Source organism: Chironomus tepperi, unplaced genomic scaffold (assembly GCF_022539635.2).
Source record: "Chironomus tepperi strain 1889 unplaced genomic scaffold, CSIRO-AGI_Ctep_v1 contig_335, whole genome shotgun sequence".
NCBI lineage: Eukaryota > Metazoa > Arthropoda > Insecta > Diptera > Chironomidae > Chironomus > Chironomus tepperi.
The window spans coordinates 3,887,591-4,175,948 of NW_027226457.1; the positions used below are offsets into that span (position 1 = coordinate 3,887,591).

Consider the following 288,358-nt stretch of genomic DNA (forward strand, 5'->3'; position numbering starts at 1 on the left):
ACTGTGTCTCTGTCTGACTGTGCCTGTCTGGCTGTCTGCAACTGTCGCTCCAACTGTTGTTCTGACTGTTTTTCTGTCTGAATGTGTCTCTGTCTGACTGTATCTGTCTGATTGTGTCAGTCTAACTGTGTCTGCCATGTCTGACTGTGCCTGTATGACTGTGTCTGTCTGACTGTGACTGTGTCTGACTGTGTCTGTCTGATTGTCACTCTGACTGTCTGGCTGTCTGATTGTCACCCTGCAACTGTCGCTTCAACTGTTGTTCTGTTTTTCACTGTAACTGTCGTGCCAACTGTCACTGCAACTGTCGCTCCAACTGTTGTTCCAACTGTCTGTCAAAATTGCAACTCTGGATGGACTTAAAAATTCCTCCATTCTTAACATTAAAATAAATCCTCAACTGCTCATCATTCGAGATGTGCCTGATTTATGCTGCAAAAGTTGAGTTTTAAAAAATAAATTCATGCTGTTATGCATGAAGGAAATTTATTGTGGATGATTATGTTGATGATGATGATGCAGATGAAAATTTAAAGGCAATTTTTCCATTAAAATTACATAGATTAAATATTTTTTTTGTGCGATTTTTTTATGAAGCACAGCAGGATGTAAAATTGGATTTTTCAATAAAAAATTTTATAAAATTTCATGTCACATGCATCAAAGAGTAGAAAATGACTCACTGCGAGCTCACTGATTGAAATTTTTTTTTTGTAGTCTTTGTTAAGGACTTTAAACAACAGCAAAAGCAGTCGCTGGCGATATTTCAATTTATGTCAACATTCAGACACTTTTTGTTCTTTAGAAAGCCAAAACTGAAATGCAGCCAAAAAAATAAAAAGCCGCGACTTTCGTTCCAGACAACAATCTTTCATAAGTTATTGTACTTTACAAAGTAAACACATTCAATTTAGCAAGGACATGCTGAACATTTACATTATGCTTTTTATAAAGTTTTTGCCAAGCATCCACAACATCATTCAATATTAAGTAAATTCTCGCTCAAAATGTTGCCAAACAATATCATTAGATGCTGAAATTTTCTTATAAGCCCTAAAGAATACTTTAGCCTTATTGCTATTCCATTCACACAATCTCTCATATTCACCTTTAACATCTCAAATCGGCCCTCAAAAACTTCATCAAAATCTTCGATGACAACAAAAAAGTTTTTTTTTTTTGGTTCTCGGCTCCTCCTCTAATTTTTTATGGACAGACACTATCAAGTTGACTGTGTCGAGAGAGGAAACGAGAAGAAAGTCAAACAAGAAGTTTATTTTTTCGAAAAGATAGAAGATGATTTTTGGTTGGATTTTGGGGATGGGGGCTGTATATGGCGCATTCTGGGAATGAATCGGGGTTGGAGGTTAGAATGGGGTCAATATGGATCGGGGTTGGTTAATGTAGGTCGATGTGGGCCAGTAAAGGTCAATGAAGGTCAAGAAAAGACAGTAAGTTGTAAGAAAAAAGGCAATGATTCTAGAAACTGTTGAGCAGAGGATTGGTTGGTTAATGTAGGTCGATCGGGGTCAAAAAGTCAGTAACTTGTAAGAACAAAGGGGATGGGCCTGGAAACTGTTGAGCAGAGCTTGAAAATGACTCAGATTTTGGATTGAAGTTGGCTTTAAGCTCTAAATCGTTCTGGTCCAATCTGTCATCCTAATATCAATAATCCTTCCAAAATTCCACTATTAAACTCAAACGACTAAGGGTCTATTCACTTATTACGTAACGTAACGTAGCACGTGTTTCAAGCGTGATCTTCAAGTCCGCCCCGCCTCTCCGTCTCAAGAGCCTCTGTCCGTCTCAAGGTCTCTCTACCCGTCTCAAGTCCGCCCCGTCTCAAGGTCTCTCTACCCGTCTCAAGGTCTCTCTACCCGTCTCAAGGTCTCTCTACCCGTCTCAAGGTCTCTCTACCCGTCTCAAGGTCTCTCCACCCGTCTCAAGGTCTCTCCACCCGTCTCAAGGCCTCTCTATTCATCTCAAGGTCTCTCCACCCGTCTCAAGGCCTCTCTACTCATCTCAAGGCCTCCCCGTCCCCCGTTACATAACAAGTGAACAACCCCCATACACAAAAAAGCATCAAAAGACACTTAACATCGACGTCCTTAAGAAAAAGAACCTTTTTTCAATTTTATTTTTTTTTTTTGTGGATCTTTCATGCCAAATTGGCAATGAGATATTTTGTCATAAATTTAAGTGCTTAGTGGTGCTTGAGATTATTGATTTGATGCTTTATAGACCCATAAAGTTCTTCAACATGCTAAGCATCGCTCGTTAATTTTTTGTTCCTTTTTTTGTTGAAAATTGAATAAAGAATCCTTGAAGTCTCCACCGTTCCATGACTGATGAAATTTTTTTGGATGTTGTTGTTGTTGTTGATTTAGTCTGAAGATTTTCGTCTACCCTATTGTCTCACCTATTCAGCATCGGGGGGAGACGTTGAAAATGTTGTTTTCGGATAAAATAAACAACATTTCCATTCTTGTGCGTGAATGTTAATTAAATTTCTGTCTCAAAACACTTTGGCTTCCTACCAAGACAGAGTAAATTTTATGCTTGTCTTCAGCATCGTTGTGTCATTGTTCTGCAAATGCTTTACAATCTACTGACTTTAAGTGAATGGAAAAGGAAGTTGAGAATAAAAATAAGAATTAAAGTTGAAAAATGCTCAATTTAAAGGCTGTTTTGGAGCTGAATGACGATGTTTTGCTTTGGCTTGAAGCTACTCAACTTTTGGCAATTTTGCGTGGGTTATTGTTTATATTTTTGAAAAATGGCTATTAAAGCGGCATGAATTTTTGTGTGATGCGTCATTGTGGGATCATATTGAAGGTGTAGGTAGTCATAAGGAAGTCTAGAGTTGACAGGACTTTGGGAAGACCCTCCCAATTAGGGTACCAATTGGGGTCATGCTCTGAAGCATCACCACTCTGATTTAAACTTGATTGTCACTAAAGACTATCTTTATCTAGACTAAATTGGTCTTTAATCAGCTAGTTAGTGACAATGTTATCCCTAAGAGGCAAATACCGTCCGTTTATGGTACAGAAAGACCACTATGGTACCTAAAAGTAGTCTCTTTGCCTGTTGGGTTTAGTTAGGTAGTATAAAGTGACAAATAAGATTGAACCAGAATGAACAGGACTCAGAGCAGGACTCCATTGGTACCCAAATTGATAGGAACCTCCAAAAGTCCTGCCAACTCTTGATTACACCGTCAGTGGCTTCTCTCTTTGCCATGACCGCCTTACATTTGTCATTTGCTAGTAAAAGCAGTTACTGGTCGTGGGTTTATGATGACTAGAAGCATAGCTAGAAATTCTATTAACAATTGAATTATTTTTGATAATCCCTGGCAACATAATGTGAGTCTCCATAGGATTTATCCTTCAAATTAACCAAATCATTTTACATGACCTTTAAAATGTAATACATACCACACGATACGATAACCCCAAAGCACAGCTATCCATGTGACCAAAACTAACAGATATTATCCTTCCCACACTCATCAAACTTCCTTATACTAACAACACCTCCTTATGATATAAATCGATGATTCTCATCAAACTATTTGCTTAATAATCCTCACACAGCCACATAATTGCATATCCACTTCATCGACAGATATTGACAGTTTGAAGTATCAAGTTCATAAAGTAAATTGCAAGATCATCTTACAGGCAGGAAGTTATCAATTAAATGACTCATAACTTTATTTATTTTACGACATCAGATAATTGAAAATTAATTTTATTTGAAAATTTTTTTTTAAACAATTTTCTCTTCATTTTCATCATCTTGAATTTCAATTAAGGAAATTGGAAAATGGATTGAATGAGGAAGATAATTTATTTAGTTTGATTTTTTAAGGAACTGATTTGTTGACTTTTAGTTCGAGTGATTGGAAGGGGTGGGGACTTTGGGGTGTCATTTAAGGTTGAGTTTTGGGAATTTCATGGATGAAGGACAGAAGGGACAGAATAGACACAGAAGAGACACAGAAGTGACATAGAAGAGACACAGAAGAGATACAGAAGAGACACAAAACAGATACAGAAGAGACACAGTAGAGACACAGAAGAGACACAGAAGAGATACAGAAGAGACACAGAAGAGACACTGGAGAGACACAGAAGAGACACAGTAGAGACACAGAAGAGACACAGAAGAGACACAGAAGAGACACAAAAGAGACACAGAAGAGACACAGTAGAGACACAGAAGAGACACAGAAGAGACACAGAAGAGACACAGTAGAGACACAGAAGAGACACAGAAGAGATACAGAAGAGACACAGAAGAGACACTGGAGAGACACAGTAGAGACACAGAAGAGACACAAAAGAGACACAGAAGAGACACAGTAGAGACACAGTAGAGACACAGAAGAGACACAGAAGAGACACAGAAGAGACACAGAAGAGACACAGAAGAGACACAGTAGAGACACAGAAGAGACACAGAAGAGACACAGAAGAGACACAGAAGAGACACAGTAGAGAGACAGAAGAGACACAGAAGAGAGACACAAGGTACATAAGAGACAGAGGCAGTCATAACTTACAATCCATTGAGGTTCTAACCCTAATCGAGGATATTAACATCAATCATAAAGTTAAGCAACAAAATCCAAGAATCAATTAAAAGTATTAATTCTTATTATTGCTACATCTCCAAGAAGTCATCATTTATGTACTGCAAAGTCAACCATCTACCTGTGCCTTACTCAACAACTCTTCGTTAAGATGAAAAAGTTCAAGATTTTCTTCTCCTTCTTGAAGTAAGAAGAAGTATGAATAAAGCTCGCAAGCGGAAAGAGGAGCCTTGAGCATGAAAATTTTTATATTTTCATAATTTTTTCCCAACCAAAACTTACTTTTTGCAGCACAAAAAAAAATATTTTTCTCTCGAGTCAGATGAAAAAAAAAAGCTTTTTACATAATTAAAAATTGTTTGCAGCATAAAGCTCACTCAACAACATTTTAACAATTTTTTTAAGCAACAAAACTGTGAATAGGAATGAGTTTTTTTTTTCAATTATTTAAATTTGTATATGAAATTCAATTTATGAGAATGAAAGTAAGGATTTGAATTACATTGCATGGATCAAAATGTGACATTTAAGTGCAAGGTAGAATTTTTGTGGATTGAATTAAGGTGTAAGGGGTGAAATGGGAATTATTGGGAATTTCAATATTGTCATTAAGTGCTTTAGATGCACTCAGTTCTCTAGTTCCACTCAGTCGTCGTGATCTACAACATGTTTAGTGATCTATTAATTCATTTAGAATACTAAGTTAACTTTTATGCTTTTCTTCGTTGGTCTTAGAGATCAATTGTAATTCAAGACCTTCCATAGATGTAGCTGATTACTACTTGCCAATTTTCAATTCCAAGTGCAATATTATCTCGATCGACAGTTTCCTTCCATGATTTTTTGGACTAAATTAACCAAAAACCCATAAAATCATGAATGTTTTGTCAAATTCTTTAATTCAATGATCTAATAGATACCACAGAGCAGTGGTGGACAACCTAAAATCCGTGGTACACTGATGGACTACGAAAAATCTCAAGCGTGTAGCAAAAATGAATCTGAATGTGCCGAGTCACTAAAAAAGATTGCCCAGCAATCCACTAGATTACTATAGTTCATAATATATCCTAAATTCTCAAAACTAAGGTTGTTTGCTCAATTTTAGAATAGGGAACGGAAATGACCTTCGGGAACGGTAATATTCCCTTTTGATAATTTTTTGAGCAACGGTCCGTTCCCGTTCCCCGGAATTTCCGGTAAAATTCCCGTTTTTGGAAACCCTATCCTAGAACACTGATCCATCGATCGTCACTTAATAAGATAGTGGAAAAGGGGTGAGGAGGAGAGAGGGTGCGGTTGTTTAAAATTTTATTCCTGAATGCATCCTGGCTCATGATTTTATTACAAATCGTTACGTCAGGGGGATGGGGGTCTAAAATTGTCATTTTAAGCGTTACATAGCATCCAAATATTCCCTCATCCAGAAATTTCAAAGCAACGACTTCTCCATAAACCCAAACATTCAAGCATAATAAGATTAAACATTAAGTGAAATGTATAAATATGAATATATTTATTAATAACAGTTTTAACATGTTAAAATAACAAAAAAAATATAATGAAAGTTAATTACATGTAATAACGAGGATATGAGTGAAAAGCATAAATGGAAAGATCAAAAGCATTATATTTCCACTACTGTTTGCCATTAGCATTCAGTTGGTTTCCTACTGTGTGTGAATATGAATGTATTTGTACATGTCTAAAGCAAATATGTAACTGACAAAATAATATTCATCAGCAAAAGGATTTAAGTTGATGAGATAAAAAAAATTATATTTAATGTAGAAAAATGGGTTAAGTTTTATAAATTTACTGAGGTGAAGGATTCTGTGTTGGAAATAGTATGCATGATTTAAAGTGAAATTTAAGTTAATTGAAATTCTAGAAAATTTAAAAAATTCTTCTATTAAGCATCAGGAATCACGCGTGGCGTGAATAAACAAAATGTTTGAATGTAGAAAAATAATTGATTTTCAATTTATGTCTCAAAGGGTTTGAATGCAAGTGACGCCTACAAATGCATTTTGGGTGCATAGGGTAAGGATTCAAGGGTGGGGAATCTTCAATTTTCCAGGGTTTTTCAAGATAAAAATCACAAAATTCACTAAATGTAGATGTTCAATAAAAAAAGCATAAATCCTCCAAATCACCAAACCCTCCATCCCCCTCATCGCTTCCCATACGCCTTCCATACGCTTCTTCTCCCCCTCATCCTTTTTTGATTACTCCATGAAATCGCAAGAAAGGCAGAACTCCGTTTGGACCACAAACAGAAACCTATTCAATCGCTTTACTAACACCTTAGGTTTGAATCTCAATTTTACATTAACCTATAAAATTATACGTGTTAATTGCTAGGGATTGGCAGGACATGTATACAGAAGTCCAAGTGTTGCCACAATTCTGGAACCCCAGTAACAACTGCAGACTTTGTTGATGGCGAGCAATCCCGAAAAATTCCGAAAAATTCCTCGATTTGATGCGTTAAAAAGGACGCTAGAGTCCTTAATATCTCGAATCAGGATCTAGAAGGTTTCGAAGGATAGAGCTGACTTTATACATTCCCTACGCGCGGCAATTAACCTTCGTGCGCTCCAGCCAAGAAAGCAAGTTAGTATAAACCAGTCGTCCTCCCATTGACAAACCTCATCTCCAAACCATCCCCAAGAGCAAACAAAAGAAAGTGTGAAAGTGGGCGTGAATCGGAACTCTCACAAAATAGGAACGCGTGTAATTCAGAATTTTAATTAAAAAAAAAATTCTCATAGAAAATAAAAATTTGTTCTCTCACTCTCTCAATTCCTTTACATATTCACGACAGCATGAAAATCACACGACAAATAAATGTCGACGTTTACACTCAACTGCTTTTTATTGAATTTTCGCGGTACACACATCCAAGCACACACACATTAAGAATTTATTACTTTTAAATGTAAATTTTTCTCTTTTTTTTGTTGTTCCTCCTCGTTCCTACATAAACGTGACATAAATTTATTTTTTGTTTTGTACAATAAAAGCCATATTTATATTTATAAACCATAGCCATACCGTAAAGGTGGATGTGAAGGATGTTTTTATTGTTACCGCACAATTTTCCGTGTAAATGGTTAAATAAAAAAGAATTTTTTTTTTTTGGCTGTCGCCGACGTCAAAAGTCGACATGACAAAGATATTTATTGAAGTTTTGTGCGAAGAAGCTTGAAAATGGCTATAAAAAGATGTTAAGCACAACAGATATTTTTGTAACGTGACGAAGAAGAGTAGATTCTTGGTAAATTCTTGATGTTCGAGGACATTCGATGGTCGCTTTTTCTTGGAAGAGATTCTCTTTTTTCTCGCTTTCGCTGTTTGATGTCGAGAAGAATCTTGAAGCTTACAATCGAGTAAACAAGCACAAATGATGATTTAATACCTGAAATTAAATTGGATGGAATAATTTGAATTAAAATGGAATCTTAATGAGATTGGACTATAATTTGATTATTTAAGAGAAGATCCCTTTCCGTCCGGTCAATGGGGAAAAGCCACTGACCTACTGTCAGTCTGACTTTCTCGTGGTATTCCTTGTTACCACTAACCATCGCTGTCTATTGTGCATGCCAAAGAATTAATTAAAAGCTCATCCAAGCATTGATTGAAACTGACAGCTCCAAAATCTGAATGGGAATGATAAGCTTTACTCAACCTACCATCTCCGAGCCCAGCATGTAAAATAAAAGCATCAGAATTTCACCTTTCTCCGCTATCTGTAAGCAACCAACGACCTCAAATCGATAGCTAATCCCGAGTCCTAAAAGCTGTGATACTTACTTACTCACTTCGTACAGATCAATTGCGATTCATGACCTCCCTAAGACATCTCCTTAAGCTGACTCTAACAGTGGCTTCCATGCTTCAAATACCGGTAACAAATGTAATATTATCACTATCGACAGCTTCTCTCCATGAGTGCTTGGGGATTTCTCGTCCTCTTATGTGATAATCGACCATATTAGTCAGAGGCGTATCCAGTAGGAGAGTTATCATCAAAGCCCTCATTTGGCTTTATCGCTGGAATTTATCTGCCAATATCGATACAAACTCTATCATCTGCTTTTCTTCATGAACCCTTCGGTCTCCTTCGAGCTCTTTTGTAATCGTCGACCATATTGGAAGGAGAAGGGGGGCTGGGGATTCCAGAAAGGAGGTAATCGTCAAACTCCTCCTTTTTGAACAATATCCCTCATTTTACTAGAATTTTTCGCTGAAAATATTACCTCAATCCAATGCAAAGTGCTGATTTTCTTATTAACCCACAGCAATCACCTTTACCAGCATTATAGCCAAGATCAAGTTTCAATTCATGATGCCTGCTCTTTCTGCAAACTTTTTCAATAACTTTCTCATCATCGTAGTTTAAAATTCACGTCGATAATTCATTTATTATTTAAATAATTGATTTTAAAGGTCCTGAAAGCTCTCACAAAACTTTCATCTTCATTAATTTTTAAGGAACACAAAAAAAAACAGCCATTGAAAATTAATTTATTTGCCTTCTCATTACGATGAGATTTTCAAGCGCTAGGAAAAAAATATTTATTAAGGAGGAACTGCTTTGAATTTATAATGAATTATCAAGATGGTTTTAAAAAAAGAAACTCTTTCCTGCTTACAATTCCCCATTATCCAAGAAGAAATGAGAACGAGGAAGAAGAAGATGAAATTTATGGCATCACTTTGCGTGATGTGGAACTCTTTGTTACAATTTTATTTTCGGCACAAAATTTTATTTCATTTTTTTTTTATTTTATGTATGAGAAGAGGTTTTATAATTTCGGTGGGATGTTAATTTGGGGTTGGAAGTGAATGAATTTATTAAAATTTGAGAAAATAAAAAGGATTTTAAAAATTGAGAAACCAAAACCACCACCGATCCATATAACTAGAATTTTTAATTTTTTTTTTAAATATTTAATTATTTTTTGTAAAAAATTCAAATTTTAAAAAGAAAAAATTAAAAAAAAAGAAATTTTAAATAAAAAAATATTTTTGAATTTCTGAAATTTCAAAATTAGAAACATTTAAAATTTTTTTTCTGCGGCGAAAAAAAAACTTGAAAAAAACAGATTTTTAAATTTTCATAAATTATGAATGTTTTTAAATTTTTAAATTTTTTTTAGAAATTATGGACCTTTCAAATTTTCATTTTCAGTTTCAAATTAATTAATTTAGATGAATAATAAATCTGTTAAAATTAAAATATTAAAAAGTCATTAAAATTGTCTTAAATTTTGGATTTTTGTATTTTTAAAATGGAATATTAAAAAAAAAAGTTTTAAATTCTCCAAATTTTTCAAAAAAAATATATTTTACAAATTTTTAAAAAATTTAATTTTTATGAATATTTAAAATTTTTAGTTTTTTTTTCTAAAATATAAAATATCTAAAATGTTATTTAACTTTTTAAAAATTAATTATTTTTTAAAATTATTTTTCTGTTTTAATGTTTTAAAATATTGAATTTTTTCAATTTTTTAAAAATCGTTATTTTTAATTTTTAAAAAGATTGAATTTTTTTTTTTTAAATTTAATTTTTTGAAATTAATTATTTTATTTTATAAAACATTTATTTTTTGTAGAAATTTTTAATTTTTTTAAAAAAATTTAAATTCAATAATTTTTTAAAAGCTAATTTTTTCTAAATAGTTAGACGATTTAAAATTTTACAAATTTTTTTTAAAAAAAAAATTAAAATTTTACAAATATTTTAAAATTTGAATTTTTAAAATTTTTTTTTTAAAATCCTCCAAACATTTCCAACCGCAACCTTCATTCTAGTAAAAACAACAATCGACAAAAATGATTTTTTTATTACTCATATTGCGCCATACAGAATGCGAAAATATATTAATTAAAATAATTATAATTAATGATCATTTCATTTGGTATATTGCTTCATTATACACTTTATGTATATGATCTATAAAATTAACGACACAGAAACTTTCTAAGTATAATTTATGAGCTTTTTTCTTCAAGAAAAGTAAATTTTCACGACGTGGAAAATTCTTGGAAAACTTTATAAATTAATTTTGGCAGGCATGACAAAGTCAAAAGGAGTGAAAATTATTCACTTTTGTGCTATGGCTTATTAGCTTCTTGCTTGATTTTTAAATTTAATTTTTCTAACCTCAAAAAAAAAATTTTTTTTTTTTTATTTGAATTTTCTAACCTCAAAAATTTTTTTTAATTTGAACTTTTCTAAGAAAATTTAAATATCAAATTCCTTAATCAGACATAAAAGTTCCAACTGTAAAAAAATGCAAAGCATTAACAATGAACCTTAATTTCAACCAAAGTTCACAATTTACCATTCAAAAATGAATAAATTTAATTTCACCATCCGCAAAAAAAAAGTGAATAATTTAATATTCTTAATGAGCAGCGATGAATTCTCTTCTGGAACAGAAATTATCAAGTTGAAATTCTGCTTAATTTTAATTAATTTTTTCCCATGGCTGAATCTTTTTTTCTCCTTTTTTTTTTGTTCTTCAACCGTTTTTGAACTTTGTTGCAATATATTTTAAGCATTTTAACTTCTTGAGCTGCTTCTTTCGAGATGGAACATTTACACTAAAATAATATAAATTGTACATTTGATGATAGTTCAGCTTGTTCTTGTGGAAATGATTATAGTTTTGGTCGGTGGTCTGGTTGGGGAGTTTTAGTGGAAGTCAAGTAATGGAATTGTGAACTTTTTGGATTGGATAGTACTTGTGGTTTTTATTAAGCAATTGGTTTCTGAACTATGGAGTGTAAAAGCTTAATAAAAGCAGTATAAGCAGAACGGACAGTGCAATGATCTGTATTGGATTGGTCAGTTGTTTAATAATAGTCACTGGACTGAATGACAAGGGTCCAATCTCAGGTAATATCTATGCTTCCTAGCTTGTTCTAGTTGTTCAACTAGGTCTATGTGGATGACCATCTTTGAATAAAATTAGAAGGAAGACTAATTGTAGGGACGTATCCAGATGAGGATTTGTGATTCAATCCCACCCTACCTCCATCCAAGCTTACTTCTCCTCTATCCTAGCCTTCTTTCTAGGGTTTGGCAAATATTCACATATATTCGCATAAAATATACGATTTCGAATACGATTTTGCCCAACCCTTCTTCCTTCACTCCATCCTAGCCCACTCTCCCCATCACCCTTCTCTCCATCCTAGACAACCTTAATTTAGGTCAAAATTCGTCTTCATCAATTCATTAATTTTCTGGGTTTTTTGCGATTCATATATCGTCATACTATTTCCTCCGTTAATTCAGTATAGCCACACTGTATTATAAAAGGATACAGCTATTCCATGCCGTATTGGTGCCATAGAAATTGGCTCCAATTACAGATTGAGAAGCACTTGTTTAAAGTCTACTATTTAGCGCCCATTCTTGACTATATCAGCAAAAAAGAGATTTGGAGACGAACCCCCATTAAATGATGCCCAGTAATAGCACCGACATAGAACAATGTTGAATCACGAGTCAGGAATAATGTCGGTTGAGACCAGAATTGGCAGAATTTCGGGTATCAGACTCCATTGGTCTTCAAACGGACTTAAACTCCATTGGACTCCAAAATAAAGTAAATTCGGACCTCACTACAGTCGAACTCCGGAATTTAGTCCTTTCAACTCGATTTTTGATACAAAAGGACAATCCTATGAGTGCCTGATCCTTGCCAAAGCACTCACAACTCCATTTCAAAAATTAAAATTAAATAAATTACAAACTCACATGCCTTAATAACACGTAAATACAGTTCATAAATTCCATTATCACATCAGCTACATTATTACAACCACAAAATTAATCTAGTACTTCCTCGTCATGCTCAACGGCCAATAACTCTATTTTATATAAATATTTCTTTTACGATTATGCCCTTTCTTGCGGAATCTTAATGCATAAATTGTGTTTCCTTTTTTTTCATTTTCATTATCTATTTCCATCTCTACTCCCCCAGCATATCCCCCCCTTAAGTACAATGCAATGTGGTTGAATGATAGTAACGAGTAATAATGTTACACTATATACTATTGTTGTGATTCTTAAGAGAGTTTCATGCTTTAAAAATATATATTATTATACAATATACAACATACAGCATGAATGTGGTACAAAAAAAAACGAGAAGTTTCTTAGATGATAAGAAGAAGTAAAAAGATGGCAAGTGTATTAAGAGATGCATCACTAGGATTTATATTACAAACAAATGCATTTTCATTTTACAACCCAACTAAGATGGAGTTGGAACTAAATCCCTTAATAAGGGGATGATAACATTTAATTAATTAATTATTTATGTGAGTCATGAGAAATTGAAAATTGTTACTTTGATGCTGCTTAAAAATTAATGCCCTTTTTTTGGAAAATGGGAAAGGCTTTGGTGATGGGAATTTTTAAGTTGAAGGATTTTATAATTTATGAATTTTAATTTTTGATGAGGATTAAGAAGGATTGAAATTTTGAGGGGAGAATAGTTTGAAAATTGGGGGTGTTATTGGATGAAGTACTTAATTTTTTGGTAAGGGCGCAGGCTCTCATGTTGCTCATTCCAACAACATCACTCATGAACCGTTCTTATACATCTCTCACTTTGCCTAATTCTTTGTTTCTGCCATTAAACTGACTACACCTAAAAGTAAAATTTCTAAACTTCCGAAAAATCTGATGGAAGGGATTCGAACTCGGAAGTTCAAAATCAACACCAATTTTCATGACGCTTGTGAGTTCAACCTTTTGCTTTGTGTTCAAGTTTTGAAAATCAACTTTCGTGAAATTTTCTGAGCCAAATGTTAAGTGACGCTAATACACCCGGTAGTACTGTACAGCTCCGCATCTGATGTTTTTGAAAGGAAGATCATGATAGTTTCCCATGGACCAAAGAAGGAAGGCAGTGTATTCAAAAACAGGAGTAAAGCAGAATCGTATCAGCTTGACACAATTTTGTTCACAATTGATCTCTACGGCTAGAGTAGTAAGTACGTCACCCCTGTTTCTCGATGGCTTCTCTATTATATGAGACATACTGCTAGTTCGAGATCATAGATGCTCTTTGCACTGTTTTTTCTACAGATCTGAATTTGATACTTTAACTGGGGATATTTGGCATACTACAGTGAGACCCTCATCTACATATTATGAGAAGGAATCGAACTTACGTCTCTACATTAATCAATTGAATAACCATCCTACTAATTTATAAGAATTTGCTCCACACCCAACTAAAATCATCAATACTAAAGTTACCCACACCTTGCCAGCTTTTTCCGCAATATTCACATAAGTATCTACACAAGTGCATCCTCTGACAGCATCCTGAAAAGAGAATGAAAACAGAAAAAGAAAACTCAAAAAAATGCAATGAATAGTTTAAGTGAAATGCATTGCATTATTATATATCCTCATTTATTGTTAAATTTATTTGATGCTTTAATTGCGCCTTGCATTTTAAAAATTAATAAATTAAGAAGCTTTTAAGGATGGAAAGGATGAAGATGAAATGGAAACAAAAATAAGGAAAAGATTTTGAATGCAAAAAAGCAATTATTTGCTTGTTGTTTTGGTGTTATTGCAAGCTGCAAAGATAGTAAAAATTTCAATTTAATGAAACCACCACGAAAACCAATTTTCAAGTTGGATGGAAATGGGGGAATAAGCGAGAAATTATTTTGTTTAAATGCGGTAGTTTGAAGGTTTTTATGGTTCTTGTTGAATCTATTTAGGTCAATATTGGAATAGAAAGCTTAGAACAAGTAATTCGATTTTTAATTTTTAACGTTTGGATACAGTTTAGTCTTTTTTTTTGGACGTTAAGCTATAATGAAGCTTTTTCTTGACGTTCAGCTTCAGTTAAGTCTCAATTGTTGATGCTCAGTCTAAAAGTCTCAAATATCGCGCAAAGCCTTGAAATTTCATGTTCAATCTTAGCCAAGTTTCAATTTTTGACGCTCAGCCTTAGTCAAGTCTCAAATATCCCACACAGCCATAGTCAAGTCTCAATAGGTAACGCTCAGTCTTAGTCAAGTTTCAACAGTTGACACTCAGTGTTAGTCAAGTCTCAATTGTTGACGCTCAGCCTTAGTCAAGTCTCAAATATAAAGCTCAGCCTTAGTCAAGTCTCTAATATCACGCTCAGCTTTAGTTGACGCTTAGCTTTAGTCGTATATCAAAAGTTGACACTCAGCCTTAGTCAAGTGTCAACTGTGTAAGCTCAGTCTTAGTCAAGTCCCAATTGTAGACTTTCAATCTTAGTCAAATCTCAATTGCTGACGCTCAGCTTTAGTCAAGTCTCAACAGTTGATACTCAGCCTTAGTCAAGTCTCAAATATCACGCTCAGCTTTAGTCAAATCTCAAATGTTGACGCTCAGCTCTATTCAGGTCTTAACAATTGACGCTTAGCCTTAGACAACTCTCAATTGTTGATGCTCAACGTTAGTTGAGTCTCAATTTTTAACGCTCAGCCTTGGTTAAATCTCAACTGTTGACGTTCAGCTTAAGGATCAACTTGAGTAGAATCACAATTATTTGTCATCACAATGGTGCATTATCTCAAATTTAAATAAGCGCAAATTCCTTTTCATTCTACTTGACAGCCGCATTATAATGCTCTAGAAAGAATAAGTTAAGGAACAATAATAAAAAAAAGAAACTACAATATTTTTCCTGCATTATTTCCTTTCTATACATATCTTTCCCTCCATTTGTAAAGTAATTCCGCTATGCAGTAATTTAAAGTGTGTATAAAATATACCTGGACAGCATGATAAGACAACGAACAGGCTGTAAACAATAGACAATATACAAACAATACAGTTATGTAGTGGATGTGGATGGAGATGAAGATAGAGAAATGGAAATATTGTATATAAAAAAATTGTGAAGTAGAGACGAAGAGGAAGGCAGGAAAAGCAAGTGTAGCACTTTCTACAATTCCACGTTATCAGAATTTCTATAACGGATAGTAAATGACATTAATTTTAAAGCAACGGGAAATCTATTGTGTGAAATGAGCATGTATATGTTTATATTGTAAAGGGAAACAGACTAGAAATGAGAGAAACGATGGAGTTAGCGATTACATGCAGGAAAGATCGGAAGACATAATTCATAAGTGTACAATACATGAGCATTAATAGAGACACAAAACTCACACAGCATAAGTACTTTCGTTTTTGAGAGGTTCTATATGGGGAAGTAGGGGGATGTTTTGTAAATGTTTAGGGAAGTGGTGGGCAACCTTTCATTTTTTGGGAGCATACATTGGTCGTAAGCCTTGATCGATAATGAATAAAGCATACCGCTTGGCTTGCACGGCACACAGGATAGTATTTCCAACATTTTTTGGCTGCACTAATGTGCCGTGGTCCACAGGTTGCTCATCACTGGTTTAGGGGGTCATGTGCTTGTGATACCAAAAGGAGCAGTAGAGTGATGATGATTAGAGTAATTAGATACCATTTGGATCCTCTTCATGGCATTTTAAGATCGAAAGAAGCAACGATTACTTGGCCCAAAGCATTCATGGAAGGAATCTGTAGATAGGGATAAGACTTGGATAAGACTGCATTGGATTTAAGATCCTGGCAAACAGTAGGCATCAAGACAGCTTCAGACGACATTTAAGGATCATGGTGACATGGATGACAATTCTGTACAGTCCAGTCTAAGAAGTTAGTATGTAAGACAAATCGTTGATTTAGCAATGCCAATCAGGCACATGATGCTGCTAAGTTACTCCACGTATGCTCCAATGAGAAGGCTCTTTCTCAAGCTTCAAAGCACGATCTTTTGAGCTTTTTGTTCCTCTCTGGAGTAACCGTCGGTAGCATACCTGATATTCCTCTCAACAAGGTACATCCTTGCTTGCCAGCTTATTACACACTGGCTGTCCAAGTCGAACAATGTCCATGTCATCGACAGATCTAATCAGCTGAATCAATTCCTTGAAAATCTTACAGATCAATTGTGATCCATGACTTCCCTACAGGAGTCGCCTGAAACTGCTCTATCGCTGGCTTCTACTTGCCAATTTCCGATACCAAGTGCAATACTTTCTCTATCGACAGCTTCTTTCCAAGAGTTCTTTGGACGTCCACGGCTCTTTTGCCGTCCAAAAAGTCAGCTTTGAAGAAAAATCCCCATCCTTAATCACTTGAGAACCCCCAAATAAATGTTACAATAAAAATTAAGCACAATTTCTCTATAAAATCAACCTACCTAGCTGAAAATATTAGATTAAAATATATAAAGTCTTCATTTACCGTAAAACAAAATTTAATGCACACACTTGATTCTCACACTTTTGTGTTCCATTATCGGTACCAAAAAAGCATGAGGAGGATGATACATATTGTCAGAGGAGATGGAGGTACATCACATCCATAAAGTCTTAGATACTATGTTATTTGTTCAAGGTGCAGAAAGTAAACCACAAAAGATTGGCAAACAGCATGTGGGTTTTAAGTAAATACACACTATTAAATTGATTATTTGTGAAGGAAGGAAGAAGAAGGAACCAAATTTTACCTCAAAGGATTTTCGGTAAAGATAATAGAATTGAAAAGGCAATATTAGGTATAGATAAATTACCACTCATTCCAGTTCCCATATTTTCATTAATGAGGAAACCACCACCAACACCCGCCCTTATTCTCACACATACAGCACAGCACAAGAATATTCAAGACTTCCTTTTCGTCTTTTGAGTCTAAAATAAATAAAAATTTTATAAAGAGGTACTTTTGAATACATAATCATCTACTGCTGCTTATTTTGCAATCTTCAATTTCACTTCTTGGGAGATTTTCAAGCATGAATCTGTCTCTTTGTTTTGTGGATAAGTGGAAATAAAACAAATGTTGTATTGAGGATATATCCTTAAATGTAAATAAATTAATATCACATCAATCTCTTGATTTTGGTGAATGAAATCTAATATGATTGTAGGATTTGAACTTGGGCATGAGATCATTTTTGGAACTTTAAATGATTTTAAAGCATTTTGGGTATTTAAAGTGCTGCAGCAAATGGATTTAAAGCGGATTTGACACCAAGTCAGATTCACACTGACCTGGAACTGGGCAGGATTTGACAGAATTTGAATCAGTCCTAGGCCAGAATCATCCGATCCAGGAGCTACAACGTGTGCTTTCCGTGTAAGTTGTGCCACTAATGATTCAGGCACCCCAAAAGTCCAGAACTGTACTTACTGTCTAAATTTGGTTCAATGCTCTACACTATGTGCTTTCCAAGTATCTTGTGTTGCTCATGGGTCAGATAATTCAAAGGACCAGTTACATACTAGTCCATTAAGTCCAGTAAATACTTTAATTCCAGCAAATACAGTAATTCTAGTAAGTCCAGTAAGTCCAGTTAATCCAGTAAGTCCAATATGTACAGTAAGTCCAATAAGTCCAGTAAGTACAGTAAATCCAGTAAGTCCAGTAAGTACAGTAAATCCAGTAAGTCCAGTAAGTACAGTAGGTCGAATATATCCAGTAAGTCCAGTATGTCCAATAAGTACAGTTAGTCCAGTAAGGACAGCAAATCCAGTAAGTCCAATAAGTCCAGTAAGTACAGTAAATCCAGTAAGTCCACTAAGAACAGTAAGTCCAGTAAGTCCAGTAAGCACAGTAAATTCAGTAAGTAAGTACAGTAAGCAATCCAGGAGTTCCAATCGACTTGTGACTTGGCACATGGGCAGCTTACCTTGGGTGCCTAGTAAGTCTACATGTGACGTCTTCAAGTGCTTCAAATCCAAATTCCTCGCAATAAAATGTGCATCAATTATGTTTTCAACCATGTTTCCATAGGAATTCCAATCGACTTGTGACTTGGCACATACAGTTACCTTGGGTGCCTATGATAACAACTCAGATCTGTTTGAGTCTTTCCATACATAATGTCAACCCCTACTTCCTAAAGGGAACTCTGTTTCAAAAATGTTTAATATCAGTGATTGGCCTTTTAACAATTTGTTCAACTGGAAGTAGAAGTGTCGGAAGTGACCTGGCATGAAAATCAAATGCATGCATCCTGAAATCGGCAATAAAATCCTGAACATCCTTTAATTATGTTTTTAATTTCCGTTCCTTTATTTTAAATCCATAACTTTTTAAACTTAATACCTTTTAATTTTTCCATCGTTCCATCTCTATGTCTGCACATCAACACTTCATCATGTTCCACTTCCAAGATAATTCCTTAAAAATTATGGAATTAAATTCCATTCAAATCCATCCAAGCACTAAGTGCTATTGTACCTGATGCATCATTACTATTATTGATTCCATTAATCCGCAGTTATGTACTCTATCGCTCTCTTTATCTGTTTGAGTCTTTCCATGACATAATGAGACAAATTGCCAACTTCCTTCATCAAGAATTTCAGGAACTCTGTTTCATTTGCAAAATGTTTAATATCAGTGATTGGCCTTTTAACAATTTGAATTTTACGGAGTTCAACTGGAAGTAGAAGTGTCGGAAGTGACCTGGCATGATAAATAAGAATTGACTGTAAATGTTTGAGGTTTGTCAGTTCCTTAATTTTTCCATTATCTTCACATGCTATGACTAATCTCTTGACATTCGGGAACTTATCATTCCATGTCATATTTCTGTAGTTTCTGACAACAATAAAGTGCAGTTCCTCAACTAAAGGCATTGGTTTGAATGTTGGATTGACGCTGGTAAGGACAACTTTCTTCATATTTGGGAATGTCCTGAGATGATTAAGGACATCTTCACAAAAATGATTCGTTTCTGTTTTATTTATAAGGTTTACTTCCTTTAAGGTTTCACGGTGAATGTTGAGGAAGGTCTTGAAGCTCTCAACTTTATATTCACAATAATTTGTCACCGTAAGTTTCTCTAAACGGAACTCAGCCTCATTAAGTTCTCCATCATCGAACATCGGATAGTCATAATGCATGCAGTTAGTCGTAAATTCTGTAAGCATCGTCTGTCGCTGTAGGAATGCAAATAAAAACGGCAACTCGTCATCCTCGGGCATTACTGTATTTACGATCAATTTTTTCGTCTGTGATTGTAAGAAGATCATCAGAATCTTCCTGTCGCAGTTCAGGTACAGCGTGTCAAGATTTAAAGTTGGAAAGTGACCGTAAAAAATGCGTTTATCTTCAGGTCTAACGTATAGTCTATCCAACCTTAAATGCTTTAAATTTGGAAGTTTATTAAATGTTATTCTCATACATTCCAATGTTATGTTGATGTCCTTTAGTTCCAAAAAATTCAAATAATCACAATTCAGACGAAATATTCTTCCTTTTTGTTTCATCTGTGTGTTATGGACGCGGATATGAGAATATTTTCTAGTTCCATTCCATTGTTCGGTTATTGACTTTTTATCCTTTGACAGTATAATTGAGAGTTTCTCCACAAGCTTCCTGTTGTTGCTGATGGCATCGTTGAAGTATCTGCAGACTAGTGTTAAGTTAAGAAGGTCTCGCTTGCTGCACTTTGAGAATACTTCCATGATGATATCAAATGGAAGTTCTAGGAAGTTAAGTTGATTATCCATTTCCGTTGCTGTTTTGATATTCTATTGATGATTTATTGTTAATTAATTGATGTCCTATATGCTTGAGACTAGATAATGATAAGAATGGCTTATATACTCTAAACTGTGGTTTTATTTTGTGGATCAGGTAGATCCAACATGTTGAGATTGTTGCCAAACTTTTATGTTTTGGTACCTGTTATTGCCTAACTATCATAAAGTTTAGGTAGACAGATATGTATTATTTTTTTTTAAATGCTGGGAAGGACTCAGACAATAGAGACGTTATTGATGCTAATTATGTGTGTATTTAATCCCAAAATTTGTGGATAAAAATACGTTAAAACTAGTCATTAACTGGACATTCGCGTGCCAAATAACTAGTTATAACGTATTTTTGGACAGTCGAGAAAATTTCATAACGTCTGTCTGAATATTGAAAATGTTTTAATGCTGAATAAATCAGGTAAAAGCTTCTCTAAAATTTCTGAGAAGTCAAGATGAATCTTTGAATAAATTAAATGCTATTTCCAGAGTTTTCTGTGTAATAAAATCAATAAATTAATTGATAAAACATTGGCAATAGGAAGTAATATTCCTGGGATCAATTCTAGGTCATACAAATTTAGTTGGAAGCTTTTATCAATTTAGCCACGCAGCTTCACGGATTAAAATTCAGAGTTTGTGTGATATTTGCATCTGTTCATGCATAGTATGCATTAAAATCAAACATTAATTCAATGTTTTCATCAAATGTTCAATGTTTTTTGATGTAACTCAATTTTACGTACGTTATTTTTTGACGTAACTTAATTTTACGTACGTTTTTTTTGACGTTACTCAATTTAAACTAAATTTTACGTACGTTATTTTAGCGTAATTCAATTTTACGTACGTTATTTTTTGACGTAACTCAATTTTACGTACGTTATTTTTTGACGTAACTTAATTTTACGTACGTTTTTTTTTTTTACTCAATTTAAACTAAATTTTACGTACGTTATTTTAGCGTAATTCAATTTTACGTACGTTATTTTTTGACGTAACTCAATTTTACGTACGATTTTTGACGTAACTCAATTTTACGTACGTTTTTTAAGGTAACTCAAATTTACGTACTTTATTTTTTGACGTAACTCAATTTTACGTACGTTACTTTTTGACGTAACTCAATTTTACGTACGTTATTTTTTGACGTAATTTTATTTTACGTACGATTTTAACATGCATTTTTGACGTAACTTAATTTTACGTACGTTATTTTTTAACGAAACTCAAAATAACGTACGTTATTTTTTGAACGTAAGATTTACGTAAAAGATTTTCAAATGTATAACATGTTATTTGGAACTTATTGAAGCAAACCCAGTGTCTTTGAAAGCTGTATTTCTAGAAATACATACTAATCAAGCTGTAAACTTGAAAACTTAATTCAAAATCTTAACAAATCACAAAAAAATTGTAATTTAAAAGCAACTGCAAGCACAACTACATTTACCTACTAGCATCAAGTCAAGCAAACAAACAAGCAATTGAATTTCCAAACAAAAGCACATAAAATGAAAAGAAAAACGACTAAAACTTTTGATTGTTCTTGTTTTTCAGAGATTTTTGTGGCTCAAAAACATTCCAAAAGAAGGGAAAAAAGTCATACAAAAGTAAAAAAGTTTTGTCCACAGGAAATAAAAAGCTTTTTTTTTTCTTTTATGCTTTCTCAATTTCATTTCATTTGACATGAGTCTTTTGAGAAATTTATTGAATCATATGATTAAATGTGACGCTTCATATGATTTACGTCCCGCAGGCATCGATATGGAATGAATGAATATCAAATGGAAAATAATTTATATTTTTCTTTTTTCTTATTTTATTTTGTGAATCTCAGAAAGGAATTACTTTCCGACTGTGCACAGCATATTAATTGTAAATACTGAAAATGCTGAAAGCAATTTTTCCTTTTTCCATTCAAATATTTAATCGAGATTTTTTATTTTACTGTGGATAATATTTAGAAAATCTGATGATAGAATAGCGAAAGGGCATCCACCAACAGAACCAGCATTTAAACATGAAAGTGTAGTGAAATGGATTGATTAATGGGATTTAATATGCGAATAAATTTTGTGGTTTTATTCAATGATAATATTGATACTTTGTGTTGGATTTGATGGTCGATGTTGCTGATGTATTTGAATTTTTTGGGGGTGGAAGGGGATGGGGGTGTGAGGGGGTCAAAGTCAAGGTTAGAACATGAATTTTCATCAAAATATCTATAGTTTGCCTTAGTTTAAGTAGTGCTGTTTTCGATTTAAGTTTAGACAGTGAAAATGCGTCAATAGCCTAAATGGTAGAGCATTGGCCTTACGTCCCAAAGGTCTTCTGTTCAATCCCAGGTCATGTCTAATTATCAAAGCTCATATTTGCATTTTTTTTTTTTGCTCTAGTTTAGAAGCTTAGTTCGATAGTTGGGTCCAGTTCTGATGTTTCTGGCACAAAATGTGACTATACTGCTAGATTTACAAGTATATCCTAGTATTTGGATGGTTTTCTTTGTGAAATCACGCGCATACGAATTGTAACTGGATGTATATTGCAGCGTTTATTAAGACTTATGTGGTATTTGTGTCCTTAGAGTGTGCGCATGAGTGTCCAGAGCTTGCAAGTTTGTGACCTTGTAGTGTGCAGAGCTTGCAAGTTCGTGACCTTGCAGTGTGCAGAGCTTGCAAGTGATTCAGATCCCCGCAAAAAATCGAACATAATAAGTAAAACGACCCCTTCCAAAACCAGCAAGCTACTGATTGGAGAGGCTCTAACGGACTATTTTGCCACATCCACAAGCTTCTCCTCCTACCTACGAATCTGACTGCCAACCACTTCTCCGAATTCACACTCCAAGTACTAACCAGCAACAGCCAAGTCCCCAACCACAAATCACTAACTTTTGTCCAGATTAACTAAAAACTTTACACAAAAATCTTTCAAAAACTTTTCATCGAAATGCGCTAAAAATAAATTCCATAAATTTCTTATATTATGTACAGCATAAGAATAAAAAGGAACTCAAGAATTTCTCGCCGTTCGATATTCAAACAATTTTTAAAACATTTTACTCTAAACTTTATTCATTGCATTTGAGTTTCATCCAATTTCTCTTTTACAGCATGATGGGAAATGGAGCTTTGTTGGCAAAGCAGAACGTGATGATGTGTTTTGAGAATTGAAATCGAGAAGAAGTACAAAAAAGAGAAGAACTTTAAAATTGTAGATACGAATTAAGGGATTTAAGCTAAACATTGTGTAAAGAAAGTTTTCTTTCATGTTCTGGTGCTGTGTGGGTGATGAAAAGTTTCGGACAGAAGCAATTGTTTCTTGATACAGTTTTGGATTTTATGCTCTAAAAATGAATATTTAAGTTAATAATTTCAATGTACATGTTTGGTTTGTGTTGATTTTGCTGTTGGGTTGGATTAATCGGAATAGCTGGAGTGGGGCAAAGTAGGGGAAGGTGAGGAGCTTCCAAATGGAGCCTTGTATAACCCGGGTACAGCTCTCCGGTGTTGAATTGCATATATAACTAGACATATTGACAGTATTGGTGTTGAACTGTATCTCAGCAATAATTTTGAGCAGTGGGATATTCAGGGGGATGGGAGGATAATTTTTGGGTATAGAGCTTCCAAATGAAGTCCTGTATAGCCCGGATGGGGCTCTCCGTTGGTGAAATTGCATAAAGTAGGAGATGTATTGACAATCTTGGTATTTCATAATATCTCAGCAATAATATTGATCAGTAGGGTATTCAGATGGTGAAAGGAGGGTGTTAGGGGGTCAAACCCAACCCAGCCCAGCCCCTTCATCTTTTATTTTGAACAAATTTACTCAATTTACAAAACATTTCACTAAAAAGTTCTCTAACCCATGAATCCCTCAAACAATCCCCCTTCCCTTCCAATCCCTTCCCCTACCCCAACCCCAGAGCAGCTTTTGTTAATTTTCCATAAATGCCTTGAACATTCATCATGGATCTTACTCAGAAAAATCAACTTAAAGCCCTTAAACGACTATAAATCCGATTAAATATCAATTTTCTGCTCCAATATCCAGATTAACAACATAAATACAATTCCGTGGAAATTTGTATTGTATTTATTACTATTAATATCCATAAGTTTAATTAACATGAATTCTTAGAAAAAATTCAAATCCCAAAAACAAGATTACTTGACATGCTTTACACTATGATTCTGTTTAATTATAATTAAAATGTCGATTAATAATGTTTAGGTATTTTATAGGTCTATAAATAAACAAAAATATGTTGGCATGTAGAATTTATATGTGGGTTTCATGTAACTTGGACGTAATGTGGGACAGGGTTGGGGATGTAAGCATTTTGGGAGTCTAATTGTTAAGTTATTTAAGTGGCTTAAACGTTTGGTTGTTGATAAAGACAGTATTGTACTTAATATTGGTAATAAGCAGACGGAAGTCATTGATAGAGCTAGCTTAGAGCTTCAAAATCTAACACGGACTAAACTGGATCAGCTGATCAAGGTTCGAATCTTGTTATAGTAGATTGCTTCATTCTGACTTATGAAACAGAAATATATTCACTGATCCTTAAGTATGTGTCTATTTTCGATCAATTTATTCTAGTATGTTACAATTTTGGATACTCTGACTACCCAGACACTTAATCTGATCCATATTAACCCTCAAAACTCCTGATTAACATTAATACGTTCCAAAATACATGCTAAACTTAGCTCACTAACTACCCACTGCAATCCATAAATTACAAGCTCCATCCATCACCAGCACCTGTAACTCCAACACTGCCAAGCATCGCATCACAGCACAACAAATCAATTCATTACATTTGTACGTAAATATCCCCCGAACCAAACAACAGGAAAACAAAACAAAAAAAAAGTTTTTTACATCCCACAACTAATTTATTGCACCACCGGGACAAATTGACCTGTGGATAAACAGCCATTAACTGTGTAAATTAAACTAAATCTAGTCGTCTCTTTGTACACAAGAAAGGTAGATAATATAATCATTATGATTCATATAATTACCGTCATTTTTCAAATTTACATGTTCATTTCTATATTAAATGTGATTGCGGGTGTAAAGGACAAATAAAGGATTGTCGTGTCTGTGTAAATTGTAATTTTTTTTTTTAAATCATTAGAGACGCTTGAAGGCAATAAAGTGCCTTGATATTTGCATAAAAATTGTCAATGACTAACTGTACACGCTTTGAATAATAACCGATTTTAAACTTCTACAGCCAGCAAAAAAAGACGAGCTTATATCAATTTAAAATGTTCATTTCTAAAATCTCACTATACACAAGCGTTACATCCATTCTATGGAATTTTCATTTCCACTATCGTTCGTTTGGGATTACAACTTATATGTACTTTAGGGATTGCCTATATAAAATAAAGAAACATCCATTATTTTACAAGCAACAAGGAAATAGCTGGTGGAGATGAGGTTAGTGGATGTTGAATAAGGCGCACTTTTTGACTGTTTTATTGTCAGAGTTAAGGCTCAAAAGAATTGAAGTTTGAAAAATAACGGTCAAAAAAAATTTGAAAATTAACGATCAAAAAATATTTAAAACTTTAGAAGGTTTAGAAATATTTGAAAAATAACAGTTAAAAAATATTTAAAATTCAACGGTTTTGAAAATTTTGAAAAATAACGACCAAAAAATATTTGAAAATTAAGAATTTAGAAGAAGCAATAACAAGTACATGATAGACATACAGGCAGACAAATCAGACACAAACTTCCACCTTCCAATTCCCAACAGCATTCAAAACTACAGAAAATCTTTTCAAAATTCTACACTATAGCTCTATTCATCCATAAACATTATGTAAGATTCCCATAGTTCCCAACTTTTGCACCATCACACCATCTCCCTATATTCCCCCTTACATCGGAAAAACTTTTGTAAGAAATTTTTAATGCCACATGTTACATGCAAGAATCTTAAAAACAACAGAAAAGAAGCATCAATGGATTATTTTAATCAGATTACAAAGCATCATTTGCATCGTTGTTTCTCATTTCTTGTGAACTTAAATGAACTTTTTAGTTTGTGGAATGTTTCTTGCTACTGCCAACAAATGCGACTCGTGAGGATAGACACAACAGTTTGATGCTTTCCACATCATACCCAACAAACAAAAAAAGTTATGAGCATAAGCAGACAGCTACAATTTGTTTCTGCAACAAAAAAAAAACTAAGTGCGACTGATTGATGTGCGTTTTTGTATTGAAAATATATTGCGACAGTTCGCGACCTCGGGATAGGATGATAAACAAGAGAAGACTGATTGATTGAAGAATACGCGACTAATCTGCTGGATATAGTAATGTCTGACATTTGATTTTGTGTATTTTTGGTTAAATATTATGATTGAGGACATATTTGGAAGCTTTAGGAAGCTATAGGTTCAGCATGTGATGGAAGAGCATTAGGACATGTCGAATTCAATGAGCTTTGACTCAAAAGAACTCTTGGAAGAGAGCTGTCGATAGAAATAGTATTGCAATTGGTATCGGAAATTGACAAGTGGAAGCCAGTGATAGAGCCAGCTTCAGGCGACTCCTATGGGAATTCATGGATCACAATTGATCTGTCCGACCAGCGAAGTAAGTAAGTAAGTAAGTTGACTCCAAAGCTATCTCAAGTAACGTCCTTGGTCATGAAAATTGCAATTACGCTTTCCATTTTGTCAGCATCTATATTATAAACACCCAATTCTTTGACTGATACAAGAACGGAAGCCATGTGAAGATATTTTGTGAAGCCATTTTGTGAAGCCATGTGAAGCCGAAAATTGAGGGGTATCAGGGGGAATGTGGGTGTAATGTGATGTCACATGAAGCTATATGAAGCTGAAAATTCTGAAGATGGGGCGCCACGGGCACTCCCGATACTCTGGTTTTTAATAATGAATAACTAAGACTGATGGTGAGTTTCGAACTTATGACTATACGAAGGATTTCATTACAGATTTACAGACTGTTTCTTATCAACTCGGCCATATGGCAGAGTTCCGATCATATTTGCCAAACGGCAGTATGTTAACCAAAAGGTCTGCAATTTGGGATAATCCCGGGATATATATATCGATCCTGACAATCCATATCCTGAATAGCCCAAATCGGTTGATTGATCAAAAATTCCCATTCGGTTAAAATCCGACTCAATTTCAGAGTCACGACGGTATAGAAAGGATCATCTGACTTTTGCTGTTTTGGAATTAAGTTCCACTATCGATAAATTAAAGGAACATCAATTAAATCATCCCTTAATCCTTAAAAATTGAAAGTCAACCATCAGCTTTAATTCCTCAACCATCTTACACAGTGCACTTAATCTGCACAATTTAAAGACTCAAATTCATCAAAATAACAAAAAAAAAGCCACAAAATATCCAAGAAATCATTCAACCATCCAGCAAAACAGAGCACTAACGATGATTTCAGCACTAAATTTTCATGAAACAAAACTACTTATAGAAATAAAAAATGTGATGAATTTTCCTGAACTTTTGTCATTGCCTTTTTTTGTCTTATTTTCATGACAGCCCCCAACTCATTCAGCTTTCTTGAGCATAGTAAGAATAAGACACGAATGAGAGGAGAAGGAAAAAAAAATCCCAACCAACTATTTTGTAATATTTGTAAGCAAAATGAAAGAAATAATCTGCTTACATCAGCATGAAGGGTATAAAAAACTAAAAAAAAAAGTAGAATAAAAATGAAAAGCTTCATTCACATTTTTAATGAAGCGACAAAAACTTTAAGATTTGCATACGAATTACAATTTCAACAGCAAAACGACACATTGTGAAATAAAAGAACGATGCAGAAGCAATGGAGAATAGAGGAGTAAAGAAGTGGAGATGAAATATACTTGAAAAAAGAACTCGTTCAATCTTTATAATGAGAATAGTGGAGTTAACAAAAAATAAGTAAGAAAGGCATGGTGAGTTGGTGTATAAGGCGCATTTTTGGGGGTCCTTTTGTTATTTTTCAAGGAAAATTAGTAACAAGGGTGGGGAAAACTGAGGATTACCCCGGGGCGCTACAATTGCACGAAGTAAAATTGCAAAAAGCAGTCTTTAAATGTTTAATGGATACTAAAAAATGTTCAAACTTACATTAACTGCTGTTTTAAATCATTTACCCCGGGGCGCAAAAAGGCCCCCTCCCATACTACTTGATACTTAGTGCTAAACATAAAAAACTCATCACCATACCCAAAGTGAACCAAAACCCTACCACATTCCACCATTAAAAATATTTCCCACACAGAATAGTGGTTTGTTGCGCGACATCAAGGAGGATTGTGGTGCTAAATGGATAGATGAATGTATAAATGCATAGAGAACGAGTTCTCATATTTCAGCATATAAATCTGAGAAAAAAATACACATTCATTTATATCACAGCAGTATCTCCACCATTTCTATGTGTGTATGCATAATAATAATATAATATAAATAATACGATTCATTATCATTTTACTTGCACTCATACACACACACACATGAGAAGAATGTGTCGTCGCTAGGACAATATGTAAGTAAGTGAAAGATGAAGAAGCTAGGCGAGTAATAGCAAGGAATATCAAGCGAGACGTGTATTTTCTTTCACAACTTAATAAATTAATGTTCTCACATACATTGTTGATGTGAATAAAAGACTAAAAGGAAAAGTGATCGAGGACATTGGTGATGAATGGATGTAGAGGAATGCGGCGCATAGAAAATTACAGTAAAGTTGAAATCCATGAAAAAACTACATCATTGACCTTGGATCAAATTTCATTTTTCCATGGAAATTCCCACCTCCTCGCCGGGAGAGGAATGCGGCACATACAAAGTGGCACTGAACTAACTCCAAAGCTGAAATCGATGAATAAATTGCATCATTGACCTTGGATCAAATCTCATTTTTCCATGGAAATTCCCACCTCCTCGCGGGTAGAGGAATACGGCACATATAAAGTGGCACTGAACTAACTCTAAAGCTGAAATCGATGAATAAATTGCATCATTGACCTTGGATCAAATCTCATTTTTCCATGGAAATTCCCACCTCGCGAGTAGAGGAATGCGGCATATACAAAATGGCTCTGGACTAACTCTAAAGCTGAAATCAATGAAAAAATTGCATCATTGACATTGGATCAAATCTCATTTTCTCATGGACATCCTCACCTCGTGTTTTCAAATGCAAATTTTACTACGAAAATCTAATTTTAGAATTGATATTAAGCATGCATCTTGTAGAACTAGTCGGAGCAAACACATTTCTACCATTTTGACACTCCAGATTCAATACTGACACTAGCCAAAAGCGCTAAAATATCTCTTCATAAAAATTTGTACTTTAATTTCATTTACGCTCTCTTCCATCAAATGTTGACAGTGAAACTCAATTAACAACAATGGCTTAATGAAAAACAAGCAACTAAGGAAGATGAAGGGCGTTTTTGTGGATGGGAGAAAATTCGAAGAACAGCAAAATAAAGAATTTTAATAAGAAGAAGTACTCTATGTCAGTCTTTCACCTATCTTTAATGGATTAGCACAATATTTTTGTCTTCTTGGTCGTAATGGCATCAAAGCTGCTTTAGCCTGGAAAAAAAAATAATTTTAATTCAACAACATTCATGACATAATGCGTTACATAATTAATGAACAGTACGTCTCAAAATAACTGACATGACTTGGCGTTTCTCTCTGCTTTTCACTTCCTCTCATTTTTGTGTTTTTTGTGCTCCTGTGCGTTGGCTGTGCGGGCCACTTGCTGTTTGTACAATTCACATATACAGTCGAGAGTTGTATCATTAAAAATAAATTAAATTTTTATCAATCAGACTTGAAATTTAATTATCTGATTAATTTATATCTGAAGGACAATGTTGGAAGTGGACTCAATGAGGCTATTGAGATGTGAATTTTGTTTAATTAATTTTTTTCAGAATGGATACTTGAACAATTTTATCAATATGAAAAAAAGTCTGAATTTGACCACTGTAATTATGTAGAGCTAGCATTCCCACCTACTAGAGTATATACCCAACAATTACAAAAACCATTCATCATCAAGCAACAAAATTAATTCATAAACGTGCCTCAAGCATAGAAATTAAAGTCTTAAAATAGCTGTTATAAATTTTAATACCCTTAACGAAAGCACTCAATTTTTATATTCTTGAAGTCTATTTCAGGTATGTATTTTTTTTATTATTAAGACATAGCTCAGCACACAAGCTTGTAAATCAATTTGAATTTCACCTTCATTCATCCTCCCCATTTCTTGTGCTGTTGATTAATTTCCTTCATAATTAAATTATAATGAAATCCAGACAATGCCCTGATTTATTCCTCGAGTCATATTATTTATAGTGTATAACAATTTTTCATTCCTTCATGACAATTAAATGAGAGATTAGGAGTTGGGACTCATGCCAATTTTCATTAGTATTTTGATTCTGTTTCATTAATAAATGATGAAGAATTTTAGGAAGATTACGGAAAATAATTGGGGTTACAGGGATCTGTGATTTAAGATACTATACCTTGAACACAGAGTTGACATTTGATTGGCATGCAAGCAGATATAATCGGCAAAACTACGCCGAATCACGGCTACAGCAGGGTAGCATCGATGGCACCTTCCGCTGGCTCCTACCGATTGAACCTTCACGAACATAACTACCAAAATTAGTAAATGTTTTAATCAATGGAATTGTGACTAAAGTTCTTAATACTTAATGAATTGCTGTTCAAATCCTCAAATTATCAATCCCAAATTTGTCAAAGAAGTGCCTTTAGAAAGGTGTCCATGTAGTTATCATGGAAGGCCTACCTGTAAGACTATGGATACATCTTATGCTTAGACACTAGTTTTGTCTCGACAAGCATATCGATCCTGCACTACCGAACAACATTGTTTAGAAAGGAGTAGTAAAAGCTAAGCATTTACTGCAATGAATTGGATACGATTGCCGAGACTTCAAAGTACAATTTTTCACAGCATAGCGAGAAAGTGACTCGAACCCACGTCCTGTTAATCATATGTCAAGTGCTTTTACTTACTGAGCTACCGGAAGTTGCTGGAGAGTGTGACAAAATACTCACTTAAAATATGACTCTATTTTCTCTATACCCGAACAGACAAATTTTGTAGCATGCTCATGAATATGCTTACAAAATTGAGCATCAATTATATTGATTCAGAATACTCATAAGTACGCTCATTTAGATGAATATGCTCATTGTCTGTTAGAGATATAATGTCCATTGTACAGTGTTTATTGTTCTATTAGAGCAAGACACAAATTCCAACAAATGTTTCAATTTGAACTTTATTTCAGCTAAAGTATTGTAATTACCATCATTTGTAGGATCATCAGATAATATGCTCCCAATAGTCTTGATCAATGCAAAAAACTCAAATGTACTATCTTCATATCAACACCTAATTCAACCAAATATCCTCCAATTTCAACTAATCTCTCTAATTCTCATGATCATTACACTGAAGCATACACCCCTAGACCCAAGAATTGCAACAAAAAAGTGAATATATAAATATACCAAGAGTAATAATCATATACAGCAAAATACAATTCTTAATACATTTTTATTGAAGCGTCTACTGATAGATATATAACGACTTCATTAACAAGTACTTTTTCATTATTAAGCATCGTTGAAAGTTTCTAAGCTAGCTGCAAAAAAAGAACATAGACAGTGAGAACAACAGCGAAAAAAAATAAATAAAAATACGAAATGGAATGCTGAAAAGAAGATATAATCATAAATATAAATCATTTTTTGAATAAATCATGTTTGTGGCTAGCATAAGCTTCTTCTGCTATATATTAATCCCTCGGATTTAACGTATTTTTTTCGGTAAGCAAGTGCCTAGCAAAACATATTATTGTCTCATAAAAATTTTCATTTCAACACAAAAAAAAGGCAGCAAATGAAAATAATAAAACCAATCCTCAATCCGCTATTGTGCCCCACATTCTCACAATTTTTACCCCCTCTTAACCAACATTCGACATACAAATTCACAATTCATTCCGTTATAACGATGTGTCTTTTATCATATGTGAAACATGCAATGGCAATATACTTCAATAAGCACGAAATTCAAAGCTCATTATGACGCTTTAACGCTCCTTCATGATTTCTTGCGATTGAATCGGTTGCTGCTGTTTCAAGTTTCCTCATCGTTGATGTTTGGGAGAATCTAGTTGAGCGTTTTATATTACAGTTTAATTGGTACTTTTGAAGGATTGAAATCAGACTGCTTGTTGATATTGACATGAGTAGGTAGTTTTGATTCAGCAGAACTGTATTGAGGAATTTGAAGATGGATGAGAAAAACAAAATGGCGGACAATTTTCAAATAAATCAATTTATAGCACATTTAAGCAAGAATCTTTGATAAAATGCATCAATAATCAACTTTTGCCAACTTTTTTAATGACTTAAAGTCATTTCCATGTTTAATTAAATCATCCCTTAAAAGAAATCATCAAAAAACTTTTCGAAGTGGAGAAAAAACCGTGGTCGTCGCCAAAATTGATTTTTTCATAAAAACTAAGCTTTTATTATCAAACATTTCATATTTTAATGACTTCCAACGCTTTGAACTCATAAAGTCATTGAAATACCTCATTTCCACCATTTTTTACTCTTTTGAGTTAGAAACTTTCAAGCATCATTGTCTCAGTCATTGCCTTCTTTTAGTTTTCTTGATGAATGTCTGCCAATTTATTCTTTTTTTTTTCGCTTCCCATCCTTCTTATTTTCTCATTCTTTCCACTTTATCTCATTCGTTTAAATTCATTCATTTCATTTTACAATTGTAAATGGCTGTTTCTCCTACTCAGTGACATTCCATGATGAAATGGGTTGAATATCAACACTTGGGTATAATTTTTTTTTAAATGACTCTCATCCAAGTGTGAGAATATTTTGTAAATATTTCTCAACTCTTTCTCATCGCTGATAAATTCAACTTAAAGTTGAGTGATTTTGAGATGAAAAATATGAGAAAGAAATGCCAAGTGACGAGAAATATTGTTATGTAGAATAATAAAGATAGAATAATTGCATTATCAGCAACAATGAAACAAAAAAGAATGGAAGAGAAATTTCATTCATTGCAAAAGAAAAATGATTTGATTTTATGATTCATAAGATACTAGCTGAAAAAGAGAGTTTTGAGTTGAGGATGAATTGTTAATGAATCTGATTAAAGCATTATGTGCATTTTGCTGAGATTCAAATTGTTGTTAGAGTGTCTCGGTGGCCGAATAAATAAGATAGACTTCTTAAATTATTGTTCACAAATCCAGAAGTCATGGGTTCGAATCCCATAGAGTTTTTAAAAATTATCCTCCAGTCGTTTTTTACTTTTTTTTTCAGCATCAATCCATCAATAAATTAAACCAAAACTATACTTCATACCAAATCACAACCTTTCCTCAAACAATTCCTACCAATCTCCTACTCCACCCCAAGTTCTCAGAAAATTCACCACAATCTCCATCAAATTGCATGACTAATTCTTTTTTTTTGTTTTCTTCCTTCGATGAATATAAAATGTTTGGTATCAAAGCTTGAGGGAGCTTATCAAAGTCCATCGAAGCTCAAGAATAATACCAAAAGTGTTTCTCAATGTCTGCTTATGGATTCTGAACAAAATTCCTAAATCATCAAAGCTTGAAAGCAGCTTATCATTCCCTTATGGGGAAGATTGAGGATGTTTTTGGTTTTTACTAGGATTCGAACCTTTGTCAACTATTGGAATCTTGCAGACTCGAATACAAATTGCCTCTAAACCAACCTAACCTCAAATTCAGGTCAATCATATCTAACAAAATCCTCATAAGGATCTTTATCCTCAACATCACATGAGAAATGGATAATAAAGAAATCTGTTATGTCATTGCAAATATCAGTAAAGCATTCTTTCATAAACATTTACTATTGATGCATGTGTACAAGACATGACACGATAAAAAATGAAATGAGAACGAAAATACCGAAAAAAAAGGATATTAAAGGATATGATTCAAAAAGGAAAATAAGAAAGACAAAGGATTTTTTAACGTGACTAGACAGAGAAGATGTATGGATCTGTAAAAGAAGAATGGAAAGAGTTTGATGACATCGAGAAGTGCTCATTTTTGGTGAGGATTTGAGGGTGCTGTTTAATTTAGTAGAGATGATAATCTAGAAGATTCGAACCTTAGCCTCAATCTTAAATATTTTTGTATGAAATCATATACTTCACAAGAGAAAGTTTCTATTTTTTGAGAATATTTGTATGAAATCTTATACTTCACAAGAAAATTATTCTTCTTTTTGAGAATATTTGCATGAAATCTTATACTTCACAAGAGAAATTTTCTAATTTTTCATAGAATTTTGAATAAAATTATATACTTCACAAGAGATTGCAGCGAGTGATTATCTCGACTCTTATCGACTTCTAGTTTCAAATTCAAAGACATTATCCACATTGCCTACAATCATTAAATAAATTGACTTAATCCGATGACTTTCATATCCACATAACCTCCAAAAATCTCTGACAAACTATCCCCAAAGGATTCAAAGCTAGAAACAAAGCAAAAATTCATCCTACAAATTATCTGATTATTTTAATCATGCCGAGTATTTTTTATGCTCTACATAACCGTTGATATTCTAATTTTAATTCCGCTTCTATTATTCTATCTGCCTCTCAACAGTGAAACTTTTAAGCATATTCACATAGTTTTGTGATATATTTTTTTGAATTTTTATGTGACAAAGAAGGGAAGTATTTTTAACTTTGATACTGTGCTCTCTCTGTGCCTGTACATGAAACATTCATATCATATTTGTCTATCATTATTATCGTCGTTGGTGGCCTTTGACGGTGGCCGTAGATATAAGGCATTGCAAGTTTCTGTGATAATGTACAATTTTAATTATAGTTGAACATTTTTTTATTAGACATGAATAGTTGTGATGCTAGATGTATAGTGAGGATTGAATATTAAATTTGGTGGAAAATCTCAACTTTATGAGTTAAAGTTTGGATATCCTTTTTGAAAATTGCTTGAATATTTTGAATGGAAGGTCAACTTAAACTCGATGTTGACTTGAGTCAAGTCGATGTCAACTTGAGTCAAGTCGATCCTTACTTGAGTCAAGTCGATCCTTACTTGAGTCAAGTCGATCCTTACTTGAGTCAAGTCAATCCTTACTTGAGTCAAGTCGATCCTTACTTGAGTAAAGTCAATCCTTACTTGAGTCACTTGAGTCAAGTCAAACCTTACTTGAGTAAAGTCAATCCTTACTTGAGTAAAGTCGATCCTTACTTGAGTCAAGTCGATGTAAACTTGGATTATTCAATAATTACCGAATCAACTCCTTAGCTCAACAAATAGCCTCAACCTCCACATCCCCAAAGCAATTGCATCTCATACATACAAATCGAGTCACTAAAGCATCAATCTCAGATTCACATGTAACATCTTTTTTGTGTTCTCATGTCCAATTCAGATTTTATTGGCTGAATCAATTTTCATCTAAAAATAAATTTCAGCACCAAGAAGAATAAGAAGACCGATCAAAAAAAAAGTTTTTTTTTTGTGGAAATTCAATAAAGAATAAAGACAATGATACAGAACAAGCTATGTCCCTTCCAAATTCATTTAATGTCAATGAACAGAAAATAACAAAAGACGAAATTTTTGTCATGTCTTCTTAGCTCTATTTTTGGGAACTAATCTTATTATCTGCTTCTTGTCACTTTGTTGTTGAAAAATGTTGGTCATGTGATGCTACTCATGTGGAAAATGTAGGTTGAGGGGTTGCTATTTTTAAAATTTAATGGATGTAACATCATTAATATTTGAGGAGTTTTAGTTCCAAGAATACATATATTGTAAAGATATGGGGATGTTTATATATAAAATGATGATAGGGGTATATCCATTTATGGTGTTTGACTCTTGAGCAGTGATGGACAACCTGTGTACCTTCAACGGCACACTAGTGTACCGTCAAAAAATGAGGCAAATACCATAAGCCGTATGCAGTGAGTGGTTTCAGTCGAAGCTAACGACCAAGGTGTGCCGTAAAAAATAAAAAGTTGTCCACCACTGCCCTAGAGAGTAGCAAAAGCTTCATTTGTAATCCAAATATAACTTTTATGATTGATTTTGCCTACTTTATGTCGATTGTGACACTTTGGCAAGTGAGGGTGTATCTAGTAGCATAAGAAGAGTGGGTAAAATAAGCATTTACCCCGGGGCGCTCCGACTTGAATGGAGTAAAACTAGCAAATTACACCTAAGCAGCATATTGAAGTCGCTAGAGCACCATGAAGGCTGTTATCGATCAAGCTGAACATGGAAAATCAAAGGGTAAGGGTAGGTCATTTGAAATTTTACCCCGGGGCGCCCAAATCTTCTCTATGTCAATAAGGGTGTCTGAGTTTTTGCTGCATTTTTTCAATTTTTAAATCAATTTTAAACTAAATTCAATGAAATTTATTGAATTTCATACAAAAATGATAAACCAAATCTGCGTCATAGCCTAGAACAGTCCAACTTTATGGACATCCTTCGAATAAAAAGATGACGAAAATATTTTTTAAGAAATGTCTTTTTCATAAATTCCATCGAGAATACCAAAAAATTTCTTCAAGCTTAACATTTTTTCAGTTAAGAAAAAAATTAATATCCAAATGGTAACAACATGAATTCTAGTGCCAATGCTGTATAAAATTGTTGCAGAGCAACCAATAAGCTGCTTACTCAATTTTCATGCCTACCTATATACTTTTTTTACCAATATTTTTAGATACCTTTTTTTTGAAGAAAGCAAATGTTGAACTGTAAACAAAAATTGAAACTAGGAAACTGAAATTTAATCTGCAAATTTCTATAGTAACTCCTCCATAAGTCTGTAGGCATGTACAACATTTTTTAAATTAAGGATCGATTTTTGCTGTTATTTTTCATTGTGTACCTAATGTTGAATGTTAATTCAGTAAAAGGAATCAATTAAATTTTGGAAAATTTGGAATGGAATGCATTGTCAAAAATGTGGCGTAGAAACAGTCATGAGCAGCATGACGTGGTCGCTTGGGTACTGTAACGACGATAAAAGTCGATGATGTCTTAATGTCTACATAGCGGCTCAAAAATCAGAACCTTACTGCCAAATCTCCCCATAAGTTATACACAACTGGACAAAAACCCAAACCTCCTTGCTAAGTACCCCCCTCACCCTAGGCTTGCCCCAGGCACACAATTTGGTCACGAGGATGATGTTGCATGGGCAATATGTGAAAGTTCGTTGATGACTCTACGGAATTGCCTACCAAAATGCTCATTTGGGTAATGCAAGGATAATGTTACGTCGGCAAGACGTGGTGATGCCCTGGTGGGTACGCAACGAGATGACTTTCCCAACCTCTTTGCTAACTCTCCTCTCCTGAGCTGCACAATGTGGTTGCTAAGGGGCTGTTACGTCGACTAAATGTGATGGGTTTCCGTTACTTGGCCGAATCCAAACAGCATTCCCAAATACCTCCGAGGTACACAATCTGGTTACTTGGATGATGTTGCGTTAATAATATTTGATAGCGATCCGTAGCTCTTCCAAAAGAGCTATGCAAAATTCCCCCTCTCGAGCCACTCAATGTGGTCTTTAGAGTGTTGTTATCTAGACATGATGTGGTGGTGCTCTGACAGCTAGCTGATCTACGTAACTGGACAAAAAATCGGAATCTTCTTGCCAAACTCAACCACCATACCCATTCCATCCACCCCTTCCATTTATCCATTTGCACACAATTTGGTTGTAAAGGTGCTGCTACGACGACCTAATGGCTACGTAATTGAACAAAACAGGCATCCTCCATGACCCATGTTCTTCCAAAAATCAGGAACCCGCTTCTGAATTGAATCATTCCACCTTATTACTTTCCCTCTTAGTTACTAGCCTACCATCCCAATATCAATAACAGCACCCAAACAAATCCCATCAAAATAATAAAACAATTCCCACATCCCATATTAAATCATCCAGAAAACCCCAAAATAAAGCAACAACAAAAAATTTTCACTTCCATTTCAAACTGCGCTCTTACTGACCCACCTCACATGAAGGATTCCTTCTTTTAATTTATTACCCATTAAATTGAAATCCATTGCTCACTCAGTAATCTTTACTCAATGAACTGTTTTGTGTGTGTGTGTGTATGTCTGTCCTCACTGTGTGTTCCCTTTGCCTCTATCAGATACAATTTATGGATGTGCCATAATAGAAAGATTCGAATTGTATTCATTTATATTATAAAACAAAAAAAAGAAGAGGAGATAGAAAGCATCAAAAGCAATGACAATGACGATGAGTAAAAGGGACGAAAAAGGGAAGGTAGGAATGGGTATGGGAGGCAATGTATGTCAACGAAAACAAAACAAATGATTGCATTATCAATGGAAGTAAGAAGTAAGAAAATAAAGGATTGAAAAGTGTCATGACTGTATTGGTAAGTCTGTGACTGTATAGAGTCACATTCCATAGGAAATTGGAAGCTTTAGTTCCATTCGAACTTCCAGTTTTATCATCATCCCTTTTAAATGATTAAAGTCTATTCAACTCTGGACCACATTCCATGCTGCTTTTTTTTCTTCACTTCCAACTTGCTTAACATGCAGGAAGCACCTTCCATGCCTGGAAATCATTTTCGAATGAAAATTTCATTTGTAATGATTTTTCTGTACGGAGCAAAATGAAAAAAACTTTTTCAGTCGTGATTCTTTCGTGCTTCCCGCATGTACGGATTTGTGGATGTATTTTATCGAGTCGCGTGAGGAACCTTTTTTTTTTTATTTCTAATGGATTGTGAATCTTAAAAAATTAATCAAAAAATACAGCCCCAAAAAATAAATAGCGGGGCAATAGTGGAATGTAAAGGAATGGAATAGCTTACGATTAAATAAATTAAATATTCATAATCGCGTGTGCAGGAATAGAAATAAATAACATAAAAAATGAGTCACATAAATGAATCAATCATTTCGTCGCGTGGAATGGACGGACTTTAATGCTTTTATTTCTGTGTGTGAATTTAATGGAAAAATAATAAAAAAAAAGAATCAAGTTCCTTAAATATTAAGCATAAAGTGAACGATACGGATATACAAAGGAAAATATTTTGATTTTTTAAAGTTCAAGTAAGGATGGAAAAAAATAACATAAAGGTCTTGTGAGACGGTGAAATGAGAGGAGATTATAATGTGGAAAGAATAACACAGCATAAAAAATGTTTGGAATGCTGTTAAAGCTTAAAGACATGAAAATATATTCTCGGAGAAATTTTTGTCAGATTTAATCTTGAATTTTTAAGCACAATCCATATTGTATGTGCTTAGTCCATATATATATTTGTGGATGTGGAATGAATAATATAGTGGGTACCGGATGGACTTTTTTGGGAATTGGAATAAATCATGATTTTTTTTTTGTTGAGGATTTTTTTTAAAGGGTTGCTTCCGAAAATCATGAAATGTGTTGGAGGATGTTTTGGAGTGTAGTTACTTATTTACTGCCTTTGCTGGCTGTACAGATCTACTGTGATTCATGGTCTCTCTTAGTTGGTGTCTGAAGCTGGCTCTATCGCTGGCTATACATTGACAATTGCCAATACCAATTTATTGAAATTAAGAACATCCAATTATGAACAGTCCTTAGTGTTTAAGTGTTAACGTGTTGAATTCTAAGATAATGAAGCTTTAATGGCATTTTAAGAAGGAAATTTGAGCAGTTTGAATTAATTAGAGCTCAAAATCCACCAGAATTTCATATGAAAGTCGAGTTGATTCAATTCCACATTTTCATTCAAAGTCTGAGTCGATTGTGAGTTGTGGACTTAAGAAAACTAGGATTTGGGCAAGAACTGCAAGTTTTGGATGAGACTTAAAGATATCTAAAGACTGAAGACTTAAGCTTCAGAAGCTTTTTGTCCAAATCAGTGTTGTCTAAAATGAGTGCTGTCTAAATGTCCTGGTGTATAGGTTCCATAGTAGGGTTGGGCAAATATTCGAATATAATCGAAAACGATTTTGCCCAACCCTAGTCCATAGGCCTGCAGTATTCGGTTGTACCATATAGTTATTCATCTAATGCTTCCAGTCTTAGTTTTTTGTGAGCAGGCTTGCAATTTTGGACGAACTCTAGTTTTTAAAAATGCCATGAATTGCATGCTATATGTGGTTTCGGTCGTGACTTGCAATCAAGGTTGACCTGACATGAAACAATTCAGACAACACTGGTCTCAGTGGACGAATAAATGTTAGAACTAGGCTACAACTTGACATTGACTTGCTATTCGAATTTTTCTTTGAAAATGAAATTTCGAGAATTTTGAGTTTTGAACTCCAAAACAAGTCTTTCTATAGTTCAAATCCAAAAACAACACACTTAACCCTTTCCTATAACTACATACTTAATTTAACATGTGCTGAAAAACAAATGAATTATAAGAAATATTACTTTACAAACTTATTGAGAAATTATGAGAAAATTACCGCATCGAAAAGTTATATGATAACATTTAATTGCCTTAGTTTATCAACTTATGTATCATATTACTTCCATAATATTCAAAATATTTGTAAACACAGAAATTGGAGCTTTTCTTAAAACTTAAACTTGTCATAATATCAAATTTCCAAAAATAAATCGTTTCGAACTTTTTGAAGATTTTAAAGGATTAAAGTTTTTTGGAAAATTATTGTTTAAAAAAATAAGATTTATATTCAAATTTTTGGATTTTTGAAAATTAAACTATTTTAAAAAAAAAATAATTTTTTGAAGATAATTTTAAAAAAAAAACAAATTAAAATTAAAACTATTTTTAAAAATTTAAATTGGATATTTTTGAAAATTAAAATTAATTTGCATAAAAAAATTTAAAAGGCTCTGAAATATTTAAAAATTTAAAGTTTAAACGATTTCTACAATAGAATTTCCGAATTTAAATTTCTAAATTTCTGAATTTAAAAAATTAAAAATCAAAAATTTAAAATATTAAATTTTAATCAATTTTAACAAAAAAAAATATAAAAATTCAAATTATAATTCAGTTTTGCATCAAAAAATTAAGTACAATTATAAACTAAATCTAATAGATTTATGAGAATCGAACTCTTAAACCTTAAAATATCATTAATTTAAACAATGATGTACTGTAGACATGTTTACTAAGCTATAACATAATCTGTATGGACTCAATTTGGATATAGGTGTATTTAAAGGTTTGGTTACTAAAGATTGTTCATGTTTAGTCAATTTTAAGCCTTGCTGAGTGTAAAGGTTCAATTTTTCAACATTTTCGGACTATTTTTTGGGATTTTGGAGTCAAAAATTAAAGAATTTTACAGTTTCTGCTCCCATTTGGTACCTGAAGTTAATTATAGACAACACAAATTAACTAAATTTATAACAAAATCAGCTTAACCACTCCAAAATATCCAACAATAACCTCATCTACACTTCCATCCAATATCCTCAATTTAAATATTAATAATAAATCCTCAAGAGTCCAAATTTTATAGTAAAATGAAGTTTTCTCGTCCAAAATCAAACCTTTTTCGACAAGCCTCAGTTATCAAATGATACACATAATAAGGAAGCAAAACATGTCAAGGAAATGAAATTATCAAGAGGATAGAGAGAAAAAATCCTTCACAATCACACATCCATCCTGAAACATGTCAAAATTCCTTTCAAAAATGTGTGAAATAAATTTTTCCATCCTCACATTAAAGCTCACTTCCATCATCGTCATTTGCTTCCCCATTGCAAATGATAGATAAAAAAAAATTTGTGAATGTTGCGTATGAGAATGCCAGTTGGGTGGAGGTGGAGCTGGATGGGAGGAAAATGAGTCAATAAAAAGGGATTTTTCCATCCTCCTTTACATACTTCTCCACGATTCATCCATAAAATATTCAAATTATATGCCTCACAGTGTTAGTTCCGATGTCGCCGAAAATAAAGACTTGTCTCACTCTCTCTTTCATTCATTCATTCAATTATGAGACGAAGACGGAAAGAAAAAGCAATTGTTGGAAGTTGATAAAGTTTAGAAGATGTGTGTGTCGTGTGTCTTATATTCGCTGTATAATTCACTCCATATTCTTCCTTCTATTCTTCTCCAATTTCATCATCGTCATCTGAATATTGTGTTATTCAATGTCTATGCCTACATACATTACTGTTAGAAGATTTTGGCTCTAGAAGTCCTTGAGGAAGTTTTGGGAGGATTTTTGTTGATTTTTAAGGAAGAATTGAGATTGTAGTGCTGAATTAGAATCTAAATATGGATAAATGCATCTTGTGCATCTTGTTGTGCTTTATTTCTACTATTTGGTATCAGAAATGGTCAATTGAAAGCCTTTCCATCCTGAACATGATTGTGGGGCTGCCACACTTCAGACAAGATGGGTTAGATAAGGTTTAAGTCGTAATTATCCCGGCATTTAGCTCAGACGTCAGTAATGTGTAATTAGGGATATCAAGGGATACCATGAGAAGGTCTACTTGACATTTGGTCAGCTACCAGGTGAAATACATCTGTGATTTGGACAAAATGTCTCTGAAGTCAATCAAGGGATCATAAAACAGTTCCCAGAGTTGGTAGGAATTTGGGAATCCGGACTTCAATGGAAGCACCTCCAATTTGGTGCCCAGCCAACTCTGGCTTGAACTACATTCTAGAAATTTGTGGAATAGAGGCTAAATCTCCTACAAAATAAATTAAATTGAATAACTCACAAAAACCTTCAAAAGCATCCAACACTTTACCACCCAAAATAATCTCAAGGAACTTAACATCATTAAACCTCTCCTTTTATTCGTGGGTGTAAAGATGCTTATTTGATTGATTTTGAATGACGATGAAGAAAATGGAAAGAATTTTCGTAATAAAAAAAAATAAATCATTTAATTTGAATCAATTAATTTTTATGATTCGATGAATTTTAAGCGATTAAAATAATTGATTTTTATTCAGAAGAGAAATTTGAATATGTTAATGCATGTTTGAATCGGAAGAAATACATTATTGAGAGAGATATACTTGATTTAATTACGTAGTTCTGTGATGTTGAATTCATGTTTTTTCGATCAATTGGATGGATGCTTTTTGATGCATTTTATTGGGGAATATGCAGTATATTGAGGTAAAGGACTTAATTAGCACTAGCATGTAACATATGCTATGCTGACTTGCTTCATAAAAAAATATGGACTTAAACTTTTTAGAACTGAAATATCCAAAGCTTCACGTTAAATGAGTCTCAAGACTAAATAAAAGTCAAATGAGTGAGTGTAGGGCTAGACAGCAGTACTGAGCTGACTCTACAGTGTATAGGGGGGATCCAGAACTACTTCTTTGAGGACAATATTGCCTTTAGACTACCAAGAAAGACTATAAGTCGCGTTTCTAGTGCGTATAATTCGAAAAAGGACATATGAAAATTGTCCCATGCCAAGTCTCGAACCCATGATCACTGGAGTCGGTAGAACAATCATTAAGTCGCGAAAAACGAAACCAATCGGCCACCAAGCCACTTCAACATGCTTAATAAAACTTGATATTTCTCTGTGTCATTCTTATTGCAATTAAGGACAAGATACCTAATAGTGCCCAAGGTACCCACTAAGCTAGTCTATATCACCTCAATAACTCTTTAATGGACAAATATGAATTAGAACGAACATATAGAATCCTCAAAACCCCTTTTCTACCCACCAGCACATCCATCAGCATCTAAATTGTCCCATTTCCTAAACGTCTACAAAGTTTCCATAATTTCTTCAATTTAATTTTAACTCAATAATCCCAAATCTGCTCACCAACATCAAAAGAGAGAACCGTAATCTCCATCATAAATCCACATTAAGATTCCGTCGCCCTAGCCATGTCAAAAGAAATTATTTGACGCGAATTTCATGAGCAAAAACTGTCATCACAAAAAAAGTCCCCTTCCATCACTAAAAAGCACAAAAATGTCAAAGTTCAGTCAGTACCGCAAGTCTCTCTTTTCATTCCGTGATATTTTCCAACTTTCAACCTTCAATCCCTACATGTGCCTTTTTAATAATAATGTATATAATTTTGTGATATCGAGAGCTTGAAGAAAAAAAAGCAGCATAAAATATATTATACTCGATAATGGATATTTGTGACAAGGGTGTTGTTCTCTCTCTCTCCTTACAATCATCATTAATTCCACTGACTTACGATTTTTTTTTTTCTATGCTGCCTTTTTTTCCTCATCTCTTCTTTAAAAAGGAATAGATGGCAGTTATGAATCTACTTGGTAGAAAATAATTTTGTTATTTTTATTTACTTTCCGATTCATTTGAAAAAAGGGAACAAGAATTGGAATTGATGAGGACTTGAAAGGAATTGGATATATTTTTTTGGTATTGTATAATGGAAAAAAATGAATATATTGTTGGGAATTTATAAGCAATTGAGTGGGTTGGATGTGTTGGGAAAATTAGGAATGTTTGGTTATTGAATGCTGCAAGGAGCTTCCTTCAGCTATGAGGAATAGTGCTTTAATACAGCGATGTAGACCTTAAACATTCCATAAGTTTCAGTCAGTGATTAACTGAGCAAAAAAAAATTTAAAAATTACTGTTGTAATCGACTTTTCACAATTTATAATTCCAAAGGATTTGAACCCACAACTTCCAAAAATTCTCAATAATTTCAAAATTCAATTTTCAATTTAAATTCAAATTTGACTAAATAAAGCTCAATTCCTACAAAATAAAATAAAACAGCAAATAAGGAAGCCATCTTCCCACTCTAACAACCACTTCCCTCCTATCCATTCCAATTATCAACAAACTCATGATATCTAAAATGAAATGATATAACAAAAGAAATGAAACTTTTTTATCAAATAATAAAATATGAAAAGGAACATTAAGTTTTTGGGGAAAATGTCTTTGGTATATATGAGAGAACTGTGCACCATCTTGATAATATTCAATCAAATATCATAAATTTCTTATGAATAGACGCACATACACACATTTCTCGGTCTATTATTAATTTTTTTTTTGTGAATTTTTCCCGAGGGGAAATTGAGAAGTTAAGTTGTTTTTTGGGGGAGATTATTGAAGTGGAATGCTGATTTTTTGGGGAATTGGTTATGTTGTTGGAGTAAATGATAGTTGAGATTAGAAAATTGAAATTGTGCTGTAGATTAGAGTCAATTTAGGACTTTTTATTAAATTTTTTGGCACTTTTTTCCTAATTTTATGAATTTTTTTTGCTGAGGGTGGGTTTGAATCCTAAAACTCATAAGTCGCTATGCTTTTGTTGTAGGGCCTTCTGCTGACAATTGGCTTCATTTTGTTTAATAATGCTATATTAAGGACTATAGTTGGAAAGAAGCAAGTTTGGAGGGGGTGTGCCTAGGATTGAAATTCGTAGCCTGAAAGTGATTCTAATGAGCTTGTGAACCTCTAATAAACCTGACAAAATTACTCCAAGGATCCACATTTATCCACTCTCATTTCCCATCCCATTAAATTCTCATACATAGTCGTCTAAAATAATTTCTTCCATTTTCATTATAGCATGTGAACAGACAGTCTATACCAATATCTACTAAACACACATATATATATCATAATCAGTATAGAATATCCCAAATAGTGTGTTGAGACTCATAATTATCTTCTAAACAAAAGAAGGAGCAAAAAAGGAAAAGTAAAAAAGAAGGCAAGCAACAGCGAGTGTTTTGTGGATCGAAGCAAAAACCAATTAAATTAGTGAAAATTAATGAAAGCGTTCGGCACCCGACACAATAAACTACCAGTCACTATAGCATATGTGCATGTGTTGTGGTAATTAAAGCCTCCTGTGGTGATTGTGGATTTTATAAAGAAGAAATAAATAAATAAAGTGTAAAAAAGTATCAAAGAAGGAGGTTCCTTCGTAGCTGTTAAGTGAAAAATACAATTAATGAATCTCAAAATGTTTTCTTAATTAAATATGTGTGAAACGCTATTTTCTGGCATATAATAACAAAAAAAAGAAGTAAATTACGGAATATAAAAAGAATTAATCGTGGAAATCAACAAGTTTTAAAGTTATTTGAAGGTGAATTTTTAGCGCATTTTTTGAACCATTTAAGATTAATTTGGTGATGATGAGAAGATTAGAAATTGAATATATTGGAAGTAAGGGACTTACAGCGAATTAGAAGCTAGAATATTGAATTAATGAAATTAAAAATTAGGGCAAAAAAAAAAAATAATTCCATCCAATCGTACTTTACTGTGTTGACAACATTAGGAATTGAACCCTTAAGACTTTTGTAATTTTTAACTTTTGTCACATTTTAATGATGAATGATGACTTATTCTTTAACTTAAGCAACGAACTAAGTCAGAGGTGGGTGACCTGTGTGTTTCCAACATGGCCATGAATCGTATGTCATGTTCAGCTTCTGTAGAGGCTTGCGACTAAGGTGTGGCTTGAAAAATAAAATATTGCTCAACAATCAGCTAGCTTCCAGATAATTCAATTTATTGCTCTATATTTTATGATCGGTTCCATTTAGCCAAATTCTTAAAAGTCCATGAGATATTTAGAGGGCATAGAAGCACAAAGTCGGCTGAATTTAATGTCAGTCCAATAAATCAGAACTAAAGAGCTATGACACTCTGTATGAACTATCAGGGGCGCTCCTCTCTCCCTAAGAGCTTTATATAATAAGGGAACGACCCCTAAGATCAACCATCATATCCAAGTCAAATTCCCAACCAAAACTTCTCTCTTCATTCACCAAAAAATCCTCAAACCCCGAAAAATGCGCTAGAAATGATAATAAAAAGTATGTTTATTTTTTGTATCTCTTTAGGAAGTGCTGTATAATGGCACACATGGTGAACATAAGATCCAAAGCTTCAACATTCACACACTATATGTAATTTTAGTCAGTTCCGTTACACTCTCATACCTACCATACGAGAGAATATTGAATAAGATAATATTGTTGTTCGTTCTCACATTTATTCCATTTTAACGAATATCATCAGGCAGTTCCTTAATGCCATTTACAAGTTTTTCTCTTCAATATCAAAATATAAAATAGAATTGTTATTGTGTCTCGCGTAAGCAACAACAGCAAAAAAAAAGGTAGTGGAAATTATGTGCGTTTTATGCTTTTTTAATGAATGGATAAAGAAGCTTATGTACATGGATCAACGTGATGTGATTGTTCCCGTAAACTTGATTACATTCTTGTCAGAATAAAGGAATTAGTGCTCTCATCACATATAAATGTACCTCAGAAAATTAAGGTCAAAAGAAGTTTGAACAATTATTCAGTTAAACGTGATTCTCGAAACATGTGTCAGAAAAGTGAGAAATAAATAATAAAATCTGTTCTTGTCTCTTGTCACATAAAAAAAATAAATAAGAGTGAGTTGGCCCCCGCACATATAAAATTAAATAAAAGGATGAGAAATAAAAAAAGTTGTTCGTGTTTAATCTAAAAAGTTTTATTTGAGCAGATGAAAAAATAAATAAAATAAAAAAATTGTTCAGTGTAGAATTTCATCATTAGGAGATAAAATAAAAGTATTAAAATAAATGTAAGTATAATGAGATTACAAGATAAGTCTGCCTACGCAATGTGTGTGAATTTTACGATTTTAAAATTGTGAAAATGTATGCATGTTGATTTCTCATCTTGTTCATATGAATTAAATCAATTCTAAATCACTGGAGTAGATTATTATGGAAATAATTTAATTGGGAAAAAAGTTAATATTCAAATTGAAATTCTGTTGAGTTTTAATAAATGTTCAAATTGGTTTAATAAGAATTTCTCTAATAATTCAGAGTTCGAATCTCAAAGATTGATGAAGATTTCTAAATTCATGTTAAAAAAGTGTACACCGTCACTCAAATTATTTTTTTCCAATTTTTTAAATTTTTCCATAAAATATTAAACTTCCAGTTGGACACTGGAACTGAACACCTTCCTCACTCTGACTGCTAAGCAAAAAACAAAATTGAAACAAAAATTTAAAAAAAAATTTACTCTAATAAATTATCAATAAGAATTCTCCGAAATCCTTAAAAAATCTAGGAATTGAACCTTTACTAGTTGATTAATAATTTTATCTTTCATTGCCATCAGTAATCATTTCTTATGCTTAATTTAACAAAAGAACATTATTAACTACAACTTAAATTTATTGACCTTTATTATCATACCTTAACTGACAAAGAGTGTGCTTTAATGATGCAAAAGGCCAATTTGGTACCTTAAAAGTGCTCTCTTTACTTTATTGCGTACCAACAGTTCCCAATAGTTAAAATCATCCATTCAATCCTAATGAATCCATTTAAATTTCTCAAAACTTCCATCCCAAGCACCAAGCATCACTTAAAAAATCACAATAATTATTTTTATTCATAATGAGTTCCATTAAAATTTATTATATTGTTGTCATAACAGCCATAAATTAAAATATCTCAAGTTGTTTTGCCACGTTGGAAATCTTACGAGCAGCAATGTCCAACAATGAAACCAAGACCATAAATAATGTGCGGATTTAAGTTTTTGCGTGTCGTCTGTTGAATGCCATTTAAAGGAATTCACACATTCTCATCATAACAAATATCAATAGACGGAGAGTTGGTTGGTACCCATAAAGTCATTCCAACGATATGTCGCATAAAATATTCTAAACTATAGATCAAATTGAAGCTCTTTAGAAGCCTCGGATGGCATATATCATTTAAATTACCATCTATTTAGATAACATCGGTGCTGTTAATGAGTATTTCTGCTCATCGTACGATAAAGCATTTACGAAACAGATGGAATGAGAAGAAATCTCATCCAATATACACTGTTATTATGCTTTCCTAGAGACCGAATGAGAAGCAAACAAGTTTCGATTAAATTTTCAATTTGTCAAATGCGGCAATGCTGAAAGATTAATGATTATCAATTTTTGTATACTTTTTTTATGTGGAGGATGTTCAGGAGGGACTTGAGCTTACTTTGAATATTATTTTGGAGTAAAAAAGACTTTAGGAACCAAAAAAATAAAGATTTGGAAGTGATGGTTGTCAATTTATAGATTAATCGTATCAGAATATATAGTAAGTCATAGCAGAGATGAAGCTGAAGATGATAGGGAACTTGATGATATTTTGTAGGAATTTATTTTTGTAACTTAAATACTGGATTTTGCTGAAGAAATTAAAGAAGTATAAATGAGTAATTTGAGTTTTATTGAATTTTAACGGGTTCGAATCTCAAAAGTCAAAGTAATTGTTAAATTTGTTTTTAAACATTTTTATTTTTTGTTCCTATTTTTTGACCCCAATTTTTCTATATTGCTCAAATCCATATGCAGCACCTCCCCCTTATACATATCCTCACTACACCCCTAACCATCTCCCAAAACTATTCACTTCAAAAACAGTTTTCGATCAAAATATCACCAATAAAAAACACTCCCATCCATTATCTACATACATTGGGTGTAGTCACTCGATGATCAATTTTCAAGCATGTAATTACCTTTTCGATTTTTCACCATCAATCGATGTCGTATCAAAGGAATTTTCATTAGTGGCAGTTTTGTCTGTGATTTTTCTTCTTCTTACACATTTTTTCCACCTCTTTTGTATCCATTTTTCATCGCCTACTGCTGTTCATTCTATTCTCATCACATTCACGTATTTATTCTGTACGAGAGAGCACAAAAAAAACTAGATAGATGGATATAAAAAAAATAATTCAATGACTCTAGAAAGAAAGTATGAGGCACACACAAATAGACGTGTGTACAATCTGGAATGTCCAAGCTAGTAATTTCCTTTTATCAAGTGATGCCCATAAAATTAGAAAAAATAAATCAATAGTCTTCTTTGTCATTCTCCATGCTACTTTCGGTTTGATACGCAAGAGTAAGCAAAGACATCAATCTGAATTTTGCAGGAAGAATGGAAAATTATTTTCAATAGAGGCAGAAGAAAGTTTGGATTTGAGGATAAGTGAATTTTATGGAGCGCATTTTTGTGGGTGTTTTTAGTTTGAGGATGAGTTTAGATTAGTGCTGAGTTCCGTTTAAGAACAAGCTCAGTTTAAGAACAAGTCCAGTTTAAGGACAAGTTCAGTTTAAGAACAAATTCAGTTTAAGGACCAGTTCAGCTTGAGGAAATGTTCAGTTTATGGACAAGTCCAGTTTAAGAACAAGTTTAATTTAAAGTTAAGTTCAGTTTAAGGATGAGTTCAGTTTAAGAACAGGTTCAGTTAGAGGACAAGTTCTATTTTAGGACAAGTTTAATTTTCGAACATGTGCAAGTTTGATTTAGTGACAATTGCAGTTTAAAGATAAGTTCAGTTAAAGAACAAGTTTATTTAAAGGACAAGCTCAGTTTAAGAACAAGCTCAACTTAAGAACAAGCTCAGTTTAGAAACAAGTTTAGTGAAAGGATAAGTTCAGTTCAAGAACAAGTTCCGTTTGAGGACAAGTTCAGTTTAAGGACAATTTCAGTTCAAGGACAAGTTCAGTTTAAGGACAAGTTTAGTTTAAGCATAAGTTTAGTTTGAGGATAAAATTAGCTTGAAGACAAATTTAAGTTTAAAGATCAGATCAGTTTAAGGATATGTCCAGTTTATGGACAAGCTATACCAAATTGCTACTCCAAAAACTCCCAACTTACTATCCAAAACATCCAACAATCCCCTCAAAATACACTTAAACCAAAGCAAATAACAAAATCAAAATCTATAGTGAAAGTGATTTTCAACTATCAAATTTATATCGGTTGAGATGAGGAAAGGCATTGAGTAGAAGAAAGAAAATAAAAAAGCAAACTTTTGCCATTCTTTGTCAAGTCTCTTTTTTGATAGAAAATGAAGATAAATTCTTCACAATTTAAAGTTAAATGACTTTCAAGTTGTTCCTTTAATGGCTAACCGATTTTTCCTCATAATTGAATGTCAGTGCTTTTTTGTTGATGAATAGTTGAGCATGAACATCTCTTCCCCTCTTTTATGTCTACATGTATGTCTATAAAACTTGATAGCAGCACAAACATGTCAAGCTGCCAAGCAATTTTCTTTCGATATTTATTTTTATTTTTTTTTTTTTTTTCAATTTTTCGCCTCTCCTGAAAAGATTTATTTAAGATAGGATAGACTTCCTTTTTCAATTTCATGTACTCTATCACATATATCACAACATAGAGGCTTCCAGTCATGAGTAAAAATCGGCAACTGTCAGATGACTGAAAAAAAAGTGGCAAAACAGAATAAGTAGAAGAATCTAAAATTGGATTTTCAGAGGCTTTAGAGAGCTTTTCGTGATATTATAGCTTTTAAAAGTACAGAACTAGAGTCGTTTCCTTTATCCTGCTTTGTTCTGAAACTATAAGAAGATTTCTTTTTGATTAATGACTGATAAAATTGCTTGGATGTGTGTGAGGGGAAGAAACTTATTGGATTCAATGGTATTGGGAGATAAATGCGATTGATTAAGAATTCTGAGATTATAATGGGATTTGAAGTTTGTAAATTGAATTAAAGTTAGTGTGGCAAAAAGCTGACAAGGAAAAAGGGTCGGAAATGATCAGATGACCATATCCACAGCTGTTAAAATGCTCAGCTAATTAAAGACAGCTGTTAAAACGGACAGCTTGAAAAACGTTCAGCTAGAGAAATGCATAGTCATGAACGCACAGACGAAAAAATGCAAAGCCTGAAAAACAAATTTAGAAACGCATAGCCATAAACGCACAGCTGATAAACGTACAGTTGGTAAAACGCACAGCCTGAAAAACATTCAGCTAAAAAAATGCATAGCCATGAACGTACAGCCTGAAAAGCGTTCAGCTAGAGAAACGCACAGCTGATAAAACAGCTGATAAAACGCTCAGCTGGTAAAATGCACAGCTTGAACTTGAATACGTTCAGCTAGAGAAACGCATAGCCATAAACGCACAGCCTAAAAAACGCCCAGCTTGAAAAACGTTCAGCTTTAAAATACCAAATTTTCAGTTTCATTTCCTTTAAGCTCCTTCAATACCACAAATTCCACAAAACTGTCAAAAAAGACTCGATATATCTGACAACGTACAGCCTTAAAAACGCACAGCCTGGAAAGTGCACAGCTTTAAATACCAAATTTACATTTCATTTCCCCTAAGCTCCTACAACCCCACAAATCTCCCTCAAAACTGCCAAAAAAAGACTCAACAAACCTAAACTGCAGTTAACATGCATTGCTTTTATGAGACAATAACCTACAATAGAGCACACAAAAGCACATCAAAGCTGTGCATAGACAAGAAGAAAAAAATACTTTCGGCCATAAAAAAAAAGTTCATAAAAAGTTTTTTACAAGTTTTGGAGATAAATAATATTGAATAGGATAGAAGTATGTCTTCTTCATGATCATCATCATCATTTCATCGTCGTTCTACCTCGACAACCATCATCATATTGTCATGTGAGGAAAGAAGATAAATAGACATGAACATGAAGTTGAGAGGCTTTTATTTTTGCATTAAAAGAATCTTAATCTCAATAGGAACAGAAGTGGAATAAAGGAACAAACTTTTAATGTTATCATTATTATTCCTACACGTAGTTGCACGCATCGTTGATAACGGAAATGCCTTCATACCATGTGCCGAAGGTCGATATGGAAACGTATTCGTCAAGTTTGTCGGATAAGGCATGGAACTGCCATGTTATTTATTAATATCATTCACTTTCTAACATAAAAATTGAGACATAAAAATTGATGGGCTTCATATCGATTTTTATTTTTTTTACTCTCCTTAAATTCACTCACTTTTAGCATGCCATATTTCGTACAATGGTAATAACTTTGTTTCCACTGTGCTACATTTTACGCAGACTTGTACCTTTCATTGATTGAGCTTTAAGTGTACTATAACAATTTTCTGAGAATTTTGTACGACTCACGTGATGTGTGTAGTCGTGGATATTAGAAATTATTGAGTTAAGTGGGTGTGTGCTGATTGTTGACTTCTTGGAAGTCCTTTAGTGATTAAAAAAAGAAAAAAAAATCAAAAAATGCAATAAAAAAAGTGGGATTTAGATGGGATTCGAACCCGCACCTTCAAAATGCAAAAATTTTCAATGAAAAATCCGCTATCGTTGTCAATCGGCTACCAAGACACTTGAAAAAATATGAACATTAGACGCATATGAATCATCAATTTTGTAACATACAAACTAGGTCTCCTTATCCCTATTGCTCCCTCAAATCCCTTCCAAATAAAAATCAGAATAAAATCGAATCTCCAACCCCATAAATCCAACAAAATGCATCAAAACATTTTATCAAAAGAACATAAATAAATTTCAAACTGCTTTTTATAGCATTCAACCATGTTTTTGAGTCTTTATTTAAAGAAAAAAAAAAGTCACAAAGTGTCCTTCTGTAAAAAATTGCCATAGTAAACCATTATTTTCCTTTCTCCATTTCCCGCACTCGTTTCTCATCATCGAGTCGAGCCAGATGAGAAACGACAAAGTTATTTACAACTTTTTTTTGTTCACAGAGTCATTTACTACACATTTACTTATTTATTTATGTGCTTTACGTTTTTCATTCCACGAAAATTGAATTAGTCTACAGCAACAACAACAAAAATATAAAAAGTATTTAGCTTTTATGTAAACAATAAAAAAATAAATTTAGCGAGTGATTAAAATGATAGTTAATTAACTTATAGAGGCGGAAAAAAGCGGAATAGAAAAGTTTTTTGCGTCCTCATTTAATAGCTGCAAAAGTTTTTGCTTTTTTTTATTTTATTAAATGAAAATGGAATTAATGAGGAAATATTTCCGAGTAATGAAGTCACTTGGAATGATTGATAATTACTATGCGAATTTTTATGTTAATTAGCTATTAAGTTAAGGTGCTGGAAATATTGAGTGATGTTGTTTATGAGAATTTTTTAATGTTTTTTGAGTTTAATGAGCTGTGAGCTGTGATTGTGGATTTTATGAATGATATTGAGTAATTATTTGGAATAATTATGATTTAATTGGCAAGGATACAAGAAACTGTTGTCGACTAGGCTATGCATCAACAATCTGGAATGGAAAATAGGGGATTCTGGCATCTAAATTTTAAAATCCTTAATAATCTAGTTTATGTCTGCCATAAAGGCCATCACTGATAGATTGACGCTAGCCAATCCCTTCAATTTCTAAGTCCCAGCCTAGGATTGAGCTAAGTTCGAATCCTATCAAATCTAAAGATTGTATATGGAATTAATCACATGACCTAAACGTACTAATTAACACAAACTAGTCAAGTGGTAGGGCTAGACCTGCAGTTATTCATAAGTCATCTATTGTCCAGTTTGCAAGTTCGATTCCTATCGAATCAACGTGGCTTTATATAAAGTCAAATTAAGCCAATTAAACAACCATCGCAATGGTTAAGCAATAGCTGTATTCAGAGAAGACAGCAACTTAAGAATTCTAAGTCATCTCTGCTCCTATAGCACAAGTTCGAATCCCATAAAATTCAATGACTCTATATAGAGTCAAATTATGCCAAATTAAATAATTACCAATATTGTTAAGCAGTAGCTTTAGACAGAGAAGACAGTAACTTTAGAGTTCTAAATCCATCCTTCCTTCTCTGGCCTAAGTTCGATTCCCACCAAATCCAATGATTCTATCAATAGTGCATCTATAAACGATTCAATAATCAACTAAATTAAGCATCTATATCATCAACTCATAAGAAGCTCTTGAATACCAAATTAAATCTTAAATTCCACTTCCAATTTAATCATATCCAACATCTTACAAACTTTTCTATCCTCGATTGCGTCATTAAAACTCAATCCAACTCCATAACCTTGTACAATATGCATGCATCCCAGAAATTTCTATTAGAATATGCCATAAATTAACTCCACAATGTATATACCAATTTCCTTCATTTCCCTCCCAGTCATTCAAAAACTTGTTCTTGTAAATCACAACAGCCATCCATTCCCCGCAATCTAAAGTGACCTAAATTAAAAAAACAAATTAAATTTGCGCTAAAAAATTAACGAAAACTTATCTAAGATGCTTGAATATTCATCTTTTTTATATCTATACAGCACAACACAAAGTTTATCTAACGAAGCTCATATTAGTTGATGAAACTTTATCCTTCCTATTTATTTTAACTTACAGCAGCTTCTTTTTACAACCACTCGACATTAAAAGTTTTCTTGATTTTTTTGTTATTGTTGTTGCTTAATTATTATCATCGCTGATTGTTCAGAATGACTTTTCATTGAATTACATCCACATATAGACAAGAGCCAGAAATGTCATTAAAACTTTTTATTTTAATGACTTGTAACTCTGATATCAATAGCGTGATTCCTTTCATGTGCTATGCTGTATGGGATAAATATTTTATTATATATTGTGATTAGTATTAAGCGGGATTTTTATTATTGTGCCTTAATATTAGGAATGGGAAGCAGGATCAATAAAAGTAAGGAAGAGTGATTTAAGAGGTAAATGAAATTGCTGAAGCAGCAATAGAAATAAGGGGAAAGAAAGTAATTTTATCCAAAAAAAATATATATAAGGTTATGTACGGGAGTATATACATGAATCAGGATAAACTTTAGCTTTAGGGTTAAAGAGTTGATACAGGATGAAATGAGTGAATAATTACATAAAGTTTTTTCTTGAACTTAACTTTTATGGAAGTCGATAAATATCGATTGAGTCGTGGAGTTGTGATGAGTTTGGGAAGGGGAAGGGGGAAGGTGGGATTTAGTTGGATTTGGTGCTGAAAATAGAACATAGAGGAATGCTATATATTGGAATGTATCTTACTAAATTATCGATTTTTGGTTACATTCGCTTCTTTTTATTTTACTAAATTACCTTTTGACCCCTTAAATCTCAATCTACGGACATCCACCACCTAAGAGAATAAATTAAGAAAAACTAGGTAAAAAGCGGCCCTATGCTTGACTCGGTCCCATTCTTGATTCGGTCCCATTTTTAATTCGGACCCATTCTTGACTCGGTCCCATTCTTGACTCAGGAACATGCTTGACTCAGTCCCATTCTTGATTCAGTTCCATTCTTGACTCGGTCCCATAGTTGCTTGACTCGATCTCTTTCTTGACTTGATCCCCAGCTTGATTCGGTCCCATGCTTGATTCGGCCCCAGGCTTGAATCTGACTCATACTTGATTCGGTCTCATGATTGACTCTGTCCCATGCTTGACTTGGTCTCATCCTTGATTCCGTCTCAGGATTGATTTGGTCCCATGCTTGACTGGATTCTATGCTTAACTCGATCTCATGCTTGACTCGATCCCACGCTTGACTCGATCTCATGCATGACTCAGTTCCATGCTCGACTCGATCCCATGTATGATTCAGCCCCATACTTGACTCGGTTCCATGCTTACTTCACTAACTATAGATATCAATTGTGTTCCATGAAGTGCCTTAGATGACGCCTCAAGCTGACTATATCGATAGCTACCGATTGTCGATTACCGATTCACCAATACCAAATCTATTGCTGTCCAAATCCTATTATCAGACAAGTATTATCCAACAAATCATCCACACATCCTCTTCCCTCAAATTCAGTATCAATTCCAAAAATTAATTAAACTCAAATAGACTGTTCAATGATTTCCTGGAAGGGAGTCAAAGGTTGTATCATTAGATTCTATAAATAACATAAAGGAAATCCATTCCACACACATCAAGAAACATTTAACTGCCTTGTGCAGCCACAAAAAAAATAAAATAAAATATCAATGAGGACAGAAAATATTTAAGGGAAAAATGAAGCGATAGAGAAGTTTGGCTGAAAATCATTAAAATACAATTTTGACGACAATTTTATTCCATTGATCCTCCCACATTGCCTTCAAATTGATTCTCTGCTTTTTATTCGACTTTTATAACTCCAAATTTATGCTCTATTGCTTTAAGGGCTTTTCCTATTGTTTGCCTTGTGTACTGAGTCAAAGCAGCATACACACACACACACACACAATGTGGATCACGATAAGACAGCTTAAGCGGCAGTTCTCTTGTTCCTCGAAAAAAGATTGATTTCCTTGGATATAAGGCGGAGAAGAAAGGCGCAATGTAATGAAATCCAAAAAAACCTTCTTCAATCATGCCGACACTAAAGCTATGATATCGGAATCCGTATCCCTTCTTTAATCCTATTCACAGGCTAGTCGCTGAAATGTTGAAAGAGGATACAAAGCATTAATAGATGGGAATAAAAGAAGGAATGAATATTCAGTTTGGATGGGGGTTGTTTTGGATGTGATGTTGGGTAGTGGGGTGTCTGGGCAGACTGGAATCTGGGTATCGAGCCGAGTCATGTATAGACGAAGCTGCTAGAGCGAGAGTAAGGCCCCTGTGGCCGAATGGTTAAGCTACAGTCTGGAAAATCTATCTCACTCTTTTATGAGAACGTGGGTTCAATTCCCACCAGAGACCGATCTCTGTGGTCGAATGGATAGGTGACAGACCGGAAATCTGTATCAATGTTTTGTTAGCAATTGGGTTCGATTCCCACCAGAGACCGATCTCTAGTCACTATATTTGCACATTGCTTTCGCGTTTTAGGAGGTAAAGGGATAAAGACAGGGTATGGCATGGTCTAGGGTAAGGCTTTGGCTGCTCATTCCTTGCTGTTTATGCTAGGCACTAAATTGATTGATTTTTGATTTTTTTCTACCGGAACCAGCAAAAGTAATTGAATTTTGGACTGATTACCCTAGTGCACCGCCCTATTGTTGCGCCTAACACCCTTCCACCCCTTGATGTCCCTCTTCAATGCCTCAATAGACGTCATTAATGACTAACCCCACTCCTATACCCAACTCTTCATCTTCAATTCACACTGTTCTCCTATACAACTAAACATCATCCCATCTTCAATGAAAGCAAAAAAAAGAAATTCCATCGCCATCCAGCTGTGCATGAAAGAAAAGCGTCTTTAGTTTAATTTTCAACAGTGAAATAATTTTTTACGATTATGTTCTGTTGTTTCATGAAAGCAAAATGAGATTTTCTTGTTCTTTTCGATGCTGTGCTCACCCTACTTTTGAATTTAATTTTAGCGTCTTTTTAACAGTGATATGAGTTGTGGGTTGCTTTGTTTTTGATTTTTGCCATCATTGTAGATGAGCTTTACGTTCGAAAAAAAAAGTTTTTTAATTTGTTGCTTGATGAGGAAGAAATTGTGGCTGGAAAGTTTTTGATATGAAGAAGTTAAAGGTGGAGGGTGGGAAACTATGCTTTGGCATATGTGTAAAAAGTAGTTTAAAACTGTATTTACAGTGAATATAACTGCAAGGAATAGCTGCTTGCTAACTTTATCTAACAGCTTCAATCAAAAAAGTTTGGAAATTCAACTTGAAAATGCGAATTTTAAGGGAAAAACTTTTTGAAGTGGCAAGGGGAAAAAACTACGCCAATTTTTTTTTCTTTGTATTTTCAAGTAAGAAACCTCAATTCTACTTCCATTCCACTATAAACTGCTTCCCCAACCCCAAAAACGATCAAAGTTATGAATCCAGCAATTCACGCTCAATACCCCGGGATTAAATTGTCAACGCATTTAAATCAAACGATTCCTTTTATTTGGAATGCGTGAAAAGAAAGATTTTAATGAAGTCTGAAGATGGCACTTCTTTATGTGTAATGAAATGTCTCTAAAAAAGCCGAAATAAAAATGAGAGAATAAAATGCCTAAAATGTCAAGGCTTTTGCACTGTATATGGAGGAAGGAGGAAGTTTAGTGATATCTTTAAAGAGGAGCAAAAAAGTTAATGTTGCGGAAATGAGATTTGAACTTATCAACTTTAAGGTTAGGAATAGAATTTTTTGTGAGCAATGAAGTGACGAGATTCGATAGATGGATGTTAAATCGTGTACAGAGTATATGATACATCACGTACGAAAATCATTCAGCACCTACGATTTACAGTTAATATATAAACAAAAGATCGTGGGTGACGTGTAAGCTATAAGCATAAATTGCCTAAATTCCCAACAGCACTTCATGACTTTTAGTTCCAACTGACTTAATCCCACTCAAAAATTTTTGTCATAAAGTTGCCAATCACAGACATCATAAATTGGGTCTCTCAAGAATTACCATGATCAACCATTGCAGCTGTACGCCCTTTTTCTGTCAAGCTATTCCTATTCCTAATAAAAGCGTTCAAATACATAAACATGCACAAAAAATAAAATAAATCGTGACCATGGTTACAGCAAGTAATTATTTTCGTATCAAATATTCGTTTTTTCATTATCATTCTTACTTTTTTATGATGTGGCATTGGAGCTGTCAATGAATTGAGGACACAGAAAAAAAAATATGCAAAATTTCTTGTTGTTGAAGGTTTTTTGATTTAGATTTGATTACTGTTGGTAATAAAATTTGGATTTATTAGCGCTGGATGTTGAGGAGAAGTTTTTGGAGGTTTTGTGGATTAGAGGAAATATACTTGAAAGTTGTTGAATTGTCGGACGGAACTTTTTTGAATTAATTGGTAGAATTTGTTGAGTTGGAAAAATCAGAAAGACATATTGAGGTTGTTGAGGCACAAAAGGCTGGATTGTTTACAATGTAATTTTAAGACCGAATTGTGATAATTTAGCAATTTTAGATTGAAATCAGTTAATTTTACAATTTAACGGCTTTTTCAAATTTAAAATTTCATAGTTGCATACCCTTTCTCCACTTCAAAAAGTTTTTGGCTTTAAAAATGGAAATAAAGACTCAATATGCTCTAAAATGTCATCCATATGCTCAAAAAAGTTGGCAAAAGTTATTCCAAATCAGTCCTTATGTCTATAAATCCATAAATTCTCAACAAATGCTCAATATTAAATTAAAAAGGGGTCACAACTACGCATTTCCCAATAAAATCAAAGCATTCAAAAGAAATCTCAAGAAAAGTCCTAAAATTTCTATTCGTCAATAGAAAAAAAAATCAATTTTCAAGCCCATTCAACAGAATTGCTCTTATCGTGCAATATCTCTATACAGACACAAAACAAATCACAATGGCAATAGTCCTCTATCGAAAGCAATTTTCAAAAAAACAGCCTCCATTGAATTAAACGTATCTAAATGTTTTTAAAGTCATCTTAAGCGTCCCAAAAGGGGCGCAAAAAATTTTTGCACAACAATGAGTCAGTCGAAACATGAAACAGAGACGATAATCTACTTTAATGCCATCATTCTGAAAATGTCGATATAATGTAACATCGAGCCATAAATAATGCTTGAAAATACAAAATAGAAATAAATTACGGTAATGTTCGGAGCAACAAAAGCAGGAATTGGCAGAATAAAAGGGGGGAAAAGTGAAGAGTGAGCAGCGGCACTGATGAATGGATGAAAACAACAAAAATAAGAATTTGAGTTTCACATAAAAGCTGTCGAGGACTTTTTCTTGTTATTTTCCATTTCCATCTCCTTACTTACAGCATTCTCAACATGTCAACGTCAGCACAATAAACAGACAGGTACCAACACACAAAAATCTATGTACAAAAGAGATTGTATTGCGTAAGAGCTTTAATTCATTTTAATGTATAAGGATGTCGCCCCACTGACTTTGTGCCTAAACATAAAGGAAGAGATTCTCATTTTTTGAAGGGGATTTCATTGCATTTGCTCGACTGCTTATTGAGATATCTCTCAGTTTCCTGCCTTTGTTGCTCCTTGTTGTGATTAAATTCTATTACATGATTTTAAATACCTTCATTCATGTCAATATTAAGCCCTATAACACGTTAGCTCTGTGCTCGCTATTTCTTTTGAAAAAATTATACTCGAAATTCATTCTTTTGCGTTTTTTCATTGTCATGCAGCCGTGTGTATTTCGAGTTGATTTGTTAAATGGGAGGATGTGTTAGCTTGAATTTGTGGATGGTGATGAAAATTGAATTAGAAAGCAGTTAGGGATGATGGGATTTGATGACATATGTGCACCCCCATCCACCTATTCATATCAATATTCCATTATTGATGATCTAGGGATTGTTATTATCAGAACAAAGGTGTGTAGTCCTCAATATCCAGCCTCTCTCTGCAGCCTCTCTCTGCAGCCTCAGCTAATATCTTAGGAATGGTGGGCACTTATTGAACTTTTACTCCGGGGCGCCCATAGACCAATAAAAGCAACTATTTATCACCTTCTACTTGCTCTTCCTAACTTATCCATTTGTTTTACTCCAATATACACCTCTCAACCCCACAGACCCCCTCATCCTTTCAACATATTATACGAAAGATGGGGGCTTATTGCTGTTTTACCCCGGGGCGCCTAGAGGCCTCGCTAAGCAACTATTTATCACCTTTACCTTGCTAACGTACTCACTATTTCTACTCCATAGTATACCCCTCAACTCCACTAATCCCTCGTCCCTTCGCTTTTTCACTTCCTTTGCTCCAAAATATGCGCCATATTCCATCAACCATACATGCCATTCAAACTTGATCCTTACCTTTTCATTTCCTCAACAATTTATTTTCCCTCATATATTTTCAGCCATTTCAAAAGCAGAATTGAACGCAAAAAAAAATATCATACATATTGCGTATATGACGGCGAAATAAAATATTATTTTTCATAAAAGGCAGATCAGACAGTCTAAGTTGTGTAAAGCCTCTCATTCACTATCTCTCACTGAGCAACAAAAAAAGAAATTCTTCCTTTTTTCGAAGAAGGAAAAAAAAAGTTTTGCGATAACATCGTTTAGAGTGCTAAGGCTCTTTTATGATCTTGGCATACGGAAGCGAATGAATTGAAGGAAAAGCAAGGAAAAAAAAGTGTGAGATGAAGAAGAAGCAAAAAAAGATTTCATCAACAAAAGTGGTAGGATATTAAAGTACAGTTTATGAGATGCTTGATAAGAATTATTGCATTTAAGAATGTGGAATTATAATAAGAGGAGGAATCTCCACTGATGAAAAATGCCTTGAGGTAATGAATTTTTAATGCCTTACCGCGATGATGATAATGTTGATGATGATCATTAAATTTATGTCATGCAGGAGTCGGAGTCAATGTCGGTCATAAAATTAATTTTAAATCGTTTAAATTGACATTGGATAACATAATGTGATGGAGATGTATATGGATGTGCTGGATTTTAGAATGCTTTCAAGCTTGACTCACTTTTTGGAATAATGACTCAATTATAACCCTAAATTCAATTTTAAGTACGAAACTTCCAAAAAATATCAAATCAAAATTTTCAAACCACGTGGTCTCCACCTCGAAAAGTTTTTCGTCCATAACTTTTGACCGATCAAATAATTTTCAACAATTTCTTCACATTTTAACAATAAAAAGTGGCAAAAGTGAATCGCCATTCACAAAAATCCCAAAACTCAATTATTAACAAAATAATTGACATAACCTCAAAAACCATCAAACCTATAAAAGCACAAAAAATCAACTGCACTTAACTAAATTATCTTCATCATAAATAACACGACAACGAGATAATATTTTTCCATCACATTTTCCGTCTAATCGCCATCACGTTTCAGCATTATACACGTGGGATTGATAATTATATTTGCATCCACCTGACTGACACATTTGTGACAGTAAATGCTTTTATACTACATTAATCATCGAAAGTGCTCTCGCATATTGAATTTATGTTTTCTTTTTCCTCCCATCGACGACCCCTCACATACGTCTATGTCTCTATTCCTCAATATATTACGTACATATATTTTTTTCTGCAATTTTCATTTTATTGTGTATGAAGGATACACTTGAATGTTCTCATAATATATTACATCGATAAATTGAAACATGGCAAAACAAGTTAGTATGATGGGTGGGGTATAAAGGAACTCTGATAATCAATACTTGGACTATATGCTATGTTACCTTATATGTATGATTCTAATTCAAATCCATGCATGTATATTTTCACATATTACATACATTGAAATGGTTCATCATCCTCATCGTCAGCAATACGTGCAATATATTTTCTTGCTATATATGGAACAAATTAAAAATAAATTTGTTAGGAAAAAGCATATCCTTTCAGGTTTTTTATTCCATCATGTATGTGTATTCTTGACATTGGCATGGAATTAGATATCAAAAAGGATCAAGAAGAAAAATAGTTTTTAGAACTAGATGTTTCATGTTTTTTTGTGGAACCTTTGATGATGGATTTAGAATGGATGTGGTCAGATTAGTGCTGAATTAATGATATTTTGAGTATTATGTCATGATAATGCATGGCATGTGCTAGGCGTTTAGGTTGTTGAGACAATAATAGCTATTAGTAAGGCTAACCATTAAGATTCTGATGTGGAACCACAGCTCAACATCCTCTAAAGCTCCTTTTTGTCAAAACATCCCATCCATTTGCTTATACCTTTAAGCTGCTGTCAAATATTACAAATTTACATCAAAAACAGACAAAAGCACCTGAAAATGGCAATATTAAATTACAGCCTACATAATTTCCAAAATTTCTAATAATAATTCAGACAAAGCTCACAATCAAGTCAAGATACATAACATCAAGGCTAATTTTGAGTGTCGCTTGGTTACTCAAATGTATTTACGTCAATCAAAATAGTGACAAACATGTTTGTCGCAGCTACAATGGATTGGTCATGTATAGTAGGTCATTAGGCGAATGGCAGTTTAAGGAATGAAGGTTCTTCAAGCAACTGGACTTAAACCTCGACTCATAGTTTGTAATGGGATTCGAACCACTCCTTAGACAATATTACTGTCTTTAGCCTACAAATTAAGGCTTTAAGCCGCGTTTATAGTGCATAAGATCCCAAAAAGGACATGCGAAAATTGTCCCATGCCAAGTCTCGAACCCATGACCGCTTGGTCAGTGTTCAATTATTAAAAGTCCAAGAATAAAGTCACTACGCCACTGAGTCACTTCGACTCACAAGTCAGTAAGTGGATACTTTTGGATTATTACCTTAAGTATCTGAACAACAATCCAGACAGTCTTCAAAGACCTTAAATCTTCCTCAAATTATTCTCAACTCTCCAAAAATTCCTACAGCTTCCCCAAATATATCCACAATTTTCCAAAACTAAACAGTTTTATTCAGCATCAACATTCACGTTTTTAACCTTCGACTTACCAAAAATATAATATCAGATCTCATCCATTAGCAGCAGCAACAAAAAAAAAATAAAATTCATGAAGTTCCTCTTCTTTTATGTTGTTTTTTCGTCCTGTTCTGAGAAGGCTGAAACTTTTATGTAATGAAATTCGTTGCCATTTATCTCATTAATTTGCAATTATAGCAAATAAATCTGTGTTTGGAGAATTTGGAAATTAGGAGGATATATAAATAAGGTATTTGGTGTATTTTAGGTGATTTTATGTTGATAAAGAATGATGGGAATTGTAGTTTGAATTGCTATGGATTTAGACCTGGGAAGGGGATGGGGTGCTGAATCTATGCTGGTTTTCACGCCAGCTTATCGACATGGAGCAGATTCTAATTCATGTCGGAACTGTTCCTGGATTCCAAGACTCAGAACGATATCTACATTGAGAAGATTTTCATTCACGTCAGAGGTGCTTCTAGATTGAGCCAAGATTCAGAATCATGTGCTTAATGGGCATACTATATTTACTGCCCTGAAATTCAACCATAATATCGTCATAGCATGTGTTAAGTGGATGGAGTTGAATCAATAATTACTTAAACATAGACATTACATATATGGGGATAATGTTCAAATTAGCTTATGTAACTCAATGACCAAATGGTTCAAGTACTTGGTCAGGAATCAAAATCATCTAGTTCAAGGTGTCTTGTGTTCGAATCCTATTATAATTTCAATTCCATATATAGCTTCTCTCTTAAAAGCTTTCATCATACTAAGTCCAGAGCCTTATTTAGCAATGTGCAAGATCTTTGGTAATGTTGAGGAAGAAATCACACTGGACCGTCCAGAGATTGCTGATTATATCAAGGACATAGTAGTCTTATAGTAGAACAGCTAAGATGAACAATTACTTACTTATTTCCTTGTCTGTGTCATACGTGGGCCCATTGTCTACTCTTGATAACGTCTAAATCCGGCTCTATCCATCGAGAAGTTCCTGCCAATTCAGAATGTTAAGGACATTTTCGTCCTTTTCTATTTAGACATGTTTTAGTCTTCCTCGAGACCTTTTGACGATCCCCAAACTATTTCCCAATCTTTAAGCACCCAAAGTCCAACAATTTGCCAAACTCCCCATCCCCTGACTCAGCAACAAATAAAACAGAAAAACAAACCAATTCAATATTATCGATTCCATCAACAAATTTTTTGTATCCACTAAATAATAATCGGGCAAATGATAACAAGAAGAAGAAGAAAGGCACTATCGTCATTGAAAAAGGAACGTGTTAACATGTCAAAGATATGTGTAAGCACATGCAACTTGAATATGTCGAATCTATTTATAAGGTATAAATAATATATATCCATACATACTTTTTTATGAACATCATCATCGATGTCGTTATAGTCAATAGAATAAATAGAAAAAAAGTACGAACTAAATTGCAATCCCTTTGGCATATTTAATATATGGATGGATATGTTCATGAGAGACACACATGTAGGTAGCATCAGAAAAAAAATTCTTTCGTGCGATCCAATAAATTATTATTATGTATGCTTTCGAACTTTAGAACGTGACTACTAGTAAATTGTATATTGGGCAATTTTTGTTATTGAAGACATGAAGCAATTTTGTGAAAATGATCATTGAATGAAATTTATGTTGTACGCTTTAGTGGAACTAGCATTTAACTAAAAATGAAATGCTGTTAATGCTTGTTGCTGGACGGTAGCTGTGTTTGGGATGGTTTTAATTAAATGATAGATGAGATGATAGATTGGCTCAAAAATACATTGTTGATACACAATACGCATTGAAATGGACTCGTTTATGGTTGGATGTTGACTTTAGTCATTATGTGGATTGCTTGTGCTGTTTTAGACTTGTTTGAAGTTGGCAGAGCATTAGGTTTGATGTTAAATGACTTATTTTGGCAAATTTATGACTTTTGAGTAGTTTATTGGGCTTTACTGGGCTATAATTGAGGTATTTTGGCCTTTAAGTCCTACATCGACCATCCATCCACTTCAGAGAGCCTCACAGCTTCCAATACACCCAATAACCTCTCGAATGTAAATTATACCAGCCAAAGACCTCTCCAGAGCTCATCCAAGACTATCCATCCACTTCAGAGAGCCTCACAGCTTCCAATCCACCCAATAACCTCTCAAATGTAAATTATACAAGCCAACGACCCCTCAAGAGCTCATCCAAGCCCCCAAAAAGGTCATAAATATCCCCCAGCCTCCATAAACCACACCTTAACTTCCCACAAGTCCATAACTTCCAGAGGAAAATTTACAATCAACACAAAATGAGATCGTATACTTGCCCATGAAAAATAGCACTCGAAGGAAGGCAATTTCCACACAGAATTTTCCACATTCGTTACTTGCTTCTTTTTTGTTTTAATGCTGTTGTTTACATTTCGTGCATGTACACGTATTCTTTCTTTTTTCATTTAGAGAGAGTTGGGCAACAAAAAAAAAGTAAAACAAATAAAATACGAAATGGAAATACAATAAAGAATGAAATCAATTCGGAAATCATGAAGATTAAAGTTTGTCCATGAGTGAGTATGAATGGTGCTTTATATGGTTGTGATATTGTGGATATATCAATGGGGTCAATAGGATGTTGTGTGATGGTGTTAAGTTTGAATGGTGAGAAGCTTTTTGAAATTAACGGTTTTTTGATTTTTGAAATTTTTAACTTTCAAAGGAATGAATTTCAAATTTCAAAAAACCTTTAAAAATTCAAATTTATAAAAACCGTTAAAAATTTCAAATTTCAAAAAACCGTTAAAAATTCAAATTTCTAAAAACCGTTAAAAACTCAAATGTCTAAAAACCGTTAAAATTTCAAATGTCTAAAAACCATTAAAAATTCAAATTTCTAAAAACCGTTAAAAATTCATTTTTTTCTAAGAACTTCTTGAAGGCTACAAACTCAGCTTCGGTTAAAAATACCTTCGCATGTTCATCTTCATCTTCATCCACAGTTGTAAATTCCACATAGAATCGTTGCGTATTTATTTACCTTCATGTGCTGAATATATTTTGATATTTATGATGTACGTGTGGTCAAATGTATCTTTTTATACGTATTGTTGTGGATTGAGTTCTCGGAAAAAAGGAACTTAAGGTAGACTTAGACAGCTTTTCTCTCGAAACTTTCCAAATTGTTGAGTTATCTCAATAGATTGATGGATTTTCGGGGTTCAATTTGATGTCAAAAAGTTTTCGAGTAATGGGTGCTCCAGTCAATTCTTCATAGCATCCCAATATGATGAAATAAAATGGACAGCAATTTTGTAAATTAAATTATAAAATTCACTTCCGAGTAGAGGAAGCGCACGATGGTCTTTTAACTTAAGCAAATAATCCCTAAATTAAGATTAACTGTAGCTACATTTTTTGCATTATTAATTGATCTTTGCATAAGGCTTTGTTGTTGGAACTGTGGCTAAACTCTCCATTTTTTTGGGGTTACTAAAAAAAAGGCATGCTGAGAAATGCAAACGCAAGCAAATGAGCGGAATAATTGTGAATATTAGGCATGTAAACCTCCTTTTTTTTGGGGCAAGTTCCATTAAAATGAATGAAAATTTAATTTAACAAAATATTTATATGTTATTTTTGGGTGCAAAAAATTAATTAAAGTTAATTTTCAATTTTTGTATTTTTGAGATTCTAGGAAGGACGAGATGGATGGGGGTGGATAGCTTTTATGAGATAGAATCATGTTCAATGAGCTGTGACATTTTGAATTCTCATTTTTGTTTTATTCTTTATGATTCTTAGAAGCCAATTATATGCTTTTGTATCTATTTTGGTAGATGAGAATGCATGGAGGCGTAGTTAAGGCAGGCAAGGAGGAAAGGGGTGTGTACAGGTGTTCAAAGGTCCCTCATTTTGGAAAGAACTCTTCAATTTTCTGGATTTTAGGTGCAATCCATACAAAAGCTACCAATCCCCTTCCCATCTCCCTCTCTCTCTCGTCTCCCTCTTCAATTCCCAAGAAATCCTTCAATTAGCAATTTAGTTCAATTCAGTTCAATTTATCATGATTTTTTAAGATGCTTCCACTGAAACATAGCATCAAAACCTGAATCCAATTTGTACATCAAACCCCTTGCCATACGTCATAACATTCCATTGCATTTGAATCTTTGATGTTTGATGTTAAAGCAACTGCTCGCTCAAATAAATTAGACACCACATTCAAACGACCTCCGAACGACCTTACTAGAAATTTCCACAAATATCTACCGATAACCAGCTTTACATCTTCAATTTCATGACATAAAAAGAAAATTTCAAAACCTGAACTCAAATAAAACTTTTTTTTCTTTTTAACTTAATGAATCTGTAGTCGCCACACGGATTAAGCATCTTATGAACAGGTGGCAAGTAAAGCTCAATTGATGAGCGAAAAAAACTGTGTTTATTTTGTCGACTTCAATTAAGAATCTTCATTAATCTTCAAAAAAAGAAGCTTCTTCTTCCTTTCTATTTGCGTTCTTCTTTGGCATCGCTGAAATGCTGATGAAAATTCTTCTCCTTTTATGCTTGATTCTTCTTACATTTTCAGAGAGATTAAAGTAATTTATGTGATGATGCTTGGAGATGTTTTAAAGATGCACAGCTTCTGTGAATGAACATTGTTGCTTGATAAGATGTAGGAGGTAAAATAGAAATTTTTTTGAGAAATAATGCTTGAGTTTATTGAAGGTTTTTAGCTTGTTTGGGAGGATGTTTATTGATCAAAGATTGAGCAATGGATATGACGTATGGCAGGGGTGGAGGACATGATGGAGGGATGGTGGGATTTAAGGTTTTGAGGCTATTTTATCAAAAAATCATGATAAATTGAACTAAATTGAACTAAATTGCTAATTGAGGGGAAATCTCTCTCCCATTTTTCTTAGTCCTGTGACAGGTAAGAACCTTACAAATTCTTGGTAATTTGTATGGTTTTGTAAGAAAACCATAGACAAAAACCGTACAAATTCTTGATAATTAGTATGGTTTTTCTTACAAATTCTTGAAAATTTGTGTGGTTTTGTAAGAAAAACCATACAAATTACCAAGAATTTGTAAGGTTTTTGTCTGTCACAGGCACCTGTTTTGCAACTCTGAAAGACTATATAGCAATTTACGAAATGTCTGAAATTTTCTTAGAAAATATAGACACTATATATACCTTTGAGTGATGCTCTCGAACTCAAGATCAAACACATAGTCTTCTCTAAAAATAGTTTGAACTTCAATGGATGCAATTGGGATGCAATCTACAATTTACAATTTAATATGTCTTGATTGAGATCAATTTTCTTCAAATTATGCTGCAATTCTGTCTGTACAAATAATATTTTCAATAAATTTCATCCCAATCATCTTGATATGTAGTTCCAATCTTTGTACCTTTTGAGACAATTTGAAGAGTAGAATGAAGAATATTTCAGCTGTATATTTAATTTATTAAGTTCAAAATTTTAAAATTGAGCATCTTTTTTTGAAGAAGCCTTGAAATAAGAGCTTTTATTGAAGACGATTGGACGTTTCTATGGAAATTATTGAGGAAAATTAATTGAAAAGTCTGATTGATTTTGGAAAGAGAATGTTCTTCCCTTAAGGGTTCAGGATCGAGGATGGGAAAATGATGGGGGTGGGGAGAAGGTATAGGTTGTCAACCTCTACCACCCTTTTTGGAGTTAGGTCTTCAATTTTCTTAAGTTTTTCGTGAAAAAAGTCCCAAAATCCTGGCAACGCTCTTGGTAAGAATTGCAAGGGAGTGGGGAAGGGGGACATAACCTACAAAAATCCCAATTTTCCAACTTTATTCCAACAAATTTATTTATTTTCTTCCTCAAAAATTTCTATTGAATTTTACAGTCCAAAATCTAAAATTAAACAAATTTAAATTAATTTTTTTTTTGTCTAAATCAGGTCTAATCCATAAGATTTCCATAATAGATTACTGCTTTCTAAATTTTCCAATTTATTCGAAAAAATAAATAATATTTTTGGAACTTGAATGGGAAAGAAGAAGTAAACTGAAGATAAAGTTTTTTACGCGTGAGTTTTTTTTTTCTCATTAAATTGTTTTTCTTTTGGCGGGAATGGAAAAATAATACAAATATATTTGAAATTATGCAGGAAAGTAAAGTAATCTAGGTTAAGGTTGGTAATAAGCGCATTTTGAGGTTATTTTGTCAAATTTTGAGGTTATTTTGTCAAATTTTGAGGTTATTTTGTCAAATTTTGAGGTTATTTTGTCAAATTTTGAGGTTATTTTGTCAAATTTTGAGGTTATTTTGTCAAATTTTGAGGTTATTGTGTCAAATTTTAGGTTATTTTTATCAAATTTTGGAGTTATTTTGAGGTTAATTTATTGAATTATGAGGTTATTCTGTCCATTTTTAGGTTATTTTGTCAAATTTTTATGAAGTCAAATTTTGAGGTTATTTTGTCAAAATGTGAGATTATATGCTCAAATTTAGAGGTTATTTTGCCAAATTTTGAGGTTATTTTGAGGTTGTCAAATTCTAAGGTTATGTTGACAAAAGTTGAGATTATATTCCCCAAATTCAGACAAATGTAAAACAAACAAGACAATCTTCCCACAAATCTCAACTCAAGAGCACGTGAAGCATACCACAAACTTATTATATGTATGTTCTATCCCCATGGTTAATGCTAATATTTATAGCTCACAAGACTCTTTATTTCTCCTCTCTTTTCACAGCCTTTTGCACACACACAAAAAAAAAGTATGCCAAACGCATCTCTTATTCTTAAAATCGTATTTACGATTTAATTTATTTTCATTCTTGGAAATATTTGGCGCTTCTGCTATTTGAGCATACATAATATACACAGATACAGCTGTGCGTTTTGTAATTTATTTGAAAAGATATCAAAATTTTTTCTAACAATTTTTTTGTCTTCTTTGTATTTGATTTGCCATTTTTTTCCTACTTTTTGTGGCTCCATTATTGCCATATATAGGAAGAAAAAAAATATATTTTAAGCTTCAAATTTCCATTTTTTGACTGCGCATTGAATTTATTCTTTTATTTGGTAGGGACTCATAAGTGATGGAAATTGGATGTTGAGGGCAAAATTGGTACAAAGTAAGGAAAGATGTGGCATGGGAGTAGCCAGAAAATTAGGGAGGAGGGAGGGAAGGGTGGTTTGGGGTAGTGAAACCTAAAAATTTAGGGGTATTTGGACTTTTTTCATGAAAAATCCCTAAAAATTAAAGAACTTTGTCCCAAGTGAGTGAAAAGCCTGTGTAGGACTCGAACCAACGTCCTACGGTTTCCGGTCGCATGCTCCTACCACTGAGCTACCGGTGACTTTTATGGAACATGACAAAAAGCACAATTAAATCTTCTTTCTCTTTCCTGGGACTCGAAACCCACGTCCCGATTTTGGGTTACATGCTCTTGCCACTGAGCTACCAGGAACTGTTAGGGAGCGCGACAAAAAGCACAATTGAACCTTCTTTTTCTACCCAGTGCTCAGCTCTAGTCGTTATATTGGACCAAAGCACAAATCCAGGAATAAAAGTAGTGATATTTTGAGTGCTAATGGCTCATTCGGCAATGCCTGTAACATGACTCAGAGGACAAAAGAGTCACAAAACTCTCTTCAACTCAACCGCAAAACTAGTTCCAAAGCCGGAAAAATATAACGAGGCAGTTCTCATGTAAATTAAAATTGAACTATATACATAAGTAAAGTTTGAAACATTTTTTTAACAATGGCATAGAAAATTGCAGATTATATAAACTTTTTTTTCATCTCAAGGCTGCTACTGCTGCTTATACAACAAAAATAGCTGTTCCATTTTTCGCTGAACGAGCGCTTTTGCAGTAATTGTGAAACTTAATTAAAATGTTTTTTTTTTTATTCTGCTCCCTTATTTTCTTGTCTCATTTCAGCGTGGAATAACAATGCATGGAAATGGAAAATTATGTTGCAAGTGAAATAATTAACGTTTCAGGATATTTTTTTAGTTTATTCTTGTATGAAATTTTGCTTAAAACAAAAGGAAATTTGTATATTTTTTTGAAATTTTTTTTGTCTCAATTGTGAGGATGAAGGTTGTTTAAGTTCAACAAAAAGTTCAGTAATAAGTTTTCTGATTACTCTTTTCATTTTAATTTTCCTTGCAATTAGCTCAGATTTGCTTTAGATGGATGAAAACTTCAATAAAAGTTGAGATTTCCGCCATTTTGTTTTGATTTTGGGTGGGAATAGAAAAATGGGGAAGCGAAGGTTGACGTAATGTATGTCAACCGATTTGTGCCACTTTTTTACATGAAATAAGCAACTTTAATCAACTCTGTCATTTTTATAGTTCAAAATATGTCCAAAAAACTTTTTGAGGTGAGAAAAGTCCGCCATTTTGTTTTCTGACCACTTTTTTTTAATTTAAATGGATGAAAATTTGAATTTTGTGTTGTTTTTGGATGGAAATGAATAAAATTAAGCCGTACAAGCTGATAATATTTATGTTAATCAATTTGTGCCACTTTTTTGCATAATATAAGTAACTTTAAACAGCTCTATCAACTTTTGTGTGCAAAATAAATTCAAAAAACTTTTCAAGGTGAGAAAAAGTTCGCCATTTTAATTTTCGACCACATGATTGACTTTGTATGAATTAAAAATTCTGTTAATGATAAGATTTCCGCCATTTTGTTTTGGATTTTGATGAAAATAGAAGAAGTGAGGAAGCAAATGTTGATGATATGTATGTCAATCTATTTGTGCCACTTTTTTACATAGAATAGTCAAATTTCATCAATTTTCTATTTGTTTAGTTGAAATTATGTCCAAAAAACTTTTCGAAGTGAGAAAATAGTCCGCCATTTTGATTTTCAACCACATTTTCTAAATACAACAGCTCAATAACTTGTTAGCTTGCAAAATTAATTACTCAAAAACTTGAAAAATCCATCTTTAAGTCAACAGGACTTGAACGGAAATTAAATTTCTTATCTCGTTCCTTAAAATTTTCCAACTATTTTACCCACAGTAGCAACAAGCAATATTAAAAACTTTTCTCATATCCATTTTCAATTTTCCACAAGAATTTTTGATGTTTTTACAAACAAAATTCATTCGATTATATCCAACACATGTGAAGTTTATCCTCACGCCTTTTCTCATTCTCATTGCTGTTGGCCCTTTAAAATTCAATTCATGTTGTACATCGATTTTTGAAATCCTTATTATTATAATAACATGTAACACTTGCAATACATTCGAATTACATTCCAATGTACAAAACAAGTCGGAATGAGAATAATAAAAAAAAGAAGGAACTACACAAGTATTCATTTTATGGCAATATAATGACCCTCAATGTTTCCTTATTCTCTCACACAATTTTGTATTATTATTGTGCATGGTTTGTTGCTACATGTTAATATTGCACAAACAAATAAGGCATAGACATCATCATCGTCATCATCGATAATAGTGAAAATTATAATAAACAATTCAATAACAATAATCTTTGGATGTGCACATATGTACGTACATGCATGATACATTTTCATATATGTTGCATTATGGTCGGCAAAATTTAAATAAAGGATATTTCACATTCATTAATTAATTATAAATATACATACATATAAAACCATTGATGCGTACTTATTTTTGCAGCTGATACACAGCCCCAAAAAAATTATTTTTAATGAGGTCAAATGCACGCAAAATATTTCGCAGTATCAAATATTCAAGGAGGGGGTAAATGACAGACAAAAAAATGGAAGGATTTTTTCATGAATTTTAGATAGCTTTCAGTGTGCTTCCATTTCTGTCCGATTTATGAATTTTTTATGAGGCACGGAAATGTTTTCTAAAGAAATAAACTGTGAGAATTTCAATAATTGAGGTCTAGTTGGGTAGGTTGTTGAGAACTTTGGTGCTATTTTTGGATCAGATGTGTAATTTTAGTTGTTAAAGCTCATTAGTACTAGATAGGTCAGTGGTGGACTACCTTTTATTTATTTTGTGGTTCATAATTGTGGTGATAAGCTTCGATCAAAACCACATACGTGTCGCTGTGCTCAGGTTACCCACCACTAAACTATTTCTAAACTAGTATTGATTAGGGTTCGACAGTTGCATGTAAATTCTTGCACTTGCATGCAGTACTTGCAAACAGTATTCTCATACTTGCATGCAATTGTCCAACCCTAGTATTTAATCCTGACTGACATATTAATGGACACACAAATAAACACACAAGCTGATAAATTTATAGTCTGGTGAATAAAAAGACAAACAGAACTAAAGTCAGATTGAGAACAAGACAAAGGCATGTATCCAGAAGGAATGGAGGGTGAAGGGGGAGGGGTAGGAGTTGGAATGATCAAACCCCAGTCATTTTTTGAACAAAATTCATCATTTTATTAGAATTTTTAGTTACAAAATTTAGCAATCCTCCCACTTCTAAGACGTTGAATTTAGAATTGACAGTATTTGAACCGGCGATCTTCGAGTTAGGGATCGTTCGAAAACAATTACGTAACACTTAGGGAGGGATAGAATTCACAATATTGGTTCATTAAGTTGCTACAAAGCGTTACAATGAAGGAAAGGAGTTGTATGACAGATAGACAGCTAGGAAGAAAGTCAGTTAGACAGACAGACAGTTAGACAGACAGTTAGACAGTTCAGACAGTTCAGACCGTTCAGACAGTTCAGACAGTTCAGACAGTTCAGACAGTTAGACAGAGTTAGGCATACAGACAGGCAAACAGACAGGCTAACAGTTTGACAGACAGATAGTTAGACAGCCAGACAGACATAATATTAGATACATAGACAGTTAGTCAGACAGACAAGCAAACATACATACAAACGATTAATGGATTCACTAATTTCCTCATCAGGCTCAATTCATTAGAAATTCTATCAATTATTTTAAATGACCAAAAACTTCCAAAATCATCATGTAAAATTCATCAATCAAGAGGCCTTAAAAAATAAAATTATTCAATTTCAATTTGTGCAGACACCTCCCATGTCATCCATTAATGAATAATTTCAGCAACTCAACAAAAAAAAAAAGAAAAAATTTATTTCATTTAGTCGTGACTGAAAATTGAGTTAATTTTATTCAAAAACAGCAGAAAGAACTTCCAACATGAAACTATTTCAGCCATGCAAATTTAATTTATTAACAAAAAAATGTATATAAAATTAATGATGAGAGGGAAGTATGTGTTTGTGTGTGCCATTCAGCACAGGCTTAACAGCATTGATGCTTTTTTTCTCATTAGCATTAAATTAATTTTCATCCATAAAATATTCAAATTATGTTATGAAAAAATATATCTCATTTAATGTCAAAGCTTATGCAATTCAATTCAATTCAATGCTGATGATTTGTTAGAAAAACCTTCATTATGTGAAATGGGAGGTGATCTCTCGGTGCATACACACAATTTGGTTCACCGAGAACCAAAAAAAAAATAATATTATTCGTAATTCAATGAGCTGACAACTTTTTGACATCAATTAATTTTATTGCACATTTGAGTGTGTCTGTTTGTGTGTTATGCGGGTGTAGATGTTGAGTATGGGACACATTTGAGGTTATGGATTCAAACGCATTTGAATAATGGGGATTTTTGATGAGAATTTTAATAAGTTACAGAAATCCTAAAACTGTAGAGTAAATTGTGCAGCTTTAAGCATGATTTTAGAAATAGAGGAATAAAGCTTCAAACAAGCATAGTTTAATCTAGTCAAGAACAATTTTGACTTTAAAATCCTCTCAAAAGCAAAGTTTGGCAGCGTTTTCTGAGAAAAAATGCATTTTTACTCTTATATACTGAACGTAACTTATGAATGAACCCCAATTCTCATTTTTGCCACTTTTTTACATAATTAAGCACAAACTCTGCATCAAAATATGCTTTAGCCTTCAAAATATTCAAGAAAAACTTTTCGAGGTGAGAAAAAATCCGCCATTTTGTTTATCATTTTATGTCCGCCATATTGAACGCAACTTATTAATGAACCCCAGAGCATATTTTTGCCACTTTTTTACATAACTAAGCACAAACTCTGCATTAAAATGTTCTTTAACCTTCAAAATAATCAAGAAAAACTTTTTGAGGTGAGAAAAAATCCGCCATTTTGTTTTTCACTTTTTGCTCGCCAAATAATTTATCAAAAATTGTTAAAAAAATTGAATTTAAACATTCTAAAACGCAATATTAAACATTAAAGAATCAATTGAATTTCCTAAAATTAAATTATTTGGTAAAATAATTGAAAAATCCACCTCATTAATGATATTGATTGTCTATTCAACATAAAAACATGACAGTTCAATTAATCAGCCTCATTACTTCCCCATCCCCAAAGCCACATCACAATAATGGAACTATCAAAAACTACTTTTATCATGAAAATATATTTAAATTTTTCCCATCAAAAACACAATAGAAAACCAATTTTATTCAAATTAAATGTGACAATTCCTGTTACTATTTTCAATAAATTTCGCATCAAAAAGTTTATTAATTAATTTTTCCCAATCGAAATAAATTAACATGTTGCAAGCTGTTGAAAATTTTTCGCTCCTGACTAAATAAAATGTATGGATAAATGAAATAAGAGTTTGTGGAAGCCCCGGAGTGTGCTACATTGAATCCATAAAATTACGCCATGTGTGTAAAATGTGTACGCATCGACAGGTTAATGATTATGTTCCTTCATTGTTACTTTACTTTATCATTAACATGACTCATTCATGGTTGCGTAAAAGGATGTTATTGGTTCCTTGGGAGTATTTTGGGATTGAAGTAGGGGGAAGTGAATGAGATTTGGAGGATTTTTTGAGTGAGTCTTAAAATTTGTGCTTCAAAGCATTCAAAATTGTTCAAAAATTCAAAAAACATTCATTAAAACATTCAAAACTGTTCAAAAACATTTAAAAACATTCAAAAATTCGAAAAAATTCAAAAATTTACAAAACATTGAAATTTTTAAAAACATTCAAATTTTCAAAAATTATTGAAAAATTCAAAAACATTCAAAAATTCAAAAAAAAAAAAAAAAAAAAAACATTCAAAAAATTCAAAAACATTCAAAATTGATCCATTCGATAAAACATTCGATAATTCGAAACATCCAAAAACACAAAAAAAATCACAAATTTCTAAAACATTCGAAAGTTCAAAAACATTTGAAAGTTGAAAAACATTAGAAAACATTCGAAAACATTCAAAAAGCATTCGAAAACATTAAAATCTTTTATTTCACAAATTTAACTTGAAAAAAGGATTTTGAACTTCAACATCCTTTAACTAAAATCTACCAAAATTCTCCAAAGGATCATAAACGTCGGAAAATTTCCTTGACATTATGCTAATGTTCTATATTCACTTACATCAACCACATAAATGCTTTCACATACACTCACATAAGTTTTCCTTCCTCTATCTAATCACAATAATGGCAAAAAGTTTAAAGTCTTTTAGACGAAAAAAGCCTTCGAGACATGAAAGTTTTCAGCAAACTGTAAGCTTTACTTTATCATAATGAATAAATGTAAATTTAATGACACACCAAGCCTGAAAAATTATTATTTTCCCATTCAAACCTTCTCTCCCGACTCATTATAAATAGCGTCAAATTATTATTTGCGTATTTGTTTGTATTATTAAGCACACGACAAAAGGAATTAAGTCGTTTTTAATTTTTCAAATCGTGATAAAGAATTGTTTGCCTTTTTCAACCTTCTGGTAAAAGTTTTCATGTAAGCTGATACTTTTTTTTTGAGAATTTATTTTGTAAAGCTTTGTAAATTGAGATAAAAAGGTAAAAAGTTTAGCGAGCTTTTCTAGAGTTGGGAGATGAATTTTGAAGCAAAAAAGAAGAATATCAATAAGTCATCTCCGGATAATTTGATTTAGTAATCTTTGGGATTCGAACCACTAATTTAATACAAATTTATATTACAATTCACAGACTTTGTGTAACTGACATAGCAAAATCTTGAATAGTTGTCTGTGTTGTCCATAAAATATTGGAAGTATGTTACTTAATTTGAATCAGGAGCATATAAAATGCTATCATTGGATCGACATCAGGTGAGGAAGGATGAACAACACTATTTGAAAAAATCAATCACATCTTTTACACATTCCTTGAATCTCATTATAAACCCAACTTACTTACTAACTTTGGTGGCCATACAGATTCATTGTGATTCATAACCTCCCTCACTTGGTTCTCTTAGCTTGTGCCTAAAGATGGGAATTTGCTATGCCAACGAACCTTGATTTAATCAGCCCATCGTTTGACTCCGTCTCACTATAGGGCTTAGATTGACGGTCTCCACCGCGTGTAGGTATATGGTGGAGTTAAGCTAAGAGTGAGGAACCCAATAAGTCATTTCAAATATTGGATATAAATTTCAACATAACAATTGTCAAACCAATATCCTTTTTTTCGCTGCAAATTAACTCTTGTATCCAAAATGTGATTTATTAATTCAACTCAGAAATAACAAAAAAATTGTCGAAGGTTCAAATCCTATTAAATTCAAAATGTGGGAAATTCACATGTATCTTTTAGAGCTCTTATTCCATTTTTTTGCAAATTTATTCCTCATTACACCCAAAACCCGCTACTCCACATCATCCTCCAACGACATTCCATCCTTGACTTCATTTAAGTTTGCAACACAAATAAATTTTAATGAATTTTTGTGAGCCACAAAGATTAAAATTAAATTTTTTTTTTATATCTTCTTTTATTTATATGGATTCATATTTCGGGTATTCAGCATTGCTTCTTATTGTTTTAAAGTTTATGTCTGTATATCTGTGAGATGCGAGGATGTGATCCCTTTGGCTTAACAATGAATAGCAGATAAAAAGAGGAGAGAAAAAAAAAAAACTTTTCTTTCTGTCATTTTTTGGAAGTAAATTTTTAGCAGAAAGATAGACAATAAATTAAGATCATTGTATGCTTAAATGGAAAACTCTTTCCATTTTTGTGTGGCTTTAAAAAAAAGGCTATAAAAGTTGTGAAACATAAAATTTATCTGAATTTTTTTCATCTTTTGTAGATGAAATTTTGTGTGTGTATTTTTGGAATCAGCAAGATATGTTCATGTAAAATTAATGGACATAATGAAATGTTTTATGTTTATGGATATGAAATAATTTAATGTAAGAGGGGGTAGTCAGGGATGGGTATTGGGGGGTCAATGTCCTTACTATACTCCAATATGGATCTATAAACTTAATATAAGGGAAGTAGTAGCCAGTCCCCAGATCTCTTCTTCCGTCAACATCTCCCCAATACAGTCTTGATTACTCCCTGCTTGATTACTCTTGGTTTTGGGGTTCCAACTCAGCCCCTCGACACTCCTGAATACTCCTTACTTACTATTCTTGGTATTGGGGTTCCAACTCAGCCCCTCGACACTCCTGAATACTCCCTACTTACTACTCTTGGTTTTGGGGTTCCAACCCATCCCCTCGACACTCCTGAATACTCCCTACTTAGTACTCTTGGTTTTGGGGGTCCAAATCATCCCCTCGATACTCCTGAATACTCCCTACTTAGAACTCTTGGTTTTGGGGTTCCAACTCATCCCCTCGATACTCCTGAATACTCCCTACTTAGAACTCTTGGTTTTGAGGTCCCAACTCAGCCCCTCGACACTCCTGAATACACCCTACTAGATTTTGAGAGTCTTACTCTCTTCCTGATTATTCCCTGCTTGTTATGTAACACTCTGAGGAGAACAAGAAGGATATTTTGATGCAAGAATGAAGGAGGATCAAAAAGTCAAAAATAGTTATGCTACACAAAATGAGGAATCATAACTAACTATACAAAAACATTTATTTTAATAAATTCTATTCATAAAACTATATTTCTCATAAAAGCCATAAAGGCATAATATGAGAAGAATGGGTTAAGGAACAAGACAATGTTAATGAATATAAAGCAGGATGAATGTGGGCTGTGAGAACTTTTTGACATGAACCTAATCAATGGTTTTAATAAAATTTTAATTGAATTTTTTCATTTCCAGAACAAATTTCATCAAGCCTAGACAATTTATGCTGTATGTATGTAAATGTATACAAATCAATGTCAAATGAGGAGGAAGAAAATGAGCAACTAGGTGGAGAATAGGCATTAAAAACAGAAGTAAAGAAGTTGAAGAAAATTCATTTTTTTGGAACCAAAAAAGCTTAAAAGGCAGCAAAATCAATCATGTTTATGAAATTGCCACTCGTTGTGTATAATCTCATCATAATCCTCAATATTTTCGCAAAAGTGACGAATGCTGTTCATGCGGATATCTTTAAGAATGTTCGACTTGGAACGAGAATTGTACAGACACGTTTCGGACGACTGCAGGGCATCGTGCTGCCCCTCGACAATTTTAAATTCCTTAAACCTGTTGAGGCATTTTTGGCCGTACCGTACGCAACACCGCCAACGAAAAGTAATCGGTGAGTCATTCCGCATTTTTTATATTTTTTCTTCTTATAAGGTACGATAAAGATGTTCTTTATGTCAATGACGACGATGATTTCATGACCTTCGTTAAATAATTGGATGATATTTTCATCCAAATCTTTAGAATTTGTTTTAAAGTTGAGGATTTCTTGGGGAAATGGTAAGGTATGGAACTTTTTGGTGGACTTTTTTTGTTGTCATGCTGAATTTCTAGTTTTAAAAATGGTTTGAAATGTGATTGAGAGGGGAAATTAATGGAAAAAGTGATACTTAATGCAGATATCTAACTTAATTGGAGACAGGAGGTGCTGTGTTCTAGTGCCGCTCTCAGAATTTGTCAAATACTAGTCCAGTCCTTCTATTACTTCCGTCTAAAGTTCCATTTTAGTTTTCCGTCATAAACTGCTGTTCCTAAGAAGCTAAAGGATCTAAACTTCTGAATAATCACTAGTCTGGTGGTTGGATTCAAACCGGATTCAACACCGACTTTTATGACATGCACCAGGCTGGTGATGGGATTTGAACCCGTTAGTCCAAATTCAACACTGACAACTTTCATGACCCATTGTTAGCTGTGGTGATGGGATTCAAACCCGGGAATCCAAATTTGACTCCAACCTTCATGAACTGCACTAAGCTAATGGTGGGATTTGAACCCAGGAGTCCGAATTCAATAACAAATTTCAAGATCCCCACACTCAGCTGGGGTCCCGAGAGTCCAAATTACACACCAAATCTCATCTCCTGTACTTTGGTTATTGATGAGATTTGAACCTGGGAATCCAATTTCAACAGAAACCTTCAAGATCCATCATCTTTCCAACGGAGCTATCAAGCCACTTTAGCTTCTTAAATTAGTGCCAACTAACACTTTTATACATACTAAACCTACTGAATCCAACTATTAAATCCAAATTAAATTTTCAACAACTCAACGCATTTCTCAGTTTATTAATTATTAATTTAATAATTTTCACTTGATAAAGCTGAGTAAGCTAATGTAAATGAATGCCGTATGAAATATGATAGTGTCAATCTAACCTAGTTTCATTTGTAATTTCATTGATGTTTACTCAGAATGTGAAAAAAGAATTCACTGAAATGGAAATAAATGTGTCAATATTTATAGTGAAAATATTAATTGGATTTCTTTTGATTGGAATGAGACAAGGGGATTGAAGCTTTTGAGTCAAATTCAAATTTGAATAAAATTCAATATTTTTAGAATTTTAAAATTCAAATTTTTGAAAATTAAAAAATTCAAATTTTTTAAAATTTATAATTTCGAAATTTTTCAAAATTTAAAAATTCAAATTTTTAAAAATTGAAAATTTTAAATTTTTTTAAAATTGTAAAAATTTAAATTTTTTAAAATTCAAAATTTTTCAAAATTGAGATATTCAAATTTTTAAAAAATTCAAAATTTAATTTTTTAAAATTTACAAAATTCAAAATTTAGAAAATTCAAATCTTTAAAAATTAAATTTTTTTAAAACTATTTTAAAGTTATAAAATTCAAATTTTTTAAAATTGAAAAAAATCCAAAATTTTTGGAATTTAAAATTTAAAATTTTTGAAAATTAAAAAATTCAAATTTTTTCAAGATTTAATTTTTTTTAAATTTAAAAAATTCAAAATTTTGAAAATTTTATTTTTTTTTTAAATTTAAATTTTATGAAGTTTCAAATTTTTAAATTTTTTAAAAAAGTTTAATATTTTAGAAAATTGAAAAAAATTAAAATCCCATAAAATTCAAAAGACATTCCTTTCCCATACACAAGACTAATTTCAATTCCACCACAATAATCAACTCGACACGAAAGAAAGTTCCCCAAAACTTTGAAGGCAAGTCATAATTTTCTTTGTGATTATTCATTGTCGTTAATCACAGGAAAGGTAGTGAGAAGATTTTTAAGGCTTTTATCGCTTTTTGTGTTCACGCACAATAAATTATGTGCTATAAATAAAACAAATTTTAGTTTTTCCATAAAAAAATAATTTTTTCATGAGAAAATTTCTATAAGTTTTTCATGTCTTCTTGTGGCTTGAATATGGAAATGAGTTTGAAATCCTTTCATTAATATTTTCTTGGGTAAAACTTTAGTTTTTTCATTTCTATAAATTGAAGGGACTCTTAATGATCACAGGTCATCAACATTTTTTGGGGATAGAAAATTGAAAATTTTCTCAGCATATACAAAAATGGTTTGGAAAGTTTTAATAGTTGCTGTGCTTTTTAGACCGAATATTAATGCCTTTGGGTTGGGGTTTCTGTCCAATTTTGGATGAGAATGTTTTGAGGTTAAGGGACGTTTTGATTATGGAATGGCTACGACATTGAATTAATTAATTAGATATTTGTTAAAGGTTTGCATTTAATCAGCTTCAAAAAATTCAAATTAAAACTTTTTATAAATTTCAAATTTTAACGGTTCTGAAAAACTTAAATTTTAACGGTTCTGAAAAATTCAAATTTTAACGGTTCTGAAAAATTCAAATGTTAACAGTTTTGAAATATTCAAATTTTAACGGTTTTTAAAATTTCAAATTCTAACGGTTCTGAAAAATTCAAATTTCAAACAACTCAATTTATTCAGTTCCACAAAGTTATAAGATACAACTTTTAACTCTCCTTTTCTCACTCAATTTATATACAATTGAAAAACTTTAAAATCACCCGAGAACAAAAAAATAGTCATCTAGACCATTTCATGCTCTAAAATCCCCAAACACAGCAAAAGCTTTTAAAAGCTTAATGCATGCAAAATGGAAGCTGAAAAAAAAGAATTTTAGAGACACAAAGATTGAAAAAAAAATATCATTAAGATATGTGTAGCAGAGATTTGCGATAATCTTATCAGCTTGTATGGTATTGAATTTTCGGACGCTTTATCTTTGTTAATGGAAAATGGCAGTGATAATGCTTTGAGTTAAGGACAATTAGAAGAAGACTTCTTGTAGACATTATGGCATTGAATTTTTGAGTATTTGCCAACTAATTGGAAAATTTCATAATCATTGACATTGGATTAAATTGATTTTTTCATGGACCGTCCACCTCGAGTTTTTTAATGCTTATATCTAGCAAGCCATGATGATTTTTGAAATCCTTTAAATTGATTCTTGTTCAAAAAATGTGAGCAAGTAAGTTTTAATAAATTTCGACCGTATCTATAAGATACATAACCTAAAAAAATGCAAATTCTAAGTTTCTGATCTAATCCTAATTTCATCAACTGAAACCTCTAAAGTTGTTACTGCAAAAAGTATATAAAATATATTTAAATCCCCTTAATAAAATCCCTAGTGAAAAAGTCAATAAAATTTACTACAAGTCAGTAAGATCCTATAAATTGTGCTAAGCTTATTACGTCAAGAAGTCAATTCTACCTTTAGATATTTCCATCATCTCAAATTAGATACCCACCTTCTCCAATTTCAGCAACAGTTTTCATCCTCCAACTAGCATAAATAAGACAAATTTACCATAAAAAATCGAAAAAAAAGGCTCAACCGTAGCAGATAAACTTTATTGAAGTCTTGCAGAAGCTCTTTTCGAAAATGAGCTTATTTTTTTTAAGGAATTTTCATTTTGCGTTGTTTTTATTTATTAGAATTTTTTATTGGCGTTTTGGGGTTTTTTTCATATTCTTTATGATAATTTGATGCGCTCATGTTTTCCGGTTTTTACTGCACTGCTTCTTATTATTCTAGCAATTTTCATTCATTTGGATCTTATGTTATTAAAGGATGTATGGGAAAAAGCGCAGTTTTTGGGGGTACTAAATGGATGAAATCAGAGCTGCCAAATAGACACTTGTCGCCTGTGATAGGCATCTGTCATACGTCTGTGATAGGCACCTGTCATACGCCTGTGTCAGGCGCTTGTTTTGCAACTTCTCTTAATGAAATGACTGTCAACTAGAATTGGGGTCGTTCATTTATTACGTGACGCTCTTAAGTAGGTGGGGGAGTCAAAAATCAATTTTTTGCATTACGTAATAAGTGAACGACCCGTTTCGTTGCCAATCTGATCAAAAGTCACAATTTTCTAAGAATCTATTGAAATTTGTATGAAATTATATACTTCACAAGTGACAACAGAAAAAAATTCCATTCAAATTAATTTTAATCAGCTTTTATTGAGCCGGAGCGAACTCAAGTCGACTTCGAACTCTAGATTTATTGATCTGAGAAGAAGGATGAATTAATACTGTTGTAATAATAGACCTTTGTCCAAGAAAATCAAAAAAAAAAAATAAAGAAGACGTAAATAACAACAACATCACTAAATTCATAGGAATCGAACCTCTTTCAGAATCATTTCAAATTTGCATTTTATCAACAATTTGAATCATTTGATGGAAAATTTGACATTATTATCTATATTAAGATGATTAGGAACCTATGCAATTAGAAATGGAGCCTCGACGAGCTATTTCGTTACTTAATGGAGCAATATTAGATTTCATTCTTACTTACTTACTTCACTGGTCATACAGATCAGCTGTGATTCATGGCAATTCTCAGTTGACGTCAAAAACTAGCTGTATTGCTTGCTGCTCTTTGGCAATTGCAAATACCAAGTGCTAAATTGTCTCTATCAACAGCCTTCTTCCAAGGATTCTTAGACCGCCCTCGTGCTCTATTGCTATCTAAAGGTTAACAAAACATTAAAGGCACCAGACAAAAATACACAAGATTCTTAATCTTAGTATTGAGTAAATTCACTTACTTACTTACTAACTTACTGGAATCATGCTCTGGCTTGGAGCCTAGGTTATTACAAAAGGCCTCCCATCCCTGACTCTGTTACTGGCCATATCAAAATTTGAGTAAATTCACCTTAGCAGCCAATTAGCTGACTGCCTATTGTTCATTGCAGTCAAAAAATTCAGGACAAAGAGACAAAATAAAATTTCCATATCCTGCACGAATCTCCTTAAAAGCTATCAAAATTGTTCTCATAGCAAAAAGGAATTTATTAAAGGCAGCAAAAAAAAAGACGAGAATGGGAAGAAATTTCTTCAATATTGCGAACCTCATAAATTTTAAATTGTCTTGCAATATTCAAAACATTTACCTTTCCTATCGCTCACGACATTAATGCTGATGGAGATAAAATTGAAAAACATTATATTTTTTTATGCTTAATGGGAATAAAAATCGATATGTTCAGAGAATTTAATTCTGTTGGATTCACATTATTTATTCAATATTAAAAAATATTGATTTAGGTACAAAAGTTTTGTTCAGCTTGTGCTAAATGGCAAAGCATTTTGGCAAAACTTCCTTCAAATAAATTTCTAATTGATTGTTTCGAATTTTCATTCCGAGGAAGTAATTTATAGTCAGAATGTAAATGAAAATTTAATTAAATTATTCGGAGATTCTTAATGAGACTGAATTTTCAGGAAATTTGGAATGCTGTGAGATGCTTGAAATATTATTAGACAGTTAGGTAATTTTTTATACACAAATGTAAGGCTCTGTTGTTGAAAGATGATGATGTAAGCAGCTTAGAGGTTTTTTGCGAAATTTGAAATAAAAAATATGAAGAAAATTCTTGGAAAATTGTTTTTAAAAGCATTTGTTGAGGAGCCAAAAATATGTAAAATGAGAGGAAAATGTCATTGAGTGAGGGAATTTGATTTGATTGTTCTGAGCTCCTTTGGGAATATTCTGCAATTATGTAATGCTTAAAAGGTGCGGGGTTTAAAATCTTGCAACGAAGCACACATTTTGAGTCATTATTTTGTTGGAAAGAGTTGCTATGGGAAGCTAGGATGCTCAAACGCTATCCACAGAGATGCGTAGTCACATTCTTAGTAAGAAGGCATTCGCTTGCCATCAGTCAGCTACAATATTGTCATCATTGACTTCTTTCTTAGAGTTCTTTTACCACTTGCATGATCACTTTCCATTTCCTTAGTAGAGACTTGAAGATCTTACTTAATCGACATTTTCAGCTCGATTTTAGGAGCATGTTGTCGTGTATGTCTAACAATTGTAACGACATTGTTCGAATTCTTATCATATGAACAACATTATACATACATCATGAACATGAGAGAATGGTTTCTTATGGGAATCGAACCCACGTTCTCACATAGGATAGATACAGATATCAGGTCTCTTGTCTAACCACTCGGTCACTGAGGTCTTACTCTAACACTGACAGATTCGGGTATATATTGCTTTATACTCAAGATTACACTTTATTCTGATATTCAGGATCTCTGCTTTGAAGAGCTTTCTTCCACAAAATGACTATATTGGACACAATGGTGTCTGTAAAGTGCCTGAAGAGTTCCAAACTGTCAAAAAATTCATTTTAGATCCCAAAAAATCAAAAAAAGCTCAAAAATCTTAAAATCATCTTCAAACTTCCAACTTTCTGGCCGTACAGTTCAATTGTAATCCATGAGCTTCTATAAATGTCGCTTAAAATTAACTCTATCGCTGTCTATTTCTTGCCATTTCCCAATTTCAAGTGCAAAACTCTCTCAATCGACAGCTTCCATCCATGAGCTCATCAGACGCCCACGTGAATCTCCCCAAAGACACACACAAAAGAAAAATATTTTCTCAACTCATAGAGCCGAAAAAAAAGAAATCGATAAGTTCAAAAATTTCCATAAAAAAGTAGGAGCAAAAAAAATTTCCATTAAACAATTTGAATAAAGTTCACGAGCAGCACAGAACGAGCAACAAAAGACACAAAAACAAAGTTTATGTTGAATGAATAATAATTTATGAGCTTACAACTCTTATGTAACATCAATGACGTCATAGTTTCCATCAGAGTTGCAAAACAGCCTTTGGCAGGCAAAAACCGTACAAATTCTTGACAATTTGTAAGAATTTTAATACAAAGCCGTACAAATTCTTGATAATTTATATGGTTTTGTAAGAAAAACCTTACAAATGTTCAAGAATTTGTACGGTTTTTGCCTGTTTTCCAACTCTGCTTGCCATTTATGAGCAAGTTTCAAATTTCAAAGGAACTTGACTTTTTCTCATTTCTTGCTGCCTCATTCACGATGACAGTCAAATTGTAAAATTTTAGTGTTATTGAAAAATCCCCAAACAGAAAAAATGAAGCTATAGGCAGGCAATAACTGTAAAAATTGAGATAGAAAAAAAAGTGAATCCATTAAAGTAAATGCTTTAAATTCCGTAAATAACGCTTTGCCTTATCAGCATCCGATTATCATTTCATGCCATTTTCAGGCTAAATAATCCCATCATGAGGATTATAATCTCTCTTATTCATGCATTTTTATTTTATTTTTTTTTTTTTACGGTAGAATTGGTTTTGCGATGATACATGTAAGGATGTGGATGTTGGTGAGGATTAAAAATAATAAAGTTTTTGGAATTTTAAGGTTGGAAAATTAAGCATGAAAATGGAAAAAGTATTGAAAAAAACGGCAAAAATAGAAATATATTGGAATTGCTTCGGAGAATTTAATAATGAATTTTTTAGGATTTGAACCTTGACTTTTGACTCAAATTCTCTTTTTTTTGCCTGTAGCAACTTTAACTCTTTACTTTTGTACAGCAAGTTTTCAAAAATATATTTCAGTCATTCTTAAAATTTCAAATTTTGAATATTTATGGCACCTGAGCCTGTTGTAGTATTGGCACAGTGACATGGAGGTTCCTTGACTGCTCGTTTGTATCATTTTGACATCAATTGTAGCTTTTAAATCAATATTAGCTGTTAAAATTGACATGATCTCCCTTTGGGTCGTTTATGCCAAAAACTAGACCAAACCTCTCCAACCCCTTGTTACTAAGGGTTACCTATGACGAGACCGAGACCGAAACTACTCGAGAAAACGAGAATTAGTCGCGATTTAGGCTTCGGAAACGTAATAAATGAACGACATCCTACTCGTCTACTTCCCAATCACCTAAACAAATCAGCTCCAATGATCCATCCATAAGCAACTCTCAATTCACGATGACAGGAACAAAAATCGACAGCTTAGTTAACAAATTGGGATTTTTAAAAATTCAATGCCTATAAATTTGTATCAATATCCTGAATAGCATTTACTTTGTCCACCTCAAACCCCTCTCTATTCCACTGTATACGCTGATGTTCATACTTTTATTATTGTTATTTTTCACAAAAAAAAAAAAGTTGTTGTTTGCGGATCATATCGCATATAACAAACAAATTAAATCCAATTCTTGCTGGCCGGAAATTAATTGAAATACATAAAAGCAATTAGTATGTAAAACAACAATAACAACAAGTAAGAATAATGTTTGTTTTGTTAAATTTTAATTTCGATACATTTTATTGGATGGACGATGTGATGGTGCTGGTTGTTTGATGCTGATAGGCTTTAAGGGGACTTTTGGGAATTTTTGGAAAGGAAATTTGAGCTTTTTTGGTTAAATTTTGAGTGTTTTTGACCTATTTAGACTCAAAGTGACTCTCATGGACTCCTTGGACCCATCTGAACCTTCCTGGACTCATTTGAATCTTCCTAGATTAGCTTAGACCTTCCTGGACTTTTCTGGAGTCACTTAGACCTCCCTGGTCCTATTTAAACCATTTTGGATCCCAATAGACCCCCTTAGACGCATTTAGATCCCCTTGAAATCCTTTGGACCACCCTGGACCCACCTGTATCCATCTGAACCTCTCTTGACTCACTTGGATCTTCCTAGATTAGCTTGGACATTCCTGGACTTTTCTAGACCCACTAAACCTCCCTGGTCCTATTTAAACCACCCTGGACCCCAATAGACCCCCTCAGACGCACTTAGATCGCCCTGGATCCTCTTGGTTCACCTTGGACTCACCTGGATCCATGGCCTCACTTGAACCCTTCGTACCCACCTGTGATCTCTCATTCTAAATACCCATTCTCCTCAATTTTGACACCCCAACCCCTTAACTCTCACAAAAAAGACACAATTTATAATCTTAATATCCCATCTTACTTCCTCCATTCCTGCCTTAATTGCAAGCACTAAAGCATAAAATCTCTGCAATTATCCATTAACTGAGACTCCCATTTTTCTCACAAAAAATTGTTCCTCCTTTTTTTTGGCATGTGTGCGTACACAAACCTAGTTTCAATTATCTCCATACCTGGGCAACAATGAATTATTTTTAGTAAGCAACAGCAACAAAAAAAAGTAATGAGAAGGAAAATTTTCATATCCCTTTATTTTCATTTAAAGCTATAAACAGGCAAAGCAGGGCAAATATTATTATAGCGGGAATATAATGCGATAAGATGCCAAAGGAATGAAATAATGATGAAAAGTAAGGCACAGAAATATATTTGCAGAGATGGAAATAAAAATAAATTTCAATGGCACAATTCAGTGCTGAGAGTAAGGAAGGAATATGGGCCAATACGGAAAAAAGGAGAATTTATTAGAAGGAAATAAAGCTATGAATGCTCATGGTATATGAACTTATTTTTGGGTAGGGATGAAGAGTTGTAGGCATGTGAATGGATGTGTGGATTTTGGTTTGAATTGTTTGTTGCTGGATTTTTTAGTGCTGGGAATTGGGTTGGACGTTTTTGGGGAATTTCCCCACTTTTCTCGGTATTGTCCCACTTTGTGTGTCTACCTGTCTGTCTTTTGGTTCTGTTCGCGGTCACGAATGACCATGTCTATACTAGTATCATGCTTTGGTAATCCCTAGAACCCGAGAATGTTGGTGTCCAATCTGTCATTGTCCACTTTGATCCTGACTCTCTATGTCTGCCTCAGTTCCATTTGTGTTCTATTCCATCTCTGTCCTATTCCTGTCTCTGTCTCGTCTTTGCCTTTATTTCGTCTCTTTTGACTCTGATCAGTCTTAGTCTGACCGTCTCTATCCAGTCTCTGTATCAGCATCCTTTATATCTCTGCTCCATCATTTTCATTGTCTTATGCTTTGTTTCCGTTTCTGCTCTTCATCGATCACGTCTTTGTGTCTGCCTTGATTCTGTCTACTTCTGCCCAGTTCCTGTATATGACTCTAGTTCTGTCCCATTACTATCTTTTTCTATGTCATGGCTCAGTCTTTGTCCTTTCTGGCTCTGTTTTGTCTCAGTCTCTATCAGCAACTAGTTAAAGGCACGTCACATGCTTAATTCCAAGAAATTATGTCCAGTCGGCTAATATCCCTTAGATCTATCTTTCAATCAACCCCAACATCCGTCCAGAATTACAAATTAAGCTTAAAATTCAGCTTCGAATTCCTCCCCAAGGCATCATGGATATCCTCCCCAAGGATCCAATCAGCTAATATCCTTTAGATCAATAAAGTCAACCTTAATATCCCTCCAAAATTACAAATTAAGCCTAAATTCCTCCTCCAGCTACCAAAATTCCCATCAACTTCCCATCCCCTGAATTCCCTACCCAAGCTCACTGCCAGTACTGAATATAAACAGCCTTAAAAATAATATTTTTTTCACACATTCAAAACTGATTCAAACATTCACATTAGATCCTGTTACTGTTGAAAATGAAATTCCATGTCAGCCTATCTACAATGTACGGTACGTACATACACAATGCCTTGAACAAACTTTCTTTATGATTATTGTGAGACAAATTTATGACATCACACAGCCGAGGAAGTAGCACAGAAAGCGGCATGAAAATATTGTTTTTTCCGATTTCCTTTTTTTGTTCCTTCATTCCTCGTACACATCTCCAATGTGAATTTTCAAGCAAATACTTTTATTGCCTTATATACAATTTAATATTGTGAATGGAATAAAGGACCTTTTTCCTTAGTCTCTATCATATGCATGTACATTCTTTTCCTGTGTATGTACATTAGGTGAAATGCTCAAATAATGTATTTTTCAGTGTACTTATTGCTGATTATTTCTTGGGATGGAGAAGTGGAGTTTTAAGTAAGGTTGAGAGGATTTGTGAGGAAATCTGGGTCATGTAGACATTAGAGTTCACTAAAAGGCAGTTATTGTGAGATGTTGAGCCAATTATTGGAGCAGGGTGAAGAAGGTTTTGGGGTCAAACCCCATAATTTCCTCGATTTGAACAATATTCTTTAATTTTCTAGAATTTCTGAATACAAAATCTTTAAATTTAACTTTAAATCCCTGGCAATACCTTTTAATTTAGTCTGCCAGGTGCAAATCTACAATAACTATGAGTCAAGTATTAATCGACAGTCAAAAAATCCATAAAATGAAGATTCTGTAAGTTCGATTCTATATAAATTCTAATCTATTGACATTTTATCATGCGACGGCATAAGTTCGATTCCTATTGACACCTAAGAAGGCCCCTAGTGAGAATCGAACCCGCAAAAAAGCAGAGCTCGCAGTTGACTGAGAATGAACTCTAATTCCAATGTTGGAACTTAAAAAGCTCATTCATCGCTGTCTCAAAACTCACCTACAAACTGTTTAAAGTAGATTAAGTTACAGTTCCTATTTATATACTAGATTGTGGCTGTCTCAAAAACGACCGTTAATTTTTTTTTCAAAAAAATATTTTTATGTCGTTAAAATTCAAATTTTTTTTGACCGTTACTTTTACTTTTCTTCGTAACGGAAATTTTTATTTCAAAATAAGTTGAGTTCGAAATTTTTGAATTTTTCGACAATCTAATGTCGAAAAACTAGAATTTGAAACGGTTCCACTCTGCATCGCTATTTCACAATAAGTTCGTTTCCTATTGATATCTAAGAAGACCCACTCTACATCACTATTTCACAACAACCTGCAAACTGCTAAAAGTAGCCTTAGTTGCAGTTCCTATTTATATTCCATTATTATTACTATCATGTCCACCAAAACTAAAATCATCGCGTCCATTCCATAAATACCTCCGAAATTCCACATCTAATCTCTCCATCCCCGACACAAAAATCATATCCATCCTTAACTATACATTCTCGTCTCGCTTTTTTTCCCCGATTTCAAATCTCATCCCAATACATCATCCAGCACATGCAGAACAATAAGATTATTTTTTACAAACAAATGTGTACATTTTCGTGCAGCTCACGACACAATCATGCGAGATTATCGCAAGCCAAATAAATATATTATTTGAATATATATACCTGTGCACGTGTGGATTCTTCTTCTTTTACGCCATGCCTTCATACAGAGTTGCAAAACAGGCACCAGTGACAGGCAAAAACCGTACAAATTCTTGATAATTTATATGGTTTTGTAAGAAAAACCTTACAAATTATCAAGAATTTGTACGGTTTTTGTCTGTCACAGGTGCCTGTTTTGCAACTCTGCCTTCATACATATTTTGTTCATCACACCTTTGTCATTGTTATGCTCATATATTTTGTTATACTTTATTTTTATTTCCCTATTTGCCGTTGCTGCATGCATGAATGAGAACATAATATTTTTTTTTTCGGTATATGCTTCTCGTCGGCAGCCACATAGCGGACATGAAAGATATTTTTCATTCTCACCTTTCCAAAAAAAAAAAGCACAGATGAAGTGCTGGCTTGGGATGCTTGCAGCACAGGAATTTTTGCGGGAATCTAAATTTAGTGTATTTTATTTTAATGAGCTGAGGATGATGTGTGACGGTGAAATTTTACGGGTAGCAACAATTTATGTGTAGGTGTGGGGGAAGTGAGGATGCCTTAAATAAATTTGTTTTTTGTTGATATGGCAAATAAAGCAATTTTCTTAAGATTTTCCTTTGATGTGGCATCATATTGAGATGAACGATGGATGCATGAGAAAATTTATGATTTTTTTTTATATTTTGAAGGCACAAGCTTGTTATTGATATTCTGTGACAGCGAGATTATTACTTTTTGATTTGTCCTGTGGTGAGGAGACTTTTTGAGAGATTCTTATGGGTAATTTTGAGATTATTTGGGTTTTTGTGAGTACTTAAGGAGGTGTAAAGGCAGTTTTGGTATCTTAAAGTGATGAAACCTTAAGTGGCATAGACTGTGGATGCATAAAATTGACATACGTTGGAGTAGACAGCATGTCTAGGTTATAATTTAACATTTCACGGTAGGATCCACAAAAGTCAAGATTATAACAAGGACACATAGTCTTTTACAGACTGTCCTACTCAGGATACACTCAACAATTAGACAATGTACGGTAAATTTGGATATGGCAACTAAATTGAGCAAATCATGAAGTCTAAAATCGATCAAATCCAAACTTTGAAGCTAAAAAAGTCCAAATTTCTAGATCTATTGATGAAAACCTTCCACAATTGAGATTTGAACCCAGAGCAGCTTGATATGCTATTCAAACTTGGTCTTCATTTCATTATTCTTGATAATCTTGCCATAAATCCATGTTTTTAGACTAATACAGCTTAACCAACATTCAATCACATTCCCGAGTAATTCAATACTGTCAGTGATGTATGGTTTACAGGAACATATTCAAAGAGCGTGCACTAAAGAGCAGAGTAAGTTGAGAGTAATGCTTTAAATCATGCTCATCTAGTGTATTTAAGGTGAACAAACTCTCGAGGATACGCTCTTTGCATGTTAGGGATATTAACTCCAATAGCATAAATCGATTAATTAATCCAAAATTCGACATTAGGTTGACGTGTCTCTGGTATGGTGTGCGAGTGTGACTCAGTTTAAATCTGGCATCATATCCGAGTCACGCCGTTCTGGAACTAGATTTTCGACCGATTAATCGATTTGATCGTATAGAGACCGCAGTCTGAGTTAACCTCAAAATTGACTAGAATCCTTCGAATCCTTCAAACTCATCATTCTCAATGTTCCATGTCTTATGATACGTTCCTGACTCTACCTTTCGATTCACATAGTTACACATCACATGGCTGAAAATCCTTCTTCATTATTATTAACTTGCTCATGTTATTCAGGTAATGTCACATGACAATTGAATCTGGGTCATGTGTTTTACAGGCATATGCTTATCAAGTGGTTTCAACCTGTCATTGTTCAATATTATCCCTAACATTTGAAACTTAATTATATACTTGAATGCCTCCATAAAATCACAGTTGATCAGCAAACTTCCCTAAACTCACCTCCATGAAAATTCCATGGAATCAAAACTTTCAGCATAATAATGCTGCATAAACATACCTTAAAATATCAGTAACTTTTCAAAAAAGATACAGGAACCTGAAAGCAATTCATGAATATTTAATGAATCAAAATAAAATTCCGAGAATTCGCGCATCCTCTAACACCATTTCTCATACCCGACATTCCTTAAATTCTTAAGTCTCCCCAAGGACACACTTCCTGATGTTATATGACATCATAAAGTCATGTAATTTAATGATTCATATTTTTGGATATTATGCTCATCAGATGTTTTATTTATGCTTATTTAAAGGAAGGCAAATATATGTTTAACGTCAATATTTTCTTGGGTATGTAGAAGAAGCTATAAACAGAACCTACAAATTTGTGCAATTCATTGAAAATATTATAACGTTTACCGTAAAATCGGTTTGTTGATGTCTAATTATGTGGAAGAAATTTCTCCATTGAAGATAAAGTCTTCGCCGGGGGGATGTGTAGGATGTGCTTTAAAGAAAACTTTAATGGAAGTTTTGAAAGGTTTTTGGATGTGATTTGCATGTGATTATGTAGTTTTTAAGTGATGAGGGGGGTATTGGCTGTTAAGCTGTTCGATGATCTCATAGCACTTATATTCTTGGGTCATATACACCACATAGCTTCCTGAACTTGGGCTTAAAATTTCCCGAAGTAGGATCTCGACTAGATCTCGACTCAGAAACCAAGACTGATATTGAGACTATAAGGGAATTTCCCAAGCTACCTACTCCATGAGCCGGAATCTGAGTATACACCTACCCTACACTACAACTTGATGTCTACCCTAAGGTGTTCCCTACATTTATTGCATATTTGTACGTATACCTTATGTTTTGAGGTCTTTGGCACATAATGTGTCAGTATTTGGACGGCTTTCCTTACGAAATCTTGCACACACGAATTGTAACTAGGTACATTGCAGGGTACATCAGGTCTTATGACGTACTCGTGTCTTTGTAATGTGCAGAGCTTGCAAGTGGTTCGGATCAAACTTTAAACTGTAGGTCTAAAGGGTGTGGTTCAACAGATTTAAATCGCAGTGCCTCCAGCTCATAAGGCTCGGCCCTTCAAGTACACCTTAGAGCCCTTAGAGTACCCTTATATACGTACACCTTAGAATATCACACCTTAAGGTATTCACCAAGTGTAGGAGAAGGTGTTTACTGAGAAACCGGACCCAGCTACTCTCAATTTGGATGCTACAGTACTCGACAATGCTCAGGCTTACGGATATGAGTACATTCCTCTGAGTATATTTCAAGACATACACTAGAAGCTAGCTATAGAGGTGTATATTCAAAACTAGAGTTATAAGAATTTTTAGATCATGTTTGAGGTTCGAATCTCATCTTTCAATCAATTTTATCATTCAAAAGGTTGCATACAATCCACGACAACATTAAAGATTCGAACCTTAGCCCTTCAACCCATTTTATCATTGAGACTGTCGCATATAATTATCTATATTATAAACACCCAATTCCTTTGCTGATACAAGAACGGAAGCCATGTGAAGCCATTTTGTGAAGCCATGTGAAGCTCAAGTAATACATAAAGATGGTGCCGATAAGAACACCTTTCGAAATTGAGCCTCACAGTCAACCTCATCGAGTCATGCACACGCTCTTTATCCATTATGATAATAAACACGTCCACTTACACGATGTCTACTAATTACATCCAATTTAACCACATTTAATCCAAACACCAATCAAATAGCTTTAATCTAGCCTTAGCTTCTCATAATCATAATATTCCAAGTTGTAAAATATACTTTTAATGATAAAAATCCTTAAATATTCATAAAGTCATCACATTAATCCATAGAACGATGAAAAAAATGTGTAAAAAGTTATATCGTCTCATTCCTCCCCAGCTATGCTGTCCATGTATGTATGACAAGTTAAATTTTAGTGTATGTCTGTCATACTTAATGAGCTGTACAGCTTAATATGTTTAATGATCACAGCCTTACGCACAATTTTATCATTTGTCCATGCTTTACTTCCTTTTATTGTTTTTTGTCACATTTTCAGTGCCTTCTTTTTTTTTGTCTTATGACCTACACTTCCGTTATTGTTTGTAGCTGTCGGTCGTCCCTTTTTTTTTTACTCCAACAGCTACATACATGATAGCTTCTTATCGCCAGGCATGAAAAAAAAGAATTTTTTTTATGATCATTATGAGAATTTCTCATGCACACGAGAAGGCGGAAGTTTTTTTTTTGTGCTCCTTCGTGATACTTGATATCATACTGGAATTGTCTGTGAACGGTGAATACAACTGTCATTGTTGGTGCCTTTATCATGATATACATGAATATTAAATGTGATGAGTTTTCCATGTAATTTATTTTTACTACTTGTTCAGCAATCCATGGGCACATTTTTCTGAGAACTGATGGAGTGGCTGATGGTGAGGCTTATAGTTTGGAATTTGGGTCTATCGGGGACTTTGGGGATTTTGTTTTGAACTTTTGGTTCAATATTGGTATTTTTTAACCAGTTTTTGAACTTGAAGTTCAACTTTTTGAGCTTAAGGTACAATTTTTTGAATTTAAATTCAATTTTTGAACTTGAGGTTCAATTTTTGAACTTAAGGTTCAATTTTTGAACTTGAGGTTCAATTTTTGAACTTAAGGTTCAATTTTTGAACTTGAAATTCAATTTTTGAATTTGAGGATCAATTTTTGAACTTGAGATTCAATTTTTGAATTTAGAGTTCAACTTTTTGAACTTCAAGTTCAATTTTTGAACTTTAGGTTTGACTTTTTAAACTTGTGGCTCAATTTTTGAGCTTAAGGTTCAATTTTTTAACTTACAGTTCAATTTTTGAACTAGCGGTTTAATTTTTGAACTTAAGATTTGACTTTTTGAACTTTAGATTCAAATTTTGAATTTCAGGCTCAAGTTTTTGAACTTAAGATTCAATTTTTGAACTTAAAGTTCAATTTTTGAACTTAATTTTGTTTAATTTTTAACTAAAATCTACAAAATTGCAATTTTCTTTCTAGTACACAGCTCAATTTAAAGAATATCTCGTCCTTTTTTCGTGTCACATTCTAACCTTGAACAGAAAACTCTCAGGATGAATTTAGATGACATGATGATGACGATATTACGTCATAGTCCATGATAATATTTTCGCTAAATTAAAAAATTCTTCTTCATATTTTTTTCATCACCCAAAAAAGTACATGAATAAAAAAGAGGAAATTCCTCTCGTCATTCATGAGTCACGGACATCAACAAAAAAAGGCTCTCTTTTTGGATACAAAAATCATTTCCAATAAATTTTCAATCTATATGAAAAACATACAAATGAAATATGTCATTGTACACGACCCACATTTACCATTCTTTCTCAATTTTATATATCCTTTATCCACATGTCATGGCTTACACTCTCTATGCCTCTATCTCTTTCTCACTCTCTTTCATACTTTGGTCATTTTTTGAGGTAGAATTTTTAGTAGGTATTTTGTTTTGTGTATTGTCATCATGTCCAAACATAAAATGCTTACATGACACTTGAGCAAAATTAATATTTTCAATCAAAATAAAAACATTTATCAATCGATGATAATAAAATGGCAAGTAGGAAATTGATTTTGAGGAGGTTCATGGATGTTGAGAAGTTAAGTGATGAATATTAGGTCGAAATTTGAGCTTTAAGCTTCGAAACCGTTAAAATTGAATTTAAATTGAAAATTGAACCTGAATTCTAGTTCAAAAGATTAGACTAAAGTTCAAAAGTTGACCTTCAAGTTCAAAAAATTGATCTTCAAATTCAAAAAGTTGACCTTCAAGTTCAAAAATTGAACCTCAAGTTCAAAAAGTTGATCTTCAAGTTCAAAAAGTTGATCTTCAAGTTCAAAAGGTTGATCTTCAAGTTCAAAAAGTTGATCCTCAAGTTCAAAAAGTTGATCTTCAAGTTCAAAAATTGAACCTCAAGTTCAAAAAGTTGATCTTCAAGATCAAAAAGTTGATCTTTAAGTTCAGAAATTGAACCTAGAGTTCAAAAAGTTGATCTTCAAGTTCAAAAATTGAACCTCAAGTTCAAAAATTGAACCTCAAGTTCAAAAAGTTGATCCTCAAGTTCAAAAATTGAACCTCAAGTTCAAAAAGTTGATCCTCAAGTTCAAAAATTGAACCTCAAGTTCAAAAATTGAACTTCTAGCTTCAATTTGAAAACTCAAAAGCATTCAAATCTTAGTAGATGTCCACATTTATCAATGCAATGCATTACTCATCCAAATCGACTATTTACAGTCCAATTTAAAAGATTTATTGACACTTATTAAAGCTCACATTTCGACTATAAAAAAGAGATTTTTTCCAAAAAAAAAGTTGTGGATATAAATCAACTATTTAAAGTCAATTTGACATTTAATTGGTAACAATAAGACTCAAATGGAAGTAGAGCAATGAGACTAAAAATCAATACATTTCACAAGCCCATTTTTTACATCAATCAAGCTGAACTCGATATTTTAAGGTTCGAAAAAAAAATTGCAATTCCTCGTTCTGTTTGTTCATCTCCTCTCATGCATTTAAACAACAATTTTTACATCGAAAATCAATCAATTGTCATGGTGTAGAGCATGAAAGCAATAATGGAAATAATTTTTAACCCAAATAACAAAACAGCTCACAAACACATCTCGGATGTTAAATCTTTTCCTTTTCGTTGTTGTTGCTGCAACTGCTGCTCATTCTGTTTATATTTACTAGGTGACACGTAGAATAAAGACTGAGGAAAAAATGCAATAAACGTTTTTAAAAATTCATTACTTTTATGAACGTGATTGCTTCAAACTCTCTCCTTGCTTTGCTAACATAACACATTCGTCGGTGCCAAACGAAGGTGTGGGTGATGATGATGATGAGGATGATAAAAAATATTATTTCCTGGTTGTTAGGAACAGTCATAAGTAAATCGGTGTACTTGTTTGGAAGAGATGGAAATTTTAAAGGTCTTGTTCTTGGGAAATGGGATTGAATGTCCTTGTGGGATGTTTGAGAGAATTTTCATAAGAAAATCTGCTAGAATTTTCTTTTGGGAAATCTGCTAGAATTTTCATTTGGGAAATCTACTAGAATTTTCTTTGGGGAAAACTGCCAGAATTTTCTTTGGGGAAAACTGCTAGAATTTTCATTGGGAAATCTGCTAGAATTTTCTTTGGAAAATCTGCTAGAATTTTCATTGGAAAATCTGCTAGAATTTTCTTTTGGGAAATCTGCTAGAATTTTCTTTTGGAAAATCTGCTAGAATTTTCTTTTGGGAAATCTGCTAGAATTTTCTTTAGGAAATTTGCTAGAATTTTCTTTGGGAAAACTGCTAGAATTTTCCTTGGGAAATCTGCTAGAATTTTCATTGGGAAATCTGGGAAATCTGCTAGAATTTTCAAAATTTAGGGAAATCTGCTAGAAAAAAATCTGCTAGAATTTTCTTTTGGGAAATCTGCTAGAATTTTCTTTGGAAAATCTGCTAGAATTTTCTTTGGGAAATCTGCTAGAATTTTCATTGGGAAATCTGCTAGAATTTTTTTTGGGAAATCTGCTAGGGAAATCTGCTAGAATTTTCTTTTCTGCTAGAATTTTCTTTTGGGAAATCTGCTAGAATTTTCTTTTGGGAAATCTGCTAGAATTTTCTTTTGGGAAATCTGCTAGAATTTTCTTTTGGGAAATCTGCTATAATTTTCATTTGGAAAATCTGCTAGAATTTTCCAAAATCACCTCAAGGACACCAGAAGCAACTCAAACAGAAGCATATTTCACCATCACAAGCTTGCTCGTTCCGTTCCAATAAAGAAAAAAGAAAAGATATTTAATAATGTCATTTTTACTATAGTCGCCATTTCGGAATTGCACTTTTATTAATTAAATTTTTCATTCACTTCTGCCCCAACATTTATTCTGCATGTATTCTCGAGTCTCATTGAATATCCATCGGAAATAAATTAAATTGTTCTAAAGCTTGTAAAGAAAATTAAAAAAAAAATAACAACCGAGACGTTATCAATGATTTATATGGCAATTTTACTCTACAACAATCCTTTTCCTTACTGCGAAAGTCCATAAATAATAAAATGGAAATGAATATTTTGTACTAGAGTCGCTGCTGCCGGCTTTTTCGGCATGTAAATTCTTCGCTAAGATAAAAATAATAATAAAAAGTTTCTTTTTATTTCGGTCGTCGACATGAACAGAACAAAAAAAATCAATTCCTTTTTGTGCTCATCGATTTTCATTTCTGAGTCTTGCGACTACCCTCAATAATTTTTTCGAAATTTCGAGATTCTTTTGACATTTTATTTTTATGGGAATCAGCAAGGTTAATATAACGGAGGTTGTCCTAGGATGGAGAAAATGACTTTTTTTCATCGATAACTCAAATTTGTTTTGCGAATTTAAATCTTGTGCCATTTGAATGATTTAGATTTTTTGCCGTGGATTCGATGAGTTTTCGGTTCAATTATCGCATGGAAATTTTGAAAAAAGTTTGAAAGGACATTGAATTGCAAATGAGATTGTCTTAGTCGCTTTATGTGACAGTTGTTCAAGGGAATTTAAGAGAATTTGACTACGTAGAGCAGTGATGCGCAACCTGTGAGTCACGGCACTCTTTCATACATTTTAAAGAATTGCAGGGATTGTACAGTTTCAGCCGAGGTTTACCACCAAGGTGTGAAGGTGAGTAGGTGTCAAGAGAGGAGTGGGTGTCATAGGAGGAGTGGGTGTCATAGGAGGAGTGGGTGTCATAGGAGGAGTGGGTGTCATAGGAGGAGTGGGTGTCATAGGAGGAGTGGGTGTCATAGGAGGAGTGGGTGTCATAGGAGGAGTGGATGCTAAAGGAGGAATGGGTGTCAAGAGGGGTTTAGGGTGTCAAGTGGGGAGTGGGTGTCAAGGGAGGATTGGGTGTCAAGGGAGGAGTGAGTGTCATAGTGGGAGTCGGTGTCAAAGGAGGAGTGGATGGCAAGGGAAAGTTTAAGCATCAATAGTAATTGGTTACCTGGAGCATCATGTATTCCAGTATTGCCCAGCATGGTGTATCCATGTGTCGCTTAGCATTGTGTATCCCACCACTACCTGACCACTACTGCTACCCACACCCAAGTTCAACTCTAAACTCGACAATTTCATCACAAATTTTCCATCACCTCACCATCTAATCTAATCTTCCTGTAAACTCATTAATTCATCGCAAATGAGCAACACCTTTCACCATCATCTTAAGTGCATGCAGTTCAAATAGCTCAAAGAACTTCTTTTTGACTCATTTTAGCATAAATTGAGCGAACAGAAAAACTTTTCCATTTTTCACAAAAAAAGTCTCAATTTGTCGTTCTGTTGCCTCAAAGCAGACATCAACGCACACACAAGTACACATTGAGTTTGTGTCTCTATGAGACTTGGCTGAATGAAACCTCGTGAGTTGAGGGTGAAATTTTGTGGATGTCTTGTGCACGAGAAAGTTTATTTTATGAATATCCAATTTCTGGTTGTTGGTGTCGGGACACACATTGGATATGTGTATGTGGATGTATATTTGAAATTAAGCTACAAAAGCTATGTGATGTAATTTGAGCAACATTGTAATCTGAGTTGCTTTTTACACGCAACTGATGCATGAAAAATTATTTCATATATTATTTAAGAGAATTTTACAGTTCACTGGAACTGAATGTGTATATCATAGGAAGTATGGACAAAATTGAATATTTATTAAGCTATGAAAATGTCCTGAAAAAGTTGTAATAAAATTGGATTGAAAAATTTGCATGACAATTGAAATTCTTTTGTCATGCTAAATAATTGTTCCTTACTTTTCAATTGATCTGTTGAATTTCGGTAGGTAGCTATGATACATAAAGTTTTTGAAGCAAATTTAAAGCTTTTAGACCGAAAACAAAGCTTTTAAAGCAAATTCAGAGTTTTTAGGGCGAATTCAAAGCTTTCAGAGCAAATTCAAAGCTGTTAAAGCCAATTCAAAGCTTTTAGGGCGAATTCAAAGCCGTTAGAGCTAATCTATAGTTTTTAGATTGAAATTGCAGCTTTTAGAGTAAATTTAAAGCTTTTAGGATGAATTCAAAGATTTTAGAGCAAAATCAAAGCTTTTAGAGCAAATTCGAAGCAGTTAGAGCGAATACAAAGCTTTTAGAGGGAGTTAAAAGTATTTAGGGCGAATTCAAAGCTTTAAAAGCGAAATCAAAGCTTTTAGAGCGAATTCAAAGCTTTCAAAGCGAATTCGAAGCTTTCAGAGCGAATTCAAAACTTTTGGAACAAGCCATTAGCCTTTTATTCATGAAAATGTTAACAACATAGATAAATTAACACGAACTCCCATATTACCCCCATTAAAGACTATTATAGACTTTAATGTACACAAATGACTTCATATTCTTCTTTATTCCATTTTCTTCCCTCCAATCGCCTTCATCTTCATATTTTATCGGCATAATAATGCATTACACAATCCACCATAATAAAAATCAAAACAAATTTTCCACATAAATACAAGAAATCTCTCTAAATGATACCAAGACACGACCTTCCAAACTGTCTAATGTGTTTGGCTCCGTTCGAATAGCAACAACAAAGTAAAAAGTTTTTCTTTTTCTTGACTTTTCTTTTGGGTCTTCAAATTTTTTTTTTTTTTCTACTCATTTGGTTTGGCCTGTGCACGGAATCACGTCATGTTATGATCATTGAACGAAACTATTTATATAATCAAATAAGAAGAAATATTCAAGCAAGTGGACAGAAATTACTATGGTGATGAGGGAGTTGGGGTGGAAATTGGATGGATCCGGGCACATAAATTAGGAATTTTAATGCACATAACCTCAAAAAGTTTTGTATTTTTTATTCTGTGTGAAAAGTTTAGAATTTTCCTCAATTTGTGAGAGGAAGTTAGGGTAAAAATTGAATGGATCCGGATCTATAAAGATACATAACCTCAAAAAAATTTCTGTTTTTGTGTCAAAAGTTCACAATATTACTAAACTTTATAGGAAAGTTATAGTAAAAATTGGATGGATCCGGATTTCCAGAGACACATAACCTCAAAAATCTTGCACTTTTGTACCAAAAACTTGCCAAAAGCTCAAAATTTGAACCAAATTGAGTAATTTTTGGCATTTCCAAAAGTGGATCTATCACATTTTCACTCCAGCTCACTCATATGTGCTCTTAATGTCACACAAAAAACTGAATACCCCAAAACAACAGCAAAAACTTGCAAAATTCACACATTATAACACAAAATTATGCCTTTATACTTAGACAGAATAAAAATGGCACTTTGATAAAAAAGGAAACAAGAGGACCGAATACTGGAACTAAGAAAAAATATAAAGACAGAACATTCCGAATGTGGAATCATAAAAATTAATCGAAAAAGTTTTTAAATTTAGCAAGGAAATAATATAAAAGGCATCAGGCTCGTCCTTTTATGCCCTCGATGTTCCAATTTTACTTTGTTTTTCTTTTTGGATACAATTGCTCCTGCTTATTGTTGTTGTGGGCTTGTTCTTATTATTGTTTGTTGAAAGGCAGAATGTGGAGGAAATGAGAAATAAAAGGCATTTTGTAATAAATAAATTGGCCGAAAATAAATTATGAGTTGTGGTAGGTTTGGTGAGTTTGGGGGGAATGTGAAGCATTTTTGAAAAATTGCATTGAAATTCAAATTTTCAAGAACCGTTAAATTTTGAATTTTTGAAAGCCGTTAAATTTTGAATTTTTAAAAATCGTTAAATTTTGAATTTTCAAATTCAATAAGATTCAAATTTTTAAAAACCGTTAAAATTCAAATTTTCAAAAACCGTTAAAATTCAAATTTTCAAAAACCGTTAAAATTTGAATCTTCAAAATCCGTTAAAATTCAAATCTCTAAAAACCGTTAAATCTCAAAATTTTCCCAATTGACACCAGCCAAATCACAAAAAGCTCTGCATTTCCTCTCCAATTAATTACACACGAAAAGGCTCGCAACAAAAAGAATAAAGAAGAGTAAATTCCAACATAAACCACTTTTCATCCAAACAATGGCCTCAAACATAAAAATGTTTTATGGAAAAAGTGTAATTTGTAAATTGGACGAAAATAAAAGTGAGAGAGAGACTGAGGATACATTTACTCATCGCATGATATTTATACGAGTCATGAGCAATTTTTTCCTCATATTTATCCAAGCCACAATATCACCAGCCACCATCCAAAAAAATAATGTATATACATTCGAATTATAAACATGAGGAGGATAAAGTAAAGAAAAAGTTGTTGCGAGATAAAGTTTTGACCAATTTATTTTTATTACTATTTTGAACTAAAAGCTGCATGCATCTCTTTGTAGTTAGGCTTGACCCTTGACTAAAAAGGGGTTTGAATTTTCAAAAACCGTTAAAATTTGAATTTTTGGAGAACATCAAAATTTGAATTTTTAAAAGTCGTTAAAATTTGAATTTTTGAAAAACTTTAAAATTCAAATTTTTAAAAACCGTTAAAATTTAAAATCTGGAAAAATTTTGAATGTTTGAAAATTTGAATTTTGAGAAACCGTTAAAATTTGAATTTTATATTATATTTAAAAATTCGAGCGTATTCATGAGGGACTTCCCTCAACACATACACAGCATCAATTTAAAAAAATCACTTATTATCCATGACTCAGTATCCAAATGAGCTTTTGTGTCAACAATAAAAAATCTTTTTTCTTTCCTTCTTTTTCCATTTCGTGTGCCTTAAGGTCGACCGCTAGTGTGAGGAAATTATTAGCATGGCGTTGAAAATGCCGTTCTACAAATTTATATTTTTTTTCTTTCCTTGTATTTCTTTTTCTGTGACTAATAAATTGTCCAATTTAAATTCAAACTTTTTTTTATGGAGGAAATAAAAAACAATTTTTTGTTATTCTTGAAAGTTACGACAAAAAAGGTCCCTTGTGCACATGGATTATTAGCAGCGAGGGGGCTACAGCTGCGAGAAGGTGGAGAGGGAAAAAATGATTAAAAGTTAAAATTGGAATGGATGAAGCGCAGTCTTATGATCCCTGGTATTTAAAATTCCCCTTCAGTAAATGTAATAAATGTTAAATGAAAATTCTTTTAAATGATATAGCAGCTGTTCGGAACTTAATGGCTTTCTTTAAGTTCAATGAAGTATTTTTAGATAACGAATAAGTTTCCAAAGTGGTATCTGAGGAGCTTAACATTGAACAGCAAACATTTATTGAAAACCACTTCAATTAATTTTAACGACTTTTTCGAAATTCAAATTAAATTCAAAACACGTGTTTTTGTCACCTCGAAAAGTTTTTTGTGATTTTATCGACTATAAAGTGATATTGGAACTGCAATTTGAGGTTTTGGGATAGAAAAAAGTGGCAAGAGTCAAGCTGCATAAGTTTTATTGGATATTGTGAAGAAAAAGTATTGAATTTTTGAATTTTTATGGAATTATTTAACCTAAAATCGGTTGAATGCTCTCAAAATGCATTGTCAAAAGTTCAAATCCCTTAAAGCTATTGAACTTCATTTCAACCAATCCACCAACTCTTAACAATCAATGAATAATGTAATGTCAACAAAAGTCCAAAAAAACTCATAATTAACAGCCTAATAGCACCTGTAAATATTTACATATCGTCGACAATCAGACAAAGTTTACACAAAAATATCTCATTCACCCCTCTGAATATCAACAACCCCTCCTTAACACGACGATAAACATTCCAAAATAGTTTATAAAAGCCAAGTTAAGTAAATTAAGCACCTGCGACATACACATTAAATATTAAACGAAATCATGTCGCATTGTTTCTGCTTCTTTCCACTGACAGTCTTTTGTTCTCATTTTTATAAATATATATGTGGCAATTACTCGCCTGTCAATCATTTTGTTTGCCCTTCCGATTGCCTTTGGTTCGCTATTGGGACTGGAGGAATGAAACAGAACAAGAAATAAAAAAGTTTTTAAATCATTTCAACCGTAATCCGCAAATTGATTGAAATTTTCTCAATAAATTTCTCATAATTGCGATAAGTTTTTTTCTGCAGTTCGAAGCATGGCAGGGGTTTGAAGGAATTCTTGGTGAGGAGTTTGTCCAGCTTTTAGATGAACAGTTTAGGCTGTCTGTATAGGATAGCTAGTTAGATAGGCTGAGATAGGCTAGGTTGAGCTAGGCTAGGATAGGCTAGGATAGGCTAGGATATAGGCTAGGATAGGCTAGGATAGGCTAGGATAGGCTAGGATAGGCTAGGATAGGCTAGGATAGGCTAGGATAGGCTAGGATAGGCTAGGATAGGCTAGGATAAGCTTCATTAGGTAGGTCATGTTGTTAGGAGACCTGCGGAAGGGATAAGGTCAAATTTTGCTGATACCCAAATAGCGCGAAGAAGGCCCAAGAGCTCATGAGAGAATAGATAGCAATGCATTAGGAATCGGTTAATTGGCAGACGACAGTCAGCGATAGAGGTAGCTTTAGGAGACGTCTAAGGGAGGTCTTGGATTGTAATTGATCTGTACGAGTGATGGGAGGGGGGTCAATCAGGATATCGTTCAGTAAGTAATCAGGGTATCAAACGCTTGATGCACCCCAAACCTGAAGCATGTCAATCAACTGCTCAGGAATGATAAGTTTACCCAAGAAAACACAATCAGGAATGCGCCTTAGCCTAGATTATCCAAACAACCTCCTCTATATCCCATAACAATATCCGTCTGATATTATACACATCATTAATGTTTATTATAGCACCATTATGGAGCATTGGTGACCACAATTATTGTTGTTGTGAATGTTTCTCATCGGAACTATTTGAAGCCATTGAAAATCGTTAACATAAACATAAACATTATCAAGCAATTATAAAGTTTAAAATTATGTTCAAAAATAATTATTTGTGCATACTTTAAGACTACACATAATCGAGTCGTGTCGTGTCGACTGTTTGTTTAAAATTGAAAACTTTTTAATCATATATAATTGCACTCAATTTTCAATTAAGATATTGAGAATGTTTTATAATGAAAAAGTTGAAAAAAATTATTATTATTATTTGTGAAATCGTTTCATGTTCTCAGAAAAAATGGAAGAAAACTTTTATTTCTGCTTCTTTTCATGCCCTAAGAGGATTTTGAGAGAAAAGTTAAAAAACAATAATTTTTTTAACAAATATTTCTGTATAAAAAATCATCAAAAGCGATTTTCGGGACAAACTTCAAAAAGCTTTTTATTTTATTCAGAATGCGATTGAACATTTTCAGAAAATGTTTTATGTTAATGGATAAAATCGATATATTGTTAGGGGCAGTGATTTTGGCGAGATTTCAGCTCGATTTTGGTACTTAACCTCAATATTTTTTAGTTTTTTGTGAAAATTTTGAGTTAAAAGCATTTTTTCGTGTGTAAAATGAATGTTGTTTTATGCTTGCCACTTTTTTACGTCATTTAATACCAAAAACTAAATGAAATTGTTCGTATTGGTCGATTAAATGAACAAAAAAGTCTCAAAGTGAGAAAAAACACGTGGAAAATTTAAATATCTCAAATTTCAAATAAATTTGCGTGTTTTTGGTATGTTAAATGAATGTTGTTTTATTCTTGCCACTTTTTTATGTCAATTAAGCTCAAAACCTCAACAAATCTATCCATCTTGCTCTAAAAAATCAAGAAAAAAGTCTCGAGGTGAGAAAAAACACGTGGAAAATCAAATCATCTCAAATTTCAAATTAATTTTGACCGTTAAGTCAAAATATCATAGCAATCTGAAAATCATTAAAAATTTACCAATTTCAAAAGAAAATCTAATTTTTTTGTATTTAAGCTTCAAAATTAAATCAAAAACAAAACAAATTTCAACCACAACATCCAACAAAACACATCAATACCTTCCAATAAGCTAACCGAGAATGTAATTTCCACATGAACTACATGAACCACACAACTTTCATTGCATTGACCACAAAAACACTATAATTATCGATATACAGACAACACCAATCAGTGTCTCTAACAAAACAGTGAAGCTTCATGTCGAGAAAAAAAAATTTTATTTTGTTATTGTCTGCATTTGAAATCCCTAATTGGAAACTTTTTTCATTAATTCATGCAATATGAATCATTATTATAAACTTTATCATATCTTTTTCTCCGAAAACCGACTCGACTCCATTTTTAATGACAAAAAGTGATTGAAAAGTTTCTTGTTGAAATATTCATGACATCAATAAGGGAAGTGATGAGAGGAGGAAAAATTGAAAGTACTGAAGCATCATTGTTTACCTTATTCTTCATGACATGTTTGCTTTAGCTAGTTTAGTACATATTTCATTCATAAATAAATCGATATCGTCACAATAAACACATTTATGAAACTTGATGAATAAATACACATGATGAAATATGTGCTATGAAGCATAAAACAATGTCACCACACAACTTTATCGACTATAGTTTGGAGAAAAATAGGATTATAGATTAGGATTGTCTGGTTAAGAGTCTTGAGGGATGTGAGTGTTGAAAATAGTTGGGATTTGGTCTTTTTGAATCTTAATAGCTGTTTTGTGGATTGCTATTGATAAAATTCAACAAAAATCCCATTTTGTGCATTTTTTGAAGGTTAAAAGTTGATTTTCTTGCAATTTACAAGGAATTTTGCTCAATTTAATGTTTTAATTGACGCTTGCCATCCTATAGTTTATGATTTTACACAAAAGTTCTATCAGAATTGGCTAAAACTGAAAATATCTGCAAAAAACTTTTCGAAGTGGAGAAAATTTTTGAAAAATGTGCTTTTAGAAAATTTAAATTTCAAAAATCCGTTAAAATTTCAATTCAATTTAGAACTAAAATTTGTTAAGTTTTGCACTTAAATCATCAAAATTTTGTACTTTCTTCAAGATTGCATCACAAATTCTTCAACTTTCCATCCAAAATGCGTTTTTAAGTACATCCTTAAAAAACTATTTCCTTTTCAACAGACAATTTCGTATCAAAAATATAAATAATGAAATTTTCCTTCAATATTTTCATCTTCGTCTTCATAATATCTTCCTCTTTCCCACAACATGTGCTGTTGATAAGAAAATATGTATAAAAATATAAAAAATACGAGAAAAATGAACATAAACTTTAAGTACAATATGTGAGAATCTTACAGTCATCTGTCTTTCGGAGCATTGCACATCGATTTTCATTTACGTCTTCTTTCATTTTAAATTGTCATAAAATGAATTTGAGATGAAGTAATAAAAATTTACAGCTCCTACTTCTTCATCATTCCAAAAAAATGTTTCATATCATTTGACATTTTCATTATTTATTCTTGTCTGGGATCCATTCAATAAAATGCATGTACACACTTCTATCCACACTTAATTTGGAAAATGAATGTTTCAGTAGGCATAGACGACCATGTGCTTTGAGGTTGTAATTTTGAGGTTAAAAAATTGAATTTTTAGACGATTTTGATGACTAAATGAGGAAAAACTTGTTGTAAGCAACTCTTGCCATCTTTTTTCAGCCATATCTGAAGAAATACAGTCAAATAAGCAATGAAATATGCTTTAAAATTGCAAAAAACTTTTCGAAGTGGAGAAAAAAAAATTCAAATTTCAAAAATCCGTTATTAAAATTTCAATTTTTGAAAAATTGTTGGTTGATTATTCATCAAAATTTTCAAAACTTAAAAAATCGTTAAATTTCAAGCCAAATAACTCAAAATCAAAAGAGTTGAAATTTCAAATTTAAAATATCCGTTACAAACTAACTTCCTAGTCTGCAAGCCTTACAGCACTCTCCTTACAAATTCAAAAATTTCATACGTGCTTACTATTTCTTCCTCAATTCATTTAATGAAATGCTACAATTTTTGTTATAATACTTACATACTTGATGAACATTTTTCGAACAAAGAATCAACATGAAGTGGCATCACAAGATGAGGAAGGAAGGAAAATAGTGTTGATATCAAGAAAATAAATTTTCTTTACAGATAATTTTATGGGATGCGAGGGAAACATTAAATGATGATGTTGGTAAAATGCAAATGAATTTTATGTATTCAATTCGTATTTATTATGTGGGTGGAACCATCAGTTCCCAATTTAAGAGAAAGGTTTTATTTCCTTTTTTGGGGTTTTTTGATGAAGATGCTCTTAAGTGCCATACTATTCGATAGTGTGACGAAAACTAACAAATTATTGTTATTAAAAGCATATGCGACCCGTAGAGTTGGGCAAAAAGGGATCGATTCTCACTCAAGTGTTGGATATTGTGACTAAATCGACTCAAGTTCAATGTCAATTTCTGACTCTGCAGAAAAAATATTAAATGTCATTCCAAATGGATTTATTGAATGGGAAAGATTCTTAATAAAAAAGTAATCGGATCTCTCAGAGTAAAAATTGAAGAGTTCCTGACTGACACAATAAGATTCAATACTGGGATGTTTCAATATGAAGATTTACATAAGTGCCTTTTTTCCAATTGAATTCATCATATTGCATTGCATTTTGAAAGCATTTCTTTTACTTTAGAATTTTGAGATTGGGATTTTACATTCATAGATTTATTCTATAGAAAATTGAATTTTTCAGGGTTAAGTTGTAAGAGGATTTAATGGCAAAACAAATTGACAGGAAAATTGGATGATGATTTGAGTTTTGTATGGCAAATTGGAATTTAAAGGTGATTAAGTCAGAAGTTATTAGCATTGTGCAGTCGCTTTTGATGAGTTCGAATCCTAAAATTAGGGATAATTTTCAAAAAGTCATTCAAGCCCTTCCCCAATCTATAGTTCGAATCCTAAAATTGAGGCCAAATTCAAAAAGTCAGTTCAAATGCCTCATGACTACCCAAACCATTTGATAAGTTCGAATCCTTAAATTTGCAGTCAATTCTCAAAAAAGTCAGTTCATGCCTCAACAAATTATAGTTCAAATCCTAAAATTGGAAACGATTTATAAAAAGTCAGTTCATGCCTCGTCAATCTAAAGTTTGAATCATAAAATTAAAGGCACACCAAACTATAGTTCGAATCCTATAACTACCCAAAACCATTAAATTCTAAATTCATAAATCATACCCATTCCCTCTTCCTCCCCTCAAACCCTTACTCTAACCTTAAAATTCAAAAATTCCATAACCCACCCCGCCCGTCCCCTTCAACAAAACATCCATAAAACAATGGCAATATCAGCACAAGTTAATTTCTATCATAAATAAATAACTCATAAGCTCTTAGTGTATGTTTATGAAGGAACTAAACATAATAAATATTCATTTAATTTATGATGATGTTAAGTAATAAGATCATAATTTGTAATGCTTCATTTCATTACAAGAAAGGCTCTTCTTGACTCTTTTTTTCCACCATTTTGTCAGGTCAATAACATTAAATTACATCATGAAGATGATTTTGAATATTGATGAAAATTGGAATAGGAAATGAGAAATAGGATTAGATGTGCTTATGATTGTGTATTTTTATGTTGTTGGGTATCTAAAAAGAAAGGGGTTGTTGGTGATGGTTTGTCGGTGTGGGCTTAAGAAACAGCTATCATTTCAAAGCAAAGTCAATTCAAATTTCAGGCTTCAGTTTCAAGTTCAGCTTTAGTTTCAAGCTCAGCTATAGTTTCAAGCACAGCTTCAGTATCAATCTTAGCTTCAAAATCAAGCACAGCTTCAGTTTCAAGCTCAGCTTCACAGTCAAGCACAGCTTCAATATCAAGCTCAGCTTCAAAGTCTAAAACACAGCTTCAGTTTCAAGCTCAGCTTCAAAGTCAAGCACAGCTTCAGTGTTCCAGTTCAGCTTCAAAGTCAAGCACAGCTTCAGTTTCAAGCTCAGCTTCAAAGTCAAGCTCAGCTTCAGTATCAAGCTCAGCTTTTAGGTAAAGCACAGCTTCAATTTCAAGCTCAGCTTTAAAGATAAGCACAGCTTCAGTTTCAAGCTTAGCTTCAAATCAAGACACAGCTTCAAAGCTCAGCTTCAAAGTCAAGCTCAGCTTCAGTATCAAGTCAAATTCAGCTAAGCTCAACAGACAACATCGCTTCATCCACAAAAACCCTCAAACTTTCTCAATTCGACTGCAAAACTCATTCAGACCAACGATAACACAAAAATAACAAGAAGACGATGCCAATAGGGTAATATCTGAAAATTAATGAGAGAAATGAGAAATATTTTCTACAAAAGCCACGAGGGAATCGAGGCAGAGATCCTCTCACACAATAAAAATTGGAATCTATAATCGTCTTTATTTGCTTAGTAATGGCCAATTTCACTATGCCTATCATATTCCACTTCCCACAAAAAACAGCACCATTGATGCGAAAATAAAATTGTTACAGCATAAGCGGCAGCAGAAAGGAGGAAAATATGATTCTTTTAAATGGTTTTGAGTATTATCATTGCGATAATTTTCTTTGAGCTGTAGATATTGAGTTGTGTTGGATTCCTTAGGGAAATAAGGATTTTGTTATCAGATGCTGATCAGATTTGATGTGTAGGATGGGAAATAAACATAAAGCTTAGAAAAAGTATATTTTAAGATAATTAAAAGCTTTTAAGATTATATCTGATTCCTTGAATTATCTCGGCTTACTTACCCCTTCTGCTGGATGTCTTGAGTTATTTAAGCATGCTGTGAAAATGCCTCAAACAATGCAAAGGCAAGTGACGACCAGAACACACTTAAAAATGAAACAATTGCAGCCTTGACTATAGGCAACCAGCACACATGTTCCTGACTACGACAATAGCAATCATTATACCTTTGACTGTGCCTGACTGTAAAATATGCTGTTTAAAGACCTGAGCCTTCAGCAATTTCCTTCAATAAAATTGAAATCTTCCAAGTGAGCATCCTCAGTCGACTTGTTTGTCCACGAAAGCATTTTCTGCTTCCTCAAATCCGTCTCTTTGATATTAAATAAAGCAACGACTCAGGCATAAACCAAAATCCCACAACAAAGATTATTGAGGCTACAACAACAGCTCTAAAGTCCAAAAACACTCAGATACTGTAAATGATTGAAAATAATGAACATAAAGTTCCGCGAATCTGTTCAGCTGATATTGTCAGCGACACAGCACCAGCAATACCGCAAAATAAGCGTAAAATGTAGATTATTGTGACATTATCAGCAACTGCCATTAATATCCAACTCAACTGAAATTGTGAAATATGTTAGGTGTTGGCAATGGAACTGAAATGTTATCATCATATACCGTTTGGGGAATTCCAATAAATAAAACTTGCAGCTTTATGTCCAAATCGTCCTGAAATCCATCCATAAATGAATGCAATTGCACTGAATGGAGATAGTGAAGTAATCCATGATAGTTGGTCGGGTGTTAGTATTCCATGCTTTAGGGGAGTTGCATCGGATATGAATAACTGGATGTTTGGGCAGGTAAAGCCAACGGCTATGCTGAATATGAAGAGTGTTAGCTGGACTGCAATGAATTAGAAGTTTTAGGAATTTTGATGCAGATTGCCACAAACAAGACAGTGTTGTCCAAACTGTGTGGTATTGGTCAGGTGCCAGGGTGTCAGTGGTTACTAGGCATGGAGTCAGGGGGCTCCACCCTTCCACCTGCAGCTAATAATGATTTCAACACCACATCACCCCTCTTTCTTCATTCTTTTCCATTTTTAAGCTTTTTACTCCGGGCACCCCTTTTTACCCCTTTGGACACGTCTTTGGGTAGTTCTTACTTTATACCAATTTTTTACCCCAGGTCACCAAGAGACTGCTACCCGAGGTAGCCTACACGATACTCCTTGCGTCACTTTGCATCACTCGATGTTCGAGAAAGCCTGCATGTGAATGCCTTCACCACCTTGCACCGCCTGGGGTAGTTTCTACATTGTAAGAATTTTTTACCCTGGAACTCCAAGAAACTACTGGTCGAAAAAGCCTACATAAGGATCCTTGCACCACTTTGCACGCCTTTGGGGTAGTTCCAATATTCAAACTATTTTTTTACCCCGGGTCGGTAAGACACCGTTGCTCGAGAACGTGAATATCTACATGTGGATGCCTACACCACCTTCCACAGCTTGGGGTAGTCCCAATAATTCTCAATTACAAATAATTCAACAAATTGCTACCCAATAAATCTTTTAATTAAATCAATTATTCACTCACACCATTCAAGCAATCAAAAAATGAAAATGATCAAAGTGACAAAAAACTTGATAAGCTATTCTGACACAGAGTAAAAAAAATCATCTTAATGCCAAAACAAGGAAGGAGCAAAAAAAAATTATAATTGCCATTAAATGTGTAGAAATCGGAAGTATTAGTTGTTCGGGTGGAAGTGGAAGAGAAGAAAATTTTTCGGATAGCAAGGAAGAGATGAGGAGGAAAAAAAAGTTTATAATTAGCTTTTATCATTCTTTATCCATCCGTTAGTCGACGCTTCTTCATTCATTCATTCCATTTCGTCTATCTGCCAAACTAGATAATGTCGAATGTTAAATAATGAAAGGCAACAAGAAGAAGAAGGATGGAAAAATATTTTTAATGATTTTGTTGTTGCCGTTCCTCCCGTTGATGTTAAAGTTCGTCATGAAATGGGAATCATATCGCAATAACATTAATTTAATACTGTAGATCCGAAAAATTCAAGTCTAATGATGATGACGGAATAATAATAATAATAACAATATTAACCGAGAACTGAGCTGTATTCAATATTGTGAAAAGTGGCTGTGCCAATGCTTATTGCCATAATAATAGCAACATCGAGTAGAAATGAACCCAAAAAATGCCCATAGCAAGCACATTGCCACAAATATACATTATATTTTTTCAGGGGGAGGAGGTGGTAGGGGCTCATCGGGGAAAGGAAGGAAAAAAGCAAGAAAGGGATGCTAATGTTCCCATATTTCATGTTTCATCTCGACAACTGTCGCTTGAAGTTACTTTCGAGAATATTAAGCATCTACTTATTTGTTAGCGTGATGTTTGGATGCTGGAGTTGTTTTTGGTGTTCAGTTTGGGGGGTGAGGAAATGGTCATGATAGAAAATGGTCACTCATTGACAGTAAAAATGTGAATTTATATCCCAAAAGATAAATATACGGTTTTTTACTTAAATCATTCAAATTGTGCCACTTTTTTACATCAATTGAGCTTTTAACCTACTCAAAATACACAAAACTGCCTTTTTTATTAGCAAAAAACTTTTTGAGGTGAGAAAAATTCGCCATTTTGTTTTCAAATTCAAAAATTCCGTTAAATTTGATTTTCCTAGATTACTATGACTAAGTTCAAATCCTAAGCAATCTAAAAATTATGCTTTTAATGCTTCTTAAAGCTCATAAAATTCACCAAACTTTTTCATTTTACGCTGCCAATTTCTTCACTTCCTTTAAATTTTTTTTCTTTAAAGCCAGCTTTCATTTCTTTCATCATGAATTATTTCAATCCATTTCGCTGCGCGTAACAGCAATAATACTTATTACAGGAATGAGACAAGCAAAAAAACGAAGGCAATAAGACGGTGGGAGTTTAATTAAATTTAAGGAACTGTGACGAAATTAATATGATCGTGTGCTCGTCGAATTGTACATGAGATGAAAGAAAAATGTCTTTCAATATTTTAAGGTATCATCGGTGGAATTGAAATTGAAGGTAAAACGTTATGGTGCGTGGATGTTACGTCCATCTATATTCAGCTTCAATATTGAGTTTGAAGGTAAGGGAGGGCAATGCGCTGTGAATTTAACCTTGAAGTTTAAAAAATTCAATTTTCACCCAAAATCTAATAATGTTTTACAATCGACTATAAATATCCACAACCCTCCTACATCTTTCCTTTAAAAAATTGAAAAATGTAGGAAGTGACGAAAAAATTGCCAATCTACCAATACAGTCATGTATAGACACACATCGTATCATATTATTCAATCTTCCATCAATGCGGATCCATTCACATGTCCTTTACGCTGTCTTGAAAGATAAAAATTAATCTATCCATAATATGGGTTCCGAAAGGGGAAGATGGTTGATGTTAAAATAAGAATCTATTGAAATGTGAAAATAGAATAAAAAGAGAGATAGCAAAGATGGAATAAAAAGAAATGTTGAACTTATTGAATCATGCATGATACATCATGTATCATTGTGTCTTGACCGATTTTTGTGCCTTTATATGTTTGGAAAAATTAAAGAAGAGTCATATGAATTTCATTTCGATTCAATGGAGAATTTATTTTAGGATTATTGATTATTATTGGGAGGAAATTGGTATGCAGATGTGAATGTTGAGTTATTTGTCATAGATTGTGATTAAATATTGGATTTTTAGAATTAAGAGCAAAGAAAAGCATTGAAATTTTGTAAAAACGTTGGAATTTAAGTTGAAACATTGAATAGTTCAAGAAAACATTAAAAGTTTTAGTTTAAAACATTACAAATTTTATTTAAAACATTGAAAATTTTAGTTAAAACATTGGAAATTTGTTAAAAACATTGAAAACTTTGTCAAAACATTAAATATTTCATTTAAACCACCAAAACATTAAGATAAAACATTGAAAGCATTATTCAAAATAAAACATTGAAAAACATTGAATTTTTGGTAAACAACTCAAATTTGTCAAAAACATCAAATTTTTGATAAAAACAATAAATTTTTGGCAAAAACATAAAATTTTTGGTAAAAACATTAGAATTTGTAAAGCAAAGCATTGAAAACATTTTTCAAAACATCAAAGCTTGCAAAACATCATCAAAAACATTATAAAACCTCTCATAAATATAGAAATAACTTGTCAAAAGCATTAAAATTTCAATTCATAAATAAAACATTCTTAAAAATCCCCAATCGGTTATGTAAGAAGAAATCCCAAAGCAAACTCAAACTCAATGTTTTTTGTATGCTGCTGCCATCCACAAGATGAAAGGAGAAAATAGCACTCGGAGGCACTCATGAGATGAAAACTAAGAAAAATGATTGTGAATAGGAAAAAGGGCATTTTTCACATTATTTCTCTCAACTGTCTCCCCGTCATCCATTCAAGCAAATGCAAACATTTAATTTTTCAGCACAAAAAAAATATGGGATATTGAGTGGACGTTGGAGAATGCTTGATGAGCGTTTGTAAAGTACAAAAAGGATGAACAAAGATAAATAAATGGAACAAGAAAAGTTGAGAATTTTTACAAGCAATTTTACTAATCGGAATTGAAATTTAACGGTCAATAAATTTTTGAATTTATTAAGCTTTGCTTTTTGAGCTTAAATGAGATAAATTGTTCAGGAATGAGGCTGTAAGTGAATGTTTTCAATGTTGAATGTTGCCAAATTTCCAAATTCTGTTGAAATTCAAACTTTGAAAATTCGTTAAAATTCAAATTTCAAATTTCCCTTAAAATTCAAATTTTTAATTTCCGTTAAAATTCAAATTTCTAATTTCCGTTAAAATTCAAATTTCTAATTTCCGTTAAATTTTCAAATATTCAAATTTCATTCAAATATTCAATTTAATTTACTAAATTCACATACCCATCTCTAATCCAATTTACTTACCCCAAAAAAATAAAAAATTCCACAAAAAAATATCCAAATACAAAATTCAGTCATGCGACAAGCAAAATGACCATTAGAAAAATATATACATAAATCCAACACATGGTGATTTATAACAGCTACTCGTCCTTAATGTTCTGTAAAAAAATCTCAAACTATGGCAATATCCGCTAAATTTAAACTCTCTCTTTTATTGACATAATATTCGTATTCAAGGATCGTAATTTAAAGAAAGAAATAAATAAATAAAAAAAAGTTCATTTTTCTTATTTGACTTGTGGAGAATGGCAAGTAGGCATTCTTTGCTATATCCACCCGTTCCACTTTCTTGACCGTAATGTTGTCATAGACATCCGAAATGAAATTGAGATGATTTTTCATTTTAACTTGACAATCTTCATGCGTTTAAAAATTCTTTATAATGTTTTGCTGGCAGGGGTGTAGTTATGGGGGATATGGGGGATATGGAGCGTCGCTATGAAAGGTTACGATACTCACCACTCACTTCTTCTTCCTCCTTCTTCAAAATACATTCAAAACACTAACAGCGCCATGCATTGATGTGACTCATGCAGGGGGTTACAAGGATGGGGAAAGTGGAGTATATACCCGGGGCGCTCGACTTGAAGATGAGGGACGAAGGGGTAGGGGTTAAGGATCGTGAGTCAGAATGTTTACATCATAAATTTAATCATTAAGCACAGTGGCACTATTGAAATGGAGGAAAAGGATTTTTTAAATATTTACCCCGGGGCACCACTAGAAGTAGCTATAAGTGGAAGGGGTGGGGGTGGTATTTTGAGGGTTAGAATTATGAATCTTAAATTTGATCATAAAATACAGTAATCATAAAATACAGTGGAATTATTAAAATGGAGGGGGAATTTGGCATTTTTAAACATTTACCCCGGGGCGCCACTAGACTTGGCTATAAGAGGAAGGGGTTGGGGTTGAGGGTTATGAGTCCGAATGTAAAATCATGAATTTTATCATCAAAAATAGAAGACACTATTGAAATGGAGGGACAGAGAGGAATTTTCTAAACATTTACCCCGGGGCATCACTTGACAGTTGGCATCACTAGCTACAAGAGGATGGGGTGGAAGTTGAGGGTTGAGGGTTGTGGATCAGAATGTAAAATGATGAATGAATTTGATCGTTAAAAACAGAGGATCCCATGGAAATGAAGGATGAGGCAATTTTCCAAACATTTACCCCGGGGCACCACTAGCCTTAGCTACAATCCTGAACTCACGAACGTTGTAAATTTCAAATGACTCAAGGAATAATAGGGAAGATATTTCATTCCACAAAAATACATAAGCCATAAATTAGAGGCTTAAAGCATGCATGAGCTATTAATTTTTATTAAGTTTAAGGAATCTCATTCCATCCAGAAGAAATTGTCGACTCATAATTTTCATATGCTACACATTTTTATGCTTCACTTCATGTTAAATAAAACTTTTATGTTGTGCACAATTTTTGAAACAATATTAATTTATACAGTGGAGTAGGTGGAGGTACAAGCAGCACTGTAGCAATTATGACTTGATGATTTTCATTAAGAAAAGATATTAACATATATGTTTATTAATTAACTTTAATTTTCATTATGAAGAGAAGTAAAAACATCATTAACATGGATTATAATGCAAATTTAATTTTTTTTCCATCCATGTATAGCATAATTTTTTGTAGATTGGGATGTAAATGATGTAGAAAGATGGGAACAAGTGTGAGAAATTTTATTATAAATTATTTGAATAAATTTATTTAAAATTTTTTAATTTTGTGGATTTTAAGTGTTTTTAATTTTTAATTTTTTTATTAAATTATATGTGGAATATAGTTGGGGTAAACAGGATGTTGGAGTTATGTAAATATGTTATTAAATTCCTATTCAAATTCGAGTATTCCGACATTAAATTGTCGAAAAATTCGAACATTTCGAACTCAACTTATTTTAAAATAAAAATTTACGTTACGAAGAAAAGTAAGATTAACGGTCAAAAAAAATTTGAATTTTAACGACAAAAATTTTTTTTTGAAAAAAATTAACGGTCGTTTTTGAAACAGCCACACTCTGTTTAATTCTTTAAAATTAGAATTTTTATAATTTTTAAAATCTCAAAAATTGTAAGTTTTAACAAAAATTCAAAAAATAAAACAATGTTAAAGAATGGCCACAAAGTCTTATAAGTAATGGTTCCCGGTGCCAAGACCAAGATTTTCCGGGAAGTCAAGACCATGGCTGAAACTTCGGAAAATCCTACTTCTCTAGGCCTTCTCAACACATCCATCCTTAGAATTCACATCCTTAGTCTCAACAACATGATGAAAATAGTCCCTAATTCGTCCTGATATTGACTTGTACCTTTCCTGAAAATATGTCACAATTTTGTATTTATTCTCATCAGTCCAGAGAGAGTTGATGACTTTGCAGAGAATAGCTATAGCTATAAAAGACACGGTTATGGCTAAGATTAAGACAGAAATTGATTTGATGTTGGAGAAGGATTCTGGAAACCTAGAAATGATTTTAAAAAAATTACTAAAAATATGTAAGGAGGAGACGACGGAGAGAAGGGACTTTGTATCAGAGTTGCAATTCAGGTGCTTATGACAGGCTAAAACCGTACAAATTCATGATAATTTGTACAGTTTTGGAAGAAAAACCATACAAATTATCAATAATTTGTACGGTTTTTGCCTGTTACAGGCACCTGTTTTACAACTCTGCTTTGGAATCGATGCACTGACAATACAATATTTAGGCATTTTGTCTCAAGAATTTTAATTATGCTATAATTAATTAAATAACATTTGAGACTCTTAAGTATATTTCTAATGTATATGAATTAGACCATATATAAGGTTGAAAACCAGTTTCTATGAATTGTGCATTGATTAATAATACTAGCTATTAATTTGTTCAATATAGTATTCGTTCAAAGTATTTTTGAAAGAGAAAAAACAAAGTTAAGTATTTTTCTCATGGAATATTTAAAATTCAAAAAACCGTTATTGTTTGAACAAAAAACCGTTAAATTTGAAATTTCACAATATGAAAATTTAACTGACAAATTAAGCCTAACAATTCAAATAACTTACCCCATTTTGACCACCTTATGCCTCAAAAATCAAAATAAAATTTATTAAATCCTCAGCAGCAATCACAACAATCAACTATATTCCATTGAGAGCAGCAAATCACTAAAACTCAACCTTCAGCACACTCTCAACATAAATTAACTGCATGCTATATTTCGATGTATTTGTCACTACCATTGCTTATTTAAGACCCAATACTGCTGTAGCAATCATTAAAACATAAGATAAAGCCATAAACAGTAGCATGCAATATAACTGCGTCATACAGTAGTTGGAAATACCGGCAATATTGTAAACAGTAATTTGAGGATCTGAAATTCTTACAAATTGTGTATGAGATGAAATTTCTTGCTGATTATTCAATTTTAGTAAATAAGATCTTCCTGACATTTCATTGATAATTGCAGCCTGCTTCCATTTAGGTCTGGATTCATGTTTCAATTCAGATTGAATTGTGTTGTTAAGATATTTGATTCCTTAACTGGAATTATGACTTTAATAAGAGGAAATTGGGATGTTATAGGTGGACTTTGTGAGTAGTAATCCAGGCTGAGAAACTCGGCGGAAGTAATGCGATATCCGTACAAATACCGCTTAATACCGCAAAATATCGCGGAAATTCATATAAATACCGCCGATACCGCCTAGTTTATCGGGCTGGGTAGTAATATTGGGAATTGAACCCTAAATATTAAGGAATTTGCAACAGTTTTAATAATTCTTATGAAATCTGAGATTAATCCTTTTCCGGACAAAATTTGAATAGACTCCGGATTTTGGAATTTACGAATCTTTTGAGTAGTCTATAGCAGACTATTTGGGAGTGCCTTCATATGGGACGTCCATGTGACAAATTAACTAGACCACGACAAGATGTATAACTTAGAAGTGAGCGGCATGTGTTTTAATTTGTGTGTCAAAATTGTTCACTCGAATACGTGTACATTTAAAAAAAGGTTTTTTTTTATAATATTGTTTTGTATGGACACATAGTGTCTTAATAGCCCCGTCAAACAGAAAATTACCCACCACTGAACTAGACCTTCCTCAAGCAATCATCAAAATATCCTCAAAAATACTTCCAAAACATCTCAAAACTCTTCAAAAACGGCCTTAAATATTCCCCCTTTAAATACCTCATTACCACAAGAAAGCAGCCTCATATGTAGTCACAAAGTCAAAACAGAAAACCTCACATACAGCACACAAAAATTAAACAAGTACAAAAGCATCAAAAACAAACAAGAGAAATTGAAACAATTACGCTTGATTATCATCCAAGAACTGTGGTAAATAAAAAATTATGTAGATATAATGTCAACGACTCTAGTCATTATAATATATGCATGGCAACATCAAAAGCATCCTTAGACTTTTTCCCCATTTTCATACAAGCATGTAAATTATCAACATACAGAAGTGGAATATCACAAACAGAAAGAGAAGAACCTACATTCGCATATATTAATTCTCATTTCAAAATAAATATTCAAATTAAGACTCGATTTCTAAGCCGTTGATTCTACATCATGGCGCCTGATTATCTTCTTTGCGAGCTGAAAGCGTATATGAAATGGAGGAAAAGATGTAGGAGGGTTAAAGAGATGAAAAAGCACACTTCTGGATATTTGGATTGTAGGATCTTGCGATATGTATGCAGATGTGGATGCCTTAAAGGAGAATTTAGAGATATTTAGGAAATTATGCCTTTTTGTGCAATTTTGAGAAGAATTAAACGAATTTATGAATTTTGAATTTTAACGGTTTTGAAAAATTTGAATTTTAACGGTTTTGTAAAATTTGAATTTTAACGGTTTTAAAAAATTTGAATTTTATCGGTTTTAGAAAATTTGAATTTTAACGGTTTTAGAAAATTTGAATTTTAACGGTTTTCAAAAATTTGAATTTTAACGGTTTCGAAAAATTCAAATTCAAATTCCTTATTTTCTTAAAATTCAAAAAGTCAACAAACTGTACATAAAATTGATTCTTAAATAAACATCAAGGAATACTCACAGCGATCGAATATACCAAAAAAGAATCTTCAAAGTATTCTTCCACCAAAAAGAAATCCGAAGAAACTCTTTCAAGTCCTTCTATATGTAGTGAACACAAACACTACATCCACACACATCTTTGAATCAAGTATGTAGGATGAGCATAGCATGAAAGAAAAATGAGAATGTAAACATTTGAATATAACTTAAAAAGGAATAATAAGCAAGCAAGTACAGCAAGCGAATGGGATATACGATTTTGACTATTGTGTTTGCACAGCATTTACATCTCGTCTATATATATTGAAAATTTCTTTCCTTTATCGATAAAAGAGGAAGTAAAACACTGAATTAATAAAATATAAAACTTTCTGGAACTCGTTACTTGACTTCCTTAGTTTCATTAATAGTTTGACTGTGTGGGAGAAGCTTTGAGGAGGAATGTTAGGAGGAACTGATATGAAGTTTCGATTTTTATGAATTTAAGGAGATTATATTGTGCTTTTTGCTGAAATATTGAACATTCATAAGATTTAACAGTGTAAAAACCACATATTCGATGGTTCGAATCCTAAAAGTTTTACAAACTCTGCTTCAAAGCATCTTTTATTTTTTTATTGAAAATTTCGTATTTTGAATACATTGAAAATATTGCTGGTCGTACTCATCATCTATGATCTATGACTTCTCTCAGTTGGCGTCTAAAACTAGCTCTATCGCTGGCTCTGCCATTTTCCCATTTCCAATACCAAATGCTTCACTGTCTCTATCAACAGCCTCTCTCCAATAGCCTCTCTCTTCGATCTAATCACATTCATACAAACCTCCACAGCCAACTTTAAACTTCCTCAATAAAATAAAATTTAATATTAAAACTTTTCATCCACACACATATATATGCTCATCTTTAGCATATTTTCCATATCAAAAACTACCAAAACATGCCAAAAAAGAGACAGAAAGTCAACAACACCGACTGTAATCCTTCAAGGAATCCAATGATTGTTTTTGATAATATGTATGGCAGAACATATTTTCATTTCTCATGACAGAGGATGTAGGTTTAAAGCTCACAGTCTTTACGCACTAGTTGTTATACTCGACTGAGTTGCTCAATGTTAAAGGAAAAGTTTTCGTTGCTTCTTATATCCCTTGTTTGCATATTGTAAAACAGATTTATTGAGAATATTGATGGGATGTTGGAGATTGTGGCTGAGTGTCTGTGAGTTGTGGAGTTGAAGTTGGGAAGATTTGTGTAGTTTTTAATATAAAATTATAAACATTTTTCACATTGAAATTAAAATTAAGTAGAAAATTTCTAAGTTTCCAGAGTTCGAATCTCAAAATTTTGACAATTCAATAGAATTTCCATCGTGTTCATACATCAATTTTTTGGCTGAAAATTCAACTTTTTCCTCCAAATAATGCGTTTAATTCCCAATTTAATTTTAAATTTTTTCCATCTTTTAACTTTAAATAAAATTTCTTTCTTTTTTATCTCTTTCTCTTTTACATATTTCCTAGTCCTTCCGGACTCTAGATCAATATTTTAAGCGAAATAAAAAGAAATGTTAGAAAATGAAAATTTATGCGCATCACTTCCACTTCTTCTTTCATCCGCTTTCTATCAGTAATGTTCATAATATATACATTAAAATACATACATCCATATTATCTATCATTCTTCCTTTTACCCCAATTTTCTGGAAAATAAAAGCATCAATTTAAAATTCTATTCACGAATTTTTAGCTGTTGAAAATGGAGGAAAATTGGCTTTGAGGAGTTTTAAGTTTATTTGTCATTATTATGTTTAGGGAAAGAAATGCTATCATAGAAGTTTTAGACCTCTTCCTCTGTTCTTATACAAATTAGATGACTTCTAACTTTTTATTAAAATTAATATATTTTATTGAAATTCTAGAACAATATCAAGTATTTGTCATCATTTTATAGAGTTGATTTAAATTTTTCTTTCGTAGAATAGCGCAAAGCAAAAGGTTCAAGTCCTATAGTTGCAACAAAATTTCTATTACACGTGGTCTTTTTGGTTTTTTATTTTTTTGCTTATTTTCATATTGACCAAAAACCTAATCTAATTAGTTTTAAAATTATCAAGTGTCAACTGCTTATAACAGAGCTCGAAGTCTTGAGATTGCTCTGGTTCGCTTAAAGCCGTTTTCTGCTAACACTTGTGAAGTATATAATTTCATACAAATTTCAATCAATTCTTAATGAACTGTTGCAAGCTCAATTTGACTTCGACCAGTAACTTTACCTCAGTATAAGTTTGTATAAGACTGTCACCAGCTTTTCCAACAAGCAGCACTCTCTCATCTTCTTCAACACAATTTTAATATCAGATCCACCAAAGTAAATTAAACTTAGCATCACCCACTCCAAAAATTCATCAAAAGCTCTCAAATTTTGTCCATAAGATTCAATAACGCATGAAGCCTTACAAAAAAAGCTTTGAGACCCTGCTCAATTTCCACATTAAAGACGAGCCTTCCTTTTCAGACGTGATTACTTTTTTTACTTCTTCGTAAAAAACAGCATTAAAAAGTACGGCCCGTAGTTCGACATAAAAAGCTATTAAAATTAACTTCCCAACTGAACCTAATCTTGTCGAAAGTAATTTTCAATTTGACAGAAACATTTTAATTGTTTTTAATTGATTTCAATATTTTTCCATCCAATATACTTCAACTTTTTTGTGTAAAGTCTTCTTTCTTTAAGAACGTGCGGAAATTCACTGACAAGATATAGGTAGTAATTAATTAAAGTTATAATTTAATTATTTCCATAACAGAAAATTTCTGAAAATGTTCTATTAATTAAATTTTAAGTGTTTCTCAATTTACATTCATATGTCGGTTGTCTGCACGCAAAGTCCTTTGTGGTAATTTAGAGAATATTTTGGAAGCAATGAATATGAATTGAAATTTAAATTGAATTTTTGTCAATTTTAATAAATTTAAGTTTTAAAAAGTTTGTAATTTTTTGAGAATTAATATGGTTCAAATCCTAATATTATTTGTTTCATTCGGAAAAAATATTACTATACTGATTTAAGTTGTTTTTTTTACAATTTTTTTTAATTTTTTAAATTGAAATTCTTAATTTTTTATAAAACTTCAAACATTAGAGGTTTCAGCACCTAAAAAGCTTCCTAAATTAGTTTTAGCTTTTTAGCATTTAAGTGACTTTACTTTCTTACATTGCCAACAATGCAGTTAAATTGTGTTCCATGACTTCTTTTTGCTTGCCCCAGAGATTTACTAAATCGATAGCAACCACTTTCCAATCACCAATGTCAATGGCAATACCAATTCCCAAGTGAAATGAAGTCTTTATCAACAACATGCAGAACATTTTAAAGTTTAAAAATCTGAAAAATGGAAATTTTCTTGATATTTCATAAAATATTGAGTTCAAATCTCAAAAATATATTAAAATTGTAATTTATTTGGCTGTCTATAGACGCCTATTGCCTTTTTATTTTTTTTTTTCTTCATCACCAATTCAGTCTTTGGTTCCACTGCTTAGTTCCAAATTTTTTTTTTGCTACTGGCACCCACTACCTTCCTCCAGATGCATTTTAGACTACATTAGCTCCTTATCTTACCCAAAAATCTACCAAATTTCTCCTCAAGGATATACATCCCTCAAACTTCCATAACATTGTAATACACGAATATGAGTCGTAAAGAGAACAAAAATTTTCAATTACAATTAAGTCACAATCTCATCGTCATTAAGATTTGCATAAAAATCGAATTCAAAACGTGGTGAATTGTCGTCTCTTATTCCTAAATTTTCACGTCTTCTTCTTCTTCCTTCCTTTCATCCTCATATCCCCAGTCATGAAAAATAAGACACTAAGCAGAAAAAATAAAGTTTAATCTTTTTTATTAGCCCTCAAGTACTTAAAAAATTATCTTTAATCTCCTCCAAATTATCCAATTCACTGCTATTTTGTCTTGAATAAGCAGTAATGTCGTGTTGCTTGATATTATTTTTTTAAAATAACTGGAAAAATCGATGGAAATTTTTGTGCTTCAGGACATAAATATAATTTTTAGTGTTGCTGTGCTGTGAATTTGTTGTGGAGGGTTGGGAAGATTTATATTGTGGTTTGGTTCTTGACTTTTAGTGGAATCGCTGAATTTTGGTAGGGAATGTTTGCCTTGTGTTGTGGTTTGTGGAAATTGAGTTGACAAATTTCAAGGAAGGATTAAAAATTCAGGTTTTAATATTTTGTTCTAAATTACATACTTCACAAGAGAATGATTCTAAAATTAAAACTGAATTTTGTAGGATTTTAACAATTTTTAAATGTTTTGTTCTAAATTACATACTTCACAAGAGAATGATTCTAAAATAAAAATTTAAATTTTCCAAATTTTACATACTTCACAAGAAATGATTCTAAAATAAAAAAAATTTTTCAATTGTTAAAATGCTACTTTAAATTACATACTTCATAAGAACTTATTTCCATTTGAAAATCTGAAATTTCCAACAAAAAATGCGCCTTAATTCCTCAAACAATCTACAAACATCTTGTCTACATCCACTTCTTCATCCTTCCATCACAAAAAAAGTATATTAAATACCTTTAACAGCAATAGATGAGCGAATGGAATTTCCTATATTGAATCGGTAATAAGAATTGCAATTAGGAAGCTATGGCAGTTTAACGCTAATTACTATCGTTTACTCAAATGTTGGGACAATTTATCGCTCACAGCAATTATTATTATTTAATGAGTTTTTGTTGGTTGTGCTGTATGTTATTTTGGGTGAGTAACAAAAAGAGTAAAAAAAAGTTGTGAGGAACAGGAAGAAGACGTTAAAATTGGAATTACTGTTTGGTAATAAAATGATGATTATCGCAGCTTGATGATGGCAACAGAATCAGTTTTACGACACTCACACTTGTTTGCGGATCATAAATACGCGAGGAAAATTTATAAATAAAAATATTTTTTTTTTATGCTACTGGAAATAAAATTCATGTATGCAAACTACATTGTCATGAATTATTCGTGTAATATGCGCGAGAGTTCGTCGTTCAATCTCTTATGATAATCATCTCCATGCATGGTGATGGTGTTTGTGGCTGTTGATGGAGGGGGATTAATTATTTGGGTGCATTTTTTGGGGGATTTTTGGCTTTAAAAAATGCAAAAAAAAATGGAAAATGAAATTTTGCAAGAATTTTACGATTTAGCCTCTTAGGATTCGAACCTTGTCAATTTACAAAAATCTTTAAAAATCATTTCAACTACAATAAAAGTTTTTATATTTCTGTACTATTTAAGTCATTAACATGACATTTCACAAAAACCTTTCAAAACAACCAAAACCCATCAACACATCCCTACAACTATCCCCCTGACTCGATTTGCGGATCCGCATTACATTGTACATCAAAACATGAATATATGTATGATTGAAAAGTATCATTATATGAACTACGTCATTGCATGATAATGAGGATTTTACTTTCATAAAGTAGATGACAAAAAATATGAAGCATGAAGAAGAAGAAGCAGAACGTGAAGAAAAATCATGTAAATTGAGACAGCATCATTTTGTGATAATGGGATTTTTATTAACATTTCAAAGCGATATAAAATGAATTTCATTACATTACAAATGTATTTATGATGAGTGTGAACGGATGTTGTGACATATTTTGTAGATGGACGATATAATTTGAGAAAAATAAAAAGTTTAAATTGATGCAAAAAGAAGCTTTAAGGATTCAAAAAAAAGTTTATAGAGGTTGATGAATCTAATATAAAATAATCAATAATGATAGGATTCGAACCATGAATTTTTGCATAAATTTTATTGAATGAAATATGAAACTATAAATTAATTTTACATTTTATCGCATTTAAGCATACTCAATCTACAATAAATAAGAGGAAATCCTCAAAATCTCGCAATTTTGCTATAGTCTAATCAAAAATCCAGTTTGCTTCCCCAAAAAATTCCTTCAAGACTCTCTCAATTGAGTATAATGTCCAGCTATTCTTCAACTTCCCTCCCTCCAACATCCCTCATCATTATTTCATAAATCCACATAAAAATGGAAAATCTAGATCAAAATTTAATGATAGTCATTATCGCTACTACTCGGAACTACTCTTTGTACACTTATTTGTCATAACACTTCCTCCTTACGACAGCAATTGTAATGATAACATGAAAGGGCATTAAATTTCATACTTCACAACAGGATGTTGTAGTAAAAAGCCGTCCAGTCACGAAGATGTGGAAGGGAATGGAATGGAAGTAACAAAAAAGTGAGGAGGAAGAAGAAAAAAAGCTTTTGTAATTAAACACGAAATAGGCAAATAATTATTTTACATTTTGTTAGGCAAAGTGGATGGAACGGAGAACTTTAATTGAAATTTAGTGCGGAAGGATTTTGTAGATTTTTGTAAAAAATTTGCTGCAATCTCCTCCCACCTATTCACAATTTCAACGAGCTATTACTCGAAATTAATCCTCAAATTAAATAACTTACTCTGATTACAGTAAAGGAAATGGAAAAAGAAGTAGTAACGATAGATTAAATGTCAGATTAGCATATAATGTTTGCAATATTCACGAGAATAAATTATATGCCATTTTTATTTAATTTATTCTAAAATGATTAATTGCAATCGAAACGATAAGAATACGAAAGGCAAGGTACACGTGAAGCTTATCGTAAGACAAACGATATAGCTGAAAATTGGCTTCTGTATCGAATTTAAAGTACGACAATATTTTTTTTATAAATTGACAATAAATTTAAATTACTATCGGAAAATGTAATTATATGCCAATATACAATATTCATGTATACATACAGACACACACAATCGATCGATAGAGAGAAGTGGAAAAAAATATTGAATGGCAGCATTGAGGCGTAAACAGGCATGATATAAAGTTAATGGAAATACTACATTGAATTGCTCTTTTCTTTCTCATTTCCCCATTTCGCCCATCCTCTCTGATTGATGCTTTCTCGCTAAGTGAGGAATTTCTTCCTGGTATTGGAGGAGATATGGAAGAATATCAATCAATGGTTGATTGACAAAGCGCTTTTGTTTGTTTATTGGGTTCTTATTGTCAGAATTGAGAATTGCAAACAAAATTTCAAAAAATTAGCAAAGACACAAACCTAAATTTTTTCTCACTTCGAAAATTATTATTCAAATTTTACAAAAATGAGACAAAATTAACAAGTGTGAATGATGTAAATCAATCAAAAAAAGTGGCAAGCATGATATTTTAAGCATATGATTCAATATTGAGCCTTAATTCAATCAAAATTTGAGTTTTCAATATGCCACGTGGCTTTATTACTTGAGTTTTTTCATCATAAAATGCCTACTAAGACTTTCATTCATCAAAATTCATAAATGAATAGACAAACTGCTTACATCATCATAAAAATTCAGAATATGAAATTCATCTCTCACAAAAAAAAGCTCTCTCAAAATGTAGACAAAAGCACTTATTCATTCAACTTTTTTTTTGTTCTCTTCTTTAACTATCATTCATTACCATGAGAATAGAATCATGTTGATGGAAATTATTGATATTAATGTCTATTTTTAAAACATAATAAATTGAGCATTCTTCTGACTCATTTTGTTCTATAAATCGCATTTTCATCTTGATTTAAAATTGAACTTTTATCTTTCAAAGCTTGCTTTTTTGAAAGTTGAGATTCATTCAATCATGGATGATGAAACGGTTATAGAATGGATATGAAAAGATTTTATGTGAATATATGATGCAATAAAAGTGGAATGTGTATGTATATGCTGATAAGTTTCCGGGGAAACTATAGATTGCATATGCTTTATTGATTTGATTGATTTTTACATGAATGGTGGACGAAGAATTTCATTATGGATGGAATATTCAAGGCATGATATCGTTTTTAAGAGAATTTCGGATATAAAATTGAAAAAGAAAGGATTAATCGGCTATAAAGTCTTATTGTCTTTTATATACGCCATAATTCAATATGAATCATAGACAAAGATGGCTTTAATGGCTGAGTAGCTGAATTGCCTGATTATATAATGAAAATTCCATTCACATGCAGTTAGTTCGATTCTTAATTCTTCAGAATTCATTGAAAATCTCATATTTACGACCTCATAGACAAACTTCTCGCTCGATTTATGCTGCATATTCCATTAATTTCCAAACTCCAACATTTATCATTGTATAAACAAATTTGCAGACCATTTAAAATCTCTTTATCTCGAAAAACTTTAAAATGCTGATCTATACTCCACCCCATACCCAAAGCCAAGCTTGAACCTCGCCTCGGCAAGCTTAATAAAATTTCTCATCAATTATTCATAAAACTCCTTTTATTCTAAAAAAATATTTTTGCTATTACCTCAAAAAGTCGAGCGAGTTTTCACATCATTGATTCTGTTCCATCTATTATAAAATTTCAACCTCAACAGCCAGCATTAGATGAGGATTTTTCAGCAAGAGAGTATTTTTTCATCATAAAAGAGGAAGAAAAATCAACCATAGTATCATGTCATGTTAAATAACTCTTTCATAACTTTAGCCCAATTGTTGTTAGTTTAAAATGAAGCAAGTAAGGATGTGGTCAGGTGTGAGTGACTAAGGCGCATTTTTCTTTGAGGGGCTTTGATTTGGATTTTCTGGATCTTACTAACTTCGCTGGTCACAGAGATCAATTGTGGTCCATGACCTTCCGTTGATGTCGTCTAAAACTAGCTCTATTTGTGGCTATAGCGTGTCCATTCCTGAGTTTGGTTAAGAGCTTCTTTCCATGAGTTCTTTGGACACTTGCGTGATCTTTTGTCATAATCTTCTTCTAATTGGCACATCTATCAACTTCCTCTCATGTTTCATAGATATAAATGTAGTTTCAGCTAAGGAACTGACCGACTGATGGACCAAACAGCTGAAATTCTACCAACTGCTTCTTTCTCCCCAAGTAAAATGCTTCAAAAATGGAGAAAAAAGTTTATTTTTGTTATCTCCTCATTTCCTTCCGCCTTTCATAAACTATGGCACATGAGAATGAGACATAGACAAAAAAAAGTAAGGAACGAGTTGAATAAAAGTTTTAATAATTTTTTGTTAACATTTTCAAGACATTAAAGCTCAGTTTTGTGCTATAATGAGAAATTATTTACGACATTAATTGATTTAATTGAATCTAATGTATCTTCCTGTTTCATTTCAATTTCTTTCCGTCTTCCGTACTTTTCTTCCATTTTTTTTTTTCATTTTCATTTTTTTGTGAGCGATTCGAGAAGAAAAAGTTTTTTGAGATAAATATCATCATCAACTTTTTGTGTCTGTTCCTTTTTTTCTAACTCAACACAATAGCTTTTTATTTATTGCTTCTTGTTCCTTTTTTTGAATTGTAATTTTTGATATGCAACATGTTAGTTTGCTAGATTGTGGAACAAAAAAAAGTGATTTTTCTGAAAAGGATATTCATTTCCTGAGCTTAAACTGTTTGTAATCGATGCTTGCCACTTTTTTCTATGAGAATCTGAAGACAGTTGGGCGAAAACTGCAGCAAATCAAGAGAAATTCGCAAAAAACTTTTCGAAGTGAGAGAAAATTTTCAGCCAACTTTGTTTGAATTTTCAAAAACCGTTAAATTTTGTTCGATGTATATTAATGATTACTTTGACCTTTAAATGTTCGAATCCCAATGTAAATTAGTTCCCAAAATAATATAACCTAAAAAAATGGCTATTTACAGAATCATTTCCTTTTATCGACTTCACTCATCAATTTCCTCCATTATGCAAGTTCTTCCTCATCCTAAGTCATCATGTAATCATCATGTCATCTTAAAAAATTGCTTTTTTGGCCCTTCCGTTGCTAAAAAATGTGCTCAAAGTCACATTATTCTCTTTAAAAATATATTCACCATTCCCAAAAAGGAGGACACAATAAATGGAAAAAAAATATCAAACTTAAGAGAAAGAGGAAGTGACAAAAATAAATGAGCGAGGATCTGACAGATGAAATTAAACTTTCTTGTCCTTTTCTTTCATGCCAATTGCCAATCCCATTTTTTTCCTTTCATTTTAATTAAATTTCACTTATTTAAAATTCCGTTCATTAAAGCATTCGGAACCGAAGGAGTAGGAACTGAAAAAAAGATGAAATATGATGTGAAAGAAGTGCTAATACAAAATTTCAAATTCAAATTAATCTTAAATGGAGAGTGAAAAAAAAAGTCGTGCTGAAAAGACATTGGCATGACTTTATCTATGAATGCACTCGAGAAATAACAATGAATTGCCATTTTTTTGCATGCCAGAAATTTCATTAATTTATGGCGTTATTTGGATTGTCTTTTCTTTGTGATTTCTTTTTTAATTATTGTGGACTTTTATTTTAGGAAGTGGCGAGGAAAATGCAATTAAAATTTTTTATGCGGCGTTTCACACTTCTTTGTTTGTTCTAATGGAATTTATATGAAGTTTTATGATCGCTGCAGTTGGCTTTTTTGGAACACAATTACTAGGATTGTTGATTTATGAGAAATGATTTGAATGAAAAATTAAAAAATTTGAATTTCAAAACCTTTAAAAATTTTGAATTTTTGAAATCCGTTTTAAATTTGAATTTCAAAAAACCGGTAAAAATTTCAAATTTCAAAAATCCGTTATTAGTTTTAAATTTTAAAAAACAGTTAAAATTCGTTACAAATTCAATAACCTTTAAAATTTCAAATTTTGAAAAGCCGTTAAAAAATTTGAATTTTTGAAATGCCCAAAACAGACTCACTCAGTAAACTTAAAAAATGCGTTCTAACTCTTACAATTCTCAAATTATTCCTTCCAATTCTAATCTTAAATAAATCTCTTAATCCCCAACCCTTTTTTAAAAGAAAAGAAAAAAGGTTAAAATTAATTTTGGAACCTTGAAATTCTTAAAATAATGTATATGCTCCATACATCACATAAAATTAAATCTGAACGAGTAAAGCAAAAAGTTTAATATTAAAAAAAATTCTAATTTCAAAGTCCATAAATTTCTACTTTTTTTCTCATTCTTTTTGGGGTAACATCCCCAAAAGCTCTACCTAACAAATGTCATTCTCACTCTCGTTCTCAGAAATTCTTTTCACTCTCATGTGAAAATCAAATAAATACGTTCATAAAGTTCATATTATATTTAATCCAATTTCAGTCCCTTTTACGAATTAATTGTTATATTTGCAAGATTCATGCTGTCTTTTTCTTCTTTTTTGCTCTTGTTCTCATGGTTCTTTTTTAATTCGAGTTTTTTGGGTTGATGCAAAAAGTGAGGTTAATGCTTGCATTTTGTTTTTGTTGTTTTAGTAAGCATTGACATCAAATTACTGAAAAATGTAGGAATTCTTGAAAATAATCAAATTTTCAAGCAACCTTTGATGTAAATATTGAATTTTATGAAAAACACGTGTTTTGGAGCTTAATTTCTTCAAATCTTATATTAAAATGCTTTGCTCACTAATTTTAAACACTTAAATTCAAACTATAAGCCATAAAACACTAAATTCATCGAAATTTCACAAATCAAACATTCCAGGTGAGAATGTAAACAAACATTTCCCGCCAAAAGCCATAAAAGCACATTTTTCATCACTTTTCTTTATTTCCACATCAAATCTTTAACATTTTGCAGCCTTTTCTCACCAAAATCCACACAAATCATCAAAATAATCCCCAAAAATGCGTCTAAATCCCCAACAGTTAATGAAATTTTCTTCTTCTTTTGTCGCTGACTTTCGAATTTCAGCTAAAATCACTCACACACATGTTTGGGTTTGAGCATTATCCATCGCGTCATACACATGAAAAGAGAAGCCTAAGCATATAATAATGTATAAACTCTACACAAATCTACCTCAAGCTCAAGACATGATGGTTTTGCAATATTCTTCAGCATAATGAAAATTTTTATGAATAATAAAAATCTCCTATATTATGCTCACATACGCAATTTTCATATTATTACATCACATTCTCAAAGATATGCGTATTTATGCGTAAAAGAGGATATTATTCTGTATGTACAGCATAGTTTATGAAATGGGATAAAATTATAAGTCGTAGATGAACAGAAAATTTGTCATTTCTTTTGTGCCTGAACTTTTTTTTTGTAGATCGATGAGCACTTTACGTTCACCACTCTTGCTTCAATGACTTGATAAATTGTTATGTTTGCGAATATGGAAAAAGTAGGATAAATATGCTTACCGGATATGTGAAATAAGTGACTCAAAAAGAAGACTTTTTTTCCATTTAATGAAAATCAACATGAAAAATGGAAGTGGAAGTAGAAAAATTGAAAACAATATTTTTGCAAATGAGGTTGAGCTTTGAAATGTCTATATTGATGTTTGGACATGAATATGAATGTTTAGGGATTATAGATAATAATTTTTGAAGTTGAAGCTCTTTGAGTAGTCACTGGAGTATCAAAATGAGAGTATATAGCTTGGAATATTCACATTTGAGTGATTTTTGAGGAAATAGTTGAAAAACTTACCTGAATCTGATACAAATCAATCAATTAGCTTGACTTTCAGGTTTCTGATGTTTATTATTCGAAGTTTAATGCAAAAGCATCGATTTAAGCAATGAGGAAGCAGTAAATACACTTAAATACATTCTTTGAAACAATATTTTGAGTTTTACTTATGAAAAAGTAAACAAACAGGGGCGAGAAACTACTTTCGTTAAAGTTAACGAATTTATTTCAAATCTCAAAAGTCCGTTATTTCAAAAATTGACATTTTTTGCAAAAATCAGCATAAAATCATATTTAATCGAAGTAATCATTGAAAAGTAGCAAAATGTCAATTAAATCTGTGCAAAGTTTGAAGGCGACTCCAATTTTATATGAATCTGGTCGACTTTTCCATACAAAATCCAAAGTAGACTTTGAACTCTGAATCAGTGTCAATATACAATGTCCTACCTTTAAATCAATTGAATTTCTGATGAGAATTTGAAGCAATTACGATCAAACTTTAAAACCCCTAAATACACATCCTAAACCCTCAACAGAGCAGCCTCCAAAAACACATTCATTTTCGTTAAAAAACTACAAACAAATACCTCAAGGTTCAGCATTCGGCAACAATAACAAATGTGTGTATAAGCACAAATTTCCTTATTCCTCATTTGACCGAAAAAAAAGCACAGATAGAGAGTGAAGAAGGTGGATATAGTAAAGGTAGACGTAGATGGAAACATACATAATCGAACAGTTGAAAGGATTTTTGTGGTTTTACATATACTTTCAGGCTGAGGCTGCTTTTAGCAAAAAATATACCGAATAGAGAGAGTCAGGATAGATATTTGCGGTAGATAAATACATAAGGTTTATGATCCCTACATACGCATATTTATACGGTACAAAATAACATTCGAATGGATGTTCCTTCATCACCTTGGGAATTGCTATAGGGATTTAGATTATTTTCAACATCATGTCGCTTAGCAGCACTACGACTTCATATGTGAGTGGCTTTGACCATATAGTGAGCCATGTGATGAAGCAACAACAACAACAAAACAAAAATATAAAGTTTCGAGGATTTGAAAACTTTGTTGTCGTGTCATTGAATTTGAGATAGATGCACGGAAACCGGAACCTTTCGCTTATATCCCCCCAATGCTACTTCCAATGATAAATGTATTTTTTGCAATAAATCAATAACAATGCTTTGCCATATGAACTTTCATATATAGACACAGATGTATATGTGTGTCTGGACAGAGCATATACAGCATATACAGCTTTCATGTCCATTCTCGCAATAAATGATCAAATCATCGAATGTATTGGGGATGAATTGAAAGGAAAAAGGATTGCAATGAGCGAGAAAAATGTCATCAAATGGACAGCTTTAAGCTACTTTAAATTAATTTTTATCTCAAATATGGCATCTTGGTGGATATTATGTTTATGGATGCTGGTTTCCTTAATTTTGATTTTCTTGGAATTTTGTGGTGTTCAGGAGTGATGAATGGGTTGTATCCGTAGTGTTTTAGCAGCCATATGAATGAATAGTTCAGATATTGCTAGAAATGGGAGTTTAGAGTCAGAATTGAGGATTTCCGGAAAACTTAAGTAGAAGAATCAGATCCATAGTGAATTTTAAATGACTTGAAATGCCGAGCTTAGAGTCGAAATTGTGCTCGGTGACGGAATGCAGAAAGAAACTTCAGGTACAACTTATTGCAACACCGATTGGCTTGAATGAGTTCGAGCCTCAAGCATTAAAAGCCTTCCTTACTCCACATTTTTGAACCTTAGCTAGGATAAGGCGGTTTACAGCTGGGGGTTTGTTGAGACAAATGTCGATAAAAACCCAAATTTCGAAGTAAAGTGTTTTAGAATCCATCCGTCGGAACCTAGACGTCTAACTTGATGTCCATGATAAGGTAATTGGTAAGTCTGAATAAATCTGACACCATAGCAGAGTCACGCCAGCCTGATGCTGTAATTTGGATCGATTCCCAAACTTGTTGTAGTTGAATAAGTGACTAACCCCTCTACAATCTTTAAGAATAGCCATAACAATAATTCCATACAAATCCTTAAATTCTTTACTACATCTTCCATCCTAATCATATCCAATCGATAAGAAATTCTCTCCTTATTGTTCCTAGATTTTATTCCCTTTTTTCCTCACAATGTGCATTGCCTTTACAAAGATATATTAGAACAATAAATATTTTATATCCATAAAGTAAAGGAACAAAAGAACTGGAATCGGGTAAGCTAAAAAGGGTTTAAAAAGGTCAGCCCGACTTATAGTGTTGATGGTCTTAAATTTTGTAGCATTTTTTTAAAGCAGTTCTTGTTCTTCACCCTTCACATGTTTGTCCACACCCATAAATGATGGGATGCATCCCTTCCTCCCATAGTGTCTGAACAAAAAATCTTATTTAATCTAATTTGTAGAATTATCACCCAATCATGCTTCCAAATTGGTAAACATATTTACAAGAATAAAATTATGTAAATTAAGCCCATCCCAAAGATGCGACATGGGCAATGTGTCAACAAAAAAGAATTTCAAATTTGTTCAAGAATTTTTTAGTCAACAAAAAGGCCTTGTTTGGGGATGGCAAAAATGCGTTGTCATAGTTTACCAATTTACATTCCTTTACTATTTCGATTCAAAGCATTTTTCTCATAAGTTATGTAAGGCTGGAAGCAGAAAAAAAGGATTTTTCTTTATTGTTGTTTGATGTCTTTTATGATGAAAATTCTATAAAGGAATAAAGTTATTGGAGTATGCTTTTCTTTTGTTTGATTTTTTCTCTCTTGGATGTCGTTAAAAATGAGTTTTATTGGGAATCTTAAGGAATGGGGATGATTGCTTATGATGTTGTATACTTTGGATTGTAAGTAGGCATGGCTAACAGTCACTTTTTTGATCGGCCATGACCGCCGTCTCTTCTTTCCATCTAAGAACGTTTCGTGGCTTATTATGGTGTCTAGTACTTTTGGGTGTTCATGTCATTTGGCGGTCCACGACATACAGGTTGCCAGTCACTGAACTTTCGCTTGGAAAGTAGCATTTTATGTAGCTAACTAAGAACTTTGAAGTTCTTACTTACTTCGCTGGCCGTACAGATCAAGTGTGATTCATGGCCTCCCTCAGTTGGCGCATGAAGCTGGCTCTATCGCTGGCTATAGCTGGTTATCGCTTGCCAATTACCAATTCCATCATAAACCCTAGCTACATCACTGCAGGAAGATAGTAGTGACATTTGATAGCAAATCATGACTAGTTGTGGATGATATCGCCAAAAATCTTCAATTCCCCACATTCAATCCCTTCCAAATTACCCCAAAAATATATAATCATAAATTTATTATTAGATTTCATCGAATCATTCAAGTTCCAACTGAACGATAATAGATTGAAGTGGTTAAAGTTCCTTCTTTTTTGTGAATGCAAACATAGATATTCACAGCTTCATATGCATACATAATATTAAACTATCACGTACAGAAAATTTTGAAAGATGTGTCGACACAGAATTTAAATAAAATTCGATGAGGATGCAGAACTTTTTTTTTGTGCAGGATTGCTGCTCTCGTGTGTCGGTGAAATGGAAAAAATAAGGATTTTCATATTTTTTTCTATCCGTCGTTTTGCTAACGGTACATAAATTCAGATATAAAGCTATATGGAATAATCATAAAGTCTCTCTCTTTTTTGTGTGTTCAAGTTGGCAGAAAAAATAATTTTGTTTTTGATGACATGGAATCGAATTTATGGTAGCGACAGTTATGGATAATCTTCTAGCGCACATTTTTTGCAACAATGTTGATGTGGATTTAATATTGTGGAATTGATGGATTTTTAAAAATTGAATGAATTTGAAATTTAACGGCTTTTAAAAATTTGATTTTCAACGGTTTTCATAAATTTGAAATTACCGAATTTTAACGGTTTTCAAAAATTTGAATTTTAACGGTTTTCAAAAATTTGAATGTTAACGGATTTTAAAAATTTGAATTTTAACGGTTTTCAAAAATTTGAATTTTAACGGCTTTCAAAAATTTGAATTTTTACAATTTTCTAAAATTCAAGTTTAAACGGTTTTGAAAAATTTGAATGTCAACGGTTATCAAAAATTTGAATTTGAAAAAGTTGAATTTAACGGTTTAAAAAAATTTAAATTTTAACGTTTTTCAAAAATTTGAATTTTAACGGTTTTCAAAAAGTTGAATTTTCATTCATTTAAAGCTGCTTTAATTCAATTCAATCACAGTCATAACTTCACTTTAACATTATAAGTACTTACCTCTACATTTCCCGACTATTTCCACACAGTTGATCTTCAAAATCAGCACTTGAAAAAAATTGTTAAGAGACAACTTACAGCTTACAATTCCACTTGTAAAATGATGAATCTCTCTCAATTTTCTAACCCAGTTATGATTTAATGATGAAACTTTATACAAGCTATAGATGCTGTAACAAGTAAAGCTTTACAGGATCTAAAAATATTATCGTAATATTGTTAATTGAAAGTTTATAGCTTAAATGTTTTTCTTATCTTCTCAAGCTTTTGTTGTGAAAACATTATTGGAAGGAAGATGCTGAGATTGGAACGATACTTACGATGATGCTTTTCAATAACAAAATTCTTTCAATTTTTAATGCAAGCTTTAATATTTTAAATATTTTATTTCCAATATTATCAATAAATCAGCATAAAGACTTGCAGCATAAAGCAAGCATAGAGATTAACTTTAATGCAATTTTATAAAATAAATTTGAATTTTCAAAAACCGTTTAAATTTGAATTTTTAAAAACCGTTAAAATTTGAATTTTTTAAAATCGTTAAAATTTGAATTTTTAAAAACCGTTAAAATTTGAATTTTCAAAAACCGTTAAAATTTGAATTTTCAAAAACCGTTAAAATTTGAATTTTTTGAGAACCTTTAAAATTTGAATTTTTGAAAACCGTTAAAATTTGAATTTTCAAAAACCGTTAAAATTTGAATTTTCAAAAACCGTTAAAATTTGAATTTTAAACAACCGTTAAAATTCATTTTTTCAAAAACCGTTAAAATTCAAATTTCAAAACTAAGTTTTCTTGAACTTTTGATACCAATCAAATTATACCTCCATAAATTTACACGCAGCTGTGACCCAAAAATTATTCCAATAATTTATCATTTCCTCCATCTTTTACTTCTCCCAGCTTGAATAACAAATGATCTAACAACAATTTTACTCATAAAATAACAATGAGAGCTTTTCTTTTGCAGCAAAGAAGGCATAGACGTGAATTTGTCGATTCCATTAGCAAACACATTCTCTACACATCCATTAGTAACTAATTGTTCACATACAAATCTTCACTTGAGTCTACTTACCTATGATTAAAAATCACGCAAAATGTGTTGGATGTTTCGTGAGAAAACAAGCATTTAATGGCTCCATGAACTGATTTTCCATTTTATGGTTCTATGCTTTTAACATGATGAGTATTATTGGAATCGATTGAAAATGTTTATTGAGTAGCCATGCCATTTTGGATGTGAATTGTAAGCTTAAGAAATTAAGTACTAATTGATGAGAGATTGAATTGTCAATTAGGATTCCCTCGTATTTACTTACTTTGTGCCTTGATCATCTTGATTGAAGATATTAAGTGGAAGTTATTCTCTGCTGAGAAGCAATAATTTTAATGCTTAAGGAAATTTCTAAGAATGTTGTTTATAGCAAATAGAAAGGCTGTAGCTTTTCTCAGGGGGAAGTAAAGTATGTAAATGAGGAGCATGAAGCATGCTTGAATTCACAAGATAAGCATAGTAATAGGCATAAATTTTGAAGTAATATTTTGTTAATTGAGGGGTGCTGAATATATTCATTGATAAAGTTATGTCTTTACTATTAGAGACTGTAATGTCGTGTGAATTGTTTCCGAGTGTGGGACATGATGCAATTGGTCGACTCGGATGTCATGTTCTAAATTTGACATTTGTTGGTACTTGGCATGATTTGATTTGCACTATTCGAAGTCTGTTCCAGTCAAGCTTATCATAATCAACAACATTCGATTGGCTTCTAATGGGAATCGAACCCACATCCGCACGTAATAGAGAATAGTGGATATTTGGCTTATTACCTATCCATTCGGACTAATTCGGCTTCTGATGAGAATTGAACTCAAGTTTGCACAAAATAGAGCTTTCGGATTCCCGATCTGCTGTCTAGCCACTCGACCATTGAAGCTTAGTTTCTTGTACTGGCAGATTTGCCTATGTAGCATTATCATTCTCCAAAAGTGTATTCAAATAGGGTGCTCAAGCACATTTCATGCTATGGCAAAATGACCATCCGATTACTACACCTACATATGGCTCAATACTCCAAATTTCACTCTATTTCGACATTATACTGAAGCTAGGATTGTCGTATGAATTTCAAATGCATTTTCTTGTTCTATAAATCCACAAATTAGCTTCTTTCAGATATTGGCCAATCATCTTAACCTAATTTGACTTTTTAGCCTAGTGCTGTCTAAATTGTGTGCCGCGGTGCACTACTGTCAAGATGTCTAGATTTTTTGAAATGAACCGTATGTCATGTATGGTTTTGATCAAAGCTTACCACCAAAGTGTGCCTAGACGCAACAATGCTTAATCTCAGTAATGGTGTGCTGCAACACACAGGTTGCCCACCACTACTCAGTGATGTAAGTCGCGACACAAAGATTGCCAACCACTGCTTTAGCTGAAAGTATGTAGACATAACTTAACTTCAAGATCATTGAATAAAGAAATATCTTGCAAATATCTCAATCAGACAAAGTCTTTAACATCCACAAAAACTTGAAAAATTTGTATTTCTTTCATCTCAATCAAGCATAAAATCATCAGACATATTTTAATCAAGTCAATTTCCACATCCTTCGAGAAACCCTCGTCATGCATTTCTTTAAATCAAGCAATTTGCAATAAAAAAAAAGTGCAGGAGCTGATGAAAAGAAGGAGATATATAATTCAACTACCTTTTTTCCAATTCCTAATGAAAGCAAGTGGATAAAGGAATGAGAAATAATAAAATTCATTTTGATTTGCCTCGCAGAAATAATTCTGAAGCGTAGGTGTTTTATTGCTCTTTTATATTCCAAACTTATACTTCTCAATTCTCATCCACATTCTCCTTCATCGCTGCTTTCTATCATTCAATGAGATTTTTTTTTTATTATTTCATCCTTTTTTCATTTATTTTTCGTCGACTCACAAACTATAATTTCATTTCATTCAGCATACAGCACAAAAATATACATTGCAAAAATGCACAGTGATTGGCACACAAAAAAAAAATGAAGAATATTGACGAAGAAGATCAGTCAAAAGAGAATTAATAGAAAAAAAACTAAGGCAAATGATGATGATGAGAAGCTATGAGCTGTGTTGGTATGGATGATTTGACGTTTTGCTTTCTTCCAACTCTGCACAACTGCATGGTCCAGGGAAAACTAATGCAGTGTACCCCTTGATTTGAGTGTCGCGAATATGAAAACCGAGTTGTTGTAACTATGTAGAAACAGAGAAAAAGCATCCGAATCCTGCTCGACTTTCCCGGGTCGTTAGAACGGTAACCCAACGCTCTAACCACTATTCCACTGCTGCTTTTTTGCTGTATTTATGTTGATACGGGATTTAAACGGATTTTTGATGATATTTAGGAATGGCGTAGCCAAGGATAGTCATTATGGAGAAGCTTAATATTCTTAAAATTCTAACAACTCCATTGAATCCTAGATCCTAGAAAAGACGACCTCAGACCGGGAAAGTGATCGATTATCAAAAGGGACAGAAGGAGATGATGGACCAGGGACGTAGCCAGAGTTAGGGAGACTTTTCGAAGCTTATGGCTATATGACCCTGTAACTAGCTTTATGAACAATAGGTCCCTGTAATGGTCAGTCGATTTACAACTATGCATATGTAGGTATCTATCTATAATACAACACATGTAGTGATAATGCGTTCCTGGGGTCAGTTCTCAATTTTACCTAATGAATGTACCATTCAAGTGATCTGCTTATACCGTACTGTACGATACCAGTGCCTGAGGAATCTGCCCAGATTCATACGGAGTTGTCACTTATTACATAAAGCTCTAAAGAGCGAGGAGAGGCGGAGGGATTCGTAATAAATGAACGGTCCCTACTCACTTACTTCCTTTATTGTATAGATCAGTGTTGTCAAAACGTTTAGCTCCAATACGCACCTTAGGGTTAAGCCTCGACCAAAATTTCACAAACAATTTACTGCTCACAGTTTGGACATCACTGATGCAGATCTATTGTGCTGCATGACATCTCTTAAATACCATCAAAAGCTGACTCTTTCCAACAACCTACTAATTAATCCAAACTACAATCGAATCTCAAAACAGGAAATTTTACGTACCATTAAATCATATGAAGCCTAAAGCCTGAAGCTTCACATCGAGTGCTTCTTCTTGTTCCTCAATCCTTTATGAAATGATCTTTTCATAATTCTCGTGAGCACATCCACTTCTTTATCCTTACACAAAGCCATCAAATTAATAGACTAGTTCACACACAAAAAAAATATATATAACATGAAGTATGAGCAGAAACAATAAAATGGCGAATACGACTACAATTATACTCAATTTAACATTATAAAATGGTTGTAAAATTACTTTTTAATTAACGATTCAATGCACAAAGCTTTCATATCATCCATTGTGCAATGTTCATTCAAATGAAAAACTTTTATCCTACACTCTCTCACTTATTCAGCAGTCGCTATGATTTTTTAGAGTATAGCATCCAGCAAAAATGCAAATGATGTAAAGATTATTGTACATTGTAAAATATAAAATTGAGGTTTTTTTTTGTGCAGCATGTAGCACATGCCATGTTTTATGTGGATAAGTATGCTTGAGAAGATGACAATGAGTGGAGCGACTGCATAGTAGATTTTCGTGTCAATGACTGTGATGATCCTTGTGGTGGATTTTGGACGAGAAATTTTTTGAGGGATTTTTTGGAGTTTTTGGGGGATTTTTTGAAGATATCTAGCAGATTTTTGAAGTTTAGTGCTGCATCAACAAGTTATTCTTGCAGAATGCTAAGCAACGATGTTGGTGACGGGTTCGGTGTCTCTGAAACTCTAAAGAAGAGTTAGAGTTTTTACTTGCTTACTTCGCTGGCTGCACAGATCAAGTGTGATCCATGGCCTCCCTCAGTCGGTTCCTGAAGGCTCTATCGCTGGCAGCCGCTTGCCAAAGTTAGAGTCTTTAATATGACATAATTAAGGTTGTTTCTATATACTTTACTTAATTCGATAACCTTAATGATCAATTTTGATCTATTGTCTCTTAGGTGGCCACTAGATAATCTCTATCGTTAGCTACTGCTTGCTAATTTACTATACCAAGTGCATTGTTGTCTCTATTACAGGCTTTTTCGAAGAGCTTTCTTACCTGATTCATAAAATTTCCATAAATGGATTAAGAGTTCTGATTCTTCTGTTTTACGTCCTTCCATTGGACAGATTCACAATTCTTACGTTGAATCAGTTCCTAATTCTACAGATTCATATCATATGATCATCTGGATTAGGTCTTCAAGTGATGAATTCTTGAATTTTAAGTTGAATAACCAAAGTTGAGTCATACAATACATGTTCAAAACCTTACAACTTCTAAGGTTCTAGAGCAAAAGCTACACTTCCTCACAACATAGCCTGAGTGGGATTCGAACCCACGTCTTTCAATTTCTGGAAGACTCTTCGTCTTTCGATTCACATCTTCCTACCACTGAGCTATTGGCAGTTGCTTAAAAAAGCATGACACAGAGCACACTTAAACCTTCTATCTCTATTCAGTGCTCATTACCCAGCTCTTATTGCTTATTGGACTTATTGGACAGCTTCAACCTCCTGCTCTCCTTCAAAAAAATTGTTCAAACTTCTTTTTTTGTTAACAAAAATCTGTCAAGACCTTCATTAAATTCGACATCAAGCAACAACACAAAAAACATACAAGCTTGTAACATCCAACCAACATCAGAGGGAATTCATTCATTTAATAAAATACAAAAAAGTTAGAACATCCAAGTAATTTTATGATTTTATATGAACAATCAAGAAGGGATTTATGAATTAAATTTTGTGATTCATTTAACATAAAATTCATATTTATAAGGCATGATTTGTGAGTGGTATGAGATGTTAATTCCCCATACATACAACATCCCATGATAATTTACCATTTACATTATTTTCATTAAAGTTTCTTCAACTTTTTCAATTCCATATAACACAATCAACAACAGCAAGCTTTTAAAATACATCCATATATATATTGCTAATTCATGTGGAATTTTCTTTATGCATGATTTGTTTGTGATAGAAAGCCATTTGTGAATAACGTGATGCAAATATTAATTTTATATTTATGGAAATTCATAACTGGAATTGCACGACAAGATGGAAATTGCAATTTTTTTTCTCTTCTCTCTTGCTTATTGAAGGAATTTTTATATATTCTGTGTAGATTACATCCATAAATTGTGTCGAATGTGATTTTTTAGGAAAATTAGAGATTGGACAGAATAATTGGTGTGGAGTCTATTAAGCTTTTGAGTCTTGAAAGTCTTGGACAAATTGAAGAATATTGTCCTAAGAGGAAAGGAAGGAGGAGCTTGACACTTAGCCTCCTATCCTCCTAGGATAAACAGCCTTACCCTTAGATATTGAATCATTTTGCCGAAAGAAGGGATGATTTTTGGAACCAGTTTTGGACATTGAGGTATATCGCCTCCCGTTAGGATAGCACACTCACCTCTCGTCCCTCTTCCTCTAGAATGCATATCCTTTTCATCTATGATTCACCCGCTCTCTCTCTCTAGGATACATCCTATCCCGCTCAGCTTAGGATACCCCTGATCTTGACTAACTGGGTCATCTTCAGTCAAACCTCAAGAAACAGATGTGTAGCTTGATATGATGTGACACAATCCAGCGAGCCTCATTTTTCACTGGATATATGGATTGAGTTCAGTTATTACGACATTTTTTAGCAATCAAGTTATAATTTTCGTGCTGATCATTTAAGATTAATAACCTCTGAGCCACTCTATGTGCAACATATAACAGGTGTCCATCTGTATCTCTTGTTCCATAGAGTATTGAATCTGAATACTAATCCTGGATGGATGAAAAGGAAGCATATGTATGGCCTTATTGATATTACAGTTAAAAACTATGCTAAAACTCAGTCAATATCCAAAAAATGCGCTTTAGTCACTACATCACAGTGACTTTCTTACTTGCTCCACCTAAAAATACATGTGGCACAGGATGTGGCACAAAATTATTCAAAATCAGCTCGATATTGATATCATAGCAAAACTCAACAAAATTCCTTTAAATGCGCCTTATTCTTAACATCATAGTGACTTCCTTACTTGTCCCCACCTAAAAATACATGTCCTAAATAATTATTCACAACGAGCTTCATATTGAAGTCATAAAAGCCATATTACTATCCAAAAAATGCGCCTAATTCACGAAATCACAGTGACTTTCTTACTTGTTCCCACCCAAAAATGCTAGTGCCAAAAAAATTTATTCACAACCAGCTCCACTCATATTTTGTCATATTTATGAGTGAAGTAGAAGAAGGAATCTTTAATTATTTAAGCAAAACAATACCCCGACATTATAACTGAATTAATGTGAATATTTCAAGAAGCCATAGTAGCAATTAAGCTAACATTTGTAAATAATCTTTTACGTCAATTACATCTGACACAATAAAATAGTAACGAAAAGGTTGCTGAATCTAAAATTTGTGATTATTTTTGAGGACTTTCTCCTTTTTTTATCAGCAAAACCCTTTTTTGTCGTCGTCGTCGTTGAGCACAGAATACGCTCGTTTCCAATACCTTTTTAGCTTCTTATTGCTCTAAACATCGTGTTTGAAGTAAAAAGTAAAGAATTTTTCAGTAAATATGGGAAAAAAATTATTTGACATAAAGTAAACATGAAGGCAAGACGCATTTTCCAAGGAACTGTTTTGGCAAATCAAATTTTGGATATTCAAATATTTGCGAACGAATGTTTGTTCATTCTCTGAATAGACTCAAATATGCTGCAAAGAAAAAAAAATAAGAGTCACAATAATGGACTTATTGCTATGACATTGAAATCCGGAATGATTGAATTTGTCTCACTCATATGAGGCGTACATGATGTGACATTGACTTTTAGTAGAGACGTGAGAGACATGGCTTTGTGCTGAATAAATTTTATTGCTATGGGATGTGTTGTGATGAGCACATATTGGAACTAGATTACATGATAATATGAAGAATTTGGATTTTAGGCAAAAGCACTGCTTCATATTTGGTTCTTTAAGTTCAAAATAGATGTTTGTCTTTGAGAATGGTTTGTGGGTGTCCTTGGACTAGGTAGTAACTAGAAGAGAATGATATGTAGGGTTATAATATGTGAAATGTAATCTTAAGGATGTCTATAGTCAATTAGAAACATAAAATCAAACAAGTTCTTTTACTATTTCGATACTTTATCGATGCTAACTCTAAGGATTCTCTAGACCAAAACTGAAGAATTTGCTAAAAATCTCAATATCTGTTTCTTTTGCAGTCTGGGACTCGATCCCGTTGACGGTACCGTTCTCAGTCTCGGTCCCGTTCTTGGTCTTTGTTCCTTTCTGAGTCTCGTTCTCTGTTCCTTTATCAGTCTCGGTCCTGTTCTCAGTCTCAGTCCTGTTCTCAGTCTCAGTCTCGTTCTCGGTTTCGGTCCTGTTCTCAGTCTCGATCCGGTTCTCAGTCCCGATCCCGTTCTCGGTCTCTGTTCCTTTATCCATCTCGGTTCCTTTCTCAGTGTCGGTCTCAATAACGTTGTTGATCCGGTTCTCAGTTTCGATTTTGGACTCAGTCTCAGTCCCGTTCTGGGTAATTGTTCCTTTGTCAGTCTCAGTCCCGTTCTCGGTCTCTGTTCCGTTCTCAGTCTCGGTCCTGTTCTCAGTCTTGGTCCTGTTCTCATTCTCGGTCCTATTCTCAATCTTGGTTCTGTTCTCAGTCTCGATTCCGTTCTCTGTCTTCATGAAATTCTCTAAAATTCATCGAAACCGAGACTTCCGGAATTACTATCTAACTCCTTCCTAGTATAAGCAACACTCCTCATCAATAGTAAGAACTACCTTCAATTCCATAAAAAGCAAGTCATGCCATAATTAAATATATATTCTACGCAATTTTATGACTAAAAATTCCTAATTATTTTCCACTAAAAGAGTTGACGCACATCTTTCAGTGAAAAATAAGAACTTGTCACTAACCCCCATTAATCCTTTTGCCGAGTTTCAAGACAGCAATTTTGTTAAGAAATGAAATTTTCTGAGAAAATCTCATTTAAATGAAATTTAGTTCTTCATCTTACATCCATACCTATTGTGATGATGAGCATCAAATTTTCTTTCCTGCTTTTTTTCTTAATTTTCCGTTCTGCTGACATCAAAAAGAAATTTATCTAATCCCTCATTTAACTCATGGATGAAACTCAAGGTGAAAGCTTTACTAATGGATGAGAAGCTTTATATAGAAAATTCTTAGAAGTTTTAAGGTTGGAATGTGAAGCTAAGGGTGATAGTAACAGGAAGATAGCAGGATATGAATTTGAGGATTCGGATCTTCCTAGAATTGTTCACTTTTAAGGATGCTATTAGCTATGAAATTTGAGATATTTTGAAGTTTTGGACTTTACATGAGGGTCAAGTGATGAATCTTATCTTAAGGCTTAATTGAACTATTAGGCAATCAAACTTTTTGGGATATTCTATTGTTCTGTATGAATTTGTAACTAAATGAGGTGATGACGGTTTCTGTCCTAATGGACGTTTTGCTTTCCCCAACTCTGCACGTTGCATGACCCAGGGTATATCAATACAACGTACCTAGCCAATTTGTGTGTCGCGAATCACACAAACCGAGTTAGTGTGACTAGAACAGCGAAAAAGCATCCGAATCCAACTTGACTTTCCCTGGGATTGAACCCGGGTCGTTAGAACGGTAGTCCGACGCTCTAACCACTTGACCATTGCCGCTTTTTCGCTGCTGATAACTAAATGAGGAACTGGATGTGAATTTTTGTTGGAATCTTAGACAAACACGTGCATAGAGTAGCATATGTTCATGCTATTTGTGTAATTAGTATTGTCGTCTTTATTGGACATCACATAAATGGTCTTAGTAACAATTCTTATGTGAATGATATATTTGAATTGAATTGGACAGACAGAATAGTAATTAATGATAAGAATGAATTGATATTGAAGATTGAATCTAATTATAGCAATGAGGTTGATTAAGTATTGATCCAGAGCGGCACATCATAGTCGCTGGGGTACGGGTATGTTGCCTTGTTGTCGGCAATTTGGTAAAATGACTAAATGTGCACTTAATGTCATCAAATCGATTGTTTTGGAACCTTTTCGACATCAAAAAATGATATTTTGCCACTCGGGAACAAGTAGCTACAAGGTACTCTGGAGTTGCCCATCACTATCCACTCATAATCCCAACCTCAATCTAAATTGAGATTTCGAACTTCCCAGCGAATGAAACCTTGATAATCTTACCCAGAATTGCATCAGCACAAACATTACTCATTCTAGATGCATACATCCGTTGCTGATCCACAACAGCATCTACAAATAACCCCAAAAAGACATGAAACAACCGATGTTTTTTCAATCGATTTAACTTCCATTATTTGTTTTATTGACAATAAATAGCAAAGCTTCATCATGTTTAATGTCAAGTTTTCTATAAAGTATTTGTATTGTGCACGGAGCTTCCGCTGTTTAATATCACAAGAATAAGTTTAATTCTGTAAATATTGAGAAGAAGAAGAAGAAGCAGCATAAAAAAGGTGGATCTAGAAAAGAAAAATAGCTTCTGGCATCATTGAAGAATGTAAATAAATTTATTGACTTCCTAACATTGCCATTATTTCTTGAGATGTCGCAAATGTGTAGCTGCTGCTGCTGCTTTCTTGTAGCTTAAGTAAACTCAATCTCATATTTTGTGTATGTTACAGTCAAAGAAGTTCCAAACTTTGAAATTTAATCTAAAAGAATTTAAACAAAAGTTTCATCTGCGCTGGTATATCCAACATTCAAGCAATTCCTTCCCCATATATATTTCATAATTTAAAATCATACAGCATACAGCATAAAAAAAAATTCGAAATTTCTTCTTGATTCTTAAAAATTCTAATTGTAACAATAATGGAAGTACTTCCTCAGCATGTCAACTTTAGGTGTCGTCATGACATTGGGTTGTTAACCTCTCAATGATGTTGATCATTATTGACTCTTAGGATCATTGAAACTTTATAGGTTTACTTCCAAGTAGAGGTTGTTAACATTTTTTGGATGAAGTTTGCAGATGGCAACTTGTGAATGGAATAGAAGTCTATTCAAGGAACAAGAGAAGTATTAAGTTTCATGTTATATAATACAATTGTAAGGATAATTGAATGTTTAGAAGTAGAGTCGACAAGTTGAATGACTTACTTATCAGACTCAGAATTGAGTAATTGACATTGATAATTGAGGTATGAGCATTAGATTCGGGCAGGATTCAGTGGATTCGGATAGAATACAGATTGTGGCAGGGTCAATGTTCTAGTAGGAATCGAACTTTGATCAAAAAGAATAAATGTTCATAATCTAATTCCGAGCAGCATATTATGATGAAAAATCAGTCATATGAAGGTTATTTGACTAAGGATGTATAAAAGGAAGGGGACTTGGGGTCAAACTCACAACAGTCCCCTTCCCCATCTCTCATCCTTCGACCCTCTTTTTGAGGATTCTTCAATTTTCTAGGGTTTTTGTGAAAGAATTCCAAAATCATCCCTAAATTCCGCGATTTATTCAAAGCACTTCAGCCTAACCCACCCGACGCCCCTGTTGCATATGCGTCTGTTGCATATGACCATCGTCAAGAAGTCTTGTCATCGTCATGATGTGTCACTCTTACTTCCTTACTTCGCTGGCCGTACAAATCAATTATGATCCATGACCTCCTTCAGATGTCGTCTAAAACTAGCTCTATTGCCGGTTACCGCTTGCCAATTTCCGATTCAATCCGATGTGCTACTCGGCAATCCTAAATCATCCAGCCATTGCAGTTCTTACTTCAATATAACAAATATTGTCAGATTACTCGACATAAGAGACACAATACCATAGAAACTACATCTTCAATGCAACAGACCATAAAGTCATCCACATCCCATCATCCAACACCCAAATCCACATCCCATAACACATCAAGTCAATCCTGTAAATCTTCATCTACTTACTCAAATCGTTCCTCAATCATAAAATTTAATTTAATTCAACATTCAATATTCAAAATCTGACACAACAGCATTGGCAGCAGTTCCAAAAGACAAAAATTTTTCATGTCCAATAAAAAAATAATTTGATTATTTTTTTTGTGTCTTCCTGAAATGATATTCATGACTTTATGGCAATTTTAGTGTTAGATAGAATCAGTGTAGGGATGAAGCAAGTGCAATAGCTTTTTTCAAAAAAATATACATGGAATATCTGTGTGCTACATGCTGAAACTATGCAATTTTGCTTCTTTTTTTTTTCCTCTCCTTCGACATGTGTCTATTGCCATTTCAGGGCTCATATTGTTGTTGTTCTATTGCTAACTTTTATTGGAACATGAAATGCATATTGCAAAGTCCATAGACGATGCATGTTAAGACACATAAGGTGAATTGCTATGAATATGAAAAGTTTTTCGCTTATTTCTTTATAGTTTTGGGGGATTTTTGTTGTTGAAGATGATAAAAGGAATTGGATGTGATATTGTGTGTCTTTTTGTCTTGGATGTACTTGTAGGGGTGAGAATTGGTGGATAATTTGGGTTAATGGGCAATATTGGGCTGACTATGGAGCTGGTATCCTTCAGACGAGGTGCTTTGGAAAGGCTTTTGTTCTATCCTTTAGCGTACTTATTCTGATCTTGAATCTGATCATAGATACCTTTGTATCAACACTGATCCTATATATGGCTCGGTCGCCAATGGTATATTTAGCAGTATCAAAGGATGTCACGAGAAAGTTACCATCTTGACATTTGGTCAGCTTCGGAATCCGACTTTGGGAATCAGACCGAGTCGGATTGATACATACTGACGAGTTGTTCCCAATGACGGAGTGGTTCCTAATGTTTAATTCAGGACAGATCCAAAGTTTTGGTGCAATTCGTACCTCAATGAGTCGTTATTTATCAAAATTGTCCAAGATCCAATCAAGCTTGAATAGCACAAGTCGATTAATCAATCCAAAATCCAGAATTTGGCCGATGTGATTGACCTGACTTGGTACCGAATTCAATTTAAATCTGAATCAAGCTAGATTCACGCTCATGCCAGAATCATGCTCGATTTGAATCGGATTCAGCATCAAGTTCGAGTTCACGCTCATGACAGAGTCACGCCAGATTTCAATCGAACTCAGCAAAGTCAGAGTCATCCCAACATAGTACTGGACTTTATATCGATCAAATAACATGTGATATTCAGGAACTCCCCTTAAAATGCGCCATAACCCCAGATTCTCACAAAACTCCACTTCCTCGTCCATTCGAAAACTAAATCGACATCATAAAAACCTATAGCTAATATTTTGAAAAAGGAATGAATAGAGGAATGAAGAACAAACATGTGTGGCTTTTTATAGTCTGTACATTTGTCTTTTATTTCTCCACATTTTTAATGGAACTTTCAGCTCATTCTGCATCCTCGCATGAGAACATTATTATTGTAGCAACAATAGCCATTGTTAGTAATGCTGAATATATATTTTATTCCAAGGATCTAAATCAAAATATTTTGAAAAGTTTAAAAGGCTTGTGCCTTTAAATGAAGTGATTGGAAGTTAAAGTTCAATGCTGAGAGGATTTAAATCCTGCAAAGGTTTGGTTCTTAATTAATTTATGGACGATGTTGTGCCTCATATTTGAGATTATGGATAATTAATGAGATTCAATGGCTTTTAGGAAGTAAATCTTTATTAAAGCTGCCTATCGACTACTTATCGTCATTTTTTAATAGCCCTAAGCTACATAAGCATGTAACGTACACCTGAAAAGTTGTAATCTATGCTAAAAACAAATAATGTTTTAATTATTCAAGTAGGCGGGCACATGTATACAGCACATACAAAACAAAGGATCACCTGAAGGAAAATCAAGCCATAAACAATACTTCCCATACATGACATACTCAAACAAAGCGACTCAGCTCGTCCTTTTCATAACTTTCTATGCTAAAAAAAATACTTACAAAGCAGCCATTCATCCTACATACTTTTCTAGAGTTAGAAAATGAATATCCAGTTACAGTAAGTTCATGCTCATCTACAACAATGTCTTGTTCTCATTTTTATTTATTCAGTTACACAATAATAGTTATACAATTCATGCATATACATTGTTGATACTGTTTCCATTCACCGTACATTCATGTGTACATAGAGAAAAGGAACAAAAAAATAATATAACGGAAGCTGTTACTTGAACGTAATAAAATTAAATAAACATCTATAAAAGCATTGAAAATTGCAATTGTGGATATAAGACACATGTGGAATGTCTCTTGTACTCAATTTTCCTGTAGGTTTTTAAATTTAAAATGCTGTTTTGTGGTTTAATTTGCAGCTATGCTTGACTGTTTGTCTGGATGGAGCTTTTTCTGGAATCGACATATTTAACGGTCGAAAATAATTCAAAATATTCATATTTTGACGGTTAAAATTGTAAATTCAAATATTAATTGACCGTTAAAATTCAAATTTTTGTTGACCGTTATTTTTCAAACTCAAAAAAGCGCCCCAATTCAGTCTCACATGACCGAATCTTAACAAAATTCCTTCATCTTGTATCCGAAGCTTCTAAAGCTTCATGTCTGAATGCTCCCAAGGTAATATTTATAGTTATTGTAACATTCATAAAAATTTCAATATGAAAATAAAATAAAAGCTTCATTTTATATTAAGGAACGTGACTGAATGAAGCCAACAATCTGCAGATTCATCTGTGGAGATGAATATAAAATTTTTTTTATTGAATATGATAATAATAAGGAGGAAGATGCAGCAGCAAAAAAAATAGAGATGGAAATGATGATTGCAAATTGCTTCTCATTGCAAATGCACTTCCTGCGTCGATTCTACAACTCTGCACCTCATTAAAATTTCATAGACTTATAATTTTAAACAAATAATGTAATATTATTGTAGAGGAATTGTAAGGAATTGAGCTTTTGGGTTAGTGGGTACGTAATTTGTTATTTCAAGCAGTTCCAGCTTTTATTAAATAAGAATTAAAGTTTGGAATGTAAATTGCTATGGTTGTTCAGTGACCTGATAGGAAATTGTTAATTATATGAAGTTTATTGGATCTAAAGGCATCATGTGCTTCTTAGAAGGGATTGGAATCTATAATTACTGTCTTATGTCATGTCTTGAAAGGTGAGTCGAACTGGCTTGGTGGCGGAATGGTTTAGGACTTTGGGATCAATTGTAATACCGACCCTGTGATCATGGGTTCGAGACTCGGTCGGAGACATTTTTGGCTTGTCCTTTTTCGATTCATATGTCTTCGTTAACCATATTTAGACAGTAATGCTATCAAACTAGTGGTTCTGGTGCTTGCACACCCTTACTCATTAAACTATCATTATCTGCATATACCCCCTTGCCCCCTCCTAGTGCTGCTCTGGATATGATCTGAATAACCCCACAACATTCTAAAAATAGCTGCATAATTCCGAATAAATTCAATAATAACCAAGCAAGCATTACAAAACAAGCCACTTCATAACATCGACATCTGTATGTGCTGATAAGAAATCATACAGACAATTGACAACAGGTGACCTCGCCCCAAACAATTGAACCGTTACATTGATTCATATCCGAAAAAAGCTATTTCAATTACGCACAACAAAGCCCAAGACATAAATACACATTGTAGGGATATTTTGTCAAAATCCGAAAGGTAATCAGCCTACAAGACATGAAATTGAACCCCATTATTTTCGAATTAGATTTCTTTTACTTACAAATTATTTTGGAATTTATTACATAAGTAATTGATTCAGAAACGGAATTGAAATGATAGGGATCTGTTTGAGCATCAAGGTTGTCAATTTAATACAAATACATATAAAGAAGAAAGGGGATTTATCTTTCGGATGTAATGATATACCTTTCGGGTCAATTCTTTGTGCCCTAAAAAAAAGTTCAAGGATGGGATTCAAAAAAAAAGGGATTTGAAAGTCGTAATTGATATAACTGAATACTTAAGATTATTTTTTGGAGATAATGAATAATGAGATTTTTGGGATGTTTGGGGATATGTCATTTTAAGGTGATGTTATTTAAATCAATTTTGGGATGAATGGTGAAAGGAATATTGATGAATTTGAGGCTCTACTCGAGGATTCAAGTGGGATTGATGTCGTAAGATACAATATGAATCATTTTAGTACAGAATTTGAATGTTAGTAAGCATTGATTTAGTACAAAATTGATGAAATACAAAAAAAGTCGAATTTTTGCCAATTCTGGTAGATTTTGCTGTTCTGGATCTATCAAATGTCAAACTTCAAGCTGCTTAAGGCTACAAAGCATAGAAAGATTCAGATGATAACATCTACAAAGCACAGATAAGTCAGAATTTTCACAAAACACAAAATTTTCATCCAAAAATGTTTGTAAACAAAGAATTCATCCACGAATCTAGAAACTAAACTAAATTACAATCTGCAGACATCGCAGATCTCAAAATACCAATTCAGACAATCACAATTACAATAATCAGCTATTCAAAACAATAGTTTCATGATTAAATCTTTTAAAGTTTGCAACTTTTTCAATGAAATCACGATCAATAATATTTATTTTAATAATTGATTGTTCAGCTATTTCTCAATATCAAAATAAGCATCCGATAAAAAAAGTGCTCTGCTGCAAAACAAACAAAAAGCTTTTCATCCCGAATGCTGCTGGTGCTCTTAACCTCAATTTATTTTCTTTCTCCTTCATTTCATGAAAAAAAGGCTTTTAAATGCAATTTTTATCCATTTTTCTCTTCATTTTTTTTATGTGTATCTTGAAGAGGCTCTCGAGATATGCTGTTTTCCATCCATTCATTATATCTCAAGTACTAAGATAGTAAAGAAACATGAGGAAAGAAAGAAAAGAGGAAGAGAATTTCCTTGAGATTTGCTGTTGTGCTTGGAGGAAATTGGAAATTGCAGTCGAGATAGACAGGCTAAATAAGGATAGGATTTCATATTGCTTGTGGATTGACGGATTTGCTTACCTTGATATCAATTTGTAGATTCTACTTTTTAACGGTTTTTTTTGAATTTTAAGAATGCAATTTTTGAATTTTTAAAAGCCGTTAAAAGCTTAAAAGTGAAAAACTGACCTAAAACTTCTCAAAATCCATTGAGAAAGCCTTAACAACTTTCAATCCACATCATTCATACAAAAAGACACAAGAAAAAGTTCTTCCTTTTTTTATTTTTTATCTAAAAATGACTTACTTGTGCCAACAATGTACAACATGTATAAAGATAAATATTTATATAATGTAAGAATGGAAGGGAGAAACAGAAAAATGTCCAACGATAAGATAGACGTAGTACAAGAGAAATTATCTTCATTATAATAAAATATGTATATCCGGACGAAAAAGACTAAGACTTGTGGTGAAATTCACCATTATGACTGATGAAATAACATTAAATTTAAGAGCTGAATAAAAAAATATTTTTCAGCTGTCCATTTTTATTTTTAGTCATAGCTGTAAAGACGACGAATTAAATTGGTTTGCTCATTCTTCATTGTTAATTAAAGTGTAACCAGTGGATGAAAGATGATATACATCAGCGATAGAACATCATTGTTTTTATGAAACTTGAAGCAATTAATGAGAGAAAGGAGATAAATTTATAGAAAGTCATAAATTTTTGTCTATCCTTGTGGGAATTTTCTTTTTGGGCTGTCTAGAGGGAAATAGTCGTTATTGTCACTTAGTCTGGGTTGTAATTGAATATTCTTGTTGAAGGATTGAGGTTTTGGCAGAGCTTCGACTCTATAATAGAGAAAATAACTGTTAGTTGCCATGTTCAGTGAAAATCATTGGAATCAGTCACTTCTACTGCTAGCCAAAGTTAAAATACTTCAGTCAAATCGAAGAAAGTTGAGAAAAACGTGGTTAAAAAACCTAGAAACTTTCTCTTGTGAAGTATAAGATTTCATACAAAAATTTTCAAAATATACTGTTCTAATTCTGGGCATAGGTTCGAATCTAAGCAACTTATATTAACACTAGGATGAAATGAATGTCAATTTAACGTAGCCTTACAAACAGACGACATGACAGAGCCATCAGCAGTCAGATTTGTTGTAAACTTGACGCTTCATAAGAACATAGTTACTTACTTACTTTACTGGCCGCACAGATCAATTTTGATCCATAGCCTACCTTAGATGGCGCCTAAAGCTGTCTCTATCGCTGGCTTCCGTCTGCCAATTTCCAATACCAAGTGCAATACTGTCTCTATCGACAACTTCCTTCCAAAAAGAAGTATGGTCACAATAAGTAATTAAGTAAACCAATAACAACGCGTTTTGCACCAAAACTCCTCAATATTCTCCACAACTTCCTTATCATTCACTCTATTTCCCATACACACCACACAACAAATAATATTCTCAGTTCCCACAAACCCCGAATCGACATGACTTGAAAATCTCAAAAAGAAATCTCACAAAAAACTTTTTCCAGAAACTTTCCCTAAGGGTCGTCCTCGTGCCTTTTTTTTTGTGTCTCTCCCTCTCCTACCACATCTCATGTCGTGCACTTTTATGCTATCCGACAATACATACACATCTGCCTGACTTCATTTAATATAGCGGAGATATTATTTATGATTATTTTCCTATGGCGAACTTTTTTTTGCTGCTGCCTTTAAAAATGAATTTTCTTCCTTTCCGTGCTCTCTACGTCTACTGCTGTTGCTGCAGAGAAAATATAGCGTACAACTCTTTAGAGAGTTAGAGCCTTTGTGCTGAGGAGAGAAAAAAAAATGGAAATTGAATAGCGTGTTCTATAGAATATCATATGAAAGTCGAGTCTATGTGCGAATGTACATCATAAAGCATTCAAGTGTTAACATAACAGTTGTTGGCTTGACTCAGTTCATTCCAGTATATTTTTATTTGGTGTAGTGCAGGAGCAAAATGAGATAGTTGGGAAAAAATGTTGTATGGAAGTGCATAAAAGGTGCAGTTATTGGGAATAGTTGAAAGGTTTTGAGCTTAAAGACTTAAAGGTGTCAGTTTTACTCATTAAAGTGTCGGGACAGAGAGGAATTGGAAGTATATAAGTGAATTTGCCAGGTTGACAGTAAGGGATTTGATGGTATAATGTGGATGAACATCTACTCTTTAATGAGGGTATGAGTTCGATTCCCAATAGAATTGTGCATTTACTGTCATTAGAAACTGAACATAGAAGTACAGTCAATGGTCATTTCCGAAAATGATTTGCATGCCTCTCTGCTACCCAAAAGGGCCAAAAATCCGGTTCCTGACCAACTTGACTCTTGCTCGAGTTTGGATTTGATCGAATCTGGACTGAGTCTGGATTTTCACGTCGTGTGCCTTTTGGGTTTGATTTTCATGGAAGGAATGTTCAGATTTACAGCATATATGCACATTTGCCCTCAATAATCAATCATATCCGCAACTCCATTCCAAACTGATCAATAAAATTGCAACCTTATATCCACCATACCATTCTCTCCCATAAACAGCTCGGTCAACAATGAGAGAACTTGAGCGATGATACTTTAAATTTATTAATAGGATAGAACGGATGGCAAGAGTAAGCATAACAGATTTTTTATTGCCCCTTAAGCGACACATTGAATTCAGATATGTGTGACCGTCCTCTGTGTGTACATACACATCCACTCCATTATGCCATTAATTTTTTTTTCTTTCTTTCCTTCTTTCGGTTCTTTTCATATTTCAATGATCTCTGCAGTTTTTCTTCTCACTTGCCTTTTTTTGTCTTCTTTTTCCTCGCCTTTGCTATTTTAATTCAGTTCTTTTTGCTTCTCGTGGCTTTTTTCTTTTGTGAGTTGTGTTTTTGAAGGGAAATTTAGGTTATGTGTGCATTTGGGGTGGCTGAAATGGATGCCATAACAAAATGCATGATTATTGCCTGTTTAGGAATGTTGTTTTGTGGATTTCGGGTTTTTTGTTGACAATTTTAACGGTCAAAAATATTTCAAATTTTCATTTTCAAAATTCAAATCTCAAAAAACCGTTAAAATTTTGAAATTTTAAGTAGCATGATATTTGAAGATATTAAGCTCCAAAAAAGCGTCGCAGCTGCGAAAATCAATTACAATTTCCATCTTCAATATCACAAGAAGCAGAAAAAGGTTTGAAACTTTTTCAATTCGAAAGTAAAAAGGAGGAAAGAAACAAAGAACAAAAAAAAAGTTCTTACTTGCCTTTTTTCCACCGCCTTACGTGGCAAATATTGAATATTAAGTAATAAATCATCATATTTCTGAAGTATATGTGGCACAAAATGTACATAATAAAGCTTGAAAATCTGATAAACTTTATATAAAAAAACCGCATAAGCTGCTATACATATTACAGTTCAAATTCCTTTATGGGAAATAAAAGATGAAAGATAATTCGAGATAAATGATGAAAATGATTTCCTCAGACCTTCCATTCTTTTTGCCACGCAATTCTTATGATTAAGAGTGAAAGGAAAAATCCAATTTGAGGATTTTTTATAGTGAAACAATAAAGAATTTTCATCTTTTGATGCTTAATTTCTGTCAAGATGGAATTTATGAAAATTTTTTTTTTGATGCTGAGGCAAATAAAATTTGGAATTACTGTGATATAAACCAAGGCGTAAATAATTCTTCTTGTGCCTTGATTTTTTACTTACTTCTGTCTTCTTGCTGCTCATTGAGATGATTAAAGGAATTTGATTTGAGAAAATGATTTTAATTTTACTTGACGAAGGATAAAGTTGGATTTGAATTAGTGTAATTGGATGTACTGTGGAATGCTGATGAACATGAACAGGAATTTTCGCATTTATAGTTCTGTTAAGCTTCCTGAAAAATCCCTTTGTGTTCCCAGTTACTCGCTGTATTTGCTTCAAACCGCACATTTGATCTTACTGCATTCTTCCTCGTCCATTCAATCATTCCTTGTTATTCCGGGTATCCTGGCTATTCTAGATATTCTTGCTATCCTCTCTATACACTAGGTGGGAGCATTAATGTCCAAATTCTTGTTATATCGACAATACTCTATATAATGATTGAGAGATCGGGTATTCAATGGGATTCGAACTCAGACTTTCAAAGGAAGCTCCAAGATCTCCGATCTGTTGCTCAACCACTCGGCCACAGAGGCCTTGCTTCTCGAACTGACAGATTCTCCAACATATGGTTTGATACTCAAGGTTCTCTCACTCTTCTCCATTACCAACTGCATAAACAACTTTAGTTCGTAGACCAAAATAATGAAAAATCATCTAAATCTGACTTTAATTCCTAACAGGCAAAGAGCATAAATACAGAAATGTCATCGGTACCTAAAACTGGTTCTGTCACCGGCTTCCGCCTGCCAATTGCCAATACGACTTCTCTTACCATCCACAAAGTCTGATTTAAAGACCAAATCCACTAAGAGCTTTTACAGGGCTTTTAATAACATTTCCAGCCCATCGGAACCTGTTTACTTTGACTCTTCTCGTAATATCAGCCTCTCCATATAGCTGATACAGTTCTACATTGCTTCTATATTTGTATTGGTCACCTTCTTTAATTCCTCTACTAATAAAATCAAAGGTCATATAGACTAGCTTTAAGCTTCTTTAAAACTAAATTCTCAACAATCTACTTCCTTCCGTTCACTAAGGTCAAACACAACATCTCTGACTCAATCGACTCACATCCTAACCTCTAAGTCACTCCTCAAAATCTCAAATAATCCACCAACTCACAATAAACATCTCAAGAGACTATCTACGTGCTTCTCAATCACACAATTTATCCTTTCCAAATATAATCAAGATTCCAAGACTCTCAGTCTATTTTCATAAAGATTAATTCCTTTTTAGCTTTACTTTCTACTTATGATTCTGACATTTGAAACATTTTCAGCTTTTCTCAATTGCTTTAAATAACGTCAGAAACTCAATTGTCTACAACCGATTGAAGGAGATGCTTAACGTGGATTGAAATAAAGAAAGCCTTTTTATTATTGATGTGAATCAAAACATACAAGGAAGGATAAAAATAACTTATGTGTGGTAATAATGCATGTTCTGTGTATCTATTAAAGCCATAAGCTTCTAAAAACAGCACCAGAAGCGAGAATGAAGCATAAAACATTTTCATTTTCTGTCTAATTAAAAAGAATGTACGAAACGTGAAAGATGCCAGAAATGACAATAGAATGAGAGAAGGAAACGAAGAAGAGCAATTTGGTTCCTCCTTGCTTCCTCACCACGAAAACTGAAAAATGTACGAAAACCAAGAGAGACAATTTAGTTAAAGACTTCTTCTCAGTTCTTTCAATTTTTTATCTCGATCCAATCATTTTTTCTATTGTTTTTTTCTTCTGGCCGCAAGACATCAAACCATGGCTATGGCTATGTACTTGAAATATGAGAGAAAATTTCATTTGAAATATTTTTTATGAGAAATTTGATGCAATTTTTGAAGATTCTTTGTGGGATTGTTTATGATGATGAATTTGATGGATATGGGGTGGAATGTTAAAGGACATTTTGTATTGGAATTTTAAATTGAGTTGGTAGTAAGAAGCATGAGGAGATTTATTGGGTTCCCGAGCAGCACAACTGCTTCTTTAACCGTGGACAACATTTTTGCTGTAGAAATGAGTCAAAATCAGCTTTAATGGAGCCGTCAGGATAACTTCGCATCTTACCTTCAACATGGCGTTGTAGAGATGCCCAAGCAAACTTAGTTCTGATCGGGCTTAGCATTAAGATTAAGTACTTTATGCAAATCAAGGTTATATTAGCAAGTGAACTGGAGACTAGTTTTTGGGAACAATTTAAGGGTTCCTGAGACTAAGGTCAAGACTCTCATCTATTGGAGTCTCAGTTTCGATCCCAATCCTGGTTTCAATCTCGAAAATTCGTCGAATTTTGAGCAGTTAGCCAATTCCGACGATTACCTTCATTTCTGGTGTTAATAATTCAAAAAACCGCCAACTTTACCTTCTAAGAATCGAACCCAAGGTCACTAAGAACACAAAATGTCTAGTCCACAGCCCCCTCAATCTCCTCGCTCACAAAACCGCAACTATTCATCCATAACAAACAAGTAAACAACAAACAATTCCTAAAATCCCCCCAGCAACTCACCTCAAGGAACAAGGACAAACAAAAGCTCATTCACAGAAACAACAGCCTCAATATACGCAGCAAAAAGAAATTCCAATAGACTCAGTTACCATGAAAAAAAAAGAACATGCCAAAATTCCACTTTCCCAGTAATTCGTAATTGTAGGAAGACATTTCTCGGCTGCTTTCTTGACTCATTACATTGTGTGCCTTCATTCTATTGTTGATGATTCCGGTACCATAAAAAAAGAAAGTTATGAAATAAGAAGGCAGTAACATGTCGCTTGTTATGTGACGTTTAAAGAATACGATTTGTAACAAAAGGAAGAGATGAATAAAGCCATGTAACATAATTTCCCATTTTTTTTTCTTATTCTTTTCCTTTGATCGCTGCTTATTTTTTTTTCCTTCGGATACGTCTACACGCACACAGAAGAAAAAAAATTTGTCAGCATCAAATCAAGCAAAAGTCACATTAATGTTGGATGTATACATTGTTATTTCATGCTTGTATCTAGTCTCTCTTGTATATTATACATTGAATGTCAATTAATGGGAAATGAACAGAAAGGAACTTCCCAAAAATTCAAGTTTGAAGAAGAATAAGGAAGTTTAGAAGAAGCAAGCGCAATTTGGCGGGAATGTGAACTTTAATTTGGTCCAAAGTGCATTGATTGAAGCTATTAAGTAGCTATAACATCCAACAAACCCATTTTTGTGATTAATGTCATTTGTTAGGCTGTCAATTACAGGACAGCAGTCACCCAATTAGACAAAACAGAAGAAGTTCCACATTTGCTTCCAAAAATACCTACAAGAATAAAGAATATAGCACAAAAATAATGACTGCCCGCATCAGCACAAAAATATGGTATTTAATGTGCCTCCTCCTTTTCATGTCTTCTGTATTTATTTCAAAACTGCTCTTCTGCCATACTTTCGTTCCTTTTTTTGTTTTAACAATCTAACAATTCGAGGGGTTAGTTGATGACTGATTCTGTTTTTTGGACTTTGTATCATTTCCCTTTTTTCTCAAGACAGAAATTAAAAAGACGCTTGTGGTTGGATTGCTCATGGGAAGGAAAAAAGAATAACAGACGGGGACAATAAATGAGGACGAGGAGGAAAAAGGGAAAGTATAGGCTTGTTGATTTCAAGTCATTTTATGCTTGCAAAAGGAGAAAAACAAAAGAAATGCTGGTGCTCTGATTTCGTGACATTTTGCTCTCGTTCTTGTTCATTAATGTCGGCCTTTAGATGTCATTCTGATTTTTTTCCACTGTATATTATGTCTATTCTGAATAGCTGAACATTTAGCTTAATTTCTATTGTCTATGATATTTGAAAATAGTCTTGCCATTGTTTTTAATGTAATTGCATTGTTATTGGTTTGTAATTCAGCTTCATGCTTGAAATTATCATTAAAAACTTTTTGAAGTGAGAAAAAATTCAAAAATCAAAAAACCGTTAAAAAGAAATTAAATTCAACTCAGCAATCTGCGCTATTTCCACATGACATAACAATACCGCAACAAATTTAGCCCAAAATAAAATTCACATGTGCTGTGCTATCGAGATCCCCTGATTACGGAAACAATCATGACAATGATGGCAATTCCGTAATTTAGCAATTGAAAGCAAATTTGATTTGAACATATCATCAATTTGCTATCGACATTAACAACATATACATGATTATCTATCTACGTCTACGTCTAACATTTCTGATACAGAAATTGTGTGTATACATTGACATGAAGACCGTATCATTAACTACCTAACTAGAAATGATCATTTCTGTGCATAACAATAATTTGCTCTCTTTTAATTATAGCTTTGGCCCAACACGAACGCCTTCACCCTGGGATGGAATTCGTAAATCAGATAAATTTAGTGCCGTATGTCCGCAACGATTACCAGAAATTCAGAATGAGCAAGAGGCACTTAAAAAGATGCCAAAGGGTCGTTTAGAATATTTAAAACGTTTACTGCCTTTTTTACAAAACCAATCTGAAGATTGTTTATATTTAAATGTATTCTCACCACTTCATGGTAAGTTCCCCATTTTCATTCACATTTAAATGCTTACCACTAATTTTTTCCATTTTTTTTTATCCATCCATACAGCGGCTGTTCAGGAGAAAAAGCTCCCCGTACTCGTATTCATTCACGGTGAATCATTCGAATGGAATTCTGGGAATCCATATGATGGTTCCGTACTCGCTAGCTATGCAGATATGATTGTAGTTACACTGAATTATCGTTTAGGCATTTTAGGTATGTAAATTTTTTATTTTCACCTCCTTTTGGGATGCTTATAGCTTTATATTTTGGAATGTTTTGGTTTGAAATATTTCTGTGGATTTAATATTTACGGAAATATGTTTTTGTGGGATATGGACTTATATTTTGTAATTGAATGTTGGGAAAGTTGTCACATTATCCGTGAATTTTTGGATTTTGTGGATCTACGAATGAACAACTTTATTATGAAGCAGTATTAAAGATTGCCAAACTATATTCAAGAGTTAAAATTGAATAATGACTTTAGTAAATTACAGCAGTTTATGCTAAGTCATAAGAATATAGGGTTCGAATCCTATATAATTATAAAGAATAAATAATAAAACCTGCGTTCTTATTTTTTGGTTTTCTGTCGTTTTTTTGACTCAAAATAAATGCGCTTTATACATTACCTTAAATCCTTACCTTAATTCATCTCTCTTTTTCTCCCTTTTTACATTCATTTTTTAAGGATTTTTAAATGCTAATCCAGCACCGCACATACGTGCTAGAGTTGCCAACTACGGATTAATGGATCAAATGGCAGCTTTACACTGGATTCAACAGAATATTGAAAAATTTGGTGGTAATCCATCAATGATTACTTTAGCGGGTCATGGAACCGGTGCTGCTTGTATAGATTTTTTAATGTCATCTCCTTCCATGGGTAGGATATTGAAAATATTTATAACCATTTTTAATGGAATTAACTGTGTATTCATTGTTTAGTCCCAGGATTATTTCATCGTGCCATTCTTATGTCTGGCTCAGCATATTCATCATGGGCATTAGTAGAAGATCCAGTGATATATGCAATGAAATTAGCTAAAGAAGTGAATTGCACAATACCTGAAGATTTAGTAAAAGATCATGAATTAATCGTTGATTGTCTACGAGACATGCCACTCGAGGATTTATTCTCAGCCGATATACAGCCACCGAATTTTTTAAGTGCATTTGGACCATCAGTTGATGGTGTTGTTATTCGACCAGGTCGATCAAATCAAGATCTCGACGAGAGTTCCCGAGCTTCAAAACGTAACAATGCAAATATTGGTCAATATGATCTTATGATAAGTGCCGTGACTGGAGAGGCACTTTGGCGATTTAGTGCAAGTGACATACAAAGTGGTTTCGAAGGTGATCGAAGGGATAAAATTATACGAACATATGTACGAAATGCCTATAATTATCATCTTAGTGAAATATTCTATACGATTAGTAAGTCATTGAACATGTCTATATATTATTTTGGATATGCCAATAAATTTTCCATATGATTAATTCCTCAAATTTCATTTACAGTCACAGAATATACAGATTGGGAAAGGACCAATCAACATCCAATCATTACACGTGATTCAGCTGTGTCAGCATTGTCAGATGCACAATATGTAGCACCATTAGTTCACACGGCTGACCTTTTGACATCAACAAACGGCATGCAGGAAGGTGAAAGTCCAAAATGTTTCTTTTCGGTATTCGATTATCAGACGAAGGATGGTGATTACCCGCAGCGTATGGGAACTGTGCATGGTGAGGACTTGCCATACGTATTTGGTGCTCCACTCGTTGATGGCTTCAGTCATTTTCCGAGAAATTACACAAAATCAGAAATCGCTCTGTCAGAAGCAATCATGATTTATTGGAGTAATTTCGTGCGGACAGGGTAAGTTGAAGATGTGTAATAAGTGGAAAGACATATAAGATGCATAAAAAGTGTAGAGATTCCAATGGTTTCGAAGAAATGTCAGTTCAATTGGATTAGAGAAGATGTTTATTTAGTACTATTGGATGTCTTGTTAAGGATTGATGTGTCGTGTATTTGACTTAATTCACAATTTGTGTACTTGGATGTATATTATGGCAATCTGCAGTCTCTTGACAACAAGACATGTAAGACTTATTGATCCGTCTAAGAATAGCCAACCCTAACCACAAGTTGGAATCTCTACACACTTGACCATGAAAAAAAAGTCCAATCTGAAGCATGTGATTGACACAAAGGACATAAAACAACATTATTTATTGTTTCATAATTGACTTGTTTTTCTCTCGACCATGATTACATCTGCCTCCTACAATGTCATCAAATCACTGATTTTTTTTATTATTCCTTCCAATATCTTTTTCGATGTCCATTTTTCATGACATAAAACAAAAACGGAATCAATCAACATAATATGATTCAGAAATCCCAATGAGCATCATCGTCAAGACACTGTTCTAGCTGCATCGAAGGAGCGTAATCGATTTCGGAGCATCACATGGGAGCAATATGATCCAATTCATCAAAAATATTTAGAAGTTGGTGAGTAGATGAAGTTAATTTTGCAGATGGGAAGCAACAAGACGAAATTAAAAAACAAATTAATTTAATGTTCTTGTTGATGAGAGTAATGGATAGATATTAAGCAACTGATGCTTGAAATTAGAAGTTTTTAATGGCATAGTTTATGTTTTGAAAGTTATGGCTGTAACAACAGGCTGTTTCTAATTAATAGCATCATTAATATTGGATTTGATTTAATTTTTTTCATGGATCTTCCATATCGGATTTTTGACTGCTCATAGCTCTTCAGTTGAGCTATAAAATGGGCTGATATTTTGGAGGCTGATTCATTAGGCCGGAGCAAGAAAGATTCTATAGCTTTATATAGCATTTTCACTTTAAAAATTTGAAAATTTTTTGACCGTTAAATTTTCAATGAAATTCAAAAATATTCAAGACAACACCCCGAGCAACAGAAATGAAGAAGGCTCGACCAAGGAGCTTTTAAGGCTCTTCCTTTGTGTCGCTCGGGCATAATCAAAATAAAGTTTCTCAAAATTACAACAAGAACAAATTTCAAACGCAAAGCACGCAACAAATTAAATCAAATAAAAAGCGTGTGAAAGGAAGTGAGAAGTGCCAAAAGTGTATAACTTCTTTAATATTCTTTTTGAAATTTAAATTTCATTCCATTTCATTCCGTTTGTTTCAACATTGAATATAAAATCAAATGCCTTCAACTCAATGGAGCCGCCATAATTTATGATTCTTTAAAATTTTATGAATGCCATTAAGGCAGCCTCAAAAAATTATTAATTTTCTCCACTCGGCCCCCATGTAATAAATAATTTATTGACAAAAAAGAAAGAGGAGAACTGAAAGCACTGACGCCTTACGGCATAAAGCTTTCTTCATTTTCCATAAAGTAATGTAATTTAATTTATTTTTTTGCTTTCCATCTCTTCCAAAAAAGGTATGAAGCCCAAGATGAAAAATCACTTTCGTGCTCACCAATTGTCAATATGGCTACGTCTGATACCTGAAATGCATAAGCTCGGTGCCGGCATGGAAGATGTCCTTACTCGACATAATTTATTTAAGAATCATGATGATATGTCCCTTTATGATGGTCACGTTAGGCCAGATTTATATTCACGTTTACCCATCTTTGATGAAAATTATAAGCGTCGGAATAATTATAGCATCGAATTTAATGGTTTGTATTATAATGATTATTATTATCTTCTTTGTCATAACAATTTATTTTGATTCCTTTAAATAACGCAATTCCTCGTATTTTGTTTTATTGCTTGAAAGCAATGGTTTAAGGGTATAGACTCTCTATCCTAAATGTCCTTCAATTTTAGAGTACAATCTCTGTCCACAGAGACTCCTTACGATGGATATAACCTTTTTTATGGACATCATCCGTTGGTAACTCTGTGCATTATTTAAATCTATTGATTTTATTTCACATTTAACCTCAAAATTGTGGGGAAGCTGATGTTGAGTTTGTGGTGTTTGAACAAAATTTAAAACATGTCATGTCTTGAAAATCACTTTAAGTATCCAAGGACACACGTTCTGAAGCTTTAAAAGGAACTCATGTAGCTTTGATTCCCGAGCAACACAATGCAACAAACCATAATTTTCGCTGTAAAACTGAATCAACATGAATGTCTAAATGGCATAAGTTAACGACTTGCAGTTTATACGGCGACGTAGCGGTTCCCTAGCGAACACATGTGCTGTTCGGCAACATTTGTTGCTTAGAAGTTAATTGCCTTAAGATTTCAAATATTCACCAATTAAGGATGAGTGCTTTTTATTCAAAAAACATTGAAGGACTCTTAATTTCGCAAATTTAGCCATAACAGCATGGCTGACCTTCACATCCACTTGACCACTCTCCTACTATTGCCTCACCCTAGCAATAAGCACTCAAACTTAAGATACAAATGGATTTGGTTGGGAAATGTGCCAGAAGTATCTCTTAATTACACGATATTTCTTTAGATTCGCTCTAAATTGCTTCTATTTTGCCTATTTCCATGTCTGTGCTGTATGGGCTCTCAATTTGCTTTATTTTTACTGCATAATATATTTTTATTCCGCGGTTTATCTCTTTAATGTCCGATTTAAATTGCCAGTCATTTAGCATAAATGAATCAATGGAAAGTCTACGCCTGAGCGTTATTTAAAAGGATGAATATGAGAGGAACTAATTTGTAATTGTATAACTAATCTGATATTATTTAATGTACAGGAATAACGACAATGGAGCCGCTCGCACTCACCACATGTATCCCGATAAGTAATTTAAGTGGTTTCGCTCCAACAAGCGCTACAAATTCAAGCGATCCGTCGGGATTTGAGGGCTATACGGCATATTCAACGGCACTTAGTGTTACCATAGCGATAGGCTGTAGTTTACTAATATTAAATGTTTTAATATTTGCTGGTGTGTATTATCAGCGAGATAAAACGAGACTTGAAGTGAAATCACTTCAAAAGCAATATCAGCAACGTGGTGGACATCAACAGTCGTTTGACTCAATAAAGCATGCCCATTATCATCTCGGTCAGACAGTAGTTGATGTTGAGAATCATGATACGGGTGCACTGATGGAGAAATCTCCACACATTTGTTCCAATTCAATGCAAATAAATGTTATGAAGAATAATTCACCGGCACAATCAGCAACGACAACAACAAAAGTGCCGATAGCAAATAATACGGCATATAAGCCAAGAGCGGAACATGTAACGATACCGATCAAAAATCAACCTCAACAGACTGCACCACAGCAGCAGCAACAACAGCAAACGTTTGGCCGGACGGAAACATCATTCAATAATTCAGGAATGATGACGTTGCCAAAGCAAAATGTACATATACCCATGAGTTATTCTAGAAATGAATGTATGACAATGGCAACATTACCTAGGAATAGTAATTTGAATAATTCAGCAGGTAATTAGAATTGGAGATTAAATTTATGATAATTTTATTGTCCTGAATCCCAACCACCATCACTACCACTTGAATTCGATACAACTTTTTTTTTATGGATATACAAAAAACATATAATTTATCCCCATCACATCCTGTCATATTCCATTTAACCCGATGATTGTTACACACAATTCATTTTTGATGTGTGGATGTCATACGCATTTTTATTGATATAACATTATTATTGTTCACGCTGCATGAACAGTTTTAATGATCACAAAAATCTCATCATAATTATGGCTCAAATGACGATAATAATGATGATGAGCAGCTATTGAATTTTGCATGCATCTGTCAAAAATAGAACCTCAATTCCACATCATTCTCACTCTTTCTAATGATTATCAGTTGACGGTTAATTATGGGAAATAAACTGGATAGGACATGACATGAAATGTGATTAATTGGTCCTGCATACAATTTTTAACACATTTATGGGATTCGAACCCTTGGAACTTTCATAACTTGAACATTTTTGACAATTTCTTAATCATATTGTGATTTGAACTAAGGAATTTGAAGCTATACACCCCTAACCTCCAAAAAAGTTCAAATGTTCCTGATTATCACCCCATAAAATATCTAATCAAATTCAAATTCCTTTGATTCCTCATAACCTTTCAAATTTAGCATCACTATTCTAAACAAAACATATACCATGCCTTTTTTATTGCCAACTGTATTTTTATGGCCATCCATAAAGTTCCTTTTTCCCACAGCACCATTCTACCTCCAACCTCGCTCATTTGTCAACTGTGCTGTATAAATAACAGTAAACCCATCACAACCCTCTCGTTCTCACCGAAAAAAAAAGAGTATCATTTTGTACCATACTTATGTGCTACTCTCGAATCATAACAACATAAAAATGTATCGTAATATATAAAATTTCCCTTTCCAAACGCACAGCAACAGCAGCAAAAAGTTCTCATCCAATTGGCTATTGTCAGGATGAATATATGTGCCATAATGTAATATATGCTATTGTGATACATGATAAATCACACTTTCTCACCTCCAACTGTAACGTAAAACGTTATAATGAGAGAGTTGGTGTGTTAGAGATGTTAGAGATAAAGATATGAGTGCGTGTATATAAATTAATCCATTCAAAACGTGCTTTTGCTTGTGAACAATATTATGGAATGGGGGTGGGTACCTTATGGGGAAACATGATGGTTTGAGTGAGAATTGATGGGAGCTTCGATATCAACAGATCGGTGTTACTAGGTTGGATATGATTTTGAGGTTAAAGCTCAAAATAATCAATTCAGCGCTGCTGAATATAAAAGAATTGAACTCAGCGCTGCTGAATAGAATACAATTTCATGGATTCGATTCCACCAAAAAATCCATAAATTCCATGATTTCCATAAACTTTTCCATGATGAATTCGGCTTTGCTGAATAACAGAATCAACTGAATTCAGCGTTGCTGAATACGACAAAGAATTAAAATTCAGCGTTGCTGAATAGAATTGAACAAAGAATAGAATTCAGCGCTCCTATATAGCATTTAGTGATGAATTCGGCTTTGCTGAATAACAGAATCAACTGAATTCAGCGTTGCTGAATAGGACAAAGAATTAAAATTCAGCGTTGCTGAATAGCACAAAGTATTGATTTCAGCGTTGCTGAATAGCAGATGATTCGGAATCCAGCGCTGCTGAATAGCACCAAGAATTGAATTCAGCACTCTTTAATCGAATATTTCTGACTTCCCAGCCCTTGGTCCAGCATATGGCCAAAACTTTAGGAATTATTCACACACATATATCCACAGACAACAGCACTTACATGAACATTTACACTTAAGAATGAATGAGTAGATGTAAAAGGAAGAAAAGTATTTAATATGAGAACTAACCGGGTTGATAATCAACGTAATAATAATAACAATAATAAGAGAAATTAATGCGTGTTTTAATGCCTCTTATCGTAATGAAAATATCCCGAAAAATGCGTCAATAAAATGTGTTAATGTTCAAAATTTTTCGTTTCTCTTTTTTTTCTTTCTCTTTTTTTGTCAATAATAAAATCATAACTTAATGTCAATAAATTTTTACCAATGATATATCCAATAATAAAATAAAAATCCATATAAAAACAGTAGTTTTTAGCGAAAATCAACTGTGATAAAAATGTTCCATACCCGTTCCATTTCTAGAGCAAGCTGGAAAGCAGCAAGTAGGAAATCATGTTCAGCGAACACAGACATTAAATCGTGCACAAAATAACAGTAGTCCTATGGGACATAGTCATCAGAAAAGCTGCCACTCACATCTGCCTACAGCTGCAATGAGTGATCTTTAGTTGTCGGTTCCAAATTCATCTTTATCTTTTGTTGAATCATCATTAGATCTAGTTTAAATTCAAAATTTTTTGTAAATTTATTGAGAAAAATCAAATGTTTCTTGCTTCTACCTTCTATTGAGAGCTTTTGGATTGGATGTTGGATGATTTGAGGTTTTGGAAAGGATTGAAGGAAGATCAGATGAGTCAAAATTTTACTGTAGTTAGGTAACTTTGAGTACGTAAACGTTGGTCATTACGTACGTAATCATACGTTACGTCATTTTACGTACGTAATCATACGTTACGTCATTTTACGTACGTAAAAATACGTTAAATCATTTTACGTACGTAATCAAACGTTACGTCAACTTACGTACGTAATCATACGTTACTTATTTTTACGTACGTAATTTCTTCAAAACTGAAAAATTTGTAAATTTTAAAAATCAATTTTGAATCCTTTCCAACTTCAAATCACAACAATCAAACCAATCAAGTCGAAAGAAGAACTGAAGAAGTTGATTATAAATAAAATTATAATAAACAATGTTGTAAATTTCTAATTGTAAAACAATTTTTCATAACACGAAAATGAAAATAACAGACTGAGAAAAAAAAATAAAAATTAACTTTAATGAAAATAAAAGGAAATCCAATTTTATCGATTAGTGGAAAATTAAAATAAATGATAAATGATAAGTAGATAAGACGGAAGGATGGAAGATTATTGAATCATGTAATTAAAATAATAAATTGAATGATATTGAAAAGTCGTTAAAAAAGCAAGAATTTTTAGGGCAATTTTATTTTTAAATTCATTGTAAATATTTAGAAAGGAAATAAATTTAAATTTAAAAAAAAACTGACATATTGACCAAAATTGATCAGCAGTGATGGAAGTGAATAACCAATGATGGGAATTGTATATGCTACTCATGTCGATATAACATAAAAGAGATTATTTTAATGAATTTTATTTGATTTCAATTAAAAGGTATTGATGGGGAAAAAAAGCTCTCGACGAATAAATTTAATGACTGATTTATTTATTTGTTTATTTATTGAACACTTCATACCTCAGCTAGTTTTCCTTGTTCTGTATAATTAATCAGAGTTGTTGTCATTGTTGTTGTTTGACCTTGGGATGGTTCACTTGTTACGTATCGCAGCAAATCCTCTAATAGATCATTCCTCCCATCTCCCCCTTGAGGTCACCCTCTTCCTCTAAGAGCGTTACGTAATAAGTGAACAGCTCCATGTCTGTTATGGGAATACTATTCTGAGTATATCAAAGAGTTTATAGCTGAATCGAGAACTGTGTCGAACTCTGATATCACTCCATTGAGATTGGATAATACGGTTAACTACATAAGTCAAATGAACTTCAGAAGCTCCGCTCAATTTTAAAAGAATGTCCCAAGAGAAATCATTAGTTCCTAATAGTCGTACAACCCTTATTGAGAACATACTTAGATAAAGTATGGTAATAGCTAGATCGTATGCGTTGCCTGAGATCTCCGAAATCTAAGTCTCAGCATCAGGAGTCTTAATCCTAACGAGCAAAAGCATGCTTTCAAGAGTTTGGTATAGTTGAATTTACTAGTTCAGAATGTATTCTCTACACTTAAGCTTGATATTGCTTGATAGGATTTAGTTTTGCCTTGATCATCCTATTTGCTTCAATAACTATGTATATGGTACAGAACAGTGACGAAGGAACATCAACTCAAAATGGGATCTGAGAATTTTAACAAACTAAGTGACAGAGCCAGCAGCAATCTGATGTAATACCTTATGTTGAAGCTTTGGCTATTCATTAGAAAATGGCTACAGTAAGCAAACAAGCAAGCATATCTACGAACAACATAAATCACCTGAATTCTCCCCCAGATCCAACGCGAAACCAACTCTGTCGTAAATAATTACTATCATGCAAATTTATCACGTTCCTCTCTGAATTGTTACAATAACAAAAATTTATTTCTATTCTATTATAACTGCCATATACCAACTACAATCACCGACTCTAGAGCAATAACAATAATTTCAAATTTGGAGTAAATATTTTCATTACATTAGAATTGTAATTAATTATTTATTTTATTTTTTTATATCAAGAATTCTAATTCCATTTGGCTCACATCGAACTTGGATACTGGATACTCTAATTAAATTGTAAATATTTTTTATGCAATCAAAAATTTATTTTTCAACATTTCAATTCAGATTTTAATTTGTTGTGAAATGTTTTTTTTTTATGTGCAGGAACAAAAAAAAATAAATCAATATAAAAGGTAAACGGTCAGTAATTGAGTTTGAAGCGTTGTTTATTTTACAATAAATCCTTAATTTAATTAATTTGGTTTAAAAGCTTTTTTTCCATTAAAGATGGTTGTGATGTAACAATTTCAATTATCGATTTAGGTATGCAGGTTCTGATCTTTAATGGGGAAGGAATGCATCCTGAACAGCACGATGCCAGTTTCATTTTTTGACTTGACAATGACTCGAAATCGAATATTAAATATCCAAGTGGACTAAACTATGTTATAAGTATCGATCTCGAAAATTCTAAGGTATCAAGTCTTAACGTATTTTATCGACATAGCGACGCACCAATAGGTTTTACCGAAGTCTAAGCTTTGAGACGAACTTTGAGTCTGGGAAACTTACTAATATGCCATGCCGTGACAAAAATAAGGTTGCATTACCTTTAACATTGTGCTGCTCAAGAAGGATCTAAAATCCAGAACTCGATGTCTATTAAGATTAAGCATCCTATTTATGGTTATATTCAGGATTTAATTGAGCTATTTTAAAACCCTTTCTTTCAATCGCCATTTTGGATATCTTCAAAACAACCTGTAAATGTCAGTTTAGATGAGCTCTTTACAAAAGCCACAAAACCAAAGACCCAAGTTCCGTAGAATATCTCGCCCACATGCCCCATCTTATTATAAACCGAATTAATTCAAAATTTTGATGATTTGGGTTCATTTTATGAATTTTTAATAGGCAGCCTCTTATCCTCCCACATACATACATCTACTTTGTATACAGTCACCAAAATATAAAAAAATACAAACTTTTTTTTGTTATTGTTGTTTAAATTTTGTGACTTAATCAAGTCACAGTCTAATGTATTGTGATTCACAAATAGATAAATAAAACGAGTACGAATGTAGACAAAAGTGCTACATTTAAAATTACTGACTTTCTAATTAACATCACTTTTCTGTTTGATTTTAATCGCAGTATATATGCTCAATTTCCACATTTGTGTATATTGAGTATAAAGGATTTATTGTGCAATATACAAATATCACAAATATGCATGCGTATATGCAGTTCGGATAGGAAGTTTTATTTTATGTGCCGAAAAGAGCAAACAGCAGAAACTAATTTCCTAATAAATTTATTTTTTAATTAATGGGGAGGGGATGTACTTGCAATTGGCATCAATGAGCAAAAAGGAAACATTTTCATTGTGCATATTAGCAGAGTGAGTAATGAATGGGGGTTTTAAGCGTTGGAAGGAGATGTTTTGACAATTGAAACATTTTGATGAAAGAGGAGATAAGTAGTTAACATAACAATAAAGCTCTGGAAATTTCCAATGATCTAGTCCATAGTATCAAAACATATAGCTAAATCAGATTTAGCTAGACATCGTGTAGAAGACGAACTCAACCAGGCAGATCTCTTTTCCTCTTATCTTTGTTGACATTGTCTATTAAACCTGCTAACTCTAAAGTTGAAGAATGCCTGATCTGTGCTTAAACGTTGGTTAATTGCCAAACTCATATTTTCTATTGTGATATTACTGATCGATCACAAGAACTCCCATAATGACTAAATCACTACTAAAACCTAAACAGTGCAGCTTGTTCCTAAGGGCACCGCTAAGTCAATGTCCTAACGTAACTGTGCCGGCTGTTTCCGACCCACTTTCTAAAGCGCAATTCGGTTGTTCGCATTTTGAAGGGCAAAACTTATAGTTCCTCTCTAGTCAGGATTATATAATCGGTCAAACATCTCCTCCCAGCATCAAAACCCCATTCAAAAAATTAAAAGGAAATATATTCAATCAATAGATAGTCAATAATAAAATACATGAATACGAACAAAAAAAAGGATATAATTTTTGGGATATCATTAATGAATGCAGCGACAGAAACACGAATAATAAAAAAAATCTCAATAAATCTAATTTATTTGAAACCGAATATCAGAAAATAATAAAAAAAAACATAAAATATCTAATAATAAATGATAACAAAAACGCATAATTAAATTAAACAAAAAATCATGTGAAGGGAGATTAATGTTGTGGAGGTAAACATTTTATTATTTTCCAGCATCACAAATCTGTGATTTGAAATTTATTTGACTCGATTATTTATGGAATCAATTTTTATTTTCATTTCAAAAATTAGCAAGCATAATCGAAATCTGATTTGATAAAACTTAATTAATAAAGCAAATATGATTTTTCAATATAATAAAAAAGCTCTAATTTGAAATTCAGTAAAATGCTGGCATTAAAATTAGATACAGAAATGAGTTTATATTATCTGAATTAACGACAATGGCGATGAATTATTAATAATAAAATGAAGAGAGTATTATTTTGCAGCATGGAGTGGGATTTATGTTTCTGTTTTATGGAATAAAATAATTAAAAACGATTTTAAATGAGAGACGAAAAAAAAAACATAAAAAATGCATAAAATTAAAAACAATTTGTATTAAATTATAAAAAAAAACTGTTTAAATAATAAGAGAATAAAAGATTATTTAAAAAATATATTTGAAAAAATTGAATTTAAATTGTTTTTATTTAAAGTTAGTTATTACAATTATTTAAGGATTTCGTTTTTCAGGATCGTGAGAGTCAAGGACGTAGTAATAAGGCGTTTAGAGGTTAGCTCTCCATCTGCACTCTTGGAGAGAGTCACTTCTATTTAAACAACCCACATGATATAGTGCAACCCACACAAGTATTATGGAATCAGCTAGTGTATAAAACTCTAATAGAGTACCCTTAGGACTGCTCTACAACTGAGGATTCATAGATAAGCGATTCAAAAACGAAAACTATTTAGTTAGTGACTAGTAATTTATCTACAAAGTGTAGCACTAAGCTTGATTGTGGTGAAATATCGAGTTGGTAACCCTCGACCGAAACTGCATATGGAATACTGTTCATGACATTTCCAAATATAATGGCACACAGGTTGCACACCACTGATCTAAGCAGTTAAAAATTTATGTTAGTTCACGATTATAAAGTTCTACGACTTCAAAATCTCCGTCCTCATTTCATAGGAAACACGATGCTATAAACCTTTAACGTCCACAGAGACATCTTCAGCTTTAATGCATCATTTGATGATATCAATGAATGAAAAATATCTTTAACACGCCCCCATTATCATAAAAGGAAATAATTCTTTGGTTTTAAAATTCTATCAACGTAAATCACTTATCCGTTCAATCCGATACTACTTGATGTATGGCTATCCTTTAGGGTATACAAATGTCAATTTGAGTGACATGATAGAATTTGTTAAAAATCGATTGAATAAAAAAAAAAGCCAATTTTTATCAGTGACAGAAATAAATTTTCAATGAATACATTTTGAAAATATTTTCAGATTAATTTCTGGGAGTCGTTCATTAATGACGTAAAGGAATCGTAGACGTAATCTCACATGAATATGTACAAACTAGGTGACAGAGCCAACCACAGAGTGTAACCTAAGCTACACATAAAAACATGGTTGCAGTAAGGAAGTAAATAAACTGTTCGAGACAGCAAGAGTAAGTGTCACATTGATGGATATCAAGGCTGAACGACCCATTCACAGTAAAATATTTTGTCAAATTTGACACGATTTTTATCATATATATCCTCGGTAGTCTAGTGGTGAGTATCACTCCCATTTATCATTTTCTGAATCAATGGACGTAAATTATTGATCAGATTTAAAAATCAAATCAGAATCCGTGTCGCATTGGGACTGTAATTGAATAAAATATTTTTTGTTTTACTTTAAATTTTTATTTCTCGACAAATGAAATAGTTTTTTTTTTTTTCAAATACAATGTTCACGTACTGTTCTTCCTCTTAATTTAATTCTTTTTTTATTATTCTTCGTCTAAAAGGAATTGGAAATGAATAAAGGAAAGAAATTCAATAAAAATCACTGCATTTCACAGTTGGAAACGTGAAGGAATTTTAATTCTTCTAATTAGAGTTTCACAACTTAATTACTTCTTTCTATAGACTCGACATAAAGTCAAATAAAGTTGATTGTAATACAGTATGACGTATATTTCTTACCAAGTTTTGATATTACATTTCATTTATCATGAGAGATTTTTTTTTCTTCATATACATACATTCAGTTAAACAGTAAGTAGTCTAAAGTCAATAATAAAATTTATGCGCGTCTTAATGATTAAAATTTTAGAAATTATATGTCAAAAAGTCTCCTTAATTAATGAAAAAATAATTTAATTTATATTAAATTTTTGAGATGATGAATTTAAGATGGAATAGCTCCTGCTGGTGGAATTGGATTATTGTTTGAAATCGGTGCTTGTGGCGGTAATTGTTGGACATTTTGAATTATTGGTGCCGTTGTATCATTTGGTGGTGGACCAGATGGAGCCGGAGCTGCTTGTTGACTTGGAGGTAATGGAGTCTGTCCGGGAGCTAATTGTTGATGTGGGATTGGTGCTCCAGGCTGTAAATTTGGTGGTCCGCCTTGATGATTTGGATTTTGCCATGGACCATGTTCTTGTTGGAATCGTTGATGTGCTTGTTGTCGTGCACGGAATTCAGCAGCTTTCAATTGTTCTAAATGGAATTGTTGTCGTTCCTGTATTAACTGTTGTCTTTGATACTCTAATCCCTCACGTTCTCGTTCCATTGTCGTTTCTAATTCCTCAAAATGTCTCAACTTAATCTCCAACTTTTTCATTTGTGTCTCAACAAGCAATGCAACCAAACTTTTAATCTTCCTTTCCTCAACTGCTGCCAAATGTTTTGCTTTAACTGCCGCTGATGATAATGCAGCCGCTGCTGCCGATTGCAAGTTTCCTTCATTAAAGATCTTCCTAGATTCAACATTCTCATCCTTCTCTTCGCCATCTTGCTTCTCATCAGACTTCTTTTCACCGTCAATTGCCTCAGTCTTGACTGCAGTACCGTCTTTATCTGTTATTTCAGAATCAGATTTTTTATTATCATCTTCCTTCTCATTCTGAGTCTCATTTTGAGACGATTCTTTTTCTTTATCTTTATTATCTGATTATTTTTTATCAATTCAATTTTTAAGCATGGCATGAGTTTTTAAGAAGCGCAACATAAAACAACATAGCGATAGAAAGAAACAAAATAAAAATCAAAATAAAGACATTAGCTAAATGAGAAGCACAAAGTAGCATAAATAATATCCAAAAACAAGCAATAAATTATGTCAATCAGTAAATTTGTAATTGATCAATAAAGTCAATCGCTGAAATTATCGTCTTGTCAATCATATCTAGTTAGTCTAGTAATTTAACAATTATCATCAGTCACAAGAATCAAAAGTCAATCAAGTACGATATTTCTAACGGTTTAAAATAATTTAAAAAATATGTTGAACAAAATTTGAATTTCAAAAAACCGTTAAATTTCAAATATTTTTTGTACGTTATATCAGTCAATAAAAACTGGACAATACAAAGCAAATAAAAATGCGTAGCAATGTCATAATAAAGTAAGCCTAACTACTATTAAAATCATACCTGAGTCTTTCTTGGTAGCATCTTTCATGTCTACATCCTCACTTCCTGTCTTTTCCTTATCGCCTTCTGCATTCTCATCCTTTTCTTTTTCAGGAGCTGTTCCAGCAATTCCACTTGTCGTAAGTCCAGCATATGGATCAAATTTGCCTCCAAAGTTTGTTTTCTCAACATTTTTCAAATGTGAATCCATCATTGCAGCTGGAACTTCATCCTTAATGGCTGCAAATTCTTCCATTGCTGCTTTTGCAGCACTTGCAGCTATTCGTGGATCAACAACGGATGCTAAAAATGCAACTGTTGACATAATTGGATTTCCTGCTTTACTGAATGGAATTGGTTGGTAACTAAGTGGCCCTAAGAATGTATTGTCATCTTCAAGGTACGGATCCTCGATCGGTAATCTTAAGAAATGAAGTATACATTCGTCCTGTGTTCTTGATCCAACATGTTCACAAACTTTATTCCAATCATCTTTGTACATCTCCAATCCTTCGAGTAACAATAATGTCTCTTGATCTGACCATTCTCGTGACATACTTGCAGCTGTTTTATTCTTCATTGCTGCTGGTTTCTTCATATATTGATCTAGTCTTAAACCAAATTGTGCTCCTTGTGGTATTTCACCTGGCTCTTGTTTAACTGTTGCTGTTGGAACTACGCCATTTTCACCTTCCTTCTTTTCACCAATTACTGGCTTTTTGTCTAAATCAAGTAATGCTTTACTTGCTGACAATGGTTGTGGAACCTTTTGTGGATTAATTGGCTGTAAACCGCATGGTGTGTCACTCAAAACATGGAAATGAGATGTTGGTGGTGGTCCCATTGCCGTTGGACGAGATTCAGCATCAATTTGATAATTTATTAATCCCCATTGTTCTAAGAATGCATGAACTCTCATTATTGCACAAACATCACCAGCTAAATTTCGTCTACATGCTGTGCTCGTTAAATATTCAGTTGGATTTAATCGATAAGTATCAATCATAAAATTACGATAGGCCAGATAAATTTCAGGCGTTTTCGATTTATTCTTAGCGTTGAAAAATTCAGGTAGAGCACGTTTTTCAACGACATGAATTGAATTGTAATCAAACCAGGCTGAATATGATGGAATGATAATATGATGTGTTTGTTCTGTAACATTATTATCTTCAGCATCATCTTTATTAGCGAAATCTTGTGTGTTGCTATTTTCGCTTGCCTTTCCAGTCTGTGAATCATCACCTCGTTCCATTTCTTCGTCGAGATCTTGAACTGTACTTCCTTTAAGTGGTGCCATATCTGGATCACGTTTAGTTGTTGTTGGAGTTGCTGGACCTGATGCAGAATTACTGACAGTTGGCTTTACTTCTTGAACATTTGGCTCTGCTGGTGGATCGTCCATGTCTTTTGTTAAGTCCTCTGATTCCTCATCATCATTTCGAGTTTTCTTTTGTTGAAAAACTGCTGGCGATCTGCCTGATTTTCTCTTTTGTCCTTTTGGCGATGGTGATCGTTTACGTTTGCCTTTCGATGCCATTTGTTTCTTCGATTTGTCACCTTCTGCAGACATCAGATCTTCAACTGAAAGTCTTAACTTATGAACTTTCTTTCTGCCTTGTTCATCGACTTCGTAATCTTCTTCTGACATCCATTCATTATACTGATCTAAATCACGAACCCATTGAGCAGAAACACGCCAACGTTCGGCTGGAGATCCTGGACATTCGGGGACATTATCAGGTAAATCAAAGTTGTTCGGAACCCAGGAATCATAAGATTCTGGGAAATAATACCAATGAAGCAATACATTCTTATCGCGTTTGAATATTGGACGTGCATATTCTTCAGGCAATGGATCGGCATCAGGATGAACAATATGAGTTGCATCTTCTTCCTCTTCAGTTATTTCAGCCTGATGATTAGTGATAATTTCACGAATTTTAGCCGCTAATGCACGATCGACTTCTGGTCGAATGTAAATTATTGGTAATCTGAAGATTTCAGCATCAATCAATGCTGACTCAATTTCCAAAAGCATCTGAATGTTTGGATCTTTCTTCGATGTTGTCTACAATAACAAAACATGTAATTTGTTTGTTCCATTGATTGATTAGTTAATGCATACCTTGCTTACTGTGAAATCAAACTTCCTCCAACGCTGTTCGCTCTTAAATCGATACATTGTGGACAAAATGATACAGAGAGCACCGCCAGGTTTGAAATCCAAGAAGAATCGCATCTAAACATGATCCGAGATGTTAATTATAGCTTATTTTGACAATTTTCAGTGATACTTACCGGAAGTCTTGTTGTCATCGATGAATCTTGAGCATTCTTGCCAAGTTTTGTCTCTTGATATTGAATTAACTGTATTACGAGTTGAGATAACGTTTCCTTTGATGGTGGATCTGTTTGCACATACTGAAAATGATGAATTATCATTAATTACCGAATTTTTTACATTTTGCCAGCCATTTTTTCAGTTCCAAATTTCACTTACTTTTTTATGATGTTTTTGCAGCCATAATCGAACAGATTCAAATCCTTGGAGTGATTCGGGCGATTGAAAGAAGTCCACATTAGGACTTCCGTCCTTTTTCGGTCCCAAATTCATCGTATTTTGCTGATAACTAAATAAATTAAAATTATTTTTTACGACGCTTGGTTTTTGAAATTTTTATCTTGAACAGTGACCTGGGATTTTTTTGTTTTGTATTTTTCACGTGGACTTTTAGAACACAAACTTTCATTTGAATTTGAAAATGTCGTTAATTTTTGTTTACATAATTGGAAAAGTTTATCAATCAATTATACACAATAAAACTATTTTTGAGCCATTCTTCTGTTTTCTTAGGTATATGCAATAGCTAATCTATAAGTTAATTCTAGTCATAGAATAAATTAGGTGTTAAATAAAGAGTTAGATTTTGATTCAAAAAAGGTGTACTAAAATTGTTGTGGAAATCGGTTGAATTCGGGAGAAAAGTGAAAAAGTGAATTAAAATCGTTAAAAAGGTATATTATTAACATTATAACATTATGAATTTGTAGTGTAATGGTTAATGAAATGATATTTAATGAAAAATCGTGAGAAAATTGCCAATTTTCGTGAATTTGCGTGAAAAAATGAAAATTCAAAATGGTTGCTGAGAAGTGAAATAAAAAAATCTTAAAATATTAATATTATTTAATTAATGAATGTTATCTGCTATGGAATCGTGATTTTCGCGTTTCGTGCGTTCTGTGCGACTGAATAATTCGGTATTTAGTGACTAAATCGGGATGTAATATTCAGGATGTAAATTTAGGTCGGTGAACTCTAAAAAAGATCCAGCGAATGAGAGAAACAGACATAAAACCTAAATATCGCGGCTTATGCACCTGATTCGCGATTCTCAAAAATTGTTGCGTAGATTTTTGAAGAGATTTCGGTACTTGCTATTTCGTAATAAGCTCAAATTCGGTGATCGGCTTGTTCGTTCGTTCGTGTGCCTTAACAGTAAGTCCTCATACGATTGAGGACATCGTGATATGATTTTCTCGGTATCGATGAATATGTCGCGGAAATGATAAAAAATATTATAGTTAAATGTTCTTGATGTTAAAAAATTTTAGTTTGAGAAATTATAAGAAAATAATAATGATGAATAATCAAATATTTGTTACAGCTTATAAAGCGTATTAATATAAAGCAACTTTTGTGTGATATAAAATCGGTGTCTCGTGAAGAATGTCTGCGAGAAGACGTAGTCCATTTGATGGACCCGAACGAATCGATCGCATTAAAGGAAACATGAGAATGGATCGTAAGCCGAACGCAACAAGGATTTCTGGTAAGACATAAGAAAGTTTCTATTAAATGACAGGCTAATCTAACATTCTAGCATATCCTTACAAACCAGATCCTTCGCATCCATATGGAAAGCGAAAGGAAATTGATAACGTGATGAAAAAGGCACGTCAACAACCAGCCAATGAATATTGGGATAAAAAGCTCTTGGAAGCTGAAGAAAAAGATCCAGGAAGATGGAAACATTCGGGATATAAAAAAATGTACGTTAATGGTGTTCGTAGATCGCGTTCGCCAGTTATACCTGGCATGATTCGTAAAACTCCACCACAAAGGCATATGCAACAAGTGCCAAATTATCCGGTTCGTCGTCGTGCACCAACACCTGAAAAATATCGTCCTAAATCTCCACCGTTACGTTATGCGCGTAAATCTCCTCCCCCTCCGCGTAATGATTTAAAACCTAAAGAAATCCCTTATCGTCCAAAAAGACCAATGTCACCTCCTCCTCCAAAGGTATGTCTAACTTCTTATATCCATAAAATCTTCAATTGAGTAACGTTTAATTCTTCCTAATTCAGGCAAGAACCCCATCTATCTCAAGTTGCTCAGATTCTCAATGTTCAGGTTGCTCAAGTGACGACGATGATCGTCGCGTTGTTGACAAACGTCATAGAACTATGTCACGTCACGGACCAATAAACCGAATGAGACCAATGAGTCCTGAGGAAGTTGAGCACATTTCTAAGAAGAAAGTTAAGGATGTATCGCCAAAACGTCGCCATTTGAAGCGTCCAGCATCTCCAGAGATTGAAAAGACTCGTCGTGAGATTACATCTCCGATTCCAAGGAAGAAGGATAAGTCTGATAAGGTAATAGTCTAGTTCCTAATCAGTATATAGGAAATTAATTAATGATTATTTACAGGCCCGTACCAGAATAAAGATTGAAGGTGAGAAACGTCGCAGGAGATCCCCATCAAGTGGATCAGATGACTCAACAAGCAGCGGTGGAACATTTTCAGCATTGACAGCAACAACTCGTATATCACTAAATGAGAGATTTGGTAAAATGGCACAATGGAACAATGATCGAAAGTACGACATGAGTAATATGAAAATTACAAAGAATTCAGAAGGTGGCGATCGATCTGCTGTCATGATTCAGGAACAAAATCTCCGTGAATCGCCAATGAGATCATTCTCATTCTCACAATATACGAAAGGTGAAGGACATTATCCAGAAGAATTGTTGCAGCATTCAAGTGCTCAAGCCTTAGGTCTTAATGCTTGGGATGATGTTCGTGTACGATTTGACTATTACAAAAGTAAAGGATATTTGCGTGATTTGACACTTCAAGACTATATAAAATGGGAAGAATGGTGGTATAGATATCAAGAATGGCTTAAACAGGAACGATATTTTGAAATGATTGAACGAAATATGATGCGACGCAGAAGGAAGAAGATTCCAATTCAACAACGATTAAATTGAATGAAATGGACGTAATGTAAGTATATAAGCTAGAAAATATTATTATTGATAGCAGTTATAAGACAGTTATTATCATTAATTATTGTTTATCTCATCAATCATCAAAATAATCTTATTCAGTTTTAATCATTTCCTTATGCATTTTCTTGAGATTAGACAGATCAGTGGAGTTAAAGAGTAATTATTATTAATTAATGTCTTCATAAACTTATTTAAGGATGAAAAATAAAATATACTTTCTTGAACTGAACATTTTGAGTGTGACTTGCTTCAAAAATTTACAGATCTATCAAATAACGGTCAAAAATTATTTAAAATTTAACGGCCTCAAAATATTTGAAATATTATTTTTGAAAATTTAACGGTCATTTTTTGACAAAAATTATAATCGCAGGAAACTTTGATTTTTACAGCATATGAAAACCAGCAATTTATCCTTAACATTATACAAATCGACATAAAGTTTTATTCTCAATCATAAATTCTTGTTTCCATAAATTACATCTTAAATATATGACAAATTGTAACTCCTTCCATAAATAACAGTCAGAATGACTTCCTTCAATTCTGGAAGTTTGTAAAGAACTGCGGTTGATATTGCGGATGGAAATGAAATAACTGTTGACTTTGGATCTGAATTTGAGAGCTTTGTGGCTGAACATGGGATGTTTGGGGCTGCATTTGAGGAGCTTGATGCTGAACTTGTGAATTATGCTGATATGCATGATTCTGTTGTTGCTGCTGTTGGTAATTTTGTTCCTGCTGCAATATTTTCTTGTACTGTGGATTATTATTAATCCTTTCTTTTGTAGCTGCAAGATCTTTCAGACCAACAGAATTAGTAAATGGATTAATTTTTCTGCATCTTGTGACTTTATGCTTAGCTAAAGTTTCCAGACTTCCGCATGGTGTCATACAGTCAAGACATCGAATTTGGTTCCGTCCTTTGTCACAGCTATGCCGAATAAATGTATATAAATCCCAGTATGAAGCTCCACATTTTTCACAGTCATAGAAATTAGTTTCTTCATTGACTCGATATCCATCATCCTTGCCATCAGGATGATATTTCTTCATATGAATTTCCAGGACATTTGTATGCTTCATGCTTCTATACAATTTCTTCTTACAGATTGTACATACATCTCTAACTGAAGGTATTTTTAGATGTGTACGTTTTATATGCTTAGCCAGTAATCCTTTTGTTACCCAACCTTTATCGCACATGTCACATTGATACATCGTTTCAGGTTCGTGCTTCATGACATGATACTTAAATGCTGATGGATCACCAAATGCTTTCGAACAGACATGACATAAATATTGTTTTTCAGCATGTACGCGTTGCTTATGCCTTTCAAGATTATTTTCTTGAACAATAAAGGAACAAATTGGACATGCAACTTTTGCATTACTGTCAGGCTTTTTACGTTCATATTTGCGAGGATCTGGAGCTGGAATTTTAGTCATATCAAATGGTTGGTAATTCTTTAATGTTTCTGACGGTGGATGGACTTCCTCTCGATGTTTCAGGAGTTTCGTGACATCATCATAATACTCATCACAGGTAAAGCATCGAAAGACATACTTAAGATGTTGATCTATATCCTTTTTACTTTTTTCTAATTGCTTCGTTCCATCCTTGATGGTTTGGACTCGATTTTTCAGTACGTCCTTGATATCTTTTGGCTTTTCAGGTGTTATTTCTTTAGCAATCTTCTTCAGCGGCACATCATCATCAGAATCGGAATCAAGGGATATTGTGTCTGTAATGTCAGCAATCACTGCTTCAATTTCCTCTTCTGAACTTGATATAGGATCTGGAATCTCTGATAAAAAGTTCTTTGAGTTGTTGACAATTGTCACTTCCGTTATTTTTGGACCTGGCTTTTGAGGTTTTGGATTCATACTTTGTCCAATATAAATTGGTGTATTTAAAGGCAATGGACAACTGGAACTGACTTTTCTCTTCTTCTTTTTGTTAGCAACTTTCTTTACAGTCACAACGTTCTTGATTCTATCCATTATTTCATTATAGCTCTTTTCTTTAGATGCATCAGTCTTCCTCTCCTTCCTTCCAATCAATAAAGCTAATTGAAGTTTTGTGTTATTAATTTGCTGCTGTGCTGTTGTTAAGCCAGTTGAATGGAACTGATCATAATGATACCTTAATTCTAGCCCTGTTTTGCAGTTCGTCTTACAGTAAAAGCACATAAAGTAGCTACAAGTCTGTTCATCATGCTTGCTCTCATAATGACCATCAATCTCATCCTTATCCTTAAATACTTTATCACATATGCCACAAATTATGGAAGTTTTGTCTGTCGAATGGAACTTGTTGACGTGAAGTGTCAAAAGTGGCTTATTGGAACTGATGAATGGACATTGTCGACATGGGTAATAATGATTATCATCAATATGCTCAATTAATGCATTTCTTTCATTCGTTTTGAAGTAGCAATGCTTGCATCTGAACAATGTCTTTATACCCTTCCCATCATCCAGTTTCTTGACTGAGCTGATTATGCTAGCAGGTAATTTTACGATTTTAGGAAGTTTTGACCTGTCACTAGGCTTATCGGCACTTTCAGATACCACAACAACACAGTCATCATCGCTTTCATCATTCTGAACTTCTTTGAATCTCAATTTCTTATGCTTTTCCTTGATTTCTGTCTTGAATTTTTGATAAGTTTGGAGGAATTGGCAGCAAGATTCACATATTTGATCTTTTACAGGCTAAAAGGTAAGAATCAACTATCAACAAGGTTTTATTAATTAAAGATTTGTCAAAATCACCTCATATCCAGTCACTGCTTTAAAATTATCTGAATTCTGTTTTGATAACTGGATCTTTTCTTCTTTTAGCTTTTCAAGACATATTCCACATGTATCAGCCTCAACATTATCAATATCATGAGTTATATCAAGTGTAGGTACAGCCAATGGCTCTAAATACCGTTCAATTACGATATCTTTTGATGAAAAGTGATTGTCACAAACAAAAAATGAAGATTCTGTTGTTTCTGTGATTTGTTGCCATTTCTTTAGTATTTCATCATCTGATGGTGAACAGAATAAATTGTTTGTTATGCTTCCACAGCTCTTAATTACGCATTTATTCTCTTCCATGATTTATTTAACGTTTTAGTAATTCATAATATTTTTCTATTTTATACGATTTTCAAAACGTCTAAAAAATATTCAAAATGGTCTAAAAAGTTATACGAATTGATTAGAAGTAAACAAAACGCCGGAATTTAAGAAGAAAATTAATTAATTCATCAAATACAATGGCTACAGCACAGAAGAGACTTGAACAATTACAAGAGCATTTTCGTACACACAATAAAGTCAGAGAACAGCGTCAACATTCATCAAAAGTCCATTCAGTGCGATTTAATTGTCTTGGAACTAAATTAGCAAGCGGTTCCAATGATAAATCTGTTGTAATTTATTCACTAAGCGACAGATTATCAAAGGAAAAGACTTTCTATGGGCACAATGGACCTGTTGATCAACTTACATGGCATGGATTTAATCCTGACTTATTAGCTACAGCTTCAGGTGACAAAACTGTAAGTTCCTCATTCCTGGATCTGTTATTCCTCATTAATTAATGAAAATATCTTTATAGGTCAGAATATGGGATACAAGATCATACAAAAGTGTAAGTACAATCAATACAAAAGGAGAGAATATCAACATAACTTGGTCAAGAGATGGAAATACGATTGCTGTAGGAAATAAGGAAGATCTCATCACATTCATTGACACAAAGACGAATAAGATTCGAGCAGAAGAAAAGTTCAATTTTGAGATCAATGAGATTATGTGGAATAAGACATCAGACCAAATGTACCTAACAAGTGGGCAGGGAAGCATTCATGTCCTAAGCTATCCGAATTTAGAGTTACTTAATGTGTTAAAGGCACATCCAGCAACATGTATATGCATAGATTTTGATCAATCAGGAAAATATTTTGCTGTTGGATCTGCTGATGCTCTTACATCAATTTGGGATACTGAGGAACTGACATGTCTACGAGTTCTATCTCGTCTTGATTGGCCAGTAAGAACTGTATCATTTAGTCACGACAGTAAACTTCTTGCATCAGCATCCGAGGACCATTTTATTGACATTTCATCCATTGAGACTGGAGAACAAGTTTGTGAAATTAAATTGGAATCGGCTACATTCTCAATATCCTTCCATCCAAAACAATATCTATTAGCTTATGCTTGTGACGACAAAAAGGATGATGGACGTGATGCTGGTAATTTTAAAATTTATGGATTTGCTGATTAGTGCATTGATGTATCAGACTAACTTTTTTTAAATAAAATAATTAAGTGATAAACTAAGCAAGTCTTTGATTCTGTTCAGCTACTCCTCAATTTGAAATAAGGATTGTAGAGCCTCACAAATGTTATTCTGAAGAGAACATTACAAATGTTTTGATAATTGAATAATTTGTAGGGTTTTGAATTTTAAATTTACAAAAACCGTTATTTTAATACTTTCTATAGACATTTTAACAGGTACATAGGCATAAGTAGTATAACTAATTAATAAATAAAATCACAAATTTGTTCCTTAAATATTCTTAAATTCCTTTATCGACATATTATGTTGTCTTCGTAAATGCTTTCCAAGTTGCCTCTTATTCTTCGACGTCTTATTACAAACTGGACATTCTTTTGTGCCTGTATGTATCTGATTTATATGGACTTTAAGTCTGACAATGTTTTTCACGACAGTTTTACACAATTTGCATGGAAATTTTCCCTCAGTTCTTGAACCGACTTTCTTAGTGACATCCACTTCACATTCACCGATGACAGAACAAGTATTACGTTCTACATGCCTATCATAAAAATTCAAGCTAGTGAAATTTTGGACACAATTTGGACAGTGATAAAGATTAGTTTCTGGATTGGCGCGAACGCCACTGTCGTAATTATTTGGGTGATATCTCTTCATATGAAAATTAAGTTTTGTTAGGTTCTTTTTAAGGCATATAGAGCATTGATAAGTCTCTTGATATCGATGGCTGGACATGTGAGAAAGTAAATTGCCTTTAGAGTTGAACTTATTTCCACAAAAATCACATTCGTAGTTGAAATTTGTATATAAAGTTGTGTGCCTCATTCTTTTATGGTTACTTAGTGACGGCTTTGATGAAAATCCAAGTCCACAAACTTCACATATTTCATTTTTATCTCCAACATGCAGATCTTTGTAATGATCTTTAAATCTTTGGTATTGCATGGTTTTGTCACATTCTGGGCACTTAACAGTCATAGTAGTAATTTCAGCTCGGTGCTTTTTCATGCACTGCTTAAATTCATTATTTGAGTACGATTTTAAACATACCGTACACCAATATTTTACACCATTCCCGTGAATTTTAGTCTTATGATGTGCTAACCGTAAGCTATCGCCAAAAGCAACATATGAATCACATTCATCGCAGACATATTTTTCGTCCACAAGAGTATTTTGATGATTTTTCCTACACCTCTTCATGACAAATTCACGGTCGTATGTTCTATGGCAAATACAGTAATATCTATCTACTTTATGGTCTAAATTCTTATGAAAGCCCAACATGACGATTCCTTTACAATTCTTATTACAATATGGACAGGCATAAATTCTATCCTTGTCAAAATGTGCCTTAAAATGTTCAATAAGCAGCATTCTATCAGTGAAAACTTCCCGACATATATCACATTCCTTGGATTGCTTAGTTCCGACAAAAACATGAGGATCGTCAATCTCCAGTTTCAAATCATAATCTACTTCCGTTGTGCTGCTGTTTGTTCCATGAATTGATTTAATATGCTTAACAAATTCGTCTCTATCGCTACTTGTGAACATGCAGATCTCACACTTTCGAATTCTCTTCCTTACCATCTTACTTTTCGGTTTTGGCATTGATTTTTCACTTGATTCTGATTCATATTCTTCCTGTTCTGAATCACTATTATACTCAGTTTTTAAGAAAATGGAATCGTGTTGGAATGGTTCCGTTTCCTCTTCTTTAACGATGTCATGTTCTATAGGCTCAATCTTTACGATCTGTTCCTTCATTGCATCAATTGACTTGAATCTTTTTCGACTATCTTCAACAATTCTAATGAAATCACTTATTCCCAACATCTTATCATTACAATTTGAGCATACAAACTCTCCAATCATCTAAAAGGACAAAGGAAATATATCGATAACTGAACGAAACAGCTTGAAAGATATCAATAACTTACATCAAAATTTCTGAATAAAATCCTATAGATTTCTAAATGTAGCAGTCCAATCTGATGTCCCTCACTTATTGGAATCGAACAGGATGCACAAAATCGATTGACTTGAAGATTGTCATTGATGAATATCGTTGGAACTGCTTGTTCATCCAAGACTTTTTCGTAACTAATAAAATTGGCATCGAAATGTAATTCACAGACATAAAATTCTTTGTCTGACACTCCTAATATGCTCTTCCATTTCTTAGATTGATTTCTGGATTCTGGACATCGGAAGAGCTTGTTGTTTTCACTTTGACAGCTCCTTACTGCACATTTGTGTATATTTGACATTTTTCTTATGTATATTATTGTTTTTTAGACGAAAATCATGGATATATCGTATAAATGAGAGACAAATCTCGTCAAAACACTGAGAGATATGCTATAATTTAATACTTTTAAAAAATTTCGGCAATCACATAATAATTTGATGAATTTAAAAAATAACTGCCAAAAAAATTTCAAAAATTCAAATGTTTCTTAACCGGTGAAAAAACTACCTGAGTACTAAATTAAAGTTCTGATGATTCTCATTAGTTAAAGGCTATTAATAAGAGATGTGTAATCCAATTTCGATAGCATAATATTACCTAACTCATTTAAATTATATACAGTCTCACCAATAATCAGAATTCAAGAAAAATCTGAAAATATAACGATTTCAATGGTGTCATGATTAACTTTGGATTAAACAATTTTAAAGTTTTTCAAATTTAAAAAAGCCGTTTTTCATAAAAATTAAAAATTTTTTCTAAGAATTTGAAAAAAATTTGACCTTGATAATTTGAAAACTAAAAAGTTGTCAAACGTGCTATAATTCTCGAGAAAACAAAAAAAAATTTATATTAAAAATGTAAATTAGTAGACATTTATGCATATATTACCAAATAAAACCGTAAACAGACAGCTTTTAAAGTAGAACAAATAAAAAAACATAAAATTTTGAATAAAAAAAAAGTTTAAAAAAAATTAAATTTGAAAATAATAGAAAAAAATGGCAAAATGTATAATTCCAAGTTGTAGAAGCAATAATAGAGAGCTATTTTGTTCGCCAGATGATAAAAACAAATTACGGAAATGGAAACAAATACTTAAAGTTGAGGAAAATAGCTTTTTAGTATGTGATATCCATTTTGCGGATAAATTCGTCAAATTTGAGAAGTTTCTTACACAAGATGCATTTCCATCGATATTGGTGACGCCTGAAGAATACAGCAATAATGAGAATAATGATTATTGTCAGAGTTGCTTGAAGGAATTTGAAGCAAGCAGCACAAAAGTTCCAGTAAATGAAAAGATCCAGAAGATATTTTATAAAAGAACTACATTCGAGGTAAGTGAATTTATATCAAAATTAAACTTTTATTAATCCAGTTGTATCTTTTAGATCAAGCTACATTCCTTCCTATGTGACATTTGTCATGAAAAATTCATGGATTTTGAGTCTTTTGTTAGTTCAGTTAAGGCTAAACTTGAGCTGAAAACATCGGCAGGAATGGCAAGAATTAAAAGTGAAGACTCAGAGGATTATGATATGGAGTGTCCAGAATTATATCCAATTCAAAATCTAGAGATTATGCATCACGAAAATGATGATCCAGAGATTATAAAGGAAGTACTTGGACGTCATGAAATTGTTCGGCAGCGAGATACTCCACATAGCAATAATACTCGACCATCAAAAATGCAAACATTGAAAATTGAACCTGGGAGACGTTCATCATTATTGATTCCAAAGATTCAAGAATGCATGCCAAATAATGAAGATGAAACAGAACAAGGAAGCAGTAGCAGTAACAATGTCTCACAATCAGAAGGTGGAAATTCTCCAATGGTAGTCATTCCAGATTTCCGTCGACGTGTTCCAGTCAATGACTCTTTAGCACGCAAAATTAGAGCTAAAAGTATACATGAGAGGAAGCAAATGTCACCAGAACTTAAAACATCAATTCAACATGATCATTCATTTACGAACAATTCACAAAATTCTAAGCGACGTAATTCTGTTGCCAGTGCTGGCGATGTTGATGACACTTCCAGTAAACGATTTCGTACCCAATTCCAAGAAGAAAATCAGCGAATTCCTTGCGGCTATTGCTCAATGCAATTTACTGAATTTGCAGCATTAAAGGAACATTTAGAGGAGGTCCATAAAGCATCACCATTAAAGTTTAATGAGAAGCCAGAGAATTTCCGATGTACAGACTGCAATGAAGGATTTACATCGTATTATTACTTAAGGAAGCATAAAGATAATTGTGAATATTCACTTCGCTTTAAATGTGCGCAGCAATACTGTCGATTCCGTGCTGGAACAGTTGAAGAAATCAACAATCATATGCTTGATGCTCATTTCAGTCAGACTAGATGCAAAATATGTAAGATAGACTTTGATTCACAAGAATTGTACAAAATGCACGAACTTCAGGAACATTGCAAGAAGGAACGAGGACGAAAACCAAAAATTGAAGTTAAAGCTGAGCAAGAACTTAAGAAAATTGTCCTCCAAACAGAATCAAGTGATGATGACACCACAAGAGTTCAATGCCTTCAATGTTCTGAATTTATTTCTCCGGAAATGCTGTCGATTCATATTAAGCAACATTTAGATGAAAGTAATTAGAAATTAATTAATACCTAGAAAATTCCATAATTTTTATATCTTTCCTCAATTATTATTATAAATTGTTAATGAACAAGAAGTGATCAATTAAACGAATAAAAGTTACTAATTTTTTAATATCTCAAAAATTTTAACGGTTTTTTGAAATTTGAAAGTTATGATTTATGAAGGTTTTTTGAATTTTTAACGGTTATTTTTATACGATTTTCAATAATATTACGTTTAAAAGCAAATTAGCTTTAATTTATGATCTTAATGAATGAACATCGTACTTTGATGTGAATTTATTAAGCATATAGCAGCATACTAAAATATTTATAGCATATCCACACCTATTTTTCTAAAATTATACAAAAAACAAATTGGACCAACGATGTGAATATGAATGAACATGCTTACTATCTATAATATTGTGTATATCTCCGCATATCTATTCAGTGTAAACTCAGAATCTCTACAAATAAGACAGATATTTAGAATTCTAGAACTTTTTTTTTAATTTATTAACATGAAATTTTTAACTTTAATCTAAATCCGAAAGAAATGAAAAGTTCAGCACTAATATTAACTTGTATTTGCTTAGCAAAAAAAGGAAATGCTGACAATTTTGATATTTTAATCGATACCAAAGAAAATTCTATCCATCGTCTAGATTCACTGAATATATTGATTTATTGTAAGTCCTTTTTATAAAATCTCCAATGGACAATTTTTGATTGAATTTTAATGACTTTTTAGGCTCTTTATTGGCACTAACAGTATTAACCATATGGATATTTAAGTTTCGAAGAGTTTCATGGCTGAACGAGACCGGACTAGCTGTAATTTATGGTAAGTCTTAACTTTCACAATCTCAAGTTCATAAATTAAAAGCTCTTGGATTTTTTTCAGGCTTAATTGTTGGTGCCATAATAAGATTTTGTGGTAAAGTCACACCGACTACACATTTAAATGTTGAGGCAGAGAAGTCTGCTAGATATAATCAAAGCTTGCCGCCTGATAATTTATTTATTCATTTTCCTGGAATTCTCAATGTTTCTGGTGTGACTAAGGATCAAGTCTATGCTTACAAGTTTCATGGGCAGCTTATTAGAAATACCAATGAAATTGACTTGAAGGCAACATTCGACCCAGAAATATTCTTTAATATAATTTTACCTAGTATAATCTTTTACGCGGGATATAGCTTAAAACGAAAGTACTTCTTTCGTAATCTCGGAACAATCCTCACATTTGCAATTGTAGGAACTACACTCTCATCATTATTAATAGGCTTATTGATGTATGGCTTTGTACAACTTAGACCAAATCATTCAAGTTTTACATTCCTTGATACTTTATACTTTGGTGCTCTTATAAGTCCAACTGATCCATTGACGATTTTAGCCATTTTTAATGAGAAAAATGTAGACGTGAACCTGTATGCACTTGTCTTTGGAGAGTCTGTTCTTAATGATGCTGTTGCTATTGGACTAAGTGGAGCTATTCAAAATTATGCTGAGCATTACTCAAAAACTGGTGATTTTGAGACTCATGCATTTCTGCACGCTCTTAAAGATTTGTGCATTATATTCTTCTTATCGCTTAATATTGGAACATTTATGGGTAGGTCCATAAAGGAGTCACTCAGTTTATGACGTCTATATGTTCATCCTGGATGTCATAACTAAATGACTCAAAATTCCATTTAGAACTTGACATTAATTAAGTTATGATCTATTTCAGGCTGTGCAACAAGTCTGATGACCAAATTTACAAGAGTCCGAGAATTTCCACTTCTTGAGACATGCTTATTTGTTCTTATGTCATATAGTACATTCTTAATAGCTGAAGTTTTTGAATTGACTGGTGTTGTTGCTGTTTTATTTTGTGGAATATGTCAGGCACATTATACTTATAATAATTTATCAGAAGAGTCGAGAGTCAGGACTAAGCAGCTATTTGAGTTACTTAACTTTATTGCGGAGAATTTCACATTTTGCTACATCGGCGTATCCATGTTTTCATTTGAAAAACATCATTTTGATGCAATTTTTATAATTGGTGGATTTATATGTGGTAAGTCTTTATATCCAATCCATATTGTCTATGATCTAATCAACTTTCCATCACATTACAGCTGCGATTGGCAGAGCAGTGAACGTATATCCATTATCATGGTTGTTAAATTTAGGACGAAAACCCAAACTACCTTGGAATTTCCAGCACATGCTGTTTTTTGCTGGTCTACGAGGTGCTATGAGTTTCGCATTAGCAATAAGGAATACAGTCTCACGAGAACGGCAAACAATGCTGACATCAACCTCATTAATTGTAATAACAACGGTGATATTTCAGGGTGGAGCTGCAAATTATATGTTGAATTGGCTAAAGATACCAACGGGAGGTGAAGATAAACCAGAGCAATCAACGTATCAGTCTATTCGAACTGTAAGTGCTTTTGAACTGCATGTAGTTTCCAATTCTAATTGTGTTTCTTGACATAGGATGTTGAAAATCCAGATCAGTGTAATATAACTCATCAAAGTACAAGTGCAGGCATTAAGAAGAATGATAAGGCATTCCTAGCAAGAGTTTGGGGAAATTTTGATTCAAGGTACATAATATCTAATTCAACTATGAACAATGCCTTAACAAATTTCAATTTTAGATACATGAAGCCATTGCTAACGAATTCAAGACCAACTTTAATAGAAACCTTACCAAAATGCTTAACTCCACTTTCAAGGATATTGACAACAACACAGCAATTAAGTCAGTCAAATACAACAAGACGAATAGACTCTGACAGTGATTTGTGTATAGATGATAGTTCACAAGAAATTAGAAGGAATTCGATAAATAGAGTAAGTATTCGACTACAGGATGGATATGTAGCTAGTTACAAAAATTATGAGCAACAGTAAAATTCTACTAATTGATTATTTGATAATAACTAACAATAAATAGAGATGAACATTTGTCACAATATGGTGTTTCATGAATAGTATTCACTTTTTCAGAAGAACACCTTAATGACTAACCTTAACTGTTCCTAAGCCCAACCTCCCTCCTTAATTATTATTATTAATTATGATTTAATTTATTCCTTAATTATATTTTGTTTTATAATTTTATTCTTGTAGGCTTGTGCATCACATTTTGCAGAAATTTTAAATTCGACTCAGCAATAAAGTTATTATTTTTTAAAAATTTATTATTTTGTATTTTTCTGAATAAGAAATGTTAAAATCTAACGACTTTTGAAATTTCAAAAAATATGAACTTTTTGAATCCAAAGTCAATCACGACACCATTGAATTTAATTTATTTTCAGATTTCCTCCATAAATCTTATTTAAGATGACACGTTTTGTAATTTAAATAAATTTGGTAATATTATACTATCGAAATCAAGTCCATATCTCTACTAAAAAGTCTTTAATTTACGAAAATCACAAAAAATTTAATTTAGTACTCAAGTAGTTTTATTGCGGATTAAGAAAGCATTGAATTTTTAACGGTTTTTGTCAGCATACTTTGATAGTTCATCAAATTAATTTGTGATTGTTAAAATTATTTAAAAGCATTAAATTATAGCATATCTCTCAGTTTATTGACGAGATTTGTCTCTCATTTATACGATACCCACAATTTTCGTCTAAAAAACAATAATATACATAAGAAAAATGTCAAATATACACAAATGTGCAGTAAGGAGCTGCCAAAGTGAAAATAACAAGCTATTCCGATGTCCACAATCCAGAAATCAATCTAACAAATGGAAGAACATATTGGGAGTGTCAGATAAGGACTTTTATGTCTGTGAATTGCATTTTGATGCAAGTTTTATTAGTTACGAAAAAGTCTTGAATGAACAAGCAGTTCCAACGATATTCATCAATGACAATCTTCAAGTCATTCGATTTTGTGCATCCTGTTCGATTCCAATTAGTGAGGGACATCAGATTGGCCAGTTACATTTAGAAATATATAAGATTTTGTTCAGCAATTTTGATGTAAGTTATTGACATCTTTCGAGTTGTCTTGCTCAGTTATCCTAATGTATCCTTTGTTCTTTTAGATGATTGGAGAGTTTGTATGCTCAAATTGTAATGATAAGATGATAGGAATCAGTGATTTCATTAAGATTGTTGAAGATAGTCGGAGAGTTTTGAGTCAATTGATGCTGAAATGAAGGAACCGATCGTAAAGATTGAGCCTATAGAATATGAAGTGCTGTCACAAGAATACATAAAAGAAGTAGAACAAAATATGCTTTACATAAAGTCAGAACGGGATGCAAGTGAACCAGAAGAGGAGTTCCATTTTTCAGAAGATGAAGAGCCAAAACCCAAAAGAATCAAACTTTCCAAAGAGACAGTAAAAGCCACTAAGTCCTTAGAATTCAAATGTGAGGTCTGTTCATCTACTTTTGACACCAAAAAAGAAATAAGTGAACATGTTTACAGTTCTCATGCTTGTGATCAGGAGATGTTGAGATCCAACGAGATTTTCTACCAATTTGATAAGTTAACTAAGCCTACTGAATGTGATATTTGCCGAGAACTTTTTAATGATAAAGAGCTACTCCTTGATCACTTTAAAGCACATTTTGATAATGATAGAATCTATCCATGTCCATTCTGTGATAAAAGTTGTAAAGGAATCAACATGCTGGGTTTTCACAAGAATCTCGACCACAAAAAAGGCAATTTTTATTGCTTATGTCATCGAACTTTTGATGATGAATATGAAATGAAGAAGTGCCGAAAATCTCACAAATCAACTCTCGAGTCTCAATACTGGTGCGATGACTGTCCATCTTATATTGGATTTGACAGTCTCTTGTTGCTTGCTCGTCACAAAACAAATGTTCATGGAAATGGCACAAAATTTTGGTGTGTTGTCTGCGGAAAGATCCATCCTTCAGAACAAGACAGCATCGGTTGTAAAAACAGTCATCAAACTTATCATAGATGTGACATTAAGTGCCCAGAATGTGGTAAGAAAGTCAAGTATTATACTTACAAGAGTCACTTCTCGTCAATCCATTCCACCAAACGTGACTTGATCTGTGAACAGTGTGGTAAAGGATTTACAACGATATCAGCACTACACAGTCACATCAAGTTAATACACGAGAAAACTACATATAAGTGTGACATCTGTGGATATACATGCTTGGTCAAGTTCAACATGAAAAAGCATTTAAATCTAACTCATAATTCTACATACATCAAAAACAGCAGAGACGAAGCTTTTAAATGTCCAATATGCCTTAAGATTTATTCAACAAATTTAGATCAGCACATGGAAAAGTACCATCCGAATAATTATGACAGTGGAGCTCGAGTAAATCCAGAAACTAATAAATATCATTGTCCAAAGTGTATTCAAGCTTTTATGAGCCTGCATCACTATGAGAAGCATGTTAATGGAGGTGTTTGCTCGAATTTTGAAAAGTATGAAGTTGAAGATCATAAGAAACTGACTACGGCAACTCTGGGAAAGTAAGTAATAGTACTGTGATGTTATGTCTTATGCTAATTTCCCATGTATTTCTAGATTCACTTGCAGCATCTGTAAGTCTGTGAAGCCAACACTAGTTAAGCTAAGAAGACATATAACAACATTCCATTCTGGTGAAAGGACATGCCTTGTATGCAACAAAACTCAAAAGAATCAAAAGCAGTTCTTGAAGCATGTCAACTGTTACCACAAACTTACTATGAAGGAATACAAAGCCAAAGCCACGGAATTAGGACATATCCTTTAATTATTAAATCCTATAGTTTAAGAATGTAATGTAAATGGCCAAGTTATCTTGTATAAAAGCAACAGGTTGTTAAGTTTTGTTCTATTTGATCCACTTGAACGCTCAACTTGCAATCAAGTCTCTCACAAATCTCGTCTAATTGTCTCTCAATTTTATGGACATTTGGTCTAAAACTTATTATAAACATTAAGTTATAAAATGTCAAGTTCCAAAAGCTGTGCTGTAAAAAGTTGTCAGTACGAGAATCACAAGCTGTTTCGATGTCCTGATTCTAGAAGTCAGCTACGAAAATGGAAGAACATTCTAGGAACTTCAGAAAGGGAATTTTATGTCTGTGAATTGCATTTTGATGCCCATTTCATTAGTTATGAGAAAGTCTTGACTGATGATGCAGTTCCAACACTTTTTATGAATGAAAACTTAAAGAATATCAGCTGTGCAAGTTGCTCGAATCCAATTAGTGAAGGACATCAAATTAGTTCCTTACATCGAAAGACTTACAGCATGTTGTTCAATAATTCTGAAGTAAATTCCTTGAATTTATGTTTACTTCCTTTTGTCTTATTAATCATATCCACAGGTTATTTCAGACTACATCTGTACTTACTGTAATGATCAGATCATTAGAATCAGCGATTTCATCAAAATAGTCGAAGAAAATAGAAGAAATTTTGAGTTTCTGGATGTTGATGTAAAGGAACCGATAATCAAATTAGAACCTGAAGAATATGACTTAGTTGGAGATGAAATCAATCGTGATATCCTTTTTGTGAAAACTGAAGATGATCAGAATGATTCAGAGGAGGAAATACATGACTTAACAGATTCCTCTAAATCCAAAGGAACCAAGAGAAAAGCCAGTCCAACAGCACCAATCAAGAATCAAAGAATCTACAAATGTGAAGTTTGCTTCCTTTCAATTCATGGCAAAAATGAATTTATAGAGCATATTAAAAGTATTCATGCCGTCGCTGAAGATCCAACTGACGATATAAATGAGAATCCAGACCCATTAGATGGAACTACTCAATCAATTGAATGTGATATATGCCGTGAAATGTTTAGTGATAAAAAACTTCTTGTTGAGCATTTTAAGGAACATTTTGATAAGAATAAGGCATTTAAATGCTCAGAATGCAATAAAAGCTATAAAGGAATCAACGTCTTAGCATTTCATAAGAATTGTGAGCACAAGGATGGAAATAGATTTTATTGTATATGCTATAGAATATTTGATAATGAATTTGACATGCGACAATGCAGGAAGAACCATAAAATGACAATTTCTAGTAATGAGCATGTCTGCAACGAATGTGACTCATACATAGCATTTGAGAATGTCCGAAAACTTGCTTGCCATAAAACTAAAGTTCATGGAAATGGCAAGAGATATTGGTGCATTGGATGTGGCAAACTACACTTGTCAAAGGAAGCAAATATGAAATGTAGGAAGAGTCATTATAGTCCATTGAAAAGTGTCGTTGTTAGGTGCCCAGACTGTGATAAGAAAATCACTTACGATTCCTTAAAAACTCATCAATTGGCAGTGCATTCAGGAATTAGGAATGAAATTTGTGATCAATGTGGAAAGGCATTTCCATTAAAATCCCAATTGTCTAGTCATATGAAATATTTTCATGGAAATAAGGATGAAAAGGAAGTCTATGAATGTGATCTATGTCCATCAAAGTACAAATCTAAAGGTGGCATCTTTACGCATGTCAATCAGAATCATAATCCTGAGAAGAAGATGGTTCAATGTCCTATATGTCTGAAAAAGATGTTTAATCTTCTAGATGCTCATATTAAGAATGTCCATCCTAATAATTATGATAATGGCGTTCGGGCAGATCCAGTCAGTAATAAATATCACTGCTCAAATTGTATTAGGAAGTTTGGTGGAATGAGACAGTATGAAGTTCATGTTAGGGATAATATATGCTCGAATTTCGGAAAGTATGAAGTGGATGAGACCAAAAAGTTGACTGTATTTACGCAGGGAAAGTAAGTAGATCCATAAACTGTATTCTAATGACTAATTCTTATAATCATTTCCAGATTCACATGTAACATCTGCAATAGAATCAAATCGTCAATGATAAAGCTGAGAATTCACATGAGTGATTATCATTCAGCACCACAATCATGTCCAGTATGCAATAAAATACTCAAGAATCGAAGACAAATGCATAAGCATGTCTATAAAGTACACAAAACATCTATGAAGCAAATCAAAGGCTTGTGTGGGACATAAGTTAGTTTACAGTAGAGGAAATATGCTTGAAAGCTGTATACTGTTAATCAGTTGCTAGGAATGAATGACTATCCGCTTGGTAGATCTGAAGATTTTGAATGCATAAAGTATGTTAATGGATTGAGAATTGATTTATTTCAATAAAGAACATCGCTTATTTAATAGAATGTGCTATTGAATCTTATAGGAGCTATAAATCGTTATAATATCCTATAAAGTAATTCCGTTGATTCTCTCTGAGAATTTTATACGGTTTCAAATCAAAACTCGTCGAAAAAACAATAACAAACGAAAAAATAAATTTTAAAAAATGTCAAATTTTAAAAAATGTGCTGTAAAATCGTGTCAAAGCAGGAACCAAAAATTATTTCAATGTCCGAAGGCAATAAACCAGCTTAAGAAATGGAAGAGCATGCTAGAAGTGACTCAAAAGGAATTTTATGTCTGTGAATTGCATTTTGATGCAAATTTTATAACATATGAAAAAGTTTTAAGCGATGAAGCTGTTCCAACGATTTTTATTAATGAGAAAGTGATAGCTAATCAGTTTTGTTCGTGCTGTTCGAGTCCAATTAGTGAAGGATATCAGATGAACTCGTTTCATCGAGAAATTTGCAGTATTTTGTTCAACAATCCAGCTGTAAGTTAATTGATTTACATAATCTGTAATGTCTAACTGTTACTTCTTTAGCAGCACAATGGTGATCTCATTTGTGGATTTTGTACTGATCAAATTGCCAAAATAAGCGACTTTATAAGAATAGTTGAAGATAATAGACGAAATTTCGAAACGCTGGATGTTGAAATGGATGAACCAATGATGCAGGAACCACTTGTGAAAATAGAGCCTCCAGACTATGAAATGTTTGATGAAGATGAACCAAATGAACTGAAACAAAATATGCTTTTCCTGAAAACAGAAAAATCTCAAAGTGATCCCGACGATGAACTTTATGTTCCGGAAGTGACTGATTCTAAAAGAAAAAGCTCCATCAAGAAATATCCAAGAACTCCACCAGAAAAGAGAGGTACAAAGGTTTATAAATGTGAAGTTTGCGATTTTGGTGGAAAAAATAGAGCTCAAATAGCTGAACATGTTAAAAAGATGCATGTGATTGATGATGAATTTGTTGAAGTTGAGGAAATAAATTTCGATGATGGAATTGAACGATCCTATGAATGTGACATTTGTCGTGAAGTCTTCAATGATAAGAAACGTCTTAAAAGTCATTTTGCAAGTCACTTTGATAGAGATTTAGTCCTGGAATGCTCAGAATGTGGTAAATGTTGTAATGGTCTTGCCTTATTGACTGCTCATAAGAATTGCGAGCATAAGGAGAACAATAGATTTTGGTGTATGTGTTATCGAGTATTTAATAATGTTAATGACATGAGAAGATGTCGAAAGAATCATAAATTGACTTTAGAATCTGATGAGAATATCTGTACTGAATGTGACACATTTGTAGCCTTTCCAAGTATTCGTACATTAGCAACTCATAAAACGACAGTTCATGGAGGTGGAATTAGATTTTGGTGTCAAGGATGTGGTAAATTACATTTATCAGAAGAAGATTGCTTAACATGCATGAAAAACCATACTTTAATTAAGAATTACTTTGTAAAATGTCCAGACTGTGACAAAAAGATTCGTTATTCATCAATAAGAGTACATCGTTTAGCTGTACATATAGGACTTAAAGACATAATGTGTGATCAGTGCGGGAAAGGATTTCCAACAAATTCGCAACTTTTTAGTCATTTAAAAAGTGTTCATGTCGATAAGGAGGATAAGGAAACTTATGAGTGTGATTTATGTCCTGCAAAGTATTGCTCAAAAGGTGGAATATTCACACATATGAATCAAATCCATAACACTGAGAAGGAAGTCGCTAAATGTCCAATTTGTCTCAAAAAGATCTTTGTTGCACTGGAATCACATATGAGAATCTTCCATCCAAACAATTATGACAATGGAGCACGAGCAGATCCAATCACTAATAAATTCCATTGTCCAAATTGCATTAGAAAGTTCGGAGGTCTTAAAGCTTTTGAAGCTCATGTCAGAGGCAATGTATGCTCGAATTTCGGAGCATATGAAGTAGATGAGACTAAGAAGCTGACAATTTACACAGAGGGAAAGTAAGTAATTCCATTTTTGTAATTTTCGATAAAATCTCATAACAATATCCTTAATTTCCATAGATTCACATGCAGCATTTGTAACAATGTTCAGACTTCAATGACAAAATTAAGAGTTCATATGAGACGAACACATACGGGGACGCAAACATGCACCATATGTGGCAAGGTTCTCAAAAATTTGAGAAACTTCTACAAACACATAAATAAGGTACACAAAATGACCGTACGAGAACTTAGAGATGCATATCCGACCTAAAAATGAAATTTGCCAAGCATGACTGCTTTTTAGTGCTATAAGATGGATGTTAGACTGGATATGCACATTGAGTTTGATCAGCTAGATAACAATACCAGAAAGCAGTTTTAATGACCTGAAAGTAGAAAAATAAAGTTTAATATTTGTTACAGTTTAAATCTGGAATAAAGATCCTTGCTAGGGCTAGGTTACTTGATATCTAGGTATTAGGTATTTAAATTAATTTATTTTTTTTTTCTTGTTGTTTTCATCGAAATACAAATAAAAATCTTTCATTACGTTCGATGATGCTCTATCAAAATTAGATTATGAAGATTATATCATGCAATTAGATTTATGTAAATATAACATAACATTCTCAATAGTCTCAAATAGCTAGTAAAAGCATGAGAAAGAAGATTTTAAATAAAAAAATTTAATTATTATATTCATAAATTGCATTTTTGGCTAATTAGTGGATATTTGTTGATTTGATGCTTATCTTGTGTTTTGAGGATGTCATCTTAAGTGCCAATAAGCACTTAAATGCTTATGCTTGTCACGAGATTGTGACTGTGACAAGGTTTGATGTTGCTTTGAAATGTTGTGTGACACAACAACTAGTGTCTCACATGTAGAATGCAACATTGTGTCATACAACAGTCACACAACATCATTTGAGACAATTTCGTCAAAATTATTGCAAACAACGTTCATGCAACTGTTACACGACATGAAATCATGTATCTTTGCATTTTTTGGACAAAACTAAAGCTTTGCACAGCAATTCAATGCACATGATTAGCTTAAAAATGATAAAAAGCCTTTAAATTTTAGTTTAAACACACAATTTATTATCAATTTCATTCTCAATCCACAAGTTTGTTAACATTATCAACAAAAAATCACTTAATTATGCAAAAATGCTCTTATGACTTCCACGCGCAAAAGCATGCATGTTGCGGATTTTAATTTATTTTCATGTATATTTATGTTTTATATCATTTTTCTCGGTATCAAACTTGATTTTCTCATATGATCGGTGACACGAGAAAATTTTTATCAAAAAAAGTCATTTAAATACTCTCGTAGAGCTGACTTGCTTCTTATTGACAAAAAACTTAATTACATTATTTTTTTCATTAACTTCATGTATTTTTGCGCATTTCCCTTACACAAAAGACGATATTGTCCATACTTTGTCTTTTAATTCCAATTCTTCGATAGACAAGCTCAACACAACTAGTCCAAACAACTGACTTGCTAAGCACAAACATTACTTAGACAATATTCAAATTCTGTGCATGGAAAATGCGCTTTTCGTCGGTCCTGAGTGACCACTTCTATCCTATTTTGTATCGTTAGAAATAAAACAATTCGTGAGCGTCGTAAAAGTTATTGTTCGAAGTTTTAAACGTAATATTCATCAAATTCAATTCATTCGAGGGCTATGTATCTATGAATTCACTTCCAATATTTTTTTCATACATCTTATCAAATATGATTATATAGTTTGGTTTACATATAATGAACAATCATAATCAAATATATAATATGTGTATTATATTATCATAAGCCACTGTACCTTGCATCAAAAGCTCAATTCGAGCTAATGACGACTCTATTGATCCTAGTCTCTGTCACAATACAATCAAAAAAACTTTAAAATAAATTCAAATACTTTGGCTGTAAAAAATTAGAACCAAACCAAAAAAAGCGATAGATATGGCAAGAGACATGTTTATGGACGAAATTTTCATATTTTTTTGACTCTGAGACGATCTTTATTGGTTCTAATAAAGGGACTTTATAATTTATGTATTAGAGAGTCATACTAATTTGTCAAATTAAAATATGTTTTTTTTTTTTTGTCAAATTTGAGTATTTTGCTCACCATAAAACTGGAGAAATGTACTTAAAACATAATTCAATCTTCTTTCATCATATTATCACAGCCATCAAGAGTTGATTTGTTACTTAAAACATTTAAAGATTCATACAATAACTTTATAAACTTTCACGCGATAATCATCTTTTTTTTTGTTTCACATGTTTTTTAATGTAGTTCATTGGAATTTCCTCATATTATTATTATTCATTTTTTTTACACATTAGTATAGGAAATTTCACCATTTTCACTTATTATTCAGACACAACACTCATTATTACTCCTTCGCTTCATCACACAACGGCGTCGTATTTCCTTGATTATTCTCTTCTACAGCACTTTCATTAACACTTGAACTATTATGATTTTCAGCAGGAACTTCTTCGTTAAATTCCTGTTGATGTTGATGTTGATGCTGTTCCTGTTCTTGTGGCTCAGAATTAGAATTATCAAATGAACCCTTCGGATGATGGTCTTCGACCATTGATGGTTCTTCATAGTTCTCTGTGCCTGGTGGTAGCTCCTCATTTACTTGACTACTTTCCTGTTCATCATTATTTTCAAAATTTTCATTTTTCGATTCCTGTTGATGTTGTTCTGTATTATCCTGCTCATTTTGCTCACTACTATCGTATTCATCACGTTCTCGAGAATTTCCCCAACGCTTGCTTCGATTAGTTCTATCAAAACCTCCACGCGGTGGGAAACTTCCTCCACGTCTATCATTATCATTATCGTTCCAATTTCTTCGTCCCCCACGTTGATTTGCGTCTCTATCGTGGAAACCTCCTCGGTCATTAAAGTTGTTGTTAAAACCTTAAGTAGATATAGAACAGAAATGATAAGTTAATTTTCTTGTAGCACTTAGCACTAAACTAAAGCAAATACTTGATTATGGAATTAGATTGGATATAAATGTTAACATTTAGTATTACGTAAGGCAAAAGACTACAATAAATTATGAAAATAGAGGGCTTTACCTCCTCGCATATTACCACGACCACCAAAGTTTCCTCTAAACGCAGGACCATTTCCTCTACCGCCTCTTGGCTGATTGTTAAATCCACGATTTGGATACGGTTGTCTTCGATCATTATATTCATCTCGACTTGAATTGAAATCTGCGAAAGTTATAAAAACCAGATTAATAAAGGAATTCAAAATATTCAAAGAATGTAAGCATATCGTACCGTTATTTCGCTGTCTTGGAGGCAAATTATCATTTTCCATTGGAGGCTGCGATAGTAGGCTTGGAATATCTTGTTGATGTCCACTTCTTCTACTATAATTATTTTGACTTCCACCTACAAAATTTACATAATAATTAGCATAATTAAATTACTTAAATGACTCATTTCCTTACCATCTCTTGATCGACCATTATTATCTCGTCTATTATCCCTATTGTCTCGGCTGTTTGAATCGTTAGGCCATCTACTACTTCGATTATTATAATCTGGACGTGAACCACGTCTATAATCATTTCTATCCTTTTCACGACTTTGACTACGATTATTTCGGCTATCTCGAAGTCTCGAAAAATCGTCATTTTGTGAGTCTGAATTGTTTGAATTATTACTATTTTGATTTTGCATGACATTCGATGCTGATTGATTTGCTTGCATCATTAGTGAACTTAGTGATGGTGGTGGTTGATAGAATTGTTGTAATATAGCAGCATCATTTGATTTCGTTGTATGCTGTTCATCTTCCATTTCTATGTCCATATGATCATCACCAGATGTATTCGATGTGATATTTGATGATGATTGTTGATTTGGTGCCGTTCCAAGATTAAATCCCATTAAATTTGGTGGCGGAACTGATGTCTTATCTAATGTTGTTGGAGGGAATACCATACCTAACATGTTTGGAGGTGGAATTCCTAGTGGTAAAACATTAGGCATCATAAGTCGTGGTAAACCAGTTAATGGGAAAGGCGGCATTGTTGGTAATAAGGGCGCATTTGGCGGTGGTTGACTTGTATCGATATTTGAGACATTTGTAGGCATTCCAAAGAATTGTGGTAGAATTATTGGAGTTTCTTTAACAACCGGCTGTTGAGGTTGCTTCATCTTTTCTTTTACCCATGATGGCATCGTTTCCTCATCATACATTCCACCTTCTTCTAGTGACTCGAAATCTGTGCCTTGTGTTAATTTTGTATATGGGATATATGTTACACCTAAAGTTTGATCGAAATAGTCCTTCCATTCCTTTCCTTTAACGCCTTTTCCAGCAGCCCATGAAATCGTTATTGCTCGATTCTGTAGCTTATGATTCTTTAATGCTTGCATTGCTTTATGAGCATCTTGACGACGATTCATGACAATATAGGCACAACCTCTTGGTGGAATCATATCAATGCTTATGATATCTCCATATTTACCAAATGTATCAGATAATTCTTCTTGCTGAACTAATTTTGATAAATGGCCAACCCATAAAGTTGTACTGCATACCGATAAATGTTCCTTCTTTATATCCGGTAATCCTTTTCGGCGTCTTTCTTTATCAATTTCTCGCTGCTTCTCACGTTCCTTCTCCTTTGTTCGATCACGCGATGATCTACGACGATTTCTTGGTGATCTTGAACGAGATCTGGTACTTCTTGAGCGTCTACGCCTACCATATCTTTCTCTTGAATGTGACCTACTTCTACGACGCTTATGTCTTGTTGGTGTTGGCGATCTAGAACTTACATCAATTGGTATAACTTCTGGTTCACCGACAAGTTCAACATCCTGATCTTTGCTAATATCTATTAACGTTTGTGGACCACGTAAGCTATTAATATTTGCTAATGTTATTCCTGAGCCTTGTAATGGCTGTTGTTCAGTTGAATTACTAGCAGCTGGCATTTCTTGTAAATAACGCTGTACGTCCATCTTATTTATACTCTGTAATTGCTTCAATATGTTGGGATCTTCAAGACACTTTGTAAATTGATATGGTAATCCTGACATTGCATTTGCTTGATATTGTTGAAGTGCAGCTGATTGTGCGGCATCATTCTTATCCTCTTCATTTTCAGATCCATAATCATATTCAAGTAATTGCTTGAACTTCATTGATTCTGCTGAATTGCCCATTTGTTCTGCCGACTGTTGCATCATCATCTGTTGGAACTGGAATTTCTGTAAATTCGTTGCGTTCAACTAAAATATAATTTGTTAGTCCTGCTATTGATAAATCTCTCATATTTGTTGTGCCTTACCATTTCCGTATTCGAGTCGTCTTTTTGGAGTGGCGATTCTCGTACAATGTTCATTCCGTTTGATAATGCTGACATATCATTTTGTTGTTGATTTTGTTGCTGTTGAGCCAAAAAGTTTTGATGAACAGGATGATCTGGATTGGCCAAATCAAACAATGGCTGTATGACTTCTGGTGCAAAAACATTGTTTTTCTGCCACAAATTCAGGACACGAATAATTTTACTCTATAATAAATGATAACAGTATAAACAGATTATTATGATGACTCATCAAGGCTGTAGAATTATGCAGGAGAATTGAAATTAATTGCCATTACCTTATCCTCCTGAGAACATCGAAATAAATGAGCAAACGTTTCTTCCATATTACGTGCAAAGCGAGGCGCAAATACATCCTTCTCTGGACCAAATTGATGACGGGATTGGCGCACAATGGAATCTATTACGTATAATCCAGGAATTTTGTATTCAGGCTTACATTTTAGGATAAATTTCTCCACATTTTGTACGACATGCTTATAAAACTTGATCGCTTTCATCGCACTCTTTGTAATTGCTCCCATTTTAGCCTTACTAATTGGAACTTTAAAGTCGTAGAGCGAGAATAGCTAAAATAGAAAATTATTCAAAAATACAGCATTAGAACTTGTCGGATCTGATAATAACTATTTAATTAACACTAATTCACTTGTTAAAGCTTATTACACTCCTTCAAACATCCAAAAAGCATAGAAATTTGATGTTTTTTTAAAACTTTTCATTTTTGCTTTTCTTGTGAAATCGCCTTTTTGTCACTTTTTCAATTTTTCACTCATTCCTTACCTCATTTGTGAAATTATGCACAGGCTCCATAGACTTAGCGGCGTTATCCATCTTTATCAATAGTTTTCGATATTTAATTCACTACTTTGAGCACTAAAATAAATGAGAATACATATTTTTCTATGGAATAAAAAAATGGCTGAGGCAAACTTAATGCTCAATCCGAAGTTTGCTCAAATTCAAATTTTTAGCCGTTAATTTTAAAAACTTTTTAGTTCATGTGAAGCTCTTAATTGGAATTTAGTCAAGAGCTGAGGATTTGAGTCAACAATGTTCTTCGGTGTATAAGAGAGTCAAATAAGAATATGAGGAACCTCAATAGCACCATTGAAAAGCTTTGCGAGCAGTCAAACAGAAAACAAATTCCAACCAAATCTAAATAGCAAAAAAATCTTAGTAATCATCGAATAGCCAGCAACTAAGTGACAGGAGCATTTCTAAGAAGTACTAAATGTTCGACGTGATTGCATTAGCGTGGAAGCAATTGAGAATCCACCATGGGGTCTCATAATTTAGGTTTCCAAGAAGGAGATTAGAGTTGCTGTAACAATTAGAGAGGAATCATCATACTGTTACTTATAAGTAAAGTGTTCATGTCCGTGATTCTACAGAAGGTTGATGGGACCAATGGAGAGTTGATTGAGGAGAGAAAAAGCTGGATATGACTATACATCAGAGCATGGTTCCAGTAAATAAATTAGTCGTTATTTCAAATTTTCAACATAAGTTTTCTTTGATTCTTTATTAACTTAATTTAACTTGTTTCTTGTACATATATCATTAAAAAAGATTATTTAAATTAATGTTTCTCAAAGATAACAACAGGTTTTCTTCTTTTTTCATAAAATTCTCTTTTACATGCAGCATGAATAGAATCAAATGCTGATTAATGTCCATTGTGACTTGATTTTTTCGTTTAAAGAAATTGTGGCTGTTACAAAAAGTTTTCTTTATAACATGATAGGTATTAGGTCTAAATATCATACAAATAATAATAATAATGATAGGTAATGATAATCGATAAGCATAATTAATGGATTTACTCGTTCTCTTTTGTTGCATATTTCTCGAGGATTTGATATATTTCTACTTTAGCTTTTAAGTTATTTAGTGTTGTCAGTCGTTTTAGCGAGCAGGCAACAGACATGGCAAAATATTTATTTCCTCCATCGTCGTCATCGACTAGCTCATTCCAGCTATTTTTCCGTTTTCGATCCTTTCCTTTTGAACTTGTTGTCGTCAGCATATCATCTTCAGAATGTCTGTCATTTAATTGTACTGATTGTTGATCTGTATATTCTTCTTGGATATGATGATCGACTTCAGCTGATGCTTCATAGATTATGCTGGATGTTCCTGGATTCTCTTGACTATAACTTTGTTGGTCATTTTCATCCTCATAATAGCTCTCTGATTCTAATATCTTTATCTCGGTTGTAATGTCACTTTTGTCCATCTCTTCTCGTTTTGTTACAACGGTTTTACCCTCTGACGTTTCAAACATTATTGAACGGAACTTTATGTACGGACTCAAGAAATTTAGTTGCTTAAAGTATTCAAATTTTATCGGAGTTCCAGGTTCTAAGTAGCTTCGTCTTAATTCTCTCGTATAACGTTCTCTAAGCGTACGGAATTTCTTCTTGCATAAGTTGGCTATGTAATACACAAAAGGGAAATTTATGTTCTGTATCTCAATTTTTACATATAATGAAACTTACGATCTGTATTGAATTCTTCTGCAATCTTATGCCATGCTCCATTCTTATCATCTTGCTGTTTAAATCCTGGATGTGTTGTATTGAATATTTCCGGGTATTTCTTAACACTTTCTATGAAATTAACAGTATCAAGTTTTTTGTTTTGAGCCACCATCATCTCGACCAGATTTTCGTCCTCTTCGGCCACTTTTAAACGCAATTTATGGCTGGAACTGGATTATTGTTTATATTGCTGGATGTACATACAATCTTTTGTTATTAAAAAATTAAGCAAGTGCCCTAAATTCGTTAAAAACTTTATGCTTCGCAAATCTTTTAATTGTTAGCACATTTTTATAGCTTTTCGCTGTTTACATGCATTTTGTCTGTCTGTCTTATTATGTTTTCATGCAGGAACTTGATTTTATTCGTTGCTTCATGTTAAAATTAGCTACTATTGAGTACAAATGTTCATTAAAAGATGTTAATTAAAGGAAGTTAACATTTCCGGTTTAAAAATGAGGAATTGGAGTGATACTGGAATGTTCTTATTTTCCAATCGGAAAAAGTTTGAATTTTGAAAAACCGTTAGATAAAGTTGTTAAAAAGAGATTTTTTGAGCAGCTGCATGACGTAATTAAAAAACCATTAATAATAATAAACAAAATAGTTTCTAAAGTGCGTTTTGTTGTTCAGAAACTCCTATATAAACACTTTGTTTACCTGTTTTTTGGTACTAGAAATTTGTAAACAAAAAAGTTTTCAAAGAAACTTTCATTCGTTAACTTTATTGTAGCAACCTTTTTATAATATTCTTTAATTGGCATTGTCTTCTTAAAATTATCTAATATCTAGTCAACTAGCATCTCAGAAGGATCAATAGTCTAGCATTCGGCTCAAGAAATTTAAGGAAACAGGATAAAATACGGAAAATAATAAGTAAGTTTAACGATTTTTAATTCAAAGCGTGGTGAAAAAAGCATTTTAGTACTAGTTCGAAAGTGTACTAAAGTTTTTTTTCGGGCTCAATACCACACATTTTCATTTGGAAAAATTTTACGAATTAATTCATGGAAAATTGAAAATTCGTCGTGTAAACTAGTGAATAATAGACGTTGAGCGATAATTGATGATTGAGTGTTAAAAAAAATTAAGGAAGTTTAAGATTAAGTGCAAAAAATTGAAATATAGTTTTTCCCTTAGAATCGCCGAGATTTACTATAACTAATCAAGATGGTTGGATATTAAATTAATAGAATTAATACAGAATAATATATATTGCATCCATTGCATATTTAATTTGAGTGTGAAAGTGTGGTGATTTAGAATTAATTACATTTCTAAATTCTAACCTTACTTCTCGCGAAAAAAAAAAAAAGTGTTGAAATATAAGAAGAAAAAAAAATCATTAAAATCTTAGTTTTAAAACGAATTTATTGATTATTGCGCATATAAGGGCATAGGACGTGCAATAAAAAGCATGGAAATTTCGACTGCAGGGTCGTCAAATTCATATGCAAGTGTTTTAAATCCTTCAGATAATCCAACAACTACAACAACTTTAATTAAACAACAATCACAACAACATAATCATCATCAACAGCAACAAAAGTCATCATTGGTAATGAACATGAACGAAAATAAAGAAAATAAAATTCCTAGCAAAAAGATATCGACTGATAAAGGTGGAATTGATGATAAGCAGCCCAAAGATAATGAAAATCATACACCAAATGTCGATGGTGTAAAGGATGACCTTGATGAATCGGGATTTGTACCAGTTGTATCGCATCACACAAAGAAAGACAAAAAGAGAGAACGACGAAACAATAATAACCATCAAGACCAACGTAATCATGATACAAATAATGGAAATAATAGCAGCAGCAGCAACAATAATAATTCTAACAGCAACAACAACAACAAACCTCCAAAGTCAGCATCCACTGCCAAGTCACAAGAACGTTCAGACAAGCCACGACGTAATAGACGTAGGAATGCAAAAGATAAGACATCCACGGCAGTAGCATCGCAATCAAATCATAATGAATCGTCTGATGATAAAGCTGCTGACTCAAATGATGACAAAAAGCCCAAATTCGTCGAAGCACCCTTGCCTCAAGTGAATCCATGGGTGGTAAGTACCGAACAAAACTCTTTAATTCTCTTCTTTACATCCTCTTCTTCTATCGACTTTAACAGTCTACTTATATTATTTTTAATGTGACAATTTTTATTTTGTGTTTCATTCGACGTCTGCTCTCGCATCGAAAATGTACCTATATACATAAAATAAAACAACAAAAAAAAAGGTTAAAACACTTACATCATCGGATGGAGACAAAAAAGAGACTTTACAGCCGAAATTAACAAAAACTCAAACGCCAGGTAAAAATTTATTAAAATATTATCTACATGTCACTACATCATATTTGCTACTAATATAAGCCTATAACACACAAAAAAAAGAGGAAAGGAAAGGAAACTTAATTCTGTTTTTCATTCAATATCATTTCATTTCATACAATTTAATCAGCTCATTGAAAATGAAGAAAAAATAAATAGAATAACAAGAAGGAGGTAGAGAGCGAAAAAATTTGTGTGCATTTGGCGTGTGTGTAAAGAAGAAAAGTCAGAAAATGTTTTTTTTTTTTTTGACAAAAAGAAAGAAATGAGTTGGAACTAATTTTTGTGGGTGGTGACCAAAACGCATAATTTTTATGGCTTCCAATGAACTTGGGTTTAAATGACTGTTATCAATGAACTTTGCTCCGACTCAGTCAAGTCATGTTAATCGATTTTTCTTCAAAGACGCCATAAACTTTCGTTTTCTTAAGTGCTTAAGAGCCTTACAAATTAGTTACCTTTGTATGGTTTTTGAAACATTTGAGAGGTTTTATACGATTTCAATTAAACAAAATTTGAATTAATAATGACCGTTATTTCTTAAACATCACATAAAGTCAATTTTAATTACGGATCAAGCAGTTCTTTTATTGTTTGCACTAAACCGTTGCAATTATTTCCATCACAATGGAGGCTATATATAAGCAGTCTGATGATGATGATTACATAACTTAATTTCATTAAAATTGAAAATAATTAGCATAAACAAACGAGACTTGTTAAAAATCGATTAAAATAGCGAAGAACAAATCACCAAAAGTAATTCGCCAACCAGACAAATCACATGCTACAATATAAACACATTTTTTTCCTTTTCTTCTCTCCGGGTTTGAAATGCGCGTAGCCAAAAAAAATTTCGGGCTCGTAAAATCAACGAAATAGAACTTTTTAGTTGAATCTTTATATTTTTTTTTCCTTCATCATCACTTGTTTTCACTTATCAGAGGTATCACTCTAAAATGTTTGTCACGAGTTCACGTATTTATTTTTCGTCAAAAAACAGAAGTATTTGTTTCTTCTATAATCAAAAAAAATACGAAAAAGAAAGAAAAGAAAAAGGAAGAAACTAAGATGATGTAGTGACTATTGCCATGTGCATCCGTATCTCTTCTCTTATCTCTGTAAAATTAAGTGTAAACTCTAACTTATGTTTTACTTATTCTGTTTTTTTGAATAGATGACAATAATAAGGATTTAACAGCTTCAAAAGTTGTCAAACGCGGAGGAAAATCCGATGCACAGGTGAGTTGAATGAGACATTTGCATAAATCTTGCAAAAGTATATATGTGTCTGAATATAATTTAAATGTCATGAGAGTCGCCGACTCGTAGACAAAAGAAAGAGAAGACAAAAAATGTAAATTTTGTTTCGTTTTTTTATATTCATAGAATAAATTGGTTGATACATCCGATTGGCCGTCACTGGGTAGTGAAGGTGCCGTAAAGAAAGATTCACCATCAAATGGTGAAGCAAAGGATAAGGATGGTAAAAAATTGGCAAATACAAAGAATGGAAATGGTAACAAGTCAGCAGATAATAATGCTGAAACATCAACAACTACAACATATTTACAGGCTGATAAGGCAAAAGACTTGAAGGATATTCCTCCAGTAGTTTCTGCTTTAAATGAAAATGATGCTCAAAAATCAAAAAGTCCAGTTCCCGAATTAAATAATCATCTTCAGCAATCGCAGCAACATGTCGCAACGACACACTTATCAACATCAGCAGCAGCAGCATCAAAAGATAAACATGTGCCTAAATCCATCGAAGATGGTAACAAGCGGGTATCAAAGCCAAAATGGGCAAGATTAGATGTTGATACAAAAACAGCAACAGGACCTCATTCAAATCAAGGATCATCACAACAAAATCGTCGTCGAAGTCCACCAAGACGTCGTGGTGATGATTATCGTGATTATCGTGATGATCGCTCAATAAGGCGTAGTGGGTCAAATCGTGGAAATGTGCCATCAAATCGCAGTGGTCCACGCAATAGCGCAGTTGCAAATCCATCAGTAGCAACAACAAATAATAGCAACAATAATAGCAGTAGTAGTAGTAGCATGAAACCTGTACGAGGTTCGTCAAACACATCACGTCGTGATAATCCAACATACATAACACGCAGTAACAGGCCATCATACACAGAAAGCAAAACGCCTGGATTAAATGGCAATCCCATTAAACCTTCAGATTCATATGATGCCAAAAAGCCAAAACCATCACTGATTGGACGGCCAATTATTATTGAAGCTCCCATCGCTCCCATTGTGACAAATGTTTTTGGAACTTACTATTTTAACGGACCTGCACCTTTTACTATTGATACGATTGGAAACATTAAGGAATCGATAAAGAAACAGATGTAAGTGCTTTATCTCTCACATTTTTATTTGTGTTTTCTTGTCTTGTTATTTTTAGCAGCTCTTCCGTCGCCAATTTTGCATTCCTTTGATATTTAATGTGTCAAAATTTTTGTCACTTGTCTTTCAACGGAAATTCCAAATTTAAATTTAGTCACAAATAATCTGAAATTTCGTTAAATTTTTGAATTTCATAAATTCGTTGAAAAACACGTTGACAATTTCTTAGATTTAATCTGATTAATAATAGTCGAGTATAAAAAAAGGCATGTCGAGCAATCGACGACGCAAACAAGTTTTGGAAACAGCTGTTAATCATACCATGACATTGCTCACACAATTATTGAATGAAAAAAATATATAAAACTAATAAACAAAAAAAATTTTATTTACTTGCAGTGAATATTACTTTAGCGAAGAGAATTTAAATCGTGATTTCTTTTTGAGACGTAAAATGGATACAGAAGGCTACTTACCCATAACATTAATCGCATCGTTTCACCGTGTTCAAGCACTTAGTTCTGATGTAGCGTTGGTCTTGTCAGCGGTTAAGGAATCGGACAAATTGGAAGTTTATAAGGATTTCAAGATTCGCACAAAATATGATCCACTGAAATGGCCAATGTCGAATGTCGGAAATGAAATACCACCAGCTAGACCGGAAATTGAGCATATTCATCCACCAGCGACTGCAATTCCAGCATTTGTACCCGTTTTAATTCAAGCACCGCCGCCTGTTTCTGAAGTTTTGCCTAATATTCCACCCCCGCCAATAATACGGAACTCGAGAAAGATTGCTAGTGATAGCGGCAAGCCTGCTGCAATTAATGATGACATAAAAGTACTGCCTCCACCAATCGCTTCTTCATCGACAACAACAACCTTACAACAACAGCCCTCATCACCGCATCAGACTAACATCAACAATAATAACAATGAAACGAAAACGACGACCGTTGCAAGTGATAACTTAAATTTAAATCCTGACGTCTCAGCATTTGTTCCGAAAAGTTCGCCAAAAAACGAGGTTGCTAACGCTGTCATGCCTCCAACAGCTGTAGCTCAAAAGACCTCGGAGGCACAATCTAATAATACTAATAATTCTAATAATAATAAATCGACTGAAGACGCAAATATCTGGACAGAGGTAAAGCGTCGCTCGAAAACGTCCCAACAACAGAAGGATAACGAAGCATCAGAATATTATCAAAAGCCCGAAAAAGAGGAATTGGATTTTCAGTTTGACGAAGAAATTCAATTTGAGGACGACATTCCTCAAAGTGGCGGCCGAATTAACAACTTTTCGGAATTTTCAGACGACGAGGAATCAGATTTTGAATTATCGGATGTAGACATTAACAAATTATTGATTGTTACGCAGGTTAAAAGTCGTCCGCCAAAACATGAAGGTAAAAACTATCTTTTTCATTTCTAAATATGATTAGCACATTATTTTATGCTGAGAAAATGTCAAATTGACAAAAAATCCTATTGCAGACATGCAGTATTGATTATTTGTCATACTTTTAGTCGAAAAAAATTCTAAAATTTTTCATGTCCTTAATTTTTAGGCTACGATCGCACAGGTGATTGGTCAACTCGTGTTAAAATTAGTCAAGATTTGGAGCAAGTCATCAACGATGGCTTACATAACTATGAGGAAGATTTATCAGTCAGTAGACCGACACACAAGTCGGTTAATGTTATTTCACAAGAGGAATTTGAAAAGATTATACCGAGAGCACCTAAAATAGTAAATCCAGAAGTTCCACCAGCACCGCCAACGACTTTAGACGAGAAGGAATTGAATCGACGATTGACGACTTTATCACATGGAAAACGGACAAAATTCTTTGCAGTAAATAAGACAGACACAGATTTGGATCCACGTACACCGAGAAAACGTAAAACAAGACATTCACTTAACCCGCCCGTTGAAGGACATGTCGGTTGGGTTTTGGACAGTGTTGAGCACCGTCCACGTACATCAAGTATCGGAAGTTCAGCTGGCACAAGTCCAAGTACAAGTTATGGTTCGGTGCCGCAAAGTTTACCAGCATTTCAGCATCCATCACATTCGCTTTTACGTGAAAACAACTTTACTCAACAGGCATATCACAAATTTCGTAGTCGCTGCCTAAAAGAACGCAAACGTCTTGGACCCGGTCAATCACAGGAAATGAATACACTCTTTCGTTTTTGGTCATTCTTTTTGCGCGAGAATTTCAACAAGACGATTTACGATGAATTCAGAAAAGTTTCGGTCGAAGACGCTGCTCTTGGCTTTCGTTATGGACTTGAATGTCTCTTTCGTTTCTATTCGTATGGTTTAGAGAAGAAATTTAGAGCACAGGTGTATGAGGACTTTCAAACTGAAACAATAAACGATTTTGAAAGCGGTAAGTTCCAATACTATTATCTTCTTCTTCTTTCTAACTGCATTGCTGCATAGTTTAGCTTAATTATCGTATTGTTAATTGATTTGGACAAGTCTATGGCATACGTGACATGATTTGTTGCTTTTATGTATGAAATACCGTTATAAATTTGAATTTAGACGAGATTTTCGACGATTTTGGTTCAAAATTAAAAAGTCCGTTAAAAATTTGAATTTTTCATAACCGTTAAAATGTTGAGAATCTGTAATACATTTTAAGACACCAAACAATCAATACACGGCAAACGATAATGCGCTAGACTTATTGATTTTACTGTTACAACAACAAAATACTAATCGCACACGTGCTTTTTTTTTTTCATTTTTTTCCGTTTAGGTCAACTGTATGGGTTAGAGAAATTTTGGGCATTCATGAAATATTACAAAAACTCGGATCAATTAGAAGTTGGTGATAAATTGTGTGGCTATTTAAGTAAATTTAAAACAATTGATGATTTTCGCGTTGATGAACCGGACGAAAATGACGTTCAAAGTGGTGCAGGATCGCTAAAGCAGACACAACAGGGTGGTAAAAAGCGTCACCGTACAACATCAGACACAAATGATACAACGATTACTGCCCAGAACGATGCTACAAACTAAATTGAATTGAAATACTAATAAAAACAATTTAATTGACACCAGCTTCTGTTCACGATGTTTTTTAGATGTAATTGTGTTTTTTAAGGAAGCAGTTTTAAGGATTTTTTTTTTTTGATTGATGAATTGATTTTTTTCAAAATAATTTTTTGAAATTCTCAAATTTGTGAGAATTTTATATCTTGTCGAAATGATATAAAATATAATGATTTATCTAATTAAACCCCCGAAGAAAAAAAAAGGAAGTAACTAAAACTTTAATAATATCAAAATATTTCACAATTTTTTTTCTTCAGTTTTAGAGCTTTTTTTTAACATGAACTTATGTCAAATCTTCTTTTGTAAGGCATCAAATATTCTTATTATTATCATTTTCTGCCCCCACAAACACACTTTACCCCAAAAAAAAAAAATTTAATTATTAAACAAACAAACAAAAACAAAAAAAGGAAAAAAAAAAGTTTAAAACAACAAAAAAATACAACACAACTATAATTATGTTCTTACTTTATGCTACATTTATAATCAAATTTTTTTTTAAAAAATTTTTGTTTCTTCGTGAAGGAAAAAAGTTTATGATTTTTTGTTCTCTTGCTCTTTTTTTTGATTAGTTATTATTATAATATTTGTCAAGATTTACATATAAGGTGATGCTGATTAACAAGTTTAATTAAAAAAAAATACACACACACACACAAAAATGAAATGATGAAAAAAATGAACTTTCTATGTAATAATAATCTTGATATATAATTCATTTAATTTCTTTTTTTAGTATCGATTTACCAGAATGTTGTTATTAATTAATTAATATTAAAAAAAATTGATGAAAAATAGAAGAACGATTACGCGTTTTTCACAAATTTATTCTTGAGAAATAAACAGAGAGGATAAACAATAAAATTTAAGGAAAAAAAAACGAATTTTTACATGCTTTTTATTATTTTTTACGCATTTTAATTGATTTACTTCCTTTAAAGCAGTGTTGTGCAGAGCTGCAAAACAAACACCTGTGACAGGCAAAAAACGTACAAATTCTTGATAATTTGAATGGTTTTGTAAGAAAAACCGTACAAATTATCCAGAAATTGTACGGTTTTTGCTTGTCACAGGTGCTTGTTTTGCAACTCTTGTGTTGTGCAACCTGTGTGCCGCGACTCACTAGAGTGTAATTTTGAGAATATCATGAACCGTATGCAGCTTGCGCTTGAGGCTTACCAACAAGGTGTGCAACCTAGTATAAAAGGTTGCCGACCACTGTATTAAAGAAACATATAATTTAAGGACATTGATGCGTTTGATATTGGCGATCGTCAATCTTTCCGATTAGATCAGCTCAGTTGGAATCTAATTGAGTTGATGAATCACAATTGATCTTTAATCCCAATGCAGTAACTCAAATTCCCCAAATTTGCTAGATAATGATTCTTGTACATACATAGACTTTGTAACTCACAGAATTAACTGCTATATTTACCAAGTATTCAGAACAAATCAATCATCTATGATAAGTTTCATGTCATTCATAGTTGCCAATTCTTATCTAATATTCATAAACCACGTGTCACGTGTTAGCGTCGAGATTAATGAAGAAATGTAGTGTTAATTGAAGGAATTTCACACATGATGCGTGTGTACATCTAATCAGAGATCGAAGTCAAATTTAGTTCGCTATGAGTCGATTTAAATTTGTATGAAATGTTATAGGTACCTTCACAAGTGACAGTAGAAGAAAAGTCATTCAAATTTTTAACGGTTTTTTAACGAAGTGAAGGGAATTCAAGGCGATTTCGACTTCTGCAGCTAATGTGGCTTAATATACTCAAAGATTGTCTGCAGTGAAGCATTGTTTTAAATTGTAGTCCAACATTCGCACAAGTTCAGCTTGGCATGTGATAATTCTTCTTAAGTCTCGATGGGTCTGAATGGTTCCCACTATTAGTGCTGTAAAATTTACTACACGACTTAATAAATTTTGAAATATAGAACTCATCGTTTTAGACGTTATTTTCTCACTTGATGTCAAATAACATGAGAGAATTAGGAAATTGCAACAAAAAGGATATCTTTGGACAACTGAATGGGCTATAACATCAAATCTTAATGACGTAGGAATCGAACCTTGGAAAGCTTATTACAAATGCTAATTAGTCATACCAACTATTCTCACTAATTTTCTTCATATTTGACAAAATGTCCTTATAATGATATGTTTAAATTCTTTTCAAATTATTAACTAAATCTCTTTAAACTGAAGTACAAATGTCTTGTACATTACAATAATTTTGAGTCAATAATACATTCATTCAATGTTGCAAAACAGGTGCCTGTGACAGGCGAAACCCGTACAACTTCTTGATAATTTATATGGTTTTTCCTACAAAACCCCCACAGGCACCTGCTTTGCAACTCTGCATTCATGAAAAAAGTTAATAGTCTGAGTTTGAGTTTTTAATACCGATTCCTTAAGCATATGAGTGATGATAGGAACTAATGGTCTAACATTATTCGATGTGAGTTGCAGCAATATCTCCTTAAAAGCTTTGTAATGAATGATTTTTAAGAGTAGCAACCTTGTAAAGAACCTAACAGACCCTATTAACATCCACAACAATAATTGCTTCTTCAGGATGATTGTCATAAATCTACATCCAACAAGTCAATTTAGGCTTGTTTTATTGATTGTTAAAAGGTTTAGATAACAAAAAGTTCATTAAAGTTTAATGGCTATTCGATGACTTATTTATTACATTTGAAGCCTCGACATGTCTATAGCTGAAAAGTAAATTTAATACACAAAAGATAACAAATTGATTCCTTTTTTCATAATGAAATTTTATTTATGTTGATGGAAATTTAAATTTCAAAAATCATTTTTCTTCACATTTGGAATATCCTTAACACAAAAGAAACGATCATTAAGTTACTCGTTTTCTTGTGAGCGCATTCTGGCATGGAAGTTTGTGACACGGATTCCCAATTGCTTTGCTCTCTCGCAGATTAATTTGCGTTTCTTTGCACTAACAGCATGAGCAACTTCTGCGCAATATACACGATTTTGCATCATGAGAACTTCAAGCTCGCGAACATTGTTGACGATGAATTTCTTGAATCCATTTGGGAGCATATGTCTAGTCTTGGCATTTGATCCATAACCGATGTTTGGCATCAAATATTGTCCCTTGAAGCGACGTCTGACACGATTGTCAATACCTTTTGGCTTACGCCAGCTTGGCTACAAAGAGAAATAAAATGTTATTAGTTCATGGATCTTGTTTATGCTGGATCTTTATGCTTCAACTCACCTTAACTTTGTCATATCTGTCTGATTGATGGCGAATGAAATGCTTCGTTCGCTTTTTTACAATTTTGGGCTTGAATGCTGGTCGAACTGCCATTTTGTATCCTAAAATTGATAGAAATAATCGAATTAATATTTTGTGTTTTTGATCAAGTTAACCTAAAATTTTATTGTAAATAAATTTCAATTTTAACAGTTTTAATCCATGAATTAAGGCTTTTCCAGTGATTCCTTATTGCAGGATATCAGTAATTATCATTGAATCACAAATTATAGTTATTTTAAACAGTTAATTATAATATTTCGCAACAAAAAATTATTTTATTAAATTTTTCACAATTTTCCAGGCTTGTAAAACTTGTATTTCATGTAATTCACTTTGGATTATCCTTAGCTTTATTTACAATATCATTTTAGTTAATTAAATATCCTTAAAATCGTGATTTTACTTAAAAATTTAACTTACAGAAATCAACTCGTTGAAATATCGAGCGAAAAGAACGAGTAAAGCGTTGCTTCAAATAGTTCTAAAAAAACATTTTGATCTAAATTTTCAATTTGAATTTATTTTTGACCGTTATTGTTAGCACAAAATTACAGAAAAGTTTATAGTTATTTTAAAAGTTTCCACCAAATTGTCTTTGCATTTGAGGCGGTCTCATTGGCATCTTATTGTCCAATTTGAATGATAATTGCAGGAAAAATTGTTTCGTGTCTTTATTCCAATAAGTCCAGAATTTTCCTTCTGATTTTTCAATCTCACGACTTGGTACTTTAAATGCGATTGTCTCGTATGGCTCGGCAGCAAATAGAAGATATTGCCATTTACGGTCTGGAGGTTCAATCTTTTGTTCATAAGCTGACATAAAACGATGTCTTGGGAAGATATTTTCAGTAATTTCTGGATAATCAATTTGGAACAGCAGTGATTGTTGCATATTCTCTGGATCTCTTTGCTTCGTTACTCGATAACCTGGACGTCCAATTTTAACGAACTTTTTCGGTTCCACTCGAGGCTTTTCAGGTTGAATTGAAGGAGCTTCTTTTGCTTCCTTTGCAGCACGTCTTGCGAGATTTGCTTGATGTTTCTTTCCTTGCGTATGTGCTAAGTAACTTCCTTCATTGTTATGAAGTGTTAAGCATAATTTACATTCATAAGATCCAAGATGATTTTTCATAAAATATGGATCTTTTGCAAGATCAATAGTCTCAAGAGCAAGTTGTCTCAGACGTTCTCGTCTGTCACGATTACTTTCCGACCAACTGGCCTGTCCACCAGAACCAGTTTTGCCACCAGCGCGATTTTGGAAATCCATTTTGGATGTTTATCTGCAAACGATTATGAAAAATTGTTTATTTTGTGTCTATTTGATGGACTTTATTCTTGTTAATGTGTCTATAGAATGAATTATTATGCTACTTACATGTTTCAGCTATTTGACAAACTACTTTGTGCTTATTTCTAGTGAAAAGTTTAATTAACGCGAAAAGTTTGTAAATTTTCCGATTGTTTACCACTTGAGTCCCTCAATAACGAACTTTGTTCGGATGAAATTTCGGATAAAACTTAGTAAACATTTGAAAAATTGTCACAATTCAAAAATTATTTAATTCAGTTTTTAACGTTTATAGCCACTAAAATGGATGAAACTAATAAACCTGAGACGTCAAGTACAATTAATATCAAAAAACCGAAGCGAATCATTCATTGTAGCGATGGAGTATACGAAGAATACAGTTCTGATGAAGAAGAAGTAAAAGAAGATCCAAAAGATATGTCTTTAATTAGAAGAATCGGTCATCGGATAGTTTTTGGACTTGATTATGTTGGTGGGTGTCATTAGTAATACCAAATTGTTATCATTATTGATATTTCATAAATAATAAATAGGTGAGGGCCTCGCAAACATCCTAAATCTTTCAACACCAAAATATGCCTACGAAATAGACCAATTCAAGAAGATGGAAGAAGAAAGACAGAAAGAGGAACAGTACGAACGAGAAAATGCTTGGGAAATGAAGACAGAACAGGTTGTTGCTCCAATAACTGAAGTTCCCAAAAAGAATGAATCATCTGATTCTATCTAGTCGAATATTGATGAATCATGAATATGCATACTACATAAAACATTATACGTACTGAATGGTTGATTAACTTAAGGATTTCTTATAAGAATATGCTATATAATCGAGTTCTATTGCAATTTAAAAAGTATTTAATCAATGACTTATTAACGGTTTTTCCAATTTTAAATAGTTTAATCCATAATCAATGATGACTTATTATTTTTAAAAATATCTTAAATTAGCATGTTTATAAACCTGTTAACATATTTAACCATTATTGTAACCAATTCCTATGTATTAGAAGTTTAAATGTTTGTTGAACGATTTCTAGACACTTAATTGTAATTTTGTTGTGCAAATTTTTTATGGATACACTGACTGAAAATTCAAAATTTAACAAACAGTTTGAAAATTTTTATCGGATTTGAAACACTTTTGAGTTGGATTTGAAGAGTTTTTTGCATATCAGTAGGGGATCTGAAATTCCCTATTTTAATTCGGTACTAATCATTATAACATACAGATGCTCGAAATACAGGAAATACAATCGAAATACAAGAAAATGACAATAATTTAAAGAATGGCATGAAATGTATGGACTAGAACAATTCAAAGTTGCAAATACTAGGACTATTAGATGCTGATATCTACAAAGAGGCATATCCTTCTGATAAATGATATCTGAAGTCAAGCATGAACCTCCGTGGCTGAGTAGAGAATTTTAGTTCGAGAATTTCGAATTCTTGCCATCAAATTCAGACAGTTATCTGCATTGTGTGATACACAAATGTTTACAATGTATTATAACCACAACAACATGAGATAGCGAGGAATAGTACATCACATTGTGTACATTGGCTTGTTTCTTATCAAGTTTGGCAAGAAATAAAATAAAATAAACAGGAAACGAGACCCGATCGGCATAAGATTGTAATGATAGTTAAGTGCTGACCACATGGGATACATGTGGCAATTTTTATGGCAGATAACATGGCAATTGCCACTTGGACACCATGTGGCTGTCATAATTGATTTGTGCTGATCAGGAAATTTGAGAAATCAAAATAAAAATCCACAATTTGAGTCATTTAGTCTTCAAAAAGAGAGAGAATAAAGCAAACCAACTAGTCAACCAGAATCATAATCAAAAACTGCATAAACTCTAAAACGAATCAAAGGCAAAATTGCACAATAGAGAAATAAATAAATTTGTGAATCCAAGTATGAATTAGAGAACAGAATGTGATAACTAAGAGAAATAATTTTAATGTAGACATAAAAATGCACCCATTTATTGTATGTTATTATACATAAAAAACAGAAATATTATATACATAAGTAGAGCAAGTTCATATAATCTCATAAATGACATCATGATGAAAAGAAGTTTCTAGGTCAGGGTAAAAATAAACGAGCAAAAAAAAATGTAAATGGCAATTTAAAAAAGGTTTAAAAAGCGAGGAGACGAAGAGTAAATAAAAAATTAAGAATGAAAATGAAAGTTTTACATAAAAAAAAATTCTCATTTTTTTCCACTCCATCCACATAATTTTCACCCTCCGTCTTGAGCATTCTTTTTTTTCCTCCTTTTTTTTCGCGTTCTACATAATTTTTTTTCCGCTGTTGCTGCTTTTTTTTAATTTTCACTTTCCTCTTAAATAATGTTCTTGATTATTATTATGTATAAGAGTTTTTTGCTCCTTAGCATTTACATTATTGTTGTTGTTGTTATTGTCGGTGCTATTAACGAGATAATATGATGACTGCAAATCTCTTCCGAGGGAAAAAATTTTAATTGCGTGGGAAATTTTTTTTTATTTTATGATTTATGGGGAAATGGTCAATATTATCATTAGATGACAGTGCTGTGTGATTTATATGTAGACGAGCACATACTCGATATCAACCCTCAAATTGCAAAAAAACTTTTTTACTCAATTCCAGCAACTCAACCAATCGAAATTTGAGAAATCATGTGTGAGCATGTGTGTGACTACGTATGAGTGTGTAATGTATTCTATCTCTTTCACTTGTATACTATGCATGATGCTGTTACTGTCTTATCAGGTCTATGTGTGACTTACGAATTTTGCAAAATAAAAACCGCAGTGTTACTTTACATACATGGAAATAAATGTAGAAGGATTCAGTTATTTATGTACCAAATGTTGTTGTGTATGTGAGTCATATACGCTATATGTTCACGCCCATTTTTTTTTCTCTACATTCGGAATTCATTCCTGTTGTCATGTTATGTATATGGAAAAAAATCATCAATAAAATCTATCTTTTTTTCTCGCTCGATCTCTCGATTAAAGGATTTCTTTATAGCCTTTCAATTAAGAATTCTTATGTATGTATGTGAGGCATTAGGTGTGGATGAATGTGCGGATGTTCAGGCAATAAGAAATATTTACTAAATTATGAAAATTTTATCGAATAAATCAAAGAATTTTACAGAATTAAAAACCGTTAATTGGGAAAATTTTGAAAATTAATCAAAATTCCCGCATTTTTCTTCACCACTAAACTTTTTAAATTGCAATTTTCATGCTTAATTTATATTTTAGAGTCGCTTAAATGACTGAAATCGATAGTAAAAAGTGGCAAGAAAGCATCAATGACAATATAGACACAGTTTCTTGCCTTAAAATTATGAAAAATTCAATCTTATTTTAAATCAAAGTAAACTTAGGAAACAGAATCTTGAATAATAAGACATGGCAAGTTCAATCTATCACAACGAGAAACTTCTAAAGACATTAAGAAATCAAAAATTCAAGATCCTGAATCATTCAGTACTTTCCACTCTAACTTCAAGGAAATCATTCAAAAATTCATGAAAATATATTTTTTTTAATTCCTCAGTTCATCTTTTCAAGGCACAGCTCTTTCACTCACTGAATATCATAATGAGGACATCTGTCAGATCTATTTTTTGATCACAATGAGCATAACTGAAAGGGTCTAAGAATCTCGCTCTGAATTTCATTAAAATTATGCAAATGAAAGGCACATGTATGAGGAACTGAATTATATTTAGCAGGTAAAGAATTTAATTTCGCAAGTCTCTAATGCACAATTAAAGTAAACATGCTCTACAAATAATAAATTTTAATTTAAATTTACTTGCAGTACAAATAAACCCGAAAATTAAAAAAAGAGGCTTCAATACATAAAATTTACATAATATGACATGCTACATGTCGCAGATCAATAGGTTTTATTTTTGCGACGGTTTGCAGATGCAAATATGTTACAACTGATGTAGCATATAGGATGGTGAAATATACAAAAAAATCGATAAATTTGAATAATTTTATGATTTCATCGAACTGCGAGTTTTGCCGTCGTGCTGCTTTCAATTTTAAATTTTTTTTTTCATGCTTCTTGGAAATGTTTTGTTGACTTTTTGTAGGTTTTTTGAGTAAATATATTCTGTTTTCTATTAGATTTTGGTTTTAAGTAACTAAGCTTTAAAGCCTACTAGTCGATAATATTGAATTTAGAATTATAGCGTGGTTTTTGAGGATCTTGTGGATGTTTCATAGCTTGTGGTGATGTGCATCATCAGATTTCAACCTACTGAAGCTTGCAGCAGCTACAATAACAAATCCGAATGTCAGTTGGATGCAAAAATGGATAATTTGTACAAACTTTGTGAAAAGATCAGCGAATGTGTTAGATGGAAATCCTTTTGTGGTAACTTAGGCTCCACATCAGACCTGGAGCATGGTTCCAGTAAGTAATAACAATCCCAAACACAGAATTGTACCTTAAATTTGTAATTTTAAATTCACAACAACAACATAACCTACAATTACATCCAGAATAGAAGAATTCAACTTCAAAAGCACAAGACTAATGCAGTATGCAGCATAAAACACAATATCAAATAAGAAAAGCAATAAATTTTAGTTAAGAAACCCCAAGAACCTCAATAAAACAAGCATCTTACAAATTACAAACTTCATATCCTTAAAAAATAATCATAAATCAAATTGTAATGAAATAAAATCAACCAAAAAACAGTACAGCCTTCCACATCGTCCATTGAACTTCATAAAAATTTGGTCAAACAAATCACCCTTCACTATATTGTATCAACATACATATATAATGGATATAAAGTAATATTAAGGAAGTAGAAAGGGTCACTCCCAACACAAATGACCATTTTCTGCATGTGCTGCATAAAATTTTTATATATTTTTTAATAGAGCGTAGCTTTTACTGCAATTCTATTAAGTATGAAGAAGGATATTTGATAGGCGCGCGAGTATTTTCATCTACCTGCTCACAACAATGTGAATTGAACCCTTTTTTCTATTTCCACATATTTGCTGACCTTTTTCAATGACCCCTGTCCAAGCTATTTTAAAACTCTGAGGTATCAAATCACTACTGAGTATTGTATAATCAAATCAAATACTGTAAATTTTCAACCTTTTTCTCATGTTAGGGATAAATTAATGAGTTGGAAAGGCAGGGCAGGCAAGTATAAATGTGGAATTGAAGATTCATCATGTTTATGGCTGTTTGTAGCTTGAAATTTGATTCAAATGTTGCAATTTTGCTTCTAACATCAGAATTCAGCTGTTTAAAGGAAGTAAGTTCCAATTCATAGCTTCATCCAGTCCAAATGAATCAAATAAGACAATATGAACCAGGTAACTTCCCCTACTTCCAATAAAACAAGCTAAAATCACATTATAACTCAAAACTGACCATTTTAGATTAACATAATGTCGTGCACATTTGAGAACTGGACATCCATCAACATAAAAAATTAGAAAATCTTCATTTAAATGCGAAGAAGGGTTTGAAGGTTCTTGACCACATTTTATGGACATACATAAGAAAGGGGTTAGTCCGTCTTGTAAGGATATTAAAGGATGTTAAAGGTTATCAAATGCACGCGATTTAAATTGTCTTCAAGAACTACAAATTTATTAATTTGTGAATTGAGTTCTTTTGGATATGAAATTTAATGAGATGGGTTGGAAATGACAGATTAAAAAGAAAACTTGTTTAACTCTTGAACTGGATTTTTTTTTGTTAACTTCTTGAACTTTCTTGTTCTTGAGTTAGTTGAACTGCAGTGACCGGAGAAATAATTGAGATTTGATGAACTTTGAAGTAAGAGTAATTGGATTTTCACTTTCTTTATATCTTGTTCTGAGTGGGAATTGAACCCTTTCCTTTTGCAATTTCTGATCTCATACTCATATAAGTCATAGTGACCTCATAGTGACCTTTGCCGGGTTGATAAATTTTTTGGTAAATTTCCAATTTAAACGTAAATTTTGACCAATTTCTTTCAATTTGCGACTTTAACTGATCCAAGCGGGGCAATCCAAGGAATTAGAAATCCGTCCTCACGATGAAGTAAGGGCCACGTCGAGTCATCGAGTCAATACATCGCAGAGTTGCTTGAACACGGAGAGACAATGAACGCGTTCTTAGGTACCATGATGACATCAGAGTTCCGAATTGACCAAAATATGTTAAAGCTAGTCACTGACTGGACATTTGCATACTTTTAGCTAGTTACAACGCATTTTGGTTCACTCAGGACAATCTAAGTGTCTGTTAGTGTACAACTAGAAATTAGAACCAGTTCCTGACAATATTTCATCAAAATCCGTTCCTAAATTGTCACCATCACTAACCCATAAGGAAGAATCCCATTAAAAATTCAAATTTAAATGCTTTTTCAATGCATTCAATAGTTCTAGTAGATTATGCAAATGTTACAAAAACCTTAAAAATTTGATATGCGATTAGATAACAGAAACAATTGAAGGATCCTCAACAGCAATAAATAAATTAAATTTCATATCCCAAAAAGTGCTCTTGACGGATTAATTCACAGTTCCATAATGAAACTGTCCATTTGATTGCATTTTTTTAAAGATCGGAACTTAAAGATATGGAATCAAAAAATTTAAATTCAAAAAATTCAGCATTCAGTCTGTTTAGGGTTGGAAAGAATCAGCACAAAATGTTGCGACGGAAAATATCACTCGACTGCGATATTCTCGTCACTTGAATAAAAATAAAAATGGAAATTAGATTTCAAGTCTAAAAAAATTCACAAAAGTGATGTTTGTAGCACCTTAAAAAAGGAAGCAGGAACAAAAAATTAGATTAGAATCCACAAAATAATAAACAAAAAAATTTAAATTTATGAAAAAATATGAAATCACAAAACTGCACCAGACGGAATTGAATGGAAGCACAACGTGACGTGATGTAGATGAAGGTTACAAAGCCATGACAGTGGAGGTAACTTTCCCTTCTGCTACATTAATTTCAATCACGTAAGAATTCTTGAAAGAATTTTATATTTTGACTAGAATTTTAATATTTTTTTATGGTACGGAAGATTCAGGTGAGCTGTGGATGCACTTTTATTTTGTCGGAACTAAAGGGTAACGTTTCTGATGTTATGATGCTGGATCTTTATAGTCAATCTAACTCAATTCAGTTTTTAGACAGAATCTAATTCAATTTTCTAGGTTATGTGCCTTATTTCGACTGCAACTGCATTGCTGCATACTATATTCCTAAAAATCTAATTCCAAACCCTTCTTCCAACCCCAAACTATGCGCCTTAGTCACCAATTCTACTCACCTGCACCTCTATCACTTCTTTCTTCATCATTCGCACTCTTATTTTTACTCACAATTCCTTCATCTCGCGATGCATACAAAATAAATTTAAATTTTTTGTAGCATACAAAAGAATCGATTGAGCAAGTGAGAATATAAAGGCAAAAGAAGGAGGCATATGAGTAAAAGAAAAGAAAACTGGGGCAAAGAACTTTTATTTACGGAAAAGAATATCAAAAAAATTTTTTTTTTTGCTTACAACTGCCGTAAATTATGTATTTTTATGTTTTTAAGCAGAGATGGTGATTGGGATGTGAGTATTTGTGGGTTATTGAAAGGGAATATTGTTTTAAGTACTAGATCAGTATTGTCTAAACTACTATGATGATGATTAGTTCCTATTTGGGACTCATGAGGCATTTTAAAGTGTGCTGCTAATCAAATTTTAGAATTCTGCTATGAATTGTATGCTCATTCTGTAGTCGATTTAAACGGTAGGATTAACTGCAAGGTGACGCACTTTGGTAGAAATTCTGCACTGAATTTTACTGAAAAGCAAGATGAAGGCAGATTCTTAGACCATACGCCACCAAGGCAAATTATAGAACTAATATCTTATGAGTAGGTCAAAATATAAAAAATTTTTGTTTTTATGATTCTATAAGAATAGAATTTCAAGGTACAATTAATAATTTTATACAAAGTGCTGAAACTTTAGCTCAACTGGCAAGGAACTAACGTTGTTTGAATAATCGAAGCTCAACATTAGCATAACTGACAAGTTGATATTGATACATTTAGTCAGTTCGTACAAATAAACAATCTGTGGTGGTGGTTGTTGAGTTCACAACTTTTGATACTTTAAAACTGAAAGTGCCATGATCATAGGATAAAGTGTTTGACTAAGCTTACGGGGACTTGCAGCTTTTACTCAACATAATAAAAACGCCTTATAAACGATCTCAGTGATTTGTTAAGGAATGGAACTCAACCCGGATGTACCAATGATAGCATACAGTTGCTACACTTTAAAGTCAAACTGCTTCAAGTCAATATTCCAACATTTACCGCAGAAATAAAACTTCAACATTGCAAAAATTACTTTTATGCTGTCATCATTCACAAATCAAGTGTTTGACTTCAATTAATACAAATTAATAATATAAAAAAATTCGATAAAATCTGAAGAACACCAAATTCGACATCAGAAACAAAGCTAAAGAATAACTTTCCTTTCGGTAATGGCTATAATGCGCTAAATGCTGTAGGCAGGTTTGCTAATCTTCAGAATTTAGCAGCATTTAATGTGACAAATGTTTCATCATCATTCGAAAAAGTTGAATACGATGTCAAATTTCTTATAGACAACTGAGATTTTTATGTTTTTATCGTCCACCGGTTAATGAATCAATTTCTCCATTCTTCAAAGATGTCCTCCAAAAAAATTCTACTATCATTTTAATTTTGCAAACGAAGACATGATTCTCAACGTAAGTAGCTTCTGAACTCCTTTGACTAAGATCTCATCGTTAGTGGCAGAGTCTGATCATATTGCTACATTAATTTATGGTAATTTTCTGCAAAATATTCAGTGCAAGTTCGAAAATATCACCACAAAACGAAACAAGCGAGTCAAAGCTGTTGATAGATTACAAAAAATTTCAGATATTTCAACAAGTTTGTGACACGACGCCATCTCCCGATAGCATCGCTAATTCCATGAATCAATCAAAAAAGCGGCATATTTATTTTTTTGCATGCCATTACTTCGCCCTCCGTACTTGCTACGAAGAATATAAATTTTTGTTTACATAATAGACAGTTTGTGAGGAGTTTATCTCGTCATTTTTGTATTTCTTCATTCTCATTTTATGTGCCTCAAACCACTCATTTTCCTCACAAATTCATTTTCTTAATTCTGAAAAAGCGGCTTTTTTTATTTGCTTTTGCACATTAAAATATTTTTTCACTTCTCACTTGGCATACCTCCAATTTATCTCATCTGTTAGTTCAAACAAAATTTTGCTACTTATAGTACAACTAATTTATGTACATAATTGGAAAATTATGAGCAATAAAAAATGCAGTGAGATCTTTCAATTATCGTTAAGTCTTTAGGAATGTGTACTGTAGAGGGATGGAGTGAGTCATAATGTAGGATTTTCTTAGTCGGAATTTCAATTCTTGATTAACAGATTTCTGCTATGGCTCTTTCGCTAATTATGTGTAGAAAATATTTGAATAATTGAGTTTTTTATTCATCCAACCTTACTTCATGCTTGTTGTTTCTAATATGACTTCCTACTTTTTTTTTAAGCAAACAATATTATGGTAATTGATTTTAGGACAGAATTGATTGGAGCATTTTTCATAAATTACCGACGGGGAAGTTTGTGATCAGATTTTGAATCTCAGTGACTTATGATGTTCATTAAGTGGAATAATTCTAACAATTATCTCTATGTCTGCATACTATCTTCTTCAAACGACTCAGAGATGATTTATTTTCAAAAAAGGGAGCTTTGATTCTACTAGTCCACGCTTTTACAGATCAATTGTGAATTATGAAAAAGCGGCTTTTTTTATTTGCATTGACTGAATTTTTTGGCTTCACTCTTATTAATAAGCACTTGGCATGTTTCAATTTCCTATCAAGGTTCAAGTCAGTCGTAGACTATACTGCATTTTTTATGCCTTCCGCGAGAACTTATAGTACAACTTCCTTTGTTAAAGCAAGTCATAATTTATGTCCAAATCTATAAGTTTGTTCACATATTTCAAATGCAGTCACGCATTATGCTTTCAATTATACATCCTACAAGTCTCCATTTATAGTCACCCTGAAACCACCTGCTCAATATATTAAAAAATATATATATTTTAAATAATACGAGAGGGATGCGAATGAACTTAAGAGATGACAGAAAAAAGTAGCATCTAAATCAAGCTGAGTTCCTGGTGATGGGATTTTACTGAATAGCTGTGGAATAATTCTACAAATCGGCATGACACTGAATGGTGCCGATTTAAACCGAATGTTTATTAACGAAGGTCAGTTTCTAAAGCGACTCTCTTCACTTCATAAGTAACATGTATAGTGAATATGTACAGATTGCATCCACAAACTTTTAAAAAGAGCTCTGTAGTCCAAAACACCATCAAAACTTTAAAGTCCCCTCAACTGATTGTTGCTCATTTCTTATCTAATAATCACATGCGATGAAGTATACTTTGTAATTGAAAATATATTTAACATTGCATACTGTAATCTAAAAAGAAGTAGAATGTAAGTTGATATTTTTAGAACTTCGCATGATATGTCAAGTTTTTGACTAAGCATACGACCCGAGCTACACAAATAAAGAAGGCTCTTCAACGGATGTCAATTGATAGTCATACGGTTGCCACATGTCGTCTTCATGTAGCTCTTCCATCAGCATTTTGTGTCCGATTAAATACTAACATATTTATCAGATTTGAAGGTCTTCAAAACCAAGTTCGAATCTCACTCATGATTAGATTTTTATGCAACATCCACGAATAAATTCCATCTGTAATGCACATATGACAACAAAAATAAGAGCCGTTTACTCTCTCTTTTACCTCCATATTTATCTCATCTGTTAGTGCACTTTATGTACAATAATTTATGTAATTTTATGCACCGCGTGCTATAAAAGAAATCAGCTGTTGATATATATACAATTTCAATATTTTTTTGCTCTCTTTCGCTAATTATGAATGAAAATATTTATTTTTTTTTGTTCATGCCAACCTTACTTCCCCTCCGTACTTTTTTTTAAAAATATAAATTTTTTATACAGCACAAAAAAAAAATCGTTTACATAAATACCGACGTCTGTGAGGAGTTTATCTCGTATTTTTTCATTTCTTCATTCTCTCTATGCTGCCTATGCTGCTCAAACGACTCATTTTCCTCACTGAATTCATTTTCTTAATTATGAAAAAGCGGCTTTTTTTATTTGCATTGTGGATTTTTTTTCCTTCACTTCTGTGAAGGCACTTGGCATGTTTCAAGGTTCAACAGTCGAGACTGTGTGTATTTTTTTATTTTTTGCTACTTATAGTACAACTTCCTTTGTTACATAATTGGAAAATTATAAGAGCAATAAAAAATGCAGTGAGATCTTTCAATTATCATCATGAGACTAGTTAAGTCTTTAGGAATGTGTAGGAGAGGGATGGAGTGAGTCATGGTGATGGGATTTTCTGTATCGGAATGCGATTTGATGCTGATTAACAGAGTTTCTTACTCTCTGTGTAGAGTCAGATTGAAAATTGAGTTAATTTATTATCATCAGACTCTGTAGTCACTTTGCAGTCATGCTTGTTGTTTCTTATGACTTCCTACTTTGTTTTTTAAGCATACAATGTTGTGGTAATTGTTTTAGGAACTTTTAGTGGCATTGATTGGAGCATTTTGTCCTGTTATGGGATGTAATATGTTATGACAGGATTTTTGATCAGATTTTGATGATGGGTAGTTCCTATTGATGCACCATGACTCGTATGATGTTAATTAAGAGGATTAACAGTTATCTGTTGTCGAATATAGCAGCTCCTTCATTTTTTAGATGATTTATTTTGAATTAAGGCCTGACTAAGAGATCTTACTTACTTTGCTGGCCGTACAATGAATTGTGATCCATGACCTCTCTCAGATGACGCCTACTGCTTTAGCTACTGCTCTGGCTAGACTTGGCTCTATCACTGGCTCCCGACTGCCAATTTCTGATACCAAAGTGACTAGATACTGAAGAAGTTATGATGCATTATCTTCCCCGAGTGGACAAAAATACGTTACGACTAGTTAATAACAAGTCAGTGTCTTGTTGACGTCCAGTTCTAACATAGTTTTGTCCATTCTCATTCCAACTCATTATGCTTCATTTCAATTCAAATTCGATGATTTGTCTCATGTAAAGTCACTTCAACCACCTCAAAATGAACTTAAGAGATGAAAGCATCTAAATCAAGCTGAGTTCCTAGAACTATCTACTCAATCCGAATAGCACAAGTCGGCGTGACACTGACATGGTGCCGGATATGATCCGAATTTGATCACAAGTCGGCTTCACGTTGGTCAGATGCTGGATTTTGCTTTTCGGGCAAGATTCACTTCATATGAACAAGTCCATGTATATGCACATGTGCATCCACAGCAACTAAATTAAAAAAGCGCTTCAAAACACCATCAAAACTTTAAAAGTCCCCCGATATGCTCATTTTTATCTAATAATCACATCGCGATGAAGTATACTTTGTAATGAAAATATATTTACACATTGCATGACTGTAATCTAAAAAGAAGTAGAATGAAGGAAGAAGGAAAATAAAAAATTGAAATTTATGGAGCATTTTTTTTTTCTCACATACTGCATAAAGAACGTGTTGCATGTTATAAACAGCTGTAAGTAAGTTAAAGAAAAAAAATCTTGTGTTGTTAGATGTTGATAAAAGCTTACTCAATCACTTGCAAGCTATTAATCAGTTCAATCATATGAAAAAGACGATGAGAGTCAATGAATTGAATTTCCTGTTCTGCAGCTTGTGATTATGAGGTGCATACATCGAATGGTAATTTAATTTGACAAATAAGGATGTTTGCAGGAAGTAGTAATGAATTTTCTGGAAGGGAGTAGTTTATTTTGAGATATGAAGCTTGATTGTGCTAGTTTTGAGCTGCTTATCAACATTCTAGAAAACTGAAATTTTTAACGGACTTTTCAAATTCAAATTTTGAATTCAAAAACCACGTGGTCAAAATTTTTCTCACTTCGAAAAGTAATTCTCAAATATTTTCAAATATACAGCATATTAATGATGTATGAAGCTACATTCATGCTTAAAAAAGTGGCAAAATACATCCAGCAATCATCTGGCAAACCAAGATTCCAGCAAATGCAAATAATGTCAAATTGAATTTTCACATGCATTTTTCAAACCTAATTTCCTCCATCTCAAAATTGGGCATTGACAACAACTTTTTTAATTCCGATTTTCATAAGAAAAATATTTCACTTCCTCCAACAGCTCAGCAGGAGTCGCATATTCAATAATGTTTGTGATTTTAATCTCATTTGTGCGAATGTAATTAATTTTTTTTATTTCACTTCCAACCCTTGCTGTCGCACATCCGCATGATTTTCCTCCATTCACCATAGGTATAAAAGAAAATCCACGTACACGTACGGAAATTCATGGATGAGGAAGAAAAGAAAAGAAAAGAAAAGAAAAAGGCCTTAAAAAAAATTAAATTTTCCATCTTCTTATTTCCTTCGATGCCAAAAGCCGTACGCCATTTCCACCCTGTATGTACACATAATCGAATCTTCGCATGTGTGTTTGAGCATGTGTACAATTTTCTCTTCGCCAGCGCCCCGGTCTTTTGCTCTTCTTTTATATTTAATTTCACCCACTCAATATATACAGCATATACGTTATGCTGTATATGGAAAAATGTACATACAGCACTCTTTCACACACAGCACACACAAAATGGCCGACGGACTTTTTTTTTGTGTCATAGCGATTGGATTGGATACGTTAAAAATAAATGTATGGAGCATGTATGGATGGATGGATGGATGCTGTATATGGAGAAAAGAATCACAACCCAACCCGACACTATAGAAAATGTGCTTTGGAGTTGGGTGGATGGCTATGTGGAATGAGTCGTAAAAATGAATATGAAACGATAAGGAGGAAGCGATTGAAATGGTGGGAGTGAGAGAGCATTTAAAGGGGTGGCTGATAGCACGGTATGGGGTTTTAAGGAAAATCGTTTCTCTCTCTTGTGGCTTTATATTTTATGCATAGAATGATGCTTGGATTTGGCGCTGTCTAAACATTTTCCTTAGTTTTCTTCCATCGAATTTTTCAAGTGGATATGATTTCGAGATGCCTCTCCTACCCCTCAATCTAACCTTCCGTATTTCCACTCGTTCATGTATGGATGGAAATAAGTATGTGATTATGTATGGATGTGTTTTTGAAAATTTATTTCCATTTCACAGTAAGTATTTTGAACTTTTTTTTGTACTGCTTCACAGCATGTCTGTCTTGGTGCCTGCAAATTATTTTTAGATTCTGCCTGCCGATTACGTGTATCGATACCAAGTGATTCTATTTTCAGATGATCTTATACTGAATGCTCTTCAACTGGTAATGCATGCTGTATTAATTGACATAAATTGATGGGGTGAAGCTGCCATAAATTGATTTGAAAGAACCAGAGTGTGGCCGTCTCAAATTCAAACTCAACTAAATTTAAATAAATTTTTAATTTTACCGTTACGAAGAAAAGTATAAGTAACGGTCAAAAAAAATTTGAATTTTTGCGACAAAAATATTTTTTTTGAAAAAAATTAACAGCCGTTTTTTAGAAAGCCACACTCTGGAAAGAACCAAGAATAACACAACATGAGAGCTACATATCCAAACTACGTAGTTACTTCAGAAAAAGGTTATTCATTACCGTTGAGCCAACAAGCATTTCACTTAATTCAACGACACAACTCCTCGTTTAGTATGTGACATGTGATATTTGTTAAAGAATTCCATGCCATTTTAGACGAAAAGCTTAATAAAGTACCTTAGAGGTGAAAATAAATGCAGCATCATTTTTTACCAGCGAAAGCGTTGGCATGCTGGAAAGAAGAACTCAATTCATCTTCGACGAGAGCTTGTGGACTCTTTGGCAGTTCTTCAACACATCGAGGAGCTGGGACAAGTTCGCAAGAAGACGAAAGGATCTCCTATACAGCATTATTATGTATCCGTTCGTTTCCATGCCATCAATTCCACATATAATGTAAGAATCCATTACTCTTTTTTAGCACAGAAAATAATAATAAAACTTTCGAATGGAAAATGGATGTGGATTTTTCTTTCTTGACAAGTCTTATGTGCATATACGATATGTGTATGTAAATATTGTGTATATATATCCTATATGTGCTTCACTAAACAATTTCTCTTTTTTTTTGTGAAAAAAGAAGATTGTTTGTTATTTGATGGAAATTCTGTTCTCAGGATGATAAGGGGGTATTTCAGCATATACACTTCTTCCTTGCCATTGCTAACAAAAGCGAATGGATGTTGAACGAGAGCTATAGCGATTTTAAGCATTTATTTTAGGATGCCATGATTTGAAATTTCCATCAACATCACCATGCATACAGTTATTGTGTGCTCATAGCGATAATGTTAAAAGGAAAGGATGAGACATCTTTTTTTTTGGGAGGATGGATGCTTATGGGATGGGGGTTAAGTAAATGTCAATGATTAGGAATGTTGATGGATTTTAGATTCGCTCATATGAAGGAAGTTTCAAATTTTATTAAATTCTTCAAATGTGGGGAGGATATGCTGCCTGCTGTAAATTAAATGGCATTTGATTTATCAGTCTATCTTATTTTATCTGGGATTAAAAGAATTTTAGTGATATTGGATGTGAAAATTCTTTATGGATTTAATGAGATTTTTGGGAAGTTCTGCTTAATTCGGTGGAATTTAGTAAGGATTTAGCAGTTGATCTGGTTTTGGGGTATCATACTCTCAAATGGATCAATCAGTGTGGTGTATGAACAGAGTGGAATCTGGGGTATCGAGTCATATTTATGCGAATCTGCCACTGATTTGTGAGTACATGAGTTGGATTCTCATCAGAGACTGATACTTCTTCAATCACAAATGGCTTCTTATAACAGACTTTTGAATGGCAAGAGATCTCAAGGAAGACCAAGGAATTCTTGAATTTGGATATGTAGAAAAGGACGTTATAGTCCAACCAACAGGCAGAACTTTCAGAATTGGCAGAATTGGCAGAACTGACTGAACTGACAGAACTGACTGAACTGTCAGAATTGGCAGAACTGGAAGAACTGACAGAATTGGAAGAACTGACAGAATTGGCAGAACTGACAGAATTGTCAGAACTGACAGAATTGTCAGAACTGACAGAATTGGCAGAACTGACAGAATTGTCAGAACTGACAGAATTGGCAGAACTGACAGAATTGTCAGAACTGACAGAATTGGCAGAACTGACAGAATTGGCAGAACTGATTGAATTGGCAGAACTGACAGATAAAGAACAAAACTGGCTTTAGACGTCTATTCACGCTATAATGGCGTACGCCTAGCCAAAGAAGTAGTGACTTCTTAAGGAAACATCAATATACACCGACCCCCATAGCCAAGATACCTCCTCAACATCACTCATACCGTACTAAAATATTCACAAAATTTCTTGCTATTCATCCTTATTCTCCAACAACCATCAATCTCCAGGGAAGCGCGTGTGCTCAAAATACCTTAGAAAAATTCAACCCTTTTCTGCATTTCCACTAATATGTTAATGAGGATAAAGGCAAGAGTTAAATCAATATTTCATGTTGACGATTAATTAGTGTAATGAACTTCCATATATGAATAAATATCCTTAATGTCTATTCCAGCAGCGATATTTTAACCTCAAAGGGTTGAAAAACTCACTTTTCAAAAAAAGTATTCAGTAGGTGGAGATGATAAATTGAAAGAGCATTGAATATTATGGATATTTATGTAATGAATGAGCACATGCATCAATTATTGATAAAAGCCACATAAAGATTGAATGAAAAATGTTTGTTAAAAAGGAGAAATTTATGAGCATGGCAGTGTATTATGATGACATGAAGCTTTTGTGAAAGAAATAGATTGAAATTTCTGTAAGGTCTGTGTCCTTAGGATGATATTTTGTGGATTTAGGGGAATTTGGAGGTTGAATGGATAGACTGATTGAGATTTAGGGTCTTCGTTAGCTACGGAATCAATCACATGTCAGGAATTATGTACGTTCTGTCACAATTCTGTCAGTTTTGCGAATTCTGCTGCAGATTCTGTTCTCAAATTCTGCTGCTGGTCAGTTCTGCCAATTCTGTCATAGCTTGTCAGTTCTGCCATTCTACAGTTCTGCCAATTCTGTCAGTTCTTCAGTTCTGCCAATTCTGTCAGTTCTGCCAATAGTTCTGCCAATTCTGTCAGTTCTTCTGAATTCTGTAAGTTCTGCCAATTCTGTCAGTTCTGCCAATTCTGTCAGTTCTGCCAATTCTGTCAGTTCTGTCAGTTCTGCCAATTCTGTCAGTTCTGCCAATTCTGTCAGTTCTGCCAATTCTGTCAGTTCTGCCAATTCTGTCAGTTCTGCCAATTCTGTCAGTTCTGCCAATTCTGTCAGTTCTGCCAATTCTGTCAGTTCTGCCAATTCTGTCAGTTCTGCCAATTCTGCCTGACAATTCTGTCAGTTCTGTCAGTTCTTCTGCCTGTCAGTTCTGCCAATTCTGTCAGTTCTGCCAATTCTGTCAGTTCTGCCAATTCTGTCAGTTCTGCCAATTCTAACGCCCACATGAAGGCTATGAGCTCCTTTTCGGATCCAAATGACTCAAAAACTACATGTTTGTTCATTCTGAGTCTAGATTCTAAGATTACTAGGTCAAATTTGCAATTTGATGCAGCTCGAAGTGCTGAGTTGCAGGATCTTACAAAGATAGAGCAGCTTGATACAAAAGAATCAAAAATGTTCAAAGCACTAAAATGTCGAGTGGACAAAAGGAATTTAGATCAAGACATCAACTGGACATTAACTTGCCATCAATTAGTTGTAACGTATTTTGTCCACTTGGGGATGCTTTGGTCCCAAACTTGCCATATCTCAGTGTTGTCCAAAAATGTCACAGCACACCTGGTGGTTCATGGTATTTCTACAGATTGCATAACTGCCTTATCTCAAGTCGTTCCCTGAACAAGACAAGAGAACATCAAGTCTAGCAACAATATTGACAAAAACAATCTAAGGACAACAAAGCTTCAAGGAATAAGAAATACTTAAGCACAGAAAAAAGGTATAAAGTAGAGTTATCAAAGCAGTAACAGCATGTGTACACTGACGAGAAGGTAAAAAGGGATAATATTTTATCACCTTTTAGAAAAGCCTGAACACTCACTTCATATGCTGAATATACACATACGTGTGTGTATACTTTGGCACATGAAAAATTGCTTTACACTCATCCTTTCAGCTCAACAACCATTTTCCATATTTCTTTTCATTTTTGTTACTCGACGACCTCAATTTAACCTCCAGGTTGCCAATGCGAAAGTTATTCGCCTTTTTCCTTCAAACAAGCTTGAGCTCATTCCACCATCATCGGTAAATTAAATTTCATCTTCTCCTCTTATTTTTTTGTGCTATTCTCCTATTGTTATGTTGGCTCTTTCTATTTCACGTATGTGATGTGCACGAGACGAATACTCTCATTCTTATTATTTTCTTTTTCTATTTCAGCATACTTTGTTCTTTCCTTTTTTTTTCGATAACGATGTTGGAAATAAAATGAAAAATGTATATTTGCCATATAGGGAAAAAAGAAGAAATAAAGGACGAGATGAGTTGGTATCAGTAATTAGGATGTTATGTGTACGTGGGTAGTTGTGGCGCTTTTATGATAAATGGTGGATGTGCATGTCATTGTTTCAAGTTGGAGGAATGAAATCGTATGTCGTTGTAGTCTCGATCGGCATGCATTGAAATGTAATTCATAAGGCAACTAAGGTAACAATAGGAAGCATCTAAGTTGCAAATATGAAGCAACTAAGCTGACAACTAAAATCAAGCAACGTCCACTTGACAGGCTTTCATGGAACTGTTAAATTATTACCGAGGAGCACAAATCCGAATATTCAAGGAAGATGTTTATGAGCATGCTCATAAAATTTAGCCTGCTCAATAATATTGACTGAGTTTACTAATGAACACACTAATATAGATGAGTGTGCTCATTGTCTGTTAGGGAAATAATCAATAGCCTGACATTCCCGCAAGGCATAGACACTCTTCATCCGCTTTCATCCGACCAATACAATATTTCATCCAGATGAAATGTTTGTATGGAGATGAGAATCCTTTCATCCGGATGAAACGTGTGTCAATGCCTTGAATTCCCGTAAAAAACCTTTAGCTGTTCCTATAAGATCATTGAGATTCAGAGCTACGCTAAGGCGATTTTTGGCTAATATTTGTTTGATAAGTGAGGGTTCCCGATATCTTTCCATTCAATTGAACTACAGTTAATAGTGGGATCAGGATCATTCTCGAAGGACGTGCCCTGATGGCACTAAAAAGGTTGTTTTCGAATCATTTTTACGGAAAATAATAAAATTTATGTCTGAGACTAGCTAAAAAGAAGGATGAATAGATAATTTTTGCAAAAAAAGCAAAATAATAGAGGTTGAACATGAATTGTGTTTCCCTTAATGAGAATCGAACCCACAGTTTTATTGAATATAGTTATACATTCAAATTATTCTTTTATGATCTGCAATCTGATTGACAAAAACTACTTATTAATATTGTTCATCTAAATTACATTCACTTTTAACACCCAATATTGAAGTTCTAAATATTGAAGGTTTAGGATTGAAGTCCATAACTAGCATATATTATGTTTCTTAGTGTAGAAAGTCCACTACGATACCTAAAAGAGGTCTCTTTACCTATTAGAGAGATACTTACCCTAATAAGTGAAAAAACAGCGTAGTTCCATTTCTGTTCCATGAAAGTATGATCATTGCCAGTTAGGGTTATCTGCATATCTCATAAATCAATTATATATATTCAAAGATACAATCAACAAGACTAAAGAATACCAAACTGTATGCCACAATTTCCATCAAACTTTGTAACCAATATGAAGCTTTAGTGAAGAAAATAAAATTTCATTCTTCAAGCGAGCGAGTTAGAATAGAAAAGGAAAATAAGAAAAGGAATTCAAAAATGCATGAAAACCAATTTCTCATGTGAAATTCATGAAATAGTTTTGCGCTGCTTGTGAAACCTTATAGCTTGTTAAAATAAAATAGGATGAAAAAAAAGAAAGGAAAGTAATGAAAGAGAAATAGAAGGGAATGAATGGCATGTGTGTGTATATATATATATGTTGGCGTTGCCACTGCTGCTACTGTTGTTGTCGGAGATGTGGAAAAATGGTTACATGAAAATGCGGTTTACTTCATTTTCTCATAGAAAAAAGCTTCTTTTCATTCTTCTTGTTCCTTGCCTCCTCCTTTCTTTTCCATTCGCTTGTATAATAATTATAATGGAAAAGTTTTTTTTTTCTTCCTATGCTATATAGTTTCGTACTAACAAACTTCATATCAAAAACTGACATGCGACTCACTCATTCAACTCAACTCATTTCTATTTATTTCATTAATTTTCCTCCAAGGCGAATGTAAAAATCTTCGCATGAAAAGTTTTCTTCTTGTTCTTCTCGTTTATCAACGACATTTTCACATGTTATGGGGTTTTTGACTGCATTTTATCGGATTGTTCAATGTGTCTATTTGCCTATTTAATTGATTATCTCTTCAAAGCTGACTTTCTGGGCGGTAAAAGAGCCCATGGACGCCAAATAACTCTTGGAAGGAAACTGTCGATAGAGATAGTAGTGCACGTGGTATCAGAAATTGGTAAGTGGAAGCCAGCGATAGAGCCAGCTTCAGGCGACTCCTGTGAGAGGTCACCTGGTTGGATCACAATTGATCTGTACGACCAGCGAAGTAAGTAAGTAAGTAAGTAATTGATTATCTCATATTGAAAAGGATTTTGGAGGAATGATTTGATATTAGCTAATGAACTGATACCTTTGTGATTAGTGGCTGAGTAGCACGAATGAAGGAGGCTTCGCTAAGGAATTTTAAACCCTAACAAGGCAAAGAGCATGCTTATATGGGACAGAAATGCGATTACGGTACCTAAAAGCAGTCTCTTTGCATGTTAGAGTTATCTTTTATGCTATAGTTTCGCTATAGTATTCACACCAAATGGAAGTCGCCTATTTTTGGAAGCCATATGGAGGCCTTTAATTCTCGGTGGAGGAGCCTTCTTCATTTGTGTCGTTCGAGGAGATGGGATGCATTTAAACATTTTTGTTATATAGAAAATTGAAGAATTTTGTTCAAAAAGGATGGAGTTACTCAAAATAGTCATGAATACTACCCTTAAGTACTACAGTTAAAGCTAATTGTATACAAGGAGTTGCCATAACATCAAAAACATAAAATGTATCCATATAAATGAAATGGTTAAATAACTGATTTTCATATGCTCTAATTTAGAAGCGTGAGTTCGAATCTCATAAATATCCAATTTTGTATACTGTGACATCCTTCCCTCTGGAGCGGACTGCTTTTTTGTCAAATTTTGAGTAAATTTACAAAACTTTTCATTTTTTTTATTTAAGTAGCATTCAGTTCCAGTCCCAAATACGACTGTTTTGAGAAATTCCCCAAAAATTCCACTAAATTCCACCTCTCAGGTCAAAAAATGCGCCTCTAACACCTCCAATCAATAAGATAATTTCCATTATAATTTTCTATAACATCTATCCACCAAGCAAGCAAGCAAGTAAGTAAAAATGTTACACATATCAACTTTCAGCTGAAACTCTATTGTATTTCGTATGAAGAATAAAAAGAAAATTTGCTTGTAATTTTTATTAAAATTTATATTGTACCATCATGAAATGAAGACGAAATAAATGAATGACGGCGGTAGTTGATGGGTGGGATTGTTGAGCATGAGATGGGGTTTGTTTCTTACAATATTTTTTCGTATGAGAAATCAAGAAAATGGAAATAAAATGGAAAATGTATGTAAGGAGATTCTGTTTTTTTGAGGATGGCATGTGTGTATGGGGTATGAGGAGATAAGAAGATGAGAAGAAATCAAATTCTGCTGCTCATGGTGACGGGTGATGGTGGTGGAATGATGGATCATATACACAAAATATATGTATAGATGTGAATCCCTTTTTATGTTATTTCTGTAAAATTTTATTACTCAAACCCATGCTTCATGTGTATGGCTGATACCATATATAAGTTTTAAGTATACGGAATCAGCGGAGGGGCTGCTGTATTTAATTGTAGGTATTTAATTTAAAATAAAATAAAATTTTACCATGCAAAAAAAGTAAAGATGCTAGGATATAAACAACAGAATAAGAAAAGTAAGAAGAAAAAGGAGTAAAAATCCTTACCTAAACCGAATGCTGACGACGAAGACGACACATAAGTATGTGCTATGGATTCTACTCGGCCCGCCCCCGAAAAACCGCTTCTATCTTTTCTATAAGATATACCGTTAAGATGGAACACACATGCTTTCTCAACCAAATAGCGAGAATTTTCCCAGTTTTGTGCTGTGAGTGGCAAGACACAAAAAAAAAAATAGCAATAAAAATAATAGCAACAGCCATCGAACGAAGAAATCTTACTATATGTGTGTATTTCCATAGATGTATGAAAGAATAGAGTTTTAATTAGCATCCTTTCTTTCTTCTTTTTTTTTTTTGGATGTTCCTCTATGCTACGATAAAATAATAAGAATAGAAAGACGTGAACGGGGTTCTTTCCTCTCACATATGAGCTCTATACACAATTTTATGTACACAAAGTTCGTAGATTCGTTTCATTTAAATTTCACAGATACGCGAAATGTGTGTATGTGGTATGAGGAATTGGAAGGCGTAAGGCGAAACTAAAATTAAGAAAAAATTATAAAAGTCCTCGTGGTATTGATCGAGGGACTAAAGCGCATTTTTGGCCCAGCTATCAGTAATTGATTAATATGTCACTTCCAGATCTATAAAACGAGATCCAGTAGGATCCAGTTCTCTTCCAGACCCATAAAATCAAGATCCAGTAAAATCCAGGTCACTTCCAGACCTAAATAACAAGATCCAGTAGGACCCACAAAACGAGTTCCAGTAGGATCCAAGTTACTTCGAGAAAGAATTTCATAATTTAACGGATTTTTATAATTCAAAACACATAACGGTTACAAAAAATTCAAACTTTGTTCAGTAAACACTATTAAAACATCAAAAAACATTGAAAAACACTGTAAAACAATGAAAAGCGTGTTGTTGTTGTTTATGAAAATGAAAATTTGTTAATTATAGCATTTATGCTTTGATTAGAATGTTTTAAATGCCCAGCGCAGCAATTACTTTATGGATGTCCAAACAAAGTGCCTTATTAAGCTACCTTTTTGAAAAATATATCAAAAATGCGCTAAAAATAGAGAAAAAGTCCCATTCCACTTGACGATGGAGCGGATGAGTTGTGTTGTGGCTGAAGCACACACAAAAAAAAAAAATAAAGGCTTCGTTAGAGAGATGTGTGTATATGCCATAAACGAATTGGAAGTAATTTTAAATGAAATGAGAAAGTTTTCTATTTCTTGCTGCTCGGCATCGTACATGAGAGAATAAGAAATTGAAATAAAAATTTATAGAGTTTCACTATGCTATTGTTGGCTGTGCTGTTGCTGGAATATAAGGGTGGGAAAATGAAAAAAGCATTGAATTTGGTTCGGTTCCTTCACCGTCATTACCACAAAATGTTTAATCATCAAATTTTCAAAATGAATTTATCTTTTGTGCTAATATTTGAAGCTTCTTCTCGTTCCTTGATGTTCAATGCATGGCAAAAAACTTGTCAGATTGAAGATGACTTTTTGGAGATATAGACAAATGCTTTTGTTTGATGATCAAACTTTTTTCAATATGTTGTATGCACACGATATTTGATTAAGATGCACTACTATAGGAATATGGATTGGAACTGCTTGAACTAATTTTGATGAGTGGATTAAAATAGTTGATCTGATTGAGTAATGGGATGTTTGTTTGGGAAGCTTGTAATTTGGAGATTAAGGAAGTTGGCATAAGAGCATATGAGGTTGGATATATGATTTCTGATCGGATGTTCGTAGTATAGATTACTGCTTGACAATCCTTTAAAATGAATCTGTTTTGAAAGGCAAACAGTTTCGAAATAGCAAATACTGTGTCTCTGATTCCAACTCAATGTCAGCATCAAGTCGATCCATGGTCAATATACATAATGTCGTAGTGATAGCACTCCATATAATGAATTGAGAAACAGGTCTCTGGTGGGAATCGAACCCACGTCCTCACATAAGAATTGCCCAGATGTCCAGCAACACTCGACCATAGAGGTCTTACTCTTACACTAGTAGATTTGCCTATATATGGCTCAATATCCCAAATGCCACTTTGTACTGAAATTACAAAGTATAAGCTTCAATATATACCCTATATTGACGTCCAAAGAACTCTTGGAAAGAAGCTGTCGATAGAGAATCTCTAGAAATTGGAAAGTGGAAGTCAGCAATAGAACTAGCTTCAGGCAACTCCTGTGGAAGATCATGGATCTCAACTAATCTGTACGACCAGCGAAGGAAGTTAGTTTTTAAGGTCCATTGCTTGGCCATATCTGCTCTCAAGTATAATTTTCAGTTCCTTATAAACAATTCAAGCAATTTCATCCAAATCTTCTCTTTAATCCTTCACTATCCATACCTTAACTTCATCCAATCACTCTTTGACCATGCCAATCTCCCTCAAAAATCCTTTGTACTCATCATTCCTTTCTTATCATATCCATTATTCCCGCTTCCTCTCCTCCATAATACATCATCATTAAATATGCAAATATGAAAAGAAATTCCATCTTTTTTTAACTCTAGTGAAAGAAAAGGAAGAACCGCACATATATTTATACATATTTCTCGCGATATACTTACCATTGAGCATATTTACATACACATGACATCAATTTGAGTTTTCTTGAGCGGAAGACATATCTTTTTTAGTCGTTTCATTCTATCATATAAGAAAGCGGTAATGATAGGATAGGAAATGGTAACGACGAAGCATATTTTTATTTCTTATGTGCTGCTGCTCCTGCTACTACTCACAAAGTGAAAGAAGAAAGTAATAAAGTGATTTTTTTGGAAGAGACTGATGATGATGATGATGATGACGACTAAGAAATGGATAGATGGATATGAAAAGGTTGTAAGCGATATTTAGAGTAGTTTTTAGGGTTGGGTTAATGGCTCAAGATGCTGATTAGATGCTGAATATTCAAGCTATTGAGTGTCTTCTACTTACAAGGCAGATCCTTGGTTTGTCCAAAGCACAGAATCTTCCGACATTAGAAGTTCATTAGTTAACCCAATCTCAATGCAGGCTTCAATTCCTCATATTCTGTCAAAAGATAATAATCAGAAACAGAGTGTGGCTTTCTCAAAAACGACCGTTAATTTATTTCAAAAAAATATATTTTGTCGTTAAAATTCAAATTTTTTTTGACCGTTACTTTTCCTTTTCTTTGTAACGTAAATTTAAATTTTAAAATAAGTTGAGTTCGAATTGTTCGAATTTTCGACAATCTAATATCGAAAAACTCGAATTTGAGACGGCTATACTCTGATAAAAAATAAGAAGAACTCTAAAGTTCCTCAACCTCTTATTCCCATTGAATACTATCGATCCACTTGCCCCAGGCTATCATGCAATTTTCCCATCCCTTTTATTCAATAAGAAGCCATTCGAATTGACTGACTGGTTGAATAGAGGATAGAATATAATTTAGAGATAGCAGTAACGTTATCATTATAATCAAATAGAAGTTCAGCTGAAAAACCACATAAAATTCACTTCATAGACAGTTGACTTGAATGATTGATTCATCCTTTGAATGGATGTACATGAAAAATGAATATAATGACATTTATTGTGAAAAGATTAATGATTTTTCAATTTTTCTCTCGAAAAACAGCATTCATTATACTCAATCAGTTATGTTTCATGCTCTCGACTGCATTTCACATGCTTCTTTATACTCATCGTCTCAGTGCATCTCATGCATGGCAATTGATTGAAGAGATCTCGTTATCATATATGCGAAAATGTTCCATCTTTTTTGTATCTCTTTTGATTTGAACTCAAAGTCACAAATTGGAATCATGTTTGAAATTATTTTATTTGTGGACGCTTTTGTTTGAACGCAGTACTTACTTACTTCTTTGGCTGGGGCGCACGAGGGTCTATTGCCGCGCGTAGGGAATGGCTTAAGACGTCTCTATCCTTCGAAACCTTCTGCCAGTTTGGGATATTGAGGACTCTAGCGTCCTTTTCAACACATGCAATCCTGGAATTCTTCGGTCTTCCTCGCCATCTTTTGCCACAAAGTCTGAAGTAGTTACCTTAAGGACTGGAGCGTCACTAGTGCTTCTGTATGCATGGCCTGTCCATCTCAAGCGATGAGCACGTAGTCTTGAAAGGAGTTTAGTAGTGTCAATTTTAGGTTATGTATTGATTGTTAATAATTTGTACGGAAAACAAAGAAATATTGCAAAAAAGACTATAAATTCATTTTTGCTCCGGATTAAGGAATCGAAATGTAAAACTAGCTATAAGAAATATTAACCTGATTTAGAGATATCGTTGCTTGAATATCTGAGGTGACGAATCCAGAAAAAAACGAAAAATTCAATCCAGTATCAATAATGCAAGTTTCAAAATTTCAGTTACAATCCGAAGTTCGAATCTCAAAACCAATGAATTCCTCAAAGACACTTGAAACAGAATCTACAATCCTTACTTCCAACAAGACCGTATCCATAAAAACCTTTTGTAAAAAAAAAGAAACTCTCTTGTTTCATACATGCACTGCATTTATTCATCTATTCGTTATAGAAATTGAAAAATCGAGTACTCAAGAGAAATAAAAAGGAATTGAAAATTGTATCGATAAATTAGAGAGACGAAAGTCGATTGATAGAAAACGTGACATCACAATAGTTTTTGGAATGTCTAACGAAGATTGTAAGACTTCTTTTTCTCACAGACATAACAAATTTGAATGTTCTCATGGTCCATAAAAGGGGTTTGCATATTAAGACCATCTAAGCCTTTTCCTTAACGATATTCTAATCCTTTAGCAAATATTGCATATGCAGTAAGCCTTGCGAAAAAACTGCTTTCTTTAATTTAATGCATATGTGCATAGTTGTGCCAATTTATATCATTATTCAAAAATAAAGCAGCATAAAGGTAACCCTCATCTACATAAACTATTGAATGTCATGGGGTAAGAATATCTTTTTTTATGGGATGCTGATTACTCTTGCTACTCATTTGGTTACATAGAATTGTATACAGTCTCAACTGTCAATATGCAACCCTTTTGAGATTTTTATGACCTTTTTTTGACAATAAAGAAGCAGAAAAAATAGAAATTCGTTAACGAGATATGCATTGTGTACATCCTCATGTTATTTCATTTCAATATTTTCAATTTACATGTAAATCAATATTTTTTAAAATTAAAAAAAAATCTATAGACAGGACTCATAAAATAAGCCATTGTTGTTGCGAATATATAAAAATGAGAGTTGTCGCTTCGGCTAATAAATTATCTTTCCCCGTGACTGAATGTTAACTATGACTATATGTTGATCATCATAGGAATAAAAAAAAAATATTGACAACCCCTAAAATCAATAAAATATTGTGCATGACGTAAAAAATACAATAAATGACGCTATTTTTAATTTTGAGATGAATATTCATGTAGTTTACAATGAGAATAAAAGGATTTAAAATTGAAATAATGGTAAAAAGTGAAAGTTTTGAAGGTTTGTGGATTGGTGGTGTTTAGGAGCGCATTTTAGGTTTTATGTGATGACAATTAATCGATGAGAAAAAGAAAAAAAAAGTTCTTAGTATGTACTTCGCAATATTTTAATATAATTATGAGATTCGAACTAATGACTTTGTCTGAATTTATATAAAATTCCATATCAACTGTTAATAAGTTTTGGTTAAGAGTCTATATTGTATTTCACTTACTATGCTTCCGCTGGCCATACATATCAATTATAATCCATGTCCTCTTAGCCTGAGTTTTGTCTAGAGTTGGCTTCCACTTGCCAATTCCCAATACTAAGAGCAATACTATCTTTTCGTAACATGACTTACATTTCTGTAATTAATGTGGAGAAATGGACGCTAAAGTGCTTGACATTCTGAACTAGAAGGCAATGGGCCTTCATGCGCCTAAACCAAGGAAGCAGGTAATTAAATGATTACAATCAAAGCCAATTCCAATCTCAGACAAACTGCAACCAAACCTCATCATTTCCTAAAAACACATTAACCTCCCAAAAAAATACAGCAGATAAGGTCTCATGATCTTTTTTTATGATGCTACAATGTGGCATGTATAGTAGCGTGCATAAACATGACACCTAAAATAAAATCCTTTTGTTGTGCTTCTAGTCATTGATTTTATTGCATTTAAAATAAATTAACTATTTTTAAATAAATGAATAGAATGGATATATATTGAACAGTGTCAAAAAAAAAAAATCTATTTCCATGCAGAATAATCAGATAAAATTGGTACGAAAGGGTGAGGATTTTTTTTTAATTAATGGTCCTCAACAGCGCATTCAACTTGAACTATCAGCCAAAATTGATCTTGATCTCTTTTAAATAACTTTTTGATGACTCTTTCAAGTACTTTGCTGCTCTCTAACTATGTGGATGAGATGTGAAGAAGTGGAATTGGGCGACAAAAGTTAACAATTTGAAGAGTTTTTCGTGATATGAAAGGTGTCAGGTAAATGTGATTTGATGCTGGGATTGGGAACTTTTTAGGGTTTTTTTTTGGGAGAAGTAAGGGTTGGATCAGTGGTGGGCAACCTAGTGTGTCGCCAAAAACTTCCGGAAATGTCATGACCCGTGTGGGGTTTCGTCATGTCCCCGTGTGGGGTTTCGGACGATACTTACCAACAAGATGTATCGTGTGGAGTTTCGGCCGAAGGTGTGCCGTTTGAGATTTCGGTCGATACTTAAATCCAAGACATGCAGCGAAAAATAAAAGGTTGCCCACCACTGGCTTAGATAGTGATAATAACTAAACTAATCATTGGTATGAGATAGACGATTCAAGTAAGCATTTTGTCAAATTTCAAATAAAGTTTTGATAGCTCATATGTTAGAGGTTGTAAAAAATTAATTTATAATTAAAAGTAAAGGTTAAGGGTTCAATTCCCAACCAAAATTCAAATAAATTTTTAATATAGTGACTATTTTTAATTTTTTTTTTGAAACCTCAGATATCGGTTCCGTATTTCCATCAGAATTAAGCTAATCTATACATCCACAACATCACATACCTCCCATAAACATCACCAAAAATCCCAAAAAACAAGTTCCCATCTCCAGACCTTAATGCTAACGATCCATTTCCTGAATGAGACTTTCCTTCATCCACTTCTTCATTCCTTATCTTCATTTTTCTTGTTCATTACATTTCCTTTCTCATGACTTTATATCGAAAAATATCAACGTGAAAGGTGTTTTGTGTGTTATTTCATTCATGCCATTATGTTTGATGTACGAAAATAAAATAAAATTCCTTTTTTTTTACAGCAACCGACACCAGAAGCATCAACATTACCAGATATGCGAAAATTCAACTTTTGAGGGTTCCAACAACCCTTCCGCATGTCGAAATGTTCTTGAATTTCCATTTCTCTCCTTGATACTTTTTTTTTGCAGTCTCTACAGGTATGAAAAATATTATTGTAGGGTTAATTCCTTTGCAAAAAAAAAAGAATCAGCAGGGATGATTCACCTTTCTATTTGTAAATAAAAAAATTAAATAGAATTAAACAGTCTGTTGTGTTCTGGATGCAGAATCAATTTATTATATTTTTTTACAGATTGATTCTAATCCACATTATGATGATGTTCATGTATGTACACAAAACAAAGTGGATCAATGATCATTAATGAGAGTTTGATGGTTTGATTTTGTTGTCGTTTTGGTTTAGTTGGAATTTGGAGGATGGGAAGGGTTTGTGGGAAAATGTGGACTGTAAGTGAATTTTGAATGGTTTGATGGGATTGATATCCTGAGCGAGGCAATGCAGCTAATAGCATTTTTGCCTTAGAAGTAAGTCGAAATCAGCCGTCATTGAGGCGTCAGGATAACTTCTTACCTTTTTATCTTAGACTAATGATGAGTAACTTTTTTAAATCGTGACACAGTTTGGTAATAAGGCACAACTGAAGCCGCACACATGATGCTCACCACTGTCTTAGACCTTTAGTTTGGCGATTGAGCAGTGCCCTAGCGAACAAGTTATGCTGTTCATGTATCCATTGTTGATTCATGTTCAATGTATTTACATTTTGTTGCTTTAGAGTCTATAGTGATCCTTTCCACATTCACCTATCTGATAACTCTGTTAAAGACTGTTTAATAAAGGTAGGATTGTTAAGCCTAACTCATAAATGTGGCCTTATATGTTACCATTTGACAATTTTGCACTTTTCAGATTGTTTGGCATTATGAGTCTCAGTTCAGGGATAAGATGTCAGAATGTAAAGATTCGTAAAAAGCAGGAATCGAACTCTCGCTCTTCTCGATTGCCGGTCAGCTGAGTTATACATTTTCATTTAACAAGCAATAATCTTGTTGAACTTATTGTTCATTTTCAATCAGAGTTCATCAGAATGTCGACTAGAGTCGACTCGACTCCATACATAATTCAAGTCGCTTTTGTGTTCTGATTTTCATTCCTCTGATTCCAATATCACGAAGGTGCCCTCGTCCAAGAGCTCATGGAAAGATGCTGTCAATAGAGATGTTAATGCACTTGGCATCGATAATTGGTAAGCGTTTGTCTTTTGCTGAGCTAACTTCAGGTGCAAACTAAGGGAGGCCATGGATCGCAATTGATCTGTACTGCCAGCGAAGTAAGTAAGTAAGTAAGTAAGATTCCAAAAGCTTCTCTGATTATCTTTTTTGCTGATCCATAAAACAGCTTACAACCCAACACAGTAATTGCAATAATATCTCAAAAAAACACCAATAAAAAAAAATTCAATCAAATTGTCAAGCTTACTGCGATTCCATCAAGACATAAAAATTTCCAATTCAAATCAAAAATAATTCAAAAATCTTCCAAGAAATTCTCAAAAAAAGAAGAGATAAGCATAAAAGCACTCAAAATGTATTCATAATATAAAATTTATTATCGACAGTCGGATGATTTAGATGATGCAATTCCTTTCCTTTCGTTAACCACCGAAATGTCAATCCATCATCGACGCGAAAAAGTGGAAACAATTTCAATTTTTATTTCGTCATGTGTATAAAATGTATATATGCATACATACAGTTGTGGAGCAAGTAACACGAGTTATGGTAAGCAGAAGCACCAAAGTCAAGTCAAAAGACATTTTTGTCAAACAAAAAAACCATAAATTTTCCACACATTAAATATTCGAGTCAAAAAAATGGAAATTTTATGGAAATTTATAAAAAGTCACATGATATGCCATCCATGACTGTACATCGAATCCACTCTCATTGGTGGTTGGCTTATATCAGCATATATGCGCCATTGTTACATATAAAGTTTTTAATTATTCTCCAGGCTGTATCTTAACGAACATTTTCCATTCTATAATAATAATGTTTATGGCTTCCACTGCTGCTGCTGTCGTATCCACTTTCTTTCTTTTTTTTGTGTATGTTTATACTTCGATGTGATATTTTTCTTTAATTAAGTTTTTCTTCCCATCCCATCCATACACCACACATGTCCCTCATACCCTTATCGCATTTGTATGTCCTCATACCACCAACTTTCTCTCGTTCCTTTCCTTTCCTTCGGCTCTTGTTTATGCTATCACCGTTACCATTTATGTTTAAACTACACACATGTAAAATGCGTATTCACCCTCGCCTTACTTTCACAATTTTTTGTTGCGATATATATATATATATATGTGCCATCTTAACTGTGCTTCTGTTTCTCATCATCATTCTTGTGAACCAAAGACGGGCGAGTATGGAAAGTTTTTGTTGATCAATGTTGGGATGGGATATGGCGCATTTTGGAGGGTTATGAGGAAATTTTGGGGAATTTTGTAGTTTTGAAGGAGCTTAAATCAGAACAACAACTTTAAGAGAAACTTGAAGAAGTAGTTGTTTTGGCTAGGAACAGAAACACATTTAATCACTTAATTAACGACTTATGACTCACAGTGGATCAATAGGAGCCAATTATCATTAATTTAGGACTCGTTCACTTATTATGATTGCTTTTTAGGGGGTAAAGGTTAGGGACTATGATTTTGTGACAGACTAGACAGAATAAGTGATGAACTCCTTAGTTAAGTGCTTTTGTAACTGTGAATTGGAATGTTGACTCAGAGAACCTTGCTCTGACACAAAAGATGGTACTTTGCAATTCTAGTATCAAATCCCGATCCTCAAAACCCAAACCAGCCAATTATTTCAGTCACAGATGTGGATTGGGAAACAGGCTCGACTCCATGCAATATTCGAGTCGACTTTGAGCTCTGAGGCCAGTTAAAGGCTAGTCATTCATGAATTTTGCAACGGTCTCTTCAATTAGAACCTTTCCCTAGCAGGCAAAGAGCGTCCTCAATAGAGTAGAATAAGCTGAGAGAACGTTCCCGAGCATGCTTAAATATAATATTTAAGTAGAACAGGCTCTTGAAATCATGCTCTTTGTCTGCAAGGTTTATGTGCCATATTTAAGTATGAACTCGTAATAATGAAATCAGTACCCTAATGTAGGCCTCGTCCTGAAATTTCGTTGATGCAGAGGTTCGAATCCCACCTGATCTAACCTTATTGTTATCATTCTATAGGATAGCCTTTATTCCTTACTTATTTCGCTGGCTAGACAAGTCAATTATGATCCATAGTAAAGTTGCAAAGGTCCCTGTGACTGGCGAAAACCGTACAAAATTCTTGATAATTTATTTGGTTTTTTCCTACAAAACCATACAAATTATCATGCATTTGTACGGTTTTTGTATGTCACAGGCACCTGTTTTGCAATTTGATCCATAGGCGCCTCCCTTAGAGGACTCCTTAAGCTGATCCTATCATTGACTTCCTTCATTAACCAATTTGTCCGCCAATTACCCATACTAAATGCAATACGCAGTACTGTCTCTATCGACAGCTTCCTTTCAGGAGCTCTTTAGTCTTCCACAGCATTAATTATCACCACCTTATCTTAAAAACAGACAAAGTGACATCAGCACACCAACCATCCATTCCAAAAACACACGTCAATAAAAAGCCTCGAAGCACGGTTGGCTGCTTTGCGTAGGGATTCTAATTAAAACTTTATCATAAATTTGAAAACCCATTTCGAATGGTTTTAATTTATTCTGTGTGTGATAAGGAACACAAAAAAAAAATAAAAGAATCACCCATTCTACTCCCATACGTAACATTTTTGAAATAAAATTTTTGTATATCCCATATACACACATGTGCGTATGTACATTATTTCGACATGTGTGACACACATGAAATGAAAATGGCTGAATTTTCCTACATTTTCCTCATTTAACTCACCCTCACAAAACAACAACAACTTTTTGTGTGTATCGAGTGGAACGGAAAGGAAAGAAATGAAATTTTTTTGGTCGATGGTGGAAATGGAAATAAGAAGATTAATAAGAAAACATGGCTCATGCTTAATATGAAAATTGGTTAAAAACAGAAGACAATGCCATGCCATCAGTACATGTATGAAGGCATGGCTAAAATTATCAGTCCACGACTCACATCCCAGAGATGATATGTGTACATATACTTGTCACACAAAGAGAATAAAGTGGATCGTAAAGAATAAAGCGTACATGAAAATGTTTGAGCATAAAAAAGGCTAAGCAAGTTGGGAATGACTAGGCTGAAATGTTGAATTAGGGCAGTTTTTTGAGGTTATGTTGAGGTTGGGCTGAGCATACAACATGCTCAGAAGTAAGAATTGATGCTAAATCATCAAAGATCAACGATTTAGTGATTTTAAGACATTTTGGGATATCAGAAGGACAACAATCTATAACAATGCATTGGTATGTACTTGAAATACATGATTTAGCTATGACTAGACGCTTTATATGGACGAAACATATCTAGGCATGAGAAAAGAAATCTAACAGGCACCTGTGACAGACAAAAACCGTACAAATTCTTGAAAATTTATATGGTTTTGTAAGAAAACCTTACAAATTATCAAGAATTTATACGGTTTTTGTTCAAATGTGTTCAAATTTGCTGTATTTCTTCCCATTTCCATCTATTTCTGCAGCCTATCACATCTTCCAAGCCTGACTAGAACTGCATCTCCACCAAGCACAAATCGAGCTAGAATAAAACAACACAAAAAGCATTTATGACAGAATTAAATGAATGGAAAATTCCATAAAAGCCTTTTGTGGCCCATACATAAGTATGCCTACATATCTCCATACATTATCTCTCACTGACATATCATAAAAAAAAGAAGGCAAATGGATGGGAAAGGAAGAAAGATAATTCTGTAATGGTTCCCCTTTAATCTCACATATATGCATGAGATGCTCGCGGCAATAAAAAGCACGACCCCTTTTACATCTTTCATTCAATTCTGTTGTCTTTACTGCTCAAAAAAATAAAAGTAAACTGAAAGAAAGTTGCTGTTGTAGTTACTGGAACAGACATAATTTTCTATTCATGTATCCAAAGTAATCCTTCTTTGATAAAAGGAAGGGATGATGAAATAAAAACATAAAACATGAATGTGGGCGTTGGGTAGAGGAACTTATGACTTGCAAAATTATGCGTATATGTAAAATATTTAGATGCCCGGGAGGATGGATGTTTAGAGAGTTTTTTGATGCATGTGGATGATAAGGGATTGTTAGGCAGTTAAAGGGGTATGAGGTAAATGAAACATGGCGGGTATGAGGATTGTAGGAATTGGAACAACTTTATGAATCTTCCAGAATCCTCAATGTGTCATGTGTTCGATTCTCAGTCAATAGCTCGACATCTCAGGATGATTTAAACAACAATTGAGCTTCTTGCTTCTGATTATGTCCATATTTAAGGCTTTTTCAATGGAGTGTTGCTTATAGCGTCTGTTAATTGGAGAATGAAGAAGCATGTGACCCAAACTGTCGCTTGAGCAGCGATAAATCGCTGTGTTGACGGCATGAAGTGTTAGTGACGCAAAAGCAACGTGCCCGCTGTTTTTGGCCTATTTTAGGATTCAAAAATGGAATTTGGTGCAATGTGCAGCCTAAGTGAAGCTTTGCGGGACTCCATATCCAATTTACTGACCAACGTCATTTGTGAATGGCCTAAAATGTGTTTTAAATCATTTTAATGCTTCAATTCCACGATTATCATTCAATAGCACCTAAAATACACATATTGAACTTATTAACCTACCAATAAGTTCATATCAACTTCCAATCCTCAACACCCCATCACATCCAACATTCAAAAAAGAACCAAATTAACAAAAAAACTTCATTTCCATCTCCACCCCAAACCCAACTCAAAATTGAGTTAAAATTAATGGAAATTTATGCAGGAATTCACATTCTCAGCCTATATATGTGCTATAACTTTGGGTCCCACATCCTAAATAAAATAGAGAGTGTAAACTTTATGACCGTAAATTTCCGAAAATTACATGCATACAAAATATTCTAAATGAACCCATGGCTGTATATATGCTACATCTCTTATCTAATATGGTTGAGCTGAACATTTTCCGGGTGCCGCATACACAATTTTCTCTGGCCATAAATCAATGCTTCGTTTGTTATTAAGTAACTTGTGTATGGATGAAGGGATTCACACACAAAAATGAACGCCCTCAAATAAATATTTGTGCTGCTCATACTACATATTATTTTTATGTAGATGAGCTTGCGTTTTTAAATTAACATAGAATTGAGACCGAGTATGGAACTAAGGAAGGGTGCAATATTTATGTTGAAAATAATTTTTATTTCTTACGTACGATAAACAGGCACAAAGTATGAATATATATAAAGGGTTGCACACGACATTTTTCAACGGTCATAATTTAGGGCTATTATGAGCATGAATATTCAACGAATTTTAATAATGTCGTCCTTGCTATTGCGCTGTGATTTGATTTTAATTGAAAATGAAAAGATTCTGCTTCATATTTGATTCTGGATATGACTTCCATGTGTAATTTAATGGATTTTTGTAGTTGAAGCGTCCATAGAGAAGTTTATGTCCTATCCAGCCGTACTACCTCATCTGAATCTTCTTGTTGACGCCAGAGCTACAAAACAGGCGCCTGTGACAGGTAAAAACTGTACAAATTCTTAATAATTTGTATGGTTTTGGAGAAAATAATTTGTATGGTTTTTGCCTGTCACAGGCACCTGTTTTGCAACTCTGGTTGACGTCTGAAAGAATGCCAGAGGAACTGCCATTACTGAGACACAATCACAAGTATGCTTTACCATCCTTGTTTGGAATCCACAAGGAAAACGTCGGTCAGGAGCTCGAAAAGAGCTTCGGTCAGAGCTTCCTTGGCTGGGGCGCACGTGGGCCAATTGCTACAAGGAGATAATGTCTAAAGCTAGCTCTATCCTTCAAGAACTTCTATCAATTCATATTAAGGACTTTAGAGTCCTTTTCTATAGATTCAATCAAGGAGTTCTTTTGTTTTCTTCCAGCTCAACGTCTTAACATAGAATTTGTTTAAATTAGGTGGCAAAGTCGGCAACAGAAGCAACACGTCATAGGACGGTATTAAAGGAATGCAAGAATTTGTACAAGCTTTGTGGCCAGCGATAAAGTTAAATGAAGAGCCTTTGTAGCAACCTAGGCTCCAAGTCAGAGCATAGTTACAGTAAATAAGATAGTAAGCCAGCAGCAAAGTCAGATGAAAAGCCTTTTGAAGTAAACTAAGCTCCACATAGGAACATGGCTACAGTAAGCAAGTTAGCAGTGATCTCGCAGTTTTGAATGAGATCGACCAGCTCTTTGGTGGTTAAAAAAGTTTTCATACACTTTACATCCAAAATGGCAAGAAAAAAAAAAATTATCATAATGATCATAATATCATCATTTATTAATTGTATTAATTTAAGATTCGAACTTGTTACTTTTCATATTTTCAAAACATTTACACAATTTTACTTGCAGTACCATGAACAAAATGCTTACTCAGAGTGTGGTTGTCTCAAAAACGACCGTTAATTTTTTTTTGAAATAAAATTTTTTGTGTTAAAATTCAAATTTTTTTTGACCGTTTCAAATTTTTTATTTTAAAATAAGTTGAATTCGAAATGTTTGAATTTTTCGACAATCTAATGACACTCTGTGCTTCATATATATCCAAAACAGTCACAAATCAGCACAGAAGCTAATGACTCTCACTCATCATTCAAACATTTCCTTTTGTTTCCCAAAAAAATTAGTCATAGATGATTGACATCCCAAAAAACAATTATCGAGAAGCGAATTCTATTGTTTTAACAGGAATATCAAGGAATATCAAGGAATATATTGAATTTGATGAAAAACAAAACAATTTTTGAGTTCATACTGCGACTGCGACACATCACCTCATTTTATTTCCATTTCAAGTAACTGCTGAGATGTCAATTGATGAATGAAAATAATAAAAGATGGAAGAAGAAGCACAGAAAAATTTTCTGCATTTGAAAATTGAATTCAATAACAATAAAATTTTATTTAAAATGACACAGCATTCGTGCGCATACATATTTAGCATAACAGTCAACTTCTATAGTCTTCACATACACACATTGCTATTGCTGATACTGCTGTTTCTAATGTCCTGAAGGGGGGAGATGAAATGAGATGAAGAAATGAATACCTTTGGAATAACAGAAAAAAGCAGTAGCAGCGGAATGAGAAAAATAAAGGATAATAAAACTGAAGCATCACAATTGAAATGAGATTTTTTCTTATTCTTTCGTGGTAGCATGATGTGGAGGGAATCATGTGTGGATGTGACTGCAGTTTGAGTGACGTTTTGAATTGTTGGGGAAGTTAAGGAGTGGATTGGTAAGGGCAATTGGACTAAGTTCTATGAATTTACTTAGCATCTAGTAAGGCTTGAAGTTTTGATAGTCAGATGACTTGACAGTAGGGTTTGAATGGAATTTCTGTAATGGACATACAGAAAAATCTATAATTTACATATTACAACTTGCCATATAGTCGACTAAGCCCCGATAGCTAAATGATTAGAGCATTCGACCGAAAATCACAGGACGTGGGTTCGAGTCTCACTCTCTGGGTTCGAGTCTCACTCTCTGGGTTCGAGTCTCACTCTCTGGGTTCGAGTCTCACTCTCTGGGTTCGAGTCTCACTCTCTGGGTTCGAGTCTCACTCTCTGGGTTCGAGTCTCACTCTCTGGGTTCGAGTCCCCACTCTGGGTTTGTTCTTCGGAACTATACTCTTTCTGCCAAATCAACAAATAGGGATAGGTTAGGTGGTGACGGAAACTTACGACCAGGGTCATCTCCTCCCATCGACTTCCTTCCGTTCACTGTTTGACTAAAGAGCATTAAATAATGAATGAAATGAGCGAACAGCTCATCATCAAGGCATTGACACACATTTCATCCGGATGAAAGGTTAATATGGGCCGGATGAAGAGTGTCAACGCCTTGCTCACCATCCATACTTCCTTCGCCTGTCGGACAGATCAACTGTGATCCATGGCTTCTTTGTTTGTCGTTATTAGTTCAAGTCCGGCTCTTTCTTAGGGTGTTTTAGTGTTTGGTTTAAGGATTGTGGCTTGCTAGGTTAATGCACCCTGTATTAGCTAGAGCCATGTTTGAATCTGCCCCTTTTTTGTGGCTTGAATTGACGGTCTCCACCGGTTCTCCAAGAAGGTGAGGTTGGTACTTGATGTGGTTAGGCTAAGTGCAGTACGTGACTGCATATGTTCCGCATTCACACACCTTACGGAGACTGCTCACCATCAATACTGATGATTATTGGTAGAATTAAGGTCCCTGAGTCTTACTCACTTACTTACTGTAACTATGTTCTCATTTGGAGCTTACGATACAACAATAAACCTTCCATCTGACTCTGTGGTCGGTTCTTTAACCTAGTTCGTATAATTCCCCTGTACGCACGTTCAGCTAACACTCTTTTATCACTGTTCTTCGTCAAGTAGCTTTTGGAGATTCCTGAGTCCATACATCTCAAAATATCACAAAATCCCTCAAAATGCGTCCTCATCCATAACCTCAACCTTACTCTCATCACTCAAAATCTCTTCTTCATCCATAATACTTTTCGTCATCATACGTGAAGAAAAATTTTACAGTCATATCACTCCCTCATCCTCCTTATTTTATTCTTTTTCAGCGCTCTTTTATCGCCCGGTTAGATTATTATTGCTTTTTCATATCCTCCTTTCTCTCAGTAAGTTTTAAATTGAATAAAGATAAGACGCAGAAAGCCTTTTTAATATTAAAAATTTTTGCTTTCTTTCCCTTGTCATTTCCAATCTGTGATCTATGCTGTTTATTCACATATAAAAGTAAATATATGCGAAATATTAAATTCAATGCACCCTTATTGGTGAAAGTTCCACTCATTTCTTTTTGGCAAATGTAAAAATTAAGGAACAAAAAAATGAGTTGGGGTTGAATATTCGCATATCTGCTTGATTTTTGCTGCTCTTAAACATAAAATTTTATTACTTATTGGCATTAACGAAAGTGCGAGAAAGCGAAAAGTAATGTTTGCGAATTACCCACACCCATGGTGGTATGAAGCAGCTCTTATCAGGCACAACTCTCCTTTATTCTCTTCGCTTCTCGCCTTTCATTTAAATCCATTTCTTTCATTTGATGACGTTTGAGTGAGTTAGTGCGTGGATGTGTGGATGGAAGGGAGGGAGGGTTAAGGTAAGTAGGATAGGATTTGCAGAGTTGGAAAATATTTGCCAATGTCTCAAAAAAGACCGTTAATTTTTTTTCAAAAAAAATATTCTTCGGTAAAATTCAAATTTTTTTTGGCCGTTACTTTTAAATTTCTTTGTAACGTACATTATAATTTTAAAATAAGTTGAGTTCGACATGGGTTTTATGGATTAACCAATGCTTGAAGCTTGCTCGAAGCCGACTCAGCTTTTGTGTAGAACAGTCGACTCCAGTTGACTCAACTTTATACACAGTTTAAGTCTACTTTGAGATCTGAGATCAGATTTGACAATTTTATGCTTGTTTTTATGTCTTTTGGTCCTAAATTCTCTCAATACTTAGCTTGATCAATGTCCTGACTGACAAGAGCCTGCAGCTAAGTCAGATAGTAACCCTACATAGCCTCCACATAAAGCCACAGCACCAACTCATCCCAATTTACTCCATGCCCCAAATACATCCCATACACACTCATTCCCTTTTTCCTGTACATTTGCAAATTTTCATTCTTTTATTTTTTTCATCTCCACAAAATTTACTCATCCTTCCATCTAATCGACCGAACGCCCACACAAAAAACTCCATTACTTATTGAAAAAAGTGTAAATTTATTTTTCGCCATAACGTGTCACCCGCACATTCGATAACGGCAGAATAGGAGGTAAAATAAAAAGATGGTGAGGGAGGAAAAAATTTGTCATTATTGTTGATGGAAATGATTGTGGGAAGTATGGGGGTTAGGGCGCTTTTTGCAAAAAAAGTGATTATAAAGATCGGATTCAAAAATTTGATAGGACTATTTAGGATTCGAACCTTTCATTTTAAATATTTTCTATTTCTTTGCATGAGATAAGATTAAATTATTGTTAGCAAATTATTATTTAATTATTCACAAACTGTTAATATTTTTTTTAATATTGAGTATAGAATTATCAGAGTTTGGCCGTCTCATGTTCGCGGTTTTCGACATTAGATTGTAGTAAAAATAACGTTTAACAAAAATTTGAATTTTAACGAAATTTTTTTTTGAAAAAAGTTAACGGTCGTTTTTGAGACAGCCACACTCTGAGAATTATAACGAATTAAGCTTAAAATTGGTACGGAATTTGTCAAGCACAAAAGTTGGTCCTCAAATTTCATATTGTTTATTTAGTGATTTTGCAGCACTTATTTTAAGACTTTATTAATTTAATCGGTATTATATTTAAAAAAAATTAAAGTTGTGGGTTCAAATCTCCTATATATATGTTTAAAATGTATTTAAACTAGACTCACTTAAGTCATTTTTTTTTTGCCAAAATGCCACAAACTTGAATCCACTCATCTCCAAAAAACAAGAATCCACCAAAAAAACGAAGTGGAATTTCCCCTCATACCCCACACCAAACAAAATATCGAGTAAGTAAAGGTAAATAAATTATTTTATTTTTTCGCAAAAAAATTTTTCCATATAAGATGTGAATGTGGATGAGTGGAAGTGGAAAAGAATAGCTTTTAGGAAGAGAAATGGCTCTGTCGAAGAAAAAAATGGTGATGAGTTAAAAAAGGAAAGTATATTGTGGATGTGTATGAGTGTGTTTGGTGTGGAGGACATTAACGGTACGAGCGAGGTATTCTTTAGTGGAAATGAATTCCTTTTAGCAATACACATTTTTTTGCGAATAATGCTCGCTTTATCTTTACATGCCTGGTATTTTTTTTTTCGCTGTTTGAAAGGATGCTTGTGGAATGTTGAAGGTTGAGGTGGTTTGAGGGTTCGGTTTGTCCAGTTTGGTTGGCAATTTATGCAATTTTGGACCTAGATTGCAATTTTAAGGAAAAATTCCATTGCTTCCGTTGGTCATGACATGACGCTACAGTCCCTTGGTCAAGTCCATAAATCTACAGTCAAGTCCATAAGTCCACAGTCAAGTCCATAAGTCCTCAATCAAGTCCATAAGTCCACAGTCAAGTCCATAAGTCCACAGTCAAGTTCATAAGTCCACAGTCAAGTCCATAAGTCCACAGTCAAGTCCATAAGTCCACAGTCAAATCCATAAGTTCACAGTCAAGTCCATAAGTCCACAGTCAAGTCCATAAGTCCACAGTCAAGTCCATAAGTCCACAGTCAAGTCCATAAGTCCACAGTCAAGTCCATAAGTCCACAGTCAAGTCCATAAGTCCACAGTCAAGTCCATAAGTCCACAGTCAAGTCCATAAGTCCACAGTCAAGTCCATAAGTCCACAGTCAAGTCCATAAGTCCACAGTCAAGTCCATAAGTCCACAGTCAAGTCCATAAGTCCACAGTCAAGTCCATAAGTCCACAGTCAAGTCCATAAGTCCACAGTCAAGTCCATAAGTCCACAGTCAAGTCCATAAGTCCCTAATCAAGTTCTTAAAGATGGACGATATGTCCTGATAACTACCTAAATCAGCCTAATTCTGAATTAGAACGCATAGGACATAAACCACCTCTATAGCCATGTCCTTTGACCACACATAACCCTACCCAACTCCTACCTAAACAGCGCTCTAGCATCTCCAACAACAAAGCACCATCTCCACTCTCTTTTTCATCTACACGATGATGACATAGCTATAGAAATTTATGTACATAAACATTTTTCCTGTCATTTTTGCACACAGAAAAAAAAGAATAAGTTGGAATTGGTATTTTGCCATATCTGCCGTTTCATTTGCCCTCCTTTATATCCAAACGAGTAGCAGTTCTCAACCATACGTACATTACTATATTATAGCATTTGAAAAGCAGACAAGAGAGATGCGGAAAATGACAAAAAAAAACGGAAGAGATGGTTGAATAGTAAATGGAGGCGGTAAGGGATGTCAAATATTAAGGACGAATGAACATACACATACACTCCATGTCGTTTGCTTTTATCACTGTCTTATATACAGCTTGCATGCAAAAAATAAGAATAATTTCATTTTGTTCACGAAAAGGAATTAGAGGATGTGGAATGAGATGAGCAGCACAAAAAAATGCGGTAATTTGAATTTTTCTTCTACCTCCATTTGTGATCCTACCAGCTACCTTTCACGTTTGTGCTTGGTTCTCTCATCATCATGCTGTGTGTATTTAGAAATAAAACAAAAGGAGATAAAAATGTCTGCAAAGGATATAAGACAGAATTAAAATACGTATGGTATAGACTTTGAACTCTATGCTTATATGTGAGAATGCGAATGAAGGATGCGGGAAATGTTGCTGCAACAAAAGATAGTTGTGCTGGGGGGATATGCTGGGGAGTTAGAGATTCTAGACTTTAGAGTTACTGTGGAAATGGAGTCGATTTTTGGGAAGTTTAGGTATGAAATTTGAGTTTTTAGTGATTTGAAGACTTGGATTTGATGGGAATCGAACCCATAGAAAAGACGTCTTGTCAAAGTCTAGCGACAAATCATGACCATCAAGACCAATCCTTAATCTTTACAAAATCACTTATAATTGGCTTATTTACTACTTACTTCTTTGGCCGTACAGATCAACTGTGATCCATTGCCTCCCTCAGATGACACCTAAAGCTGGCTCTATCGCTGGCTTATGTCTGCAAATTGCCAATACATATAAATGACTTAATACGCAATAATATTCGAAGTAGCTTGCCCAAACTGAACAAGATTCTAAAGAATCCAGCAATGTGTTGTAGGGAAGGCTATCCTGACGGCTTCATTGATCATCGATCGCAGTGCCGTTGCTATAAGCAAACCCAACATTATATTCTATTCCTGACGGCTTGGTGACGGTATTCCCTGCCGAATCATGCTTCAAGTCGACAGAATCCTGGATTGTGCTATCAAATCCAGCAATGTGTCATAGAGAAAATAATCCTGACTGCTTGGTGTAGAGTCCCTCCCGAATCTTGCTTACTAACTTTACTTACTTACTTCCTTGGCGAAGGCGCACGGGGGCCCATTGCCGCATTTAGAATTCAACGACAGCTGGATCTGTCTTTAGATAACTTCTGCCAGATTCTAACTCCCAGCACTTTCCAAATCTTGCTTAACGCCAACCTAATCCTGGATTTTACCCACTTGTGCTCTCCAAATCGTCAATATATCCCCAAAATCCCAATCGACACTCCAGAATCTCTAACAACACAACATTTTTTTTTTCATCATCATCCGCTTCCTCAAAGCTGAAAGCGGATCAACATGAAATTTCCATTCTTTCAACTGCATTTTCAATTTTCTCCAATTACTCTTTGTGTATATGTGTGTACATATGCGAGTGTTCTATCCATCTACTATATTTGTTTGATAATGAAGTATTTTCAAGTCTTACAGTTCTGATTTTTCAATATGCACTCACATATCAAAATAACAAGCTTCTCTGTTTTGTATTGTACCCCCCTCTGTATGATAACAAGGATGCTGTATCTCGCTGCATCCGCTTTTTATATTGAATATTTTATTTCTTTTTTAAGGAGTATGAAATGGATTCGGTGTGGATTGGAGATAGAGAAGCTATAGGGATGGATTCTGAACAGGGGTCGGGTCTGCTGAGCATTTTTAGGTTAACCTGGATATTTTTGAGGTTAAGGAATTTTTGTGGCACTCAAAATCCATGGCATCTCTCACCATCAGCATAGCTGCCATCCCTGGATGGATTCTGAACAGGGGTCAGGTCTGCTTATGGATTTTTAGGTTAACCTAAAAATTTCAATATTTTTGAGGTTAAGATTTTTTTGTGGCACTCAAAATCCATGACAATTGTCATCATCAGCATAGCTTCCATCCCTCAACTCCATCCCAATATGTCATCTCATGATTATTTGTCACGTACAATGCACATGTGTGCAAATATGTTTGAAGATCTTCGATATTATTGCCTGAAAACTACTCCAATGAATTCGATGCACAGTGAGACACAGCAATAGTAATGGAAAATTGAAAAGTTATGTAAATCGAATTGAAAGGATTGAAAATAAGTTCGAAGACAATCGAGACGACTGAGAGCTGAATATCAGCACTAGAACGTAATTAAATTTTCATGTTCGTTGAAATCTTTTGTGACATTAGCTGTAAATAACTCCATCAGATGCTATGCTATGCAATGCAGACAAAGAGCCCTTTGGCTAAGAATTCAAGAGAATAAAGAATGTCGATAAAGGAAGCAATAAAACATATCATAAATATCATCGATATCGAGTATCGAGGGGCGTATTAATATGTATGCATCAATAAAGATTAAAGCAAATTGCTAAAGTTTCCCTATCTGCGCTTCTTCATTTCTATTATCATCATCATAATCATCGTCTTATATTTTTGATCCATATATACCGTATAAATTCTATGACTTTATTTTTCCTATTTCAAATGATCATAAATGCAATAATAAAAATAAAGAAATGGAATATTAACAAGCATTAAGTTCAATGTTGTATGAAATAAATAAATATCGGATCTGGCGATATTGTTTTGAAGATGAAAGGAAATTTTTATGTTTTAATGGATTATGTGCTGAATTTTTGTCATTTTGGTTAGAAATTGATTGGATGAAAGTTATTGAGGAAAATCCTCTAAGTTTTAGTGATTTTATTGTGCAAAATGATAATAATTGATGGTCAGCGAAGGTTCGAATCCTATAAAAATAAAATTTTGTGACTAAGGATATTTTTTTTCGTTTTTTGCAAGATTATTGAATTTTTTGCCATTTCAAAGCTAAATAACTAATTTTTTTAGTCGTTAGCATATCCTAAAACATTGAAAATTGGCATCAAAATTACTTTCGACCTTAAAATATTGACAATTTGCATTCAATATTATAGGTAAAATATTCAGAAAACATAAATTGACGAATCATTTTAAGGTTCAAATCCCAAATTTTAAAAAGTTTAAAATAGTGTGGTAAACGAATTTCGGCTCTTTTTTCTAATTTATTTTAACTTTTTTTTGCATCAAAACATCAAGAAATCATCACCGACAACAACAATTCCCTCCATCCACATCCATACAAATGACAATAAAATTTAATGTTCATAATTCCCATAAATTTTCCATAATTTTTCGACAACTTGACACAAAGGGATGAGAAAATCATTGCAAAATGGACTCTTTATTCTCAAACTGAGCATGCTGGATGTTCCCCTCCCACCACTCAATTTTATTCCTCAAAAATTCAATACATTGTGTAATAGTAATGGAGATAAAATGGTGGAAATGAAAAATGTTTTGACATCAAATAGATAAATTGATATCTTTTTGCTTGTTCCTTGATGTGCCTCAATGGGATTTTCACTCCAAAAATTTGTGCCTTGCGTGTGTATGGGAAAAACAAGAAAATTGGTATTAAATTATTTTTTGTTAAGGCGGGTGATATACAGCATTCCACTCTATATTGTGCCTCACTTTACTCCTTTATAGATATAGTCAGAAATAATATCTAATTCCACCTTCGACTCGAATGAAAGTAATTTGTTTTCCATTCTATAGATAGAAGAGGCTTTATGCTTCATTTTTCAACCCCTTTTCTTGTTCTCATTCCAACAAAAATTTACAGTTTTTTTTTGTATTTTTGAAAAACTTATTCATTGCTCTTGCCTGCCTAACCATATACCAGTAGAAGTGAAAAATAATTTTCTTAAGTTAGCATTAATTTGGAAGAGAATGAGTAGGTATTTTGGACATTAAGGTTCAAGGTCGTTTGTTTATGGATTCTTGTATATCCCGTCTCAGTTTTGCCTCATACTCAGTCTCAGTCCCCTTGTCTCAGTTTCAGTCCCCGCTTCAGTCTCAGTCTCAATCCCCGCTTCAGTCTCAGTCTCAGTCCCCGCTTCAGTCTCAGTCTCAGTCCCCGCTTCAGTCTCAGTCTCAGTCCCCGCTTCAGTCTCAGTCTCAGTCCCCGCTTCAGCCTCAGTTCTCTTGTCTCAGTCCCTGCTTCAGTCTTAGTCTCAGTCCCCGCTTCAGTCTTAGTCACAGTCTCCGCTTCAGTCTCAGTCCCCTTGCCTCAGTCTCAGTCCCTGCTTCAGTCTTAGTCTCAGTCCCCGCTTCAGTCTTAGTCTCAGTCCCCGCTTCAGTCATAGTCTCAGTCCCCGCTTCAGTCTTAGTCTCAGTCCCTGCTTCAGTCTTAGTCTCAGTCCCCGCTTCAGTCTTAGTCTCAGTCCCCGCTTCAGTCTTAGTCTCAGTCCCCGCTGTCTCAAATCCCATTGTTCTCAGTCCCCGTCTCAGTCTACTGTAGCAATAAGTAAGTAAGCAAGCTACCTTGTACATCCATCTAATATTCGCTCTAACCCTTCCATCACTCAACATCTAAAACTTCTTCAACTTCCCCCAACCATACCGGAGAATTTCGTAAGAGATATTTTGCAGAAGATGTGAAAAAGGAAAAACTTTATACACTTGGCTGGTTGTTAGGCAAAGATGGCGAAAATGAATTTTGGAAAATGTTGATGAGCAAGTGGAAAAGTGGGGTTGGAAATTGAAAGGTATGGGAAAAGTTATTAATTAGAAAACTATGTTGTGCTTACTGTATCTTCCTTTTTCCCTCCCTCACTTTTCCTGTAAATTTTTGTGAACTTACCATAAATGAATTTACGAGATGGATATAGATAGATAGAGAGACTGAATTTATCTGTTTATATACAGATTTTCCTTGTGACTGTGTTGCTGCTTTTAAGAGAATTGGTTTGAATTTTTACTTGTTTCAGGATTTCCACCCCCAGAATAGGAGGAGGTAGATGTTGGGGTATGGGGTAGAATTCGGGAAATCATAATCAGCAAGATATAATTTTATAGTAACAAGAGTTGGTGATGAGATGGAGGTTAAGACGCAAATTTAGTATCAAATGGGATGAAATGGCATGTCCTGTGAGGTACCGATTACTTGGCCTGAATTGTGGTTCTGAATTAGGGTATCTCGAGTATGGTAGGGTATCTCGAGTATGGTAGGGTATCTCGAGTATGGTAGGGTATTTCAGGTATGGTAGGGTATCTCGAGTATGGTAGGGTATCTCGAGTATGGTAGGGTATCTCGAGTATGGTAGGGTATCCCGAGTATGGTAGGGTATCCAGAGTATGGTAGGGTATCCCGAGTATGGTAGGGTATACCGAGTATGGTAGGGTATACCGAGTATGGTAGGGTATCCCGAGTATGGTAGGGTATCCAGAGTATGGTAGGGTATCCCGAGTATGGTAGGGTATCCCGAGTATGGTAGGGTATCCCGAGTATGGTAGGGTATCCTGAGTATGGTAGGGTATCCCGAATTTATCAAATTCATAAAAATTGAGATTCGAACCCCTTCCTGCTCATAGCTTTCAACCCCAAATCTCAAACAAGACAAATCACCAATCCCATCTACTCAACACCAAGCACACATCCTGACAATATCTCTTAAACTCACTTTTTTGTATGTGTTCAAATACATTACATCCGTTGCGGTTGTATAAAATATATGGCAATATAATTCTTTATTTTATACATTATACAAAATGAGACTTGATTTAATGTCACAATGTAAACTTTTGTGTGCTTATAAAATTTTCCTGTAGGTATAAAAAGACATTAATTAAAAATCTACGTGTATGGGAGGAACATTTTCATCGTTTAGTTGACTTTTGGATGTATTCATCTTCATATGGAATTAGGTATTGATCCTAAGGGGGGAGTTTTGGGAGGGTTTTTTGAGGTGTTTTGAGGATGTAGCTCAATGAGGATCTGGATGTAGCTCTATTAAGAATTTGGACATGAATGATATCTTACTTGGATATAATGGATCAAATACGAAGGAATCAAGAGTTGCAATCCGCGAGTTGCCTGCAAACAAGCATTGACTACGGACAGGCAAGACTAGTGGCAAACAGGAACAGACAAGATCTGTGGCAAGCATGAACACCCAACACCTGTGGCAGGAGTTATCTGCGTACAGATAAAGCCTGTGACAGGCGTTGTCTGGAAACAGGCAAGACCTGTGACAGGCGTGACTGCGAACAGACAAGACCTGTGACAGACTCCTTTTCACTGATCTGTTGACTGTCACAGGCACATTTTGACAGATCTATGGCCTGTGCTTGTCATAAGCTCCTGTTTTTGCAACTTTGAAGGATACTAAAGGATTCTGTCGTTCTGTCAAAAATTGGCAAAATCCCAAAGATTCAGGTTCAAATCCTTATATATTCACATTAGTAATTTAGTAACTCTGGAAGGAAGCTGTCGAATGACAGCATTGTATTTGGTATTGGCAATTGGCAGGCTAAAGCCGGCGATAGAACCAGTTAAAGCGACATCTGAGGAGGCCATGGATCACAGTTGATCTGTACGAAATAAGAAGAATCCAGCAACTAACCTCCATACCTCATCCAACATACAATTCCATCCAAAGGAACCTCCTCACAATAATAAAGAGATTTTAATGCTCCATATCAAACAAGCAAGGTAATAATTCTACCTTCATGCAGCTATAAGCCTGTTACAGGCATAAAGCATAGAAAATTACTGTCATCAACAAAAAAAAGTTTCTATTCAGTCACTAAAATGATGGAAGGAACTATGATTATTGTGCGGAATGTTGAACATTTCTAATTATGCCTTTTAATATTTTTTGACGAATGGAAATGCCAACATACGTACCATAATTAAGCATTCATGTGATGACAACATCATATGTAGAATAACAAATGACGTTTAATTCAAGCCACAAAAAAAAACTTTTTTTTATACAGCAACAAAAGTCTTGTGAATGTTCATTTGCATTTTATGAAGCTTGCCGATGAGAAGATTTATGCTGTTTCTCATTCCAAACCGCGCATCACATATGCGACAAAAGTTGACGAATTTTAATTGGAAAACTTGGAATTACTGATTAAAAGTTTTGTGGATGTCATGAATGGTTGTGGGATTTAAGCGCATTATTGATAGCTGCACATGATGTTCATGTCAATCATATACAGCAGTGACACTCAACCATAACATGCTCTTTGTCTGTTAGGGCAAGTTATGCATGCACTTAGTGACTTTTCTGTCTGTACAGATCAACTGCGATCCATGGCATCTCTTAGTTTGTGGACATTCTTTCTTACTTCCTTACTGGAATCATGGGACGACTTGAAGCCTAGGCTATTACAGTAGGCTTTCCATCTGACTCTATTACTGGCAATAACACAAAGCTTGTGCAAATGGCAGGCTTGGTATTGGCAATTGGCAGACGGAAGCCAGCGATAGAACGACATCTGAGGGAGGTCATGGATCACAGTTGATCTGTACGGCAAGCGAAGTAAGTAAGTTGTGTAAATTCTCTGAATTGGCATTTAATTGACATTCCTGCATTACTGTTCCTAAGTATGTCAGGCTGCTTTAGGCACCAAGACGTAGAATTAGTTTGGATCCCTACCAGGTATAACACATGCTCTCGAGAGCTTGCTGACCTTAAATATACTAAATGAGCATGTTCATGAGCATTGCTCCTTGCTTACTCTGCTCTTAAGAGCATGTTCTATGCCTGCTAGGGGATCTAGCTTAGAAGAGTCAATTGAGTCCAGAACTCAAAGATGTCAAGTCAAGCTTACTTCAAGTGTTCCTGATTAATTAAGCATAAAGTCATCAAAACACAGCAACAATCCTTTCAATTTCCATTTTATTACCAACAATTTCGAACATCCAAGACCAAAAAACAAAAACATCATATCCATATCCACAACAAGAGGAGAATTGGAGAAGCCAATCCACAACAAGCACGTTACATTGACTTTTCAGCATCAATGAGAGCAACGATACCATCCGAGAGTTCTTTGACCGTATCAAATTCACACATTCCCAAGCATTTCATGTTTGATATCTCATACAGCATGTCGCATCCATCTACATCAATTTTCTTGATATTTAAATTAAAATTGCAAGCAATCTCGTCGAGTGTATCTTGACTTTTTGGCAATTTATTTAGTTCCATATGAACAGACATGTGAATCGTATTTCCCAAATCGCATGGTGAGAACGTCAAGAATCCCAAATGCTCGTCACGAGCAATTTCAAAGTCCTTGCATATTTGAGTGACGCCAGCAATGAGGAACTCGTAGGCGGCACCTGTGGAATTAGATTTTTTTTTATTTGACAGTTTTATTAAGGCACAATTTTTTATTTTGATGGAAATTCCATTAAATCTGTCAAAATTCATTCCTACTTACGCATATTGCCACTTAGTTCCTTTACGAAAAATTTCAAGTGATCCTTTTGATTGCACCAGACATGAAAGTTCTTAGATTCATTGATGTAAATTCCACGTCCAGTTGGCCAGAATCGATAGACATTTGCAGCTTTAAGCATTGGACAGTCATCCTTAAACATGATATTATTGTCAATGAATGACTTTCTAGTCTCATTTGGCATGCTGTCGAGATCATAGAATTTTCCTTTAAGTCCACCGGTGCATAAGCACTTGACGACACCAACAAATCTCTTCTGGATCTCGTCGTAGTTCTCAAATGACATAATCGGTGCAAATGGATATTCAGCAATGTTCCTTATGCAGCTGATCTCAATTGACTTTACGTACTGATCATCAAATTGAGGTATTTTGCATGTCTCATCCCAATTCAGTTCTGGATGTTTATCATCAGCTTTAAATTGATGTAATTCCTCAATAATTGGATTGAACAGATCCGAAAAGACAAAGTAGGCATCGAAATCGCATGCAAAAGCTCCAATTGGTGCATCCAAGTACTCCAAACCAGCCTGAATGCAGTCAAGTAAAGTTCCTTTGAAGACTGTCCTTACTTCCTTCAAATTGTCAATCATTTCCCTTGTCAAAACCTTCCTCAAACCAGCTTCAGAATCTCCAGCAAGAATCATTTCCTCATATCCTCTTTCCAATGCCAGCTGCACTTCACTTGCCGTTCGTCTAAGACTTCCTCTAAGTCTTAACAGCTCTCGCTCCAATTGACAAATTTTCATATTTGCTGCTTCCAAATCTGCTTCTAAAAGCTTATATTGGTCTTCGTCATGACATTCTAAGCACATTTCACGACGTAAGAACTTGACTGCATCTTGTGGCTTATTTTTCTGTTCATAAAGCTTTATGAGAGCTTTTGTTAAGTTGTCAACTGCACCGGTTGCTTCTAAGTATCGTCGGAAGTCTTCGCGCTTCTTTTCAAGCTGGAATTGTTGGGAATTGAAGGTTAATTGAGGATATTGTGGAAATATTGAGGATATTTGGTGATATTTTGAGGATATTGAGGTAAATTAAGATGGAATTGGATGTTAATGAGAGGATGTATGAGGTAAAGGAGTTAATTTGGACTTACGTTGCTCATATTCGATGATTTTTGATTAATTGTGATCCAAATGAATTGTAAATTGAATTAAAATTTGATTTTAAATTGAAAGTCAATGATTGCTTTGATTGGAAAATTTTGAGAAAATTGTCAAATTAATTTGGAATGATTTATGATTGATGCTGGATTTTAGTAGACAATCTTAGTGTATTCATATATCGCATGTCAAAAAAGGCACAAGGTGTTCATTAGAGCATCGCTAAGTTGCTGTGCTTGCTTACTTCGCTGGCCGTATAGATCAACTGTGATCCATGGTCTCTCGAGCGACACAAATGAAGAAGATTAAGCCATGGAGCTTTTAAGGCTCCGCTAGACCTCTTTTACTAATACCAAATGGAATCCGCCTCCGTTTGGCAGCCATATGGACACCATTTGGTCTCAACTTGGAGGCGGCTTCAATTTCTTATTAGTAATTAAGTTTTAGCGGAGCCTTCAAAGCTTTGAGACAGAGACTTCTTCATTTGTGTCGCTCGGATCTCACTCAGTTGTCGTCTAAAACTGGCTTAGTCGCTGGCTGCCCTTTGTCAATTACCAATACCCAGAGACCTATAAACACCCTCTTACTACGTCACGGGATCACGGACACGCCGTCTCGAGGCGTCACGGATACGCAAAGCTGCCTGGACATCACTATAACCTCAAAATCCAATCCAAGAATGTGCAGCCATTTGGATTACCTCAAGTTCTAAGGAATTAAGAATCTCCAAGTATGTATTCATAATTTTAAAAATAATCAAGCCGTCAACCTTAAAGAAGAGTTCCACACATGTCGAAATAATTTCAAAGATTTTTCTCATTAACTTATTTTCTTTTTCTAAGTCGCTGCCACAAAAACAGCCACAAAATTTAAATTAAAATTTTTAGAGAAGGATTTTTTTTCTTTTTATTGAGCAATTTTTTCCACGAAAGCATTAAGGAAGAAGAATTTCCATCAAAATTCATTCGGTGTGTAATTTGTATTCGTAATTTAAGGCATTCCATCATACTTGGTACGTATATATATATGAATATTTCTGTGCTATGTCAGTGGAAATGTAAAAGTAATATGTGATTTATTCTTTATATTCCCATGAGAACAAGGCACAGTAAAATGAAAGATTTTAGACTCTGAAAATGAGAAATTTGAGGCAACAGAAAAGAAATTGCTTCAATCTAAAACTCATTTTGCCTTTTTTTCATTCTTCTTTGTAGCTACATACCTCCATCTAGCATATGACGACGACGACCCTACCTCCTTCTTTTATTCTTGAGCGAGAGAAAATTGCCATTTGCTTGTGGAGTGTTTCATATATGTCAAGTTATGTCTTTCTCCTTTCGGTAGCTGATTTTTCTTGAAAGATGTGGGATGGAAGTGAAGTTGCGCTTTGTCTTTTTGAGGAAAATTTACTCAATTTGCTCTAAATTCAATTTGCCATCAATATCTTTCAATTTGCCTTGAATTCTACTCAATTTGCCTGGAATTCTACTCAATTTGCCTGGAGTTCTACTCAATTTGCCTAAAATTCTACTCAATTTGCCTTCAATTCTACTCAATTTGCCTACAATTCTACTCAATTTGCCTTAAATTCTACTCAATTTGCTTAGAATTCTACTCAATTTGCCTGGAATTCTACTCAATTTGCCTGGAATTCTACTCAATTTGCCTACAATTCTACTCAATTTGCCTGGAATTCTACTCAATTTGCCTTCAATTCTACTCAATTTGCCTAGAATTCTACTCAATTTGCCTTCAATCCTACTCAATTTGCCTTGAATTCTACTCAATTTGCCTGGAATTCTACTCAATTTGTCTTGAATTCTACTCAATTTGCTTACAATTCTACTAAATTCGCCCTCAACTCCTCTCAATTTGCTAAAAATTCCTCTCAATCCGCTTCAAATCTCTCTCAATTTGCTCTATATTCGCCCAAAGTTCCTCTTAATTCGCTCAAAATTTCCCTCAATTCGTCTGAATTCGCTCCAGATTCCTCTCAATTCATCTCATAAATTAACCTCCAAAACCCAAAAGAACTCCAATAACTTCCCAACTCGTTCCAATCTAATACCATCCTCAAGCACTCGAAACTTCTCATTTGTTCAAATATTTCTAATATGATGCTCGAAAATAAAATATAATATAAATACACATGAATTTATATGAAAAAGAAACATTCGACGAAGGCAAAAACAGAAAAGGAGGAAAATTTATGGAATTTTTTTGGGTAATGTCATGTCAACCATGGAAACTCATGAATATTCATGTTTGCGAAATCAAAATTATTTTCTTCCTGAAACAAAAAAGAATGAGTAAGGATGGAAATATTGGATTGAATTGGGATTGGAGCGCATTTTGTGATTATTTAGGAAGTAAATTAAAAAAAAATTCAAAAAAGCTCTGATAGTAAATGATTTGGTACTACTGATGTAGTGTAATAATGAGATTCGAACTTCTAACCTTTATCAATTATTAAAAGTTTTAATTTTTGTTATATAAATTTTAATGACATTTTACTTAATAAGTGTTGTTAGGTCCAGAACCGTAGCCTGAAATGATTTGAGTGTATGAGATGAAGTATAGCTTAAATCAGCCCCTATCCACCAGTAAATAAAGAATTATTTAACTCTTTTCTATTCAAGAGATATAACTCAAAGTTCAAATTAATCGACCACATGTCAAAAAAGGTGCCTATTAGGCTATTACACTTTGATGTGGAAATTAGTTAATCAGTCCTTAAAATCCATTTCATTGTTAAGATATAACACGAAGTTCGAAATAACCGGAAAAATCGACCACGTGTCAAAAATGGGGGTCTGGTGCCTCACACTTTCACTATTACACTTTGGAGTGCATTGGTGAAATTTAGCTCAAGTTAGCCTCTATCCACTGGTATATGATAAGATACATGAAATTTTAACATTTTTGTATAGATTGTAAAACTTTGGACAGGTTTTGGAATTTTTGTATAAAAATTCTATCAAATTGAATTGGGGTACAAATAGACCCTCCAGCACCCCTTAGAATGCACCCATGGATAAATCACATAAACCACTTCCAGACACACAGCCAAACCTCCACAAAACAATTCAACTCCCACCAAAAATCCAGCTAAAAATAATCATCATAGTATGAAAGCAAGAGACTCTCATTTTCCGAGATGCCATGGCAAGTGAAATGGAGATTCCACCATTTCTCTTTTAACCTTTTTCCTTTGCTTTCCCAATCCAATTCCACCCACCCCCATACTGAAAAAGAAAATAAAATATTTCTTTCTCTTAAGCAACCCACACACAACAATCGTACACAATAATATATTGTATGAGGAAGAACGGCAAGCAGAAGCAATAAAGAAGTTCAGCAATTTACCACGCATGGAAGAGAAAGCAACATATTTCTGAATATGTACACACACAATTTTTTTTGACTCACTCCATCCATAACCATTATGTGCCATATACGTAAAGCGAGCAGCATAGGGTTTTTTGATTAAAAAAGGATATAACAAAAGGTTTGTTTATATTTGTTACCCAGCATTTTTCCGTGAGTCTTGGGGTTGTCATACTCATGATGTCTCTCATATCAATGAAATAGTCAAAGCAACAACCCAAAAAAAAAAATAAGGAGAGGTTCTTTACGCTCCATACATGAAGATAACAAGGACAAAATTACATAAAGGAATGTTTATTGTGTATATTTTGCGATATAAACTCTTGTGTGCTTCACATGCGATAAAATTTTACGAGAGCGAAAGCGATGGAGGATGACATTCTACTTACTTTGCTGTATGAAGGAACTTCTTTGCTTACTTTTTCTTGCTTTATTTTTGTTGCTAAATTGAAATTATTTTGTGGATATTCACTCGCTTTTTGCCAATATAAATTGAGTTTCTTTTATCAGATAAGACAGCATTCATCATAAGCTGATTCGCATATGCAGAAAATGATGGAGAACAATCAAGCTTTTCTAGCATGAAGACAATCAGCTTTTCGGTTTTAACCAGAAAAAAATCCATTATTTTTGTGTGCATATTCTGAGTTGAGAAAGTTTGAATGGATGTTTGGAGAGATTGAGGATGGGATTTGGTGGATGAAGCGCATGCAGCTATATACTAGACCTTATTGAATATTTAAGTCCGGAAAAATGAAGTGCGAGAAATTTCTGGAAAGAATGAAGATGGAATTTAGTGTATGAAGCGCATGTAGAGTAGGTCTTGATGAACATTTAGGTTCGAGGAAGCCTGGAACTTTGGATACAAAGTCAATTGCCTGATTTGTTAGTTTAAGTTCAATTTATGCCAAATTTTAAAATATTTAAAAATGCCGAAATAATAAAAGACATAAAAACGTACGACGGCAAAGGTTCGAATCCTACAGAAATCATTCATTTCAAATTTTTCGTTAATTGAATTTTTTTTGCCAAATTTAGTCCTTAATTTCAACCTCAAAGCCCAAACTCACGTCAGTCAGCCAATACCAGCCCCAACTCACTCAATACAATCAATAACAATCCTCTCTCTTTTTACAATCCACCAAGAAATATCATTTAAGCAAGTAAGCATCCCATTCTTTATACATCTGAATATGTGACATACATACATACCGATTTGAGCTTATTCATTTCCATAAGAAATACAAAATAAAAAAATTTCCATCGTTAAGTTATTCACTCGTTCAATCACCCTTCATTCGAGCATTTTCTTTGTATCCATGCTAGATACACGAGTAAAGTCCTCGCTGTCAAGCCACCCTTATTTTAAATTGGATGAAAAAAAAGAGAACAAAACTTTTTTTGGTGTGTGGAGATATGTGTGTGCTTTGTATGAATGAGTGCCAATGTGTGCTTTTATGGGGATTTGAGAAAATTGGATGGGATGGATGTTCAGCTTTGTCCGGGATTTTGGGAAATTGATTTAATTGATTTGTATGGATAGATGAATTTAAAATTGAGGATTTGAACCTGGGATTGAACCCAGGATCTTGGGTATGTAAGGCCAACGCTCTACCATTTAGACCACTGATGCCATTTCACTGCCAGAAAACCGTTGACTTTTAAATATTCATAAATTTTCTGTATGAAATGTTACTGGATGTTGTTTTGTGGGTCAGGAAGTGGCTTGGACCTAACTGGATCTTACTTTTTAGGTAGAGGAAGTTAAAACATGTCTAAAAATGTCTGAAAAATCAAGCAGCAGCCAAGGATAAGAACAAACAGACCAAATACAGTCAATTTCCAATTCCATGCTTGAATATCTCCAAAAAACTGGAAGTGATTGAAAGTTTAGTCACAAAATTTTATTGAATAAATTCATCCAATTCACCTTAAGGCTAGAAAGCAGTAGTAGTAAACTTTGTCAATAGCTACATGATACTTAAGTAACTTTTATTGCCACATATAAACGATATGAGAGCATAAGCTTTATCTTTATGTACGGCAATTTCGCCTATTGCTCATATATAGTCAAAATATCTATTCAAATGAGTTCTCATTAAACTCACAAAAAGACATAAAGAATTTTTATGTCATGGAGCAAGAAAAAGCAATTAAAAATTTTACTTCCATTTGCTGTCAGTTGAGAATAGAAGACAAATAAGTTTTTCGTACCGAAGGAAAATTTACGTCAGTTACAAAAAAAAATTTTCTAATTGTCGCTCAGTCGCGCATTCAAATGACATGTGTGTATATCCAAACAGCATATATACATGCTGTAGATTACATAAGTAAGTAGCAAAAGTTTTATTTCGAGTAATCAACGATAAAGAAGGTGGAAATCCAGTTTAATTTGGATATGCCGTTAAATTGATATTTACGTATTCCCCGGGAACTGATTAAAATAGTAGCGGGGAAATTTAAATTGTTTATGGCATAAATAGAGTTGGATATAAAGTTAAACTTACTGTATAATTGAATTGACATGGATGTAGAATTTTAAATTCAGGCAGATTCGTTTTACTTATTAATTAGGATTATATGTGTGTGTATGTGGATGCTGGAGCTGAATTTGTGGATTTATTTGAGGATATAGAGGCTGCAGTTAGTCATTAAATGAGATTTTCTTTTCTTTATTTGATCAATCGCCCCATTCTTAGGTTTTATATCTCAAGGTAGGGATTGAACCCCCAGGTACGGTTCAAATCCCAAAGGAGGGTTCAAATCCTAGCAGTAAAGGCCAGTTATCAGGTTTTATTGGACAAACTGTGTCTTCATGAGTGTTAGCAATGATTTCACAGTTTAAACTACAATGGACTAGTAACTCTGCAACATGAAGATCCTTAACCCGTACTTCAAGTCATTGTCTACAGTATGGTTGTAATACATGACTTGTGACCAACAAAGTCAAGCGTACGCTTCAAGTTTACGAAACAGCACTAGGTGTACTAGGTACCTGAAAACGAGAAGCTTCTAGGAATAACAAGTCAACAAAGCATCAATAACATCTCAAATGGAGATTCAGACCAGGAGATACGACTGGATAAGACATACACTTCGAAAAAAGAATGTCAGAGAAAATGTCAAAATGCTTTCAAGAAATCCCGGTTCCGGAAGATTTTTGGGACCTAAACGGGATCAGGCTTGGACTTTCTCAAAATTTCTCAATCCTGACCCCGAGTAAGCATAAATGACATTGCTGGGACAGAATCACAAGTTTGTTGCACCGCTCTTGGTTGGAATCCAAAAGAGACAAGCGACCAGGAGATCTGTAAGATACTTGAAACAGAATAGTGATGAAAGGATGTCAGTTAATCGTGTGTACAGAGGATTTGTACAATCTAGACGACAAAGCTAATAACAGATTCAGATGAAAAGCTTTTTGTTGAACCTGAGCTCCATCTGACAAGGAAACTCTTACTGTTAGGAACATGGTTACAGTAGTAAGTAAGTAAGCACTACAATATCACAGTGTATAGTTCTAGAACTGCTGTAAAAGACAGCATAATATCTTGTAATTAAAAATTAGTTAATAAGTTACCAGGTAGTGATTAAAACTTAATAATTCAAAATTCTTTGCTCCTCTGTCTATGGCATTGAACTGAATATTAACGTAACTATAGCCACTAATGTTGTCAACCAGCTTAACTATCAAAAAGTTATGAAATTAATCTTGAAATTTCCATACACAAAAAAAAGTTCCAATTACCATCCAAACAGTCATAAATTGATAATTTACACCAGTCCTCGACACAGCAGCAGCATCTTTACGTAACAGAACGTAAGTAGTTATGCAAACACACCATATCGTAAATGAAAAGGATGAAGAAGCAGAAGAAGAAGCACAAAAAAAAGCAAAAGCCATTTCATTTCGAAAACACATTAGAATCGACATAAAGGAGGTATGAGGAAGTATAAAAAAATGTGTGTATCAACCCACATCCTTTCCAATTCTATCGAATTTCTCTCTTTTTTTGCACAGCATAAAGTAATAAACAGAAAATCGTAAGTAAGAGTGGCAAAAACGACCTGAAACCATTTCAATGAAGGAAGAATAAGAAGAAGCACGATGATGTGGTGATGTGAATGTAACGACCGTGAGGTTCACTAGAGGGGTGGTATGGGGATATGGAATGAAATGTCGATGAGGCGGAAAAGAAGGGATGAATATTGAAAAACGTGTATTGTGTATCGAATGTATGTGAATAGGATACAATAATAATGTATTAAAATCCAACCCCTCTATCGTTCGTACTCAACAAGCGTGTGTGTTAGCAGTACAGTATCCGATGCCGCAGCAACCATCATCATCATCATCTACATTATGCATGTGTATTAGTGTATATGGAAATTTATGCTTCTTCTTTTTTTGCACACATAGAGCGAATAACCAGCAAAAAAAGATGGAAATAAGGCAGGAGATGAATGTTGGAATGGGAGATTATTTTCCATTTTATTTCGCCAATTCCACCCTCAAACATACATAGCGCAAAAATCACCCTTCGAAATGTATATATGCTATAGAGAATATCTGTCGATTCTCCTTTTCAATAGCTGCGTTTTTTCGAGGACTTGTTTTTGGATGTACAGTAGATTTGGATTGTCTGGCTGGTTATTATGGGCAGATTTGTCAAACAGGTGCCTGTGACAGGCAAAAATCGTACAAATTCTTGATAATTTATAGGGTTTTTTTCTTAGAAAACCATACAAATTACCAAGAATTTGTACGGTTTTTGCCTGTCACAGACACCTGTTTTGCAACTCTGAGTATGGGGAACTGTTGATATTGCTGTTGATATGGACTTGGAACTACTGAGTTTCGAACCTAGAACTACACTAAGGTGTTCAATAAACTCCAAATTCTGTCCGGAAAACAAAACTGCAAGAAATTCGACACTAGGAAAGTATCAGACAGTTGTAGAGTCAGCATTGACACGACTTTGGCTCCATGTCTCCACAATTCTGTCCATATAGCACATTTCAAGCATCGAATGACACTCGAACTTATGTTAGTCATTTGACTGAGCTATGTTGAATCAATAAAGAGCCATAGTGACTTCGTGGTTAAGTTTTCTTACTTTTATTGTCATATCGATCCTGGGTTTGAAACCTAGTTAGTCAAAAGTTCAATTTGCGACTAATATTGAGCCTAATTTGATACATTTAGGTCAATTTAGGCTATCAAACAGAAGTTGTTGTCCATAGCCTGGTATAAGAACCTGTTCAACCTCTTTACTACCAGTCTATGAATAGCAAACAATCGCATGAGTTGGACAGGTAAAGTACAGAGAAGGCAAAGAGTTTGCGAGAAAGATCGAAGAATTCATAGATTGGATATGTTGAAAAGGACGCTAGAGTACTTAATATCTCAAACTGGCTGAAGGTTTTGAAGGAAAGTGCTTGTCTTTAAACATTCACTACTCGTGGCAATGGTCCCTTGTGCGTCCTAGCCAAGGAAGTTAGTAAGTAAGTAAGTATGCAAAACCAGACAATTTTACCCGTCCATGGACATGAACTGTTGATAGAGACAGTGCTACATTTGGAATCAGTAATTGCCAGGCATTAGCCAGCTCCAGGTCACATCTAGAGGAGATCATGGATCACAATTGATATCAAGAGGACCAATTAAGTAACCCAGCGTACCTTGACACCTCAATACACTTACCTGACACCTCAAAATCCTTCAAAATCACCAATAAGCGCCACATTCCTCCTCAAAATACTCATCCAACACCTTCCCAACTCATTCTACTTCCTTTGCTATTTCAGAAATATAAATATATACGCAATCCATTGCTAAATATACATACATACAAACATCCATACACTTTCTTTTTCAATATGAACTGGTATCAAAGTGCTACTGCCACTGCTGTGACTGTGATATAAAAAAAGGGGGAGATCAACATGCAAAATAAATTTTCGTATCGACTTTTTTTTTGTATATATGCAAAATTAATGTCTCTTCTGATCCGTTCCACTTACATACACTGTACATTTTGCAGGATGAACTGTAGTGATGGAAAGGAAGAACATTTTAAAATAGATAAATAATGAAGAAGTCTGTGGGTAAGTCTAAAATTATCTTTTTGTGAAAAGGAAGATTTTGTTACTTCTGCGAGCCCTTGGGGTGAATGTAGGGATGGTTGATGGGGTGACTTAATTTAATGGTTAAGGAATTGGAATTTAGTGGCTTTATTTTGCAAAATATTGAGGTTATGAAGCAGTTTAGATTGATTTGAATCATTTCTTGTGGTTACAGTTGCTGCTTTTCAGGTTACAGGATGTAAAGCCTTTCCAAATTGACATGACATTCAATAGGATTCGAACTTACATCTCTGTAAAGACTGACATTGCGTATTGGGTTTGTACCTTAGTATTACAGCCTCAAACTTATCAGCATCTAACCCTACT

At 33.5% G+C, this 288,358-nt stretch overlaps 17 protein-coding genes across 25 annotated transcripts; 9 read left to right on the top strand and 8 right to left on the bottom strand.

The window, feature by feature from the left end:
• Positions 1 to 39,078: 39,078 nt before the first annotated feature.
• Nlg4 (Neuroligin 4) lies at positions 39,079 to 176,210 on the top strand. Of its 2 annotated transcripts, XM_070644192.1 has the most exons (13): positions 39,079 to 39,482; positions 45,913 to 46,438; positions 47,202 to 47,937; positions 80,610 to 81,036; positions 165,705 to 165,922; positions 165,998 to 166,147; positions 166,626 to 166,820; positions 166,883 to 167,374; positions 167,459 to 167,822; positions 168,346 to 168,464; positions 169,399 to 169,641; positions 170,692 to 171,399; positions 173,608 to 176,210. In XM_070644192.1, the coding sequence occupies exons 4-13, from the start codon at positions 80,795 to 80,797 to the stop codon at positions 173,751 to 173,753; spliced, it is 2,877 nt and encodes a 958-aa protein (XP_070500293.1). In that variant the 5' UTR covers positions 39,079 to 39,482; positions 45,913 to 46,438; positions 47,202 to 47,937; positions 80,610 to 80,794; the 3' UTR covers positions 173,754 to 176,210. The 2 variants fall into 2 exon arrangements, with proteins under 2 accessions (XP_070500293.1, XP_070500294.1); XM_070644193.1 differs by lacking the exons at positions 39,079 to 39,482; positions 45,913 to 46,438; positions 47,202 to 47,937; positions 80,610 to 81,036 and adding an exon at positions 160,146 to 160,336.
• Positions 176,211 to 179,935: 3,725 nt separating this feature from the next.
• On the bottom strand, positions 179,936 to 184,215 carry mor (SWI/SNF- related protein mor). 2 transcript variants are annotated; one of them, XM_070644006.1, is made up of 5 exons: positions 184,018 to 184,215; positions 183,816 to 183,938; positions 183,643 to 183,756; positions 181,536 to 183,585; positions 179,936 to 180,960 (listed from the first exon to the last, which is right to left on the bottom strand). In XM_070644006.1, exons 1-5 carry the CDS (start codon positions 184,129 to 184,131, stop codon positions 180,287 to 180,289), a joined length of 3,075 nt encoding a protein of 1,024 aa, XP_070500107.1. In that variant the 5' UTR covers positions 184,132 to 184,215; the 3' UTR covers positions 179,936 to 180,286. The 2 variants fall into 2 exon arrangements, with proteins under 2 accessions (XP_070500107.1, XP_070500106.1); XM_070644005.1 differs by having other exon boundaries at positions 179,936 to 181,050.
• A 249-nt stretch (positions 184,216 to 184,464) lies between these two features.
• Positions 184,465 to 187,882, top strand: LOC139093209 (serine/arginine repetitive matrix protein 1). Of its 4 annotated transcripts, none has more exons than XM_070643851.1 (5): positions 184,465 to 184,532; positions 185,186 to 185,350; positions 185,402 to 185,823; positions 185,889 to 186,179; positions 186,235 to 187,051. In XM_070643851.1, the coding sequence occupies exons 2-5, from the start codon at positions 185,248 to 185,250 to the stop codon at positions 186,799 to 186,801; spliced, it is 1,383 nt and encodes a 460-aa protein (XP_070499952.1). In that variant the 5' UTR covers positions 184,465 to 184,532; positions 185,186 to 185,247; the 3' UTR covers positions 186,802 to 187,051. The 4 variants fall into 4 exon arrangements, with proteins under 4 accessions (XP_070499952.1, XP_070499953.1, XP_070499954.1 ...); XM_070643852.1 differs by adding an exon at positions 187,614 to 187,882 and having other exon boundaries at positions 184,471 to 185,350; positions 186,235 to 186,817; XM_070643853.1 differs by having other exon boundaries at positions 184,471 to 185,350; positions 186,235 to 186,817; positions 186,922 to 187,051.
• On the bottom strand, positions 187,260 to 189,979 carry LOC139093207 (PR domain zinc finger protein 5-like). The gene is made up of 2 exons (XM_070643848.1): positions 189,601 to 189,979; positions 187,260 to 189,540 (listed from the first exon to the last, which is right to left on the bottom strand). The coding sequence occupies exons 1-2, from the start codon at positions 189,931 to 189,933 to the stop codon at positions 187,363 to 187,365; spliced, it is 2,511 nt and encodes an 836-aa protein (XP_070499949.1). The 5' UTR covers positions 189,934 to 189,979; the 3' UTR covers positions 187,260 to 187,362.
• A 20-nt stretch (positions 189,980 to 189,999) lies between these two features.
• Positions 190,000 to 191,185, top strand: tex (THO complex 3 homolog tex). The gene is made up of 2 exons (XM_070643855.1): positions 190,000 to 190,379; positions 190,439 to 191,185. Exons 1-2 carry the CDS (start codon positions 190,095 to 190,097, stop codon positions 191,108 to 191,110), a joined length of 957 nt encoding a protein of 318 aa, XP_070499956.1. The 5' UTR covers positions 190,000 to 190,094; the 3' UTR covers positions 191,111 to 191,185.
• Positions 191,186 to 191,197: 12 nt separating this feature from the next.
• On the bottom strand, positions 191,198 to 193,465 carry LOC139093208 (zinc finger protein 260-like). Its single transcript, XM_070643850.1, has 2 exons — positions 193,072 to 193,465; positions 191,198 to 193,006 (listed from the first exon to the last, which is right to left on the bottom strand). The coding sequence occupies exons 1-2, from the start codon at positions 193,399 to 193,401 to the stop codon at positions 191,399 to 191,401; spliced, it is 1,938 nt and encodes a 645-aa protein (XP_070499951.1). The 5' UTR covers positions 193,402 to 193,465; the 3' UTR covers positions 191,198 to 191,398.
• A 551-nt stretch (positions 193,466 to 194,016) lies between these two features.
• LOC139093373 (uncharacterized) lies at positions 194,017 to 195,820 on the top strand. Its single transcript, XM_070644075.1, has 2 exons — positions 194,017 to 194,443; positions 194,498 to 195,820. The coding sequence occupies exons 1-2, from the start codon at positions 194,105 to 194,107 to the stop codon at positions 195,731 to 195,733; spliced, it is 1,575 nt and encodes a 524-aa protein (XP_070500176.1). The 5' UTR covers positions 194,017 to 194,104; the 3' UTR covers positions 195,734 to 195,820.
• A 366-nt stretch (positions 195,821 to 196,186) lies between these two features.
• Positions 196,187 to 198,929, top strand: Nhe3 (Na[+]/H[+] hydrogen exchanger 3). 2 transcript variants are annotated; one of them, XM_070643900.1, is made up of 8 exons: positions 196,187 to 196,409; positions 196,472 to 196,564; positions 196,625 to 197,338; positions 197,459 to 197,791; positions 197,853 to 198,163; positions 198,220 to 198,329; positions 198,384 to 198,579; positions 198,859 to 198,929. In XM_070643900.1, the coding sequence occupies exons 1-8, from the start codon at positions 196,277 to 196,279 to the stop codon at positions 198,904 to 198,906; spliced, it is 1,938 nt and encodes a 645-aa protein (XP_070500001.1). In that variant the 5' UTR covers positions 196,187 to 196,276; the 3' UTR covers positions 198,907 to 198,929. The 2 variants fall into 2 exon arrangements, with proteins under 2 accessions (XP_070500001.1, XP_070500000.1); XM_070643899.1 differs by lacking the exon at positions 198,859 to 198,929 and having other exon boundaries at positions 198,384 to 198,701.
• A 457-nt stretch (positions 198,930 to 199,386) lies between these two features.
• On the top strand, positions 199,387 to 201,228 carry LOC139093334 (zinc finger protein 93-like). The gene is made up of 2 exons (XM_070644018.1): positions 199,387 to 199,730; positions 199,796 to 201,228. Exon 2 carries the CDS (start codon positions 199,906 to 199,908, stop codon positions 201,226 to 201,228), a length of 1,323 nt encoding a protein of 440 aa, XP_070500119.1. The 5' UTR covers positions 199,387 to 199,730; positions 199,796 to 199,905.
• A 460-nt stretch (positions 201,229 to 201,688) lies between these two features.
• LOC139093336 (zinc finger protein 260-like) lies at positions 201,689 to 203,905 on the top strand. Its single transcript, XM_070644021.1, has 2 exons — positions 201,689 to 202,015; positions 202,071 to 203,905. The coding sequence occupies exons 1-2, from the start codon at positions 201,689 to 201,691 to the stop codon at positions 203,496 to 203,498; spliced, it is 1,755 nt and encodes a 584-aa protein (XP_070500122.1). The 3' UTR covers positions 203,499 to 203,905.
• A 48-nt stretch (positions 203,906 to 203,953) lies between these two features.
• On the top strand, positions 203,954 to 206,533 carry LOC139093174 (zinc finger protein 431-like). Of its 2 annotated transcripts, none has more exons than XM_070643782.1 (3): positions 203,954 to 204,384; positions 204,439 to 205,886; positions 205,950 to 206,533. In XM_070643782.1, exons 1-3 carry the CDS (start codon positions 204,055 to 204,057, stop codon positions 206,143 to 206,145), a joined length of 1,974 nt encoding a protein of 657 aa, XP_070499883.1. In that variant the 5' UTR covers positions 203,954 to 204,054; the 3' UTR covers positions 206,146 to 206,533. The 2 variants fall into 2 exon arrangements, with proteins under 2 accessions (XP_070499883.1, XP_070499882.1); XM_070643781.1 differs by having other exon boundaries at positions 203,957 to 204,384; positions 204,436 to 205,886; positions 205,950 to 206,531.
• A 1,331-nt stretch (positions 206,534 to 207,864) lies between these two features.
• Isha (Insulator su(Hw) mRNA adaptor) lies at positions 207,865 to 212,207 on the bottom strand. Of its 2 annotated transcripts, none has more exons than XM_070643780.1 (7): positions 212,052 to 212,207; positions 211,547 to 211,837; positions 211,230 to 211,454; positions 209,376 to 211,170; positions 209,203 to 209,316; positions 209,008 to 209,133; positions 207,865 to 208,828 (listed from the first exon to the last, which is right to left on the bottom strand). In XM_070643780.1, the coding sequence occupies exons 1-7, from the start codon at positions 212,100 to 212,102 to the stop codon at positions 208,290 to 208,292; spliced, it is 3,141 nt and encodes a 1,046-aa protein (XP_070499881.1). In that variant the 5' UTR covers positions 212,103 to 212,207; the 3' UTR covers positions 207,865 to 208,289. The 2 variants fall into 2 exon arrangements, with proteins under 2 accessions (XP_070499881.1, XP_070499880.1); XM_070643779.1 differs by having other exon boundaries at positions 208,993 to 209,133.
• Positions 212,208 to 212,755: 548 nt separating this feature from the next.
• On the bottom strand, positions 212,756 to 214,230 carry hng1 (hinge1). The gene is made up of 2 exons (XM_070643759.1): positions 213,770 to 214,230; positions 212,756 to 213,704 (listed from the first exon to the last, which is right to left on the bottom strand). Exons 1-2 carry the CDS (start codon positions 213,924 to 213,926, stop codon positions 213,091 to 213,093), a joined length of 771 nt encoding a protein of 256 aa, XP_070499860.1. The 5' UTR covers positions 213,927 to 214,230; the 3' UTR covers positions 212,756 to 213,090.
• Positions 214,231 to 214,748: 518 nt separating this feature from the next.
• On the top strand, positions 214,749 to 222,398 carry larp (La related protein). The gene is made up of 7 exons (XM_070643758.1): positions 214,749 to 215,885; positions 216,061 to 216,136; positions 217,332 to 217,396; positions 217,544 to 218,523; positions 218,921 to 219,930; positions 220,093 to 220,920; positions 221,296 to 222,398. Exons 1-7 carry the CDS (start codon positions 215,229 to 215,231, stop codon positions 221,559 to 221,561), a joined length of 3,882 nt encoding a protein of 1,293 aa, XP_070499859.1. The 5' UTR covers positions 214,749 to 215,228; the 3' UTR covers positions 221,562 to 222,398.
• Positions 222,399 to 224,372: 1,974 nt separating this feature from the next.
• Positions 224,373 to 225,386, bottom strand: RpL32 (Ribosomal protein L32). The gene is made up of 3 exons (XM_070643883.1): positions 225,326 to 225,386; positions 224,864 to 224,964; positions 224,373 to 224,793 (listed from the first exon to the last, which is right to left on the bottom strand). The coding sequence occupies exons 2-3, from the start codon at positions 224,954 to 224,956 to the stop codon at positions 224,482 to 224,484; spliced, it is 405 nt and encodes a 134-aa protein (XP_070499984.1). The 5' UTR covers positions 224,957 to 224,964; positions 225,326 to 225,386; the 3' UTR covers positions 224,373 to 224,481.
• An 11-nt stretch (positions 225,387 to 225,397) lies between these two features.
• Positions 225,398 to 226,438, bottom strand: Sf3a2 (splicing factor 3a subunit 2). The gene is made up of 2 exons (XM_070643884.1): positions 226,284 to 226,438; positions 225,398 to 226,188 (listed from the first exon to the last, which is right to left on the bottom strand). The coding sequence occupies exon 2, from the start codon at positions 226,173 to 226,175 to the stop codon at positions 225,477 to 225,479; it is 699 nt and encodes a 232-aa protein (XP_070499985.1). The 5' UTR covers positions 226,176 to 226,188; positions 226,284 to 226,438; the 3' UTR covers positions 225,398 to 225,476.
• A 50,512-nt stretch (positions 226,439 to 276,950) lies between these two features.
• LOC139093337 (arginine kinase-like) lies at positions 276,951 to 278,520 on the bottom strand. The gene is made up of 3 exons (XM_070644022.1): positions 278,512 to 278,520; positions 277,396 to 278,362; positions 276,951 to 277,294 (listed from the first exon to the last, which is right to left on the bottom strand). Exons 1-3 carry the CDS (start codon positions 278,518 to 278,520, stop codon positions 276,951 to 276,953), a joined length of 1,320 nt encoding a protein of 439 aa, XP_070500123.1.
• Between the last annotated feature and the right edge of the window lie 9,838 nt (positions 278,521 to 288,358).

What these genes read in the sequence shown, in the direction of transcription:
- Nlg4 (XM_070644192.1), top strand. Translation starts at nt 80,795, where the DNA reads ATGTTTATGAAATTGCCACTCGTTGTGTATAATCTCATCATAATCCTC. An exon ending in TGTATTCTCACCACTTCATG is followed by an intron (nt 165,923 to 165,997) that starts GTAAGTTCCCCA and finishes CCATCCATACAG; the next exon opens with CGGCTGTTCAGGAGAAAAAG. An exon ending in TTATCGTTTAGGCATTTTAG is followed by an intron (nt 166,148 to 166,625) that starts GTATGTAAATTT and finishes TCATTTTTTAAG; the next exon opens with GATTTTTAAATGCTAATCCA.
- mor (XM_070644005.1), bottom strand. Translation starts at nt 184,131, where the DNA reads ATGAATTTGGGACCGAAAAAGGACGGAAGTCCTAATGTGGACTTCTTT. An exon ending in TTGATTTCACAGTAAGCAAG is followed by an intron (nt 183,586 to 183,642) that starts GTATGCATTAAC and finishes TTGTTATTGTAG; the next exon opens with ACAACATCGAAGAAAGATCC. An exon ending in TGCTACCAAGAAAGACTCAG is followed by an intron (nt 181,051 to 181,535) that starts GTATGATTTTAA and finishes AAAAATAATCAG; the next exon opens with ATAATAAAGATAAAGAAAAA.
- LOC139093209 (XM_070643851.1), top strand. Translation starts at nt 185,248, where the DNA reads ATGTCTGCGAGAAGACGTAGTCCATTTGATGGACCCGAACGAATCGAT. An exon ending in GAACGCAACAAGGATTTCTG is followed by an intron (nt 185,351 to 185,401) that starts GTAAGACATAAG and finishes CTAACATTCTAG; the next exon opens with CATATCCTTACAAACCAGAT. An exon ending in AGAAGGATAAGTCTGATAAG is followed by an intron (nt 186,180 to 186,234) that starts GTAATAGTCTAG and finishes GATTATTTACAG; the next exon opens with GCCCGTACCAGAATAAAGAT.
- LOC139093207 (XM_070643848.1), bottom strand. Translation starts at nt 189,933, where the DNA reads ATGGAAGAGAATAAATGCGTAATTAAGAGCTGTGGAAGCATAACAAAC. An exon ending in AAGCAGTGACTGGATATGAG is followed by an intron (nt 189,541 to 189,600) that starts GTGATTTTGACA and finishes CTTACCTTTTAG; the next exon opens with CCTGTAAAAGATCAAATATG.
- tex (XM_070643855.1), top strand. Translation starts at nt 190,095, where the DNA reads ATGGCTACAGCACAGAAGAGACTTGAACAATTACAAGAGCATTTTCGT. An exon ending in CAGCTTCAGGTGACAAAACT is followed by an intron (nt 190,380 to 190,438) that starts GTAAGTTCCTCA and finishes ATATCTTTATAG; the next exon opens with GTCAGAATATGGGATACAAG.
- LOC139093208 (XM_070643850.1), bottom strand. Translation starts at nt 193,401, where the DNA reads ATGTCAAATATACACAAATGTGCAGTAAGGAGCTGTCAAAGTGAAAAC. An exon ending in TTTTATTCAGAAATTTTGAT is followed by an intron (nt 193,007 to 193,071) that starts GTAAGTTATTGA and finishes TTGTCCTTTTAG; the next exon opens with ATGATTGGAGAGTTTGTATG.
- LOC139093373 (XM_070644075.1), top strand. Translation starts at nt 194,105, where the DNA reads ATGGCAAAATGTATAATTCCAAGTTGTAGAAGCAATAATAGAGAGCTA. An exon ending in ATAAAAGAACTACATTCGAG is followed by an intron (nt 194,444 to 194,497) that starts GTAAGTGAATTT and finishes TGTATCTTTTAG; the next exon opens with ATCAAGCTACATTCCTTCCT.
- Nhe3 (XM_070643899.1), top strand. Translation starts at nt 196,277, where the DNA reads ATGAAAAGTTCAGCACTAATATTAACTTGTATTTGCTTAGCAAAAAAA. An exon ending in ACTGAATATATTGATTTATT is followed by an intron (nt 196,410 to 196,471) that starts GTAAGTCCTTTT and finishes ATGACTTTTTAG; the next exon opens with GCTCTTTATTGGCACTAACA. An exon ending in TGGGGAAATTTTGATTCAAG is followed by an intron (nt 198,330 to 198,383) that starts GTACATAATATC and finishes TTTCAATTTTAG; the next exon opens with ATACATGAAGCCATTGCTAA.
- LOC139093334 (XM_070644018.1), top strand. Translation starts at nt 199,906, where the DNA reads ATGAAGGAACCGATCGTAAAGATTGAGCCTATAGAATATGAAGTGCTG.
- LOC139093336 (XM_070644021.1), top strand. Translation starts at nt 201,689, where the DNA reads ATGTCAAGTTCCAAAAGCTGTGCTGTAAAAAGTTGTCAGTACGAGAAT. An exon ending in TGTTGTTCAATAATTCTGAA is followed by an intron (nt 202,016 to 202,070) that starts GTAAATTCCTTG and finishes TCATATCCACAG; the next exon opens with GTTATTTCAGACTACATCTG.
- LOC139093174 (XM_070643781.1), top strand. Translation starts at nt 204,055, where the DNA reads ATGTCAAATTTTAAAAAATGTGCTGTAAAATCGTGTCAAAGCAGGAAC. An exon ending in TTTTGTTCAACAATCCAGCT is followed by an intron (nt 204,385 to 204,435) that starts GTAAGTTAATTG and finishes TTACTTCTTTAG; the next exon opens with CAGCACAATGGTGATCTCAT. An exon ending in ACAATTTACACAGAGGGAAA is followed by an intron (nt 205,887 to 205,949) that starts GTAAGTAATTCC and finishes TAATTTCCATAG; the next exon opens with ATTCACATGCAGCATTTGTA.
- Isha (XM_070643779.1), bottom strand. Translation starts at nt 212,102, where the DNA reads ATGGATAACGCCGCTAAGTCTATGGAGCCTGTGCATAATTTCACAAAT. An exon ending in TAATGGTCGATCAAGAGATG is followed by an intron (nt 209,317 to 209,375) that starts GTAAGGAAATGA and finishes TAAATTTTGTAG; the next exon opens with GTGGAAGTCAAAATAATTAT. An exon ending in TCCAAGACAGCGAAATAACG is followed by an intron (nt 209,134 to 209,202) that starts GTACGATATGCT and finishes TAACTTTCGCAG; the next exon opens with ATTTCAATTCAAGTCGAGAT.
- hng1 (XM_070643759.1), bottom strand. Translation starts at nt 213,926, where the DNA reads ATGATGGTGGCTCAAAACAAAAAACTTGATACTGTTAATTTCATAGAA. An exon ending in AGAAGAATTCAATACAGATC is followed by an intron (nt 213,705 to 213,769) that starts GTAAGTTTCATT and finishes TGTATTACATAG; the next exon opens with CCAACTTATGCAAGAAGAAA.
- larp (XM_070643758.1), top strand. Translation starts at nt 215,229, where the DNA reads ATGGAAATTTCGACTGCAGGGTCGTCAAATTCATATGCAAGTGTTTTA. An exon ending in CTCAAGTGAATCCATGGGTG is followed by an intron (nt 215,886 to 216,060) that starts GTAAGTACCGAA and finishes ACAAAAAAAAAG; the next exon opens with GTTAAAACACTTACATCATC. An exon ending in AATAAACGATTTTGAAAGCG is followed by an intron (nt 220,921 to 221,295) that starts GTAAGTTCCAAT and finishes TTTTCCGTTTAG; the next exon opens with GTCAACTGTATGGGTTAGAG.
- RpL32 (XM_070643883.1), bottom strand. Translation starts at nt 224,956, where the DNA reads ATGGCAGTTCGACCAGCATTCAAGCCCAAAATTGTAAAAAAGCGAACG. An exon ending in ACAGATATGACAAAGTTAAG is followed by an intron (nt 224,794 to 224,863) that starts GTGAGTTGAAGC and finishes TTCTCTTTGTAG; the next exon opens with CCAAGCTGGCGTAAGCCAAA.
- Sf3a2 (XM_070643884.1), bottom strand. Translation starts at nt 226,175, where the DNA reads ATGGATTTCCAAAATCGCGCTGGTGGCAAAACTGGTTCTGGTGGACAG.
- LOC139093337 (XM_070644022.1), bottom strand. An exon ending in GGAACTAAGTGGCAATATGC is followed by an intron (nt 277,295 to 277,395) that starts GTAAGTAGGAAT and finishes CTAATTCCACAG; the next exon opens with GTGCCGCCTACGAGTTCCTC.